At 57.2% G+C, this 279,654-nt stretch overlaps 3 protein-coding genes, 1 long non-coding RNA gene and 1 other non-coding gene across 11 annotated transcripts; 3 read left to right on the top strand and 2 right to left on the bottom strand.

Moving 5' to 3' along the window:
• Window positions 1-15,985: 15,985 nt before the first annotated feature.
• Window positions 15,986-52,165, bottom strand: DNAAF5 (dynein axonemal assembly factor 5). 2 transcript variants are annotated; one of them, XM_060032599.1, is made up of 13 exons: window positions 51,500-52,161; window positions 50,541-50,725; window positions 42,816-42,940; window positions 42,341-42,459; window positions 38,770-39,002; window positions 38,001-38,213; window positions 34,237-34,380; window positions 32,687-32,855; window positions 30,418-30,565; window positions 27,434-27,584; window positions 26,569-26,725; window positions 24,765-24,956; window positions 15,986-16,969 (listed from the first exon to the last, which is right to left on the bottom strand). In XM_060032599.1, exons 1-13 carry the CDS (start codon window positions 52,116-52,118, stop codon window positions 16,833-16,835), a joined length of 2,592 nt encoding a protein of 863 aa, XP_059888582.1. In that variant the 5' UTR covers window positions 52,119-52,161; the 3' UTR covers window positions 15,986-16,832. The 2 variants fall into 2 exon arrangements, with proteins under 2 accessions (XP_059888582.1, XP_059888583.1); XM_060032600.1 differs by lacking the exons at window positions 15,986-16,969; window positions 24,765-24,956 and adding an exon at window positions 28,785-28,875 and having other exon boundaries at window positions 26,590-26,725; window positions 51,500-52,165.
• Window positions 51,538-54,405, top strand: LOC132438402 (uncharacterized). Of its 3 annotated transcripts, XR_009522188.1 has the most exons (5): window positions 51,538-51,605; window positions 52,396-52,621; window positions 52,856-53,064; window positions 53,286-53,355; window positions 53,581-54,405. It is a non-coding gene; the product is annotated as an uncharacterized lncRNA (long non-coding RNA). The 3 variants fall into 3 exon arrangements; XR_009522186.1 differs by lacking the exon at window positions 53,286-53,355; XR_009522187.1 differs by lacking the exon at window positions 53,286-53,355 and having other exon boundaries at window positions 52,396-52,595.
• Window positions 54,406-64,163: 9,758 nt separating this feature from the next.
• PRKAR1B (protein kinase cAMP-dependent type I regulatory subunit beta) lies at window positions 64,164-150,378 on the top strand. Of its 3 annotated transcripts, XM_060032603.1 has the most exons (11): window positions 64,164-64,259; window positions 64,976-65,172; window positions 77,934-78,104; window positions 80,698-80,789; window positions 115,196-115,257; window positions 116,088-116,134; window positions 125,582-125,740; window positions 130,765-130,825; window positions 135,540-135,661; window positions 148,533-148,614; window positions 148,942-150,378. In XM_060032603.1, the coding sequence occupies exons 2-11, from the start codon at window positions 64,996-64,998 to the stop codon at window positions 149,112-149,114; spliced, it is 1,146 nt and encodes a 381-aa protein (XP_059888586.1). In that variant the 5' UTR covers window positions 64,164-64,259; window positions 64,976-64,995; the 3' UTR covers window positions 149,115-150,378. The 3 variants fall into 3 exon arrangements, with proteins under 3 accessions (XP_059888586.1, XP_059888584.1, XP_059888585.1); XM_060032601.1 differs by lacking the exons at window positions 148,533-148,614; window positions 148,942-150,378 and adding an exon at window positions 144,337-144,944; XM_060032602.1 differs by lacking the exons at window positions 64,164-64,259; window positions 148,533-148,614; window positions 148,942-150,378 and adding exons at window positions 64,296-64,896; window positions 144,337-144,946.
• Window positions 150,379-174,635: 24,257 nt separating this feature from the next.
• Window positions 174,636-193,840, top strand: PDGFA (platelet derived growth factor subunit A). Of its 2 annotated transcripts, XM_060033225.1 has the most exons (7): window positions 174,636-175,116; window positions 176,549-176,645; window positions 181,340-181,444; window positions 183,542-183,729; window positions 189,321-189,447; window positions 189,957-190,025; window positions 191,858-193,840. In XM_060033225.1, exons 1-6 carry the CDS (start codon window positions 175,054-175,056, stop codon window positions 190,010-190,012), a joined length of 636 nt encoding a protein of 211 aa, XP_059889208.1. In that variant the 5' UTR covers window positions 174,636-175,053; the 3' UTR covers window positions 190,013-190,025; window positions 191,858-193,840. The 2 variants fall into 2 exon arrangements, with proteins under 2 accessions (XP_059889208.1, XP_059889209.1); XM_060033226.1 differs by lacking the exon at window positions 189,957-190,025 and having other exon boundaries at window positions 174,641-175,116.
• Window positions 193,841-256,291: 62,451 nt separating this feature from the next.
• Window positions 256,292-256,441, bottom strand: LOC132439093 (small nucleolar RNA SNORA62/SNORA6 family). The gene has a single exon (XR_009522318.1). It is a non-coding gene; the product is annotated as a small nucleolar RNA SNORA62/SNORA6 family (small nucleolar RNA).
• Window positions 256,442-279,654: the final 23,213 nt, after the last annotated feature.

Consider the following 279,654-nt stretch of genomic DNA (forward strand, 5'->3'; position numbering starts at 1 on the left):
AGGCTTCTCCAACCACGGACCACACAGATAACAACAGGCCACTTTTGGGTGGGTTTTTGCAGTGGCTGAGCCCTGCCCTTTACTATCTCTTTAAGTTTCACAACCGACTTGCCAGGTAGATAAAGAAGCTATTATGATCCTACTTTACAAAAGAGGAAACGCGGCTCCAGCGGGTTAGGGGGCGGGTGAGGGCGGGAAGAGCCTACCACATTGCCCGCTCAGGAAAAGACTTCCAGGGCTGAAAAGGAAAATCCAGTTGCATGGGCCATTTTAATGAGAACATATTTATTACAGTAATGGCAATGGACTAATGCAGTGTTAGCTGGCTGTCCTTGTAGGGTTTAGGAAGAAAAAGGATGGCCTTTTTCTTCTCTTAGTTTATTAACTCACAGCACAGGGGCTGTGTCTTTAGCTGAGCTTGTAGGAAGTCTCATCCCTGGTATAAATTTTACAGATGGCGGTAGGTGTTTCATAAGCAGGGTAGGTGTTCAACAAGAGCACTGGCAGAGAGAGGAGAGAAGGTTGTGTTTTTTGAGTGTTGCCTGGGAGGGCGGGGGGTGGACTGAGGAGAATAAAGATCTGGATTAAGTCTAGTAGCTACAGTAGCTACTGGCCACATGTAACTGTTGATCACTGGAAACGTGGCTAGCCTGAACTGAGGTGAGCTGTGTGTGTATAAAACAGAATTTGGAAGACTAAGTATGAAAAAGAAGGTAAAATACCTCACTAATATTTTAAAATATTGCTTGTGTGTTAAGTTGTAATATTTTGGATATGTTGGTTAAATAAAACATTATCAAATTAATTTCATCCGTTTCTCTCTGCGTTTTTAATGCAGCGACTAGAAAATGTGAGATTTCATAGGTGGCACTCATGGTGTTTCCAGTGGACAGCAGTGTAGACATCCGCGGACACTTCTGGGTAAGGATTCCACACGGAAGGCAGGTCACAGAAGCGATCTTCTTCCTCCCGATAATTACGAAATGACCGAGACCAGCTTAAAAGAAGAAAAGATATTTCACCGGCAACAACGAACAGGGAAGGGTGCAAAGCCACATGCCATAAGGCCAAAGGAGGGGATGAGATACTGGCGGGGCTCCATGGGACCCCCCAGTACATGATGAAAGGAAGCGCACGAAATCCTGAGGGTCCCGCCAAGTTTGAGAGGAACAGCAGAGGATGTGCAGGCAGCATCGGGAAAGGCACGAAAAAGCCTTTGAGAGTAGAAGCCGGTGCTTCCCATCCTGGGCCCGTGGTGGTGCAAGGCAAGGCCAGCAGCCTCTCAAATCACTTCAGCCCCACCCGCTCCCTCCCCAGCTCAGAATCCGGAATCTGAATGCCTCTCAGCCTTGGTGGAGGTGAGCACCAAGGCTGGGCTCACCATTTAGGCCTCCAGGCTGAGGAGTGGGGAGCAGCCGGCGGGGGCGGGGGGACACGGGGAACGGGGAAATGTCCCTGGCAAAAAAAACAACAGAAACAGGCCCTTAGAACACTCACCAGCAAGAGGAAACAAGCAGGACAAGATGCCCTGATGGAGGAAGCAGTAGCTGACAGCCCCCCACCTCCAGCACACAGTGATGGGAGGAAACCCATGACTCTCCCTGCTCGTGTCTCCTCCACCTGCAGGGAAAGAGGCTGCAACCAGGGACAGACGCCCCTGGTGCCGACTCAGGTGAGGCCTGGAGGTCTTCTCTGGAGGGACTGTGCCCACCCTGACCACTTCCATCTCGTTTACGCTGGCTTTGGCCGGCTTCAGCTGGTTGGTATCGGTCTGTACCGGTGGGTGGGTATGAATGAGTTCACCTGGCACTGCAGCTGCTCCGGGCCCTTCAGCACAGCCACAGACACCTGGAGAGCAGCCAGCCCTGCTCCTCTGGAGGCCGAGGCCCGAGCAGGAAGAGACTTCCCCATAGGCACCGTCAGGGGCGTTGGGAGTCTTCCCTCCCCTCGCCGTGCTGGCCCTGGTGCCCATGCTTTCTGCCTTCCGTCTCCCTCTTGCTGTGGTCCTACTCCACGAGGTCTTCCCCGCCTGTGCCCACCCGTGCCCACCTGTGCCCCTTGACTTCGACCCCAGCATGCTCACCTGGACAGCTTCTTGGGCACTTACTCCCAGTCTTTCTTCTTATTGGGACTGCATTAATTTAACATATGTTTACTGCATGCCTACCGTGTGCCCCATACTTAGTAGGTGTTGGGATCCACCGATGAAAATCAAGTTTGCTGCCCACCTGACACGCCTGCTTCCAGCAGGAAGAGACTTGCGTAACAGATACGTGTGTTTGTGCGTGTGTCTTATGCCTACAGAGTGAGAATTCACTATTCAAGAAAGCAAAACGAAAAAAAAAAAAAAAAAAGCAAAACGGGTGGAAACACTGCTTTCTAGATGGAAAAACAAAAGAATTCTTCAGGTGACAGGTAGTTGGAGTGAGACAATCACAGTGCAGGAAGCTAACCTGGAGCCTGATGTCTTATGGAGTTAGATCACAGGAGGGAAGAGATAAACTCCAAGAACAAAGCTAGTTTTCCTTGAAAAAGAAAACAGCGCTCACAGTGTCATATGTGCAGAGACAGGGCATGAAATGTACTCAGGAAATGACAAGCTGTTAACTGAAAAATGTAGGTTCTATATGATTCCGTGTGTGTATAGACACACACACACACACACACACACACACACACACACACACAGAGCACAGAAAATTGCCAGTGATTCTATCCAAGTGGGGCTTCGTAAATTGTTTTCTTATTTGACTTTACCTGTATTTTGCACAAAATACTAAGAAATTTTTACAAATTTTAGAAGTTTAGAAATGTTAAACTATGGAAAAAGTACAGTAATATGCACACTGACTCCACTGTCCTAAGTTAACAACTACTAATATTTTGCCGTTTTCTCATTGAAATTTTATTTTTAAAGAAATAAAACTAGATTCCAGATGAATGACCACCTAAATGAAAAGGAACACTAGGGGGGCTTCCCTGGTGGCATCGTGGTTGAGAATCTGCCTGCCAATGCAAGGGACGTGAGTTCGAGCCCTGGTGCGGGAAGATCCCACGTGCCGCGGAGCAACTAAGTCCGGGCGCCACAACTACTGAAGCACGCACACCTAGAGTCCGGGCGCCACAACTACTGAAGCACGCACACCTAGAGCCCGTGCTCCGCAACAAGAGAAAGCCTTCGTGCAGCAACAAAGACCCAACGCAGCCAAAATTAAACAAATAAAAAAATTAAATTAAAAAAAGAAAAGGAACACTACGATGTCAAAAGAAGATAATGAAGGAGGCTCTGTTTCCCAGGGGTGGGGAAGGATTTCTTAAAACAAACCTCAAAAGCACAGACCTTATGATGAAACATTGATGGATCTGATTACATCAAAATGAAAGATGTCTGCTCAATAAAGATACCACGAACAAGCCAGCAGACAAATGACAGGTCAGAAGATATCTGCCATCTTTAAAAGACAAGGAGCTACTGTTTAGAATATACAAGAAGCTCCTGCAAATCAACAAGAAAAAGAGGAATGCAATAGGAAAATGGGCAAAGGATGGGAACAGGCAATCCACATAAAAAGAAACTTAAATGCAGGACAAGAATATAATAAAGAGTTGCTTCAGCCCATAAGTAATCAGAGAAATGCAAATTCAAGTAACTCCACTCCACTCTACCCCCATCAGATTGGCAACCATCAGAGTGGACGACACCGAGTATCGGCGGGCGTGTGGACGGCCCAAGCAAGTTCAGGGGGAGGGTCCCTGGAGCAGTCAGGGTCACAGAGACAGCAAGGAGGAGGGTGGGCACCAGGGGCTGGAGGAGGGGGATGGGGGTTAGTGTTTAATGGGGGCAGAGTCTCAGTTTGGGAAGATGAGAAAGTTCTGGAGACAGACAGTGGTGACGTTGCACAACAATGTGAACATTCTTAATACCCCTAAACTGGACATTGAAAAATGGTTAAGTTGGTAAATGTTATGTGAATTTTAGTACAATTTTGTGGCATCTGGAAAGCAGCCTCCCCGAGGTACCTCCTGTGGATGAAATCCTCCCACTGATTATAAAACCCACCTGCTTGGGGGCTTTAACCCGTTCCAAGGGGAAAGGGCAGCATGAAAATAGTGACCCAGGAACCGGATGGGCCAGAGTGAAGGCTGCTCCCAACATGGGGCACAGGTGTCCAGACTCGTGTAACTGGGAGTGAAGATGCTGGGAGGTTTCAGCTCCCCAGGCATCTCTCCTGTGCCCTCTGCAGCCCCCACCCCTTTCCACCGTCTGTCCTTAGCCCCTGGAAACCACTAGCCTGCCATCTTTTCCTAAAGTTTTGTCATTTCAGAAATGTTGTATAAGGACTTTCCTGCTGGTCCAGTGGTTAAGACTCCACACTCCAAATGCAGGGGGCCCGGGTTTGATCCCTGGTCAGGGGACCAGATCCTACATGCATGCCACAACTAAGAGTCCACATGCTGCAACTAAAGGTACCACACGCTGCAATAAATATCCGACATGCCGCAAGTAAGACCCGGCACAGCCAAATCAATCAATCAATAAATAAATATTTTGTAAACAGCGTTGTATAAATGGTATCATACGGTATGTCAACTTTTGAGGTTGGCTTTTTAAACTCGGCACGATTCCTGGAGATTCACTCAAGTCGGTATGTTTATTAGTATTTGGATCTGTGTGGTTTGTTGTGGTTTTTTTTTGGCTGCACCACGTGGCTTGTGGGATCTTAGTTCCCTGACCAGGGACTGACTCTGGGCCCTGGCAGTGAAAGCTTGGAGCCCTAACCACTGGACCACCAGAGAATTCCCATGGATCTGTTTTAATGCGAGACTTTTTAAAAGGAGGTTGCAAACACGATAGGACTAATCAATTGGACCATGACATGGATCTTTCTGTCGTGGTGAGTAGGACGCTGTCCCTCCTCCTGTCCCTCTCTGACGACACTTCTCTGAGGTTTGGGGACACCCTTCTTTCATGCAGCAGGAAATGGGACACAGAGAGATGTACACTTCACGCTGACTGGAGCCACAACACCTGGACTCCCAGCATCATCCATGTGATGACGACGTCCTGACAGCACCCGGGCTTAGACTTGTGGGGACCTGTTCCCGTTCTCAAAAGGTGCCCACCCTCCTGGTGGCCGCAGACATATGCTGGTGACCGGCTGTTTATGCATCAGGTCCTTTGCGTCTGTGAGTTTATCACACAGGCTTCCACGTCTCAAATGTCCATTCTTAAATGCCCCGAAGCGTATTGGAAGTCACCGTAAGGTAAACTTCTCCTTCTCGGGGATGTGGCTGTAAGGCAGAGGTAACTGAGATTTGAATTCAAAGTGGGATTCTTTTGAGTTCTGAAGCATTTCTATTGTCATACAGTGAGTGTTTTTGCCTGTGGTGAGTCACTGTCACAATCTACACAGACCATCACACAACCAGGTGCAGCCAGTTCACCCACTTGTGGCCTCTTCAAAGACCCTCCAACCGGCTGGAGAAAAGCATATGAACCTCTGTCTTCCTGTAGGCCCTGAGTCCGTTCTCATCCCTGATGTATTTCCAGACTAGAGGACGGCACTCCTTTCCCGCACTGTGAGAGATAGGCTTTGACGGCAACCAGCATGTGCACATCTTTCCTATGACCGCCAACAACGACAGGTATCTTGTAGGAAGTATCTAAGAGCTTCTGCTTCCATTTCTATGGTCAGAAGTCTCCTTACTTCTGCATATTCAGAGGAAAGTGAAAGTTGGCCCAAACTTGCCTTATGAAAAGCCCAACATTGCAGGTAAGCAGATCTCACCTTTATGGGCAGAGTTGTGTGTAAAGGCTGGAGGACATTTAGCGCCTAAGGTCTGTTCATTTCTTTGGTAAGAAGGTCACTGACTGAGTCTGCCAGAATTCACCTTTGCACCGGCACCAAACACGCAGACGGATGAGCACAGTTGAGTTTGTGGACAAGATAATGACAATCTTTGTTTTATGTATCCTGCAGTCTCATTAAACTCTTCACAGACATCAAGAAGACGATTTGAAACTCCTCTCTTCCGATCAAAGCAGCTAAGAGCTGGAAGAACAGTGTTTTGCTGCCGGGATCGCATGGGTCTCATTGGGGTGAGATCTGAAGGGTCAGCTCTACGCTGTCAGGGCAGGAGCCACATCTCTTAGCAAAACCTTAGTTCCAGTCTCAGAATGCGGAAATGTCACTTTACTCAGCTCCACAGGGCGTGAAGGGACAATGCGTCCCCAAGCTCCAGCAGCGGTTACTGACCACCTGTGGCTTTGGAGAGACAAAAAGTTGCGGCTGGTTTACAAGAACTTTCCTGTCACGTCAGGGACTCGAGGTCAGTCCCCACCTGTGCCTTCACCCCCTCCATCTGAAAGTCCGTATCCAGATCTGTGCAACCCCACAGCCCGAGGCTTTAGCCGCTATGCAAACTGCCACACTCATAACTGCAGTTTCGAAAACATAAGAAAGTATTTAAAAAAATTTTAAAAACCCATAGATCACTTTAATCCCATCACCCAGAGCTCACTTTTGTAAATATTTTTATGTCTGTTCTGTCACTTTCTGTGTACACATGCGTACATTTTTACAGAAGTGCACCCTGTATGTGCCACTTTGCAGCCTGCTTCTCCACCTAGGATGCCTGTGGACACTCTTCTCCGCCCACAGACAGAAGTCAAGCTCTCAGTGCAGGGAAGAACTGAGCACAGGCAGTTTCTCCTCTTCTCACCTAAGGCTTCCTTGAAAGGATTAGTGGAGAAGCACAGAAAGGAGGTGGGTGGGGATGGGAGACGTCAGTAGATGAGAGCATTCAGCAAATCTGGGCAAGGAGAAAAGCAGTTAGAAGAGTGGCGGAGGAAGCAGCATCCCAGAATAGGCACGGGGGTGGGGAAGGGGCTGGGGGTGGCCTGGGCAGAGGCGGGGGCTTGTCTGTCCTGGTCTCAGAGGCTCAGCTTCGGGGTGGGGCTGACACAGGGGATTAACCAGAGCTCTGGGTTGAACAACTGTTCCCTCCCAAACGCAGGCCACAGAGCAACTGGCAGCTGGCCTGGCTCCCTGGTCCAGAAGCCAGATTTCTCTTCTCCAAACAAATCAAGCAAACTGCTTGGTGCTTTTAGGGTGGGGCGGGGCTCCCCAAGGAATTCCTCCGTCGGTCCGGCACCTGGTAACCCTTACCCTTGGACAGGACACTCCCGTCAACCTTTCTATTTAGGAGAGAGGCCTGTCAAGGAAACTGAGGTAGCTGGAATAACCAAGTAAGATCTGACCACGCCGAGTGATGGGAAAGATTCAGAGCGAATGGAACTCTCATACATTTCTGGTGGGACCGTCAAATGTTACAACTACTCTGGAAAACAGATCAGCAGTTTATAATATAGCTAAGCCTACACTTTTTATGCCATCCAGCGATTCCACCCCTCAGCATTCGCCCAGGCAAAATGAAGACGTATGTCCACGCAGAGACTTGCATACGAACGTTTCTAGCAGCGTTATTCAAAACTGAACAGGAAGCACCCAAACGTCCCTCAACTGATGAGCAGATAAAAAATTGTGATACAATGGAATACGACTCAGCAATAAAAATGGAATGAATAACTGCTACATGCAAAAGTGTGGCTAAGTCTCAAAAACACTGTGTTGAGCATGACAATATAGAAATGACATTGTAATCTGTAATGTCAGAAGGCAGATCAGTGGCTGCCCAGGGCCTGGCTGCGGAGTGGGGTTTGACTGGGAAGGGGACCAAAAGAACTTTGGGGGGTGATGGAAACATTCTATATCTTGATTGTGATGGTAATTGCACAACTGTATATATTTGTCAAAACTCAGCAAAATATACACTTAAAATGGGACCATTTCATTGTATGTAAATTAAATCTGAATAAAATTCATTTAAAGAAAAAGAGACTTGGGACTTCCCTGGGTGGTGCAGTGGATCAGAATCTGCATGCCATGCAGGGGACACGGGGTAGATCCCTGGTCCGGGAAGATCCCATGTGCCACGGAGCAACTAAGCCCGTGCGCCACAACGAAGAGTAGCCCGCTCTCGCTGCAACTAGAGAAAGCCCGCGCGCAGCAACAAAGACCCAACGCAGCCAAAAACAACAACAACAAGACCCAGAGACTTAAAAAGTAAATGGTGAAAATCAAAAGGTCAATAGAATACTAAGAAAATAGATGAGAAATGATGGAGCTGAGGAGGGTGGTCCAGGATGTTCAACTTCATGTACACAGAAGTTCCAGAATTAGAGAATAGAGAAAACAGAGCAAACAGAGAAAAAGTTCTTAAAAACAAAGAAACAAACAAAAAATTGTAGAAAATGAAAGGGCCCCTCAAGCACAGATCAGGGTGAATGAAAAAGGAATCCCCATCTAGACTTGTTCTTGTGAAATTTCAGAGTGTTAGGGATAAAGAGACATCTTCAAAGCATCTGGAGATAAAATTCCAGTGACTTCTCCAGAGCTGTGCCTTCGAAATCCTGAGGAAAAGTTTGGAATCTAGAAACCAATGCCAAGTTATGAATGCAAATTAAAGGCCTTTTTCGATACGCAGAGACATCCCTTTCTGAGGATGTGCCTAGAATACACTTCAGCACACGAAGCCAGGAACCAAGAACAGGAAAAGCACGGGACCAGTGGGCCATGGGTGACGTCCGCAGTGACGGCCGGGCAGCGGGCCTGAGCAGCAAAGAGGCCAGGGGCTCTGAGACAGACAGCTGCAGGGAGAAGGGCAGGCTCTGGGGGCTTCTACGATCTAGAAGCAAAGCATGAAAAAGCATTTTCAATCTGTTCTAACTGTAAAGAGCAATCTTGACAATGTACAAGTAAAAGTCTGGGTGATGGGAGTTGGGAGGTGGGTGGAAGGCGGAGAGGCAGAGGAAAGGACAGGACTCCTGTCTTCCGTTGGGGGAAAGGATAGCGATACCGTCCAAAGCTGGCGGGACAAGATATAAAGGTTTAAGGATTGTATATTGTTTAACGCCACACAGGTACTCGAGGAAAACCTACAAGAATAATATAATAAATGGAGGTGGGAGGAGACGTGAAAGGGTAAGTGAGAATATGTTCCCTGCCCTCACCTGATGTGGCCCTGACGTCTGACTCTTGCCGTCTGTCCAATCTTGCCTCCTACCGCCTTCCTCTCGATCGTTCGTAAGCTCCCTGACTTGTCTCCTTGCTGTTTCTTCAACTTGCCAAGTTTGTCCCTGCTCAGGGCATTGGTACCTGCCAAGCCAGTAGAGGCAGGTTGGGCAGCCGAGATTCCACAGAAGCACATTCATCCCGGCATCTCACCGGCTCGCGCCTTTCTGAGCCACAAGGGTCAGCCCTGATGCTGAAGGTCCCTTGCTCACCCGGTCTGAGAGAGTGGTAAATTCACCCTTGTCCACTTGTATTCTGCAAAAATAGTAGACAGACTTCCCATGTACTCTGTCTCATTTCCCCCAGTGTTAACATTGTTATGTCTTATACCTTAAACACTTAAAAAATTATTTATAGGGCTGTCCTTCCTCCCCCACTTATTTATTCTTTCCTTTTCTTTTTTTTTCTTTTTGGCCGCACCGCGTGGCTTGTGGGATCTTAGTTCCCTGACCAGGGATTGAACCCAGGTCCCTGGCAGTGAGCACTAACCCTGGAGCGCCGGGGAATTCCCTATTTATTCTTTCTTTATATCACTATGGACTCGTGGATACTTACATTACTCTGTAACTCATAAGCAAATAGCATTGTTATTAATTTTGCCACGCATACAGTTCCAGCTTTGGCCACTAGGAGCTCCCTCAGGTCGGCTCCTGAGTCCCCATCCTTTTTGGAGCACTTCCTTACTTTCTGGCGATGCAGGACACTCCAGGCTCATCCTGGACTTTCCCTGCCCTAGCCCTGGAATCAGCCACTTAAGCCCATGTATACGTGTTGGTTGACTTGGAGCGCTCTCTGCCCCAGGTACGAAGAAAGGAAGAGGGTGTGGTGAGAAGGAAGGGCACCCCTGCCCTCTCCTCCCGCCCCCGGACCCAGAGACAGGTTCTCTCCGGCTCTCTATTCTTCCCTTCAGGAAGGGTGTTGCTAACGGCGGGTGGGGTGGGCTCTCGGTGGACTGCGCCCCGCTGCCCCCGTCAGTACTCCCCAACTGTGTTTGGGGTGTAGAGCTTGTGCTCAGAGCGTCGCCGGAAGAGGATGAGCTAACTGCCAACCGCGAAAGCTACGGCCTGTCAGCATCCCGAGCCCCCACTCACAGGCACCTGGTCCCCTTCCAAATCTCTGGGGGCCGGAGAACAGTGGGAGGGGAGCCCCAACTGGAGGGAGTCCAATCCCTACTGGCTCGAAGACTTTCTTACTAAGTCACAAGCTTAGTACATGAAAAATTCATTTTTTTTCCAGGTCGTTCTAATCAGTATTTATCTCTATTTGTGTTTCAACTCTGACGTTTAATCTTGCAAGTAAGAGAACGTGCTGCTCAAACTGGCTTAAGCTAAACAGGTTTCGGGGACTCAACTGAAAAGACGTGGTTGGACCGCAGGTGCAATTTGACGAGGGTTCTGGCTCCATTTCTCATCAAAATAACAACCGCCGCAGCGGCGCGCCCTGACTGGACCACCAGCCACTCAGGAGCGGCGACGCCTGTGGGCCGCTCCGGGAACCTGCCGCGTTCCCGCAGGGCTGCACTGGGAGGGGCGACTCGGCGAGGCCACGTGACCCAGACTCGGCCAATCGGGGCGGCCGCCGCCGCCGCCGCCGCCGCCGCCGCCGCCGCCGCCGCCGCCGCCGCCGCCGCCGCCGCCGCCGCCGCCGCCGCCGCCGCCGCCGCCGCCAGAACTAGGCTGCGGGCGCTTCTGCGCACGTCCGGCCCGAGGCCGCGCCGGCGCCCCGGATTGGCCGATGCCGGATTACACGGCCGCGCCCTCGCCGCAAGGTCGGCTGCAAGGACGGCTGGCTGGGCCCGTGAGTCGCGGCTCCGCGGCGATCTTGGGTGCGGCCGGGCCCGGCGGAGGCATGGAGGCCATTAGGACGCGGGGCGGGAGGAGCGGGGCCCCCTGCCGGCGACGGATGCAGGGCTCGTCAGCGGCCGCGGGGATGGTGGTACTTTCTCTTCAGGCGAGGGCGGCGCGCACCTGCCGGAGGCGCGCAAGGAGGCCGGCCGCGGAGCTGCGGGCGGGAGGGGTGGCTGCGCGCCTGTGGGGGGCGGGGCGGGGGCGGCGACGGCGGGACCGGGGCTGTCAGCTCCGTCAGCTGCAACCGAGCGAGCGTCACCAGCGCCGCGTGCCCCGCAGCAGGAGGCCAGGCCGCCGGCGCTTCTGGGCCTCGGGCCGGAGTCGGTGGGAGAAATCCCGTCGCTGAACTGTTAGAAGATACATTTTTTTTACATCTTTATTGGAGTAGAACTGCTTTACAGTGGTGTGTTAGTTTCTGCTGTATAACAAAGTGAACCAGTTATACATACACATCCATCCCCACATCTCCTCCCTCTTGCGTCTCCCTCCCTCCCACCCTCCCTGTCCCACCCCTCTAGGTGGTCACAAAGCACTGAGCTGATCTCCCTGTGCTCTGCGGCTGCTTCCCACTAGCTATCTGTTTTACATTTGGTAGTGTATATATGTCCATGCCACTCTCTCACTTCGTCCCAGCTTACCCTTCCCCCTCCCCATATCCTCAAGTCCATTCTCTACGTCTGCGTCTTTATTCCTGTCCTGCCCCTAGGTTCTTCAGAACCATGGTTTTTTCCTTAGATTCCATAGATATGTGTTAGCATACGGTATTTGTTTTTCTCTTTCTGACTTACTTCACTCTGTAGGACAGACTGTAGGTCCATCCACCTCTCTACAAATAACTCAATTTTGTTGCTTTTTATGGCTGAGTAATATTCCACTGTATATATGTGCCACATCTACTTTATCCATCCATCTGTCGATGGAAGAAGGTACGTTTTTACCTTGTAGGGACTTTGTACACCAAACCGAAATTCCTAATTTTAGTTTTGCCATTAAATGTCATTGAGGCTTTCAAGTTGTATGAGAAATGTTAACAGTAGCTTCTGAAACATTTATTTTGTTAATAATGGGAAGAGGTACAGGCTACAGCACTTCCATGAGAGGTGTTACTTGCCAAAGCTGCCATCCTGCCGTGAAAACCAAGGCCACTTCTCAGGGCAAGTGAAGGCTTTCCAGGAGGGTCATCTTCAGCAGGTGAAGAGCTGTGGCCAGGCGAGCAGCAAGACTGATGTGTATGCTTATGTGAAAAAAATACCTTCTGCCTGGACATGCAGCCCCAAATAATTGATCCTGAGGCCGAAAATCCCAACTCAATGCCTGTCCTTGGGACACTGGAAACGGGCCAGTGTTCGGCCCCAAACCCAGTCCCCCTACATTAGTTTAAAAGGCCATTGTTGGGACTTCCCTGGCGGTCCAGTGGCTAAGACTCTGTGCTCCCAATGCAGGGGGCCCAGGTTCGATCCCCTGTCAGGGAACTAGATCCCACATGCCGCAACTAAGGGTTCGCGTGCTGCAACCAGGACCTGGCGCAGCCAAATAAATAAATAAACATTTTTTAAAATTAAAGAAAGAAAAGGCCATTGTGGTCCCCACCTTTACATTTGCCATTGTCACCACTTCTCTTCACTCTCAACCTTAGCCAAAACTGTCAACTTACTTTTTGAAGAATGGAAATATAAAGGGACGTCCTCTAGTAAAGTCCTAGAGGATAGAAGTGGCATCCGTTAGGCCAGGAAGACAGCACCTAGGTTTCTAAATGGATTCTTCTGTCTGCAGTTACCATGTGTTGTCAGCGGACAACGGGCACTGCTTTGCCTCTTCAAATTACACTTTTCCAGAACATTCAGAAAACCCTGCACAAGCACCTAAGAACAACGGAGCAAGTGCTCTTGCCTTTGGGACAGGCTCCAGGCCTGTGTCCCAGCCAGCTCCCGAAGCCATCACTTGCTTATGGGAAGAGTCACAGGAAGGAGGCTTAGACCCCTGGGGGTTCAAGGTCAAAGGAGAGAGGCTGAGGGGTAATGGAGGCTGCTGCCTCCCTACTGAGATAGCAGCTGGTAGTGGAGAGGCAAGCCTTTGCTTGGGAAGGGGAAACCACGCTTCCCGCTCCTGCCTGGGGAAGGCAGCCTCTGACAGCAATTCCAAACTCAGCCAATGATTGTTTTTAGTTTTGGTATTTTCAATTATGAAAAAGTTCACACAAAATCCACACGTACACAGGTAGAGAAAAGAGCACAGCAGATCCCTAAACATCCTTCGTTAGTTCAGGGGTTAAAAAGAACCATGGAGGCTTCCCCAGTGGCGCAGTGGTTGCGACTCCGCCTGCCGATGCAGGGGACGCGGGTTCGTGCCCCGGTCCGGGAAGATCCCACATGCCGCGGAGCGACTGGGCCCGTGAGCCACGGCCGCTGAGCCTGCGCGTCCGGAGCCCGTGCTCCGCAACGGGAGAGGCCACAACAGTGAGAGGCCCGCGTACCGCAAAAAAAAAAAAGAACCATAGAATAGCTTTGCCTGTTCTAGAAGTCCAGTGAAAGATGCACTCCTTCACATCTGGCTTCAGCCTAGTGTCTGAGAGCCACCCATGTTGCAGTGTTTAGTTTCTTTGGTCGCAGTATAGTATTCTGTTGTACAGATATACTACAGTTCATCCATTCGTAATTGTTGATGGACATTTGGGCGATTTCCAGTTTGGGGCTGGAATAAAGCAGCTATGAACACTTGGGTACAAATCTTTGCATTTTCATTTCTCAACAAGACAACTTTTTGGTAAACCTTTTGCTTCATCCTGAACATCCTTCCCTGGAATAGGGCTCTGGTTACACAGAAGAAACAGGTGTGCTGACTTAGGAGCCAAGACCATCACCCAAGTCAGTCGGGTTTCCGATTTCTGAGTTAGTCTCAGCTGAGTTGTATTTTTGACCACGGAACACGTGCACAAGAAAGTACATTCAAAGGTACCAAGAGGCATAGACCCAACTTGCACTCCAGTCTCTCAGCCCTACAGGTCCCCTTCCCAGAGGCCACGACTCTTACCAGTTTCTTTTGTAGCCTTCTAGAAATGTCTTATACACATAAAAGCAGATAGGCAGCTCTCCTCTCCTTTTGCATATGCCGCATTCCATGCACAGTGTCGTGTTCCTTGTTTTTTACAATTTTAGAGGCCATTCCATACTGGCACATACAGGGCTGCCTTTGGCTACTAAAAGGTAGGTGTTTCATCTTCAACTAAGCAACTCACCCTAGAACAAGGGTCCCCAACCAGGGAACCAGAGAACAAGGGTTCCCTGTTAGGAACCGGGCGCACAGCAGGAGGTGAGTGGCGGGTGAGCTCTGCCTCCTGTCAGACCAGCAGCAGCATCAGATGCTCATAGGAGCGCGAACCCTACTGTGAACCGCGCGTGCGAGGGGTCCAGGCTGCGTGTTCCTGTGAGCACCTAATGCCTGATGATCTGAGGGGGAGCTGAGGCGGTGACGCTGGCGCTGGGGAGGGGCCACAAATACAGGTCATCATTAGCAGAGAGGTCTGACTGCACAGAGAACATCATAAATCAGTCGCTTGCAGACTCATCAAAACCCTATCAGTGAGTGGCAAGTGAAAACAAGCTCAGGGCTCCCGCTGATTCTGCATTATGGTGAGTTTTATAATTATTTCATTATATATTACAATGTAATGATAATAGAAATAAAGTGCACAATAAATGTAGTGTGCTTGAATCATCCCGAAACCATCCCCTCTCCCCCTTCCGTGGAAAAACTGTCTTCCACAAAACCGGTCCCTGGTGCCAAAAAGGTTGGGGACCACCGCCCTAAAAGGATGTACTTTCATTTAGGTCACGGAAAGGAGATTTTAAAAGGAAGTAAAACTTGTTTTTGAACCACAGCATGGGTAGAGGCAAATAGATAAATTATCTTTATGAAAATAACATTGTGAGCTTCTTAAATTCAGGAAATGAAAAATTCCTGAATACAGCAAAAATTTCTTCCTAGACACAGCACAAAAAGCACAATTCATAAAAGAACAAATCAATAAATCAAACTTCTTTTGGGAATTCCCTGGCGGTCCAGTGGTTAACACTTGGCGCTTTCATTGGCATGGGCCCGGGATCGATCCCCGGTCAGGGAACTAAGATCCCACAAGCCGTGCGGCGCGGCCAAAAAAAAATAACCTTTCATAGGCTGTTAAGATCGTGTCAGGTGTCCCGACTCACTGCAGTGCTGCCTCTGAATAGTTCCCCTAACGATGCACAGAAACGAAAGCGCACCGCTAATGCTTCCACGGCAGCCGCGTGGCAGCTGGGCTGGACAGCAGCGGGGGGGGGGCGCGCCCAACCCGCCTGCCTTGTGGGAGGTGAGGGGTTGAGCACGTGGTGTCCTCTCGGCCGTGACACTGAACGTCTGACCAAAGGCAGGGGTTCCCCCGGAGGGCCAGCCGCTGGGCCCCAGCCCATTGTCTCTGATTCAGTAGGTCTGGGCCAAGACCTGATAATATGCACCTCTAACTCCAGATAGTGCTGAGGAAGGACACGCAGAGGATACAGAGGCACAGGGCAATCAGGAAGCTGGGGGACAGAAATGGGGTTTGGAGAGGAACTGTGGCTTCAGAGACTCGCAAGGGTCACTGCGGTCAGGAGTTGCGTCACCATGGGGCCGGGGGTGCAGTGACCCAGGTCTGCGCTGCAGGTTCAGTTCTCAGCCCCTCTCCAGGTCCGACCCTCACCCGGAGGGCGAGCCCTTGGAAGCCTTGCTGACACCCTTGTCTTAACTTGTTTGGAGCTCCTGCCACCTGGTGGCCAGAGAGGGCACTACAATGAGCAGTGGGGACCCCTCAGTCCGAAGGCCCAGGATTCTGGAGGCTGCGATCACTGTGAGGTTAAATCTAAGGAAAGAATTTTCTTAGAGTCTGAATTTCAATTATCAAAACACACGAAGACAGGCATACAGAATAGTTATAATAAATATTTTAAGTTATATTTTCAAATACCAAAGCATAAGTGTTAGTATTTGATTTTTGGAAAAAACAAACAGCATTTTTTTCCCCTTAACATAAATATGTGGCTTATGGAAATAAAACTCACTTAAAATGAACTCTTTTAGGCACTTGGGGATAGAAAGTACAGGAAAATATAATACAACTTTACTGTACTGCTACTTACAAGAGAGCAACCAAAATTATATCTGATTAAACATCCTATTTTCAACTGTCAGAATTACTGACCTAAGAAAAAATACTGTGACCAAATATATCCACATAACATTTTAAGTTCCAGTGTATCTTAAATGGGAAAGATTTCACTGATAATAGTTCTTAAGATTTCCAATTCTTTTCAGTCTTTCACTGAGATATTAAGTTTCAGTAGACAGAACCCAAAGAAAGAACATTCCTTTTAATCACTTTGTCTTTTTTCTTTTTAAATACTCAAGAACTTTCTTGGTGGGCATTTAAGCAAGAAAGAACCAATAACCCAGGAACCTAGCAGTGCACGTAGACTAAAAAAAGGATGTGCTGATTTGGTGTGAGAAGCTGACATTTAATTTGAAGGTGGCTGTCGACTGCTGGCAGACCTCTCAGTGCATTGCATGAGTTTGCCATAAAATACAGAAGCCACTCAGTGAAAGTTATTTATTTCAAAAACTGCTGGGTGTGAAGAACTGTCCCAGGAGAGCACTGGGCATGGTGCTTAGAGAATACATTCTTCTTGCTGTTAAAGGCTTGCTTGTGAGGGTCCTCGGCTGTTGACAGAAAGGTGCCCTGTGACGAGATTTAAAGGCCACGAATCCCAGTCCAGGTGAGGACGTGGCTTGGGTGTTCGCTCCCCCCAGCTGTTGCGCTGAGGCTCTGCTCCCAGGACTCTGGTCACGGGGCGGGCGGCAGGGCCTGCAGGTGCTGTAGCAGCTGCTCGCAGTGGGTGGGTGAACGATGCTTATGGAGGACGGCCTCCATCTCTCTCACCAGGAGGTCAGGGAAGAGGACACTGCCTGCTTTGAGGGCCTCTGCAAAACAGGAAAACACCTTTATGATGCCAGGAGTAAATATTAAGCCAAGCTTAGCTTCATATTAAAGTTACAGCAGCCATAAACAGCAGACTGCAGAGCAAAGGAAGTGATGGGGGTTAGGAGGGCATTGCATAATGATTAAGGGGTCAGTACTCAAGAAGACATAACGATCCTTATCACGTATGAGCCCAGTAACAAAGTGTCAAACAACGTGAGGCAAAACTGATAGCTCCCAGGAGAAACAGATTAATCCACCATTGCGGCTGGAGACTCCCATGCCCCTCTCTCAGAAACGGACAGACCCAGCAGGCAGGAAATCGGTAAGTACACCCCAGAGGACCCCACGAGCACCATCAATCAGTCAAATATCTACAGACTATCTCATCCAACAGTAGCAGAGCACACGTTCTTCTCAAGCGCCCATGGAACAGTCACTAAAATAGGCCACATTCAGGGCCATAAAACACACCTTCACAAATATAAAAGGACAGAAATCATACAATCTCTGCTCTCAGACAACATGGAATTGAACTGGACATCAGTAACAAAGAGATAATTGGAAGATCCCCGAATACCTGGAGATTAAACACATTTGCAAATACCACAATGGTCCAAGAAGAAATCTCAAGAAAAATTAAAAAATATTTTGAACTAAATGAAAATGAAAACACAACTTATCAAAATTTGTGGGATGCAGTGAAAAGCAGTGCTTACAGGGAAACTTATACCATTGAATGCACACATTAAAAAAAAAGATCTAAAATCAATAATCTAAATCACCACCTTAGGAAACTAGAAAAAAGAGCAAATTAAATCCAAAATTAGCAGAAGAAAAGAGGAATCAGAGCATAAATGAGTGAAATCTGAAACAGAAAATCAATAGAGATCATCCACAAAACCAAACATTGGTTCTCTGACAACTCCTTGCCCACAACTCTGATAACCCAGGTGAAATGGACCAATTCTCTGAAAGGCATAATCTGCCAAAACTCACACGAGATAGACACTCGCAGTGGACCTACATCCGCTAACAGTGGACCTACATCCGCTAACAGTGGACCTACATCCGCTAAAGAAACTGAATCAATAATCAATAACCTTCCCAAACAGAAAGCACCAGCCCCAGTAGGTGAACCAGTTGAGTTCAGGAGCGAATTCTGCCAAACCTTTAAGGAAGAAATGAAACCAATTCTCTGCAATCTCTTCCAGAAGACAGAAGCACAGGGAACACGTGCTAACTCATCCTATGAGACCAGCATTACCCCGATACAAACTCAGAAAAAGATGCTACAGGAAAAGAAAACTACAGACCAATATTTCTCACAAACATAGATGCAAAAATCCTCAACAAAATATTAGCAAATCAAATCCAACAATGTATAAAAAGCATCACATACCAAGACCGAGTGAGATTTACCCCAGGTGTGCAAGGCTGCTTCAACACTTCAGAAATCAATTAACGTAATCCATCACATCAACAAGCTAAAAGAGGCACCACAGGATCACATCAATAGATGCAGAAAAGCATTTTGACAAAGTCTAACACCCACTCATGAGTAAAAACATTCTGTAAACTAGGAATAGAGGGTAACTTCCTCAATAATAAATATCTATGAAAAAATCTACAGTTAACATGACACTTAGGGTAAGAAACTTGAAACTTTCCCACTATAATCAGGAACAAAGCAAGGATGTCCCCTCTCACCACTCTTTTTCAACACCAAACTGGATGTCCTAGCTAATGCGATAAGATAAGAAAAGGAAATGAAAGATAATATACACATTGGCAAGGAAGAAATAAAACTGTCTTTGTTTACAGATGACATGACCGTTTATGTTGAAATTGGGAAGAACTGACAAACTCCTGGAACTAATAAGTGATTATAGCAAGGTTGCAGGATACAAGGTTAACATACAAAAGTCAATCACTTGGACTTCCCTGGTGGCGCAGTGGTTAAGAATCCACCTGCCAATGCAGGGCACACAGGTTCGAGCCCTGGTCCGGGAAGATCCCACATGCCACGGAGCAACTAAGCACATGTGCCACAACTACTGAGCCTGCACTCTAGAGCCCGCATGCCACAACTACTGAAGCCCGCACGCCTAGAGCCTGTGCTCCACAACAAGAGAAGCCACCGCAATGAGAAGCCCGTGCACACAGCAACGAAGAGTAGCCCCCACTCGCCACAACTAGAGAAAGCCCACGTGCAGCAACGAAGACCCAACACAGCCAAAAATAAATTTTAAAAAGTCAACCACTTTCCTATACACCAGATATGAATGAGTGCAATCTGAAATTAAAACAATACCATTTACAGTAGTACCTTCCAAAATGAAATACCTTGGTATAAATCTAACAAAATGTATAGAAGATCTATATGATAAAATTTACAAAACTCTGATGAATGGAATTAAAGAAGAACTAAATAAATGGAAAGATATTTCATGTTCATGGACTGGAAGACTCACTATTATCAAGATATCAGTTTTTCCCAACTTGATCTATATATAGATTCAATGCAATCCCAATTAAAATCCCAGCAAATTTTTGTGTGGATATTAACAAACTAACACAATATTGAAGGAGAAGAACAAAGTTGGAGCACTGACACTACCCAACTTCAAGACTTTCTATAAAGCCACAGTAATCAAGACAGTGTGGTACTGGCAAATAGATCAATGGAACAGAACAGAGAGACCAGAAATAGGCCCACATAAATATTGTCAACCGATCTTTGACAAAGAAATAAAGGCGATACAATGGAGCAAAGACAGTCTTTTCACAAATGGTGATAGAACAAATGGACATCCACATCCAAAGAACAAAAAACAACAAAAAAATCTAGACACAGACCTTACCTCTTTCATGACAATTAACTCAAAATTGATGATAGACATAAATATAAAACTCCTAGAATATAACATAGGAGAAAACCTAGGTGACCTTTGGGTATGGCAATAATTTTTTAGATAAACACCAAAAGTATAATCCATGAAAGAAATAATTGATAAGCTGGACTTCATTAAAATTAAAAACTTTTGCCACAGATTGAGAGAAAATATTTGCAGAAGATACATCTGATATATATGGAAACACAAAAGACCCCGAATAGCCAAATCAATCCTGAGAAATAAAAACGGAGCTGGAGGAATCAGCTGCCCTGACTTCAAACTATACTACAAAGCTACAGTAATCAAAACAGTATGGTACTGGCACAAAAACAGAAATATAGATCAATGGAACAGGACAGAAAGCCCAGAGATAAACCCACGCACCTATGGTCAACTAATCTATGACAAACGAGGCAAGAGTATACAATGGAGAAAAGACAGTCTCTTCAATAAGTGGTGCTGGGAAAACTGGACAGCTGCATGTAAAAAAATGAAATTAGAACACTTCCTAACACCATACACAAAAATAAACTTGAAATGGATAAAAGACCTAAATGTAAGGCCGGACACTATAAAACTCTTAGAGAAAACATAGGCAAAACACTCTTTGACATAAATCACAGCAAGATCTTTCTTGATCCACTTCTTAGAATAATGAAAATAAAAACAAAAATAGACAAATGAGACCTAATTAAACTTAAAGCTTCTGCACAGCAAAGGAAACCATAAACTAAACGAAAAGACAACCCACATAGTGGGAGAAAATATTTGCAAATGAAGCGACCGACAAGGGACTAATCTCCAAAATATACAAACAGCTCATGCAGCTCTATGTCAAAAGAGAAAACAACCCAATCCAAAAATGGGCAGAAGATCTCAACAGACATTTCTCCAAAGAAGACATACAGATGGCTAACAGGCACATGAAAAGATGCTCAACATTGCTAATTATTAGAGAAATGCATATCAAAACTACAGTGAGGTATCACTTCACACCAGTCAGAATGGCCATCATCAAAAAGTCTACAAACAATAAATGTTGGAGAGGGTGTGGAAAAATGGAACCCTCCTACACTGTTGGTGGGAATGTAAATTGGTACAACCATTATGGAGAACAGTATGGAGGTTCCTCAAAAAACTAAAAGTAGAACTACCATATGATCCAGCAACCCCACTCCTAGGCATATATCTGGAAAAAACTCCAATTTGAAAAGATACATGCACCCTAATATTCATAGCAGCACTATTTACAATAGTCAAGACATGGAAGCAGCCTAAATGTCCATCGACAGATGAGTGGATAAGGAAGATGTGAGAATATTACTCAGCCATAAAAAAAGAATGAAATAATGCCGTTTGAAGTGACATGGATGGACCCAGAGATCGTCATACTAAATGCAGCAAGTCAAAGAAAGACAAATATCATATGATATTGCTTATATGTGGAATCTAAGAATATTATACAAATGAACTTATTTACAAAACAGAAATAGAGTCAGAGATGTAGAAAACAAACTATGGTTACCAGCGGGGAAAAGAGGGGAGGGATAAATTGGGAGACTGGGATTGACACATACATACTACCATATATAAAATACATAACTAATAAGGAACTACTGTATAGCAAAGGGAACTCCACTCAATACTCTGTAATGACCTATATGGGAAAAGAATCTAAAAAAGAGTAGATATATGTATATGTATAACTGATTCACTTTGCTGTACAGCAGAAACTAACACAACATTGTAAATCAACTCTACTCCAATAAAAATTTAAAAAATTAAAAATTAAAGGGAAACAAAAAAATTAACAATAAAGTCTTAAGAAAGACATATCTGATAAAGGACTATTATCTATAATATACAAATCTTAAAACTCAACAATATGAAAACAAAACAACCCAATTAAAAAATGGGCCAGGGACTTCCCTGGTGGCACAGTGGTTAAGAATCTGCCTGCCAATGCAGGGGACACGGGTTCGATCCGTGATCTGGGAAGATCCCACGTGCCACGGAGCAACTAAGGCCGCATGCCTAGAGCCCTGTTCCACAACAAGAGAAGCCACCACAATGAGAAGCCTGCGCACCACAACGAAGAGTAGCCCCCAAACGCAGCCAAAAAAAAAAGGGGGGGCAAAGACCTTAACAGACACCTCATCAAAGAAGATATACAGATGTAAAATAAGCCTATGAAAAGATACTTCACATGATATGTCACCAGAGAAATGCAAATTAAAATGAGATATCACTACACACCTATCAGAATGGCCAGAATCAGAACACCACATGCTGGCAGAATGGGGAACGACACGGACTCTCATCATTGCTGGTGGGAATGCAAAATAGTGTGGCCACTTTGGAAGACAGTTCGGTGATTTCTTACAAAAATAAATATACTCTTACGATATGATCCAGCAATCACATTCCTTGGTATTTACCCAAAGGAGCTGAAAACTTACGTTGGCAAAAAACCTGCACACAGATGTTTAGAGAAGCTTTATTCATAATCGCCAAAATTTGGAAGCAACCAAGATGCCCCTCAGTAGGTGAATGTATAAATAAACAGGTTCATTCAGACAATGGAATATTAGTGCTAAAAAAAAAAAAAAAAAGAGCTCTCAAGCCATGAGAAAACATAGAGGAATCTCAAATGCTCATTACTAAGTGAAAGAAGCAATTCGAAAAGGCTACAGACTATATGATTTCAAGTACGTGACGTTCTGGAAAAGGCAAAACTATGGAGACAGTGAAAGATCAGTGGTCGCTAAAGTTGGGAGGGCGGACAGACGGACAGATGGACAGGTGGGGCACAGAGGAGTGTTAGGGCAGTGAAACTATTCTGTTTGAGACTGTGAATGCAACGATGGATACATGTCATTATTGGGAGGGCGGACAGACGGACAGACGGACAGGTGGGGCACAGAGGAGTGTTAGGGCAGTGAAACTATTCTGTAGGAAACTATGAATGCAACGATGGATACGTGTCATTACATGCTTGTCCAAACCACACAATGTACGGCGCCCAGAGTGACCCCTAATGTAAACCATGGACTTGGGGTGGCTGTGGCGTGTCTGTGAGGCTTACTGACTGGACCAGATGCAGCACCTGGGGGGGCTGCTGATCACGGGGGAGGCTGTGCATGGTGGGGCGCAGGTGTGAGGGAGTCTGTGTACCCGCTGCTCACCGTCTGTACGAACCGTGCGGTCTGTACGAACGGGGAGGGCGACGGCTGGCGGAACCCCAGTCGGGCACACGTGCCGACCCCTGGTGCAAAGCCAAGGCAGACAACCCGTCTGCTCTCAGCTGTTGCTGTTGTAAGCAGTTTCCATTGGTCTCGAATTCACAGTTTGTTTCCGTTCCCCGGAGAGCAGCGACGTGGTGCCCTACAACGGGGCACCTGAACCTGCGGGTGGCCTGGGCAGGGGCTCTCAAAGGGTGCCCCAGGGTTTTGGGGGCCCTGAGGCCCTTCAGAGGGTGTGAGTCAGAACTCCGTCCACAGTGACACGAAGGGCACGACCCCCGGCTCACGGGGCGCCCTCCGCACTGAGGGCTCAAGGCCAGGGCGGCACGAGCACTGGCTGGGCTCTGGGGAGTGAGTCAGTTATGTCCTCAGAGGAGCATAAAAATCATCTACTTCATGAAACCTCAACCCCTGAGCACCCAACTTTAGTAAACTCATTCCGATGAAGTCCGGATTTTCTAGGGACTGACAGCGTCTGCCCTCCACTGAGCGCCCAGCGCGGGTGGTCACAGATCACGCCGTGGCTGGATCTGCTCTCTGTCTGCTTCCTGGTCGTCCCTCCTCTGCGTCCTTCTCGTTCTCCTTTCTTGACTTCTTTTGGGTTATTTGGACAGTTTTTAGAACTCCACTCTAAACTGAAGTCTGTTTATGGCCATCTCAGCCATGTGGCTTCGCTCACACGTCGGTGGTGGTTCAGGGGATACGACACGTGTCCTTCCTTTTTAGCTTTCCAGCACCCTGGGATGGAACGGGAGGCACACGTGTGTGCAATGGGGCCGAGGGCTGGGCAGCTCCCAGACACCACTTTTTACTTGAAAGAATGACCAGTGACAACAGACCCTTGTTATTCAGACTTGGGGACCCAACAGGATGCTTTCTGGTAAGCGAATGAAGCGACAGTATTTGTGGCTGATGATAAAATTGAAGCTCTCAAGCAGTAATAAGAATTATAGAAACTTGTTTCTGCCACCAAAAGCCTGACAGCCTCCTGAAGCTGTTCTTCCCAAGACTTTTCTGAGCTTGACGCCAACAGTGACTTTTTGACACTGAGAACAGAGCGCGTCCAAGTTAATGAGCACGCGGGGCGGATAGATGGACTTGAGCGGAACGGGTGTGGTTCCACAGTGGCTCCAGGGTCTACACTCCAAGGAACCTTGAGGAGACTACCACCTGTCCAGTCAGGGTGCGGTAAGGGAGAGGACCGCTGTCAAGATACTCTTCTCTTCCAACTGCATCTGTGTGGGCCGTTTGTTTTTCACATACTTTAACCAAACGACACGCATCACAACCAACGCAACGCAGAGATGTGCGTCTGGTTGCCTTCTATCAGCTCGACGTTAGAGAGATTCACAAAAATGTAAAATAATGCCACTGTTCTTGTTACTTTGTTTTACAAAACGCATCTTTCAAAACCACGTTATTTATGTTAAAATGTAATGGTTGTTATTTTAAAGAAATTAATCAGTACCTTAACATTTTCTCAAGTTTTAACTTCTACCACGGTGAACACCAGGGGCTGTAACCCACAGGACACAAGCTCGTTGGGACCCGCAGTAACTCGGAGGACACGGGTTGCAAGACTGCAGGCCCAAGGGAGTCCGGGCGCCCGGCCAGCTGCTCCCGTGCGGCTGGCCCGAGTATGGGGATGAAGCTCTTACCAAGAACTGCGTCCTGGATGGCGCTCTCAGGGTCGTCGAGGTACACGAGCAGCTCCCTGTACAGGTGCTGAATGTTGCTCTGGTAATAGCACTTGCCGGCCTCGTTCCCGACACGCTCCAACCAGGTGACCAAGGAGGTGGTGGCCGCCAGCCTCACCTCATTGGAAACGTCATCCAGGCGTTTTAAGAGTTCTGCAAGGAGGGACCAGACAGGAGTGTGAGGAGAGGTTCCAGGGCAGGCGGCTCCCAGCTAAGCTCTCAGCACTTGTGGAGCACCGGCCCCTGGCCTGGGAAACCCACAGGCGGGTGCTAGGGAGGGGCTGGTGGTAGCGGGTGTTCCGGGACCCTCGGCCACTCTGGCCCAGGGGTGGACTCCGTGGACACGGAGTGAAGGTGTGCTTCACACCCGGCGTGGGCGTCTTCGCCCTCTGACCTGCAAGGCGGCTGGGGTCCCCCCGGCTCCGAGATGCTCAGACTCAGAGTCACACACAGGCCTCACACCCCATCCTCCCCAAGGAGCAGACGGCACAGGAAGGACGTCTGCTGACCCCGCTTTCTGCCCACCGTGGCTCTGGGGACAGAGCTGAGGGCCCGGTGACACGACGGCCACCAGCTACATCAGCTGTGTTTCTGCTGAGCCTCTGGGACCAGATGTCCCACCACTGAAAGTGGACTAACAGTCCTTCCTGATCCGCAGAAACGCTTCCTGTGAACGGGTGAGACTTCTATCAATGCGTGCTGTTCTCACAGATCTACACGACGCGCCCGCGCGCCTCTCACCGCTGCGGCCTCTCCCGTTGCGGAGCACAGGCTCCGGACGCGCAGGCTCGGCGGCCATGGCCAGCCGCTCCGCGGCATGTGGGATCTTCCCGGACCGGGGCACGAACCCGCGTCCCCTGCATCGGCAGGCGGACCCTCAACCACTGTGCCACCAGGGAAGCCCCAAGCGTTTATTCTTACACATGCAATAGGTTCCAAGATAACACTTCATTCTAGCTGTAGGCGGCAACAGATGTTACGGCAGGGAATCCAGATGTTCACACAGGAGGGGCTAAGGGTCGCCACTGCCTCAGGCGTGAGGAACCGCTTTTTGCCACGTTTGTTAATCCCGCCTGTGGGCAGGGCCCTTCCCATGGCCTCAGCTCTCAGCTCCTCCAGTTTCTTCGGCTCCTGTTTCTGCCGGCAAGCCTGGTCTTCCTCGTCTGCCTCCTGGGCTGCTTCAGGGGCTGCTTCTTGCCACCCTTGGGGCCAGACGTGGCCCCTGCCGCAGGAAGTGCTCAACTTGTTTGGAACGCCTGTTACCCTTGCAGATTTCCGCGATCCCAACCACACGTGGAAAAGATGGCACTGAGGGCCTGTACCTTCCACCTCCCCCCGCCACCCCCGGCGTGGGCACACCCACCAGCCCCTGAGCTTCTCGGCTGCAGGCCCACCTCCAGCGACGCTGCTCCGCTCGGGGCCGGGTTTCACTTCTGTGGCCGGGACTCATCGGTGCTCTCCGGCTCCCAGAGGCAGTGACACGGGGGACGCGAGGCAGGGCTGCAGCCCTCACACCGGAGGCCACGGGGTGGTACCCCGGCCGCCGTGGGCGTCTATGCTCCCACCCAGCCCGCAATTCCAGTCCACAAGACGTCTGTCCTGTTTCTTGTGCTACGTTACTTATTCAGTGACATTCAGTGACGTCATACCTGTCCCATCCACGTTTAGACTCACAGCACCGACCTGACCAGAAGTCAAAGCAGCATTTTCTATTTTTCCTACCAAACAAACAGAGGCGTATGATTGGAAAAGAAGAATGTCCTACCAGGATAAATCTTGATGAATTTGTCTGCATCTATCACACCATCAGAGGTCTTTAAAAACACGTTAATGATTCGGCATGAAATCAATCGAGTCATCTGAGAATCTTCTTCCAGGGTGGTTAGAATTTGAGGCATCAGCATTTCCTGCACTTCCTGTATCTGCAATAAAAAAACCACACAAGCTGTGGGTCACGGCTGGTGCCTCCCTGGTGACAGAGACTGCTACTCACACACTGTGTACTTTGCCCGTCACTGAAGAGACTTGGTTTTGATGCAAGTATGATTGAGTCTGGAAAGCTACTTTGAAATTTCTATGTAAGAAGCAGACCTGAATCTTGATTTTTAAAATCCAGATAATTTGAACATCGGTCAGTTGGTTTTTAAAAAATCTGTTATTCAGAAAGTCTTAGGCACCGATCCTACACAGCCCACTACTTACTAGCAGGACTGGGTATCGTGTCCAGTAAAGTTTGGGGGGCATTTCAACTTAAGTAACAGCTGTTCAGGTACCACAATGTTTTCCCTACTTCTACTGTTTCCTCAATTCCTCATCTATCTGGAAATATGAATACAAACAACGCTCTTGAGTCAGACTCATGTGATGAAATTCTTTTCTTGTAAACGGTAACAATCGCTTAAGGAAACCTACAGGTGACCCAAGGAAACAACGGGCTTTCCCCCCAGACCTCTGCTCGCCCTCTGGCCCCATAGTCCCGTCCCCTCGGTCTGTCTGGGATCATCTGCTGCCGCTATCAGGACAGGAGACCCAGGTGAGCGCTCTTCACCTGCGGCAGGTGTGCCAGGCAGGCCCCGGAAGCCCAGGGCACAGCCTGTTCCCCTCTTGGGTCCAGGATGCATGAGCCCTACCTGCTCATCTGACAGGACCCCGCTGCTGACAAGCGCCCAGAGGCAGGACACAGCCGCTGTACGGATGGCCGCAGCCGTCCTCCCCGCATGCCACTGCAGATTGGGGACGAAGATGTCCTTGATCAGGGTGTCCAGGTAGCCATGGAACTGTCTGGAGCGGAAGCAGGAGAGAGTGGGTGAGAGGGGCACCCAGACTCCCCGAAGGAAGCGCTTCCATTTGGGAAACGGACTGGGCGGAGGGAAAAGGCCAAACAGACAAAACGAGCGGAAATCGAACACTGGACGTTGAACGAGAGCCCCCGCGCCCCGGAGTAGTGGCCAGGGAGGGGACGTGGGGCTCTCTCCCACGGCTATCACGGGGCAGGGCTGCACTCGGGCTCCTGCCGCCTCTCCTGGGACTGGACCCTGGGGCTGGGGGTGTATTCCAGCCTCCCTCCCACTCTGTGGCCGAGGGGCTTCCCCAACACCCCTCCTGGATCTAAGAAAAGGGTGGCCGCGCTACCCCGAGCACCGATGGGGCGTCAAGTCACTCCCACAGGCGGCGACCTTACAGAGATGGGCCTCAAGGTCCCTGCAACCACGTGAGGTCCCTCTGACCACGCCCACTACCTTGGCAAGAGGGCACCCTGGGGCTGCACGTATGGTCCCATGTGTCAAGACACCGGGAGACACGGATGTTGCCGCCAACATAGTCGGGGACCTTCCTCTCGACACGCCATCAGGACAAACACAAAGCAAAACAAAATCCCAGCCCTGAGCTCCACTGGCTGGCCTGGCCACCCGGCAGCGGAGCCACACGTGAGGCCCCGTCCAAAAGCCCGGGGAAAAGCCTCAGCCCTCCGTATGACTCCTGTACCCCACGGGCCTCTGCTGATGGAGCAAGACGTATTCTGCTGAACAAAGGACTCATTGACTTGCTTCCCAGGGTCATTCCAGAGCACGCTTCACAGGGGGCTCCCGCCTCCAGCACCAGCTGCTTTGGGACCTGGACCAGCGTGAGGGCCTGTGAGCCCACGGTTGCGCCGTGCCCCCAGCAGGGGGCACTCCTGATCCACCTGCGCTTCCGACACTGGACCTGGTGCAGGGCGACTCACACACATTCAAGGTTTCCTACGTGCTTTAGTTTTTTAGCAAGGAGCTGCTGTTCCCTGCAAAGGGATTCACCAGGGGACTCTGGAAAGCTCAGCCCTGTGTCCTGGCTGAGGCGGCCCAGACGATGTGGCCACGAGGGCCTGAGGGCCGAGTGCTGACCGTGAGGAGGGACGGGCAGTGGGACTCCAGTGATATGCTGGGAGCAGAAAAGGCACTGGACTCCCCAAGAATGAGTACCCTGCTTCCAGAGGACGCATACCTGTTCAAACGCAGCTGGGCCCCGAGACCAGGAAGCCCAGCCCGGGCAGGCCCACGGGCTCCTCCAGAGCCACCAGCATCCGGGCCTTGCCCTGCGGGAGAAGCTCCGTAACATCCCGCACGAGGGGACGGCACTGGGTGGTGTCTGGGCGCCCAGAGAGGGGAGCAGGCCTCCTTCACTGGGGGATCGCACTCCAGCCAGGGTGCCCCTGCCCCCGCCGTCCTCTGGCTGGGAGCCCTGCACCACCGGGTGTGCCGGTGCCAGAGGCGCTTTTGGGGGTGGGGTGGGGTGAGGGGGGCCGCATTCCTTTGCTATCTCAGACTCTGCATTCTGTAACCCTGAGGCTCAAAACCAAGCAGGTGTTGCTTTCCAAAATCTTTCCTGCCTGTAAAAACAGTTAATCCTTGCACTAGACAATTGTAAACTGAACAGCTTTCTTCTCCTGATAGCGGTTTCTTTCCACAAGAAGCCTTCAAGGGCAGCTTCTTGAGGGAACTCGGTTCAAGAGCGGGGGCTTCGTTCCCGGGGGTTGGCTGTCCTCAGGGGGACGCAGCGGAGCAGGGCCCCAAGGGGTAGTGACTGATCCGCCGGCTCTCTCCTCACAGGGCAGCTGCCAGACCCAACTCAGTAACCTTTTTATAGTCTCTTCTAACCCTTTAAGTCTTTGCAGACAAGCAGGAAATAAAATTTCCTGCAATACAATGGGCTGGCTAGAGGCCCAAGAGCAGAGATCAGAGTAACATCCAGAGAAGTGAAGTCTGAATAATGACCCCTTATTTCCCTAGGAAAGTCCAGGACAGGCCGACGACAAAGATTTGCTCCCTCTCAGGGGATGGGTCCCCAAAGAGCAAACAGCATCTCACTGCCTGAAGCCCCACAGCCCATCTTGCCAGGACGCTGTGTCGCTTTGCAAAGGGAGAGGGCGGGGCCTGCTGATGGCTCTGCTCCGGGCCGCCTCACGTCCAGCCTGGGCCGCCCGCCTCCTTCCCTTCGGAGCCCCAAGCTGGAGGCCCGGGTGTTTATGCTGCCTCAAGTCCCTCCGGAGGAGAGGAGTTTCCTAAGTTCTAACCTTAACGGTCATTCAATCAATTCTCTGTGAGGCCTGAAAGGTACCAGAAGCCTTTTAAAGCTGAGAACAGCTAATGTATAAACCATTAGTAGTTAATGTTCCCTAAAACTTTTTCATTCAACGGAATTTTAAGGACCACAAGAATGCGACTGATTTAGTGTCTCTCTATGCGGTGCACTCGCTGCGGGGACTACGCCGTTTCCCTGGGGCGCTGGCTGTGTGGGGAGTCACACGACAGCAGGACCCAGAGCTCAGGGTCACCCCAGGTCCCACCTGAGACCTCAGTGCCGGGGCACGTGGGGACCACTCAGCCGCAGCACAGCGTGGGGGGCAGCATGGAGGGATTGCGTGGCGGGCAGCATGGGAGACCGCGTGGGGGGCAGCATGGCGGGGACTGCGTGGGGGGCAGCATGGGGGACTGCGTGGGGGGCAGAATGGGGGGACCGCATGGGGGCAGAATGGGGGGACCACGTGGGGGGCAGCATGGGGGACTGCGTGGGGGCAGCATGGGGGGACCGCGTGGGGGGCAGCATGGCAGACCACGTGTGGGTGGAGCCGACCTACCCCTGCGAGTCCACCGTCTCCCGGGCTCCCAGCAGCAGCCCCGACAGGGTGGAGAAGAGCTTCAGGCGCATGGGTGGGTCCCGGGCTGGCTGGAGGCAGCTCCTGAGGATGGGGACCAGCTGGGGCAAGGCTTCTCCGAGGGCAGGGCCTAGAGCACAGACAGGGGCCTCATTCCTATGTGGCAGGAGGATGGGAGGACGGAGCCCCGCAGCCACTCTGGCCGCGAGCGGAGGTGCATGCTGGGCACGGCCAGCTGACATACACCCTCAGCTCAGGGAAGGATGCTCTCAGCACAGGACGCCAGGTTCCGCCTCTCCCTTTGACCCTCCCCCCACCATGGCTCTAATTGTTCGGTATGTAAGCTTTCTTTTTTTCCCTACATCTTACCAAATTCTTAAAAAAATTTAAAGTCAAGCAAACTTTTTTTTTTAATTTATTTTTAAAATTTATTTATTTTTGGCTGTGCTGGGTCTTTGTTGTGGTGCACGTGTTTCTCATTGTCGTGGCTCCTCTTGTTGTGGAGCACGGGCTCTAGGCGCGTGGGCTTCAGTAGTTGTGGTACGTGGGCTCAGTAGTTGTGGCTCGCGAGCGCAGGCTCACTAGCTGTGGTGCACAGGCTTAGTTGCCCGCGGCACGTGGGATCTTCCTGGACCAGGGCTTGAACCTGTATCCCCTGCATCGGTAGGCAGATTCTTAACCACTGCGCCACCAGGGAAGTCCCCAAGCAATCTTTTAAAGGCCAACCAAAACCCAACATTCAGATCATGTAGGCTGCTTGATGTCTGACCCTGAGCCTGGCAGCCAGCATCCTTTCCCATGCCTGTTACTAGATGAACAAATTGTGCCACTGTCCCCAAGCCTGGAAGGATCCCAGATGCAGTGACGGTGCTCAGGACCTGGACCTGCACGTGATGGGGAGAACAGTCTCCGGGGTCTAGACGTGAGCCGCAGCTCAGAAGAATCGGGTCACCAGTTGCCCTCCCCGCCAGGCCCTGTGCTGACCCGGGACATCGTGTGTCAGAAGTGAAGCCGTCACCCTCAGGCCCTCTGGTTTACTCCCGGTCTGCTACTTCTGTACTCAGTCAGGACTTCAGTCTTTTCAGAGGCATCACCTCAAAGCCCAGGGTCAAAGCAAAACCAGCGTGACTGGAGGGTCCACCGTAGCCCGAAGCTCTGCCGCCGCCGCCAGGGGGCACTGTGGCCAGGAGCATGGCGTGCAAGACCGTGAGCTCGGAGTCCTGCTGCCCTGCCGGTCCTACCCTAACCCCCGGGACGGGAGGCCAAGCGGGCGCAGAGGGTAGGCAGCACCTGGGGGAAGAGCACGGGGACGCCACTGAAGAGCATGGGCCACGCAGGACGCCACGCAAAGTCGCGCTTTCAAGGTTTAACATAGGGACTTCCCTGGTTGCCCAGTGGTTAAGACTCTGCCTTCCCGGGCTTCCCTGGTGGCGCAGTGGTTGAGACTCCGCCCGCCAATGCAGGGCACGCGGGTTCGTGCCTCGGTCCAGGAAGATCCCACATGCCGCGGAGCGGCTGGGCCCGTGAGCCATGGCTGCTGAGCCTGCGCGTCCGGAGCCTGTGCTCCGCAACGGGAGAGGCCACAACAGTGAGAGGCCCGCGTACCGCAAAAATAACCCAAAAAACAGAAAACAATCTGCCTTCCCATGCAGAGGACGCAGGTTCGATCCCTGGTCCAGGAATGAACATGCTTCAGGGCAACTAAGGTCACGCGCCACAACTACTGAGCTCGCGCGCTCTGCAGCCCATATGCCGCAACTACTGAGCCCATGCATCACAACTAGAGAGAAGCCCATGTGCCACAACCAGAGAAGCCTGTGTGCTGCAATGAAGAGCCCACGTGCTGCAACGAAAGATTCCGCGTGCCGCAACTAAGACCCGACACAGCCAAATAAATAAATAAACAAAATTAAAAACGTACATTGGTCCTATGTCACACTCTTGAACTAATTCTTCCAAAAAAAAAAAAAAGGTTTAACATAAAAATGTGTGCCTGGGCAGACTTTAAAGACCCACGTTACAGCAAGTCTTCACTATAGAGTTCGCAGCATCTTTTAAATTAAGGTTTTGTTCCTCAAAACAGCTGTTCTCCGCAGGCTGAGAGTGACCGTGAGTGACTCTGAAGAACCAGGCCTTGGCGTGCCGCCTCCTGGGTGGTGCTGAGCAGCTGTGCCCGTCTGTGCCGGGGCTGCTGGGGCCACCACGGGACCAGCGCTCCGAACCCCACCCGGGGCGCCCGTCTGAGGCCCACCTGAGTGAGCAAGCACCACGTCAAACTGCAGGAACCCCGTGGAGCGGCCGGTCCAGTCCCGGTGCGAGGCAGCCAGCCGCTCCAGGAGGGCGCCCACGTGCGCTCGGAAGAGGTCCTGGCTGCCGTCCACGCTCTCCACCGCAGCCAGCTCGGCCAGCGCCTCCTGAACCTGGGGGAGCAAGTGACAGGCTGGGACAATCCGATCTTGGGACTCACAGACCCCACTGGAGACCTGTCCTCACCACCTGAGGGAGGGAGAGCCACTCGGGCACACGCCACGTGGCCCGGGGCTCCCGCGACGCCCCTCCTGTCTGTATGAGAAATAATGAAATGGACAAACAATGGACGGGCAGTTCAGGCACAGTCCCCCCACCCCCCATGAGGCACCACCCGGGGCAGGGCAGTCCCTGCATCTATGGAGAAGTGGGAGCAGGCGGTTTCAGGGCCGGCACTGAACAGACTTAAACCACGGGTGCCAAAGATGGGCCCACGTCCTCGCTCTCGGAGTGCTTCACCTGACCAGACCTCCGGGCACAGCGTGTCTGCTGCTCTGCGGGCACAGAGGAGATGGAGGACCGGACCCTCCTCCCCCAGGGCTTCAGGAACAGGACGCCCCCAGCACGCTGTGCAGCTGTCCCGGGGCCCCAGTCTGGCCTGCAGACTCACCCGTAATGACAGACTCGGCTTTTCTAGTATTTACAGCCCTACAGTGATGACCTTCCTGATCGGACACGTGCCCTCCGGAAAGGGGGTTTTTTAAGAGAGAAAGAAAACACAGTTTACGAAGGCCCCGGGGAAGGGGAGGGCAGGCGGGGAGGCTCCCGGACACAGTGTGGCTGGAGAGGGGGAGACAGAACCAGGGGGAGAAGCCGGGTTCTCAGCTTGGGGAGAAGTGGTCAGACAGCCGGGTCTCTGGATGGTCCTCGCAGCCGCAGGGAGCTGGATGTCAGAAGATTTTAAGTTAAATACAGAGCCCGGGGCGGGGGGCACCTCCCGGGAGGTCCAGTGGTTAAGACTCCGTGTTTCCAATGCAGGGGATGCAGGTTCAATCCCTGTTTGGTGAACTAAGATTCCACATGCCGTGCGGCACGGCCAAAACAATAAAGAAGCAAGGAAGTTCAATGGAGAAAAGAATTTGAAAAAAAAATACAGAGCCAGGGGAATGGAAACAATTGTGTAAAGCCGGGCTGCAACCAACTAGGACAATCATGATATTATTTTCTCTCCTGACCTCCGGTGCATGTGTGTATTCCTAACCTCACTCAGATGCACATTTAAGACGAGGGAGGCCTCGTTTCTTGCCCGTTTCTCCAAAATTAAGCAGCCGGCCTCACTCTGAGATCCTGACGCCAATGGGCAGTTGGAGGGAATTTAAAATCCCGTGTACCCCTGAGGCCGCCTAGAGAACGAATCACCCCGCATGTTCTAGACTCTTTCATCTTAGGTAGCCAGTTCGCTGGGCAAGCCCGAGGCTTGGAGTTTGACAGCAGAGACTGACAGATGGCAGCCTCCCGTCCAGGGGCTGAGGCAAAGCAGGAGGGCCCCCTCACCTTGGCACCAAGGCCTGCGGGTCCCCACAGCGCCAGGACAGTCACCAGCACCTCCATGAGCGGCACGCCGGCCCCTCGGCAGTCCTCCCGGCTCACGGACACCACGGCCTGCACGCACTGCAGCAGGCGCTCCCCGTACAGGCGCTGTGGAGAGAGCAGGGCACCGTCAGCGACCCCTGCACCCGCTCGGCGGCCCAGACGAGGCCCCACCGACCAGGGCCATGGAGCCACGGCGACCCTGCGAGTGGACTGGGCCAGGATTCTGGCACATCAGCCATAAAGAGGGCGTCCCTCTGCACAACAGGGAAACCGAATCCCTGTTGAATCCCTGAGAATCAAGGAATTCACGGCAACTCTGTTAAGTGCTTAATGGTATTTGAGTTACATTTTTAAAAAGTTTGCATGTGTTAGTGACACACACTGTAGTAGTGACAAGTGGAAGGACAGGGAATCTGGATTTGCTCTCAGTACCCCAGCTCTTCCCACCCCACCCCCAAAGTCAGACAGAAGCTGGACCAAGGGGGACGTGGCTGGAACCGGGCGGCAGGCACGAGGGGTGCACACTGCTCCCCTCCCCTTCTGTGCACTTCTGAGTGTTTCTATAATACTAAGTTAAGAAAAATAAAATTCTGTGATTCAAAGATGCTTCCAGACTGCCGGGGGTCAAGGTGACACCTCGGTTGGGTCGAGCCCTTCTCTCACCTCCCAGCCTCCAGCCTCATCCACTGTGAAATGGGGGCCAGGAGTGGGCACGGGGTGGGGGCCCCAGAGGAAGAACCGCCTAGAACACCCCTCCCACACGCCTGCTCTGCTATGTTTCATAAAGGACAGAGGGAACCAGGGCAAAATGCTTAAGGTTTTTTTTTTTTACTATTGGGGGTGTGAGCTCAAAAGTTTGGTGAACATTTGGCTAGACAATGGATTGGTTCTAAATTCTGAATCAGCTCTAAAATCCTACGACTCATTCACAAATGATATAAATCATAGAAGTTTAAACAAAAAATTCACTGTGGCATGTCCCCAGCCACTCAGGGGTCCTAACTCCCCCGAGAAGCCACAATTGGTGTTTTATTCAAACACTTACTTTTCCCGCAGCCCCATTTCTCTCAGACCTGGATTGACTGATTGATTGATTTTTTTGAGGGCATGGTTTTGGCTAATTTCTAAATGACCTACAATACATACTTAAGGAGCTACCATTCTTTCAATTAAAATAAACAGGGATTGGGACTTCCCTGGTGGTGCAGTGGTTAAGAATCCACCTGCCAGTGCAGGGTACACGGGTTCGAGCCCTGGTCCGGGAAGATCCCACATGCTAAGGAACAACTAACCCTGTGCGCCACAACTACTGAGCCTGCGCTCTAGAGCCCGTGAGCCACAACTACTGAGCCTGTGTGCCACAACTACTGAAGCCCACGCGCCACAACTACTGAAGCCCACGCACCTAGAACCCGTGCTCCGCAACAAGAGAAGCCACCACAATGAGAAGCCCGCATACCGCAACGAAGAGTAGCCCCTACTCGCTGCCTGTGCACAGCAATGAAGATGCGACGCAGATAACAATAAATAAATTTTTTAAATTACAAAAAAAAAAAGAACAGGGAGTTGCTCTCAGCATTGGCTGAGCCATCTCACGACACCTCCAGATGCTGGAACTAACCAAAGGTCTGTGTCCTTCACAAGCACTGCCCTCCTGCTGTGAACACGGCACCACCTCTGAGGAAACGGAGCCTAATGTTCACGGATTTCACGACATTTAACCAGAGGATTTTCAACACCTACCTACACACACACACACACACACACACACACACATACACAGAGAGAGAAAGAAAACAAGACACAGCGGGAACTGACACAGAGGGAGATGCCACAACTTCACCGGAGAAGGCGCCAGGCACTCCCATCCCAGACCCCACACCCGATTCCTGAGTAAACAGGAGGAAACGAGTTACTTCTGTTTTATCAACCGTTTCTGCATCTCAGTCCCGTCGATAAACAGCCAGATTTCAAAGCAGAGGCTCAGGTCCTGTCAGCTGAGCCCAGGCCCAGGCAGACGAGCAGAGCGTCTCTGGGGCCCTGTTGGCTCAAGCCGGGGCTTTACATTTAGTTTGGTCTGGAAGCATTTGAGGCCTGTCCTCACAGTCCCTGGAGAACGACTGTAGGAGACACTAGGACGACCCCTCCCTGTGCGGAGGCCGTGCATCCTGGCCACAGGCGTGCGAGGATGGGAGTGGGTCGCACGACTGGGGTTCACAACGGCTGGTCCCTTGGCCAAAGGCCGGAACGTGTCTAGAGACACGTGTGTGGATGGAACTGTCAGGAAGGGGCCCCTCTGTTTGCAGGACCGAGTAAATCTTTCCTGGAAGGACTGGAGGAAGAGGAACCAAGTGTGCGCTCTGAACTAGATGGATCGAGGGACCAAGGTTTCCTGTAACAACACTCAGGTGTGAAAAGACGTTTCCTTTGCTGTACAGCTTGCAACACGTGTACTGAAACACCTACACAAACTTTCAAGCTGCACCTTCTAGAACAGAAATGCTTCTGGAATGAAAATCCTTGTTGGAACCAGTTGAGTAAAAATGTGGAACTTTTTTCCACATTTTTAGATAATCATGGTTTATCTTAAAAATGGGTTTTGGGAAAAGTTGAAATATGGTTGAAAACACCAGGAGCAGGTGAAAAAGCCCACGAACGTCCCCCCTCCAAGACCTCTGTTCCATCCCCCCCATCTGTGTTTCAGAAGCTGCCTTATAGGCTTATTAAGATGGTTCCCACACGACTGTGAACGTATGTCAGAGTTAAGGCCAGATGCAGGCGTAGAAGTGCATCTCCCGGCAGCTGAGCGGTAGCTGGGCACCCCTGTGGTCCAGCTGTGTGGCCATGGCAGCCACTGTCAAGTGTCAGCTGTGCGGGGCCAGCTTCCCATGGCCCAGGGGGCCTGCAGTGCATGGGTCAGACGCCTGGCGAGGCAAACCCTCGTTGCTCTACAGAGAGATGGGAGGGTGACTGGCCAATGCCAAGACTCAGGGTTTGAGCCCATCACAGCCACATGAAAACAAGGTAGTTATTTTTCCTTCAACAGCAAACAATTGTAAATTATTCCAAATGACTAAGCCTAACTACCTACATTGTTTCAGCTTCAGATGTAATGGATTTACTGCTCAATTTAAGACAAAACAAATCTGTAACCACCAAGCAGAGCTCCCAATAACGGTTGCCAGATCAGGTGGCCTGTTGGAAGCCCTGTTAGAAGCCAAGTGACCGGGGTAAGAATAAGCTCACCATGGAGACACCGCGTGCGACATGGACCAAGAGATGGGGCGTGGACTCACAGGTTCTCTGGGGGTGGGTGGGGTGGGGGTGGGGGTCTCCAGCTGAGACCACCCACAGCAGCGCCACCCATAGAGCGAACTGCCCTCGACGATGGACGCGCTCTATCTGACACCGCCCAGTGCTGGCCACACGGGCTACTGGGCGCTCGACATGCGGCCAGCGTGACAGAGGAACTGCTTTTGCACTTTGTTTCATTTTACTTTAAACGGCCGCCATGGTGGGTGGAGAAGAACGGGCCAGGAGACATGTGGGTCCAAACAGGAGGACATCAGGGCTGCATCCCAGCTACCACGCCGGTCAGATGTCCCCGAGAGGCCTGTGGGACTGACAACTGCTATGTGTGGATGGTCCCACAGGGGACCGAGTCACCATGGAGATGGATGGACTCTACGATCCCCCCAGCCCCACCCTCTCCCGCGCATGCTTACATTTTCAGACCCCTGGCAGATGTGAGCGTGGGCCAGCTCCATGGCGATGACCTTCACGTGCGGCCGGAGGGCCTCCCTCGGGCAGCCTCGGATGACGGAGGCAAAGACCAGGAGGCCGGAGGGGGAGGGAGACTTCCTCAGCATCGACAAGATCAACTTCAGAAACACCTCCGGGCTGACGAAGGTCCCGATCAGCTCTGCAGATCTCGCGCACTGAGGGCAGATGGAGGAGGCCTGAGGCTGCCGCCCCTCTCGGCCCCTCGCTGCTCTGTGTCTGCCGTGCCCGCTTTCACCTGCCAGAAGCAGCCCTGCAGGCCCGTCTCTTCCTAACGTGCTCAAACACCCACGAAAGCTGGTGAGTCCCCTCATGAGCTCAGAAGTGCCCGGGAAGGAGTTCATGCCATTTGGCGTGGGCACGGCTGTCAGAGCGTCCTCTCTGAGGCCCGGCTGCCTGAGCTGGACTCATGGGGGCGGCTCTGCACGTCTGTCCGAGCAGTGACCACTGCAGTGGCCTGCGGGTGGAGGATGTGTTTACCTTCAGACACAGGGCCGCTCACCTGCACATGCTTAATTTAAAGAGAACCATTAAACGCCTTTTTTATGGGCACGCAGGCTGGATGCAGAAGGCTGGGGAGAGCCCGGGGGCCACGGAAACATCTACACCTTCACACAGGGGCGACTGCGTGACTGCTGATACGTGTCCAAGTTCACACACTGCAGAACTAGGAAGGGTGCATGCAGCCCCTGAGGACAGCGGAATGCCACTCACACTGTGGACCACGGCCTTCTCCTCGTCGGCACAGGCGTGGAGCAGGGTGCGCAGGACGGGCTCCAGGTGCTGCGTGATGTGGCCTTCCGCGTGCAGCAGCAGTACCGCCAGCAGCTGTGCCGACTTCACCCTGGTCGCCACCACCCAGTCGGTGATGTCGTGACAGATGGCGGGAAGGATCTTGGAGAGGTTTCTGAAGACCAGCTCCCGGCAGCCCAGCCCCGGGCGGCTCCCTGTGGGTCATAAAGATGGATGGGAACCCGTGAAATTTACAAACAAGATCTCAACGATTCATGTACGAAGTCCCTTACTACACATTCCACACTTACGGCACACCTACGGGTTTTATTTTGAGGTCTTAAAAAACTCAAACCAACTCTGAAGACAGAAATGACGCCACAAAGTGTCATAATTTACTTGAAGTCTTTACAGCGATCCTGAGGTGTGACTCACAGTAAACTGCATGCTCGAAGGGCACAACCCTGAAGTTCTGACAGATGGATACCACTGTGAACCATCACGGCCATCAAGGTAACGCGCACCTGCCACCCAGAAGGTCCCTGTGCTCCCGACAATGCCCTCCCCTGCCCCCGGGCAGCCCCGGTTGGCTTCCTGTCGCTATGGGGAGCCGCAATTTCCCGATTTTCTGTGAGTGCAGCTGCGCAGCACACGCTCCTCTCTGCCTGGCTTCCTCCGCTCCGAGGCCCAGCAAGTGGTGGGGGGGCGCCGGCCCCTGCTCACTGCTGAGCAGCGTTCCAGCACACGGACAGACCACAGTCTGTCTGTCTACCTGCCGATGGACGTCTGAGCGGTTCTGCCGTGGGCTGTCGCCGACGAGACTTCTCTCGGGTGGGCGCCCTGGAGCGCCACGGCTAAGCACATGGAAGGTGGGCACTATACTGATTAAGAAATGGCCGAGCGGTTTTCCAACGCTGCTGCACTGCTGTCTGCCCTCCCCAGCCGTGCACGAGGCCTGAAGCTCCTCCACATCTGCACCACACCTGGCACGGGCAGTCCTAGGTCAAGCCTCCAGGCAGGGAGGGGCATCTCCTGTGGCTTTGATGTGCATTCTCCTCACGAGCAATGCCCTGGAGCACTGACTCATGGGCTTGTTTGACATCTGTGTGTCCTCAGTGACGTGTCTTTTCAAACTTTTTTTGCCCCTAAAACACTGGATTGTGTTCTTGATATTGAGTTTGAGAGTTCCCTCTGTGCTCTGGACACAAAACCTTACGTAAACAATTTGCAAACGTCTCAGTCTGTGCCCTGTCGTTTCACTCTCTTAATGTCTTCCAAAGAGCAGAAGTTTTCATTTTGATGAAAAGCAATTTATCAGTCATTCTTTTGTGGAGTGTATTTAGGTCGTACCCTTAGATCCACATGGCATTTGGGGTTAATTTTCATTTATCAGGATGGTTGGATCCAAGCCCACTTTTTTTGCACATCCAGTGATTCCAGCACCATTGCTGAGACGTCTTTTCTCCCCTTGTCTTTGCAACTTGCCAAAATTCAGAGTCCACACGCCTGTGTCTGTTTCTGGACTCTGCTCTGTTCCACTGGTCTATCGGTCTGATTTTTTATTTTTTTAATTTATTTTTGGCTGTATTGGGTCTTCGTTGCTGCGCACAGGCTTTCTCTAGTTGTGGTGAGTGGGGGCTACTCTTCATTGCGGTGCACGGGCTTCTCATTGCAGTGGCTTCTCTTGTTGTGGAGCACGGGCTCTAGGCGCGTGGGATTCAGTAGTTGTGGCACACGGGTTCAGTAGCTGTGGCTCGCGGGCTCCAGAGCGCAGGCTCAGTAGTTGTGGCACACGGGCTTAGCTGCTCCGTGGCATGTGGGATCTTCCTGGACCAGGGATCGAACCCGTGCGCCCTGCATTGGCAGGCAGATTCTTAACCACTGCGCCACCACGGAAGTCCATGTCAGTCTGTTTTTATGTTCATAACCTCACCATCTTGATTACTGCGTTTTATGTCTTAAAACCAGACGTACTCATCTTTCAACCTGGGCCTTTGTCTTCAAAGTTTTGGCTGTGCTAGGTCCTTTACGTTTCCTTGTGAATTTCAGGATAAGTTTCTCAATTTCTATAAAAAAGCCTTCGAGGATTTTGATTACAAGATTTTGACCTTAAAGACTCAAAACAACTCTAGAGCTAGAAATGAGACCGTGACATGTCAAAGTTTAAAGCGTGTTTTAGTAAAAAGAACAGCTTGTACCATGAGGCCTCACTTTGAATTTTTGTTCCTGTTACTTTTCTCTTTTTATGGTATATGAGAGAATTAGTTCTAAATGTTTCAGATTCTGCTGGCGGTTTAAGTGAGCTTGTTACAATTTTGTAAAAAACAAAAAGGAAAACAATAAATGCCCTTTTCTTCCTGATGACATGTCCCTTGTGGAAAGTTTGTGGGATGAGGGGACAGGTTAGGACCGTCTGGGGAGTGGTCCACTGACAGGCGGGCACACGGCCTGAGAGGCATTTCCAGAGATGCGCGCCTCACTCTGAAGATGGCTCTGAAGCCTCCTTTCCTGTACTTGATACAGCAGACATGATAATTTAAAAGACGGTGCATTCTCAAACTTTACTAAATCAGAAAAAACCCTGCTGGCAACTAATTTTTGTACCTTTTCCAAAACATGCGTGATTTCCCCTCACAGCAGTTGTGCGGCATGGGAGGTGAAGCTGCATGAATAAACATGTGGACGAAAAAAAAAAAACCACGGGCCTCCCAGGTATGGGGGAGGAGCCGCCTTCTGGGTCTCACAGTGAACAGCAGCGGGTGCACACGAGGCATGAGCAGTTGTCTTCATGCTGCCCTTCGTGCAAGGCGTCCCCTCCAGGGTGGCCGTCCGAGCCTGACTTCACCTGACCAGGGCTGGAGGGGCCTGCGGGCCCAGGTCCCGGTCCCTCCCATGGTGCTGCCTGTCTGACCTGGTGCATGTATACTAGGCTTTGTCCCTGCCAGCGGCACTCCACCATCACTCCACTGTAAGAAGGCACCTGCAGACAGACTGCAGTGATACAGGCGTCCGATCAAGTTCAGTGGAAGGGACTTCGTTCCTAGACAGAAAGTGTTTCCAGAGCAGAAGAAACTAGACACGTGTGGGGTTGAGGGGCAAAGAGGGGGGCCGCAGCCCGGCGGGCAGGGGGCTTCCTTGGAAATGCAGCCCGGATCTGACTCAAGAGCTAAGGGAACACATGGCATGCCCGCGCACACACACGCACACGCGGGCGCTCACGGTCTGGCAGAGAACCACGACGAGGGGCAGGACGGGAGGTCCAGCAACGGGAGGCTCTGTTCTGAGGGTAGCATCACCCGGAACACGAGGACCGCATCTCACCGGCTACCTGTGTGTTTGCTTCTCCAGGTGAAGCTCACAGAACAGCTTTGTGAGATGACAAAGCACCACCCATTTCCAACGTTTCCCCATCAGGCTCACGCTCCTCGGCTGGCCGCGCCCTCACGTACCCAGGGAGGCCCGCCCAGGACCGCGAGGGAGGCCCTTCCCGCCGTCCGGCTCTACCTCCGGGACTCGCCCTGCTGCACCGCTGGCCTGGGCTGGCCGCGCTCACCTGGCGAGGGGTGGTGTGCGGGGGGTGGGCCAGCGAAGTCCAGCTTGTCCTTGAGGTCCTCCTCGTTCTCCATCTGCCAGCGCAGCCCGACCTGCTCCCAGAGGCCGGCTGCCTCGCACCTGCCGCACAACACAGACCCGGGTCAGGGGGCGCCCTCGGCGGAGCGGCCGGGTCTCTGCCCAAGGGAGCCCACCAGTGAGTCTGCCACGCCTCCATCACTAACCCAAGCAAAGTGCTAAAGATGCAAAACTGTACTGTCAAAGTCCCATGGCCTCCAAGCACGCAGGATGCGGGGACACGGTGGCTCCCGCAAGCCTCTGGACCAAAGGAAACCACCACCGCCGTAAACAACAGCTTAGGAAAGCCAGCGCCTGGTGAGGCGAGCAGGAGGGAGGCGCGCGGCACGGCGGCTCTGGGGCGGGACGTGTTGCCCTGGCACCTAGAACCTCGGCCTGTCCACCACGTTGCCACTTACGCGATCTCGGGGATCTCGTCGTCGAGGCTGCTCAGGAGAAGCGGGATGAGCCTGTGCAAGAACGAGTAGCGGTCCCGCAGGTGCAGCAGCCAGCCCCCGACCACGCGCGCCACCGCCTGGCGCACCTGCAGGCAGAGGAGGGTGAGCGGCCTGCACGCGCGTGGGGCCCGCGGCAGCCCAGGCCCCCGTGCGGGCACGCAGAGGCCCCCGAGCCCGCTCCGGTGCTCTGGCAGCTCTGCATCCCCATCTCGGGCCTGGAACGAGATGTTAGCACCCTAGGTCTCGCTGCTTCAACCCCTGTCCTCCGGGCTCAGGCCGGACCCTCCACTGGCCACGGCAGGTCCTGCAGCCCTGTGGCACGTTTGCGGCCTCCTGTGTGGGAACCTCCTGGCTGGGCTGGGCACTGGCCGCCTATGTCCAAGAAGGTGACGTGCGTGCCTCTACCCACCTCACCCACTGCAGGGAAGAGGTGAGCTTCATGTCGCATGTGACCCGGGGAGCAGCAACAGGCCTCTGTTTTTATCATGTTCTGATTGGACCCAAGGATTCCGATGCCCGTTCCAGTTTAGTCGGGCAGGATCCCACCCACGGGGGCTCGGGTTACATCGCACCCCGCGGGCTCCCAAAGTAGCCAGCACTGGACGAGGAGCAGCCGCGCTGCCCCGGCTTCGGGTTCTCCTCTACGTCACTGGAACTCACCTGGGAGGTAAGTTTCATTCTTTCATCCGCCCCTCCCCTCCCCTTCCATCTACCCCCCTCCCCGGGGCCCCCCCTGTCATTCCTGAGCGCCAGTGAGGGGCTGGGGGCCAACCAGACCTGCTCCCTCTCCCTTCCACCAGGGTTCTGGCCCAGGGCAGGTGCGCACAAGCACCCAGGGCCTGAGCTGATCGCCTGTGGGGCGCCAGCAGCGGGGCAGGTGGGGCTGTTCCCAGGCAGGCTCCTGGGCAAACACCTATACGGTCACATCCTTGGAGCCTCAACAGCAGGGTCAGTGCTTTATCCCAACTACACAAAGCACACAGAACTCCGTCTTCTAGATGAAACACCCACAATCAGAGACGAGCAATGTGCAGAGGGAGCGCCCGACGGTCAGGGCGAGCCTGGGGCAACCGAGGGCACGTGCCTGCTTATGGGCAGTGACTTAACCTGAGCTGGGTGCTCTCACCTGGATGGTGCACTCAGGGGACCGGGGCCTTTCTGGGCCTGGAGGAAGCTGTGACAGCCCTGCTGCACCGGGACACCACCCCTTCCCACCTCCTTGGACATATCCTGCAGACCTCAAGTGACCAGGCTCCCGAGGGAAAAGCGAGGCCATCCCTCTGGGTCCCCTGCTGAGAAAGTAGAGAGGGACGGGCCTCTCATCACTTCCTGGGTAAGTGATCAGAGCCTCTAATCTTCCTGTGTAATAGAACAGGCACCTGGAGCCATTCTGGCTGTCTGCACACACTCTAGCAAAACTGTCCTGACTCGTGCAAGTTCAATGTTTCATTGTATAAAGTAACTGTGACCAGCACAGAGAAAGGTGCTCAGCATCACTAATCACTAATCCTCAGGAAAATGCAAGTCAAAACCACAGGGAGATACCAGCTCACGGATGCAGAGGAACTGGATCCCTTGTACATTGCTGGTAGGAATGCAAAGCAGTGCAGCCACGTGGAACACAGTTTGGTGACTTCAACAAGCTGCACACGTGTTACTGTAGGACGGACACAGCAATTCCACTCCTGAGTGTTTACCCGAAAGAAGTGAAGCAGGACTCAAACGGATCCCTGCACACCATCATCCTCAGCATCCCTATGCACAACAGCTAAAAGGTGGCAACAACCCAAGAGTCCGAGGACGGATGAATGGAGGAACACAGTGTGGTCTGTCCACACGGTGGATGCTACTTAGCCTTAAAAGGAGCAAAGCACTGACACCTGCCACAGGTGGGTGGACCTCACCAACACAATGCTGAGTGAGAGAGGCCTGCCACAACAGACCCCATCCTGATTCCACTTACATGAAACAGCTAAATTGTCAGATCCAGAGAGACAGAAAGATTAGAGGTCATCAGGGGGTGGGGGGGACGGGGAGTAATTGCTTAATGGTCACAGTTTCTGTTCGCGATGATAAAAAAAGTTTTGGATGGTGGTGATGGTTGCACAGCACTGTGAATGTCCTTAATGTCACTGAACTGTGCACTTAAAAATGGCTAAAATGGCAAATTTTGTTATAAACATTTTACGAAAAAATTTAAAATTAATGATGTAATATATCAAAAACATTGAACGCTTTAAGTGAGGGAATTGTATGGTATATAAATTATGGCTTGATAAAGGTGTTTTAAAAAATGAAACAAATCAAAATAAAGAGTTAATTATAAGGGAGCCCCCATAAGACGATCAGCTGATTACTCTACAGAAATGCTGCAGGCCAGAAAGGAGTGGCAAGATATATTCAAAGTCCTGAAAGGGAAAAATCTGCAACCCAGGATACTCTATCCAGCAAGATTACCATTTAGAATAGAAGGAGAGAAAAAGAATTTCTCAGACAAGCAAAAACTAGAAGAACACAGCAATACTAAACCCATCCTAAAAGAAATATTGAAAAGTCTTCTCTAGATAGAAAAGAAGCGAGAAGCTATAGGAAAGAGAAAAATCACAATTGGAAAGTAAATCACTTAAATAAGCCAGTATACAGGTTAAAAAAAAATGTAAAAAATTTTTGTGACAGCAACAATAGCCACAATGAATGACGAAAGGATAACTATGAAGATATAAAAGAGGACATCAAAATCATAAAACGTGGGCGAGATGAAGATGTAAAAGAGGACATCAACATCATAAAACATGGGCAAAAAAAAAACAAAAAACAAAAACGTGGGCGTGAGGAGTAAGAAAATGTCGATTTTTTTCTTTTAGAATGTGTTTGAGCCCCTAATGACTATCAGTCTAAAGCAAGTAGATATAACTATGGGTTAACATACTTGAAAAACAGGGTAACCACAAATCGAAAACATACAACAGATTCACAAAACCCAAAAAGAAGAGAACACAAGCATAATATAAAAGGAAATCATCAAATCTCTGGCTAGGCTCACCAAGAAGAAAAGAGAGAGGTCCCAAATAAATAAAATAAGAAATGAAGAAGGAAAAATAACAACTGATACTGCAGAAATACAAAAGACCATAAGAGAATACTATGAACAATTATATGTCAACAAATTTGACAACCTAGAAGAAATGGACAAGTGTCTAGAAACATACAGCTCACCAAAATTGAAACAAGAAGAAATAGAAAACTTAAACAGACCAATTACTAGAAGTTAAGTAGAATCTGCAATAAAAAAGCTCCCTGGGCTTCCCTGGTGGTGCAGTGGCTGAGAATCTGCCTGCCAATGCAGGCGACATGGGTTCGAGCCCTGGTCTGGGAAGATCCCACATGCCGCGGAGCAACTGGGCCCATGAGCCACAATTACTGAGCTTGCGCGTCTGGAGCCTCTGCTCCGCAACAAGAGAGGCCGTGATAGTGAGAGGTCTGCACACCGCGATGAAGAGTGGCCCCCGCTTGCCACAACTAGAGAAAGCCCTCGCACAGAAATGAAGACCCAACACAGCCATAAATAAATAAATAAATAAAGTAATTAATTAAAAAAAAGAAAAAGCTCCTTGCAAGGAATTCCCTGGCGGTGCAGTGGTTAGGACTTGGCGCTTTCACTGCCAGGGCCCAGGTTCAATCCCTTCTTGGGGAACTAAGATCCCACAAGCTGCATGGTGTGGCAAAAAACAAACAAACAAAAACAAAAACAAAACAAAAACTCCCTGCAAACAAAAATCTAGGACTGGGTGGCTTCACTGAGGAATTCTACCAAGCATACAAAGAATGTACACCTATCCTCCTCAAACTCTTCCAAAAGACTGAAAAGGAGGTAACACTCCCAAAGACATTCTATGAAGCCACCATCACCCTGATACCAAAATCAGACAAAGACACCACCAAAAAAGAAAATTATAGGCCAATATCTTCCATGAATATAGATGCAAAAATTCTCAACCAAATATTACCAAACCCAATCCAAGAACACATAAAAAAGATCATACACCACGACCACGTTGGACTCATCCCAGGGTCACAAGGCTGGTTCAACATACGCAAATCCATCAATGTGAAACACCACATCAACAAAAGACAAAAACCACATGCTCATCTCAAGAGATGCAGAAAAAGCATTTGATAAAATTCAACATCCATTCATGCTAAAAACTCTTACCAAAGTCGGTATAGAAATAACATATCTCAACATAATAAAAGCTACTTGTGACAAACCCACAGCCAACACAATACTCAACGGTGAAAAGCTGAAAGTCTTCCTCCACTCTCACCACTTCTATTCAACATATATTGGAAGTCCTAGCCACAGCAATCAGATAAGAAAAAAGAATAAAAGGTATCCAAGTTGGAACAGAAGAGGTAAAATTCTCACTATATGCAGATGACATGATACTATATTTAGAAAACCATGAAGACTCCACACAAAAACTACTAGAACTGATGAACAAATTCAGCAAAGTAGCAGGATACAAGATTAACATACAGAAATTGGTTGCATTTCTTTACACTAACAATGAAACATCATAAGGAAATTAAAACAAAAAAAACTTTTAAAAATTGCAACCAAAAAATTAAAATACTTAGGCATAAATCTAACCAAGGAGGTAAAAGACTTACGTGCTGAAAGCTATAAAACATAAAGAAATCTATAGATTCAATGTGATGCCTATCAAATTACCCATGACATTTTTCATAGAGTGAGAACAAATAATCCTAAAATTTACATGGAATCATAAAAGATCCAGAATTGCCAAGGCAAACCTGAGGAAAAAGAAAAAAGCAGAAGGCATAACCCTCCCAGACTTCAGACAATACTATGAAGCTACAGTAATCAAAAGAGCATGGTAGGGGCTTCCTTGGTGCAGTGGTTAAGAATCCGCCTGCCGGGCTTCCCTGGTGGCGCAGTGGTTGAGGGTCCGCCTGCAGATGCAGGGAACACGGGTTTGTGCCCCGGTCCGGGAAGATCCCACATGCCGTGGAGCGGCTGGGCCCGTGAGCCATGGCCGCTGAGCCTGCGCGTCCGGAGGCTGTGCTCCGTAACGGGAGAGGCCACCGCAGTGAGAGGCCTGCGTACCGAAAAAAAAAAAAGAATCCGCCTGCCAATGCAGGGGACACGGGTTCAAGCCCTGGTCTGGGAAGATCCCACATGCCGCAGAGCAACTAAGCCCATGCGCCACAAGAAGCCACTGCAACGAGAAGTCCGTGCACTGCAACAAAGAGCAGCCCTCGCTCGCCACAACTAGAGAAAGCCCATGTGCAGCAACGAAGACCCAACACAGCCAAAAATAAATTTATTAAAAAAAAAAAAACAGCATGGTATTGGCACAAAAACAAACATATGGATCAACGGACTAGAGAGCCCAGAAATAAACCCACACAACTATGGACAATTAATCTCTGACAAAGGAGGCAAGAATACACAATGGGGAAAAGACGGTCTCTTCAGCAAGTGGTGTTGGGACAGTTGGACAGGCGCATGTAAATCAATGAAGTTAGAACACACTCTCTCACCATACACAAAAATAAACTCAAAATGGCTTAAAAACTTAAACATAAGACATGACACCATAAAACTCCTAGAAAAGAACATAAGCAAAACATTCTCTGACATAAATCATACAAAGGGTCAGTCTCCAAAGCAACAGAAATAATAGCAAAAATAAACAAATGGGACCTAATCAAACTCACAATCTTTTGTACAGCCATGGAAACCATAAACAAAACGAAAAGATGACCTATGGACTGGGAGAAAATATTTTCAAATGATGTGACCGAGGGATTAATTCCCAAAATATACAAACAGCTCATACAGCTCAACAACAAAAAACCAAACAACCCAATCGAAAAATGGGCAGAAGACCTAAATAGACATTTCTCTAAAGAAGACATACAGATGGTCAACAGGCACATGAAAAGATGCTCAACATTGGTAATTATTTGAGAAATGCAAATCAAAACTACAGTGAGGTATCACCTCACACAGGTCAGAATGGCCATCATTAAAAAGTCTACAAATAACCAATGCTGGAGAGTGTGGAGAAAAGGGAACGCTCCTACAGTGTTGGTGGGAATGTAAGTTGGTGCAGACACTATGGAGAACAGTATGGAGGGTCCTCAAAAAACTAAAGCTATAGCTAACATATGATCCAGCAATCCCACTCCTGGGCATATAACCAGAGAAAGCCATAATTCGAAAAGATTCATGCACCCCTATGTTCACAGCAGCACTATTCACTATAGCCAAGACATGGAAACAACCTAAATGTCCATCGACAGATGAATGGATAAAGAAGATGTGGTATATATATACAGTGGAATATTACTCAGCCGTAAAAAAATGAAATAATGCCACTTGCAGCAACACGGATGAACCTAGAGATTGTCATACTAAGTGAAGTAAGTCAGAGAAAGACAAATACCATGTGATATCACTTATATGTGGAATCTAAAATATGACACAAATGAACCTATCTATGAAACAGAAATAGACTCAGACATAGAGAACACACTTGTGGTTGCCAAGGGGGAGGAGGGTGGGAGAGGGATGGAGGGGGAGTTTGGGAGTAGCAGATGCAAACTAGTACATACAGGATGGGTAAACAACAAGGTCCTACTGTAGAGCGCGGGGAACTCTATTCAACATCCTGTCATAAACCATAATGGAAAAGCGTCTAAAAGACAACGTACATATATGTCTAACTGAATCACTTTGCTGCACAACAAATTAACACAACGTTGTAAATGAACTATACGCCAATAAAAAAAAAAGAAGAAAGAAACAAATCAAGAACGTGTGGTTGGAGGCAGGGTGGGTTGCTGCGAGCGGCCTGGGGCCAGACCCAGGCCTGGAGCGGGAGGCCAGCTCCAGCTGGGGGCCCTGCGTACCTTACAGCAGCCCCAAGCCTCGGACGTGGAGGACTTCCGTGGGAAGGAATGAGATGATCTTTAATGTATGGATGCACAGGACACGAGGAGGCTGGCACTCCTGCTGTCGGGGCCACAGGGGCCACGGGCCGACCACCCTGCAAGTCCCCCACCGGCAACCACCGCTCCTCCCACCCCAAGGGACCGGAGTCCTTCACCCCATCCTCCCTTTGGGAGAGAGCCTGCCCTCACAGCCTTCACTCTGCTCCCCACGGCCTCAAATCCATGACACGCCCTCTGAGCTGGCTTCTGCCAACAAAAGAGCCGGTTCTCTCACCTCCACCTGCCTGCCTGTCTTGTCTGTCTGTCTCTCCTCAGGCCCCAAAGCCAATGGAAGGAATTACCCCAACACACCAACCCTGGCTCCATCCTCCTCCCAGGCCTCGTTTGCCAACCTCTGCGGCTTTTTGATTAAATCACCTTGATGGAGGAGGATGTTACAGATGCTTCTGCAAACCGTGGAAATACTCAGTTTAGAGTTTCTTCCTAAAAGGAAGCAGTCCTTAACAAATATATTAAGACAACTCAGGTCTCCCCCAGCTTCTCAAAGACGTGAAATAGGAACACCTGTGACCGCGAATGATGGAAGGACACTTAACGTCACATATAGTGGCTTTAAAAAAAGACAAAAGTGAGGGAGTGACAAATAGCACACTGGCACACTTCTGGTGGAGAAAAGGGACTGCCTGGAGGAGAAACTCTGGTTACCTGGGGGACATCATCAAAGAGCCGCTGAGCAAAGTGAGGAAGGACGTCGTCCACTGACTTCCCGCTGCCAAACTGGATCACCGTGCCCGTGGCCTCGATGACGGCCACCCGCACCTTCCAGTGCTGGTGGGAGATGGACTGCATCAGGGGGCCGATCAAGGACTCCGACTGCATGTGGAAGTGGTCTGTGGGACGGGGAGACCATCAGTCACCAGGGGAGCCTGTGAGCGTCAACCCTGGCCTAGTTCCCTTGGGCTGGCCACACACAGCTTTGTACCCCAGCACCAGAAGAGGTGCAGAGTTGGGCGTGTGACCCAAACAACACCTCTCCGACCCAGAGACTTGGGAGGACCAAAGGGAAAAGGCCGGGGCTGGACCCATCTCAGCTGAACACAAGAGCTGGGAGGGGAGAACCTGAAGCTGCAGATGGCTGCGACAAGCACTCCAGAGTACGCTGAGTGGGGAGACACTGCGCGTCCCCACCTCTGGATGAGTCTGCAGCCAGACACCCAGCACGACCGCAGGAAGCTGGATCAGCACAGCCTCAGGCAAAGCCACCCCACTTCCTAAAGGCCTCACAGGAAATCACGACCAAGGGCTCTTCGTGACAGCCAAGCGAACCCTCTGGTTTAGCAGTTGTGCCGCTGCTTGAGACCCTTCTGTAAGGTCGCTATTTCTGTGATACTTGGGGCGAGTTCTTTCAGCGTTCGTGTCCTGAGATCGAGGCAGGCTTCGGTCCACTACTGCCCAGTGTGCGGGGAGCCAGAGGAGAGACCCCGTGCGCACAACTGGGGGGTGGGGGACAGAGGGGACGGCGTTGAGACGGGGAGATGCTTCACTCGGCAACCAGCGAGCATCCACTGCGGGCCGGCACTGCGCTCCGGGCTGCGGGTGCAACAGGGTGCGGACGAGGGCGGGCTTGGGGAGGGGGCGACGTGGGAGGAGACAAGGGCGGGCACCTGGCGTAGCGCGCGCCAGGTCTGCGGCGCACTCGCAGCTCTCTCGGCGCACGGCGGCGAAGGGGTCAAGCAGCGTGCAGCGCAGCACGCGCACCGCGTCGTCCAGGTGGGGCGCGAGCGCAGCGCCGCTCAGGCGTACGGCCAGGTGGAGCAGCTGCACTAGCGCCAGGCGCAGCTCCTCGCAGACCTCGGGCGGTGGGCGGCGCGCGGGCTCGGGGCCGGCCAGGCGCGCGGCGAGAGCGGGCAGCAGGCGCGGGAGGGCGTCACGGGGCCGGGCGGCTCGCCGCAGGCCCAAGTCCAGCAGGTGTACGGCCAGCGCGCGGCAGCCCTCGGCCGGGTCGGCCAGGCAGCGCAGCAGGCGCGGCAGCAGCAAGCGCGCCCACGGGCCCTGAAAGGCGGCGGCTGCGGCGGCGGGGTCGCCGTCGGGCGCCTCGGGCCGCGCCGCCTCCAGGGTGCGCTGCAGCGCCTCCAGCGCGCGCCGCCGGCCCAGCTTGCTGTCGGCCTCCAGACCGGGCAGCATGCGGCTCAGTACGCGGCTTAGCTCCGCCGCCTCGGCCGTCTCGGCGGCTTCCGCCGGGTCCGGGGACGCCGCGGCCTCGGTCGCCACCAGCGCCGCCATCTCCCCCGCGTTGCTAGTCACCGGGGGAGACCGGCGCTTTTACGACGGTCGCGGCGCGGATTACGGCGCGTTTTCCGGTCGGCTCCGAGAGTAACTTTATTGGCAGCTCGGAACACTGACAGGACACGGCCGGGGGGCGGGGCCGGGGCGGGGAGTCGGAGGGCTCAGGGGACGCGGGCCAGGCCGGGGGTCCTGGGCAGGTCTGGAGCCCGATATGATGGCCGCTGCGGACTTGTGTACAGTCAGGCGTGGTGGTCGTGCCCTTTCGTGTCCTCAGGTGGCTACTGTGACCCTCACCTCTCCTGCATGCCCGGGTCGGACCAGTTCCGTCGGATACGGTGACGTGGAGAGGGCACCTGGTCTCTCCGGCTCGGGTCTTCGTCTAGTGGGTGACACGTTAATCAGCGTGCAGTTACCGTGGTCCTGAGGGATGAAGGCCAAGGAACTTGGCGTAGACTGGAAGGCTTCCTGGAGGAGGTGACAGCCCCAGCGTAATATAGTGGGTAATTAAGAGTTAACTAGGTGAAGGGGGGGTGAAAGCGTTGCAGAGGGAGAGGACAGCATGGGCAAAGGCCTATGGTGGGAGTGGGACTGCTCAGTTGTGCCCCCCAAAGTTCACGTAGTGGAGTCCTGACCCCCCCAGGACCTCAAAACATGACCTTACTTAGCAATAGGGCCATTTAGACTCATCAAGTTAAGAAGGATGGGCCGTAATCCATATGACTGTGTCCTTATAGAAAGGGGAAACTGGAGACAGACAAGCACACAGGGAGAACGATCATGAACACGGATGGCCATCTGCAAGCTTAGGAGAGCGGCCTGGAGCAGACTCACTCCCTCAACGGCTCTGGGGGAAGCAGCCTCTGACACCGTGATCCTGGACTTCTGGATTCCAGAGCAGTGGGGAGATAAATTTGTGTTGTTAAAGCCGCCAGGTTTATTTATGGTACTTGTTTGGGCAGCCCCAGGAACAAATACGGGGAGGGGGCCTGACACTGTTCCGGGAAATGAAGAAAAGTGCCCTGTGGCTAGAGTCCAGGGGCCCAGGGGGAGCAGGGTCCTCTGGGTGGCTCCACTGGGTCCCAGTGGGGGATGCAAGGGAGGATTTAAGGTGGAAGAGTTTCGCGTAAGGTTTGTGTTTTTAGAAAACTGCTTTGGCTGTTGCAGAACAGGTTAGCAGGGAGCCAGGCAGTCGCCACATGAGGCCGTTGCGAAGGCCGTGCTCTGGCTGAGATGAGTGAGTAAACACTTAAATGGGGGTGGTGGACTTCCCGCCCCAGAAGGTGCTCCAGACTCACTTTCCCAGCTGCTCCCCACGAAGTACAACTAAGTACCTTGCAGCTAGTTCAGCAGACAATGGGGAAAGGCTCTGAGCTGGAAAGGAGACGGGCTGACTGGGGACTCCAGCACTGGAGGAACAGCCATGGGATGGGTCCCTGGAGTTTCTCTTTCTTGTTTACAGGTTCCTGGAATAGGCGCTAGAGGGGGCTGCAACCCAGACCTGCCGACAGGCCACTCACTGAGTACACGATCACTGCCTCAGCATCTGTTCTGTGTGGCCCGCTGCCTGCGGGGCCTTGAACTGACAGGAGCCCTCCCGCGAGTGCGTGACCTAGATGACAGCCCGCAGAGTCACCAGTAAACCGAAGTTCCTGATGTGACCCCCCCGCCCAACACCCTTGTGATAACCTCTCTCCCTGTGGGCCCCATAGATTAAACCCCTGTGAAGCTCACCAAAACCCTGCTCCCTCTGGTTTGAACTGACCTATCCAGCCTTAGCCCAGGAACCCCAAAGCACAGCCCTGTGGACCTAATACAGGTGTGCGCCCCGGGTCCCGACTCCTGGGCACTCTGCCTGTACCTCCTCCAGGACCTGTGAGTCGTAAGCTTCCCTGTTCCGCTGTTTCTTGAGGTCTTTGTTGAACCACCAGGCAGCCTGGCCACATGCCTTCTGACACTGCAGGCAGCACCCACAGGGATGGAGTGACAGCCGGGGCAGCACCGGGAGAATGGAGCAGACAGGAAGGGCATTGCAAGGGATGGGGAAATAAAACTATCATTGGAACCACAGGCCATAAAAGTAGGCTGGAATTTATACACTAAACCTAAATTGGATGACTTTCTGCTGAAATAGAAGATTAATTTTTTGTTTGATGTGGACCATTTTTTAAAGTTTTTATTGAATTTGTTACAATATTGCTTCTTCTTTTTTTTTTTTTTAATATATTTTGGTGTTTTGGCCGCGAGGCATGCGGGATCCTAGATCCCTGGCCAGGGATAGAACCTGCACCCCTTGCATTGGAAGGCGAAGTTTGAACCACTGGACTGCCAGGGAAGTCTCTGAAATAGAAGATTTAAATAAAATCAGGATTCTTCTAACACAATAACCAAAATGTCCAGTATACAGTAAAAAACCACTGGTCATACCAAGAACCAAGGAAAACCATTATTTGAACATGAAAAGAAGTGAACTGACGTGAACACCAAGATAAATCTTGGAATTATCTGAAAAGGATTTTAAAGCAGTCATAAAAATGCTTTTAAAAATATTTATGGGGCTTCCCGGGTGGCGCAGTGGTTGAGAGTCCGCCTGCAGATGCAGGGGACGCGGGTTCGTGCCCCGGTCTGGGAGGATCCCACATGCCGTGGAGCGGCTGGGCCCGTGAGCCGTGGCCGCTGAGCCTGCGCGTCCGGAGGCTGTGCTCCGCAACGGGAGAGGCCACAACAGTGAGAGGCCCGCGTACCGCAAAAACAACAACAACAACAAAAAAGTGCACAGAGCCTCAGATCTGCAGGACAATCGTTTTTATCACCAGAGTCTCAAAACAGGAGGAGGGAGAATGTGGGCTGAAAAAGTGTTTGAAGAAATAATGGCTGAAAACTTCCCAAATTTGGTGAAAGACATAAACCCATAGGTACGAGAAGCTAAGGACCCCCATGCAGGGTAAGCCTTCTGAGTCCACACCAAGAAACATCATTGAATCTGTGAGGACTAAAGACAGACAAAAATGTAAAAACAGCCAGAGAGAAATGATGTGTTCCCTAGAGAGGAACACCAGTGTGAATGACAGATTTCTCATCTGAAATCACAGCAGCCAGAAGGAAGTGGCATATTTTTTTATATATATTTTTTATATCTGATTGTTGAAGCAAAAACTATAATACTGGGACTTCCCTGGTGGCACAGTGGTTAAGAGTCTGCCTGCCAATGCAGGGGACAAGGGTTCGATCTCTGGTCTGGGAAGATCCCACATGCTGCAGAGCAACTAAGCCTGTGCACCATAACTACTGAGCCTGCACTCTAGAGCCCATGTGCCACAACTACTGAATCCCAGGCGCCTAGAGCCTGTGCTCCGCAACAAGAGAAGCCACCGCCATGAGAAGCCCGTGCACCACGACAAAGAGTAGACCCTGCTCTCCGCACCTAGGGAAAAGCCAGCACGCAGCAACAAAGACCCAATGCAGCCAAAAATAAATCAATTTATATATAAAAATTATAATACCGATGAGCTCTGTGCACGTGGGGGAAATATTTACAATAATTATATTTGAAAAGTGAGGGTAAAGAGAGGTTTCTACACTGCACTAGATGTGAAACATCGGTACCAGTAAACTGATAATTACATACGTACACAGGAGTGTGTAGAACAGCCACTAAGAAAAGTAAACAGTGATATACTCAATACGTTACAAAGTGGAATTCTAAAGGATATTCAAGTATCCCATAATATGGCACGAGGAAACAAACACAAATAATAAAATGGCAAACTTAGCCTCTATCGATAGTTCAAAATGTAAAGGGGCCAAACACACCAGTTAGAAGACAAAGATTTGCAGAGGGAATAAAAAACAACGACCCAACTATATGTCATTTACCGTATGCTAAAACTCACTTCAAACGTAATGATGTGGGTAGGTTGAAAGAAAAAGGAAAAAGACATCGTGTAAACATTCACTTATAAAAAGCACAATGACTAATATCAGCTAATTTCCCTTCAGAGCGAGGGAAATTTCTACAGAAAAGGAGGTGCATTGTATAAGAATAAAAGGATCCATCCACCAGGAGGACACATAGCAATCGCAAATGCTTATGACCCAAACAACAAACCTTCAAGATACACGAAGCAAACACTGGCAGAGCTGAAAGGAGAGAGACCAACCCCCAGTTCCAGGTGAGGACCTCAGCGCCCACTCCACAAGTGCTGGAACTACTAGACATTCCACAAGGACACAACACCATCAACCAAAGGGATCGGTGGACATTTACAGACCCTCCACCCAACAGAGCAGGATGCCCGGTATTCACAGGTGCCCAGGGACATGCCAGGATAGACTATCCATAAAACAGACCTCAGCAAATGTAAAAGAAGTGAAGTCACAGAGAGCATTTTCTCTGACAAAAAATGGAATCAAACTAAAAATCAGTAACAGACAATCTTCAAACATGGAAATTAACTCGGTTCTACTCAGAAATAAAGAGGAAGGAACTATCGATACATGCAAGAACTTGGATGCATCTCTAGGGGATTATGCTGAGTAAAAGAATACAATCACACCAGATACCAATAGTGTGATTCCGTGTGTATAACATGCATGAGATAATTACAGAGATGGGGGACACGTGAGTGGTCCCCAGCTGTTAGGGGTGGGGCTGGGTGTGACTACACGGGTGGCAGAAGGAGCTTGTATAATGATGGTGCTTGAGTGTCCTGACTGTGGTGGTGGCTACATGAGTACTTAGGGGGTATCTGGCCTCTTGTCCCGTCCCCATTCTTCCAGACTGAATAGAATAAGCAGGGGCAGTAGAACAGGGGGACCAAGGAGAGAAAAGTCTTTATCTGAGCAACATGAAACAGGAACAAGAAGCTACATAAAAGAAGCTGCGTAAAAGGTGGATGATAGAAGCAGATAATGCTAATTTCTGGTTAGTACACGTCCTAGAAAAAGGGATAATCAAAATGGGGCAGAGAAGGTATTCAAAGGGATAACCGAGACATTTGCCAGAGTTAAAAGTGAAAGACCTTCAGATTGAAGGAACTACACAGCACCAGTGAGGCACACGTATTGACATGTTGTGAAACTTAGGAATACCAAAGAAAAACAGGAGTTTGTGGGAGACTGCCAGAGAGAGAACAGGGTGCCTTCAAAGGGACAAGAGTGAAACTGATGTCAGATGTTTTTCTTTAGTTCCACAAATACTTTTGTAATTGCTTCCAGGGGCCCGTTTAGGGTAAAAAAAAAAAAAAAAAAAAAAAATGTTGATTTGTTTTTCCCCAACAGGAAAATATACGGACAAATCTGAACACAGTAAAGGAAAGGAAATGATAAAGGTTAGAACAGAAATTAATGAAACAGTAAAATGAACATACATACAACACAGATTATTAAAACCAAGAGTTTATTCTTTTTAAGGGCTAATAAAATCGATAACCCACCTGTCAGGACTGACAAGGAAAAAAGAAGTTCAAAAGCACGAATACCAACATGAGGGTAAAAGTTTATCATGAAAGGTTCTAAACATTAAAAAGATACTAAAGTAATAATACTTTATGCCAAAAAAATATATGAAATAGAGGAAATCCTAGGAAAACATAATTTACTAAAATCTTCACTAGAAGAAATAGAAACTCAGAATAGTCTACTACCTATTAAAGAAGTTGAATTTATCATTTCAAAGCTTCCCACAATAAAGGCTATAATCACAGATGGCAGCAAACACTTCAGAACACTTAATAAGGAAATAACTCCAACCGCCAAGTTGTCTTCTAAAGTGCCTGTACCATTTTGCATTCCCAGAAAGTAATGAATGAGAGTGACCATTGCGTCACATCCTTGCCAGCAATTGGTATTGTCAGTTTTTTTTGAATGATAGCTATTCTAATGGGTCTGTAGTGGCGTCTTGTTGTTTTATTTGCAATTCCTTATGGCGTATGATGTGAATCTTTTCATATCCTTGTTTTCCATTTTATATCTTATTTAGTGAGATGTACGTTCAGATCTTTTGTCCATTTTTAATTGTATTTATTGTTGAGTTTTAAGATTTATATATTTTGATATGTCTTATCAGATATATGTTTTACTATTTTCTCTCACTCGGTGGCTTTTCATTTTCTTAACAGTAATTGGCAGAGCAGAAGTTTTAAATTTTAATAAAATTCAACTTAGTTTTTTTTTAAAAAAGGAAATAACTCCAATCTGAAAATAGGAAGAGAGAACATCTCCCAACTCATTTTGTGGAGCTGGTGTCACAGCCTTGATCCCAAAAAGTGAGAGAGAAATTACAGAAAGGAGTATTAGAGATCAACTTTTTTCAACACAGATGCAAAAATCCTAAACAAAATCTTAACAAATTAAATCTGGAGATAGGCACTTTAGAAAGGATAATACATTGAGACCAGACTGAGTTTATTCCAGGAATGCAAGTTAATTTTTTAACATTAAAAATTAATGTGATTTACCACATTTTTAAAAGCATAAATAAATTTATTTATTTATTTTTGGCTGAGTTGGGTCTTTGTTGCTGCACACAGGCTTCTCTAGTTGCGGCGAGCGGGGGCTACTCTTCGTTGTGGTGCACGGGCTTCTTACTGCGGTGGCTTCTCTTGTCGTGGAGCATGGGCTCTAGGCACGCAGGCTTCAGTAGTTGTGGCTCGTGGGCTCTAGAGCGCAGGCTCAGTAGCTGTGGCTCGTGGGCTCAGTAGTTGTGGCTCGTGGGCTCTAGAGCACAGGCTCAGTAGCTGTGGCGCACGGGCTTAGTTGCTCTCTGGCGTGTGGGATCTTCCAAGACCAGGGCTTGAACCCGTGTCCCCTGCATTGGCAGGCAGATTCTTAACCACTGCGCCACCAGGGAAGTCCAACCACATTTTTAAAAAAGGAGAAAAATGGTGTGATCATCTCAGTAGTTGCAGATAAAGCACTTGATGAGATTTGACGCCCATTTGTCATTTAAAATCTTAGCAAGTTACAACTAGAAGGGAGGTTCTCTACGGCATGTCTGCCAAAATCCCACAGCCAAAAAACATGTTCAGTGTAGTTGTTTCCAAAGTAGCCCATTTTTCCCAGCTCTGCACACGTGGCCGGTCCTCTCCCAGTAAAGTGGAGCCCCAGCTGGCCTGTAACTCGCTGTGGCCGTCAGAGTGTGGCAGAGGAGGGCCCAGCTGCTTGTGCCTGCTGTGAAGGTCTGGCCACCACCTCACCTGTTAGGATGGTTCTTATAAAAAACAAGCAGAAACTGACAGACATTTGGGAGGAAGAATGTGGAGGAATTAGGGCACTTGAGGCCCGCCGGCGGGAATGTAAGTAGTGCAGCCGCCGTGGAGACAGTGTGGTGGTTCCTGAAAAAATTCAACAGGATTAGTGAGTGATCTGGCAAGTCCCCATCTGGATGTACGGGTGAAAGAAGGGGAGGCAAGGACTCTCGGGTTTGACACCCTCCTTCGCAGCAGCATATTCACAGCAGCTGAAAGGCGGGAGCACCCCACCCGCCCGCGATGGGCGGATGGATACACAATACACGAGGCATATATCTGACTCTCAGCCTTCAACAGGAACGCGGAGCTGACACCTGCTACCGTGCGGATGAACCTCGACCACGTTAAGCACAGTGAGAGAAGCCAGCACGAAAGGCCACGTGTTGTGTGATCCCATGTCCATGAGGCACCTGGCTCAGTGGCCTGGGCTGGGAATTCCAGTTGCTAGAGGCTGTTCCAAGGTCAGGTTTGGGGCAGGTGGATGGTGGGGTAAGAGGGAAAAAGCAAAACTTCTCTGTCCTTTCCCGGCCCGCCTCCCGCCTCAGCCTCACCAGAGGAAGGAAAAGGCTTTAACTTTAAAGTCAGGCTGGAGTTATGATCATTTCATAGCTCTGGACACTTACAATGACCGAGTTGATCCTGAGTTTATATCTTAACATGACAGTAGAACTTTGAAATTCTCTACGTTTGAGCCAAAATGTATAGGCAGGAGCAGAGAAGGAAACTCCTTCTCCGAATACATTTTAAAGACCCGGCCAAGGGCTTCCCTGGTGGCGCAGTGGTTGAGAGTCCGCCTGCCGATGCAGGGGACACGGGTTCGTGCCCCGGTCCGGGAAGATCCCACGTGCCGCGGAGCGGCTGGGCCCGTGAGCCATGGCCGCTGAGCCTGCGCGTCCGGAGCCTGTGCTCCGCAACGGGAGAGGCCGCAACAGTGAGAGGCCCGCGTACCTCAAAAAAAAAAAAAAAAAAAAAAAAAAGACCCGGCCAAAAAAAAGCAGGAAAAAGGAAAAAGCAGCTTCAGGTCTGTTCCAGGACCCCCTCATTCAGTGTCCTGGTTACAAACGTGGTGAAGTGTGTCGTTTCGCCAGCATAATAAACTGATGTAAGCAGATGCGCTGGGTTGGTCCATTCACTCGCTGTCTCCTCCGGCCGGTTCTCATGGGGCGCTCGGGGTCCCCGGCATCCGCAGCAGCTCCTCCTCCTAGCGGAGCCCGTGCTCGGCGCTCGGCGCTCGGGGCGCGGGGTGGGGGGGGGGACACAGTCAATCGAAGGACGTCCTGAGCAGGTGCGGGGAGGAACAGAGGGCAGGATGCCTGAGGACAACACGGATGGGGGAAGACACTCGTCAGGGACAGACGAAAGCATGATGGGGCCCTGGGGACGGGCAGCCCTCGCTGCCTGAGGTTGTCACCAGCTTTGTTTTCTGCAGACGTTGGGGGAGTCACCATAAACTCAGGACCTTACACCCCCTGATCACCTCAGGGTCTGTGGGTCAGGAGTCCAGGCAGGGCTCAGCTGTGTCCGCTGAAGGTGGCCCCGGGTCCACGCAGAGGGCTGGGTCCTCTGCTGGGAGTGCCTTGGGCGCGCCTGGGGCCCACCCGCCACACCCCCAAACCATCCCAGGGAGCAGTGTGTGGATTAGATGCGCTGACTGGTTCCTGCTGCCCCTCAGGAGCCTGCGGCCGCGCCCCAAGGCCGTGTCCCTCCCCTTCATCCCCGCTCTGGGCCCCCTGCTCTCCTGACCCCAGCTCCTCTCCCACATCCCCCCAGGTTGGCTCTCTGCTCCCGGGAGGAATTAGCTCGCTCCCCCATGAGGGACGTGGCTGGTCACGGGACTTGACCCTGGGCCTCTTGCTCTGCTCCCACCCGCTGGTCCCTTCAGTCCCTGTCAGCTGGGGTTGAGAGTCACACCCACCTGGACGGGTGGGGAGATTCGATGGCTCTTCCAGGTAAAGCCCCCGGCCCCGCCCCACGGCCCCACGCGGGTCAGGTGGCAGGGCCCACGTCAGCGCTGGGCGGGCGGGTGAGAACCCTCCTTTCCTCACCCCAGCGGATATCTGTCTCCTTGCCCTGCAGGAGGGGGGGATGGGGGGGACAGAAGTTCAGTAAATGGCCTCTGGCACACTTAGAATAGAGCTGCAGCTGCAGGGAGCCCTGGGCGGCACCCCAGGGCCCAACCTGGTCCTCAGGTGTGGGAGCCACAGGGAGGGCTCTCCGCAGAATCAATGTCCCCGTTGAGTCTTGCTGGGTGAACTGGACTTGGCAGAGTCAGGAGTTTGGGGCGGGGGAGAGGGGGGGTTGGAAAATAATGTGGCTTTGAAGTTGGACCTTTGCAAGACTTGGTGATTCGGGTTCCAGGGCTGAGGTGAGGACCTCGGGGCTGGGGCACGTGAAGCCCTTCTGCTGGCTGTGCTGGGGTGGGTCCTTCCCTGTGGGTGGAGGGGACACACAGACCAGCACGACTTGCTGGGACTTCTGAATGATGACATGATCACCATTGCATGTTTTCAGGACACCCAATAAACCGGGACTTGTCACCATCCAGCGGTGGCGACATCGACCTAGCTGTGTGTGGCATCACTGGTCCACACGGTTTCCTGTCCCTGCTCCGTGAGGGGGATGCCTGCCGTCCTCACGTCAGGCCACTGGCTGCCGGTGGTCTGGTCAGTTTCCCTGACGGACCCTGTGCTCGCCGTCCCCCATCACGGAGGGAGGGGCCGGAGGGATCGTGTCGTTCAGGGTGGAGCCACTTGGATCAGCTGCAAACAACCGCTGTGCCGTCAGTGCAGACATTTGCTGGTTAACACAGCCTGGCCCAGACTCAGAGCGAGGCCAGGCTTTCTCGAGGGCCCCTGGCTCCCCTCCTTGAAGCAGTGAGTGCCTGGGTGTGTTGGAAGCATTTCCCTTCCACTCAGGCGACGCAGGGGGCAGGGGCACAGGAGAGATGGGGGGAGCTTGTCTGCAGGCTGGGCCACGGGTGGGGGACCTGGCCGCGCACTACTCCTTGAGGAAGGTGGGGAGGGAGTTCTTAGGGAGAGCCTGCTTGTAGCCCCCGGCTGGCAGGGCCTCTGAGGTAGCTATCTGAGTGGCCTGGAAGGTCTGCAGGGGACAGGCTGGTGGGAGCTGCCACCGTGGTGGTGTGAGGGTGGGGCTCGTCCAGCCACAGCTGAGAGGGGTGGAGGAACCAAGTTTCTGGTGGGCTTGGTGCACTGAGCCGACCGCCAGGCCCTGAACTCGGAGAGCTCCTTGTCTTGCAAGACGTGGTCCAGGGGGCTCCCTGCCAGGAGGAGGCTATGTGTGTGGAGGGGGGGCTCGGGGTTAGAAGGCCATCCTCGGAGAGGGTCTCCCCCTCCCTCGGAACCGTGCAGGGGGAAGGTCCCTGCAGAGGTCCCTGGAGCACCCCAGGAGATTCTGAGAACAAAAGCCAGCCCTGGAGCATATGCCCCCCCCCCCCAAGTCCGTCAAGTGAAACCTGGCCCTAATTTTTTGTCATCCTCTTCACCAGGCCACCCTGAGGAGCCAGCAGTAACTGGGGGGCGGGGGGGAGGGGCAGCAAGCGGGGAGAGGAGGTCTGAGCAATCAGGCAGGTGGAGCGGAGAAACAGCCAACGGTTTAAATTAGTTGTGGAATAAAGTTTTGATTCAGTTGAGACTGGACTTCAGTTCCCAAAAATGACTCTTGCAATAAGTGTGATGGGACAGGTGTGACTGTACCTGAGGTGGGGATGGGCCAGGAGGCACGCCGAGGGCAGGGGATGAAGAGGTAGGAAGGAGTTTCTAGTCTGACCACCTGAGCACATCCTCTTCCTTTCGCTTCAAGCCGTCAGGAAGAAGCTGGGTCAGCGGCAGCCCTGCTGGGGTGCGTGCGGGGCAGCCGGCCACCCTGCAATGTGTCTTTGTGGACGGGGCAGTATGGGTGGGAGAGCAGAGGTCTTCCCCTTTAAAGGCCTGAGATCCCTACCCCATCTCCTGGTATTCAGACTGTTCCAGGTAAAGCGTTGGGGACCCCCAACTGCCCGAGATGATGTTTCCACCACCACCCTGGCAGAATGGGAGCAAAACATGACTTTAGGCAACAGGAAAATAAGGGTGATTCCCTTTCCTGCAGGCCTGGGCTGGTGGATTAGGGGCTGTGATGGCCTCTGACCTCCTGGAAGCCCATGGGTGGTGGGAAGAATTTAGGATGACCCTGTGATTTCCCCCTGGGGCATCTGGGTGAAGCTGGTGCCCTTAACCAAGAAAAGGAGTAGCCTAGACCTGCCTGGCCACCAATGCAGGCCCTGTGACATGCAGATGTGACACCCCAGGTGTGAAGGTGGGGGAGGCCATCACCCCAAGGCAGCAGGTGGCTGCCACCAGCCAGGGCGGACAATCCGGGCAATCGCAGGGGCTCCAGTGGAGGGGGTGGAGGGGTGAGGAGGGAGCCTGCGGGGCGGTAGTAGTGGTCCTGGTCCAGCTACGCAGCTTCACATGGATCTGTGGGTCTGTCTGTACAGCACGAGGCCTGTCAGCCTGAATGCCTTGGGGGCGGGGGAGGGGCGGGGGGAGGGAAGAGGAGGGGAAAGAGAGGGAGGAGGGGGAAAGAGGGAGGGCACGGGGTAGGCTGCCGGTGAGGGGAAATCTAGGGGGGAGGGAGAGGTGGGTCCTGGGGATGTGGGAGATAGACGGGGTGGGGGGCGGGAGTGAGATGGGGCGGGGAGGGGCAAGCGGGGAGTCGGGGAAGGCCTGGAGCGCGGTCGGCGGGAAGGGGGCGGCGGGGCTGGGGGTGGATCGGCGCGGCGCGGGGGCGGGCGGAGGGCGGCGCCGCTGCAGTGCGGGACCCGCTCGCCCGCCGTCCCCGCGCCCGCGCGTCCCCGCGCAGCCGCCTCCGGCCTCCGGCGCCGCGCATCCAGGTACGCGGGGCTGGGGAGGGGTCTGTTCCGGAAACCCCCGCCGGCCGGGATGCCCCAGGAAGTTTGGCCTTCGGGGAGCCCCCGCCCCCTTGGCCGGTCCGGGGCCGGAAGCCGTGGTCGGGGGGCTGGGGGGCTGGGGGGCCGGGGTCGCCGGGCTGCGTGCTCGGCGCTGGCGGGCTGGCCGGGTTCCTGGCCGTCACTGTGACCTGGCCGAGCTCGAGCCGAACGCGCGGCCCTGCCATTGTTCTCCGGGTTCATCTTCCCAGGAGGCCCGTCCGCGGAGCTTCGTTTGTTTTTGTTTCCCTTTCTTTTCCGGCGGAGCCTGTAAGAGCTCCCCCTGTCCCCCCGCCATCTCCCCGGGAGCTCGCGGAGGGCGCTCCAGGCACACACTGTCCTCCAAAGGGGGAGGGACGGACGCAAGTGAGACCCCATAACCGCCTGGGCTGCACACGCTGGGCCCCGCTTCTCCGTCGTCAGGTTTCTCAGCCGCGCCCGGAACCCGCCGGATCCCCCTCCATCCCCGCGAGCATCTGTTTAGAGTTGAGCTTTGCCCCCCAGGGTGAGAGGCCTTTGACAGCAGCAGAATAAAACGCCTGGCGTGTCACCAGGTCACGTCGGTCACCAGATAAACCTTACGGTGCGTGTAAGACGCGTGTTCACAGGCCGCGGGAGTCCTGCCCCTCCGAGGTCGGCAGGACTCGCGTTCTCCTCCGCAGGAAGCGGGCAGCGGGTCGCCATGGCCTCGCCAGCGGCTCAGCAGCTGGAGGAGGACGACGGCCTGAGGGGCTGCGAGCTCTATGTGCAGAAGCACGGCGCCCAGCAGGTGCTCAAGGACTGCATCGTGCAGCTCTGCATCTCCAAGCCCGAGCGCCCCATGAGGTTCCTCCGGGAGCACTTCGAGAAGCTGGAGAAGGTTAGTGGCTCCGGCACCCGGTCCTCCCCCCGCCCACCCCCTAGCCGGTGCAGGGGTGTGTGTGTGGCGCCGAAGCCCCGTCGGGCCTGCCTGCGTGCTCCGGAGGGGGCGGGGCGCCCGCGGGACGGCCTCCTGCGGCTCTTTGCGGGGAGGTGGGCAGGGAGGCCACGGTGGCTTCATTCCCGCCACAGAAATCCTCTCTTCTTCCAGTGGCTCAGGGTCTCAGGAGGCCTCCTGGAAGGTGGTGCGGACGTTTGGGAACTGCAGGCTGTGACTATAGCTTGTGGGGTCGCTGGCGGTTCTCAACTTCGGGAACTGGTTAGAGATGCCATTGGCACTGGGGTAAAAGGAAACAGCCCTGATAGAGAGTGTGGCGGGCCGTTGGAGGTCAGATTCCCTCGCTGGCCTGCCCCTCAGACATGTGGGGGGAGTACGTGCCACACCCGCCCCCTCTCTCCTGAGGAGGGAATCGCCCAGCTCACTCTTGCGTGGATGACAGCTCCCACCCCCTTCCTGGTTCATCCTGGGGGCTCGGGGTTAGGAAGCAGCAGGCTGGGGCAGGAGCCGCTTGTGGTCCCGTCCAGCTTTCCCTCCCCGCCTCACGCCTCCTGCCTTCCTCCCTGGCCACCCAGATCTCTCTCTGGGGTGACCTCAGGTTCCTCCTCGTGGTCTTTGTATCACGACCTACCTGTCCCTGGGGACTGAACGGGACCCCAGCTGGGGCCCAGGTCTGTTTTAAGCACCTCTGTGTCCCCGAGCTCAGCGGTGTTTTACTTCTGATGGGCACTCCTGTGGACAGGTAGCTGTAACGCAAAGGAATGGATTTATTTCTTCCCTTTAGAACAGTCTGTTAAAACACATTTTAAAGTAATACATGCCTTTTAAAGAAAAATTGAAAAGTTCAAAAGTGGAAAGAAGAAGTAGAAATCACCTGGAGTCCTTTCCACCTGTTCCCCCCCAACCGTGCATTGTGGTTTTGAAACATAGTTGGAATCATGTTACGGATGCAATTTTATATTTTATGTTGTTCATTTGTTATACATTCTTCATGGTCCTCAGTGTAAGTGATTGTGTAATGTGTTGAGAAGATCCAGAAAAGTTTTCTCAATGTTTTCCTCATGATTAGACAGTTGAGTTGTTTCCAGTGTTTTAATATTAAAAATAACACCACCCATTTTTAATTGGGTTGTTGGTTTTTTGGATATTGAGCTCCATGAGCTGTTTGTATGTTTTGGAGATTAATCCTTTGTCTATTGTTTCATTTGCAAATACTTTCTCCCATTCTGAGGGTTGTCTTTTATCTTGTTTACGGTTTCCTTTGCTGTGCAAAACATTTTAAGTTTACTTAGGTCCCATTTGTTTATTTATTTTTAAACTTTTCATTACTCTGGGGGGGGGGTCAGAAAAGATCTTGCTGTGGTTTTATGTCAAAGAGTGTTTTTCTCTAAGAGTTTTATAGTGTCTGGTTTTACATTTAGGTCTTTAATCCATTTTGAGTTTATTTTTGTGTATTGTGTTAGGGAGTGTTCTAATTTCATTCTTTTACATGTAGCTGTCCAGTTTTCCCAGCACCATTTATTGAAGAGGCTGTCTTTTCTCCATTGTATGTTCTTGCCTCCTTCATTGTAAATTAGGTGACCATATGTGAGTGGGTTTATCTTTGGGTTTTCTATCCTGTACCACTGATCTATATTTCTGTTTTTGTGCCAGTACCATACTGTCTTGATTACTGTAGCTTTGTAGTATAGTTTGAAGTCAGGGAGCCTGATTACTGCAGCTCCATTTTTCTTTCTCAAGATTGCTTTGGCTATTTGGGATCTTTTGTGTTTCCATACAATTTTTTGTCCTAATTCTGTGAAGAATGCCATTGGTAGTTTAACAGGGATTGCATTGAATCTGTAGATTGCTTTAGGTAGTATAGTGATTTTCACAATATTGATTCTTCCAATCCAAGAACGTGGTATATTTCTCCATCTGTTTAAATAGACATTTCACCAAAGAAGACATACAGATGGCCAAGAGACACATGAAAAGATGCTCAACATCACTAACTATTAGAGAAATGGAAATCAAAACTGCAATGAGGTATTACCTCACACTGGTCAGAATGGCCATCATCAAAAAATCTAGAAACAATAAATGCTGGAGAGGGTGTGGTGAAAAGGGAACCTTCCTGCACTGTTGGTGGGAATGTAAATTGATACAGCCACTATGGAGAACAGTATGGAGGTTCCTTAAAAAACTAAGAATAGAAGTACCATATGACCCAGCAATCCCACTACTGGGCATATACCCTGAGAAAACCATAATTCAAAAAGAGACATGTACCCCAATGTTCATTGCAGCTCTATTTACAATAGCCAGGACATGGAAGCAACCTAAATGCCCACTGACAGATGAATGGGTAAAGTAGATGTGGCACATATATGCAATGGAATATTACTCAGCCATAAAAAGAAACGAAATTGAGTTATTTGTAGTGAGGTGGATGGACCTAGAGTGTGTCATACAGAGTGAAGTAAGTTAGGAAGAGAAAAACCAATACTGTATGCTAACACGTATACATGGAATCTAAATAATATGGTACTGATGAACTTGGTGGCAGAGCAGGAATAAAGACGCAGACATAGAGAATGGGCTTGAGGACACAGGGTAGCGGGGAAGGGGAAGCTGGGGCAAAGTGATGGTACCACTGACATATGTACACTACCAAATGTAAAATAGCTAGTGAGAAGCAGCTGCATAGCACAGGGAGATCAGCTCGTGCTTTGTGACCACCTAGAGGGGTGGGATAGGGAGGGTGGGAGGGAGACGCAAGAGGGAGGGGATATGGGGATATATGTATGCATATGGCTGATTCACTTTGTTGTACCATAGAAACTAACACAGCTTTGTGAAGCAATTATACTCCAATAAAGATGTATTAAAAAAATAATGCCACAGGGACATATTTGTACATAGATTTTTTTTTTCCTGTATGTGGTAGTGTTTAGTACAGCTTTTCGGAGACGGAATTATTGAAATTCCAGGTGGAATTACCAGGTCGCAGAAGTCTTGTTGGGGTTGTCAAGGAGCTCTCCAAACGCAGCATTGATTCAAGCCCCACCAGACAGTGTGCTTGTAGCCAGCCACCCTAGTCAGCTTTGGCTGTTTTAATTTAAAAGCCTGTTTTTCAGGGACTCCCCTGGCGGTCCAGTGGTTAAGACTCCACCCTTCCAACACAGAGGGTGTGGGTTCGATCCCTGGTTGGGGAACTAAGATCTCACGTGCTGTGCAGCCAATAAATAAATAAATAAATGAACCTTAAAAAAATAAATAAAAACCTGTTTCTTAGTTGATAGGTGAACATGGCGACCTGGCTTTAATCTTTGGTTACTTTCGAGGTCGCCATGTATGGGAGGAGTCCAGTCGCTGGCCTGTGCACAGAGGACAGGGGACTGGAGCGGGGGCGGGGGGGGCGGGTGCTTGTTTCCTGCACGTTTGAAGAGGGGGGGTCAGGTGGGTGACAGTACATCCTCATTTAACTCTACTTGTTCACAGATGACCCCAGCCAGGTGACATGTCTCACAGGACGGGACTTCTCCGCCGGACCAAGGCAGGGAGCCCATTAAGAGGCCAGAGGCAGGGTCCAGGCCAGACCTGAACTGAGGCTGCAGAGTGAGGGTCTCAGCGGGGGACCTCTTGCTCCCAGGGGACATTTCAGTGGCCAAGATGCTTTGTTAGACTTGGCAGGGGTGAGGGTGCTCCTGTCCCCTGGGGGTGGAGTGAGAGGGTGAGGTGGGCCGTTTTCTTTGGGGGGCCTTTCTGGTCTTGCTGGTGGATTGGGGGTGGGGTGAGGAAAGAGGCATGGGCCGTGACTCCTCGGGTTTGGTCCGAGGCCTGAGTGAAGTCCTGAGCCAAGGAAGGGCCAGTGGGAAGAGACGGAGACAGGGTTGGACAGGAAAAAATGAAGAGTAAGGCTTTGGATGTGCTCAAGTTGTCAAAGAGGCTATGAGTTTGGAGCTTGGGGAAGAGGTTGGGGCGAGCACAGGGGTTTAGGAAGATTCATTGATCATTCTTGCCTGGAGAGGCAGTTTACTACCTGCCTTTGACAGCTGAGGACCAAGGTCTGGAAGAGGTAGGGTGACTTGGAAGGCCTAGGTTCCAGGCTTCGGGGCTGATTTGGGGGATCCTCTGAAATCGTGTGCAGGCTTTTATAGGCGGGTGCATTTTACTGGGGAGAACGTCCCCAGTGTTTGCAGTGGATGTTCAAATGGACCTGGGATCCCCAAGTGTAAAGTGCCTTAAGGTGTCCTGAGACCCCACGGGGGGTCTCACTTCCTGCTGCGTCTGCTGAGCACGGTGACCAGGGAGCTGCTTCAGCCTGGGAGCAGGAAAGCCTCTGGCTTTGGGGCCGCGGTGTGCTGGGTCCCGGGCCCCTCTCTCTGCAGGAGGCTGGCCAGGCCGGAAGCCTGGGGAGGAGCAGTTTTCTCCACTTGTGTGGAGAGCAGGAAGCGTGTGTGTGTGAGGCCTTGATAAGCACAGAGGCTGCAGCTGCCGGCACAGGTTGGTGGGGATGGCCCAGCTCTCGGGGTGCTGCCTGGGCCGGGGTGTGGCACCCAGTGCCCAGGCCTCCGTGAGTGAGCCGGTGAGGAGGTGGCCTTATTCCAGGGTGGAGGCTTGAGGGGGGAAGATAGTCCATACCCGCCGGCCAAACACAGCCTTGGAGCTTCTCCAGGATTCAGTCTTGTGGCGGATCGTGTGATGATAAAAGTCATCCATCCCTTTAACAGTGGATTTTAAATTGTGCAGGAAAGATTACTTTATACGAACGCGCCCGTGACCCTGCACCTACATACCCGCCCTACATTTTCCCGAGGACTTTTCTGGCCCCGCAGGACACGCTTACATACGGATGTGGATAATCGTATATATGTGCAGTTTTTGTTGGCTTTTTTCTTCTTAGTAGCATTTTTTATTGGGCTAAACATACACGACATGGAATTTGCCATTTTGGCCTTTTCTTCTTGTGCATTTCAGTGGCATGACGGTCACTCACATTGCCTTGCATCTTTAGTAGCATTTCTGTGGCCTCTTATGGCTGTAAAGTTTTCCATGACGTGGATGCGTCATCGTTTCTACTTTATTTCCATCGTTTTGTGTTTGATGGCTTTCAGGGTTTTTTGTTTTTTTCCGCTCCAGAAACCACCTTTATGCCAAGGAAATGATTTAAAAGAAAAAATGGGTAACTCTGCAGGTATTTCAGGAAGGGCTCTGGGGGCCGAGTGTCTGTTTGTGTTTACGGCTGTTGAATCTTGTCGCCCATCTGCTCCCCAAGGACCGGGTGAGCGTGTGGTCTTGCGACCCTGAGCCCCCACCCTTTCCCGAGTCCTCGCCGACGCCACTCTGCTCTCTGTTGTGGCCGTGGACGCGTCATCCAGCAGGCTCTCCTTCCTGGGGCAGCGGTGGCCTCCCTCTGGTCCGTTGGTCAGACAGCTGGTGACCCAGGCTCACTCTGTGCCTTTAATGAAACGAGCAAGTTACGCTGTGTCTCCCTTGGGGAGAACCCGGCCCGCGGCTTCCCTGGAAGTGAATTCTGTCAGGGCCCACATGGCCCTTCCTGTGGCTGTGGTCTACACTGGGCATCAGATACGTCCGGTGACTGTATGGAGGACCAACCTGTGTTTCCTGGTGACCAGCACTGCATGTGTCATTCTGGTGGCGGACAGAGGCGTCCATTGGCGGGACTACATTGAACTCCCGAGGGTCTTGGAGGGGCGGTCCGTCCCCCCGGCACGTTGACTGCCCCGGCCTTCCGGTGCTGGGGGGCCACCGGGAAGCCAGGGTGGAGGGGGTGAGTCCGCGTTCAGCCTGGGGGCCGACAGGAGGCCGTGCCCTGCGGGTGGCGAGGGTTACCGTGGGGCCGTTTTCGGGGAGCACGCTCTCTGGACGAAGGCTTGTCCTCGGGACGATGGGCTTGGCGGCTAACGCCGGGGGGCAGCTCGTGCCACCCCGGAGCCGTGGAAGGCTGGAGCCGCGGAGGCGGTCGCTGGAGCGCTGGGTGGGCCGGAGGCCGGGGCGGGCGGGAGGCCGTCTGGAGGTGGCAGGGCGCGGGGACCGGTGGTCCAGGCTGTAGTCTGGGCGTGTTCTGGTGGCTCCCGTTCAGCAGCGTAGAGAGGCCCCGGGGAGGGTGTGCGAGTGAGGGGACAAGAGGCGTGTGGGAAGTCTCTGTGCCTCCCTGTGATGTTTGCTGTGAACCTATAACTACCTAGGGAAACCAAGTCTTTGAAATTAAAAAGGAAAAGAAAGTGGGTGCCCCCATGCCGTTGGCCCCGATGGTTTCTTCCCTGGTCATCGCGATGTCTGCTTCACTGAGGGGCAGGCGTCCGGGAGGCCGAGTGGGTGGGGCACTGGGAAGGTGGAATGAGGAGGGTTTGCAGAGCAGCTGGGGTGCGGGGGCTGGGGTTCCCAGGGTTCTGAGTGCGGGTGGGAGGGTCCTGGGCGCTCTTAGACCGGGCAGCCGGTCCCAAGGTCTGCTGGAGGGTGGTGGAGGCAGCGAGCTTTGCGGGAGGCTGAGGCTGGGGGTGCAGGGGTGGCTGGAGACACTGGTGGCCGGGGTCCTCCCCAGGCCCAGACGGGCCTCAGAGCACCAACCAGCGCTTCGAGGGAATGACAGCCACCACTGATACGCTACTATTGACTGAAGTCCGCGGCGCCCCTGAGGGTTCGCTCTTGTTGTACGTTCTGTGGGTTTGGACAAACCTATGACATGTTTCCATCATCATAGCGTCACGCACAGTAGCCACTGCCCTAAAAATCCCCTTTGCTCCACCTGTTCGCCCCTCCCCCCCCGCCCCCCCAGCCCCCAGCAACCCCGATCCTTTCACTGTCTCCATAGTTTTCGCCTTTCTAGCTACAGCGTTTAGCCTTTTCAGACTGGCTTCTTTCAGTTAGTGATACATACTTAAGCTTCCTCCAAGTGTTCTCATGACTTAATAATAGCTCATTTATTTTTATTGCTGAATAATGTTCCATTGTCTGGATGGACCCCAGTTTATTTATCGATCATCTGCTGAACGACGTCTTGGTTGTTTCCAAGTTTTAGCAATTGTGAATAAGCTGCTATGCAGGTCCGTGTGTAGGTTTTTTTTTTTTTTCGGTGTAGGTTTTTATGTGATGTGTTTTAACTCATTTTGATAAATACCAGGAGTGCAATTGCTGGGTTGCATGAAGACAGACACGAGATTGTCTTCCAGAGTGGCTGCACCAGGAGTTCCCCGGTCGTCCAGAGGTCAGGACTCCACGCTGTCCCCGCCGAGGGCCCGGGTTCAATCCTTTGTCGGGGAACTCGGATCCCACGAGCCGTGTGGCACGGCAAAAAAAAACAAGATAAAATAAGACAAAAACAAACAAACAAACAAAACCAAAGCGGCGGTGCCATTGTGCATCCCCACCAGCCACGGATGAGGTTCCTGCCGCTCCACACCCTCGCCAGCTGTTGGTGTCGTCACCGTCTGGATTTTGGCTGTCCCGATAGGTGTGTAGTGGTGCCTCATTGCTGTTTTTTTTTTTTTTTTTTTTTTGCGGTACGCGGGCCTCTCACTGTTGCGGCCTCTTCCGTTGCGGAGCACAGGCTCCGGACGCGCAGGCTCAGCGGCCATGGCTCACGGGCCCAGCCGCTCCGCGGCATGTGGGATCTTCCCGGACCGGGGCACGAACCCGTGTCCCCTGCATTGGCAGGCGGACTCTCAACCACTGCGCCACTGGGGAAGCCCTAAGCAATCTCTTATTGTTGCTTGTTGGAGTAAAAATTTTTTTAAGCCCTGCAAGGGCCATTCTGGTACAGATATATTTTTGATGCCTCTCATTGTTTCCTTAGGATGTATTTTAAGAAATAGGATTATGAAGCTCAGAGCACCCACTGATAGTTATACCAGTTCTCCCAAAAGGTTTCATTCATTCATTCATTCATCTCACCAATATTTACTGAACACTTGCTCTGTGCCGGGCGCTGTTCCGGGTGCTGAGGACGTGGTGGTGAGCTCCCTGGGAAGCACACCGTTTCCCATCCGAGCTTGTGTGACAGCGGGGCCGTGACTGGGGAGGACACGGCATCTGCCTTGTGTTCATCCGGTCACATCGGAGATCCTGGAAAGGTGTGTGTAAATCAGAACTTTAGAATTTGAGAATGAAGTACCCAGTGCAACATGTTATTTCAAGGGATCCCAGGATGAGTTTAAGTCTTTTTCTCACTCAGAAACCGAATCCTTTGACTATAACCCAATAAAGTTACAAATTATTAATAAAAAGGTAGCCAGAAAAATCCAGAAAGAGCCAGAAGCCTCTGCATACATTTGGAAATCAATAGTGAGCTTTTGCTCAGTTTATCAGTTAAAGATGGTCACGATAAAAAATGAGGAAATATTTAGGCTGAGTGACAATAAGAGCATTGCGTGTCAGAACATGTGGAATGCAGCAAAATTGGTACTTAGGGAAAATTTATAGCTTCATTAGAAAATCAGATGATAAATTAACGAGCCGTGTGTCGTAGTTTCCTCGGGTGCCATACAGTTCTGGAAGCCGGAAGCCCCAGATCAACGCTTTGTCAGGGGTGGTCGCTTCTGGGGGCTCTGACGGGGGGCGGGGTCCGCCGCACCCCCCCCCGCCAGCTTCTGGGGGCTGCCCTTTACTGGCAGACGCATCACCAGACTGCCCCTGTGTTCGGCCCTGTGTGTCTGTGTCCAAACTTCCTCTTTTTATAAGGACACCCATCGTTGGATTAGGGCCACTCTAATCCAGGATGACCTTGTCTTAACTTGATTGTATCTGTGAAGAGTTATTTCCAAATAAAACCACTCTCTGAGGTTCTGGGTGGACATGAATTTTTGAGGGACCCTTTTCAACCTACTGCCCAGGTGCCACCTGAGAAGCCAGGAATAGAGGAAGAAAGCAAGACAGAAACGAGGAAAAATTATAAGGGTAAAAGCAGAAGTTAATGAAGCGGAAATCGAAGAAATAGCAGACAATAAAATCAGAGTCTGACTCTGAAGAGATGGATGAAACAAACATTGGAGAGGGCTGCCATGTCATGAAGAGACACACGAACTGTAATTTGCCACAGATTGGGGAGGAGAGGGGCAAGGGGTGAGCTCAGAACTGGCCACGTCCCCTGGTTCAGCTCTTCTCATCTGGGTGGACTCAGGAGGCATCTCCTCCAGGAAGCCCTCTTGGACTCCTCCTTGCTGAGGATGGTCTAAGAGCCTGCCACTGCTGGTGCAGCCCCTTGTACCTGGTCCTTCGGTGGTGCTCACCCGTTGTCTTGCTGTGACCACCATCTCTGTCCTGTTTGAGCTCTAACAGTAACCTCCTTCGTGAAAGAACTATGCCTTTTTCCCTGTTTCATTTTCTGTCTGAGGCCTGGTATACAGAAGGTGCTCAATAAATGATCGAAGCTCTGTGTTTCTCTTCTTGCCTTGCCGCTGGGTGGCTGGGTGCCCTGAACACGTCCCTTACCCTAGGTATCCCCTACGCGGGACGTCCCTCACCCTAGGAATCCCCTACGAGGGATGGGGCAGCCGGTGTCCTTGCCCAGCCAGAGAGGGAGGGGAGCAGAGGGGAGGGATTCCACTGTCCCAGGCTCCCAGGCGTGTGTGCTGTTGTGTGGGGGGGTCAGCTCAGTTCTGGAAAGTCTCCCCAGACCCCCCTCCGTGTTGTCTCTTCTCAGGCTGGAAGCCTGCATTTCACCCCTCGCGTAGTAGAACGTGGTCAGAAGGTGATGAAGCACGTCGTTCATGGCCCAGGAGCTCTGGGTCCCGAGGGCAGGACGGGGACTGTCCCTGGAGCTGCCTTACGCGTTTCGGGGCAGATTCTGGCCGCGGAGCTTTCTGGAAACACTGTTCCCACACTCTTGTTATGAAGATTCCTTTGGCCTGATCGCCTGTCCTGACCCCGTGCCCTCTACCATTCACAGCCAAGACAACTCAGCAGCATGAAAACAGGAGGCAGGAAAGGGGAGCTCTGAGAATTAGAGGTTTTCCCGGAATCTCCCGGGGTGGGAGAGGGATGCCATCCAGAAATAACGGTCTGGCGTGGTCGAGGCAGAGCCTGGGGGCGGTCATCCCACTGCGCCCTGGGGGGCCCTGGCTCCCGGCCCCCCCCCCCCCCCCCGTGTCCTCTCAAAATCCCCTGAAGTGGCTTCGTGTTTTGAACCACCTGTATCCTGCCTCATTTGACCCTTTGCTGCCAGAGACGGAAAATCATCTCCGTGCCAGGACAGGGCTGCTTACTGGTCCAAGAAAACAAGGCCTGGGCCGCGGCTTTCTTGAAGACAGATGGCTTCTGGTGGCTGCACAGGGAGCCTGGGGTCCTCACCGTGACTGTGGACCCTGGGTCAGCCACTGTCTGTAGGGTCTGTGGGCCATTCCCAAGGCTAGGTCGCTCCGTTATCTCGAAGTCAGTGTGTCCAGAGCCCAACTCAACGTCGGCCAGATCAAAACCAAATCAATACACAGAAAGTGGCAAAGGGTGTTGGGGGATGGCACTGCTGCTGGGAGCGGCTGGTGGAGAGCGCTGGGAGGTTCTTCACCGAGCTGAGCACGAGCCCCCGTGGGACCCAGCATTCCTGCCCCAGGGGTATCCCCAAGAATTGCACACGGCACCGAGACGCACACGTGCACCCTCACGTCCATGGCAGCGCGACTCACAGCAGCCAAAGGATGGAGCCAGCCCATGTCCACCAGCTCACTAATGGAGCATCGAGATGTGACACCGCGGAGTACGATTCAGCCACCAGAAGGAGAGACGTGCTGACACCTGCCACAACGTGGGTGCTCCCTGAAGACAATGTGCCGAGTGGGAGAAGTCTGACACGGGAGGGCACGTACCGTATGATCCTGTCCATGGCCATGTCCAGAATGGGCGGATCCACGGAGGCAGAAGGTAGGTTGGTGGGTGCTAGGCCTGGGTGGAGGGCATGGAGGGGCTGCCAGCGGGGTACCCGGGTGTTTTGGGGTGATGAAACGTTTGGATCTAGCTGTTAGAGAGGTTTGCGTAACATTGTGAATGTGCCGAATGCCACAGGCTTGCATGCTTTAAAACGGCTGATTGTTAATTTTACGTTGTGCGAATTTTACCTCAACTTAAGTCCCCTCGTTTGCTGAGACAAGCGCCTGTCGGCTCCCTCGCTTCTACGAGAAGCCTGGGGTCGTTTCCTCCCGACCTCACCTTCATCACTGCCCACGTCTCTGCCCCGTGTCACCGTCACCTCCGAGCCTGGGCACTCCCACATGGCCTGACCTTCCGGATGTCCTTTGGTGGCCCGGGGCCTCTGCTGGTTCCTCTCTCCTGCGCGCTGGCAGAGCCCCGGTGTCACTATAAACAGTTTATGCTGCAGTGCAGGGGCCTTTCCCACTCATGTCTCCCAAATCCCGCTTTAAGACCCCACTGACTCATTTTTGTGTATATTACTGTTCCTTTTTTTTTTTTTTCTGGCCACACGGCTTGTGGGATCTTAGTTCCCCCAACCAGGGGTTGAACCCGAGCCCTCGGCAGTGAGAGCTCGGAGTCCTAATCACTGGACCACCAGGGAATTCCCTTACTGTTCTTATTTTTAATAATTTCTAAGAGCAAAGGCCCAGAGTCTCTCACTTGAGATGCAACTGACATTTCTATTGATAGTGAAAATTCGTGGTTTACAAGAACAGTCAGTGACGTTTGTAATGATTTCCATAAAAGTGGGAGTCTTACTGACAGTCTTAACTTTGAGTAGAATTAACGTACAATGTAAATAACCCATTTCCGGCGTGTCACCCAGTAATTCACAAAGGGTGGGAAATAACCCAGTGACTCCTGGCTCCAGGGAGATGTTGGCGCTGGTCTCAGAAAGGATGAGATGACTGTTGTCACGGTAACAGAGGAGTGGCAAGGTGAGTACGTGGAAGGCAGTTCTGGAGCGATCGGTGGTTGCTGGTGTGTCCAGAGCTGACCCTCAGGGAAACCCCTCCTTCCTGCCCACGAGGCACCTGGGGCTGTTCCTCAGCCTTGGAAGCGTTGGGTGTTGGATGAAGACCCTGTGTATGTTGGCGTGAGTCGGAGCTGCTCTCCTGGCTTTGGCTGTTGTGTAGGGTCGTGTGTAGGTACAAGAGCTTATAGAGCTGGTTCCTCCTGTGACCATCCGGGGCCGTGTGCTGGGAAGCCCGGTCCCATCCAGGGACCGGCTGGTCGCCAGGTTGCTCTGGGGAACTGGAGCTGGAGGGTCGGCTGTGGGAGACCCCGTCACTCCATGTACCTTTGCACTTTTTGGGTTTTGCGCCCTCTGTATGTAAACAGTTTTTAAAAAGCAGTAATGAAAAGCGCGGGAAGAAGACGAGAGGTTTGCTTCCCTGTTCCGCGCCCACCTCCTGTTTCCTGCACGTTGGTGAGCAGAGCGGGGGCACTTCCTGCCCTCGGGTGAACCGGTGGGGCTGGGGGGCCTCAGAGGCTCGCCGGGGCCTTGGACCCTGTGGGCTGAGCTCTGGGGTCTGGTAGCAACTTTGACACGTTGCTCAAAGTGTGAAGGAACAGAAAGCCTTCTGGAGCCAGGGCTCTGTGGCCGGCAGGGCTGTGGGCTGGGAAGAGGTGGGCTTGGAGGTAGCCTTGAAGTCCAGGGAGGCGGGTCGGGCGGGCCCGGCTGGGACGCGCTGGGTCCCCGGCCTTCCTGGGACCCCGTGACCTCCCGGGACAGACTCTGGGGTTCTGCCGAGATGGCCTCTCTTCTCACCCGCTCTGCGTTGTCCCCCCTCCAGGAAGAAAACCGACAGATCCTGGCGCAGCAGAAGTCAGCCTCCCAGTCGGACTCGCACGATGAGGAAGTGTCCCCGTCGCCGCCCAACCCGATGGTGCAAGCCCGGCACCGGCGTGGGGGAGTGAGCGCCGAAGTGTACACAGAGGAGGATGCCGTGTCCTACGTGCGGAAGGTGGGCCTCGACCCCCGCCCCCCCTGCCCTGCATCCCAGCCCGCATCCCAGGCGTCGGGGCCTTGGCCTCCCTTCTTCTTCCAGAAGGTCGTCGTGGTCCCTGCTGGCCTGAGCCCGGTGCGCACCTGCCTGAGGCTCTCTTGGGACCACCCCACCCCCATGGTTCTGTGACCCCAGTAGGCTGGGGACAGGGCGGGATGGCCAGGTCGTGGGGTGTGGGAGGAGGAGCCCCGTGTCCAGGGCCTCGTGGGTCCTGTTCTCCTGGCTTCACCCTCGAGGCTGGACCCCAGCCTCAGAGCCGCCTGGGGGTAGCCCGCCCCCGCCCTGGACGTCACCCTCCCTCTCTCCGGCCCTCCTGCTGAGCAGGGCACCCCTTTGTCAGGGGCCTCCCCGATGTGAGAGCACTGGTGGCTGCGTGTGCCCCTGAGCCCTGCCTTGGACATGCCTGCCATTCCATCTTACGCATTTCTACAACCAGCTTTACTCTTTAAACAAATGCTTTTTATTTTTACTTTTTGACCTATTACGAACATTTATTTTAAAACATGGCAAAATGTGCGTAGTAGAATTGGCGTCTGTGTCCGCTCAAGCTGCCGTAACAAGACTGGCGGCTTAAACAACAGACATTCACCCTCTCACAGTCTCCAGGCTGGGAGCCCAAGATCCAGGTGCCGGCAGGGTGGGTTTCTGGTGAGAACCCTCTTCTCTTCCTGGCCCCCAGGCGGCCGCCTTCTCGCCTGTTCTCACGTGGCGGGGGGGTGGGGAGCGCAAGATCTTTAGGTCTCGACTTGCGAGGGCGCGGATCCTGTCTTGGGGGCCCACCTAACACCAGTCACCTCCCGAGGCCCCATCACTAAACACCTTACCATGGGGGCTAGGGCTTCGACACGTGAATTTGGGGACAGTTGGGCCACAGCACCTCTTTAACCATGTTTAGCATCCAGGTCACATTCTCACCATTGTGCCACGGTCACCGCCGTCATCTCCAGAACGTTTTCATCTTGCAAATCTGAACCTCTGTCCCCATGAAACAACCATGCCCAGTCCCTCCCTGGTACTGAGTCCTTTTATAATCAGGGAATAAAACCAGTAAGAGTGCAGCTTAAAAGCCCACCGTCCAGCCCGGAGGAGATCCCCAGACAAACCCAGACGAAGGGACGTTCTGCAAAATCACTGCCAGTCGTCCTCGGAGAAACTGTCACAGACCAGAGGGGCTGAAGGGCCACGGCGACTGCATGTGGCCTGGGTGGGATCTGGGTAAAACCAAGGAAACAGGACAGACATGTGGGTTTAGCTGCTAGGATGGCGCCCAGCTGGTTCCCTAAGTGTGACGTGTCACCACAGTAACCCAGGGTGTTACAGGAGGGGAGGGGTGCAGCGTGTAGGAAGAGACCTTCCTCTCGAGGCCTGCACGTCCGAGCTGTTACACAGTTGCTGGAGCTGGAGTGTCACCACAGTAACCCAGGGTGTTGCAGGAGGGGAGGGGGTGCAGCGTGTAGGAAGAGACCTTCCTCTCGAGGCCTGCACGTCCGAGCTGTTACACAGTTGCTGGAGCTGGAGTGGCTTTTCAGGGGCTCCATCCTGCCCCTCAGGGATCCCTTTGTAAAGGGTTCCATGGTTTTAGATGCGGCGTACCCACATGCGGGGTCCCGACATCACCACCCGCCCCCAGCCTGGAAGAGATTTCGGGGCAGCTGAGCACGAGGTGGGGGTCACGTGCCGGTGCAGACGGCCTCCCCTCGGTGTCTTTTGAGGGAGGAATCTTGGCGTTGGAAATACCTGTGCTGGTCGTCAGCTGGGCGTTGATTCACTGGACACACCTCGAGCTTTCCAGGCTGGTCTCAGCGGGCGTGGGGATGACTTTTTACCCACATTTTAGCCAACAAGGTCCAGGCCCTTACCCACCCCTTCCATAACCACCTGAAAGGGTGGAGCCAGCCTTGGGTCAAGGTATCTTTTTTTTTTCCAGTTTTCAAATATTTCAACAAGTATTTGTTACCTAAAAAAAGCTAGTGGAGTAAAGAAATAAAAACAAAAGACATAATAATCCAAGGGCCTGGAGGCCTTGTAGCATCTTTTTTTTTTTTTTTTTTTTTTGCGGTACGCAGGCCCCTCACTGTTGTGGCCTCTCCCGTTGCGGAGCACAGGCTCCGGACGCGCAGGCTCAGCGGCCATGGCTCACGGGCCCAGCCGCTCCGCGGCATGTGGGATCCTCCCGGACCGGGGCACGAACCCGCGTCCCCTGCATCGGCAGGCGGACTCCCAACCACTGCGCCACCAGGGTAGCCCCCTTGTAGCATCTTTTACAGGCTCTGAAGCCCACCGGCATCTGTCTACCAAGACCCCGAGTTCTGGACGATACGCCAATTCTCAGGTCACTCTGGGCCCCTTGTCTCTTCTTTATTTTTCAGATTTCCAAAAATTGTGACATGCAGCTAGCATTTCAAGATTTCTGTCTACCCTCACTGGTAATAACACCTTGAAGGCTGAGTGGCCCGATTTCTCGGGGTCAAGGAAGGGCCCAAGGGGCTAGCTGGGTCCAGGCCCTGGTCCAGGGTGCCCACAGGTCTGACTCTCCTGGGCTTCCCCGCAGGTCATCCCCAAGGACTACAAGACTATGACGGCACTGGCCAAAGCCATCTCCAAGAACGTGCTCTTTGCTCACCTGGACGACAACGAGAGAAGGTAGGTGCGGGAATGGGGCTGGTGGGATGTCCAACTCCAGGGGACACGGGTCAGTTTTGGAAGCACGGGCTCATGGGGCAGGGGTGGCCTCTAGAAATTTAGCGCTGTGTACACTTGGGCTGCCGCCTCAAATCTGGGTTGGGATCCAAAGTGCCCGCAGGCCAACCTTGTCACGGCAAGACTTCTCTTCTGCTTGCAGAGGGCCTGCCGTGCCCGAGCTGAACTCACTGCCTCGTGGGCTTACGGGTGAAATGCACGTCTGTCCGCGGAGCACGGGGTCCTGAGGGAGGGTGACTGAGCTGGGGTGGCGCTCAGCACGGGCTGGAAGGGCCTCAGGGGTGGATGTGGGGTGGGGGCGAGAGTTACTCCAGGGAGGGGCCTGGGGGCAGTGAAGGGGCTGGGGTGCTCTGCTTGGCAATGGCGAGCATGTAAATAATTGGGAAAACTGGAAAACGTTAAGCCACAAAGCAAAAATAATCACTGGGAATGTTTTGGGGGCAGTCCTTCAGGATTTAATCTATGCACACACCGTAACCCTGTATTGTCACAAAACGGAATGACGTTCTCCGTAGTTTGTCGCACTTGAGAGGTGGTGAGCGTCTCTCTTTGTCAGTAAAGGGTTTTGTGGTCTCTGGTCCCCGTTTCTGTAGGGTTGTGTGATGTGGCTGCTCTCCTGCGTGGCTGTTTGCATCTTTTATGATAAACAGCGTTTTGATGACATGCCCATACTCGTATGCTCGTCGGGAGTATTTGTCTGTTTCTTTAAGATAAACTCCTCGACGTGGATCAAAGGGTAAATGATGTTTGAAAAAAAATTTATTTTTCCGTTCTTGGCAAACGGTGATTCTTCATTAGAATAACCGAGCACATTTTGAGAACAGTCCACGTGAGATGTGCAGATGACATACAGATACGCGGAGTGAAGGGAGAAGAGGCCACTTTGCGTCCCCCTCCCCACAGTGACCACCAGCCGTGGCCCGGACTGGCCCCTCCAGGCCGTTCTCCGCGTGCATATCATGTGGAAACAGGTGGGACACACGCACCTTCCGTGGCGCGGGCCGGGGGCCTCCCGTGTGGCCACTGTGCGGTGGCCGTGGACGTGCAGCTGTCCACCGCTCCCCTTGCCAAAGTCCCTGTGGACGTTTCTAGTTTCCCATGGTGCGGGGTCTCAGTGAAGAGCGAGGAATGGTGCTTCTGCAGGATAGGGTGGCTGGCATGCCAGTGTGGGTTTTTAGGCTTTTGATTCGTTGTGTTGGCTGGTCCCAGGAGGGCCGCAGGGACGTCCAGAGGACCTGCAATTGGGGTGGTCCCTCCTCGCCCGCAGCGTACTTCCCAGGCGGGGTGGCTGTGATCCAGGCTGAGGTGGAGATGCCCTGTCTGCAGAAGCCCGTGGCACGGGGCAGGGGCGGGGCTGGCCGGTCCTCCGTCTTGGACCCATCCGTCCGTGCCCGCTCCCTGGGGGAGTCAGCCTCACCACGCCCTCTGCTCTCCAGCACTTGCCGGCTCCTGGTGGATCCACGGAAGGTGGACACGTGTGAGACACCTCGCGGTCGCCCTCCCCCATCTCCCTCTGCTGAGTTGGCTTCCCCTGCCCCGGACACACCGGGTACGATCGCCTTATTTCACGTTTGAGGAGAGAGGGTGTCGTTTCTCTGATTACTGGTGACACTTTGCTCAGTTCATGGCCTTGGAAGCTGCTGAGTGGTTCACTGGCCTGGACTCTTCTGCCCAGAACAAAAGGGTTTGGACTCAGAATCACAATGCTTTTCAGCAGGTCCCACCCTTTCATGGCCCCTTCCAGCTCCCGGGTAGCAGCAGGTTCAGAAAGTCTTAGCTTAGGGCCAGCCTGGCCGAGGCAGCTGAGCTGGACTCCCTCTCTGGGCCGTTCCGGGTGTGTGTGTCCAGGAAACGTATGCTGGAGTCCTGCGCCCTCGGCCCTAAGTTCCCAGAGCCACACGGCTCCCTCTGCCTCAGACTTCACTGCATCCGAGAGCCAGGTGGACAAGAAGTGGAGGAAGCAGATGGTTGGATGAAGATTCCTCTTTTCCAGGCTGGATTGGAAAGAAAGCTTTCACACGGGAAGCGCCTGCTTTAGATCTTCTGTTTTGCACAGAGGAAAACTCACTTTCCAGATCGAAGCCCGCACAGGCTCCCGTTTCTGGCTACGGCTTCTAAAGAGACGGGCTGACGGTTCAGGAAGCGGGTTCCAGAGGCCGTGGGCAGGGAGACGCTGTCCCCTGACCTTCCACGTGACATCTCCCGGTGCGGCATCCAGGGCCTTTGCTTCTCTCAGTGCGCTGGACGCTGGGCTTCGCAGCTTTGTCTCTGCTCAGTTGCGGTCTGGCGCGTGCCGCCCAGTTCTTTCCAAGTTTGCAGGGCGCCTGGTGAGCCTCGCTGTGGGTGCTGCCTGCTGCTCCCTCTGCTTCCCGGCATGAGTAGGGTACTAGAATATCCATGTGGGTGAATCCGTGCGGGAGAAGCCACGTGCTGCTCTATGATCCCTCCTGCTAAATGCAGGATTGGGACCAAAAAAACCCACGGTCTAGGGCTGGGTGCTTTCGCTCGTCAGTGTTTTCAGCTCGCGTGGAGCCGCATCCGTGGGGAGACAAGGCGAAGACTGTGTTCCAGCCCTTTGCTTTAAGGGAAGGTAATGCAACATGGCTGAGGGACAGAGCCCCTACCCCAGACTGCCGGGCCTCCTTCTGGGTGGGGCAGCGTTTCTAGTCGGCGTTTCTCGAAGGCTTTCTCTGGGTCTGTGCGGATACTTTGGAGCCTCAGTTTCCACTCCCTAAATAAAAAGAGTGTCTCTTGGCCAAACCACAGCACCTGGCAGAGCCTCAGTTTTCTCAGGTGTCAAATGAGGGTAATAAAACCTACTTTGAGGCTTGCAGTGAGGATAGAGTGAGATACTGTCCATGGGCGTATCATTACCATCATTATAATCACCTCCATCATCACCACCATCACCATCATCACCATCACCACCATCATCATCACCACCGTCATTACCATCACCATCATCACCATCACCACCATCATCACCACCATCACCATCATCACCATCACCACCATCATCATCACCACCGTCATTACCATCACCATCATCACCATCACCACCATCATCACCACCATCATCACCACCACCATCATCACCACCATCACCACCGTCATCATCACCACCGTCATTACCATCACCACCATCATCACCATCACCATCATCACCACCATCATCACCACCACCATCATCACCACCATCACCACCACCATCACCATCATCACCACCACCATCACCACCATCACCATCACCACCATCACCATCACCACCATCATCACCACCACCATCACCATCATCACCACCACCATCACCACCACCATCACCATCATCATCATCACCATCATCACCATCATCACCATCATCACCATCATCACCACCATCACCACCATCATCACCATCATCACCATCACCATCACCACCATCGTCATCATCATCACCACCATTGTCACCGTCATCACCATCATCATCACCGTCATCATCACCATCACCACCATCACCACCATCATCACCACCATCGTCACCATCATCACCATCACCATCACCACCATCTTCATCACCATCACCATCGTCACCATCATCACCATCATCACCATCACCATCGTCATCACCATCACCACCATCTTCATCACCATCACCATCGTCACCATCATCACCATCATCATCACCATCATCACCACCATCACCATCATCACCATCACCACCATCACCATCATCACATCACCACCATCACCACCATCATCACCACCATCACCATCACCACCATCATCACCTTCACCACCGTCACCATCATCACCATCATCATCATCAACCATCATCACCATCATCACCATCACCATCATCACCACCATCATCATCACCATCATCACCGTCGTCATCACCGTCATCACCATCGTCACCATCACCACCATCACCATCACCACCATCTTCATCACCATCACCATCGTCACCATCATCACCATCATCATCACCATCATCACCATCGTCACCATCATCACCATCACCATCGTCATCACCATCACCATCATCACCATTATCACCATCATCACCACCACCATCACCATCATCATCATCACCATCATCATCACCATCATCACCATCATCACCACCATCATCACCACCACCATCGTTATCACCATCATCATCATCATCATGACCATCATCACCATCGTCACCACCATCACCATCATTACCATCATTACCATCATCACCATCACTATCATCATCATCACCATCATCACCACCATCATCATCATCACCACCATCACCATCATCACCACCATCACCATCATTACCATCACCATCACCATCATCACCATCATCACCATTGTCACCACCATCATCATCACCATCACCATCATCATCTTTCTGGCCCTTTGACTTGTGGGTAGGGCTAAGTTAGTGGGCATCTCTCTGGATGCAGCTTTGCCCCTCTGAGGTTGGCTTGGCCATCCAGATGGAGCCCATAGCCAGACCCCTCCGCCCTTCAGTGCTTAGTCTGAGGAAGGGGCTGGTTTGGCCCTGACACCACTCCACAGTCATTCTCTGCTCCATCCTGGGCCTGAGGTAGGTAAATGGGCTACTCTGGGCCTCAGGACACAGCAGGAAGGACTCTGGGAGGCTGGCTTGTCGCCCTGTTTCAGTGAACAGTGAGGGGAGGGCCCTTGCCCCTTGCTCCAGGCCAAGCAGCACATGTCCGAGTTGGGGCTGGAGCGGGATGTCCTCGTGCCCTGGGCGGGCCCCTCCAGAGCCCTGCTGAAGAGTTGAGTAGTCCTGGGGAGGGTCCAGGTTGGGGGGCTGGCAGGTGCAGCCTCTTCACTTGGCTTCTGCTCTTGTGAGCAATGGCAGAGACTTTGTCCTTCCTGGGGACGCAGGGGCCCAAGCAGGCGCAGAAGGAGGCCACAGGATGTTCCAGAGCCCTGGCAGGTGCTGTGGATCCCAGCCTGTCCCCCGAGGGTGCACCAGGCCCGGGGGAGGGAGGTGGGGACCCTTGGGTTCCATCAGGTCCCTTCCCGGCTTGCCCGCCCACTCAGGGTGCCTGGAGACGGAGCGCCCATGGAAGCCAGAAGCGTGATGATTAGGAGGCCCTGCGTGTGTGCGTCAGGGGCAGGGTCCAGGCAGTCGCACTGCATTTCGGGCCCACGGCCGGGGCCTCGTTCCCGGAGCCGCCAGACGGGCGGGCGGGCGGACGGGCGGCAGTGAGGGAATCTCACCCTGGGGCGGCCTTGCTGGCAGCGGTTCGTGCTCCCTGCAGCTCTGATTAAGACAGGCCTCTGGCTGCACCCCTGGCCGCACAGCTGTCTGTCTCCGCCCACCCGCATGTCTCTGCAGTCTGTTATTCCACAAATTGGCTCGGGCCCCCGGGTGATGGGAAAAGCACACCCGTCTGCTGAATTCACAGTCAATTCAGGGAACAGACTCTGTTTCTCTGAGCCACTTCAGCCCCTCTTGCAGCCTGGCTCCAGCTTCGGGGTTTGCTGCCGACCTTTCAGGCAATACTAAAAACCAAGATTAGCATTTTGGAAAATGCAGGGCCTCATCCGAGGAGATGCTTAATGGGTTGGACTGGCAAAAAGTTTGATTTTCGTTTTGCACAAAGCCTGGCTCACTCTGGGCAGAGGAGACCTCCAGGTTCGCATGTCGTGGGCCGTGTGACCCTGCGGGGTTGGAGTCGTGTTTGGTGTGAGGCTGAGACCCGGGACCCTGGAGCCTGCGTCATGGCGAGCTCTGAGCCAGAGCCCGATCGCAGGCCTTGTCTGCATCTCGTTAGAACGGTGCTGGCCTCGTTGTGGCGGCTTTGGGCAGATGAAGCATGGAGGCACATGGAGCTCAAGCGAGCTGCCACGGCCACCCAGCTGGGCCCGGGGGAAGCTGGGATGTGAGCCTCGGTGGGGACGGGGCCGCCCTGGGCTGCCCTGCCTCCTGCCGTGATTGCATCACCCAGCTCCCTAATCTCCTGTTAACCTCGCCCACGATCTCGCTTATTTGGTACCATAATGTTTTAAAACTTGTAGAGTTCGGTGGTGAGAGGTCTCCAGGGCGCTGCAGACACGTCTTCTCACACCAGCCGGTTCACTGTTGATGTCACCTGACAATCACCCCGTAACGTGATTGGAGACGCCCGCAGGCAGTGGGGTAACTGAGGCCAGGGAGGCGCGAAGAGGGGCCATTTCTCTAGAAAGGTGGGGCCCTCGAGATGGCCTTGCTGGTGAGCTGGCCCCCACCCCTCACAGTGCTGACCCAGCCCCAGGATGGAGGACACCCGGGGCCCTGGCTTGGGTCCACGCTGGAGCCCTGGTCACTACAAGTAGGAAGTTGCCTGCCAGCCGGGTGTGGGGAATTCACCAGCTGGCCGGGGCCCAGCCAGCCTCTCCGCAGACGCAGGTGCCCCCGCATGTATCAGATGGGGAAACTGAGGCTCAGAGAAGGCAGGTAATGGGCCAAGGTCACACAGGTTCTGGGGGGCAGCGACTGGTTTTCCTGAGGCAAAGTCCCGCACCGCTCACGGCTCCGTTGGGTGAGAGCGCTAGTCACACAGACTTTGCTCTGTACTGCCAGAGCTTGGGTCCCTCCCAGCCCTACAGCAGCCCTGAGAGAGGGACGCGGCTGCCCCTCGTCCCGCAGAACGGGGGCCCTGGTTGAAGCGTCGTGCTGTCTCGTTGCTTCGGGACCCTGAACGCAGCCCCCCTCCCGTCGAGAGTCCTCCCGCGGGGGACCCACGTTTAAAAAGTGAGTCGTCCTTTTCTGGGACGTGGGTGGTCCCACCGGCATCTGGTGGATGCTGGGGGTCCACAGAGGAGGAAAGGGTCTCGTGTCCCTTGGGGTCGGGGTGCTTGCTTCGCAGAACCAGTGACCTTTGAACCAGGTCTTGAAGGACAGGCAGGAGAGGGGTGGGGCAGGCGTTCGAGCGGCGGGGGCAGCACAGGCAAAGGACAGCGGGGCGAGAGGAGGCACAGAAAACAAGCTGGGCTGTGGCTGGTGGAGCGAGAGAGTGAGGCCGGTGAGCTGAATCTGGGTTGGGCCACGAACTCAGTGGAGAGCTGCCGCTTCATTAAACAGAAGTCCAAGAAGAAGCCAGGAAGGTGCGTGGTGTCTTCCCTGTGTGGACAGTTCCTGGGGCGTCTTCCCGGATGTGGTCTCACAGCGGCCCCGCAGCCCGACCTGTTCCTCCTGGACCTCAGAGGGGCCGGCTTCACGTTCTGGAAGGGGTGGCAGGGAGGTGACCCTGCCTTCTGCTGGAGGGGTGTGTGTGTGTGTGTGTGTGTGTGTTCGTGGTATGTGTGTGTGGTGTGTGTATGTGGTATGGTGTGTGTGTGTGTGTATGTGGTGTGTATGTGGTGTGTGTGTGTGGTGTGGTATGTGTGTGTGTGGTGTGTGTGTGTGTGTGGTGTGTGTGTAGTGCATGTGTGTATGTGGTATGATGTGTGTGTGTGTGTGTATGTGGTATGGTGTGTGTGTGTGTGTGTGTGTGTGTTTCTTACTACCAAGGAGCTTTTTTTGTCTGGTGTCATGAAAAGCATTTCGGTGATTCTCAGGTTAAAAATGACCATTGTTTAGCATCTGGTGCCGGGTGGGGGCGGGTATGTCCTTGGCTGCAACAGCAGCGGGAATGGTGTGACGAGCCACGGCTTCGGGACGTCAGTCATGGCCAGTCTGGTTTCTCCCTCCCTCCCGCCCCTGCCCCCGCCCTGGACCACTGGAGAGAAAGTTCAGCCGTCAGCTGGTTCCACCTGTAAATGTTTCAGTGCGAGACGCTCCTTTTTGTCTTGGCTTCCTGCCGTCACGGCCACCTCACATCCCGTAGGCGCGTGGGGGCGGCTTTCTCGCTAGGTCGTGTGCGGGCTGCTGTCTGCGGCTCTGTTTCTGCAATGGGTCCTGCCTGGGGGCCCGCATTCCCATCTGCTGAGGTGGGTCCCCTTCTTGGCACTTGAGGACACGGGTGGGAACAGCCAGGACCCCCCCCCCCCCGCCCCCTGACGGTCAGTGTTTTCTCGTTTCGCTGAGGATCCAGCCCACCCCACGTTGCATCTTGTGAGATGACAGCTGGTTCACGCGTGTCCTTCAGGAAATGCAACAGTTGCTAAGAGTCGGGCAAACAAAGATGCGCTTTGATTCCGGGAACAGCTGTGGGGAGGACACACCGTCTCTGTCAGCTGCTCCATCCTAATTCTCAGGCCGTCGGAAACGGAGCTCTTTAACCCTTTGGCTCCCTGGGCTCTTCCCACCCTGTAACTTCCTAGGTTTCTTGCCCCTCGACTGTGGACACAAGTCCTGGGATGTGGCGAGGCTGAGCCTGGCCGTCGGGGCCAGTGCTGGGGAGCAGGTGGGGAGATGCATACTGCTCTTCCGTCAGAGGAGACACAGCTCTGGGGACGCTGCTCCTGGGGGCAGGTGGACGTGGCCTCCACGGCCCTCGTGTGCTCGGAGGGGACCCTCGTCTCTCAGAGGCACTTGGGCCAGTTCCTGCTGCAGATCCCGCCACTCCTGTCCGCGTGGCCTTTGGCCCTGTGAGCAGCCATTCGCCCCATCTCGTGGCACCCAGTGGACCTGTGAGGTAGGGTTGTCCTCACCCCCAGTGCGAGGAGGAGGGACCCTTGCTCAGGGGGGCTCTCGTATGCCCAGAGGTGTCTCTGGACTCTGCGTCATAGGTGGCCGTTGGAGACGTGCCCCGTGGCGGAGGCCGTGCTTAGCCGTGCATCTCACAGGTGTGGCGTCTCCTTCACGGCACATCCTGCTCCAGGGGCCAGAGGTGTGCTGTGAACAGAGGTACCCTCCCCACCGTGGAGCTCCTTTCTCGGGGGAGAGATGAAGAGCCGACAGGTAAACAGCTGGAGGACACGGTGCGTGAGGTGGAGCAGGTTCTAGGGAGGAGTGGGGGATGGGGTGGCCTGGGAGGCCTTGTTCGGAAGGAGGTTCGAGGAGAAACCCGAGGGAAAGAGGAAGTAGACCAGGCAGGCAATTGGGGAAAGAGCATTCATGCAGCAGGGGTGCAGGTGCAAAGGCCCTGTGGTCAGGGGCATGCCTGGAATGTTCAAGAATCAGCAAAGAGGTCAGTGAGGCTAGAGCAGAGCCAGGAAGGAGGCCAGGAGTAGGCAGTGCGGACACAGACACAATGAGGCTGAACACATGGGGCCTTCTGGTTCACTGTGAGGGCTTCAGCTTCTGCTCTGAGATGGGAGCCTCTGGAAGGCTTGAGCGTATACCTAGCCTGTCAGGCCTTCCACCTGAGTAGGGTCAGTCTAACCCTGTGTTCAGAGTAGAAGGTGTAGGGGACCAAGGAGAAGTAGAAAAACCAGTTGAGAGGTTGTTTTGCTAACCCAGGTGAGGTGATGGTGTCTTTAACCGGGGTGGTACCGTTGGAGGTGGTCAGTGTTAGTAAGTCCTGAATACGTAAAGGAAGGGGCTGCGTCTAGCCTGGGATGGCTCAGTCCTGACGTTTGCCTGCAGTGCTGGGTCCCTGTCTTGGTTATGGGATTCCTTTTAGGCAACAGCAGTGACGATGGTGATGACGGTGATGGTGGTGGTGATGGTGATGATGTTGATGGTGATGATGATGGTGGTGGTGACGATGGTGGTGGTGATGATGGTGATGGTGGTGACGGTGACGATGGCGATGGTGATGGTGACGATGGTGATGGTGATGATGAAGGTGGTGGTGGTGGGCACACCATGTTAGGTGTGTGTAGTTCATCTAACCTTTCAGCTGGCCTTCCTAGGAACCGCCTGTGATGGGTGTTGTGGACTCTCCGGCACTCCTGCCCCGCCCCAGCTGTGTCGCACCACATGGTTTGGGCAGGGATGGAGTCCACTGTGGGCCTTAGGAGTGGACCTTGTTTTAACCCAGTCTGACTGAGTCTGTTAAGTCACTGTGGCTGGACCCTGTAACCCAAGTCTAAGCAGGAGGCTGAGGGCAGTCCAGCCCTGCACCACTGACCAAAGAGCCTGGTTTCGACGTGACCCTGGGACCCTCCCCACTTTACAGGTGGGGTCAGGCGGGCGGCTCTGCCTCCTGGCTTGGCGGGGGGTGGGGGGACCAGGGCTGGAACCTCCATGTGGCGGGGAGCTGCCTCCCAAGAGGGCTCTCGTGGGTTCTCCCGTGGGAGCGTTTGTGGGGCACGTGAGGCTGCACGACGTGCACGACGTGTACCCTGTGGCCCCGGGAGCCAAGGGCAGTTTTCTTCCAAAAGCGTTTGGTGTCTCAGGTCCTTCCAAGGAGGACGAGGCTGGTGTTGATTCTGCATCTATTGCAGCTTCATCCGCGCCGCCCCACGGGCACCTGACATACCTGATTCCATCCGTCTCTCACGGTGACCCCTCAGGTGTGTCTTAATCTCTGTCCGTTTTATGGGTGAGGAGGTGGGAACTCGGGGGTGAAGCAACCCGCGTATGGTCCCCGCACAGCCCGTCCTCAGGGCTCTTCCCTGCTCCCCATTTGGGAAAGGTGACTCCCTCTGCGGGCCCCTTACTTGGCTGCGTGCACGTCCAGGCGGGGCACTGTGGGGAGGAGCCCAGGGAAGCTTCTGGAAAGCAGCAGGGCCTACATGGCTGATGGCCCCCGGGCTTCTGAGCTTCTGGCCCTGAGAGGTGGTGATGTTAGGGGCTGCTTTATTATTATTACTTTTTGGTACGCGGGCCTCTCACTGTTGGCGGCCTCTCCCATTGCGGAGCACAGGCTCCGGACGCGCAGGCTCAGCGGCCATGGGTCACGGGCCCAGCCGCTCTGCGGCATGTGGGATCTTCCCGGACCGGGGCACGAACCCGTGTCCCCTGCATCGGCAGGCGGACTCTCGACCACTGCGCCACCAGGGAAGCCCTAGGGGCTGCTTTGCTATTAGGAGGAGGCTAAGACCTCCGGAAGCTGGGGTTGGGAGCGTGGCTGGCACTAGACGACCTTGGACTTGTCCTGGCCTTGCTGTTTGCTGGCTGCATGACCTTGGCAAGTGATGTAACCTCTGAGAGCTTCAGGAAAGTTCCCTCTGCCCAGAAAGGCAGGAAAGCCACGGTCCCCAGGCAGGAGCCACTCCCTCTCACCTGTCTGTCCAGCGGGTGTCTGGCGCTATCCTAGGTCAGTGAGCAGGTGGGCAGGGGAGGGGGCGTGCAGGAGATGCACCTGAGCGGGGATGGGCGAGGTCTCTGCTGGGCAGAGCAACCAGGGAGCTCCTCTTGGAGGAGGGGGTGTTTCAACCTGAAACCTGGCAAGCATGAGGGGCAGGGGAAGCGAGTTTCTGGCAGAGGGACAGTCTGAGGACTGGAAAGCCCCTGGGGGTCAGAACTGGCCAGGCCGGGAGGGCCAGCAGCAGATCCTGCCGCTGCTGAGGGCCATGGTCCCGGGCTGGCCGTGGAGACCCTGGCGTGAGCTTCCAGGGGCTGCGCAGACAGGCTCCGAGTCCCAGGTCTTGGCCTCTGACTTCGAGCTCTGGACTGACCTGCCAGGGACGGTGTCTGCAGCCGAGGCCAGCCTTTCCCCGTCTTTCTCAAGATAAGCCTCCTCCCATTCAAAGGGGACCCCCAGCTCTCACCCTGGGTCTTCCCTGGGTAGACTGCCCCCGGGTGCCTCGGGCCACCAAACATTGGGACAACCGTATTGCTTTCAATAAGGCGCTACGAATCAGCATCATATAAGTACTCTAAATGATGCGTTTCCAAAACAGTTTTACTTTTTCAATTTAATATTTATTTATCAAAATTTAATGTATTTACTTTTAGTCAGCTCTGTGCCAATAATTTTTTTAAAAATTTATTTATTTTTGGCTGTGTTGGGTCTTCATTGCTGCACGCAGGCTTTCTCTAGCTGCGGCGAGCGGGGGCTACTCTTTGTTGCGGTGCGCGGGCTTCTCACTGCGGTGGCTTCTCCTGTTGAGGAGCACAGGCTCCAGGCGTGTGGGCTTCAGTAGTTGGGGTTCACGGGGCTTAGTTGCTGCGCGGCATGTGGGATCTTCCCGGACCAGGGCTCGAACCCGTGTCCCCTGCATTGGTAGGCAGATTCTTAACCACTGCGCCACCAGGGAAGTCCCTGCCAATAATTTAAAAAACTCAGTCTTGAAGGAAAATTTTAATACTTATAGTCTTCTAGTAGTCATAGGAAAAAATTGCAAAGATTCACACATCTCTTACAGAGCAACATGGCAGGGTGATTGATAAAATACTTTTAAGCATAAATGTTTTTACATTAGGATAAGTTCTGTGAGAAAACATTAGAAATATCTGTTCAAGGAGAGAAGGAACAAGGCAAAAATCCCAGCTAAGAGGGTTTTTACACCCCCTGTTTCTTGGTTAAAGAGCTGGTGGGTGTCCAGTCCCCGTGGTGAATCAGGGTTCTCCAGAGAAACAGAACCCAGAGGATAGAGACATGTCTGAGGATGTTTAACGTAGGGCTGGCTCTGGGGGTCGTGGAGGCCGCGAAGCCCCACCAGGTGCCGCCTGTGAGCCGGATGCCCAGGGCCCGGTGGGGCTGTGCAGCGAGTCCAGAGGCTCGAGAACTCGCAGGTGGATGCTCGAGGGTGGGGAGGGTGGGCGTCCAGCTCAGGTGGAGAGCGGATCTCCTGTCATCTGCGTTTCTGTTCTGTTGGGCCCACAAGGGATGGGGTTGTGCCGCCCACCATGGGGAGAGCCGTCTTCACGTGGTCTGAGCTCAAAGGCTGATCTCTTCCCAGACACCAGCCCAGACACACCTAGAAATCACGTCTCACCAGTTAAGTGGGCGTCCCTCGGCCCAGGCGAGATGACACCTAAAGTGAACCGCGACGCTATGGATTTTTATTTCATGGTCTATGTTTAAAAGAGTAATACAAGCGATTTCAGCAGTGAAAACGTCAGCACTTACAGTAGCCCAGAAATTCCTCCCTTTTGCAACTGTGTAAACGTTCAATGAAACGTTTTAGATGTTTAAGGACAGAGCGTGTGACCATATTAAACGACCCTGGTCAGTCGAGGACCAAGTTGGGGACTGGGGATCTAGTTCACATGCATTGGGGCTGCTGGGGTCCCTGATCACGGGGGCCACAGGTGGAGGACGGATGGAGGGCGGGCTGTGGGGCGGGGGGAGCAGTCGACAGACTGGTGACAGTGCCAGGTTGGGCCCTGGCTTTGGCTGGTGGACTGGATGGAGGGTGGAGCCTGCAAGCTCGGGGGTTGATGCGGCCTGGAGGGCGGAGGTGGCAGGTGGAGAGATGGGATCTGGCCACACAAGCCTGAGCAGCCTGGCCTGCTGGGTGTCCAGAGGGAGGTGTCAGGTGGCCGGGGGTGGCCCTTTGCCCCCAAGCTCGTTTTCTGCCCTCGTGCCGTGGCCCCTCACCTCTGGTCCTCGTTGGCCTTGTCTCTTGGGGAAGCCTGGCCTCCTGGCCCTGCCAGGCCTCTCTGCTCCTCTCAGTGTGGAGCCATGAGCTCAGCTAATGCACCTTTTGGATTCGAACCTCTTCCTTTTATGATCGGGCTGATGGCCACTTTAAGCATTTAAATCTTGGTGGGGTTTTTTTGCGGTACGTGGGCCTCTCACTGTTGTGGCCTCTCCCATTGTGGAGCACAGGCTCCGGACGCGCAGGCCTAGTGGCCATGGCTCATGGGCCCAGCCGCTCCGCGGCATGTGGGATCTTCCCGGACCAGGGCACGAACCCGTGTCCCCTGCATCGGCAGGCGGACTCTCAACCACTGCGCCACCAGGGAAGCCCTAAATCTCGGTTTTAGTTTAGTTTGTTTAACGTGGCTTCCTGTTAGTTACCTGTGCTGCAGTGTGGAGCTTGGCTCCCGTCCGAGCAGTTTCCTCGTCGTGTGATTTTGTGTGGCTTGTCACGAGTTCAGGGGTCTGGACCCAGAACAGGGCCATTTCCAAGTGATGCTTTCACGGAAGACAAGGCTTAATTGGGTGGAAATAACGATGATTCTGAGAGCAGCTCTGTGAGGAACAGCGTTTTTGCTCTTCTTTTCAGTGGTTTAATAGCTGCCGTTCATTAGCCGGGACCCTGGGAGGAAGAGGCTGCGTCCTCTGTGTCCCCGTCTTGCTACTCGGTGCTCAGAATTGCAGGACCAGGAAAGCTCACGAGTCTAAACTTCCCCACGTCTGTCCAGAAGCGCTGAAATTGTTCCTTAAAACTCCCTGAGGGCTTCGCTGGTGGCACAGTGGTTAAGATCTGCCTGCCAATTCAGGCGACAGGGGTTTGAGCCCTGGGCCGGGAAGATGCCACATGCCGCGGAGCAACTAAGCCCGTGCGCCCCAACTACTGAGCCTGCGCTCTAGAGCCCCTGAGCCACATCTACTGAGCCCACGTGCCACAACTACTGAAGCCTGCGTGCCTAGAGCCCGTGCTCCGCAATAAGAGAAGCCACCGCAACGAGAAGCCCACACACCACAACGAAGAGTAGCCCCTGCTCACCATAACTAGAGAAAACCCACGCACAGCAACGAAGACCCAACACAGCCAAAAATAAATAAATAAATGAATAAGTTAGTTAATTAAAAAGAAAAAAAATCCCCGAGAGGCTGGGCTTGTGGTGCTGAAGCTCCCTAGAGCCGGGCCTCGGGTCCTGGCCTCGTCCACCCAGTGAGAACTGGGACTTCACTGTCCTGCTTCTGTCCTCTCCCAGACGTGCGTCTGCACACAGATGACTTACCTGGCCTGGTTCCCACCCTTGGGGTGGGGGCGTCAGGAGCCTGGAGTGGGTGAGGCAGGCAGGATTTAGATGGGTCTTCCTTGACGGTTCAGGGCTGCTCCGGACACGGGAGCTGTCATCTCCGTCAGGTAGAGCATCTCTGCACCCTGGTCCCCCCTCCTGCCTCCCCCTGCTCGGCCCTGTGCACACCTGAGGCTCAGTGCGCTGGGTGGGGTGATGACAGCCCCGGGCCTGGCAGAGTCGCTCAGGGGCTCGCGGTTCTGTGAACACGCTTGTGCAAGTCTTCGTGTGGACCCACGTTTCCGTTTCTCTTGGGTGGGTTCCTAACGGTGGGATTGCTGGGTTGGAGGCTACCTTTACGTCTAACTTTTTAGGAAACCACCTGTTTTTCAAAGTGGCTGCGCATTTCCAGGCCCACCTGCAGTGATGAGGTTCCCATCTCTCTGATCCTGCTGAGGTTCCGGGCCGTCTGTCTTCCAAGTCTAGTCACTCTAATGGCTGTGGCGTCTCGTGGTGGGTTTGATTTGCGTTTCCTTGTTGGCTAAGTAGATTGGGTGTCTTCTCCTGTACTTTTCCTCTACAACTTCTTTGGCAAAATGTCTCTTCAAATCTTTTGCTCATTTTTTGAGTTCTTGGTCTTCTTACTGTTGAGTCATAAGAGCGCCTCCTATGTTCTGGATACAAGCCCTTAATGAGATACGTGGTTTACAGTTATTTTCTCCCAGTCTGTGTTTCGGTCTTTTCATCTTCTTCACGTCTTTTAAAGTTCAGTTTATCAATTTTTTTCTTTCAAGAATCATGCTTCTGTTGTTTTATCTAAGAACTCTTTGCCTAACCCACGTTAATGAAGCCTTTACCATGTTTTCTTCTAGAAGTTTTATCATTTTAGCTCTCCCATGAGGTCTGTGATCCACTCTGAGTCACTGTGTGTGCTGTGAGGCGGGGGTCTAAGGCCGTGGTGTTCTCAGTGGACGTCTGGGTGCCTGGCACCATTTGTGGAAGAGACTGTTATTTCCTCGTTGACATGTCTCGGCATCTCATCAATAATCAACTGAGGATAAACGTGAGAGTTTATTTCTGGGCGCTTGGTTCTGTCCCGCTGATCTGTGTGCCGTATCATCACACCAACACCACACAGTCTTGTTGGCTGTGGCTTTACAGTGAGTTTGGAAATTAGGTCGTGTAAACCCTGTCACTTGGTTCTTCTTTTTCAGAATCGTCTGGACCGTTTTAGGGCCTTTGCATTTCCATATGAATTTTAGATAACTTTCTATTTAAAAAGCTTGCACTGAATTTATAGATGGATTTGATACAGAACTGGCGTCTTGTCAGTACTGAGGCTTCTAAGTGATGGACAGGAATGTCTTTCCGTTTATCTAGATCTTTAGTTTCTCAGAAATCCTCTGTCGTTTTCAGTGGACAAGTTTTGCACTTTTTTTGGCAAATAAATCCTGCAGTGTTGCGTTCTTTTCGATGCTCTCGTGAAGGAGACAAGGTTCGCAGCAGGGTGGGCTGGCTGTGGAAGCTCTGGGGGGCTCTGGTGGGCAGGAGTGGAGGTGGGTGGGCAGCAGGGCGGGAGTGGCGGAGCCTGGTGAAGAGGGAGCCTCGTCCCTATACCAGGACACCCCCGAGGCAGAGGGTCCGAGCCCAGAGGGCTCTGGGCTTTGGGGCGGGGGCTTCGCTCATCCTGAGCCCCTGGGGGACAACCTGTCAGTCACAGCTAAGTGTGTTATCTCCACGTGGGGAGTAGGGTGAGATCTGCAGATGGGTTTTTGATTATGTGAGGCATGTTCTCCAACTTCTGCTGATGGCTCTGGGACTAGTTAGGGGGAAAGTTACTCTGCGGCCAAGCGTGCACAGCACTGTTTATCTGGGCGTGGGACTGAAATTTAAATGACAGTGTGCCAAATTGAGGAACTCAGGGTTTTCTAGGGATGCTCGTTCCGCGGCACTTATTATGTGCCTGCTGGGTGCCACACGCACTCGGGCTGGCGGATACAAGGTGTTTGCAGTGACCTTCTCCTCCAGGGAGGGCAGCGTGAGACACGTGGAACGTGGGTTGAAGACAAGCTGAGGACTCACATCTGTACGAGGACTGGTATCTAGAACATATTAAGATCTCTCATGATTCAACAATACAAAACCAAGTAGTCCGGTTAGAAACTGGGCAAAGACATGAAGAGACGCTCGACCAGAGAGGACACTCGGATGGAAAACAAACCCACGAGGAGATGTTCAGCTCCTCAGGCAGCGGGAAATGCAAATCTCTCTACACCCATCAGGATGGTTGAAATGCAAACCACTGGCGGGCATGAGGCGGAGACGGAGCTCTCGTCTGTTGCCGGCGGGAACGGCAGCTGTTACAGCCTGGAAGACATTTTAGTAGGTTCTTAGAAAACTAAACACGTAACTGCCATGTGATCCAGAAATTGCACTCTTGGGCGTTTATCCCAGAGCAGTGGAAAATTATGTTCACGTGAAAACCTGTATGTTAATTTTGCTCATAGCAGCTTTATCTGTAATAGTGCCAGACTGGAAACAACCCAGGTGTCCTCAGTGGGTGAGTGGATACCATGGAACAGCAGTCAGCCAAAAAAGGGAACACGTTACTGCCACACACGACAGCCTGGGTGAGTCTCTAGGGGAGTGTGCGAGTGAGGCCGATCCCCAAAGGCTACATCCTGCGTGACACCGTTTAAATAACATTCTCAGCCTGGCAGAGTTATAGAAACGGAGGACAGATGGGTGGCGAGCAGGGGTTAGGGACTGGGGTGGGGTCCTGGTGCATCTGGATGGCATCAGCGCTGGCACCCTGGGTGCTGTGCTGTGGTCTCCCAAGATGTTACCTCCGGGGAGATGGTGACCGCCACACGGGCTGCCCCCGTGTTATTTCTTACAGCTGGTGGCCATTGGCTGGGAGGTGTCGGCCACCTGGGGTCACTGTGCTCCAGCTGTCAGAGAGGGAGGGGCCGTTCTGGTGGGGCAGGAGGGGCCCTGGGATCAGGCCTCCTTGGCCGGGGCTGGCAGCAGACCCCAAGCCCCTGTTGGAGGAGCCCGGCATCGAGTGAGTGTAGTGCCGCGTGGTGGCAGGGACACAGTGGTCGTAGCCGTTGGTGCACGTGCCACGTGCCGGGCGTGGCACTGATGCTTCTGCGGCTCTGTCAGTCGCTCCACTTTGCAGATGACGGGCTGAGGCCCAGCGGTTGGCCTGCCAGGCCCCAGCTGGTCCGGGAGCTGCAATTTGGGCCCTCTTCCTGGCTGCCGAGCCCCTCAGCCTCATGCCTCACCTCGCTGCGCCCCAGAAGACCGAGGGTCCCGTCTATCTGCTTTTCCCTCTGTCCGCCTGTCCACAGGCCCCCCTGCGGCCTTCACAGGGTGGGGGGAGAGGGCGTTTCTCTGAAGCTGTTTGCAGGATAGGGTCCCAGGGGATCTTGGAGGCGGTTGACACGTCCCCAGCCTTCCGCGCTCCAGGCCTGCGTCCCAGTGTCCCAGGGAGCGGCTTGACCGTGTGCACCACTGGTCAGGTCCTCAGACTCTGTGGCCGGCCCCTCTCGGGTCCCCGTTCTCAGAGGGAAGCGAGGCCTGGGCGTCAGCATGCTTCTGACCCAGAGTCCAGGACACTCGGGGGCCTGCGGGGAAGCTGACCAGGTGGCGGGGCCTACAGCAAGCAGGACCCCAGCGTGGCGGCCTCTGCCCTGGGGAGTGGGCCCAGGTGGCCAGGTACCAGATTTTTCCAGAGGAGCTTGAAAGTCCAGATTTTTGTGAAATCTATTTTTTTGCCTTTTTTTTTTTTTTCTTGCGGCACGCGGGCCTCTCACTGCCATGGCCTCTCCCGTTGTGGAGCACAGCCTCCGGACGCGCAGGCCCAGCGGCCATGGCTCACGGGCCCAGCCGCTCTGCGGCCTGTGGGATCTTCCCGGACCGGGGCACGAACCCGTGTCCCCTGCATCGGCAGGCGGACTCTCAACCACTGCGCCACCAGGGAAGCCCCTATTTGTCTTTTGATTAAATTTTAAACTTTTATTTTGAAAATATTTCAGAGAAAAGTTTCAAGGAGGGTAGCCCCGCCCCCTGCGCTCGCTGGCTGGCGCTCTGGGACGCGCGCGCGTCTGCTTCATGTCCCCGGCGTCTGAACGTAGCGAGGACCCTGACGCTGATGCTCGCTCTTACTATCCTTGCCTCGTATGGGAGGACGTGACCCGTCCCTTAGACCCCTCAGCACATCTCAGGGCTGTCGGGACGGTTGTCACACTGGGATCTTGCAGGAACACGACATTCCTAGCTAACCCACAGCCCGGGTTCGAAGTCTGTCCCGATTTCTGGCGTGCCCAGAGCAGTGGCTAGAGAGTTTGGCTATGGGGTTCGCGCCTCATTAAGCTCGACTGTTTCAAAGGTGGGCGAGCGGCTTAAGCATTTGAGGACACGGGGAGACCCCGCCGGGTGGCCTCGTTTGTGCCCTCACCCTGGGCTGACCTCGGGCGGCAGGAGGTCGAGCTGGGCCCGCGACTTGGGCTCCTGCCTGACCCAGTAAGAAAGCCGCAGAGCCTTCTGGGTTGGGTCTGGAGTGCAGCTCCACCGGGGTCTCGCTGGGAACCTTGGCCAGATACACAGTTCCTCTGAGGATCCGCTTCCAGATTTTAGCCTGTCAAGAAGCCCAGTGAAAAGTGAGAAACTACACGCCAGATCTCCTAGGATGGTGCTGGGCCCGGAGAGGGGGACCCAGACTCTTGAGGGAGTGCCGTCCCCCCACCCCACCCCTGCCCCTCTTCCCTCCTTCCTTCATTCCTTCATCCGTCCACCCAGCGTCCTCTGTGCCGAGCCTATCCTGGGGGTGGGATGCAGAGGCTGCTTCTGGTTTGGAGGAGTTCAGGGTTATCGGGGTGGGAGGGAGCGTGGGGAGCTACCTTGCCCAGGGAGCAGGGCGTCTGGGCGGGGGGCTGTGTGGGGAGAGCCCAGTGCCCTTAGGTACTGCAGCCCCTGTGGTTGGGCGCAAGGACGTCGGGAGGGGGTCTTTGAAATAGAAGACGGACGCCAGAGGCTGGCCTGCCCTGCACACGCCCACGTTTACGGCCTTAGAGGGTGGCCAGGGCATGGGTGGAAACGGCCAGGCTTTGAATGGGGTGACTCTGGTGTGGCCACCCCCGGAGCGGAGGGAGGGAGAGAGCCAGGGGGCCTGGGAGGGGTGGTCCAGGGCTCAGCTTCCGCACTGGCTGGGGTGTCCTGTCCCTGCCCTGGGGTGCCTGCCTCGGGCTCCCCCGTCACCTGCAGCCAGCGGGAGGCCACGTGGACTTGTGAACAAAGCTCACTTAGGAGGACTGGCCCCACAGTGCCAGGGCCCAGCGCACCACGCGACGTCCATTGGATTAGGAAAGACCGTGAATTTGGGGCTCACAGCAGCTTAGGAGGTGCCTTGGAACGTGGACCAAGGAACCCAGAGCATCTGCAGACCCAGAGCCACGGCCAAAAGGGCCGATGCAGGGCAGGTGGGCGTGGGAGGGGGAGGGGAGGCGTGCCAGTCTGCAGGGCTGGGTAAACGGCACACCTCGACCACCCCCCTTACGGATCTTCATTAGTTGTGGTTTTCCCCAGCCCCCGACTTCAGTCCACTTTGTTGTTTCATCCACTGAGGCTATTATCCGAGTGGCGCCCAGGCTGCCCGTCTCTGGCTGGTGGAGCCTCTTCGTGGGGCTCCCGCGCCCTCTGACCCGAGCCTCACCTTTTCTGTCATTTTCCTTGCTTTCTGTCATTTTCCTTGCTTTCTGCTGTTTCAAGAGGCTGCCGGCTCATCTTGTATGTTTTCTGCCCCAGACCTGGAGTCAGTTTTTTCTCTAAAGACTCTAGGTTCCTTTTGGTGGGGAATTGTATTTAGAGACCATGTTCTGGGCACCGGGGGTGCTCACTGCTTCAGTCTGTCATCGTGGCTGGGCTTTTTCTGCACACAGAACTAGGACTTTTTTTTTAAGATAAAATATTTCATGAGTTCACATTGGTTCTTCCAGTTCCAATTCAGGGCTACAGGTTGGCTGGCTTGGCTTCCTTCCTTCCTTCCTTGTAATGTAACGTGATTAATTTGCTGTCTTTATGTCTTCTCTCCCATGCTGAAGACGCCAGCTCTAAATGGCACCAACAAAAGAATTCTTTGCCTTATTGCACCACACTTGCGAGCACACACATGCACACGTCCAACCTTAGAATAACAAGACTGTCACTAGTGCCACCAATATGATCAGCAAAAACTGTTTAAGATTTATTCCGGCTTGTTTTGCGCTGAAGCATCTGCGTTTTGGGAGGCGATGCTGTCCATTGGACACACATTTCAGTTCATTTGCTGCCTTTTACTTACGATTTGTAAGTATCATTTTTCAAATCCCAGCCTTGTTTTTCTAATTGTGTAAAATATTAACATGGTTCTAAAGCCGTGCCCACCAACAGGGTGTGTCCACAGGATCGTTGATTTACCCCGTGTCCCCGCCGGTCACTCAGCTTCCTTCCTAAGGCCTGTGGGGACCCTTTTACTCACAGGATTTGCCTGTGTGTTGAAGTAGCAGATTGGTAAGTAAGCTGGTGAGTCAGCGGATGTGCACGGAGATTCACACCCCCTCCCCTCTTTCTTAGACACACGCCTTTTCCACCTGGCCTGCATCCTGGACCGCACGCCTTGGCAGTTTATAGAGGGTTTTGACAGCACTGGGTCTTTGGGGCTATTCCAGAGCTGGAGCCGTAGGTGATAGGAGTAGGTAAATCCCCACACGTTGTCTCCTTGGTCACATCTCTGCCCGTTTCACGGAGGAGGAAGCTGCTCGCCAGGCCCGCTGGCCAGTGAGCATCAGTGTAGGACTGGAACAGGGTGTCGATCCCCTGGCAGCGCCAGGCCCACTGCCGTGCCTCGGGGTGGCGCATGGGGTTGAGTTTGGGGTCTGCCTGTGGCCGTGCTCGGCGGCTCCCAGGCCTGAAAGGGTGGCCATGGGCCCCTCTAGCTGCCTTGGTTCACAAGGCACCGCCAGGCGTGTCAAGCCACGGTGGCTGGGGCCGGAGAGTCAGCAGAAGAATACAGCCCCGGCGCTTTCATGGGAGAACCAGCCGGCGTGAAGCGGCCGTGCCCTTGGTCTTATTGCCTCAAAGGCGAAAAACAAATACAGCTGGCATATAATGAGATCCTTACCAGTGAAGAAAGGCCCCGGCGCGTCCTGAAGCCTGAAGCCTCCATGGACCGAGGCGGCTTCACCTCGTGTGCCCTGTGACCACCGGCCTACCCCGCCCTCGGAGCCCAGTGCCGCCACCCAATGGGGGCCCAGGGCTGCTGGCTGGGGGCGGACACGGATGGCTGCGTGGGACCTGAGCCCGGGGCACGGAATGGCCTCCCAAGGCGGGGCTGGGTGCGGGCGTGGGGCAGCTGTCGGGCTGGGCAACAGCGGGAGGCATTGTCCCCGAGCCAGTGTGTGCTCTCTGTGTGAGCTGTTGCTGTCCACGTGCGTATGGGGGTCTCAAGCAGCCCCTCAAAGGAAAGGAGGGGGGTGGGCTTTCCAGACGTGGTGCTCCGTGCACGTCAAAATGATGGTTTTGGGGCTTCCCTGGTGGCGCAGTGGTTAAGAATCCGCCTGCCAGTGCAGGGGACACCGGTTTGAGCCCCGGTCCAGGAAGATCCCACATGCTGCGGAGCAACTAAGCCCATGCGCCACAACTATTGAGCCTGCGAGCCACAACTACTGAAGCCCGTGCGCCTAGAGCCCGTGCTCCGCAGCAGGAGAAGCCACCGCAACGAGAAGCCCACGCACCGCAATGAAGAGTAGCCCCCGCTCACAGCAGCTAGAGAAAGGCCGTGTGCAGCGACGAAGACCCAACGCAGCCAAAGATAAATAAATAAATTTATTTAAAAAAATAAATAGAATGATGATTTTTAAAGAAGTCACAGGTGGTGGGGTCCGTGCTGGCCTGGTCGGGGTGGTACAAAGGCTGCTGCCACTTGCAGGCCACTCGGGGCTCCGTCCTGTCCTGGCACGTGGGCTCCCGTAGTGTCCTGCATGCTCTGTCCCACACATGGCGCTCACTTTGCACTTGTCCTTGAGACTGTCCACGTTGGTGACACAGCCTCCCTGACCTTTTGGTGGCTGTGCTGGGCCCAGGGGCATGTGCGGAGGGCACCCCAGCGACGGGCAGGCACGTTGGTTTGTGGCTGCCGCGGGTGGCGCTGTCACGGGCGTCCTCTGGGGTGTGGCCAGCTGCGTTTTCCTCCCTCTCAGCCCTCCAGACCCCCAGCCCCGCAGGCTGCTGGTACTTCTCAGCCGCCCACCTGTGATCGCCAGCATCCCCCTCACCTGACCGGACCCTGTTTGTGCCCTTCCCCCTCCCAGCCTAGGCCAGGTCTCCGGCCCTGGTGGGTGCATCCGCCGCCCCCTCTGCAGGCCTGCGTCCAGCCCTTTGAAGCAGCCTCTGATTGGTTTAGCAGTCGTGGGAAGAACACACATCCCCAGCCCCCCGAGCCCTGGGTGTGGGTGTTTCCAGAGATCTGGCAGACGCGCTGTGGCATCTCCCGCCCACGTACTCAGCGGGTCTGGCAGCCCTGATCGCACCGCTGCCTGGACCTTGTGATTGACCCTTGGGCCCACTGGGTTTAAAATAAGCTAGAAGCCTTTTATCCTGGAAAACGTTTCCTATCCCGGGAAGTGATGAGAAGGGAGGAGGGAGCCAGGCTGGGAAGGCCTCCAGGACCCCGTGTTTTCCACTCCTGACCTTGGGCGTGGCCTGCACGGGGTGGAGGCATTGGGGAAGGGGGCTCCCACGCTGTCAGCTTTCACATGGGGGTCACACCCGCCCTGTGACGATGGCGTCCTGTAGTGCACAGTGGCCTGGGGTTCCCAAGATGTGGCATCCGTGTAGGACTAGTGCTGGTCCCTTAGGGGTCGGCCCGAGCTGGGTCGGGGCATCACCTGCTGTGCAGACGAGCCTGGGGACCAAGGACCCTCATTGGAGGTGATGGACGAGCTGAGGACTTCCTGGAGGTTCGCGCAGGCCGTGCAGCGGGAGAGGTGGGCGGGGACGGGGAGCTCTGGGAGCCCCTGTGCTGGTCGGCGAGGACGCCCCGTTTTACAGCCAGTGAGTCTCGGTCCGCAGAGTGGACATGCTTGCTCCCCTCCAGCCAGCTGGGGGGCCACGCTGACCCAGACCTTGTGGGTCTCAGGACCCAGCTCCCTCCTGCGCTGTTCCCCTTACCCGAGCCTGGGAGCCGCCGCTGGCCTGGCTGCCCAGACACCTCCTGGGTGGCCCCGCTGGACGGCCCGCAGCTGCGTCTCTTCCGCCAGGAATGAAATCCTTGAAGAAGGATCCAGAACCCAAGTGTCGTGATTCCCGACGTGGCAGGGTAGGCTTTGTGGCCGGCGGTGTTGCATGCGGGGGCTTTTCCCCTCAGCTCCCGGGCCCTGTTTCTGAACCATCGATGCAGAGGTGGTGATGAGGTTTCCAGCCCCAAGCTCGGTTACAGCGTGGGATGCGGGGCCTACCTGGGAGCCTTTGCAGCCCATCCATCCGTCAGAACTGTTTGCTCTGACTGCCGGCCTGGGGCCCACAGAAGCCACCATGTCACTGCTGGTGGCTGTCCACCAAGAGGCATCGGCCCCTTCTGCAGGGTCTTTGCAAGGTGTCGAGGGAGGGCAGTGTCTCCCTCTGGCTCTGACCACAGCAGTTACCCTGTGACAGGGTGAGGTGGGGAGAGCGGGCTGGCCCAGCATTTATTTAGTTTGGAAATTTTGTTCATCAGTTTGGTAGTTTTCCTCGTACAGATCTTGTGCATATTTTGTTAGGTTTACACCTAAGTGTTTTATTTTGGGGGGTGCTAATGTAAATGGTATTGTATTTTTAATTTTAAATTCCACTTGTTCATTGCTAACATATTGGAGAGTGATTGACTTTTGCATGTTACCCTTGTACCCTGCAGCCTTGCTATAATCACTTATTAGTTCCAATGGGTTTTGCTTTTGTTGTTGATTCTTCAGGATTTTTTACATAGACAGTCATGTCATCTGCAAACAGACAGTTTTATTTCTTCCTTGTAGTCTGTATATATATATATTTTTGGCCACACCACACGGCTTTCAGGATATTAGTTCCCCAACCAGGGATCAAACCTGGGCCCCTGGCAGTGGAAGCGTGGCGTCCTAACCACTGGCCCACCAGGGAATTCCCTCCAGTCTGTATACCTTTCATTTCCTTTTCTTGTCTTATTGCAGTAGCTAGGGCTTTTCCAGTATGATGTTGAAAAAGAGTGGTGAGGGGGATATATTTGGCTTGAATCCCCATCTTAGGGGGAAAGCATCTAGTTTTTCACCACGAGGTATGACGTTAACTGTAGGGTTTCCAGAGCTCTTCTTTATCAACTCGAGGAAATTCTCCGTATTCTTATTTTTCTGATGAATGGGAATTCAGTTTTGTCAGATGCTTCTTATGCATCTGTTGATACGATCTTTCTTCTTCAGCCCTTCGATGTGATGCATTAATTTTTGAATGTTGAACCAGCCTTGCATACCTGGAATGAATTCCACTTATTTGTGGAATCTTTTAATACAGAGTTGGATTTGATTTGCCTATATTTTGTTGAGGATTTTGACATGCACGTTCATGAGATAGTGGTGTGTAATTTTCCTTTCTTGTAATATCTTGGTCTGGTTTTGGTGTTAGAGTAATTCTGGCCTCAGAGAATGAGTTAGAAAGTGTTCCCTCGGCTTCTAAACCCTTCTGGAAGAGCTTGTAGAGAATTGGTATGATTTCTCACTTCAGTGTTTGGTAGAGTTCGCTAGTGAACCCGTCTGGGCCTGTGCTTTCTGTTTGGTAGTTGAGTGTTTATTGATTCAGTCTCTTTAATAGGTTGTATCGTCTGCTTCTTCTTGTGTGTTTTGGCAGATTGCGTCTTTCAAAGAGCTGGTCCCTTTCATCTGCGTTCGCAGATCTGTGGGCACAGAGTTGTTCATGGTCTCCCTTTATTCGTCCCATGTCCATGGCATCTGCAGTGATGTCTTTTCTCTCATTTGGGGCGCTCATTATTTGTGTATTCTCTCTCTCCCTCTCAATCGCTCCTCCCCACCCCACCCCTCCCCTTTTTTTGTTACCATGGCGAGGGGTTTATAGGTTTTTAGTGATCTTTTCAAAGAAGCAGCTTTGGTTTCATTGATTTTTCTCTGTTAATTTCCTGTTTTATTTATTTACTTATTTAAATTTCCTGTTTTAAATTCTCTAATTTTTATTCTTTTCTTTTGCCTGCTTTAGGTTTACTTTGCTTTTCTTTTTCGAGTTTCCTTAGGCTATTGATTTTAGATCTTCCTCCTTTTCAAGTGTATGCTTTCAGTGCTGTAAGTTTTCCTCTAAGCATTGCTTTTGCTGCATCCCACAAATTTTGGTAAGTTGCGTTCTCATTTTCATTCAGTTAAACATTTTCAGTTTCTCGGGAGCCTTCTTCTTCCACCCATGTGTTATTTAGAAGCGTGTTGCTTAATCTCCAGATACTTTGGGATTTTGAGTTACGTTTCTGTTATTGATTTCTAGTTTAACTCCGTTGTGGTCTGAGGGCCGATGCTGTGTGAGTCACGTGTATTAATTTGTTCAGGTGTGACACTCAGCTGGCACACCTGGGACCACGGATGTGCTCCCTGTGGAACCCCAGGCGTTTGTGTGCTTTTCCCCAGGGCCAGGCATCGGGGTTGAGGAACCAGCCACAGAAGAGTTGGCTCCGGGCTGCCCGAGGCAGAGGCTCCTGGGATTTATAAACACTGTGCTTTCAATGCCCCAGCAGGGAGTGGGCCGCCCCACGTCCACTGCAGTGAACAGCTACGCTTGAGTCATTGCTGTTTAGAGAGAACTGTTTGGAAACTTGCAGTCAGTTTCACCCAAACACTGGAAAAGCCTAAACATAAGCCAGGCGCCCTGTCGGGGCGCTGGCTCCCAGCAGACGGAAGCCCCCCTGTTACCCGGGCTGTGACTTGCAGCAGAAAACAGGGTGTCCCCGTGGTGCTCAGGCACCAGAGCTTTGCCTGCGGGTCCAGGCTGGTTCCTGGAACGTGAATAACATTGACTGTGAGCCCAGGCCAGCAAAGGAAAGAAGTTCTCCCAGGGCAAAGGCAGCGGGCGTAGGGCCTTGAGAACAGTTTCCAATGTCAGGTGCACTTTTTCCCTTGGTGGCATCATTTTGAAGTCAGAAAACGCACTTGTACGCACTCGAACACGTTCTCTGCATTCAGTGGGGCCTTTTTATTAATGTTGTCCACATCGCTCGTTATTCCCTCCGGGTCCTTGTCACCACACGCGTGCATTCTGCTCAGACCCGCTGCTGGAGCGTCTGCACTGTGTTATGAGCTGGCCTCGCGACATCACCAGCCGGGGGTATAAACACGCATCCTGGCTCTGACATCCCCCACTCCCGTGCTTCTGAAAGTTTGACGTTTTTCAAAATAAAACGTTTAAAGAAATAAAGACACAGAAATACTGGAAATGCTAATGCAGTTTTTTCCTTATGACTGGAGGTGTTCCTGGGGTCATTGTCACAGCGCTTTTGCTTAAAATCACAAGAATTCTACCCCCATTCCCGTATTTACATAATGCAGAGGGGCAGATTGTTGGAGTCGGGAAGGGCGGGGGGAGTCGCAGGTTTTCTGTGCGGCTGGGCTGCAGGGATCCTCACTCCCCCCTTGGAAGGGGGGCAGGGGCTTGGGGCAGGCGCAGCTCTGATTGGCTGTGGGCGCCTCTCTCCCCGTCCTCTGTCCTCTGCTGCACTTGGGTGGCCTCACTCTGAGAACTGGTCCAACTTGTTTGCTTCTGCGGGTTTCTTTGCAGGGCTTGGGGCAGGGGGTGTTTACCTGTCAGGCCACCTGCAGCAGCAGTTCGGCTGTATATTAGAAATGTCAGCCAATAAAAGGGAATAAAAGAGCCGTGACTGGATCACGAGACTGGCTGAGCTCAGGGGCGCCGAGCGCTCCTTTGGCGCCATTCCCAGGGTTGGGAGACGGGGCTCGGAGCTGCTGTGTGCATAGGGTTTGGAGCCGGCAGAAATGATCATGGTGGCTCCTGATCGGGAGGGTTCCGGGAGCAGGGTCCTCTTGGTTCATCTCCCATCATGCTGTGAGCTGTGCCCATTCTACAGGTGGGTTCACTCCTGGGCGACTCAGCCCCTGGGCCCCTCCAGGCAACTTTTGGGGTGGCACCAGGTCTCTGGGTTGCCATCAAGGGAGCGTTTGTCACAGGGATGACCACACCCCTCGTGATGAAGGCCCACGTGTACATCTGTCCCCCCACTGGACAGTGAGCCGCTTAGGCAGGGGCTGTAAACGGAGGCTGGGGGTCAGGGGTCAGGTGATGCAGGGATTGTGGCAGACAGAGCATGTGCTCCCACCGGGGTGGGAAGGGGGCTGAGTTCTTGCTTCATGAGCGCAAAGGCCCCACGTTGCCAGATCTTCCTTTTTTTTCCCAAAGAAAAGCCAAAAATTTGGATATTTATTACTCTCTCAATTTTTAAATGTTGGGGCTAACTTTGAAAATGGGGCCAAAATTGGCCCGTGAAGAATCAGTAAAGCACTAAAGAAAATTCAGTGGTGACCGAAGACCTTCCCTTCCAAAGAGACCCAGGTCCCAAAGGTTTTAGGGGTGAATTCTGTCAGATGTCAACAAACTGTCCATCCTTTTACGAGTTGCTCCAGAAAATAAAACACAAGAGAAAGCTGCTCAGCATATCGTATGAATTTCATATGAATTTGGAGGGACACACAAATCAGCCCATAACAGACACACAGAGTGTGTGCTGTGTGAGTGTGATACCAGGATGGAGCCATTATGGGTGTTGTTGGGAAAACTGGCTAACCGTCTGGGGAAGAACAAACCAGATCCCCTTCCTCACGGACAAAAGGCCTAAATATGAATCCAAATACTATTTGGCAGAAGGTAATTGCTGTGGACTGAACCGTGTCCCCCAGATTTACTTACTGAAGCCCTAAGCCCCAGTGTGATGGCATTTGGAGGCAGGCCTTTGGGAGGTGATTGGGTTTAGGTGAGGTCAGGAGGTTGGGCCCCCAATGGTGGGATTAGTGCCCTCATAAGAAGACATCAGAGAGCCTCGCGTGCTCGCTCTTTGCCACATGAGGGCACAGCGAGAAGGCAGTCTGAGTAAAGCCGAGATGTGCTCCTGAAAAAAGGGAAGAAACAGGGTGGGATCTGTAGCACGATGCCGTTTGGGGGTAAATTTAAAGTACATGCATATAGCTCAAGATTCCATGTTGTGAGAGAAAGCATACAATGAAAAGGAAATCCCTCAAATCTCAGAACAAGCACCATTGCGAGGGGGACGGGGGAAGCGGGTAGAAGGGGGAGAAATTGTCAACAAGAGCAGATCACCAGTGTCATGAACTCAGGGGCACAAATCTGCATCTGAGGTTTACGATGCTAGTAGGTCCCGCTAAATGCTGGCGTGGCCAGATGCCGTCTGTGGTTCCGTCGGGAACATTGGGGTCTGCTGCTGAGCGGGTGGCCGCGCCGGAGGCTGATGGGGGATGAGGGAGAGGTCCAGGTCTGTCCCCCCGACATGTGCCCACTGTTAGAGAGGGGGGCGGAGGTGGGGTGTCCCAGGAGGAGGACGGGGAGAGTGGGAAGGGCTCTGCTTCCCTAGAACCCGGAGCACAGCGGGCCGCCTGGTCTCTCCCACCAGCCCCGTCGTCCAGAAGGAGGCTGGTGCTCTCTGGCCGGCTGAGCGCCGGGCTGGTCCCAGAACTGGGGTCTACGTCCGTGCGGCCCTGCCGAGTGACCGTGGACAGGCCTGCCCGTGCTATGTGCTGGAAGGGTCTGCGGCGGCCCTGTGAGCTGCAGAGTCGGTATCTGCGGCTCAGCGTGGAGGGTGGGCCGCCAGGGCTTCGCAGCACTTTGGCGAGTGAGTCCTTCCCGGGCGATCTTCTGGGTCGCTTGGGGGCACAGTGGCATTTTGTAAGACACGCCCCCACGGGCAAGCTTCCAGGGCCTTTACCCCAAGACCCTGGGACCCCTGGGGCACCTGCCTCCTGCAGGGGAGAGGGGTATGGCTGGTGAGTGCGGTGGGACATCGGCACAGCCTGGGCTGGTCTGAGCCACCGCAAGGCCAGTCTGCTGGGCTGTGGGCTTTGGGGCCACACGAGGCTGCCCATCCCACACCGTCCCCTGGTCCCCAGCCCCACGCAGTCTAATCTGGGAGGCCACCCGCCCTTAGAGCAGGTTTGAGGTCAGACCACGGAAGCCGGAAGGAGTTGGCTGGTATTTCACCCCAGGAATGGGTGTTCTCCGACCATCAGAGAACATTCTCCACCCTCATCCTGAAGAGATGGCCTGTGGGGAAGGCCCGGTTTCCATGGCAACGTGTTCACACCCCCGAGGCCTCAGGGCCAGGGTCTGGCTTCTGTTAGGGTGGGGACAGCAGGTGACACCCAGAACTGATCACACCCCGGAAGGTGTTGGGGGCCACGTGGCCCTCCCGGGGGGGTGGATGCCACCAGGAGCTGGGAACCAGGCACGCCTAGCGCCCACCCCCAGGGCTCGGATGCATCTCAGGGTCGAGGGAGACACACCGCCACCCCCCACCCCACCCCCCCCCCCCCCCCCCCCCCGGCTGGTGGCTTCCCTTCTTGCCTTAGAATTGTTTTCAGAGACACTTTGCTGCTTAGCTAAGGTCAGCGTGAAGTGAAGGCTTCGGTGGCCTTGGCTGCTGGCTTGACTGTAGCTTCGAAGGTCTTGTTTCCAAGGTCAAAATAAGTAACTTACCAGCAAGATGTGTTCTAAACATTTACTTGCAAGTCAAGAATTAGCTTTATTTTATTTTATTTTTTTAACATCTTTATTGGAGTATAATTGCTTTACAATGGTGTGTTAGTTTCTGCCGTATCACAGAGTGAATCAGCTATACGTATACATACATCCCCACATCTCCTCCCTCTTGTGTCTCCCTCCCACCCTCCCTGTCCCACCCCTCTAGGTGGTCACAGAGCACCGAGCTGATCTCCCTATGCTATGCGGCTGCTTCCCACTAGCTATCTATTTTACATTTGGTAGTGTACATATGTCAGTGCCACTCTCTCATTTTGTCCCAGCTCACCCTTCCCCCTCCCCGTGTCCTCAAGTCCATTCTCTACGTCTGCATCTTTATTCCTGTCCTGTCCTGTCCCTAGGTTCATTAGAACCTTTTTTTTTTTAGATTCCACATACGTGGGTTAGCATACGGTATCTGTATGGCAGACTAGGTCCATCCACCTCACTGCAAATAGCTCAATTTCGTTTCTTTTTATTAGCCGTATTTTAAAATGGCGCTTGGGCAGTGGGGTTTGGATTTAAAATAAACAAAACCCAAAATGTCTGTGTTGTTGGAATTAGCTGTGATGAACATTTAAACTACTTCTGGGCTGAAAATAGCAAGCCCAGAACGGAACAGCTCTGTCTGCATGATTTTTTCAGAAATATATCAAGTTGGGATTCATCAGTGGGTTTTTCTTTTTTTTACTGAGGTATTGTTTTTTTTTTTTTTTTTTTTTTTTTTTTATTAACATCTTTATTGGGGTATAATTACTTTACAATGGTGTGTTAGTTTCTGCTTTATAACAAAGTGAATCAGTTATACATATACATATGTTCCCATATCTCTTCCCTCTTGCGTCTCCCTCCCTCCCACCCTCCCTATCCCACCCCTCCAGGCTGTCACAGAGCACCGAGCCAATATCCCCGTGCCATGCGGCTGCTTCCCTCTAGCTATCTACCTTACTACGTTTGTTAGTGTGTATATGTCCATGACTCTCTCTCGCCCCGTCACAGCTCACCCTTCCCCCTCCCCATAACCTCAAGTCCGTTCTCTAGGAGGTCTGCGTCTTTATTCCTGCCTTACCCCTAGGTTCTTCATGACATTTTTTTTTTCTTAAATTCCATATATATGTGTTAGCATACTGTATTTGTCTTTTTCGTTCTGACTTACTTCACTGTGTATGACAGACTCTAGGTCTATCCACCTCATTACAAATAGCTCAATTTCGTTTCTTTTTATGGCTGAGTAATATTCCATTGTATATATGTGCCACATCTTCTTTATCCATTCATCCGATGATGGGCACTTAGGTTGTTTCCATCTCCGGGCTATTGTAAATAGAGCTGCGATGAACATTTTGGTACATGACTCTTTTTGAATTCCGGTTTTCTCAGGGTATATGCCCAGTAGTGGGATTGCTGGGTCATATGGTAGTTCTATTTGTAGTTTTTTAAGGAACCTCCATACTGTTCTCCATAGTGGCTGAACCAATTCACATTCCCACCAGCAGTGCAAGAGGGTTCCCTTTTCTCCACACCCTCTCCAGCATTTATTGTTTCTAGATTTATTGATGATGGCCATTCTGACTGGTGTGAGATGATACCTCATTGTAGTTTTGATTTGCATTTCTCTAATGATTAATGATGTTGAGCATTCTTTCATGTGTTTGTTGGCAGTCTGTATATCTTCTTTGGAGAAATGTCTATTTAGGTCTTCTGCCCATTTTTGGATTGGGTTGTTTGGTTTTTTGTTGTTACTGAGGTATTGTTGATGAACAAAATTACATGTTTCAGGTGTATGACACAGTGATTCATAATTTTTAATTGTTATATTCCATTTATAGTTACTACGAAACACTGGCTGTATTCCCTGTATAGTTCAATACAGCCCTGTAGCTTATTTATTTTATACACAGTAGTTTGTACGTCTTACTCCCCCACCCTGTCTTGCCCCACCCCCCCCCACTGGTGACCACTGGTTTGTTCTCTACATCTGTGAGTCGGCTGCTTTTTTGTTATAGTCACTCGTTTGTTGTATTTTTAAGATTTCATATATAAGTGAGATCATATAGTGTTTGTCTGTCTGACTTATTTCGCTTAGCATAATATCCTCCGACTACATCCATGTTGCTGCAAATCGCATTTTTCATTCTTTTTTATGGCTGAGTAATATTCCATCGTATATATGTGCCACCTCTTCTTTATCCATTCGTCTGTTGATGGGCACTTAGGTTGCTTCCGTGTCTTGGCTGTTGTAAACAGTGCTGCTGTGAACATTGGGGTGCACGTATCTTTTCGAATTAGTGTTTTCATTTTTTTCAGGTATATACTCAGGAGTCGAATTTCTGGATCATATGACAACTCTGTTTTTAGTTTTTTTCAGGAACTTCCATACTGTCCTCCACAGTGGCTGCACCAGTTTACATTCCCACCAACAGTGCAGGAGGATTCCCTTTTCTCCACATCCTTCCCAACATTTATTATTTGTGTTCTTTTTGCTGATGGCCATTCTGACAGGTGTGAGGTGTTATCTCATCGTGATTTTGATTTGCATTTCCCTTCGTCTGTGGTGTTTTGACCTCAAGGGTCAGACCTCACCTTGAATGTGAATTTGAAAACGTCAGTTCCACGTGGACGATCGGAGGCCACACCCTGGTGTGAAGGGGAAAGTTCTAGGCTTGGGAGTGGACCCCCGTCTTCGGGAGGCCAAGGCAGCAGAAGGGCTGCCTGTCTGAGGACCCCGGCCCTTGTAGCAAGACGAGGGAGGGTGCTGCTCAAACAGAGGCCTTGGGCCCAGGCCACGCATCTCAGGACAGACAGCGGCTCGTTTTCCCTCCTGATCAGGAGACCAAGGGATCGGGGCAGCAGGCGGGGCTCAGGTGGGGCTCAGGCGTGCCTGGAGGTGGAAGCGTGACTTAGCCATGCACGGAAGGACAGCGTCCACGTGGACCAGGCCTGAGAGCCGAGCTCTGACCTGACGTGCACCTGCACCCTCTCCCCGCTCCTCCCTGCAGCCTCCGGTCACCTGCCGGACCCCTGGGGTGCTGCCCTCCTCCTCCTCCAGAGGGAGAAAGAGATGTTTAAATAGAGGGGAAGGACCTGCCTTAAGACTTACTCCTGTCTTCTGGGCCCTGGGAGCGGGCGAGCACAGGGCTGTGTGGATCTCTGGTCCTGCCTTTGCCTCCCCGGGGCCCGGCACCTGGGGCTCCTCTGAGGCGCCTGCACTGACCGGTTTCCAAAAATCCCCCTTTTAAACAGGCAGGCGGGCAGCAGGCAGGCGTCCTGACTGCCAGGTGCATTTCCTGCCTGAGGGGCCCAGCTTCATTCTTCTCTTTTAGGGAAACGTGTGCCTGGGGGTGGGCCACATCCCTGAGCGTGGTCATTGCACTTTGGGTCCAGACCCTGACCTCTGACTCTGCATCCGGTTGCCATCCCGAGGATATAAAGCGTCCTGGACCAACATGCACACGTGCCCTGGGTGATGGGCGTCCCCTCCTGGCCCGCAGCCCACGCCTCCCAGCCTGCCTGTGGGTCTGTCTCACACGAAACTCGGGCGATGGAACGGCCGGGCTGCCTGGCGGGCACAGCCCGAGCCAGCCTCGTCGGCCTCTGTGCCCCTCGAGGGAGCAGTTACAGAGCCTGGTTTCTTCCCATTTCTGCATCTGGTGTCTCAGCACCCTCAGATGCAAAGTGTTCACCTGGGAAGAAGCAGAAAACAGGTCAGGACTGGTTGCCGTGTCCCCGTGGAAACAGTCACGATCTGTTTTACGTTTTGTAAGTGGAGTCTGTTGAGTGTGAGCCCATTTTTGTGAAACCCCGATACGTGCAGATCAGGAGGTCATGACCAAGGGACAGCGGGTCCCAGGGGTCGTCGTCTCCCCTGGGCAGGAGCCGTGGGAAGCCCCGTGAGGGGCAGGTCTCCTGGTGCCCCTGCAGCACCCCCATGCTGTGCTTTCTTTTCCAGCGACATATTCGATGCCATGTTCCCCGTCATGCACATCGCTGGGGAGACCGTCATACAGCAAGGTACGCCCCCTTCTGCTCCTCCCCGGGGCCAGAGCCCTCTGGGAAGAATGGGTTATTCACTTAAAAAGTGTATTTAGGGCTTCCCTGGTGGCGCAGTGGTTAAGAATCCGCCTGCCGACACAGCGGACACGGGTTTGAGCCCTGGTCCGGGAAGATCCCACATGCCGCGGAGCAACTAAGCCTGTGTGCCACGACTACTGAGCCTGCGCTCTAGAGCCCACGAGCCACAACTACTGAGCCTGCGCCCTAGAGCCCGTGCTCCGCAACAAGTGAGGCCATGACAATGAGAAGCCCGTGCACCAAAACGAAGAGTAGCCCCTGCTTGCCTCAACTAGAGCAAGCCCATACACAGCAACGAGGACCCAACACAGCCAAAACTAAAAACAAATAAATAAGTAAATTCATTTAAAAAAATGTACATTATACAAAACTCTCATTGTCTTGAGAAAAGCCACTAATGACACTTCAGAACAGTCCACTTAACAAGTTAACACGTGTTAATATGTTTCGATAACCTCCTTGTCATTAAAAACATGGTGGAGCTGTGCTGAGTCCTGGCAACATGCTGGGAGTGGATTTCAGATGGTGGTGTCAGGAGAGGACGTGCCTGTCGGCCTGACTGCAGTAACCGTTCCCGTACGTGTGTGAAATAGGCCATCGTGTTCTGCACCTCCCATACATACAGCTTTTATTTAAAGATTTTTTTAAAATTGATGAGACCTGGTACTGCCTAGCAGAGGTCTATGAAGCAATGCCGAAAGGTGGTTTATTACAAGAAAAACAAAACTTCGCATTCTTGCATCACGTGTCCTGTTTCCCTTTTCTTGTAGGGGACGAAGGGGATAACTTCTATGTAATCGACCAAGGGGAAGTGGACGTAAGTATCTTGAACTGTTTTTGGAAAATAACTCCTGTCTCTGCGCACAAGCTCAGGGCTAGAAGACGTCTTTCTGAGTGATGTGTTTCCGGTTTTTCAATCCAGAAGTGATAGAGTTCACTTAAAAGATACTGTAAGCATATCTGAGCACAGAGTGAAATAAGAAGGGCGGCTGCCGTCTGCTTCCTGCACAAGCCGACCGCGGTCCCGGGGCCCCGATTGACCAGCCCTGCCCCAGCCAGGAGCCCACGGCCCAGCAGGCTCACTCAGCCGTGCTGGGTGCTGACGCTTTATAAACGTCTACAGGCCCTGTGGCTCTGGCTTTACGATGGAACCAGGCTCCGTCCGTCCCAGGGATGTGATGCTCCCTGATTTCGTTCAGCTTCCTCCCCCTACTTCCTGCCTTCAGGAGTGAGGGACCCAGGCTCCGACCTGGAGGGAGGTGCACCTCTGTCAGTCGCCTGCCCCCACAGGCTGAGCCCACCCTGCTTGGATGGCGGTGTCCTTGCCTGGGGCCCCCGCGTGGGCTTCTCCAAATGCGGGGCTGGGCCTGTGCTGCCCTCCCCCCCACCCCTCCCCCTCCTCCCTCGGCCTCCATGAGTGTCATCCTCTCCGCTGGGCGTTAGCAGTGCATCTACCCCCAACGTTTCCTCTGTGGCCCTGATTCGGTCCAGCTTGTGCACCTGTTCCCAGGAGCGTCTGGTCAAGGCCGGCCCCCGCGGCAGACTGGCCCCCACGCCCCGGGCTCGGGACTGAGCCTGTTCTGGGGTTCTGGACTCCACAGTCCCGGCACTATCGGGGCACATCCAAGGAGCTCCCGAGCCAGCTCCGGGCCCAGGATGCCAGTGCTGGGGACGGGGCAGGGATGGGCCACTGACGGTCCACACGCCACCCCCACAATCCGAGCCCCCATGAGGTGGGGTTCCCGCTGCTGTCTGGCAGTGCCGCCCTGGTGCACTGACCCAGCCCAGTTCTCAGGGCTCGGCTTCTGGAACTGCCAGGCCATTGTGGAGGGGCTGGGGGGGCATTCGATCACTTGTTCCGCCAGCAGTACGTCTGCGTCCATGTGGTCGCGTGTTCTGGGAACCGGCGGGCGGCCCTCGGCTTCCGGAGCTGGTGGCACAGGAAGTGACTCACCACCAGGACCTCGGGGCGAGCGGCACACGGAGTCGGAGTTTCTGTCCGTCCTGAGCGGGGGGGCCTGGACCAGGCCTCTGGGGTCGAGGGCTGTTCTGTCTCACACCACAGGCGGAAACTGAGGCAGGAGCCGCGGGCCTGGGGCGGCCACGGCCGCAGAGCGGGTGGCAGATGGAGGGTGAGCGCGGGCTGCGGCTCCAACCCGGGCTCAGGCTGCCAGCAGAGCCACCTCCTGTGGGCTTCGCGTTGTGTTAAAACAACACCAGCCCAGGAAGCAGAGGAGACCGACGAGGCTGCCGCGTCCCGGTGTCTCCAGAGCTGCCCCCTTCAGAGGGGCTGAGGGGTCGGCTGGCTCCAGGCTCAGGTCCGGGTCCTTCCTCGGGCCCTGACCCCTGTGTGGGCTTCTTCTGCACCTCGGTCCCTCTGCTGTCACCACTCTCCATCCTGTCCCCCGTCCTCCGTCCCTTTCTTGTTTTCTTCCCTTTTTTAATAAATTTATTTATTTATTTATTTAGTTTTGGCTGCGTTGCGTCTTCATTGCTCTAGTTGTGGCGAGCAGGGGCTACTCTTCGTTGTGGTGCGCGGGTTTCTCATCGCGGTGGCTTCTCATTGCGGAGCACGGGCTTCAGTAGTTGTGGCACGTGGGCTCAGTAGTTGTGGCTCGCGGGCTCTAGAGCGCAGGCTCAGTAGTTGGGGCGCACGGGCTTAGTTGCTCCGCGGCATGTGGGACCTTCCCGGACCAGGGCTTGAACCCGTGTGCCCTGCGTTGGCAGGCGGATTCTCAACCATCTGCGCCACCAGGGAAGCCCCCCCTTTCTTGTTTTCTTGCTCGAATGTCGATTGAGCACTCGTGTGCTGGACACTTACGAAGCCCTGAGGATGCGCCTTTGGGGACGCGGCCCCTGCCCTTGGGGTTCGTAGTCGTCGGGGAGACACCCTGGAAGGACATTCCCAGTGTGCATCTTGCCTCTGAGCCTCTACCCATCCTTTCCCTCTGTTCTTATTCCTGCTCTGACTTGCAAACTTCTATGCATCCTTTGAGACCCCACCCAGGCAGAGCCACTGGGCTGACGACCGAGATCGGGGCTCTCGCTCGTGCACAGGGTCCCACAAAGGTTGGGTCCTGCTTTCCAGCCCCCAGAATGTCCTCCGTCTTCTGCTTTCCTTGGAGTCACACGACTCCTCTAGTTCAATCCCGAAGATGTTGCCGAAGTGCCGACTCATGTCACCAGAGCATGTGGCTAAGTGAGAGTTGAAACGACCCTGGGGTTGGCACGTCGGAGGCTGGGTTCTCCCCAGCGAGCAGATGCAGGGGCGGCTGACCTTGGGCCCAGAGCCCTGTCCTTGTCTTTCGAGGAGACTCGAGGGCCCACCGTCGGGGTCCCGTGAGATGCGCCTCCCTGGCTGGTGTGCTCCACGCAGATGCGAGGCCCAAGCCTTGAGGTTACCTGGCTGCTGCCTGGGCCTGGGCCCTCCTGCCCGGAGTGGCAGCATCTCTGTGTGACTCCACACGTGGGGTCGGGTGGAGGCCCTGTGGGTGCCCCCAGTACGTCTGCCCTGCCCTCTGTCCCCATTAATCCACCTGCCACCACCCTCCTCGGCAGACCCCGTGCACAGTGAAGATGCCCTCTCCCTTGCAAGGAGGAATGGCCCCAGGTGCTGGCGGCCACCTCCCCTCTGGAGGTGTGAGCACACAGGAGGGTGTGAGAGGTGGGCGCCCACTGGACCCACCACTGCCTGAGCGGAGATGCTGGAACCGGCCACAGGGCTGAGCGCTGGCGGGAACCCTACCTGATGGGTAGTGGGCCCAGGGGGGTGAGGCGGGGGCTGTCCCCCGAGACAGGCCCCTTGGCCCCAACCGCTCAGCCCTGGGTGTCCTTGTCCACTCGCCCCATCCGGACTCAGGACCCCTGTCCCAGCAAACTGTAGAGTGCCAGGTGCTCTCACCTGCTGGCCCGTACCTCCATCTGTGAGTGAGGGGAGGGGCTGGCTTGGCCCACTTGTCTGGGCAGGACCCCTCCCGGCCCCCAGGGGTGTCAGTCACCGAGCCAGGTCTCTCCAGGCGGGGGACATGGGGAGGCGACCGTGTGACAGGGAAGTGGGGTCACTTGCTGTAACTGGGGTTACAGGCAGGTCCAGCCCTCCCCGCAGCGGCTCAGGTACGAAGGCAGCTGTGAGATGCCTGAGCCCGGATGCCTGGGCACTGTGGGTGGATGCCACTTTCTGGCTGACTCTCCAATTCGGGACAGTCAGCCCGGATGGGACAAGGCGGTGACTTGGGGGCCGCCCCTCCGTCAGTCTCATCAGAGTTTCCAGCTGCTGGTGGGCGTGGGAGGGCCGGGCGGGGCGAGGGAGCCTGCAGAGGGAGCTCCTGTGATGTGGGCGTGAGCGCACGATAAACATGCAGGGCCTGGGCCTTGTGGGTGAGGCCACGTTTAAAGGAATCAGAAGATGCTCAATCAGGAGCCCGGGGAGAGAAAGTGGGCTGCTGGCTGCCAGCACGCATTCTGATAATGACTGTTAGCGCCGCTCTGGGCGCGAAGCTGCAGCTTCTCCCAGGCCTGGAGCCGTGTTCTGTTTGCTCCTTTCTGGGGAGCAGGGGAGTGACCCTGACCAGGGACTGGCCGCTTGTGAGGGTTCCGAGGGTGGCGTTTAAGGCTTGAGTGAGGCCCATCCTGTGAGGGGAGCGGGAGTGGAGACTGTGTCAGTCACATTGTTGCCCTGAAGCCCCCAGCACGTGGGCTCCCCTCGGAGGCCCCATCCTGGCCTTTAAACAGGCATGGTTTGGGGGTGGTCATCCAGAGCCCCCCTTCTGCCCTCCGACCAACGGCGCCCTGGCGGGGGGGCGACGGCCAGGTGACCGGATGCCAAAAACACCAGCTTGGTTTAAATTATGGTTTTCCAGAGAGACGCGGAGAGTGCTGGCTGCGGTGTGTGTGTCGCTGAGAGCTATAATCCGTTTTCCTAAGTATAAAAATATCTCCCAATTTGTTTTATTCGTGGAACGTAGCATTTCCACTGGAAGGACACTCCTCGGCTGACCTTACAGGCTCAGGAGCACGCTTCCTCCCCGATGCTTCCAGGCCTCTGGTGCTTCAGGGCCTCCTTGCGGGGGGGTCTACCCCACCCCAGGCCCCAGCACACCCCGCCCAGGGCTCCCCCTGTTTCACGAGACGTCTGTGAGGAGACGTCTCCAGAGGTGGGAGGGGCCTCCTGGGGACAGGGCACCGCAGGCTGTCCGGCTGCGCGGGTCACGGCCCGCCAGTCTGCTTGCCTCGTGGTCTGTGTTTTTTTTGACTTGGTAAAGTACACGTAACGCAGCAGTTGCCGTCTTAACCGTTTTCAGCGTCTGGTTCGGGGGCATTAAGCACATCACGCTGTTGTGCAGCGTCACCACCGACATCTCCAGAACTTCCTCATCTTCCCAAACCGAGACTCTGTCCCCATTGAACGCTAACCCCCAGCCCCGGGCCCCCACCCTCTCTTGCCGCCTCTGCGACCCTGACGCCTCCAGGGACCTCAGAAGTGGAACCGCAGAGGGTCTGTCCTCCTGGATCTGGCTCATCTCACTGACCGTCACGTGCTCAGGGTTCATCCGTGTTGCAGCGAGTGTCAGAGTTTCCTCCCTTTTTGAGGCTGAGCCACAGTCCGCTGCATGGATGGCCCACGTCTCGTTTATCCGTTTACCTGTCGTGCCTGCCTTTGTGGCTGCCACCCGGAGCCGTGCTGCTGTGGACGACGGGCTGTGCAGGGACCTGGGCGTCCTCTCAGGCGCTCTCTGCTGACCGGCCACTCCTGGGCGCTGGGTGGCCATGGCCCCGAGCCGGCTGTGAAGCCTTCCTGCAGCATCTCACCCACAGGGTGTGTCTGGGGGCCCAGCACCCCTCTTGGTTCCCTGCAGAGGTCCTGGCGGCCCTACTGTGGCCAGAGCCTGCTCTGGAATCACGGACAGGTGACCCAGAGCCCCCTGTGTGGTGGTGGTAATGTGATGACAGCTCGGGGAGGGGACCGGTCCTCATGCACACCCCACAGCGGGCCCTTGACGGGGCGCGTGGTCACCCCGGAAGTGGGATCCTGATGGGACCCTGCCGTGTGGGACCTCGGAGAGCGTGATGTCTGTGAGGGGAGGGCGGGAGGAGGCCCAGGTGCGGCGGGTTCCGAGGAGGGAACCTGGCTGGCGGCTGGCCACCCCTGAGGAGTGGCTGCTGACCCCGTGGGGCTGGTCCACGTGACCCGGGCACCACAGACGGGGAGCTGGGAGGGAGTCTCTGGGAGGAGTTGCCTCTCAAGCAAAACCAGACAGTCGACTTTCCCCAGGTGTTTTGGGCTGAAGAGGGTTGAGGCTCGGAACCGGGTTTACCTGAGAAGCGCCGCCGACAGACCTGGACTCACCTGCACAGACTCACCTGCTTGGACGCCCCATCTCTTTGTGGCCGGAGCCTGGGAGCTGGGCCATTAGCTTTTTCTCACCATCTGTGAAACCAAAAACAACAGCGCCTGGCACGCCCTACTCGCTTCCTTGCCCGGGCGGCTCCGGGTTGCGTGGGAAGTGGCTGCGGGGAGCAGGGGGGCTGAGGCCGCGGGACCCCCCCCACCCAGTGTAGTGGATAACTCAGTGAGTGATTCTGTCTCCGCTCACCCAACACTTATTTCAATTGAATTTCTGTTTTCTGTGGAGTCGAGTGTTGGACCGAAGTGTCCCGGGTTTGGGGGCAGGCGGGGAGGCGGCCCCCCTGGCGTTCCCAGCATGCTCGTCTGCTTTGGCGGGGCCGAGGTCCCCATCTCAAGTCCCCCTCGATGGGAACGCAGTGCTACCTGTGATGCTGCTTCTGGGGTCTCACTAAGCAGATTCTTGGGCTTTCGACCCAATCAGTCACCGTCTCCACCTCCGTCCAAAGTCGAATCAGAGCTGATCCATTGTGGGCAGGCGTCAGCATCACCTGCTGAGGTCCTGGCCTCTGGGCTGCACCCCTGGGGGTCTGATTCAGTCGGTCGTTGTTCGGGGGGTTGGGCGGGGAGGGGGGCGTGCACCTGGGTTTCCGCAGGTTCCCAGGTGGTGCTGTGCACCTGGTCCGCACACCACCTGTTGAGTAACGTGGTCGAAGGCTGTGTTTCTGGGACGGCCCTCGCTCCTCCCTGCTCCCCTCCCGCCGCCCTGAGCTGGGCTCCAGCTGCAGCAGGGGGAGCCCCCCAGATGTGAACCTGGCCTCAGCTGTGCTGGAACCTTCTGGTCCTGAGACGAACACCTCCCTGTGTGGCCTTGCTGTACCCAGTGCCCTCCGAGTTCAGTCCTGCCTCAGGGCCTTGGCTCATCCTGTTCCCCCGCCTCAGATCTCTTCCCCTGGTCTCTTCGGGGGGCCCCTCAGGCTGGGCTCGAAGTCGCCTCTTCAGAAGCCCTCTCTGCGCGGTCTGGACTATGGCTCTGCCTTCCCTTCTCTTCAGGGCCTGCGCTTGTTTCCATGGTATAACGCTAGTGTGGTGAGCACCGACCGGCCGGCCGGTAAGTCCCGGTGAACAGGAGTCCGCACGCTGCAAACCGCTGAACCCAGCAGGTAGAGCGTGCAGGACACCCAGGTTGCTGGGGGTGACCCGGGGGTGACAGCGAGTGAGCGAATGAACGAAGATCAGCGGGGCGGGAGCTCTGGGCTCAGCCGGAAAAGCCGAGGCAGCGGCGGGAGCACAGACGTAGCCCAGTAGGGCCTCCCACCACTTCTCTTTAAAAGAAGGAAAAACAAAAAGGAAACAAAGCACGAAGTAGCCCCTTTGCGTGCCAGCTGGGGTGGGGCCGGGCACTGTGCGGCCGTGGTGACAGAGGCCAGTGTCCGAGAAGGATGGCCCTTTGTGCTCCGAGGGGCGGCCCTGCCCGGCCTCGGCTCTGCACAATGCTCTTCTCTGACGCCTCTGAGGACGCTGTCGGGACCTCGGTGAGGAAGGGTCCTTATGGCCCCCCGGTGGCGCGCTCCGGCCCAGGTGTCCTCGGTCCTGTGTGCCCTGCAACAGCAGCTGCCCACGTGCTCTTTGGGGCCACACCCTGGGAAGTGGAGGTGCAGCCGCTGCTGGCGCCTCTCCTAAGCCACCTACCCTGTTCCCTGGGGGGCCCTGTGCTATTTGGCGGGCGATGGGGGCGGCCTGCCCCCCGGCAGCCGTCCGAGGCGGTGGTTCCTTCTCCCCCTGAGGTGGGAGCCGGGAGGCTGCACACCCTCCCCAGGCTCCGTATGTCCGGCGAGGCTCCCAACCCGAGATCCGTGGTCCTCTGAGCCCACGTCACTGTGGTGTCCCCGCACCGAGGGAGCAGGCGCGGGCGCCAGGGGAGGGCCGCTGGTGCAGCCTGGGGAGATGGCGTTCAGCAGATCGCGCGGGTACCCCCGTGACGCCACCAGTGCCACCCCCACCCCCTGCATCACCCACGAGAGTGAGGGTGTTTAGTCACACGCGAGAAGGTTCGAGGCCCCCTTTGGAATCAGAGCTGAAACTAGACGGCGTCCGTCACCCACAGCCTGGGGAGTGGCAGTGCGGCAGTGAGAACAGATGGACTGGACCCAGCGCTCAGACTCGCCTGGCACGGGAGGACGTGCTGTGGTTCCTTTCAGCCGCACCGCAGTCATCTGAAGGCACCTGAGCCCTCGAGGGGCCCCGGGAGTTCCTGGCACCTGGAAACGTCCCGTGCCCTGACCTGAGTGGTGGGGAGACTCACTGCGCTGCCCGCGTAGGGTCGTACAGGTTAAGGTTTGAGAGTTGTATCCACGCAGAGAGGATTTTACAAACATACAAGCCCTGTGAACGGAGGACCAGCCACAAGGGGAGCTGGGGCCAGCCCGGCCGAGCCTGGGTCACCGTGACTGCCCCTCCACAGACCCTGGTCCCCTTTGAGAAAACCGCAGGTGGCCTCTCTGGGGGTGCTCTCTGTGGGGGGGAGCATCTCGGGGCACAGCCGGGCGGACACACTCCCTGCCTCGTGGGAAGGATGGGCATCGCCCTGATTCCTCGAGGGCCTTGCTGAGTGGAAGCTGGCGTCTCTTCTCCCCGACACCCGGCAGGGGCGTCGTGCAGGCTCGCTGGGCGGGCAGGGGCTCGCGGGGACAGAGGCGCAGGCCCCGGGTCGCTCTGTAAACTGTCATCTCCATTCCCCTGACACCTTGTGGGCAGGCCGGCCACTGCTCCCCAGGCTTGCTCGCACCGGGCTCCGTTATCACCTGCGTGGTGCCCCGCAGGCTGGCAATTCTGTGCCTCAGTTACTATCAGGATAATGAGTCATTGATTCCATAAGAATTGCTCCCATGATTCATCGCAATGCATTCTTTCCCGACATGCATGCTTTCTGCCAATGGGAACCATTCTTTAAGCTCATTGACATCGAGGGAATGAACAGTGGTTGTGTTAGTTTATAGTAAGCGAATCTGCATAGTAAACAATCCAGGCCATTCTTGCAGGATGCGGACGTGCGGTCCCTGGATAGTGGGGACACTGTGCGGCGGGCGCCGCCCTCCCAGGCTGAAAGGGAATCTTGTCCGCCTTCTGGGCTCGGCCCGCGGCGCCAGCCTCCGCTCCCATTGACCGCAGGCCCGGGCACTTGGGTGCTGCCTGTGGGGAGCGGAGGCCCTGGGGAGGCCCGGGGAGCCTGGCTTCTTCCCGGCCGTGGGGCCTGCCGGTGGAGGTGGGCCCGGGGCCGGGCTGCTCCCCGGAGCCTCAGGCAGCAGGAACGGCAGGGAGGGCTGTCTGTGAACGAAGTGGAGGGGCCCGCACGGGTGGGGCGAGAGTGCCATGGCAGGGGTGACTCGCTGGTGTGCAGTCAGGGAGCCCGAGGCCCCGGTGCACGGCCCACCTCTAGTCTGCGAGGAGCTGAGTCGCAGGCCGACCTGGGAGGTGGTGGGACTCGCTCTCCTGCGGACCGGGAGCCGCAGCAGTGCGTGCAGCTGGGGCCTGGCCAGTCTCGTCTGCACTGACCGCTGAGGGCCTCCGCCTTTGTGCCCGTCCAGCCTCGGCTCTGGGCAGGGCTGGGCGTGAGGCAGGCGCCTTGGCCGATCCTGGACCTGGGCAGGGCAGTGCCGAGTTCTGCCCGCCTGCAAGGGATCTGGGGCTGCAGCAGCCTTGTGCCTTCCTGGGGGATGGAACGGAGGGCTCCCTGCGCAGGAAGCAGCAGTGTGACCCCAGGCCCCCGTGACGCTGTCCCTCTGTCCCCCAAAGGTGTATGTGGACGGAGGGTGGGTGGCCCCAGCCCCCGTGACGCTGTCCCTCTGTCACCCGGAGGTGTATGTGGACAGAGGGTGGGCGGCCCCAGCCCCCGTGACGCTGTCCCCCTGTTCCCCGAAGGTGTATGTGAGCGGAGAGTGGGTGACCAACATCAGTGAAGGCGGCAGCTTCGGGGAGCTGGCCCTCATCTACGGCACCCCCAGGGCGGCGACTGTGAAGGCCAAGACGGACCTCAAGCTCTGGGGCATCGACCGGGACAGCTACCGGCGCATCCTCATGGTGAGTGAGCGGTGCCTGCGTGGAGGCTTCGCCAGGGCTGGGAGGGCAGCCAGCCGAGTCTGATGCCCAGCAAGCATCTCGCGGGCACCCTGGTTGTGTCCAGGTGGGGCCATAAGTAGGGATGCGGTGGGTGGCGAGTGTCGGGAGGGCATTCAGGAAAGTTACCCAAAGGCAGGCAGACAGCTGGGGAAGCCCCTTTCGCTTTCCTCCCCCATCCTCCTTGCAACTGTCTGGAATGTGGTTGTGATGGCTGGAGTTCCAACTGCCATTCTTGACCATGAGGTGACGTTCCCCAAGGTGGTGGAGCGAATCACTGAGAGGAGCCTGGCCTCTGGAGGCACAGTGGGACCGCAGTACCGGGCAGGCTGCTGGCCTCTAGGATTCCTTACTTGGGGACTGTCATTTTAGGTTTCCTCACACGCAGCCAGCTCCTCTCTTAGTTGGCATGGTGTGGGTGTAGGTGCGCACACCTGTGGCGGCTCGCTGTGGGGCTCTCGGGAGCAACGGGGCAGGTGTTCACGGAAGGCTCCGGAGATGAGCCTGTGCGCTGAGAAGGCCCCTCCCAGGCAGAAGAGGCGGGATCTTCCCGTGCCCGCTGAGTGTCCGTCCTGCACACGCACTGCCGGGTTCTCGGTGCTGGGACCCGCCAGGGGACTGGGAGGCTGACACGCTGGAGGAGATGACGGAGCAAACATATACCTCCTGTTGACAGTTTCCACGGAGAATGATAGAGCAGAGAGGGGCAGAGGTGGGGGCGGGGGGATGATGTTTTAAAGAAAGCCCTGAGGCCCCCCTCCCTGAGACCCCTTTTGTGACGAGGTGGTGTCGAGCAGAGGCCCGGAGCAGGGAGCCCTCGGCTGTCCAGGGGGAGAGTGTTCGGGCAGTAGAAACAGCCAGTGCAAGGGCCCTGGGGTGCAGGCCTGGCTGGCCTGTTCGTGGACCAGTGGGGAGACAGTGAGGATGCTGGGATCCTGTGGTGGGTGGGGCGGGGGCCTGGACTCAGACTCTGAGTGCACCGGGAGCCCTGGCAGGATTGTGGGCAGAGAAGTGGCAGGAGCCGCCCTGGACCCGGTGATGCCCTGGCACTTGGGGGCCTTCTGGGTGAGAGTGGAGAGAGTCCCGGTTCGGGAGGGGTGGAGGGAGGTCCTGGCTGGCCACTCTGGTCTGGCCGCAGGTCTCCGGGCAGAGGCCCCTGGGAGCTGAGTGCCCCGTCCTCGCGGAAGTCACACTCCTTGGCTGTCTGTGCTCGCTGGTGGTGACCGCTGGGCCAGGTGCTTTTCTGCTGGTCAGGGGTGGTGCTGGAGGACCTGGGCGGGGGTGGGCTCATTCCTGAGGGCAGCCCCCAGGGGCTGGCGATGGTGTTTGCTCAAAGGCTGCCCCTGTGGGCCTGGGATCCGAGGAGTTCCGACGGCCTGGAGGGAGGTGACCCAGGTGAGCACATTGCTGGGAGACCCCGGGGCTGGACGTGCCGCTGCCAGGTGCCCTTTGGGCCTTGGTTGTCGCCCGAAGGCCAGCCTGGGCGGTGCAGTTTCTGGGGTGCGGGCTGTGGTTTGGGATGCTCTGGGGGAGGCCTGGGGAAGGTTTGGGATGTTTAGGACAGGCTCTGTGAGCTCAGTCCCAGCTGAGCCTGGAGAGCCGGTCCTGCCCCGGGGGCCCCTCCAAAGGGGAACGAGGGAGAAAGGGTTGCCGGCTGCCGTCCTGGCTCCGCCGCCGTAGCTCCTGGTCCTTCGTGATGCAGGGAGGGGCCCGTTCAGTCCCGGGGGCATCTGTCTCGTGCGGCTCGTCGTCTGCGCCCTCGGGGTCATCCGCTGGGGGAGGCGCTGCCCTGCCCTGCGAGGTGAGTCCTCGTGGAATGGGCTCCCGCTCTTTGGTCTTAAACCTGCCCATTCCTGTTTTCTCCGGGAGAGATCACTGTCTGTGGGGGGAGGCGCCCCAGGCACCCTCCCCGTCCCTGTCTCCTCTGGATGCACCTGGCCCGTTGCATAAGCCGTTGTTTCTCCGCCATGGTCCGCGCTGAGTCGGAGTCGTCCTTGGCTGTGGGACTTTTGTGGCTGGAACAGTACCTTCAGGGAAGTCCCCAACCACCGAGCAGCTGGCGCGTCCTCTGTTTTAATTCTGGATCCCCGGGCACTAAGAATAGCCGCGGCTGCGCTGGGAGCCTACAGAGCCCCTGCGTCTTGGGAAGAAAATGACAGTGTGGCCCACTCGGAAGGGAGTGTCCGTGGACGGCGTCCATCGCTGCATCAGCCCGTGGCTTGGGCGGACTCGGATGCGTCCATCGTGCGACGACTGGACCCTGAGCTGGACACGCGTGGGGGACGCGGGATGGAGGCTGGTAGTGTCTCCGGGGAGAGGGCCACCCACCTCTGAATCCCAGAACATCGGACCCGAGAGGCTCCGCTGCTCCACATGCTACAGACAGACAGACAGACGGATGGATGGATGGAGCTTGGCGAGGCCAGCCGCGTGCACCACCTCTGAGCAGGACGGGGGCTCGACCCCCTCCGGGCCCCCAGGCAGGGGCCAGCGACCCCGGACTTCATTCTTTCAAGCTTCAGTACCTTTCGTTCACCCTGAATCTTGCGTGAGACCCCAAGTGGGGATTGATGAGTGCAAAATCCTGTTGTGGAGTCTGGGCTGGGGTCTCCAGAGCCCCACTTGCCTGGGGGTCCCGAGACCCCCGGAACCAGGTCCTGAGCCGCAGCGCTGAGCTCCCACCCCACCTGCTTGGGCCCCTGGCTCCCATCCATGAAGTGGGGCAGCAGGAGCCTGGGACCCCCTTCTCGTGGGAGCTGGGGCGGGGTGTGTGTGTGTGCACGTGTGTGCTTCAGTTCATGGCTGCAGGGCCGGTCAGGATTGAACACGTAAGGGGAAAGGGCGTTTGGAGTGGTCGGTCCAGGTCGCAGGGTCATCTTACCCGACGTAGATTCCTCCTCCGCCTGGCGGGTTCGCACCCTCCCCCGAGCTGCGGCCCGGGGGCAGGCCCGCTGTGAACACTCTATACCCAGGGGTGTGTGCGCTACGGCCAGAGCCCTGCTGTCTGCTGGGACCCGGGTCCCCAGCCCGTCCTTGGGGCCGGCTCAGTCCACGCAGGTGGGGCCTGGGGGGCGGTGGGGGCCTGGATTTCGCAGACATTTTAGGTTCCAGTCTTAGGACAGAACGCTTCCCCGGGGACAGCGGGGTACAGTGGAAGGTGCAACAGAAGAAGCCTCACGTTGGGCATCGGGGTTCCGGGCTGGCCTCACGCCTGCGCCAGTGGGGCGGGGCTGGGGGCGGGGCCGTGTCTCCAGCTGCAAGCGGCCCGAAGTGAGGTTCCAGGCCCCGCTGCTGGCGGTGAGGTGGGAGGTCAGGAAGTGCTGTCTTCCCCTCCCTGCCCTGCCCACGCATCCCCATCCATCTGTCCCGGGTCAGGTGAGGGCGCGTCAGGTGAGGGCGCCGCTCTACTGCCCTGCGGGGGGAGGGGCACGTGAGGAGTGGCCAGTGCTGTGGTGGGACGTAGATGGTCTTTCTCTGCGGTCTCTGTTCCTCAAAGTCGGCCCGACGGGACCCCAGCACAGAGATGTGGAAACCGAGGCTGCAGGAACCAGGGAGATGGGCGGAGCTGAGCCGGACCAGGCCCCGTGCCCCCCGCCACCAGCGTGGGTCCTCTGCAAGCATCCATGGGGACGAGGGTTCCAGGCCCCGCTGGCTCCTTCCCTCAGTGTGGCCTTGGGCAGGCCCCATACCTGTGACGGGAGTTGTACGTAGGGCCAGCCTCACCAGGCACAAAGCCCACCTTGGGGCTGCCGGCAGATGCGCTGCAAAGCCCCCCAGGTGAGGGTCCTGGCAGCCCCCAAGGTGACGGGCCGGCGCCCCGGACACCTGCGTGATGCGTGAACCGACAGCGGGGGCTCCCGGCCCTGCCTCCCCGTCCGTCTCGTCCCAGGAGGAAAGCCTCCAGCGGGAGGCGCCTTGGTCAGCCTTGGAGGCGGATCTCCTTGCCCGAGGGTCCCGGGTGGCCACCTCCAGCTGTCATCCTGCGGCGGGAGATGGATGGGCCAGTTGTGCCGAGCTTTAATGTCTAGGGTTCCTGGGCAAACACGCCTGCATTCCAGCGGGTGGGCGTAGCTGCTGGGAGGTCAGCGGGAATATAAATTATCTTTCAAAAGAAACGCCTTTCTCGAGGCCGGCGGGGCCTGAGACGGCTCGGCTCGGGCTGGGGGCTGAGCTGAGCTGAGCTTGCTGCCACCGCAGGCGTCTAGACCCGCCGCAAGCGGACACACAGGGCCCCAAGACTCCTAGGTTCTGCCACTGACCGCCAGGACGCCGTGTCCCCTCCGTGGCCGCCAGCCGCGGTGCAGGAGCTCCGTCTACACCCTGTGGGTCCAGTTACCATGTGGTCTTGGGTCCCAGCCCCGTGGGGCTCTTTGCCGGATGGAGGGGCCCTGGGGTGTCTGCGCTTCTGTGAGGGAGGCAGGGAGAACCTCCAGGATTCCAGATTCGAGACTCGCAGCCTCTTTAACGCTGGTCTGGCCCTGAGCCACGCAGAGCCGACGGGGAGTCTGAGGCCGGGTCGGGGGGCGGTGCCGAGGTCCTCACACCATGTCCGCTGACCGATGTCTGCTCGCGTAACTTTCACAGAATCCTGTGGGACAGGAATTAAGATACCCCATCGTCCAGATGAGGAAACTGAGGCTCAGAGAGGGGGAGCTGGCTCGGGGCGTGCGGATACGGAGTGAGGGGTGGGATTTGAACCCGGGGCTTCTGAACCCGCTTGAGGTTCAGGCCTCCTGGCTCCCCCCATCCCGTGGGTCTGGATGAGGCCCAACCTCACATGTGCGATTAGGACGGAGACCCCGGCGGGGGAGGTGCGGGGAGGTCTGGGCCGTGAACGGGGGCCGTCACTCAGGCCCTTGCTTGTTCGAGGGGCTTCCGGGGTCTCCTTTTAGGAGTTCAGAGTCACTTGGGGAATTTGGGAATGTGGAAGGGGTTGGGGTGGGAAGCCCTTCTGAACACCTGCTTCTCTGTGTCTTCCCCTCTCACAGGGCAGCACGCTGAGGAAGCGCAGGATGTACGAGGAGTTTCTCAGCAAGGTCTCCATCCTGGGTGCGTGCCCCCGACCTGGCCGCCCGGGGCTGCGGCCCAGCCGTTTCCACATGCCCTGCAAGTTTGGGACACACATGCGCGCTCACACCTGTGCAGTGCGCCCACACACACACACACATGCACACACAGATGCATCGTGTATGCAAGCATGTACGTGCCCACGAACACACACACACACACACACACACACACACACACACACACACAGTGTCTGCCCTCCATCCACCCGTGCTTTGCATGTCTGTCTCTCTACCATCAACGCCATTCTCTCCACGTTGGTCCATTTGGAGCTGTGTTGAGCGTCTTTCCTGACCTGTTTGGGTTTTCCTCCATGGGGGTTCTCGTGTGCCCCCCGCTTTTCTTGTCCTGGGATCTGAGAGACACGTCGGCCACATGTCCATTGACCGTTGGGAGTGTCAACAGGTTCTCTCCTGCAGAAGATTTTCAGCGTTTTGAAGTTGCTTTGACATACACGACGACGACGTATCATTCTGGACCAGCCTTCCCAGTAGAACTTTTGGCAGCGATGCAGGTGTTCCGTATCCGTGTGGAACACTTGAGAATTTTAATTTTATGTCATTTTAATCAGTTGGAATATGAATCAGTGTGTGTCTAGCAGCTCCCCTTAAGGACAGGGAGTGGACCCGCTTGGGAGGGTGAGTGACGTCTAAGCGCTAAGGCCCTGGGAACCGCGGGAAATAACCGTCCAGCAGAAGTTCCTGCGGGAACATCACAGCCTTAAAAACCCCAGACTGGACTTCTGGGTGCAGGTGGTGCGTGAGGCTTAGCCTCCTTTTCTAAGAACCTTTGGAGTGAGAAGGAGAAGAAGCAGGTGCACTTTTGTGGGTGCAGAGGCGTCAAGGAGACAAGAATATACAATGGAGAAAAGACAGCCTCTTCAATAAGTGATGCTGGGAAAGCTGGACGGCTGCATGGAAAAGAATGGAGTTAGAACACTCCCTAACATCACACACAAAAACCCTCCAAATGGATTAACGACCTAAATGTAAGACCAGACAGTATAAAACTCCTAGAGGAAAACATAGGCAGGACACTCTTTGACGTAAATCACAGCAAGATCTTTGTGGCTCTGTCTCCTAGAGTAATGGAAATAAAAAACAAGAATAAACAAATGGGACCTAATTAAACTTAAAAGCTTCTGCACAGCAAAGGAGACCATAAACAAAACGGAAAGACGACCTACGGACTGGGAGAAAATATTTGGAAGTGATACTACTGACGAGGGATTAATTTCCAAAATAAACAAACTGCTTATACAGCTCAATATCAAAAAAACAACCCATTCAAAAAATGGACAGAAGACCTAAATAGACATTTCTCCAACGAAGATATACAGATGGCCAACAGGCACATGGAAAGACGCTCAACATTGCTAATTATTAGAGAAATGCAAATCAAAACTACAATGAGGTACCACCTTACACTGGTCAGGATGGCCATCATCAAAAAGTCTACAAATAACAAATGCTGGACAGGGTGTGGAGAAAAGGGAACCTTCCTACACTGTTGCTGGGAACGTAAGTTGGTGCAGCTACTAGGGAAAACGGTATGGAGGTTCCTCGAAAAACTAAAAATAGAGTTACCATATGATCCAGCAATCCCACTCCTGGGCACATATCCAGAAAAAACTATGATTCAAGAAGATACGTGCACCCCAGTGTTCACAGCAGCACTATTCACTATAGCCAAGACATGGAAACAACCTAAATGTCCATGGACAGATGAATGGATAAAGAAGATGTGGTACATATGTACAATGGAATACTACTCAGCCATAAAAAGGAATGAAATAACGCCATTTGCAGCAACATGGATGGACCTAGAGACTATCCTACTAAGCAAGTAAGTCAGAAAGAAAAATACCATATGGTATCACTTATGTGTGGAATCTAAGAAAAATGGTGCAAGTGAACTTACTTACGAAACAGAAAGAGACTCACAGACACAGAAAACAAACTTATGGTCACCAAAGGGGGGGGATAGATTAGGAGTTTGGGGTTAGCAGATACACACCATTGTATATAAAATAGATAAGCAGCAAGGTCCTACCGTAAAGCACAGGGAACTGTATTCAGTATCTCGTAATAACCTATAAGGGAAAAGAATCTGAAAAAGGATATATATATATATGTGTGTGTATATATATATATATATATATATATAACTGAATCAATTTGCTATACACCTGAAACTATCACAACTGGACTTCAATTAAAAACATGGTTAATAAAAAAAGAGACACGGACATGGATGGTCATTTCAGCAATTCCTACAATGACAGGAAAGTAGAAACAACCTAGAATCTGTCATCGCAGGAAGGTCCTCGCGCCCGGGTGTGTGTGTGGTACAGGTTTATACTCCAGTAAAGCGCATGGACTAGGTCTCCGCGTGTCAACACGTTTCAACGTGGATCTCAGACACAGAAGATGGTGCAGATGACGGTGCGTCTCTGCACAATTTTGGCAACGCTGGGTCATGTTTACGAAGCTATGTTACAGTAAAGGTGTAAGACCACCTATGGGGTGGAAACTCACCAAACCCTTTAAGATTTAAAAAAAATATATCCACCAAATCCTTAATAGTCACAGCCTCTGCGGAAGGAGAGAGAACTCGAATTGAGACAAAGGGACGCGGTTTTATCAGTAACATGATGTGTCTGTGGGAGCAGCTCTGAAGCAAACATGACCAAGTAGTCCTGTGACTTCATTCAGGACAGATGCTGGCTGTGTTGTTCATTCTACTTTTCTGATTATTTTTTTTCCAAATTACAAAAAGAAGGACACGACTGCTTGGAGTTGCTGACGTGGGGGTGGCGTGAGGGGGTGGGGGGAAGGTGGGGGGCAGCCGGGCCGCAGCGGGGTCAGGTCCCCCGGCAGAGGACACGGCGCAGGCCTGGGGGACGGACGTGGAGATGCACTTGCTGCAGGATGGCTGCCCACCCGGCGCGTCCCTCCCGGCCCCCCTGCTCCAGGGAGGTAGTAGAGGCAGCTCAGGGGGCCTGCCCTGACCCTGTTTCAAGGGGAAAAGCAGGCTTCAGGCCTCCAGGCAGGAAAAGGGGGTCTCCTGGGAGGGGAGCCGGGGTCAGGCTCAGGGCTGGGCGGCAGCGGCCGTGAGGCAGAGCCCGAGGGTCCGCATTCTCCCGAAGCGTCGGCCCCGAGGCCAGTCTGTTCCGGATGGGTGTGCCTGCCCCTTGGCCGCCGCTGACTGAGGGCTGCCTTCTGTGTCTCTTCTGCGGGGTGTCCGCCACTTTCCCTGGCAGCGTTGAGACCCCCCTCCAGAAGGGCAGCGCTGGGAGTGGCCCCACCCGGCCAGTCACCGATTTCCCAGCTGAGCTGACCGTCCACACCTGGGACCCAGGGATCTGAACGCAGTAAAAATGCCGCCAAAGCTTCCGCTTCAGAAATCAGGGCCAAGGAATCGCCCCGATCTCCGTCTCTTCCAGCAGTTCTGTCCTGGGATTTACGCTGCTGAGGGTGGAAGCGCTGACTCTCCGACCTCGGGACTGGGGTTCCAGGTCTCAAATCCAATAGGAAAACCCACCGCTCACACAGGAGGACGAGAACTTCCTAAGCCCAAGGCTGTGAAATCAAACGCCTCTCATCGCCCTGGAAGGAAACCAAGCCGCAGTCACACGTTTACCGGCACCAGCTTCCACCTCGGCACCAACCGTGACCCTCCAAAGTCACGGGCGTCTTCGCCGCCATGCCGGCCTCCTGAGGGTGCCCGGGGTCTGCGTCACGGGGCAGCTCCCGTCCGGTACGGAGGCTGCTGGACCAGCGTGCTGGCAGCCGCTCCAGAATCTGCTGCAGCCCCGGGCTTGGTCAAAAGCGTGTCCTTTTCAGCGTGTGGCCCTGGCAGGAGTTTTCAAGCAGAGAAATCCCCCTCCTACTCGAGATCTAAAATAAATGCTTTGCTTTGTATTTTTAGCGGCTGACCTACATAGTGCAGCTGATAAGTGTAGGCCAGAAAAGTTTCTTTGGCCAAAAGAGAAACAGTTAATCAGGCAACCATTAAGTTCTTACAAAAGGAGCACGCGGGTATTTTTTTCCTTCCTGAGGGCTAGGGGTGGATAGTGACGGGGAAGGGAAGGCGTGAGAAGGGGTGGAAAGATAGACAGAATTTGCAAGTATCAAAGTAGACTTGCCATTGGAATGAAGTATTTTGACCCCAAATAATGGAAGGCATCCTACACCTCTAGCCACGTAACTACAGTTGTATGCTCTTTGAATGGCACTGAACGGTCTCTTATGAACAGGAAATTGCTTCGACCTCTGAATTATTTAAACCCCTTGGTAGCCCTAGTGCTGAGCTGTGATTATACTGTTTGCAAAAATATAGGCAGCTCTGTTCTTCTGAAGATAACAAAGGCATTTCATCCTGAGTTAACTTGGACTCAACGTCCAGTGCCTGTCATCTACGTTAAACCTTTGATGTAGGTTAGAATCGCTCCCAGTTCTGAAGCCCTGTCCACCTGCTGAGCCGTGTACACCCTGGGCCCAACTCACTTGTGAAAATACCCGGGCCTCCTGCACAGAAATTTGCTTTCTGTTTTGTTCATCCTGCGATGGAGCAAAGCCTCATCACCCTGGGGCTGGCCATGTGGGTGTTTTCTTGGATTGTCTGGGGTGGGGAGCTGACCCCCCGACCCTCCCTGGCCCCCGTGACCCCCACGCCCCCGTGTCCCCTGCTGCAGAGTCCCTGGAGAAGTGGGAGCGTCTGACTGTGGCTGACGCACTGGAGCCCGTCCAGTTTGAGGACGGAGAGAAGATCGTGGTCCAGGGGGAGCCTGGGGACGACTTCTTCATCATCACAGAGGTGAGTCCGGCTTGGGCGTGGGGAGGGCTCTGCGTGGTCCCCAGCCGAGGAGGGCCGCCCGGGAGTGGGGGACGCCCAGTCTGCACGTGCCCCTCCCCTGGGGACCAGCATCCCTGATCCCCGTGCTCCGTTCCCCCACCACCTTCATCCTGCATGCGGACAGGCCTCCCACTGGGTATCCTCGCCCTTGAGAATCGCGGGGTCTCCTCTGAGGAAGTGGGTCGGGTGCCCGAGCCCACACGCGTGCAGACATTGCACGGACTGAGCACGCCAGGTGTGGAGGTGAACGTGGGGATCGGGACGCGGCCGGGGTGGGGGGCGCCCTGAGCCGGAACCCGGCGTGACGAGTGCATCCTCTTGGGGGAGGTGTGTGAGTTGAGGGCACGTGGGATCTCTCTGTGCTGCTTCTTACAACTGCGTGTGAATATCGGTGGTCTCCAGTTAAAAGTTTAATTTGGAAGATTGGCGCCAGATTTCTCCACCTGGACCCGCGTGAGTCACTGTTCCCTCCTCCATCCCCCACCACCGCGACAGCTGGCTCTGGGCCGTAATCCGAAGCCGCCACGCTCAGCCTGTCACTGATGGGGGTGAGCAGCTGCATGACCGCTGTGTCCCCCCCGCCTGGGGCTGCGCCTAGGCTACGGTCCCCGGGGCCGCCTCGCCATGGGACCCTCCCCATGACACAGACCCAAAACTATGTGAGTTTGGCTCACTTCCTACTTCCCTGGCCCTCCTGGCGGGAAGAATTTATGTCGCCTGCCCGGGAAAACACACGCTCCAGCTGCACGTTTTGCCGTCGGAGAAGAGGAGCCTTCAGCGCGGCAGAGGCTGGGGCGGCTCGAGTCTGAAAGCCCGCTCTGGTCGCGGCCGCAGCCGCAGAGGGGGTCACTGTGCCGTCCAGAGAGAGTGGTACCAGCCTTGGGGTTGGTGCACAGAAAGGAAGTGACAAAGACTCAGCCCCTGGTGGCATTTGGCCGACATCGCCGGACTTGGAGCCACTTTCTTGGTTTAAAACAACAGAAGTGACTTCCCAGGCTGCTGCTGTCGGCGAGGATGCTCCGGGTCCTGCTGGCTGGCGCCTGCCCGCCTCTGTGCCTCAGTCCACAAACAAAGTCCCGCCCTGTGACCCGCGAGTTCCGTGGGGACTTTATCCGGGCTCCCGCAGCAGCCCCTCCTGGGAGGGCGTGCCTGTGGTTCTTCCCGCCACCTGCCTGCTGATCACGCAGGAAAGATCTGGAAGGCTGTGGGGTCAGCAGGAGAACCACCTCGGGAGGGTCCTGGTGGCTGCAGCACAGAGCTTTACAGTGTGCGTTTGGGAACCGGGACCTTTGTTACCTACCGGTCCACGTCTCGGCACTGAGCCTGGGGCGGGAGGGCCCTTGGGGTTGCAGCTGAATGATGGACGTGGTTCCCACCTGAGACCCAGGGCTGGGGGTGCTTCTGCAGGAACCCTGCTGAGGGATCCACCCACAGGCAGCATTCCTGTGCTGGGGTGGGTGACTCGTTCAACAATGTTTCTTGAAAGAAAGGGGAAAAACCACAGACAGAACAAATTATGATTCCTGCCAGCCAGGTCTCCCCTCCGTAGACCTGAGAGGCCCAAACCCTGCGTTTCAGCTCCCGCCCCGGCCGTGACCTCAGAGAGGTCATCTCAAAGGCTCACGCCTGCTCTCCCCAGAAGCAAGCCCCCGGGGTGAAAGTTACGGCTTGACTCCGAACATTTCCGGGGCTCTACTCTCAGGACTTTGAGGGAACTGTGGTCCCTCGAGGTCTGTGCTTTTTATCTCAGATCCTCCTGCGAAGGTAGCCAGTGTCTGGCTCGTGGTTTCTGGAGGACGTTCCAGCAGAAAGTTGCTCACACTCTCCAAATGCAGCTGAGCCTGCCGTCGGACGCAAGGGGTGTTGGGGTTTGCACTGGCCTGCACCGTGTTTTTTTTTGTTTTTAAATTTGAATTAATTGTCACTATTTAAAAATCAGGGGACTTCCCTAGTGGCACAGTGGTTAAGAATATGCCTGCCCAGATGCAGACCTACTAGAGAATGGACTTGAGGACACGGGGAGGGGGCAGGGTGAGCTGGGACAAAGTGAGAGAGTGGCATGGACATCTATACACTACCAAATGTAAAACAGATAGCTAGTGGGAAGCAGCCGCACAGCACAGGGAGATCAGCTCGGTGCTTTGTGACCACCTAGAGGGGTGGGATAGGGAGGGTGGGAGGGAGGGCATATGAGGATATATGTATACGTATAGCTGATTCACTTTGTTATAGAGCAGAAACTAACACACCATTGTAAAGCAGTTATACTTCAATAAAGATGCTAAAAAAAAAAAAAAAAAGAATCCGCCTGCCGATGCAGGGGACACGGGTTTGAGCTCCAGTCCGGGAAGATCCCACATGCTGCGCAGCAACGAAGCCCGTGCGCCACAACTCCTGAGCCTGTGCTCTAGAGCCCGCAAGCCACAACTACTGAGCCCGTATGCCACAACTACTGAAACCCGCGCGCCTAAAGCCCGTGCTCCGCAACAAGAGAAGCCACTGCAATGAGAAGCCTGCGCACCGCAATGATGAGTAGCCCCCGCTCGCTGCAACTAGAGAAAGCCCGTGCCCAGCAACCAAGACCCAATGCAGCCAAAAAATAAATAAAATAAAATAAAATAAAATAAAAATCGGGTATTTTCCATGAAAACCTGGATCTCTTCTTCTTGAACGTCTGGATCTGGCCACTTTGGATCTGCATCCCTGCCTGGCTGCAGCCAGCTGGACCCAAGAGGCGGCTGCCCCGGGTGTGACACGCTCCCCACTTTGCCCCAGTCCTCACCCTGCCCCCTTGCATCCCCGGCGGGCTCTGCACACACGTGCAGGCCACTGAGTTTGCAGCCTCGGTTTTGAGGCCCAGGGAGTGAGCAGCTCTGGCCAACACAGACAGTCGTCCGTTATTCTCTGGGGCCAAGGCCACGGGTAGAAAAATTGTGAAGCCGTGTGAAAGACGGGTCAGCGGGGTTCCTCACAGAGCTTACAGGGACTGTGACAATGGCAGCTTTGAATGTGAGCCCCACGGCTGTGCAGTCTGACCTCACCTGTGGGGTCCTTCCCCAGGGACACGCCGATGCCAGGTAGTGGGTCCCAGACGCGGCCGTGTCTTGCCCCTGCATCCCTGCTCTGGACCCGCCCTTCTGCCCTGGGAGTGCTGGGCCCTCAGTGTGGGCGTGTGCACGTGTGCGCGTGTGTGTCCGAGCATCCTGCACTTCTCTAGAGCAGGGTGAGTGGTGTGCACGTTGCTTCCTGTGTTTCCTGCGTGGCCCTACCTCCTCGCCCTTTGGGCCGGGGGTGTCTGTCTGCGTCTTCTCTGCTGCTCTGGGGCTGGACGTCGCTCTAGCTCATCCGTCAAAGGCCCTCAGAGCCGAGTTCCGTGATTGTCTTCGGGGGCGAACCTGGCGCCACGACCGTGTGGTTTGTGTTACGGGCGGCGTGTTCCTTGTGGAATCACCAGGAGATGGTGACGGGTGGGGTGGGGACCCTCTCCAGGGGCTCCTGACGCCTCCTGCCACAAAAGCTGTCTGAGGAGGGCCTTGGGAGAGCGATTCGGGGACGGGGACACTGCTGGTTCTGTTGAGGGAGCTCGGCTTTGTGGCCGAGTGTCCCCCCAGCGCTGACTGAGGGGGTGGCAGTGGGGGCAGAGTCACAGTAACAGCGATAGTACGGCCCGGAGTGTAACCCAGCCCCCTTGGAAGGTACGGTTTTCACAACATCGTAAAATGTATTCAAAGTGGTTTCCTGGCAACTTGGATGTTTTTCCCTTTTCCTCTGTGGTCCACCAAATTGGGTAAGTCACGGTGGTGCCTCAGGGTTCACAGGCATCGCACGCTCAGAGCTGAAATGCAGCCGCAGAGACCTCTGCAGCCTCAAGCCACTGTTTCCCATGGGGCCAGAAGTGGTCACCGGCCGCATCTGAGAGGGGTGTGGTGTCCGCCCCACAGCCGTGTTCTCTCCCAAGACTACCAAGGGATGAGCCGACGTGGCCTTTAGAGGACGTGGCGGGAAGATCTGAGTAGATTCCCTCGAACAGGCTGCTTGCACGTGTATGTGTTTCAGCACCTCGTCCGCCCCATGTTCTCGTGACACCCACGAAGCCGACAGCTGGACAGGAAAGGACGTTTCCACTGCGGATGCGCCGGGAAGGGGCCCAGGCCCCAGGCCCCGCTGTGAGGGCTGATTTCACGGGTCGACTCGGCCAGGCCTCAGGACGCAGATATTTGGTCCAACGCGGGTCTCCAGGTGTTTCTGTGAAGGTGCTTCTCAAATACGGTTGACACCGATGTCAGTTGACCTTGGGTGGAGCCCCTGACCTCTGTGGTGAGCGTGGGCCTCCTCCAATCAGTTGAAGGCCTCCTTAAGAAGAAGAGGGCCGAGGTCCCCCAGGAAGAGGGATTCCCCGCAGCCGGCCTTGGCCTTTGGACCGAGTCCCGGCACCCACTCTTCCCTGCCGGCCTGCCTGCAGAGTTTGCACGTCAGCCCCACGGTCGTGTGAGCAGATTCCCTAACGTAAATCTTTGCCCAAGTGCACAGGCCGTCGGTCCTCTTTCTCCGGAGAGCCCTGACCAGTACCACTGCCTTCCGACCCTTCTGGAACGCTCAGGCCTCTGCTCAGGTGGGTGTAGGGGCCCGGCTGCTCCGAGGCCCCAGAGCTGCAGGGGGCGGGGCCCGGGGCTCCTGCCGCGCGTGCTGGCCCTGCGAGCGGAGCGGGGCTGCGGGACCCTGGCTCGCGGCTTCCCGTGGCTGGCAGGCCTGGTGCTGCCCTTCCTCTCTGTGGAAGGAGGCCACGCTGGCCTTGGCGCCGGGCCCCCGGCTCCCTGCGCGTGGACCGGCCGGGTCCCGCTCCCCCGCTGTGGACCTCAGGCCACGCCAAGGCCTCATCCAGGGGAGTGGGAGCGCGGGCTGCCCCGGGCCCCCGCCCTTGGCTGGACCTCAGTCCATCCCCCTGCTCTCCTGGGTGGATGCGGGTGAGCACAGCCTGGGGCCAGTGACAGGCTGCTCTGGGAGCTGTTTCCCCAGGTGTGGAGGCGCTGGCAGAGACCCGCACCTGCACAGACGTGAGAAACGGCTCCTGCAGACGCCTGATGAGTCCCTAACAGCACGTGCTGGCCTCTGGGAGCCAGGCGGGGCTGGCAGAGCTGGGCTTGCGTGACCCCAGGGTCTCCGTGCCAAGCCTCCTGGCAGGGGCTCCTTGTCTCGGAGCTCCGTGTGCTCACACCAGCTGTCTCTGAAGCTGTGGGCGCCGCCAGCCCCTCGGACACCTGACCCCCAAAGCTCGTGGAGCGGGTTCTCAGCCGACCAGGGCAGACCTGCGGTTGTCAACCTGGGGCCTCACAGACGTGAGAACAGAAGGCACCAGTGGGTCTTCCCAGGGGCCCAAGCACCCCGGCCCCTCAGGACCCGACCTGCAGCAGCCCGGGGGGCCGTACGTGGCCTGGCTGTTCTCGGGACCTCTTCTAGTTACCGAAGCCTGAAACGCCCTGTAGCCCGAGGAGCTCTCGGCCGCCAGCAGTGGGACCTGTGGGAGTTCCCGGCTGCCGTGGGGGACCACGGCCGCCGGCAGTGGGACCGTGGGAGTTCCTGTCTGGCAGGACAGACCCTGGTGGGCCTCCCCCAGGGAGAGAGGGCGTGTGGGGCTGGCAGGGAGGGGCCAGACGCGTCGAGAACGTGCCAAGTCCTGTGAGGCTTGCAGACTCAGGTTACTTCCTGGACCTCCTCTCCCTCCAGGAAGACCCTGGGAAGAGGACGTGGGTGGGGCCAGGCCTGGGTCTCAGGTCCCCTCTGCTGCAACCCTCCCCGTGGCCAGATTCCACACCTGGCAGAACCTCCGGGGCCTGGGGGCAGCTGGACAAGAGCGGGTTCCCTCCCCGCCGGCTCCCAGGCAGGCTGCACAGCTGGAGGCATTGCCATGGAAACGTGAGCTTGGATATATCATCTCCTCTCTTTGCAAATCACTTCTATGAACGTCCACAATGTTGAAGCGACTGCAAAGCAACCCCTTCGACGCTGCCATTGCCCCGGGGGCTTTCCTAGCTGATGCTGCGCCACTCACATCTCAAGGGTGTTCCGAGTTCGCCGTCGTCTCGGGAACTTTTACGGAGACCGCTGCAGGCCACAGTGCACAGATCCGAGGTCACAGCCATCTGTGACTCAGCCCGTCCGTGCCCCCACTGTGCACCAGGCCGAGGCTCAGTGTACTGGGGGAGGGGGGTGGGGGGGCGACGGCCGCCGCTGGGCAGTTTGCTGTGACTTTGCAGGGGAGGGAGAGCATGGGTCCCACATGGAGAAGGGAAGGCCAGGGAGGTGGAGCAGTGACCCCGGGTGGCGGTGGGTTTGGTATTGACGTATGAGTAGGAGTCCTCCAAATGGAGAAGGTCGGGGAAGGGCATCCAGAGGAACACTGGGCACGAGGCCAGGGGCGCCAGCTGTGGTGGGGGGCAGGGTGCTGGGGGCTGAGTGGGGGTGGGGGGCGGTGCCAACTTCGGGGCAGCAGGACCACACACACCCTCCGCTCCGGACAAGGAGTTTGGACGTCCACCCTGTGTCCCCTGCGGTCAGGGACGTCTTGTCCAGCTGCCCAAGCTTCCCTGTGAGCCAGACGCCCACAGCCATCCCGCCCTGAGGCTCCGGCTCCCGAGGGGCCTCCCACGGGCCTGGTGGGTTTGCTCCTGTCCTGGGACCCTCCCTCGCTCGAGAACCTGTCTGAGGGGCTCACCCTGGCCCTCCGCCCGATGGGCGGCAGCCCTCACGGCTCAGCCTCGGGGGCCCCGCCAGGAGGTGCTGAGTCTGGTCGGCACCTGCGCAGGGTGGGTGCGGTCTCCGTCTCCGTTAGTTGCTGTTGGGTTTCCGTGGTCGGTGCCAGACCCTCCCCGTCCAGGGAGTGAGAGCAGTGCCCCTGGCCACGGTCAACATCAAAGGACGGCAGTCTTGGTCCAGAAAGTAGCAGGAAGATAAACCTTCCTTCTGGACTGAACCAGAAGGAACGCTTTTCCAGAAGCCAGGCTGGGCTGGGAGCCACACTGCACCTGTGTCCACTGGTCCCGGCCGACTCGGACCTCTGTCCTCCATGCCAGCCGGGTCACCAGTAATGAGAGATATCCGGATCTCAGAGGAGTTCTTTTTATTTAGAGACTGTATTTTTTAAGGGCAGTTTTGGGTTCATAACAAAGTGGATGGGAAGGTGCCGAGATTTCCCACCAGCCCCTCCCCGCCCCACCACGGGCACAGCCTCCCCTACTACCAGCACCCCCGCCAGGTGGTGCATCTCTCACGATCGATGAACCTGCATGGACATGTCACAGCCACCCAGGGTCCACCGTGGTAGGGTTCACTCTGGGTGCTGTGCGTTCCGTGGGTTTGGACAAACGCCGTATCACACAGTAGTTTCCCTGCTGTAAAGGCCCCCTCTGCTCACCCGGTCACCCCCTCCACGCCCCGACGCTCAGTCTTTTCACTGTCTCCCGAGTTCTGCCTTTTCCGAATGCCATGTCGTTGGAAGCACACAGCCCGAAGCCTTTCCTCACTGCGCCTGTCACTCAGGGGTGCGCATGGAAGTTTCCTCCGGGGCTTTTCAGGGCCTGATGGCTCACTTCTTTTTAGTGCTGGTCTGGATGGACCAGTTTGTTTATCCGTCACCTGCTGGAGGACACCTTGGTGGCTTCCAGTTTTGACAGCTCTGAATAAAGCTGCTATAAGCACCCTCGTGCAGGCTTTCGTGTGGACGTGAGCTTCCGACCTGACCCTGTGGGTAAATACCAAGGAGCACAATTGCTGAATCTTAGAGGAGCTGGAGATGACCCCGGACCTGGTGTCTGCTTGGTGCTCGACAGCACCTCTCCTGATCCCACGGGGGGGCTCTCACACCCGGGATCGCCCAGGCCCTGTCTCGGGCGGCTCTGAGGTCCACCGAGAGGGTCAGAGGAGTCCAGGGGGCTCCCAGGTCCTGACGCATCTCCTTCCTCGTCACCTTGTCATCTGGGGGGGCCGGGGCTGGGGACCCATCCTCTTGGAGCCCCCCCTTTTGTAGGCCCCAGCCCGTGCACCTCAGTCACCCTTGCCCTGGTGAGGACGGCTCCCAGTGCCGGCCAGGCGGGCACTCCTGGGCTTTGCAATGACCTGACCACATCCCCTGTGGGCGGACGCACTGAGCCCACACGCGGTGCCCCCAGGTTGACACGCTGTCGTGTGCCTCGGGCCTCCTCGGCCGCGTGTCCCCAGGAGCGTCCCGTATGTGAAGGTTCCGGTGAGGCTGCCAAGGTCCGCCTCTAGGTGCCGAGACCTGGAGCTCAGAGCTTCTGAGTTCAGGGATGAGAGCCTTTCCTAAAATGAATTTTAAAAAATTATGCCCGTAAAATGTCACTTGCTGGGATAAGACCAGTGACACAGAGGCATCTTCAGAAAAGGGTGACACCACCTCCTCTGCCCCCGTGACTGTTTGTGTGGGTCCCTCCTACAGTCCTTCTCATTGACTTGGCTCCTTCCTGATTTTTTTGTTTTAATTAACGTAAGAAACAGTTTTAAAAGTTGGGGATGCACCCCCCCCAAAAAGTCTAAAAGCACCATCTTCCATCTTCCTCCCTCCCCTCGGCCCCCCTCAGGAGGCTGGAGGAACCCTGAGGGCCTGTGTTTCCCATCCTCAGCCGTTCCCAGCTCTGGTTTCCCTGGTATCCGCACACAGCATGAGGCGTTCCCAGACAGACAGATGTGGAACTCATTTGCTGGATTCCGAGGTCCTGCTTTACCCCGGACGGGATTCCTGGCACCAGGGGAGGAGAGATAAGCAGCGTGCAAAGACCGTTGCCATAAACACGCCTGATTTGTCCGTGGAAAGTCCAACAGATGCGCTGTCCTGGACGAATCCCCGTGCGGGGGTGTCGACTCCCTCACCCACCGCTGCCCACTGGCCGGGAGCTGGGTGGCCCGAGGGCGGCTTCTGGCCCCACCATGGCCATGCTGCTGCAGGCCTGCACGCGCTGGTTCCCTGAGTCTGCGGTGGCCGGCATCGTATCTCTTCTGCAGATGAGGAAACCGAGGCTCGGGCTGTGCCTTGCCTTCCCCTGACCACGGCCAGCACGTCGTGGAGCCAGGCTTGGACCGCGGGGAGCCGCCCAGGGCGCGGGGCTCAGGCCGCGTCGAGGGCGCCTTCCCATGCCTGCCTCCTGTGTTCTCCTTTCAGTTGTCCTTTAGCTTACGGGAGGTGATGCTGGGGCCTGCTTAGGGCTGTGATACTGTTTCTTTTAAGATAGATATTTATTCAAATAAAACAGTGTTTGCTCTCCCCGAACTTGGTGTCAGTGGGATCTGAGAGTGACTGCTCACTGCACGGCTGGCCTTCACACTGACACGCTCGTGTGTCCCCTCCCCTGCTGGGCCGGATGCGCACGAGCTCCAGTCTCTGCCCGGCGCGGCTGCGGGTCCCTGGTGGGGGCTCCTCTCTCACCAGGTGCCGTCCCTGCTGAGCCGCTGACCCTGACGTCCCCCAGCCCCACCCTGGGCCGCACCGTGGCGCGGGGCCAGCGGCCCACAGCCCTGACCTGTCTGCTCTGACCCCACCAGGGTGTGGGTCCTGGGGCGCCCGTGCCTGCCGTTCTCCACTGCGTAGGCTTCCCTGCCCTCGAGCGGAGTCCGGCTCACAGGCTGGAGGAGTGGGTGACGGCCCGAAGGCTGGAGGAGACGGAGGTGGGCCATGTCCCTGGGGAGGGCGAGGCCCGCACGGGCGGGACCGCGGCTCCCGGCTGTGCCAGCGCTCGACCGGTCAGGTGGGCTCTATGCCGGGCTGGAGGGGCTGCTTCAGGGAGCGGGAAGCCTGAGGCCCTGCTTCAGCGAGTGCGTTCTCCTCGACCTTGGCTGCTTTCTGTCTCATAAAGGTCACGCGTGCCCGTTGTCGAAACCAAAGAGTTGATGTGGGTTTCGACTCTGTAGAAAAATTTAAAAACTGAAAAGCGTTGAAAGGCAAACGGGCCTTTCGTAACCCCTTCTCCTCCAGACTCCAGCAGTGACGTTTTCCTTGTGCTCCTCCCTGGCTGATTCCTATGTGACCTGATTTATTTTTAGAGTTGGGTTAGAATCAATGAGAAATTTGGGGAATATGATCTAGAGTTCTGGCAAGTGTGTTTCTCCAGCCCCCAGAATTCCGGCTCTCAACTCCCTGAGGATGTCTATGCTGCCTTCACGCCCGTCTGGGAAACGAGCTCGGACAGGACGGCTGTTCCAGGGCTGCGGTGATTTCGCTGGGATGGGAAGGCCCGGGCGTGTGCTGGTCACGCCTGTGGCCCGTGTCGTGGGAACGCCGGGCCCTGCTGGTTGGAGGTCCCACCCCATCGAGTCCGTCCGCCCGTTTCCCTCGCTCCCCGCCCTTGGGCTTGGCGGCTCTGCCTTCCCAGGACAGGAACGTCCTGCCGTTGTGTCAGGGCTCGGGGGTGGCGGCCTGTCAGCCTCAGCTGCTGCAGCAAAGAGCCCCCGAACCACTGCGGTGAAGAATGAGGAAGTGTCTGTCTTGTGAAGTGGTGACCCCACGGTCGTCACAGGCACCCCTGGGGGGCGTGGCTCTGTCCCTCGTGGCCCTTCCTCTCGTGGCCCCACTGCCCCTTGCCAGACCTCCCCCCGTGGAGACTGGGCTGTCAGCAGCGGGAAGAGAGTGTGGTGCAGTGCACACCCTGTTGGGGACAACATGGTCCCGTGGCCACGTGCTCCTGCAGCCCTGGGACGTGTGAGGACCGAGCGGAGCGGCCGCCTGTTCCCTGTTGGTCCTGCTTATTCAGGGCTCCCCCTGAGGACCTTTCATCTTCATGCCGTCCAGCCTGGAGGGTCTGTTATTACATCAGTCTTAACGGGTGCGCGTACATCCTCTGTGTCAAGGTCCCGAGTGGGAAAGCTCCGTGCGTCCCAGTGGAAACAGATTTCATCTCGTCAACCTGCCGTCGATCGTAAGATGGGCCGGTCCACATGTGACCAGGAGAGAAATGCTTCCAGTGACCACGGGGGATGCGGTTGGTTCCAGAGGAGGCAGAGGGCAGGGAGGTGTCTGCATGGGGCGGGGGACAAGTAAGAAACAGAACAGTGGCCCACCCGAGCCCATCCCTGCTCTCCTGTGCCCACTGAGCCCTAATCCTCACCGCTGTCCCAAGCGGGCAGGGCAGAGCCTGAGGAGTGGCAGCCAGTCGCATCGCTTGCACGTGACCTGCTCTGGCCAGTGAGCTGTGAGGGGAGGTTGCCGGGAGCTTCCAGAAGGTTTCCCTGCTGATGGCAGGGGGAGGCGTTGGGTGACCCCTGGAACTGTGGCAGCCACGGTGCCAGCACAGGGACTCGACTGAGGCCACCAGAGCAGGAGGCACGGACAAGCCTGGGTCCAGACTCGTCTGTGGGCCGCTGAACTAGCCAGCCCTGAAAGCCCTGTCTCAGTCTTCTGGTTCTGCGGGAGAGCAGTTGCCCTTAGTAGCCTTTAGACACCTTGAGTTGGGTTTTCTGTTGTTTGGAGCTTGAAGCATCTCATCAGATGCTTTAAGCCTGGAGTTTCACTGAGTAATTCTATCAGCTGGAACTTCAGCTCCGTCCCTGGGGTCCTGAAGAGGAAAATGATCCAGTTGTAAAATGGAAAATTGTCTAAAATGGGAATGAAAGGCATGTAAGTTATATAAGTGAAAAGGCTGCATGTAAACGATAGTTAGCTTAATGCAACGTTGTCTCAAGAAAAGCACCGCGGTGCCGTCATCCCTGGACCTGACTGCCTCCACTCCAGGGGCAGTTGGGAGCAGGACCCCACTCCTCTCCGTGGAGGCAGCACGGGACCACGTGTCCCGCAGGCCCTGTCCCTCGGCCGGGGTCTGTGGGCACACGGCCCAGGGAGCACTCCTGGAGTGCCCGGGCCGGGTGGAGATGGCCTGCTGCTTCCAGGTCCGGCTCCCTCTGTCAGCCAGCTTCGTAAGCACCCCAGACGCGGCCGAGCGGCCCTGTGGCTGGAGTGGGGCCGGCGTGGGTCCGCCCAGGGCGTCCGGAGGTCCCAGTCACGGCAGGCCCTGGTGGGGTCTTTTGACCGAGTCTCTTGCGGCCCGGGCGGAGGGGGAACCAGTTAACCCGGGCGCAGCCAGGCTAGCGCTTGCGAGGCCGGGTCTGGGTGAGCCAGGGTGAGCCGAGCCCACCGCGAGACAGCCCAAGCTCCTCTGTGCGTCCAGGGCATCGGCAGCGGCCGGTGAGGCCAGTGGGGCTGGAGGGGTGATTCATAAGGCCTTGCTGCTACTCCTTGGGCGTGTGGGGAAGATGCCGGGTTCCGACGAGGCTCCGGCCCCAGGGTGCCCCCAGACGGCAGGCCAGGGGGCTCTGTGCGCGGAAGCCACCGGTGCCGGCTTGTTGCTGCCGGGCTGCGGCCCCCGAAGGCCGAGTCGCTGGTGTGGAACGCGGCCTCGCCAAGCTGCCTAGGCTGGCGTTAATCATTGAGCCCCAGTGTCGCGGACACCCCGCCTGGAGGCCAGGGGGCCGCATCGCTTAGCGGGGCGGCGTGACCACGAGGCCACGCGCCTCCCGTCCTTGAAACTTAAGCCAAGGTCAGCTCGGAGCAGCGCTGCCCTCGGAGGCACCTCCAGATTCTGCCCGTGCCCCGCCCGCGGGCAGACAGCTTGGGGCAGGAGCCAGGCCGGCGAGGATGGTGGTGCCCGGGAGGTGCCCTGGGCCAGAGCACGGCCGCAGCTCCCAGACCCCACGCCTCACTTTTAGGTGGGGGGCGTGGAGCCGGTGGGAGGGGGATGCGGGCGGTGCCCCTCGGGGGTGGCCTTGGGCACCCCCGCCTTTGCCCACCCGACCCCAGCCGGCCGACCCTCACGTGTCCCCTTGGCATTTGCAGGGCACAGCCTCCGTCCTCCAGCGCCGGTCCCCCGGTGAGGAGTATGTGGAGGTGGGGCGCCTCGGGCCCTCCGACTACTTCGGTGAGTTGTGGGGTCCGCTCCCTCCTGGGGTGGCAGCCGTCGCACAGGGCCCCAGGAGGGCCTGAGGTGAGGTCCGCAGGGGCCGTGGGAGGACCTGGCCGAGGCCTGGGCACCCTGGCGGCCTGTCCTGGGTGCCGGCGGTCCCGGGAGGGCAGGATGCGGGTCAGGACCAGGCCCGGCGCCATCTGAGTTCCAGGCGATGGTGTAAGTGTATCCCAGCGCTTTGTGGGCCGCGCTCGCACAGACGTTCACTCAGGTGCGGCCTCGCGTCCTGAGGTTTCGCTTTTCCCCTAAATCCACAGCCCTGACGCTCTCTCTCGCCCCCAGGGGAGATCGCGCTGCTGCTGAACCGGCCCCGGGCGGCCACCGTGGTGGCCCGGGGGCCCCTCAAGTGCGTGAAGCTGGACCGGCCCCGCTTCGAGCGCGTGCTGGGCCCCTGCTCCGAGATCCTCAAGAGGAACATCCAGCGCTACAACAGCTTCATCTCCCTCACCGTCTGAGCCGCGCTCCTGCTGCTGTGCGCGCGCACGTCCAGGCGAGGCTGGCAGCTGGCACCGCCCCTCCCTCGGGCTCACGCCTCCAGAGGTGGCGGCCCCCTCCCCGTCTCCCTTCCCCGTCCCCCACTGGCTCCTCTTAAGGGACCCGCCTTCCTCCCCACGTCTTCTGGGGTGAGGGGCCAGCTCTGGGAGGCTCTCCTCTCCTATCAGGCTGGGCAGCTCCCGGCGGCCGACCCCTGTGATACGAGGCCACCCGGTCTGTGGCCAGGGTGTGGGGCGATGACATCCCGGGGGTTCCCACAGGCACTCCTGGGCTTGGAGTGAGAAGCTGAGGCTGAAGAGAGAGAGGGTCCAGCCCCTCCCTCAAATGCCCGCCCCCACAGAGGGTCCTCCCAAGATGCCAGGGGTGGGGAGGCTCTGGCGGCTTAAACTAGCTCCAGCCTCAGAGGGGGGTGGCCCCCCGGAGCCCACGGCATGTTTAGGGGAGTGGGCGTGACCCTCCCCTCTCCTGGAAAGCTGGGCGCACTGACCAGTTTGCCTGACCGTCAGAGGCAGGGGTCATCCTCATTGGGCTGAGACGCCCAGGAGAGGAAGGGCACGCCATGTGAGCCTGGGGCTTTCCGAGGTGTGGTGAGCGCTGCTCTCGGGGCCGGGGGAGGCCCCACTGCCTTCCACGTCTTCGCAAAGCAGCTTCTTGGAGACTTGGGAGGAAGTGGAGGGATTTTCTAAAACACTTTCTGGATGAAGTTGTCAGGAACAGAGTCCCCTGTGAGTCATTCTCCAGCAGACAAGCCTCCCGTTAACCAGGAGTCTCGCCCTGGTGGGAAAGCCCGTTATCCGAGCCTCTCCCCTCCCCATGTAGGAAGAATGTGAGTCAGACCAGCCCTGGGCCCACACACCTAAGTCGTCAGTCAATCCATTCCCCCTCGGAAGTGTCGTCAGGCCAACTCTCACGTGAGCTGGAGGGGCCTGGGGCCTGTGCCCCACGGGACTCCTGGTGACCTGAAGGACGAACGGAAGAGTGCAGTTACCCCGATTTGCTGCTGCCCTGCAGCCCGGGGGGCTGCGTAGTCCGGGGCGGCCCTGCCGTTGCCTGTGGGTGTTTCTGTGGTGTGTGAGCCCCGCCCTCTCTATCGTGATGTTCTGAATGCTGCACGTGCTATTAAATGGCGTACGTCTTCCGGCTCCATGTTTTGGCCTGAAATCTTTCATAGACGATTTCATTCCTTTTGTTTTGTTTCTGTTGTGATGCAACAGCCGTAACATAAAGCTTACCCTCTTCACCGTGTTCCAGTTCAGGGGCATCAGGTGCATCCACGCTGCTGTGTGACCATCCCCACCATCATCTCCAGAACTTTCTCGTCTTCCCAAACTGAGGCTCTGCCCCCGCTACACACTAACCCCTTCCCTCCCCCAAGCCCTGGCCCCCACCCCCTACTTTCTGTCTCTGTGACCCTGACTCCCCCAGGCACCTCTCCCCAGGGACCTCACAGAAGTGGAACCACACTGTCCTTCTGCGTCCGGCTCATTTCACTGTTCTGTCCTCAAGTTTCATTAGCCTGTGTCAGTGTTTCCTTCCTCATTAAGGCTGAATCATATCCCGTGTGTGGATGGACCACATCTTCTTTCTCCGTTCACCCGTCGATGGCGATGGACCCTTGGGCTTTAAGCCCTCTCTCGTGGTCCTGATGTGACGAGCTGGCCACGGTTCCCGGGGGCCGGGGGGCGGCAGCAGGGCTGAGCTCTGTGTGGCAGGAAGCAGGCCCCGGGCCCACCCCAGGTGACCACGGTTTGATGGCCTCGGGAGTTTCCAAGCAGTGACTCGGGAAGGGCGTGAAGCTGGGGAGCGTGTGCCACCTGACCCTCGTGTCCGGACTCCGGGAGCAGCGGGGTTCTGGGCTGAGCCTCTCCCGGCCTCTCCTAAGAAGGCCGCCTCGAGGCCGCCATCCACCCCAGAGCCAAGCAGGGGCGCGTCAGCCGCCCTGTTGCCCAGAGAGCTTTCAGGCCAGTGTCCGGGCTCTGGCCTTTCCGTGGAGGCAGGGAAGGGCCCATGGGAGTTGGGGGGGCAGCCTACCACGCGGCTCCCCACAATGGCTGGACAGAGCAGGCTCCCTGGGAAAGCCGAACGGGGGTTCCGGAATAAAGACCGACCCGGAGAGGGGCTTGACCCACAGAAAGTCGCTGCCGCTGGGCCGGGCGGCAGCAGCTCCGGGGTCCACGACGGGTGCGAGCCCTGCGGGCACCTGCCCTGGGCCTTGTCTCGTGGGCTGTGAGGGGTGGTCCGTGGAGCTGGGGTGGGAGCTGCAGCTCCGCGGGCCTTGGGGGGGCTGTCGTAAGCAGTGCCTGTCCATCACTCTGGGGGCAGGTGGCCCACTGCGGGGGGGCAGAGATGGCCCTGCATGCCAAGAGCTGGGACAGGGCCCTGCTCCACACTCTCCCAGAAGCACTCCCGGCCCCCCCGGCGCCCCCTGGCTGGGCTGGCTGTCCTGCTCTGGGGTCCCGCTGTCCCCACGTGCTTCCCGAAAACAGAAAGCAGCCACGTTAGGACCCCCGCTCCTCCCGAGGGCTCGGGCCGAGTGGCCCAGGACGCAGGGCGGGGCTCGGGCCGCGTGGCCCAGGATGCAGGGCGGGCCGAGGCCACAGGAGAGTCAGGAGGCCAACGCACACGTCCTTCAGTTTTCTTGATAAAGCATCTGAATAATCAAAGCGAATCTGCACACTGCAAAGCACTGCACGGTATAAATATAAACGTGATACGACAGGAGCCACGTGTACAAAATGAAAGTAGAACAAGTGAGATTCATCTTTTCGTGTCACCAGTCCTAAGCTGCCCGTGCCGGGGCGGGGGGCAGTGTCATCACGAGGGCCCTAAGAGGAAGGAGGTGGGAGGGCCAGGGCCAGAGAGAGGGCGTGGGGAGGAGGGACAGGAGCTACCGGCTCGGAGCTGGAGGAAGAGACGGACCCTCCCGAACCCCAGCAGGAAGCAGCTCACGGGAGCCTTTGGACTTGTGGCCTGCAGGCTGGAAGGCTGAGTGGCAGGTCGGCCTGTGGCCTGCAGGCTGGAAGGCTGAGTGGCAGGTCGGCCTGTGGCCTGCAGGCTGGAAGGCTGAGTGGCAGGTCGGCCTGTGGCCTGCAGGCTGGAAGGCTGAGTGGCAGGTCGGCCTGTGGCCTGAGGCTGGAAGGCTGAGTAGCAGGTCGGCCTGTGGCCTCCAGGCTGGAAGGCTGAGTGGCAGGTCGGCCTGTGGCCTGAGGCTGGAAGGCTGAGTAGCAGGTCGGCCTGTGGCCTGCAGGCTGGAAGGCTGAGTAGCAGGTTGGCCTGCTCTGAGGCGCTGAGCTTGGGGCGTTTTACACGGCAGCCACAGGACATATGGCGGCCCCGCTGGGATTGGACCGGAGCTCTGCCAACCTTGAGTGTGTGCTCGACCCCACCCCCACCCCGTGCTGCTTGGAACTTGGGGTCCCTCCCAGAAGCCCAGGGTCTTCCTGGGCTGGGATGCGGTGGGGCGTGGCAGGCACCCCTCCTTGGAGGGCAGGTCTGGCCCCGGCTGCCTGCTCGGCTGGGGCACGGGGACCCAGGCTGGAGGCTGCGGGAAGCCTCTGCCTGCTGCCCACTGGGGGTGTGGCCAGAGCAGCATCTTCCCCAGCTGGGCACTGGGCCTGCTCCCTTTGGCGCCAGGCGGCACAGACCCAGTCTTGTGGGCTCGTGAAAGCGTGCTTGTGTCCGCCTGAGACTACAAGCCGGGCAATTGTTCCTGCCCCATCGCGGCCCCCAGGGCGGTGCCAGGGGCGCTGTGTGGAAGGGGACGGCGGGATGGGGTCCATGCAGACAGTCCCCGGGTGGCTCGCTCCCCTCGGCTGCCCTGGGGGGCCTGACGTGGACACCCCCGTCTGATCCCCAGGCAGCTTCTGGGAGGGTCAGGGCGTGGCCAGTCGAGGCCTGACAGTGAGCCCCAGAGGGCAGGCGTGGGTCTTACACACTCGACCTGTGGGCCCCAGGACCGGCACCAAGAAATATTTGAATAATAAAGAAAAGCGGAGAAACTCTGGGTTACTGGAGGGAAATCTGGGGAAATGCAGGCTCTGGCTTCCACAGGCCAAAAAATAAGCAACTGATGAAAGTCCCATACCTTCTACAAAAATGAATTCCAAATTGCTCACAGACTTACCCACAAAGATAAAATCATGAAACGTTTAGAAGAACACAGAGGAGGAAAATCCTTGGGCTCTGGGGCCGGGCCCATTGTTCTGAGACTTGACACCCAAAGCACAAGGCATGAAAGGAGAACTGGACGAATTGGAATTCCCGAAAATGAAAAACGTTGCCGGCGAAGGATCCCGTGAGGAAGATGAAAGGGGAAGAAATGATCGTCGATCTGCCCTTCCCCCAGAGGCCTCCCACCGGGATGTGTGACCAGCTCTGGGAACTCGGCAGTGACACTCACGTACTTGCACGGACAGCAGATACGCACAGGAAAGATGGTCGCTCGGCAGCACCGGGGACGCTCCACGCCCATAGGAAAGGCTGAGGTGAGAAACAGCGACCACAGCCGGTGCCGGCGAGGAAGCAGGGCGAGGGGGTCGCTCACATGTGGCTGGTGGGGACACAGACCCGTGCAGCCACTCTGGCAAACAGAGGCTTCCGTCAAAAACAAAACCCAAAACCCAACATACAGCTACCACAGGACGCAGCCGGCGCAGCTTGGACGCTTATCCCAGAGAATCGCAGACCTACTCACACAGAGACCTGCACAGGGAGCCTCACGAGGCCTCGTCCGCGGAAGTGGAAACACCCAGACGTCCCCCGTGAGGCCGTCTGAGGGTGAGGCCCTCACACCACGGATGTGACTCAGTGTGCAAAGGAGCCAGCTGTTGGTACAGGTCTCCGGGGAATTATGGCGGTGGTGATGGCCTGGGCAGGTCTCCGGGGAATTATGCCGAGAGGAAATGCCGACCCCAAAGGATTACCCGCTGTATGACGGCATGTACATGACAGCCTTGAAGTGACAAAGTCACAGGAACGGAGCTCAGGTTGAGGTGGGAGGGACACAAGGGTCCTCGCCTTGATGGGACGCCCTGCGTCTCCACTGGACCCACGTCCAGATCCTGGTCGAGGTTTGCACTGGAGTTCCGCAAGATGTCACCATTGGAGGAGACTGGGTACGGGGTACCCCGATCCCTCTGTGTGTTTCTATTAGAAGGGAAAGAGCCTGCGTGTCTGAGGGAGCTGGAGCATGGGGAAGGCGGGCAGGTGGGATGGGGGGAGGGGTCTGCATTCCACTAGAAGGGCAGGGAGGAGCCGCTGGAGAGCTTGGGACTCTGGGGCGAGTCTGATTTACGCTGTGGAAGGTCCTGGGTAGTGAGTGGCCAGGGTGATCCTGCAGCTTCCCTAAGCTGGTGGCGTTCCCAGGACAGGACAGGCGGGGGCAGAGGGGACACCCAGGCATCAGCAAGCCCTTAACACCTGAACGGCCCCTTCCCTTCCCTACCCCAGCCCCTGTCCCTGCACAGAGCTCTGCCACTTGCTGTGTGGCCTTGGGCAAGTCCCTCGACATCTCTGGGCCCCACCCATCCCTCTCTAAAGTAGCCTAGGAATGCAGCCCACAGTATATCTGGAAGAACGTAGTGGTCCCCAAGTCCCTCCCTGAGCTGAGTGGACTCTGGTGGGGCTCAGGCAGGGCCGGGGCTGGAGCGGGTGACTTGGGGGTCTTGCGGGCCACAGGGGCTCAGACCAGATGGGTCCCTGGGGTCTGCCTTTTCCCATCCGAGTGTGGCTTGTCCCACATCCTGCCAGGAAGACTGTCCTGATGCCACCAACCGCGCTGACCTCTCTCTCCCCTCTGGACCTCTCTCGCCTCCTGGGTTGTGACCAATTTAGGAAGTCAGTGACTCACTGCTCTGCTCCAGCCCCATCTCCCGTTGGGTTGAACATCTCCCCTCTTCCAGGGGTCATCTAGTCTGGCTCCAACTTGAACTCCACGAGCAGGAAGGCTTTCTTCGTCTCTTGATCTGGGCCTGGAGACCCAACACCCATGGTGTGCTTGGGGGCCACCAAGGCCCTCGGAACCTTTTTGCGGGTATTGCTTAACAAAGGTAGACCTAACATGTTTACAGCGGATTTTGAATCCCACATGTGGGACTTTTATTCAGCCACGTAGAAGGTCGTTGGGTTTGTCTCTGCTGCTCCCAGCAGGGGCCCACTCTAGCTTGATATCGGGTCTGCCTCTAGGACAGAGCCCTGCGGCGTTCCACTGGAGAGCTCCCTTCCAGTTTAGACTGTGAGCCCCTGACAAACCTCACTGGTCAAACATTCCTTTTTCTGGCGGTTGGAAAGATAAATCAGGCTGGTGCATTTCAGAAACGCACTGGACCACCAGCCGGACAGTCCCTGACCCCTGTGCCGTGACGCACCAGGGCCAGCGTACGGCGTGCTGGGCCTATTTCGTATGAGCTCTGTGGTATCAGGGAAGTTCCCTCACTTCCCTGGGCCTCAGCCATCTCGTCTATAAAGTAGTAATACTCGTTTCCCGGGATCAGCTGTGCCCGAGAGATGGGATCGTATGTGTAAAGCACTTACCATGGGGTCTGGTGCCGAGAAAACACGCACAGATTTGGAGCTGCTGTTACGTAGACTATCTAACCATGTCACACACATTCACGGTGATAACCAGGCCCCTGGCTTCACCCGGACGCGTGGTCCTCACGCCCGGCATTGGTATCCTCTGGCTCCGGCTGGCTTCCCCTCTCAGGCCGCCTGTGGCCTGGCAGGCTCCCCCGCCCCCGCCCTGGCCGCCCTTCAAGGCAGCTGCAGTGCCCCCTCCCCGATATGCTAGCCGGTGATGTGTCCCCCCGATCTTTCCTCCTGCTCCTGGGGCCGGGCTTCGAGGATGAGGGGACCCCAGTTTTGTGGAGGTGACAAACATGTCCCCAGCACACGCTGCTTGCCCTTGGCCCTGTTTGCAATCGCTGTGCCATGTCACCCTGAAGCCTGGAGCATGAGACCCACTCAGGCCCCTGCAGGTGGAGATTTGGGGCCGGGCCGGTGAGTCGGGCTCCTCCCAGCTCCCTGGGGCCAGGACCCCGGCTGCGAAGACCCCAGCGATGGGGGCGACTCGGTGGCTGACACTCTCCATTCCCCGGACGCACGCTGGGCCCTCGAGCGGAACCCGAGGCATTCGCAGGTGGCTGGGCTTCCGTGCAGCGTGGTGGCCTCGGCGGTCAGACGCCCACACAGCCCTGAAGCCTCCGGGAGCAGCTCCTCCAGCAGGAGCCGGCCACCGCCTCCTGGGACATGGTGTCCTGAGTTACGCAGCGTCACCTCCACCGGCCCCCTGGACTCAGGGAGGGGACACGGATCCCACCTCTGGATGGGAGAAGCGTCAGAGGATTTGCAGTCTTTTTGGAACCCTCTGCTGTCTCCTGCCTTCCGCAGCTCGGTCCTGACCTGAACGGGCTTTGGTCAGGGTCGGCCGAGCACTTGGTGCCGTACCTTGTGTCTCTACGTCCTGGGGATGGAGACCCCTCCTACCGTTCCAGGGTCCCGCTGTGGGGGCAGGCCAGCTCCTCCAGGAGGTGTGTCTCCCGCCGTGGTCCTGGTCCACGGTGTCCCCAGCCCCACGCACACATCAGGCACACAAACGTCTGTTGAATGAACGTGTGATTACCTCTAAACCCAAACAAAAGTCCTTGCAAGGATCGGAATGAACTGAATTGCTCACTCGGGAGTTCCAGGAACCTTAGATGGGCGCGAATACTGACAGCCAGAGGCGGAGCCGGGGGCCAGAGCCCAGGTTGGAGCACGCCCCCACCCGCCGCGCCCCCCAGACCCCCTCGCAGCCCTCCAAGCTGCCCGAGTCCGAAGAAAACTCGTAGTTTTGCTCTTGGTAGGATTATCGTTGTTTCCAAACACACTTCAGCTGACTTTTCATGCCTCAGAAGGAAAAGCCCCGAGCGAGTGGGCATACGTGGGAACTCCTAGGAACTCCTGCTTCGTTTTTTCTGTAGACTAAATAAACCATGACAGGAAAACGTCACTAATTTAGATAATCCCAGCGTAAATGCTCCAAGTTAGCCAGTGTCCGTGGAGTTCCCACACCAGGCGTTCTTCCTGGAGGGGTGAGGGTGGCTGGATGCTGCCCAAGGCCGTGGCCGCACCCTGGCGCTTTGGCCGGAGGGCTGGTTGGGAGGGGGGCAGTGGCCAGAGCCTGGCCAGCCCCCTCTGAGCTCGAGAGGTCATGCCCTCTGGCCCCTGGGGCCGGCTGCCGCTGCCTCACTTGTCTCCAGCTCCGTGGCCACCCGCAAGGTCCAGGCCCTGTGCTCATCTTGCCGCCGGCCTCCTGCTGGCTCCCGCTCCCCCTCTACCGCCACAGAGCCCAGCCCCAGATGCGCCCCACCCTGACCCACCCGTCCCGTTGCATCCGCCCTCGTCCTGGACCCCCAGTTCCTCCTCAGAGCCCGATTTTTCTGCTGTGCTCCCACCCCTCGCTGCCCCCACCTGCCCGGGGCCTGGCACGCAGCGGCCCGGCAAGAGGATGCTGTGGCGTGAAAAGAACCAAAGGGGGAGTCTCGGGCCTTCGAGGCGGGTGTGAGTCCAGGACCACCGGCGTGAGTAGGGGGCAGGTTTCGAGCTTCTGTGGCCCTGATGCCCCAGCCGCCTGGGGGGCAGGAGGGAGCTTCAGGGCTTCAGACTCCAGGACAGAGCTCTGGGAGGCCCAGAACCTTCCGGAATGGAATGCCCCGCCCGTGGGCGTTGACACCTCCCTGTGCGGGACCCTCAGTTAGCGTGTCCGACCCCACACGGTCGTGCTCAGGACATAGGGTGTGAACTCTGGGAGCCCCGAAGCATCCTCGGTGCCGGGAGGGGGATGGGGTCAGCAGCCCTGGTCCTGGCCAAGGGTGGCCTGGACCACACACTGTCCCCGCGACCTGGGGGGCAGGTGCGAGGGCGGGGGACCCTGTGTCTGGGCCCCCTCCTTTCAGCATGGAGCAGGAGGGTGTGGTCACCACCCACGGGGAGCGAGTGCTCTAGCACTGGGGCCCCAGGCCCTTCTGGGACCCTTGGGTGTGTGTGTCTGTTTCTGCGTCCTGGCAGGGGCGCCTTCGGACCCGGGCTGAGGGGCCCAGTGGACCCAGCAGAACCCGCCTCACAGGAGGCCACCAGGAGGGGAGGCTGGTGCCTTCACTGCTCGCTTCACTCACTGATTCACTCAGCCCTCAGTGAGCGCCCCCAGGGCCTGGCCAGGGCTCAGAGGGTTTCTGGGGTGGGCCTCTCCCCGTTCCCACTGTCCTGCTCTCGCCCCACTGGCGCTGGGGGCCCAGTGACAACCCAGAAGTGCCCTTGATTTCAGGGGGATTCGGCCTTGAGCAGGCAACACCTCGACACAGAACGGCCACCCGAGCAGAGCAGCTGGGCTGTGCGGAGGACGGGGCCGTGCCTGGCCCCGCTGAGCCCCTCAGGCCCGCTGCCCTGGGCCTGCCCAGCAGCCCCGCGGGGCCGTTCCCAGGCGGGGAAACGAGCTCAGAGAAGCGAAGTACGGATGGCCGCCCAGCGGCGAGAGTCGACCTGCTGGGGACCGGCTAGGGGGCCAGGTAAGGCCTGGAGGGGTCAGGCTGGGCTGGAGGGCCGGGCTCACGGCCCCTCCATCTCCGCTGTCGCTGGTCACCAACCCTCCTGTTCTGGTCTGGCCCCCACCCAGGAGAGCCGGCCGGGCCCCTCCTCAGGCGTCCCCTCACCACCATGCGGGGTACATGCCCAGCCGCGCACGGAGGCCGGGCGGGGCGGTGCAGCGCGGCATGCGGTGACCTCCTGGGCCCCTGGGCCCTCCTCCCTGCCGTCCAGGTGCTGCGCTGGGAGGCCTGGGCGAACCAGGCCTATCCTTGTCTGGGCCTCCAGGGCACAACAGGGGCCACGGACCCGTCCACTCCCACGTCCAGCCTGAGAATCTGGGAGTGCGTGGGGCCGAGGGGGGCCTGGCACATTCCACTGAAAAGACACACAGGTCATTCCCACAACTCTGCAAATGCTCGCTGTTGGGGCCGGGGTCCCAGCGGCCAATGGGCAGACAGGCCCTGCCCAGAGTTCTGATGGGCATGTTCTCTGGCTGGGCTCTGGCCACCCCAGGACAGCTCCTCAGAAGCAGAAACACAGAACCCACTCTGGGAGCAGCAGGGGAGGGGCGTGGGGAAGGAGGGGTTCCTGGGGAAGCAGGTGGAAGGGCACGGCTGCATGCAGGGCTGCACGGGAGGAAGGAGGCTGGCGCATGTGGACTCTGTCCTGCTCCCAGCACCTGGGGGCCACACCCCGTCCAGCCCCATGTTGGGGCCACGGCCAGGGGAGGGAGACCATGGAAGCAGCCGGAGCTGGAGGCCGGAGGGGCCGCCCAGGTGAGGGGTGAGAATGTGGCCCCAGGGAATCCCCACCACAGGCAGAGGCGCCCCTCCTCCAGGGAGGCCACCAGGAAAGCCCTTGCTCAGTCGCTTCCTGAAGCTGGAACACCTGCCAAGGGAGAGGACAGGAGGTGCAGGGGAGGTGGGGTCCTCTGCTGGGTTGACGCTGACCCCGTCACGGTCGGACCTGAGCGAGACTGCCCTGTGCTGGGCCCTGGCTAAGAGGGGATGCTGGGAGGTGCCGCTTCCCTTCAGGCCCGGAGCGAGGTCCATGGGGAAGCCCCTCCCCTGGCTGAGAAGGTGCCCCCTCCCTCCCTGCCCAGACTCCTGGGTGGCGGGGAGTCTGCAGATTCCCAGACCCAGTCTCTGGGGCCAGGTGGAGGTGATAGGGGGCGGTGGTGTTGGGGGGGAGGGAAAGGGGGGACCGGAGAAGGCAGCGAGGGGGGACGGGGAGCGGAGGGGGAGGCAGGGTGAGGAGAGGAAGCCAGAGGAGGGGTGGGAGGCGGCAGAGGGGGAGGGGAGGCAGAGGAATTGAAAGTACATTCCAGACGGGTGACACACAGCTCTGCAGTGCAGGGCAGGGAGGGGGGCTGGCGGAGCTGCCCTTCACAGGAAGGTCCCTGCGATCCCGCTCCCCTGAGAGAGAGATAAGATGGGTGGGGCCAGGCTGGAGGAAAATTCCTGGCCTGGGGAGCCCTGCTACTGGCTGCCATCCTTCAAGGCTCTGCTCGAGTGCCACCTCCTCCTTGAAGCCTTCTTGGATTCATCCCTGGCTCCCAGGATCAAGAGGGGCCACTGGGGAGCCTGGCTGCTTCTCCTCCTGACACACCTGGGCTGGCCGGGAGCTGCAGGCCGTGCCCAGGCTGGTCCTCACACCGGCTGAGCGCCTAAGGGAGGGCCTGCCTGGGAGGGCCTGCCTGGGGTGTCCACTCTCGCCCACTGGCCTCCGTGGTTTCCTCGGGGCTGGGCGTTGCTGTCTGGAGCTTGACGAGCACTGGCTATTTTAGGGCCTCCCGTGACCCAGCTCATTTCTGCCACACCCTTTGGTGTCGGTGCTGACACCCTGTCTCCTCCTGCAGGTGGGTTAGCCCTCTACCCACGGGCCGGGCGGCAGGTAGGACAGGCGTGTGGGCTGCTCCTGCCTCAAACCCAGAGGTGGCAACGGGCGACCAGGGGATCAGAGCTGAGTGGCGGGGGTCTTGGGGGGGAAGCTTCTGAAGAGCCATCCTGGCTGCCTCGGCCAGGCCCCTGGCCACTCCTTCCCTTGGGTCTGGAAGAGGCAGGGCGCCCACTTCTCAGGCCGTGTGGTTTGTAGGCCCCTGAACTGCTTCTGAGAGGCCAAGGGGGTGCCCGGTGCTGGAGCCCCCCACGTGCCGGTGCCAGTGGGCACCTCTGCGTCAACGGGGGCCCTGGTGATCCCCCATTCCAGGTGGAGTAGGGCTGGTCGGAGTCACCAGTGGATGGTGTAGAAACGACGGTGGGGATTTCCCAGGACAGGCCGTCGGGGCGCCGCTCGCTCTGGAGGAAGAAGAACTGAGGCCTCCGGCCCACAGCCACGGAGGAGCCCCCACTTCCCGTCAGGCCGATAGACAGAACCACCAGCCGAGCCGCTCTGAGACCCAGACCTACGGGAGGGCGAGCTCTCCTCCCTGGGCCGTGCTTTCACTCTCTCGGTCTTGGGGTCACTTGCTCCGTGGGAATAGGGAGCTACAGCAGATGTTATCCTCCCGGGAAACTGAGGCCCGGGGGTGACCTGGCTTACACACTGAACACGCTCAGAAGAATCGGGGCCCGGATTCGGGCTGGGTCCCTCGGTGCTGAGCTGCCCTCACACAGGACCCTGCAGCCGTGCTGGAGTTCTGGGGTCCTTGTCAGACACTCGGTGACATCTGGAGGCCTCTCCTTGGCCACGTCGGGCCCAGCGGCCTGGTCTCGTGTCCGAAGGCCATGCGGCTCCCCGAGGTGTGTGGAAGAGCTGTGCGGGATCAGGAGGCCAGGCTGCCTTTGGAAAGCGGGTGGTCCTGAGTCCAGGGATCTCTCGGGAGACAGAGCGGGGCTGGGCCGGGACAGACCCCCAGGTCTGCGGATGGAAAGCGTTTCTGGGCTCCAAAGGCTGCCTCTCTCCATGGCGTGCACCTGCCTCTGCCCACATCAGCTTTGCCAGAGGGAACCTGGCGGGGAGGACAGACTTATTTATAAGCTGTTATCTGTGGCAGAGCTGTGTCCTCATCACCAGGGGCTGGGCTCACCCCGGAGCCCGACCAGCACTTAATTCTACATGAGGGTGGGCACTGTTTAAGCATCTCCTGGTGGGCTTCTCCATCCTGGAGCGTATTAGGGTAACTTTGGAGCAGAAGTGACCTGGGCGGATTCACGTCTGAAAGGATCACTAATTAGCTGTGCAGACTGGGGGCGCTGGAGGAGGTGGGAGGTTGCACAGGATAAAGGGCAGGGGTGGGGCTGGGACCAGCTCAGTGGCATGGACTGGGGACTGGTCAGGTTTCAGAGACATTTTGAGGGCTGAGTCGACGAGGTTTCCAACCAGCTCAGACGATCCGTGCGAGAGAGAGCTCCCGGTCGGCTCTGAGACGCCTGGTCCCAGCAGCGGGGGGCATGGTATCCCCGGGAACCCAGAGGTGGGTCTGGGGGTTTGTCTTCGTTGGGTCAAGGTTGACTCATCTGTGGGGCTCCCAAGAGGAGGAGGTGCTGGACTGAAGGGCCCTGGGGTTCAGGAGGGGGCTCTGGGCTGGAGATCCCACTGTGGAAGGGTCAGCGTGGAGGCAGCGTGGCAGCCCGTGAGGCTGGGGGGTGCTGCCCAAGCCGGGGGCGACAGGAAAGGCCCTGGACCCGCCAGTGTGCAGAGGTCGAGACTGGGCCTCTAGGGAGGACACTGCCCCCAGGACTGGCCTGGGGAAGGGGGCTCCCGTCCAGGGTAAGTGGGTGCTGGTGTCCCGGGCGCAGAGGGATCCTGCGGGGCTGCCGCTGTCCCCAAACCCAACAGGTGTGGCCCTGCTGCCCGTGGCTGCCCCGCCCAGGGCTCCTGTTGCAGGGCTGTCGGAGCAGTGCTGCTCACTGAGCATCTGCTCTATACCAAGCATGGCGTCTCTGCAAACGGCACCCTGTGCAGCCCTTTCCGTCGCCGGCGGTGGGACACCGGCTGCGTTCGGCCACACGCCCAGCTCTGTGCTCAACACGTCTCCGGCATCACCCTTAACATCTCGAATCTACTTCTGCTGTATTGCCCACTCTGCCTTTGAGGCCAACAAGGCTCAGAGGGGGGAAGCACTTGCCACACGTCGCACAGCCGACAGGGGTGGAGCTGTCCTCGAACCCAGGACTCGCTCCCCTGGGCCTGGGCTCTGTCCTGCCTAGGATGTAACTGCCCCCGAGGCCCCACGGCGGGGGGCGCATGGAGGTGTCGAGAGGCTACAGGGCCTCCTCCACACCCCAGGGGTGCCCTCAGGTCACAGCAGGACGAGGATCAGACCATGTGGCGTACTTTGCTCTCTCTTGTTGAGAAAAACAGCTACAGACAAAGAGGCCTCCTCCAGCCGCCACAGGCCAGACCCCAGCCACCTCCCCTCAGAAGGGCAGCCACGTGTCCAAAGGCGGAAGGAGGTGGTCCGCATCACTCCGAGCAGAGGTGTGAGCCCCAAATGCCAGCACCCCTCCCAGGGTGCTCCAGGGGGCCGGGGCAGGGCAACGCCTCCCAGGGAGGCTGGGGGCAGGCGGGGGGTGTGTGGTCTCATCTACCTGGGGGCTAAGGGCGACCCAAGGAGTCCTGGGTACTTGGTCCAGCCTCGCCAGTGGGAGCATGTGTCCACACCCCTGGCTACAGTCAGCGTCCCAGACGGGGCCAGTGAGATGAAGCCCTGAGAATTGTGGGGCTGGGAGGGTTCAGTGGGTGCTGCCTTCCACTGCGGAGAAAGTGGGAGATGAGCCTCTTGATCCAGCCACACCTGAAGCTGCTCGCTCCTGGCCCAGCAGTCACCTTCTATCTCCTTGGGCATTTTGCGTTGGGTTCTTGTCATAAGAGGTCTGATCTACAGAATTGGAAGCGGGGGGCTGGGCTGTGACTTCTCTTCCTGTCTGGAAACTCACATTCCGGGAAATGACAGGGAGTGGGGGGGGGCCTCCTGTTGGGCCCCTGACCCAGGACTTCCCTGACAAGGACAAAGGGGGTCTCCTCGCCCACCTCCTCCCTTCTGAGTCGCCGGGCCAGGGTCTGATCGCCCTGTTTTTGCACGAGGCCGTTTACGGGTCTCGTCTGTGATCCGGAGCCCTACGTGTGCAGGGGAAGCTGTGTGCGGCTGGGTCCCGGTGTGGCAGCTGAGAGGGGTGGTATCTTCACGTCCCACACACCACGCACGTGTCCCCTGAGCGGAGGGGTCACAGTCGTGACATCGACTGGCCATGTCTGTCCTGTTCAGGCTGACGGAGGAGCGTCTTCTCGCAGCCACAAATAGTGCACAAGACTTGGGGGGGGCCTCCTCCGTTCTCGCTGTCTCCTTCCTTGCTACCCTATTTCCCCCTCCCCCTCTCCCTCCTTCTCTCCTGCTGCCCTCCCTGTGCCCTCTCTCCCCGTCCCCTCCTCCCCTCCCCCCACGTCTTGGCCTCCCCTCTCCTCCCCAGGCCTCCTGGCCTCAGGGAAGCCGCCTTCCACTCCCCCAGTTGCTTCCCCTGGGGCGTGCCCAGTGGGCCAGGCCTGCGGTGGAAGCCTCTTTTATAGGAAAGTCCTTTGCCCCAGACCTCACTTGGCCCCGGAGGGCAGGGGTGGGGATATCCCGGCTGCCCCAGCCGGAGGACACCTGCCCCCAGGAGGACTCGTTGAGCCACCCCCGCCCAGACCATCCCCGTCCCTCCCCCAGAGGCCAGCCCACCAGGCCAAGGGCGCTGCCGCAAGGCAGCCCTTCCCTCCCGCGCCAGGCCGGTGGGAATGTGGCCAGGCTGACGGCACGGCCACAGGAGAAGAGGCCACGATGCTCTCGGGGGTCTTTACATCACTTCTGCATTTTCTTTCCACAACAGCTCTGGAACCGAAGTATCATCGTCCTGTTTTCCCCGATGGGGAAACTGAGGCTTGGAGCTGTGATATGATTTGCCCCGTCACAGGGTCAGCAAGAGGCTGAAGCCAGGCTCAGCTGGCCCTTGGATGGCTGTCCAGGGCTGGCAGTTTGGATGAGGGGAGGGCTTCCTGGAGGAGGAGGACCACCTGGCAATGCTGTCAGTTCAGAGGGAACTTGAGGCCCAGGTAGGGTGGGGACTTGCCAGCCCCCAGCCCAGAGCCATGGCTTCTGATTCCCACATGTCTCTTTTCAAATAGAAGCCACTGAGTTTCTTAGACAGAATATTAGTCATCGCAGGCCTGGACGCTGGATTAAAAAGATGCCAGACAAGCAGCCCCGCCCCCCACCAACCTCATGGACCATGCTGCATCTCTGCTAACGCTTAGAAAATCAGGGCTCCAGGAATCCCACTACTGGGCATATACCCTGAGAAAACCATAATTCCAAAAGAGTCATGTACCACAATGTTCATTGCAGCTCTATTTACAATAGCCAGGACATGGAAGCAACCTAAGTGTCCATCAACAGATGAATGGATAAAGAAGATGTGGCACATATATACAATGGAATATTACTCACCCATAAAAAGAAACGAAATTGAGTTATTTTTAGTGAGGTGGATGGACCTAGAGACTGTCGTACAGAGTGAAGTAAGTCAGAAAGAGAAAAACAAATACCGTATGCTAACACATATATATGGAATCTAAGCAAACAAAAAAAGTCCTGAAGGACCTAGGGGTAAGACAGGAATAAAGATGCAGACGTAGAGAATGGACTTGAGGACACGGGGAGGGGGAAGGGGAAGCTGGGACGAAGCCAGAGAGTGGCATGGACATCCATACACTACCAAATGTAAAATAGCTAGCTAGCGGGAAGCAGCCGCAGAGCACAGGGAGATCAGCTCGGTGCTCTGTGACCACCTAGAGGGGTGGGATAGGGAGGGTGGGAGGGAGGGAGACGCAAGAGGGAGGGGATATATGTATACATATGGCTGATTCACTTTGTTATACAGCAGAAACACACCACTGTAAAGCAGTTATACTCCAATAAAGATGTTAAAAAGAAGAAAGAAAGAAAGAAAATCAGGGCGCTCAAAACCCGGCAGGAGAAAACAGGGGTGAGAGTACAGGACACATCACCAGAGCTTCCGCGTGGCAGGAAACCATCCTCACAGCCGCCACCTGAAGGAAGGATGCCATTTCTAACCAGAGGGGAAGGGTTAAGAAAACACAGTCTGTTCACACCTGGGGTTTTAGGTTGTTTCCAACTCTTGCTTTTTCAAGCTGCACTGCCCTGAACCCTTTAGTCTGTGGCCGTTCTGTATGTGGGTCATTTTCTTAGGCTAGGTGCCCAGACGTGGGATTATGGGGTCAGGGACCATGGCCACTTTCACGGCTCCTGATCCAAGTGGCCGCCAGCTCTGACCGCGGCCAGCAGCCGCTGGGAAAGCAGCTCCCACAGCCCCTCCCCTCCCGCTCGGTGTCCCCCCGCCATGGGAAACAGCGGACCCTGGGCTGCGTTTTCATTGTTGGCCGGCAGTAGAGTGTCTCCATGAATTTGTCCCCATGTGTTGCTTTTGTGCATCTTCCCTGGTCTTCTGACGAGAGAACATGAGCAAAGACCCCGGCAGATGATGTGATTTAAAGATTTCCTGATACACTTGTTCTGTGCAGATGAAAATACACAGGGACAGTGGAAACATGATTATAACACGCAACTGAAGGATTCCCTTTGTTCAGGTTTTTAAATTTTTTACCTGTTTTCAACTTCTGTGCTGTCAAATCTGACAGTCATTTTTGAACTTTAAAAATGTGACACATAGGGCTTCCCTGGTGGCGCAGTGGTTAAGAGTCCGCCTGCAGATGCAGGGGACACGCGTTCGTGCCCCGGTCTGGGAAGATCCCACATGCCGCGGAGCGGCTGGGCCCGTGAGCCATGGCCGCTGAGCCTGCGCGTCCAGAGCCTGTGCTCCGCAACGGGAGAGGCCACAACAGTGAGAGGCCCGCGTACCGCAAAAAAAAAAAAAAAAGTGACCCATAGCAAATGTGATTTGTTCTATGTCTTCTAGAGCTCTGAAAGTTCCCTGCCTTCTAGAAGTCTGATCAACTATGGGAAAACTAGAAAATACGAATTAGCAGTTTTTCATAACTTTCATTTTGAAAAATTTCAATCTTATAGAAAAGTGGTAACAATAGTACAATGAGTGGCTGGTGCCCTTCACCTGCGTTAAGCACCCACTTGCTCTCCCCACCTGGGCTCTGCCATCCATCCACCTGCCATCTATCTGCCATCTACCACCCGTCTCCCCACTAGGTATCTATGTATCTTCCATGTATGTATGTATACACATATGCATCCATCCATCCACCCATCCATCCATCCAACCACCCATCCATCCATCCATCCACCCATCCATCCATCCATCCATCCATCTATCATCTGTCACTTCCACTCCCCACTCCCTGAACCATGTGAAAACAAGCTGCAACATCCTGGCGCTTCACCCCAGGTACCACAGGTCTCCCAAGGACAAGGAAGTCCTCCTGCATTACTGTGACACCATCACCACACCTAGCAGTTTGACTTGGATACGATAACGTAATATTTCTCTGGTGGATCCAGTTATGTCCTGAGAGCTGCTTGCTGGTCTGGACGGAGGAGCCAGTCCAGGACCGGCAGCCGAGCTGACCGTCCTGCCTTTTCAACCCCCGTCGGCCCCAACAACTCATTCCCCGTGTTCTCTTCCTGACAGTGATATTTCTGAAGCATCAGGAGCAGGTGTCTGCTGGACCCTCTCTGAACCTGGGTGCGTCTCCCCCTCCTCAAGGCAACGGTGTTGGTGAGAACGCTGCAGGGGAGGGCGTGGACCTCCACCAAGACACACGTGGTTGAGTTTGTTCCAAAGCGTTTGTTTAACAACTTATTTTCTCAATCCATTGAAATGTATTTAGTGGCGAGGGGAAGTGAGGGTTTAGTCAGGCGGTTTCTCTAAACTGCCCCAGTGGCATTTAATAAATAACCCTTTCGATTCCTCTAGAGCAGCCTTTTCTGGGCCCTTTGGTCTGAGAGCCACGCTGCTCCGATCGCCCCAGCTCTGTAGTATTGCGCCTTCCTTCTCACACTCACAGCCCCTGGTCTTCTTCACTCTGGAAGTTTCTCTGCTCACCCCTCAGCCCCGCCTCTACGGGCCACTTTGATTCCTTGCTCCCTGTGAGCCGAGGTCACCTGTGTGCGGATCCACCAGCCCTCGTCTGACCTGTGCCTTCTGCTCCAGGGAGGTGCTGGCTTCCCCGACGTAGGAAGCCTTTGCCATCCGGTGAGCCCGTCTCTCTGGAGGACACCATCTCACCACCTTTCCTCCAGGAGGCCTGGAAAGCCAGTGAGGCGTGTCCCCCGACTTGCCGTGAGCCCCAGGCTCCGACCTCTGCCTGCGGGGCTGGCGGAGGGGCCGGGGTGGGCGAGCCCTGTCAAATCTGAAGGCCAAGGGGGAATGTAGGCCCCTCCCACCCCATCCACAGTCAGGACAGAGGGACAGGGCCTGCAGGCGGCCCCCAGGGAAGGAGATGTGGGTTAGCTATGGGTTCAAGCCAGGTGATCAGCCAGACGTGAACCCTTGGAATTGGCCATGAGTCCTAAAGACCCTGGGAGTTGGTGGTGGTGGGGGGAGCGGTTAGCTGCTTTGGCCTGGCAGGCTGGCCAGTAGAGTTTCTGTTTATGTCTCTACATGTTGTGTCCCCGCCCACAGCCTTCCAGTGGCCTCTGTCCCCCTAGAACAAATCCACATCCCTAACTTGGTCTTAAGGCCTGTGTGACCTGCTCACGGCCCACCTGTCTGTCCCAGCCCATGCCCTCCTACCACCCCCTCTTGTTGGTCCTCGACAAACCAAGCCGGTTCCTGCCTCAGGGCCTTTGCACGGGATGCTGTGACCTCTGCTTAGAATGCTCCATCCCGATCTTCTCATCACTGGCTCCTTTTCTTTCTTTCTTTTTTTTTTAAATGAAATAGCTCTTTTTATTTATTTATTTTTAATTAAATAAAGCCCATTGTGGTGTGTGGGCTTCTCATTGCAGTGGCTTCTCTTGTTGCAGAGCATGGGCTCTAGGTGCGTGGGCTTCAGTAGTTGCGGTGTGTGGCCTCAGTAGTTGTGGCATGCAAGCTCTAGGGTGCATGGGCTTCAGTAGTTGTGGCGCGCGGGCTTAGCTGCTCCGGGGCATGTGGGATCTTCCCGGACCAGGGCCTGAACCCACGTCCCCTGCATTGGCAGGCGGATTCTTAACCACTGCACCACCAGGGAAGCCCCGCACTGGCTCCTTTTCAAACAGGCCTTCCTGACAACCCCAGATTCCTGACCTGGAAGAGTGTACACTTACTTGTCACTTGTTTATTGCTCCCTGAAGAGACTGTGTGTTCCATGAGGGCATCGTGTTAGCGCTGCATCCCTGTGCCGCGCCCAGTGCCTGGCACAGAATATCTGTTGCGTGAACGAGTGAATATTTCCTCAAGTGGCCCTGTGAGTTGGCTGCTACCCAGAGGAGGCAGCTGAGGCTCCGAGGTGCTGAAGAGTTTGCTCAAGGTCATACGGCAGATGAGGCAACGGGGGTGGGCAGAGCTGCCCCCCAGCTCTGCTGCTCTCCAGGTCCTTCAGGATTTTCAGGGCAGGACATGCGCCCCCCGCCCCCGCCGCCCCCTACACCCACACTCACCTGCTTAGCTCCACCAAGTAGATATGAGCTCCGGGTGTCTAGACCAGCCTTGTCCAGTAGAAACGTCATTAAAGCCACATACAGAATTTAAAATTTTCTAGTAAACACATTAAACAAAGGAAAAACAAACGGGTGAAATTAATTGCAATCATACAGTTTACTGAACTCAATATGTCAGAATCTTATCATTTTAACAGGTGATTAATGTCAAAATTACTGACGAGAGATTTTACTCTTCACCTTCATACCAAGTCCTGGGCGCTGTGTGTGTTTTACACTAACAACAGCACGTCACAGCTCAGACCGGCCATGTTTCAAATGCCCGATGGCCTTGCGTGGCTAGTGGCTCCTGTCCTGGACAGTCCAGATCTGGCGTCGGTTCCTGAAGCCCCCCCAGTGCTCCTTCCCTTAGGTCTTTATTCACAAAATAGCCACGAAACGACTGCGGGCTCATGTGCTATTTGAGACTCCATTGCTGTCTGTGTATTGAAAAAGGAAAATAAAAATGTCTAATAGAGAGTTAAAATCAGCATTGAGAGTGCCCTCCTGGGCTGCTGGCTGCCTCATCTCCCTTTCTGGGGAGGCTGGACTGGAAAGGCCTGATCCCGAGCCTGGGCCTGGGGCGGCCTGAGATGACGACTTAATTAACACCCGCCCGGCACTTTTGATCTTCAAGGAGCGGTGCCCATTCAGCTGCGGCTGCTCCTGGATTAATTGCCCTGAACCAAGAAATCCTTGCCCAGAGATAAAGGGAAATATGCTGTTTCGTCATTACAAATTGCTCTGAAATCTGCTCTGGCACCCGGCAGAGGCCTGGGTCTGAACGCCCCGCTGGCCCCCACCTGCACCACCCAGACGAAAGCAGCTGGGCGGCTGTGCCCTTGCCTCGGGGCACCGGGCCCTGCGCGTGTGCGCAAGGCTGCTGCCTTCGTGGGCAGGAGGCTCAATGGCGGGGGGCAGCCGGGCATGGTAAGGTTATCGGCCCCCACTTTCCAGATGAGAGAACAGACTCAAGGCAGTGCGGGGACAAACCACCCCAAGGCCAAGGTCAAGGGGCAGAGGGCAGCTAGAGCACCTTGGGACTGGGGATCAGGTGGACGTGGGCTCCAGTCCTGATGCCTTCACTGTCAGGTGGCCACATCATCCGGCATGCCTGTCTGAGGAGTGCAGGACAAGCCGGCCCGAGGGTCCCCTCTGGAGCACAGGAAGAGCCCGTCCAGAGCTGCCACGGCCCAGGAGCGACCGTCTCAGACAGCGTTCTGCGGCTGTGGGCAAATGCCTGACTTCCTGGTATCTGTCAAATGGGAGGTGGGGCAGCTCTCCACTCCCAGGGGTCACTCAGGGACCGAGGTGCCCAGTAGATATTAGTCATGACTCCCACTGTGAAAAAAATGATGAGAGCAATAATGGAGCGCCGACTGGTGCCCGGCCCCAGGCAGGCACTGCACAGGGCAGAGCGGGAGTGGGGTGAGGGGGGCTTGTAGGGTGAAATGCTGGCTGCGTACCACCAAGTGCTGGGCTGGCTGACAGGTCCTTACTGACGCCCCCCGCCCACCACCTCTGAGGAACGGCCAAGGCCCTTCCCTCTCCTCCCAGGGTGCGGGGGCCATGGGCGGTGCCGGAGGGAACCCAGCGAGGGGCTGACGGCCAGACAGTTACCCCAGCTGCGCCGGGAGCCCCCCTTTGCGCCTATTCGGAGCACCTGACTCACCTTAATTATAGGTCCGCGGCACGTCGGGGCGCGCCGGGGACGCCCGAGATAGTCCGGAAGCACCGGCTCCGGGGGCGACCGGACATCCCGGGCAGCCAGGTGCGCCTTCAACGCCCACCGGCACCTCCCCACCCCGACCCGCGGAGCTCCCCGCAGCGCCCCCTTCTTCCGCCAGGGGTCCTCTGGCTGGCCTGGGGGCGCCCGCAGCCTGCCCGGGTCACGTGTCCCGGGTGTGGGGTCCGAATTTTGTGTGTGTGTGTGGGGGGGGGCGGGGTCGGGGAGGGGGGCGCACGCGGGGGGGGGGGCGCACGCGGGGCGGGGAACTGGCCGGGGGTCTGAGCCGGCCTCCCGCCCTGGGCGGGGATGCCCCGCGGAGCCTGCAGCGCCGCGCCCACGCGCTCAGCACAGCCGCCCACGCCTCCTCCGACTCCAATGTATATTTAGCCTCTTTATCAAATGTTTGCAGTGAACCGTGCGAACCGCCTAATAGCGGCTGGAAGTGAAACTCGATTCCCGGACAGAAAGGAGCATGTGACCGCGCCTGAGCTGCAAGGATCGCCGACAGGGGCAGGTGCTGGAGCCCCACGCGCCCGGCCTCCGGAGTGAGGTCCCCTCTCCCGCCGAGCATCCGAAACCGCCTTCCCACTTAGCCCCCTTCTCCAGAGATGAGGACGCCAGAGTCTGAAACGGGGAGGGGTGTCGGGGAGAGGTGCCAGGGCTGGGGAGTCCACGCGTGCGTGGGTTCTCATCCAAGTTGGTGACCTCTTGGTCAAGACAGTCCAAGGTCTAGGAAACAGCTTCTAGGGATCTATTTCTGCCAGTTTCTTCCGAGGATCCGGGGGGAGGGTGGGGCGGGCTGGGTCGGGGGTCCCTGTCCCACCCCAGGGCAGGCCTTGGTGCGCCAACGCGCGTCGTGCCCCGAGTCTCCCCCCAAAACGGCTGTCGCGCGGCTGCACAAGTTTGTGCCACCCTCGCGCAGCCGCTGTTGTCGTGGTCGCTATGACGACGCGCCGCGGTTTTATTTTTAATAGCGGCCAGCGATTAGAAGGATGCCTGCGCCGCCCCCCCGCAGATCTCCAGTCCCGGTGGTGGATGCACCCAGGCCTGCCCCTCTCCCCGCCTAGCTTTGGTTGGAGCTCCCGTAGAAGGCGCCCCCCACCCCCGTTTCCGCGTTCCCAGATCTCCTCCCCTCCGCCCCAAACTCGAACTGAGAGCCCCTGAATTGCCAGGCCGGGATGGGGCACAGAGGGAATCACCCTTCGAGGTTTGCTCAAAGGTGGCGGGACACCCAGGAACCAGCGAGCCTCTGTACAGAGGTTAGAGCCGGAAGGGCCCCTGCCCCCACCCCCCCTGCAATACAAGGTGACCTTTCCTCTTTCATTCCCACACCCACTATCAAACCGAGTCCTTTCACCCCAAAGAAGTGTCCTCGGGTCCCCTCTGCCTGCGAGGAATCCGAGGCTCAACCAGACGTGCTGCAGTCAGCAATCAGGATGAGTGAGCCACGGAGGGCTCTGCTCGGGGTGCAGCCTGAGTCCTGGCAGTGTGCTTTTGGCGGCCGTCCAGAAACCGTCCAGTGGTCTCCCTCCGAAGCAATGGAGGTCCACCTGGGTGGACAAGGGCTGGCTCTAACGCGCTTTTAAACGGTTCCAAGGTTTCCCTAGTTCTGCCTCGGTCATCCTTCATCCTGACCCCTGAAAGCGCGCTTGACGGGGGAGGTCGCAGGTGGGGCTACGGTAGACGAGGCAGGTGCGTTGGGGGGCTGCAGGTGTGTGGAGGCCAGTGGAAGAGCGCTGGTAGCCCCGGCCCACTGGGAATCGCAGGAGGGGCCCACCCCTCCCCCCAGGAATTTGGGGGAAGGCGAGCGCCCCCCAAGCGCCCACTGGACTCCGCCTTTGAAATGCCAGAGCCGGCCGAGCCGAGGATGAAAGACCGCCTGCGGGGCTGAGCCTTTACTGCCTTTGGCGGGAGGGCGGCCGCGGCGGGCAAGGGCCTAATCCACAGGATGGGGGCGTGGGGGTGGAGGACTAGGGCAGGCGGAATTCTCCTTTGGCCGCCCACCGCTCCGCAGTCTCCTCGCCTCTAACGGCCTCGCCGTCTAAGTTCGGGGTCGCTTGGCACGTCACCCCTCTAGCCGATACCGGGGATCGTCCGCCCCCTCGAGGGACCCGCCGCCGGGGTGCGATCCCGCCAGGTCTAGGCAGGCGGAATCTACCCAGCCCGGCGCATCGCCCTTTGGTGGCGCGGGAGCCGTCCGGCCCAGTTCAGGCCTCGGCCTCCCTCGCGTCTCTCCCCCGCATCGCTCTGTGCGGCGCCGCGGCCGGAGGTGGCGCTCTGTGCACCCAGCGGATCCCGGCGCGGGAGGCTCAGACTCCCGGGTGCCTCATGAGCGGCTCTTTTCTTTTCCTTGCCTTCCAACCCCTCGAGTTCCCGGCTCACGCCGCCGCCCGGCTTTCCACGAGGCAGCAGGGACTTGGAGGATGAGGGGTCCCAGGGTGGGGACGAGGCACGCTGCAGCCCCCTCCTCCGACCTGGGCGCTCTCCCCTCGTGGACTGTGGGTGGAGGCTCCACAGTCAGACGCCCCAGTCATCGGATTCTGGGCGGGGGCGCGTGGCAGCCGCCAGGTGAGTGCCCCAGACGCACCCCTAAACCCGCCCCACCTCTCACCAGAGACTCACTCCCCCTCCTTTTATGGAGAGGGGGAGGCAGGAGCCCATGATCCAAACCGTGGAAAGAAGCCGGAGCGCCGGGGCGGGGGGCGGGAGGCGGGGGCCGGCTCGCTTTTGCCCTTTTTGGCGTAGCAGTTCTGGGCGCTGCCCTCTGCCGCCGCTGGGGCCCGAGAGAGGCGAGCCGGCGACGGCGGCACTTCTGCGGCGGCCTCCTCCCCTCCCCGTCCGGTGCTGCAGGATTGCAGCTGGCACTGGAGGGTGGGCAAGCTCGAGGGAGGGGGTGCGCGGGGAGCCCCGGCGGCTGTGCTCGGGGCCGGGAGCGGGGCCTTGATGGATTTTACTGCCTGCGTGAGCGCGTGTGTGCTCACTGCGGCGGCGGCGGCGGCCGGGCCCTGCCCGGCCCGTGCGGCCCCCGCACGCTTCCGAGGTGCGGGTCGCGGGCCCGGAATCCGGGGGAGGCGAGGGGGAGGGGGCGGGGGTGGGGCGCGGCGGCGGCGGCGGCGCTATAACCCCCTCCCCGCCGCCGGCCGGCTCCACACGCGCGCCCTGCGGAGCCCGCACAACTCCGGCGAGCCGGGCCTGCCCGCGCCCCTCCTCCTCTCCTGCCGCCGGCGGCGGCGGCGGCGGCGGCTCGGCCCTGCGCCCGCCCTCAGGCCCGCGCGGCGAGGCCCCGGGCGGGCGGCGGCTGCCAGGCGGAGCGGCCGCGGGCTCTGCCCGGCTCGGGCCGGCGGAGGGCGGAGCGCGGCGCCGGAGCCGAGGGCGCGCCGCTGAGGGGCGCACGCAGGCCGCCGGGCCGCGCCGTGCTGGGCCGTGCCGTGCCCGGCCGGGCGGCGGCGGCTACAGGAGGCCGGAGGCGAGCGCGGGGCCGGCGGCGGGCGCGCAGGGCCGCCCGCAGCCCGCAGGGAGAGCGCGAGCCCGCGCCGGGCCTGGCCGGGTGTCCAGACAGGTGATGGGTGGTGCGGCGGCAGCGGCTCCAGCCTCGCTCCGGGGTCCCTTTCGGGGCTGACGCCCGCAAATATGCAGAATTACCGGCCTGGTCGCTCCTAGAGCCAGCGCCGGGGAGCGAGCGCGGCGGCGGCCAGCACCGAGAACGCACCAAGGAAGAGGCCCAGCCCCCGCCCTCCGCCCCTTCCGTCCCCACCCCCTACCCGGCGGCCCAGGAGGCTCCCGGCGCGGCGGGCGCGGCGAGCGCGCACTCCCTGCTCCTCCTCCTCGGTGGCGCTGCCTGCCTCTCCGCACTCGCTGCTCGCGCCTGGCGCGCTCCGTCGGCTCCCTGCTCTCCGCGCCACCCTCCTCCGGGCCGCGCTCCCTGAGGGATGGTACTGAATCTCGCCGCCACAGGAGCCCGGCTGGAGCGCCCGCCCCGCGGCCTCGCCACCCCGCCGAGCCGCCAGCGCCTCGGGACGCGATGAGGACCTGGGCTTGTTTGCTGCTTCTCGGCTGCGGATACCTCGCCAGTGCCCTGGCCGAGGTGGGTGCCACCCCCGCGCCCCGTCCTCTCTCCGACTCCCCCTGCGCACGCCCCCTGCGGCCGCTCGCGGGCCGAGGAGCCCGGGCTCTGGGGCTCTGCAGAGCGCATTTTGATTTCTGCTAGCGTGGTCGATTTTTAAATTTTCCCAACTGGGTTCTATTTTCTGCCATGCCTAAGTGTGTCTGGTGAGTTTCCAGCGTGTTGCGTCGCTCTGCCGTGGAGGGACGGAGTGGCGGCTGGGTGGACGAGTGGGGAGAAACTTCGGGGGGCGCGGGCTCCTTTCCGAGGAGGGAAATCCGGGGCGCGGCGGACAATGCAGCATCGGGGTGCGGGGAGCGCGGAAGGGGGTGTGTGTGTGAGCCAGCGGAGTCAGGGAAGGTAGAAGAGCCGCCGACAAACAGGTAGGGGCGGTTGCGGCGGGAGCCCCCGGCAGGCAGGGTGGGCAGCGCGGAGCCGCAGACCCAGGTTCCCGGTCCCCATGCCCGGAGGGGCGGCTGGGCCAGCGCAGTCCCGCCCGCCCGGGGCCTGCTTACAGGTGGCTGAGCGAGGCGAGCCGGGGCCGGGCCAGGCGCCCTCGCCCTCCCACCGCCCGCGTCCCCACCCTCAGCCCCCAATCTCGAATTCCGAATCCCCGGGAGCTCTGCTGTGATGAATGACTTTCTGCGCCCCGTCGTGGGAACTTAGTGCTTGAGACCCCCCAGCTACCCGCGACTCCCTTTAAAAAGCAGGAAGCAGCGGGGTTGGCGGGGGGTGGGGTGGGGGGGTGGGGAGGCCGAGTGGTGGGGGTGGTCTGGGCTGGGACCCGGAGCTGTGAGAGGTAGATATTAACCCTTAAGTTCCCTGGCAGCCCCTCCCAGCCGCGGCTGGATTTGGGGCGTCTTAGTCGGCGCTAGGGCCGCGGCTGGGCCGGAGCCCGGGGTGGGGCGAGTGTGTGTGTGTGTGTGCGTGCGCGTGTGTGCTGACGAGAGACCCTCTCCCCCGCAGGTTCGGCCCGGGATTCTGGGTGTGAAATTTAAGCCCCAGGGTGGATTAAAGTGTTAGGGCTGCCGTGACTTTCGTCGCCCATCCGTGACGCATTTCAACTTGATCTTCCTAGATGTTGATTTCACTGTTAGATCAGCAACTCCCTGGGCCCCTCTCTGCCCCAGACCTCTTGTAACCGACACCCCGGGGCGGAGGGGCCGAGTGGTTTTTTTTTTTTTTTTTAATTTAATGGTGGGGAGCGCTTTCTTTTTGCAAGGGCAGACATGGCTGGGGACGGAGAAATGGGGGTCTCACCCAGCCCCACCCCGGCCTCAGGCTCCAGGGCCCGGGCTGGGGGTCGGGCGGCCTGCGTGCGAGGCGCCCGCGCGCGCTGGGGCGGGGCAACCTCGGTCCGGGGACCAGGCGCTCTGGGCGGCCCGGGGCGCTGACCGTGTTGCTCTGCTTGCAGGAAGCCGAGATCCCCCGCGAGGTCATTGAGAGGCTGGCGCACAGTCAGATACACAGCATCCGGGACCTCCAGCGACTCCTGGAGATAGACTCCGTAGGTAAATCGCGCCCCTTCCCTCGGCGCGCTGGGAGGGCGCGGGCGGCGGGCAGGCGGGCAGGCGGTATGTGCGCCCCGCGCCGCCTCCCGCGTCCGGGCCGGGCCAGGCGCCGAGCAGGAGCGCACCGAAAGGTCAGAATCCAATCCCGGGCCATAAAAGCCCAGGCGGATGAGTCAGGAGTTTCTCTTCCAATCACCACTTTCTCTCCTGGCGGCGGCCGAGGGCTGCTCGCTCGCCCAGGGATTGTTTTTGCACTTAAGGAAAATGCCCAGTGTGTCACAGAAAGTTCAGCCGCATAGAGGGCGCCGGCGCCCCGGCCAGGTGTGCGGCCCAGGCCCCGGGCGCCGGTCGGGTAGGCGTGCACCGGTGCCCCCCGGCTGGGCCCCTTTGTCATCCCCGCGAACTTGCCCCGCTCCTGACGTGGGGCTGGGCCTTTGTGGTTGTAGGAGGCCCTTGTCTTTCTGTTTTCATGAGCCAATAAAAAGGCGCGCCTTGGACACATCTGCTGTTTGGGGACTATTTTGGGGCTCCCCCACAGGCTCTGGAGCTGAGCCACTTTAGAAAACAGTTTCTTCGACAAGAGGACCCTGAAGCTCCTTTGGGTGGCAGTGGCAGGGTACTGGCCCCAGGTGGGCAAAGGTGGTGAGGGGCCCAGGTTGGCTGGGCCGGGAGCCCGATGATGTTGGGTGGTTGCGCTTGGGTGTGGACCAGAGGGAGGCCCTTCCTAGAGGACAAGGATTCTGGCCCACGTTTTTGTGGCAGGAGCTCCAGTGTGAGTTAACTGGGGAGATGCTCAAATCGGAGAGCTTACTGTTGACGGGATTAAAAGAGTTCCCCAATGAACTTGTCAGATGGAGCCGCTGAAGCCAGTAGGAGTCGGTTGGAAGAATCTTACGTGAAATGAAGATTTTTCTCTCACTGCAAACTACTCTGAAAAAGGGGGGCGGCGGGGGAATTAAGTAAAATCACATGGTCTAGTCGTTTGGAAATTTGTACCTAATTATGGTGGTGGAGAGGCCTGAACTATTTTCATTTCATGCCAAAACCATTTTCCAGCGAGGGCGATGGTTTCTGTAGTTTCTTGACCCAGGAAATCCTTTGGGTGATCCTTATCAGGAAGGGGGTAGAATTTCACTTGGAGATCAGAGTTGGGCCGGGGGGGGGGATTTTGATCTGGCCCCTTGATGTGTAACCCTGGGGGGAAGGATTTGGCTTTGGTGAGCCGAGGAAAACACTTGCCTGCGTTCTGCTGCTCCCTGATGGACTGGGGAAAGTGGGGAGACTGGCTCCCAGAGAGGTTTTTTTCTGGCTGGCAGAAGAGAGGCCTGGGAAAGGCTGGGCCTCCTTGCAGGACCAGCTTTGGGTTGCCATTGGGAAATGGGCCATTCACTTTCTGCTGGGGCCATTCTTATTCTGGTCTCCGCAGCCCCGCCTCTCCCCCACCCCCCACCCAAGAATGCTTTTAGCATTGCAGCTCTGGGGTCACGCTGATAGCGTTCTTGACCTGGGGGCTTCTGGGTCCACCGCCTCCTTGGAGGGTCCAAACAGAAAACGTAAGGGTGCACCAGCCGGTTCTCCGGGCTGGCTTCAAATTGCCCCCTTATAAAAGCCCCCGGGAGCCCGGCTCCCTCCTGCCCCAGGGGGTGGAGAGAGTGGATCACCTCCCCCCCACCCCCCACCCCCCACCCCCGGCCCGTCAGAAGATCTGGGGTCTGAGAGTGGGACTCCTAGTGCCTGGGAAACGTCGGGGGTGAGAACATTGGAGGGGCCTCAGGGTCTCCCTTGCTCAGCAGCCATGCCCCTCTGGGACCCTTTGTGATACACACCCCAAAGTGGGTCTCCTCCATCCTGGTCAGCCCCCCTTTCACAGATATGGAAGCTCTGACCTGAGCTGTTTGCTTCTGTAGCTTGTTTTGCGGGGTTGGCGGGGGGCGGGGTGTCTCTTCCCCGACTTCTCTTTCCGTTCAACGTGAAGAGTAGAAACGGAGCTGGCTGCTAGGAAAGAAAGGTTGCAAACAGCTGTGGGGTCATTTCTTGGAGGATTAAGCTGCCCTCCAGGCCCAGCACTCCCCACCAGGTCCGGTCAGAGGCCCGTCTGGGGTCAGTGAGGAGGGGGCTGGGTGCGGAGGAGACCCGTTGTTCTGGGTGTCCTTACTTTTCTTTGAAACTCTGAAGGGGGCTCTTCCAGGCTGATGCCCAGGAAGCAGGAAAGAGGCTCTTTTAACAGAGTGGCTCCTCCCAAGTGGGCTGGGCTGTGTGATTGGCAGGTGGGGCGTGGCCTCCTCCCTGTAGCCGGACCTTGTTCCCATTTTACAGGTGAGGAGCTGCGCTGGAGGCCCCGAGGCGGTGGATTCCTGTGCCAGCGCCTGCGAGTTGCAAGCGTGCACGAGGACCGGGCAGTTGGTTTTTCACGTGTGGCCTTTGGGTGGAGAGACCAGCATGTGGTCTTCTAATGGCCAGTAGCGTGAAGTTTGTGGCCTGTGTGTCGGGTGTGCTGAGAGCAGGCCATTCAGCGGAGCTGTGGCGGGAGCTGGGAGCTTTGTTCTCTGAGCAGCCTGGCCCAGCGCCCGTGGTCATTGAGTAACCGATACATAAATATCCCGTCTCGGCCATTAGCGCTCCTCCAGGACTGACGGCTGGAGGACGGCTCCCCATCCTTTGGACGTGTGTGCGTAACAGGCAAAAGGGAAAGCCGTTGATTAACTGTTCTGAGAGCAGTTTTAGGGCATGATTCACGCGTCAGCTTCTCTTGGGAGTCCCCACTAGTTGCATCTCGACCTGCGTAAATCAGAGGGCTGCCTCCGCGTCAGCGGGGTCAGCGGGTCCGAGCTGGGCTTCCAGACCACCCATCTCGATGGGGCAGTGGCTGAGCTTGTCTGACCGGGAGCTCTTTCTACTCCTGACTGAGATCGAGTCCCTGGTTCAGGTTTCAGGACAGTCGATGGACTGGGAGGAGGCTGTGTCTTCTCTGCTCATTTTGGGGGGCGAGAGGCCTGGGCGGAAGGCGGTCTGGGTCTGGCCACGGGCCCCTGGGGTCTCCTGCCGGCCGCTGGCCTTGCTTGTCCTTCCGCGTCTCAGGCCTCAGTTTCCTCCGCGGTGAAGAAGTGGCACACCTACTGCACACGGAGCGCCTTGACATCCCAGCAGGCGGCTGTCGCCTGGCTAGAGTGAGGCGCGGGGGTGCAGCCCGGGTTGCTGCCGTTCCATTTTCTCTTAGAAGCTCAGGATGGACCAGCTGCTTCTGGGTTTGGCGATGGCAAGATGGCCACCACCAGGACATGACTCATAATGTCACTTTTTCATGAAAAAATGTTTCTTGTAACAGTTGGTTGATGGGAAATTCTTACTGCGTGAGTAGTTCTGTTCTGATCTTATTTTGGGTCTCAAAAAAAATGAGCGGCGGTGGAACATTGAGTCATTTTGAGGGAAGAGCTGGGTTCTCCTGGACGCCGGCATTCAAGGCAGGCATGTCTTCTGCATTCCCATCGCGTTTGCCCCGTTTGTGCTCCGTTTCCGATGAGTGCAGGTTCCAGACTTGTGGGTGTGTGGACAGTCACCAAGGCCTAGGTGGGCCGGGCACCGAGGAGTGGGCCTCTGGTCTGAGCTGGTGGCCAGGATACCACTGGAGCTTCTTGGGGTGGGGGGGTGGCAAGAGGGGGAATCTTTATGCAGCTGCTGACTATTGGGGTGCACCTTCTCGGGACCTGTTGCCCCTGGGTATCTATGGGGGAGGCAGTGACAGAAAGGAGAAGTGGGACGATCCCCCAGTGGGTCTGGAGGCCAGGGTGGGGAGGTCAAGTGGGACCCACTTCATCCAGGTGCAGGCGCTGTCCTTGGGCTGGGTCAGGCCAGATGGCAGGTGGCAGGACTGTGTCTCTTGCACCCCCTTTCTGGGGGCCTTGGGGACAGAGAGGGTGGTGGTGTGCGTACCGAGGGGACTGTAGCCAGTCCGGGGGACTAGGCCCAGCTGTGACCTTGGCTCTGAGGCCGCTGCTCTGCAGGCCTTAGATACTTGGATGGCAAAGCACTTTCCTTCCTGAAAGCTGTGTCCCCCCGACAGGCACCCAGACTCCTGACTCCCCACTCCCGGTTCTCGTGTCCTCCTCCTCCTCGCAGTGGGCTAAGTTCAGGGACCAGTGGGGTCTGGCTGAGGCCCAGTCTGGCCTTGCTTCTGACGCCCCTCGACGGCCAGGATGCTCATCGAGGGTTGGTTTAAGTGAGGGCAGTGGGGGAGGAGACACGTGCAGTGCACAAGTCGCGGCAGCAGCCCCTGCTGGTCCTCGGTCCAGCCCGCTGTCCAGCCCGCTGTCCAAGGTCCCCTGTCCAGCTGGCAGCAGCAGGCCTGTGGGCTCTGGTCTCCTGGGCAGGGAGGGCTGGCCTCGGGTGCCTCCTTACCTGGTTCAGCCCTCACCTGCGCTTCCTTGAGGAGGAGCCGCGGGGCAGGCCGGCTGCAGCCCCTTCCCCACTGGCCTGCGGCTTTGGCTTCGTGGTGACGTGTGTCGGGGACCTCGTGTCAGCTGCGTGGGGCTGGGTGGGACGTTGCTGGCGGTTGGGAGTCTCATCCTGTGCACATCTTGAAGCCCCCTTGTGGGTGTGGAGGGACCCCGTCTGGTCTGGGGAGGGACGTGCTGCTGGACAGACCCTGGGTGCGCAGGTGTGGGCGGCCGGTCGCTAGCTCCTGTTTCTACCTGCAGGGGCCGAGGAGCCTCTGGAGACCAGCCTGAGAGCCCACGGGGGCCATGGCGCCAAGCATGCGCTGGAGAAGCGGCCTGTGCCCATTCGGAGGAAAAGAAGCATCGGTGAGCCCCAGGACTGCTGGGCCGGTGGGGGGCTGCGGGAGGGGCTCTGGGGCCTGCCCTCTCCCCCATTCCCCCAACCGTGGCCTCGGGGGATCCGTCCCTTCTCTTCTCTGTAAGACAAAGGCACAGCCTGCTCAGGGTCCCGTGCGCGTCCCTCCTCCCTGCTCATTGCTGCAGGCCTGGCCTGGGCCGAGAGTTTCCAGGAGGGGGGAGCCGTCATAAATTCCTGAAGTGCCCGGTCTTGTTGGGGCCTGCGCTGCAGACAGCCTCGCTGGAAGACGGGTCGTGTTTAATTTCCAGCTCGTAACGTGCAGCACACTGTGCTCCCAGCTGCGCCGCAGAGCAGTGGGTACAGCCGTGCTGGGCCTGGTGGGCCCTTCCCAGGGCCCCAAGCCCACTCAGACCTGGCCCCCCGGCCCCCATGCAGGGTTTGTTCCCTCTCGCAGAGCAACCCCGGGTCCGCCTGGTCCCTTTAGGAGTGATTAGCTGGTGGGGGTCTCCTGGGGCCTCAGGCTCAGCCTTGAGGGAAGATCTTGCCCCAGGGGCGCAGCTGGAGGGTGTGTGACCACCCACTCCCTTGCCACCTGTGGGTCCCGACTGCTGCCCATCCCCCGTGTGACCTTGGGCACGTGACTCCCTCTGTCCGAGCTTTATTTCCTCCAAGAATATGGATTTCATAGCTTTTACTTCTGGGCGTGGTGTGTGGGTAAATGATCCCTGGCTGAGGCCAGCGGGCCGGCCCCGGGTGGCGTTTGCCGTTGTGAACGTGTGTTCCCATCTCCACGGCCAGGTGCACTGCTAGGGCTGTTGTGAACGTGTGTTCCCTTCTCCACGGCCAGGTGCTCTGCTAGGGCTGTTGTGAACGTGTGTTCCCATCTCCACGGCCAGGTGCTCTGGTAGGGCTGTTGTGAACGTGTGTTCCCAGCTCCACGGCCAGGTGCTCTGGTAGGGCTGTTGTGAACGTGTGTTCCCTTCTCCGAGGCCAGGTGCTCTGGTAGGGCTGTTGTGAACGTGTGTTCCCATCTCCACGGCCAGGTGCTCTGGTAGGGCTGTTGTGAACGTGTGTTCCCTTCTCCGAGGCCAGGTGCTCTGGTAGGGCTGTTGTGAACGTGTGTTCCCTTCTCCGAGGCCAGGTGCTCTGGTAGGGCTGTTGTGAACGTGTGTTCCCATCTCCACGGCCAGGTGCTCTGCTAGGGCTGTTGTGAACGTGTATTCCCAGCTCCACGGCCAGGTGCTCTGGTAGGGCTGTTGTGAACGTGTGTTCCCATCTCCGAGGCCAGGTGCTCCGGTAGGGCTGTTGTGAACGTGTGTTCCCAGCTCCACGGCCAGGTGCTCTGGTAGGGCTGTTGTGAACGTGTATTCCCAGCTCCACGGCCAGGTGCTCTGGTAGGGCTGTTGTGAACGTGTGTTCCCTTCTCCGAGGCCAGATGCTCTACTAGGGCTGCAGGACCCTCGATGGATGTCTGTTCTGCTGCAGATGAAAGGGGTGCCTGTGAGCAGAGCTAGGGCTGGACTGAAGGTCCCTGTCCCTGGCTCCACCTTTGGCCCTGCCTGGCTGGACTCCCCAGGCCCCTGTAGCCGGTGGGCGCTGTGAGTGGAGCCCCTTCCCCCACTGGGTCGGCCAGACCCCCAGCACCCAGCCCTCTTCGTTTGGTGGCTTGTCCCTAGAGGCCACTGAGGATGCACATGCAGGAGGAGGGGGCCCTCAGGAGGTGGGGGCATCTGAGACACCGCCCCCCCGCCCCCCTGCCCCCTGGCACTGGGGTGAAGGCGGCTGTCCCTGCTCCGTGCTGGCTGCAGGGGTTGTGTGAGCCCCCGGGGTGTTGGGGGATTTTCAGCCCTCCGCCCCCAGGGTGGGCTCCCCACAGCCCCCTTCCCCAGGGTCTCCCCTCCTGGCTCTCAAGCCCCTGCTCATCTCTGGGCCAGTCAGGTGCACCCGTTGGGGGCTGGAGTCTTTCTGCCTCTGCTGGACCGGGGGCTGTGTGACAGGCCCTGTTGGAGGAAGCTGTGGGCCATGGGGATGCTCCTGCCTGGGCCCCTGGGAGCTGCCGCAGCCCTGGGGCTTCCAGAACATTCACCGGGCTCTTGCCTCTGCAGAGGAAGCCATCCCCGCAGTCTGCAAGACCAGGACGGTCATTTATGAGATACCTCGGAGCCAGGTGGACCCCACGTCTGCCAACTTTCTGATCTGGCCCCCGTGCGTGGAGGTGAAGCGCTGTACCGGCTGCTGCAACACCAGCAGTGTCAAGTGCCAACCGTCCCGCGTCCACCACCGGAGTGTCAAGGTGAGCTCGGCGTGCCCCCGCCCCAGGGGTAGCCCCGCCCAGCCAGGCGGCCGGCATGCTGCTGAGCCGGAGGACGCTCCCGTTTCTCTGACAGGCACGCCGAGGCCGGGGGTGGAGCCGGGGCTTGGGTCATGGTCGGTCACGCGAAGCAAGTTTGGATCTCGTGACGCAGTTGTTTGCCTCACTAACGGGTCTCGCGAGGTGTCCAGCGACTTAGCTGGGAGCTGCCTGACGTCTCCTCCAGGCCCTGGAGAGGCCTCACGAGCACTTCAGTGGGGGCTATGGTGCACGGCAAGGGGCTGGTGGGCCCCTCAGGGCCTCACCCTGCTGGAGACAGGAAGGGAGCGCTGGGGTGGGACCTGGTGGGGGGGGGAGGCTGGGGGTCGGGTGGGCTCAGGCGAGGGGCCAGGTGCTCTGCCTGCCATGCTGGACCTCCGTCCCTGTCTGAAATCCGGGAGGGTGCCCCCGTTCCACTGGACGTGTGTGTCAGTGGAGTGCTAGCCAGAGGGGTCCTTCTGGGGGTGCTGAGGTGCTGGGGGTCAGGCCGCACCCCTGTGGCGGGGGGTGTACTCTTACTTGGAGACCCACAGGCCCCATGGCTTGGGTTGGATGTCCTCGCCGCCCTCCTGGGGCCCCTGGGAGCCAGCACATGGCCAGTGCTTGCCATGGAGCCCTCTCCCAGGCAGGGGGCTGGCTGTGATGACCTCTGAGGGCAGCACCGGAGGCACGCACAGAGGTCAGGCTCACGTGACACGTCCAGGAGCTCCTCCGCTGAGTCCTGGGGAAGACTCTGCTTCCTCGGGTCACTGGGCAGCCAGACTGGGGCCTGGCTTTTGGCCCGGTGGCTGGAAGCCTTTCCCGGCCTTGGCCTGCTCCCCTCCGGCTGCACTTGCCTCTCGTGTGGAATGGGTCTGAGGCGCTGGGACTCAGGCTCTGGGACTGTGGAACTCCCATGGGGGCAGCTGGCCTTGCTATTTGGAGGCAAGGGTCCCTGCTTCTGGGTGTCAGTCTTTCTCTTTTCCAAAGGGCAGGTTGGAGGGAGGCTTCTAGACTGTCTCCTGGCTTCTCCGAAGTGTGGCTGAGGCTGGAGAATTCTGGGGGGGTTCCTGTCTAGAGGAGGGGCTGCTCCCACCCCCCCACCCCCCCACCCCCCCCCACCCCCCCACCCCCCCACCCCCCCCCACCCCCCCCACCCCCCCCCCCCCCCCGCCTGCCGGAAGCTGGGTCTGGGTGGGTCATGATCCCACGTGACCCTGGGGGCGTGGACTTGGCACCTTCCACGAGGAGCAGCCCCGCCCCCTCTCAGCTGGGCCTCCAGTGGCAGGGGGTCCATCTTTCCCGGAAGGAGGCCTTCGCTTGTGGGGTGCAGTAGAATTCATTTCTCCACTAGGAGTGATTTCAGATCCCCTGTGAGTCAGTGAGTCCAGGCCCGTCAAGCCGGCCGCCGGCCCCGCGTGAGCTGCGGGGTGAAGGACCCTGTAGCCGGCGCGTGAGAAGCACTTTAGACTTGGAACTGGGACTTCACTTGACCTTGGGGACTTGGTCCTCTGCGTGCTTTGGGTGTTGAGTAAGCAAATTCCGCGCCTGCTGCCCCACGGCCTCAGGCAGACGCTCCCCTTGGGGCTGAGTTGCCCCTGGAGTGCTTGCCTGGGGCGCCGGCTTCCGCCTCAGGGCTCCAGACTGGGCGGTAGGGCCCCCAGCCCAGCACTGCATCCCCACTGCCCCCGCTGATTCCTCTTCCTCAGTTAAAGGAGGAAACTGAGGTCTAACCGCCCTGCCTGTGGGGTCTCTGCCGCCAGCCCGGCCAGCCCGCCTCTGCTTCCTTGGGTCTGGGGGTCCTCGCTTGCGGCGTGTTGGAGGCGTCTTATGAGCCCCAAGAAGCTGGGTAACTGAGGTCTTTCTCTCTGGGGCATGGGGGTGGGGTGCCCAAGATTAGGCTGTCCTGCAGGTGGGCTTTGGGGCCTGTCCTTAGGGCATGAGACAGGGGCTTGGAGGCACAGGGGAGCGGGAAGGGAGTGGGGCTCTCTGCGCGGGGGCTCCAGCCTCTGGGGATCCCCCAGTGCTCCCACCCCGGCTTCCCGCAGTGTGAGGACCAGGGCGTGTCTGGTCCTGGGATGGGCGTTAACCCCGCCTCTCTGCCCTGGTCCACCCCGAGGGCGGGTAGGTGCGCAGAGCTCCTCGGGGATCCTAGCGGCACAGTGGGTGAGGATGGGTGGTCCACCTCCGCTTGGGCACAGGCCCGGGGCTCCCCCATGGGCCTCCGTCTGCCCAGAGGGCTCAGTCCTGCAGCCAGGGGCCAGGCAGCCTGGCTCCACGTCGGAGGCCCTGCCCCCTCAGACCCGGTCCCCTTCCTCCGTCTCCTTCTTCAGGGAAGGCATCCCCTCCCTGCCCACCCATCCGAAGGTTGGCAGGAAAACATCCAGCCCCAGACACTGGGGGTTCTGGCAGAGAGGAGACAGAGGCCAGTGGGAACAGGAGGCCCCTTGTGGGGGCTGGCCTGGCCCCCCAGCCTGTCCAGGAGCCCTTCCTGTTCCGTTCGGGGTTGAGGCCGAGCAGGGAGGGGGCCCCTGGGAACCCCAGGCTGGGTGCGGTGTGATGGCTCCTGGGGGTCGGTAGGGATGACGCCCTCCGGGTCGTGCACGGTCAGAGGCGCCCCTTATCGGAGGGAGATAACGGTGAGGTCGGGAGTGGTTGCCCTCCTGAGGCCCAGGTGGCCGAACGGCGCAAGGTGTCCTCAGCTGGAGGCAGCCCCCAGGCCCTGGGTCAGGACACGCCCCCCAGCTCCCCACCGTGACCGCCGTGAGGCGTTTTGTGCCCACAGCTCGCTGGCGGCCTTGGCCCTCCAGGGCCTGCCCTCGGGGTGGCATCTGGAGCGGGCCCCGGCACGCCTGCAGACCCTCCAGCGTTGCCAGGTGGGCAGGGGTCCCGGGGGCCGACTTCCCTGCCCTCTGCTCAGCGTGGTCAGCGCTTGGTGTCTTCCCCGCAGTGCAGACCCCGGGCCGGGCTGGCAGTGGCTCGGGGTGAAGGAGCATCTCTGAGCAGCCATGTCCCCACCTGCGGGCCTCCAGCCTCTCACACGGTGGAGGTGTGGGGCTGCATTTGCTTTCAGGGCAGCCCGTGGGCCAGGCCTCCAGAAGCCTGGACCCAGCTCTGTGGTCATGCCCAGGGTGGGCGTCCGCAGCTCTGCTTTGCTAGACCTCAGGCTTCTGGGAAGTGGGTCTGGCGTGTCCACCTGGGATGTCCAGTAATGGGTCTCTGCACCCAGTATTGGACTGGGGGGTCGCTTGGGGTGGGAGGTCCCAGCTGGGGCCCCATTAGCCATTGCTGTTTGGGGAGCTAGTTTGGGGCTTTGGGGGGAAAGCAGTGGCAGTGGCAGTGAGTCTCAGGTAAAGGGCCCCTGAGTCCCTCCCCTCTGGTGGGTAGGGATGCCCTACCCTTGCCCGGGGGGAGCCCTAGCGGTCAGGGAGGCCAGCGCCTTGGAAGGTGGGCATGCTTCTAGGCCCTGGAGCTGGGTCGCTTTCTCTGTGCCATTGTGGCCCCTAAGCCGGGCCTGGAGGAGGACCACCGCCTGTGAGCCAGGGCAGGTCGAGGTCTGTTGGCCGTGACCCCAGGAGTCGGCCGTGGAGCCCCAGAGCCCTCACCCAGTAGACTCAGGGTGTCCCCCCGGCTAAGCGGTGAGCCCAGGGCCTCTGCCGGTTCCAAGTCCAGGCCTCCTTCTGGGGAAACAAGCCCTGTTCATGCTGCCCCAGTTTCCCCGTCTGTAAAGCGAGCCGCTGCTGTGCCCTCTCAGGGTAGGCCTGGCACGTGGGGTTCAGCAGATACTGGTGTTTATTCTGGGTGGCACTCTGATAATCTGGGGGGTCCCCTGCAGGGCGTGGCTCTCCCTGGCCCTCCTGGGTGCGTCCTGCCTCATAGCAGCCCAGCTCGGGGGGCCAGTGAGCGGCAGGAACTCAAGGCCCTGCTTGGAAGGGTGACGGCATTGTTGGATGGCGTCTCCTGTGGGTCTGCTCCGGGAACGTGCGGGTGGGGTGTTCGTGACACAGCAGCTCCGTGGTGGGGAATCTGAATGTCAGGTTTTTCAGGTGCAGCCCAGGCTCCCAAGACAAACAGCGGGAAGGAGGGGGGGATGTGGGGCCCCAGTAGGCTCCAGTATGGGTCTGGGGCCCGAGGCAGTGGGATGGGGTCCCAAGGGTGTCAGCGTCTTGATCTGTGGCCTTGGCTATTGTGCAGGACGCTTTTGAGAATTTAATGCTCACAGTGTGTTCTTGGGGGAGAAAATGTAGCCATTTCCTGGCCAGACAGAGGTGCCTGACCGGCCTGGAACCCTTGCACGCCCAGAAGCAGGTGCCACCGAAAATTCCTGTTTGTTTTTCTTTGATAAGAAAAATAAGACTTTTCTCTAAAGACTTGAGCAGCTGGTGTCATGTGCCCTTCACCAAGGGGCCCACGGGGGACAGCGCCGCTGGACCGTGCACGGGTCCCATGGCCAGTCTGTCTGGTGGGTGGCAAGCCCGCCCCCGTGCCTGGGGCCCTGGGTCCTCGTACCTTCCCCGCAGAGGAAACCGGGGAGGTGCCCAGAAGGTGTAGCCACGTGGCCATGCCGGGCCTGGACGGGGGTCCCCCATCTTCTGGCCTCCAGGCCCTTTGTGAAGGACTGTCCCTGGGCTGGGGGCTTCTGCTCGTGGCCCGGGGCCCCGTTCACGTTGGCCAGCTCTGGACCACGAGCCAGGCTCCCCCGGGGCCTCCACGTGCCCAGGGTGAATGCTGGGTGGGCTCTGCTCCCTTCCTGCCTGTCTCCCCGGGAGAACAGCGAGGGGTGGAGTGGGTGTCCCTGAGGGCCATCCCGGGAACTGGGACCCGGGCAAGGCTGCAGGGCTGGGCCCGGCCCCACGTCAGGTGGCCGAGGGGTTCTCGTCTGGAGTCTATGGCAGGCCAGAATGTGCGTCCAGACCGACAGCCTCCCTGTGAGCCCCGAGGGCTGCGCGCTCCTCCGCGGGCCCCGGGGGGGACAGGAGGGAGGGCGACACCCGAGCCGCAGACCACGAGCAGTAGCCCTGCTCCTCAGCTGCTGATAGGCAAGTACACATTGTCCCAGAGGTCCCTAAAACGTGGCCGCAAACACCTTCCTTCACCCAGAGCTCCCACCTTGAGTGCGTCCCTTCGGGCCTTCTCCTGGCGTGTGTGAGCCCTTTAGGTTTATTTTAAGTTAAAATAGGACCAGGGACTTCCCTGGTGGTCCAGTAGCCAAGACTCTAGGCTCCCAATGCAGGGGGCCTGGGTTCGATCCCTGGTCAGGGAACTAGATCCCACGTGCCGCAACTAAGAGTTCACATGCTGCAACTAAAAGATCCTGCGTGCTGTAGCTAAGACGCGGGAGCAGCCAAATAAATAAATAAATATTAAACAAAAGGTGGGACCAAACCGCAAATGCCGCACCACAGCTCGCTGTTTCCTCCCCGAAAACCCTGCTTTTCCCACTGGGAGGAGCCCAGAGGTCAGCAGTCGGGCTGCTCGCACCCCGGGTGGGGCCTGGCGCCTCCCCACCCCCAGGGCTGCGTGCGCTTGTCCATAGCAGGCCGCTGTCTCGGCAGGTGGCCAAGGTGGAGTACGTCAGGAAGAAGCCAAAGTTAAAAGAGGTGCAGGTGCGGCTGGAGGAGCACCTGGAATGCACGTGCGCGAGCGCCAGCCCGAGCCCCGGCCACCGGGAAGAGGAGGCGGGTAAGGGGCGCCGTCCTGCTGCTGCAGCGGAGGGTCCGGAGCCTGGCTTCTGTGGCCGCGTCCGGCGGGCTCGGTGGGTGGGTGGGTGGGTGGGGGAGGTGGGATCGGGGGCTGTAGCCAAGGCCCGTTTACTAAGCTGCCCTTGTGGCCTGGGACCTGCTGGGGAGGGAGGGAGGTCTGGCCACTGTGCGGGTCCAGTCACCCGCCCAGCTGGTGGGGGGAGTGGGTGAGATGCGGCCGAGGAAGGGCCCTGTCCCCGGCGGGTGGTGGGCGCTGGCCGCGGCGTTGCCAGTCAGGGTCCTGGCCTCCCCCGGGGCAGACTTTGCCCAGAGCAGCCCGGCGTCGTGACCGCCGTGTTGGGCCAGCTTGAGGGGACCAGGAAGTGTCTCCGTGCCAGCGCCATCGAGTTGTTTTACAGAAAGACAAACACCCCAGGTATTTACGGCTTCAGTTTCCACCCCACAGCCCTCCCTTAGGCCCTCTCACCCTCCCTGCCCTTCTGTCAACAGGAAGGCGTAGGGAGTCAGGTAAAAAACGGAAAAGAAAAAGGTTAAAACCCACCTAACGCGGTCCACCAGGTAGGAGCCGGACGCCGGCATGCCATGCCGCAGTCCTGGGGTGGGAGGCGCAGCGACTGATCACTCGGCGAATCACCCCGAAGGCGAGGACGCGCCCTGATTGGCCTTGATCCGTCCGCGAGCTTCTGCTGTCTGGCTGGGCTGCGGGTCTCCGCATTCCCATCCCCAACCCCTCCCCTCCCGCTGCTCGGGACACCTGGCCCATGGCTCCCTCCTGCTCCGGGGCCCCTGCTCTGGCTTTGGTCCTTGTTGATTGGGGAGGCAAAGGCATCACACAAGCGGAGTGATCTGGGTTCCCTGAGCAGCAGTGGGGTAGCTCTGACGTTTACTCGCTGGGATCACCTCGGACAGGTTACCCACCTCCTTTGACAGATGAAAAAACTGAGGCTTAGAGGGATTATAGATGAAGATTGTTGAAGGCTGAGTAGATCCTGTCTGAAAATGCTTTGTAAACGTACAGGGCTGTTGGCTACTGTGTTGGCAGTTGTGTTTGGCTGCTAATAACATGCCAGAAACAAGGGTTGAGATAAGGTAGGGAGACCAGAGCATGTATGGCAGTCTCAGGGACCCACTTCTTTCCAGGACTAGTGGTGTCCATCCTCAGAGTTGCCTCATGGCCCGAGATGGCTGCCAAAGCTCCAGAAATCACGTTACACTCCAGGCCTGGAAGAAAGATTATGGTGGGGACTGGGGACAATCGTGAAAGGACCCAGTGACTTTTGCTTTGATCTCATTGGCCACCCCTCTGCTGTAAGGGGGCCTGGGAAAGGTGGTCTTTCAGAGGGGCTTCCCAGGAGAAAGTGGCTGTGGGCAACCACGGAGGAGGCAGTTTTAAGCCTTCCTGGTCCTTCGTGTTGGCCTGTCTGGCTCTGCAGAGCCTGGTCCTTGCTTCTGGGCATGTGGGAGCCCATGGCATCCAAAACAAATAGTTGTGAGAGGAATTCTTGGAGACAGGTGCCCGGGAGCCCAGGCTCCAGCTGAGTGATGTGTGACTGCAGAACGCTGCCAGGTCAGGAGTTTCTGAGGCCCGTAGGTCACGTCCGTTCAGGAGGATCCTCTGGGGAGGAAAGGTCCACGTGGACAGATCTTGAAGCAGCCCCAAAACGACTGCTCAGCCTTGGCTTTTGGGTCCCCAGGGTGTGGTGCAGGGGCTGGTTTTATACCTGCCTGTGCTGCCAAGTTTATGACCACTGGGCTTAGCCTCCATGGGCTAGCTGATGATTGATACCCCAAAGGGAGGGGCAGGCGTCCCTGCCTCCCTGCTAGCGTTCAGGCTGTGGGCATGTGGTGGTACAAGTGTTGGGATGAGCAACAGACAGGCGACGTAGGGTAGGGAAGAGCTGCTCTTAGCTCAGCTCAGTGTAGCTCTGCCTGGTCACAGAGACCCCTCTGTCTTGCTGGTGGCATCCATCCTCAGGGTTGCCTCATGGCCCAAGATGGCTGCAGGATCTCCAGAAATCACATCAAGCTGTAGGCTGGAAGAAAGAAGAAGGTGAGGAGACAGGCATAAGAACCTTTCTGGGCCTCAGTTTTCCCTATCTGTACAATGGGAGAATGGGGTTTGCTATGAAGCTGTGTACTGTGAGATCCCAAGAGCCTAGTCCCAATTCTGGTCAGGATGTTACAGAAAGGGTAATGAGGCATATTTGATTTGAAAATTTTAATAAAAGCTCTGAATCCTACGACTTGCCATGAGGCGTGTGTGTGTGTGTGCGTGTGTGCGCGCGTGTGCGCACACCCCTGATTGGCTTAAATGTTTCACACAATCGACGTCACTCAGCGGTGTGTGTGCTCGCGGCCTCTCAGCGTCTGTCTCTCCCCTCTGCCTGCAGATGTGAGGTGAGGATCAGCCAGCAGCCCTTTTCCGGGACACGGATGTACATGGCGTGTTACATTCCTGAACCTACTATGTACGGTGCTTATTGCCAGCGTGGTCTTTGTTCTCCTCCGTGAAAACTGTCTCCATGCACACTCTGGAGAACAAAGAGACAGTATACGTTGTTTATGTGACATCAAAGCAAGTATTGTAGCACTCGGTGAAACAATAAGAAGCTTCCTTGTCAAAAAAAAGAGAGCAAACAAAACCACGAAACATGACAAACGAAACTCACTCACAAAAATATCTAAACATTTGCCGGAATGGAGGGGCGCCCCGAGGGATGGAAGTGACAGACGTCTCGGCAGACTGGATCTCTTTCCAGGGTGGTCACAGGTGCTTTGGCCAAGGACACAGAGCCTGCTTTCTGAAGGCTGCGATCGGATGCCGCCGGGCTCTGCAGGGGCACGCAGGAGCCAGGAATGTCTCGGAAACCACATCTCCTTGCTGTAGTGTTTAAGTCTATACAGAAACCTTCCTGAGAGCCTTAAGTGGATTTTTTTTTTACACCATAAAGTGATTATTAAGCTTTCCTTTCTACTCTTTGCCTAGCTTTTTTTTTTTTTTTTTTAATTATCTCTTGGATGACATTTACACCGATAACACCAGGCTGCAGTAACAGTCAGGACGGTGGGACGGTACCTTTCCTAGCAGGATGCAAACAAATGAGATGTATTAAAATAAACATGGTATACCCACCTATGCATCATTTCCTAAATGTTTCTGCCTTCACGTGTTTCTTCCTTGCCCCATTTTACTCACTTTTTAATTTAAGCCATTTCGAGAGAACTGCGTGAACCAATCACATGCCGTCCCCAGGCCTCTTGCCCTGAGTCCCTCCCACCTGCTGCGGCCAGGCCTGGGGATGTGGCTTTCCGGAGTGGCTGCCCAGGGTTGCTCCCTGCTGCTGCCGCTGGTGTTTGGACAGAACCTAAACTCTTTATTTTTCGTAAGATGTTACGCTTTACGTGTATTCAACAGAAATTATGTGTGTGTGTTGTTTTTTTGATTTTGTTTTTTTGTAAAGGTGAAGTTTGTATTTTTGTCTAATATTACCAGTTTTATATACCTGAGAGCCTGCCATGTTTTTTTTTGAACCAAAAGGAAAAAAAAAACCCACCAACAAAATGCATACATGTGAAAAGCATTTGTGGCCACGTTTTTCTAGTTGCGTAGCCGAGTCCATGCCCTGTCTGTCACGTGGCCCATGGCCCATGGCCCGGGTGCTGGAGCTCCCGGGTGATGATTGGGAGATGACAGTGTCCTGGGCTGGCCGGTGATCCCAGGCCTGCCCGTGGGATTCCAGAAGCTACGGGAAGCGGCCAAAGGAGCTGTCCTGCTGGCGCACGTGGCCTCACGGAGGCGGAGCCGTGCATCCCCTCAGACGCCGAGTGGACGAGGAAGACCTGACCCCACAGAGCGCGTTGACCGCGGTGTCTGCGCGTGTACCAGTGGACACGGTCAGCCTTACGTCGCCCGCGGCCTACTGCTCCTGTCCTCATTGCCTCAGGGCTCCTGAGACCGTCAGAATCCCTTTGTTGCCGTGGGATCATCTCTGGTGATAGTGTCCCCGGGGTTCAGCTGTTCATGGAGATTCTGTAAAGGAGCGTCTTCAGCGCATCTGCAGGGTGTGGTCTCGGCTGCAGCGTGACGCCTTTCAGCGAGAGCGCGTGGGGGTGGGGGTGGGCGCAGGTGGCGTGGCCCCGGCCCCCCACAGGGGAGCGCCCCCTGTGCAGGTGCTGTGAGGGGTGCCCGCTGCCTCCAGCCCCGTGGCTGGCGCCCTGGGGCTGCGCCGTGCTCGACGCTGTGCTGCGGATACGTGTCTGATGCTAGATGTATAAACGTGATCTGTGTATTTACGTCCCGTGAGATGCTGAGAACACTGCTCAGTTTTTCTTTCTTTGTGCAAAGCCATCTGATGAATGGTCTGTCCATTAAAGCGATGGCGCAGAAAGGCCTGGTGTGCTTTTGGGGAGGAGGAATGTCCCAGAAGGGGAGGAGGGCCTTGGCGGTGGTGCTGGAGGATGTCGGTGGGGGGGGCTGTCACTGTGTCACACAGAACGGAGGGTCTCGGGCCAGCTCCCCATTCCCAGATGATGGCAGAAGGCCCTGCGGCCTCAGCTCTGGTGGCTGCCTGGCGCCCGTCCAGTCCGAGGACTCCTGAGGGCCCCAGGCGAGCCTACCTGCGCCCTGTCAACCACCGAGAGGTTCAGGTGGCCCCCTCGGCTGGTTCGGCTCCCTTGTCCCATGTGTGTGTGGGTGGAATTCCACTGGAAGCACTAGATAGTGGGGAGGAGAGGTTCCCCTAAGGAATCGGGGCGCCATTCAAAGATGTGGCTATACAATGGGGTGCTGGGTGGAGCCTTAACCTGGGCCCCCAAAGCAGAGCCCAAGAAGGGCTGGGGGGCAGAAAGCTTATTAGAGGGGGAATCCAGGAGTGAAATTGTGCAGCGGGGAGTTGGACTTCATCTGGGGGGCGTGTCAGAGCTGTCTGCCCAGGCTGTGCACGCGATGCCTGGCCTCCTGCAAGGTCCCTCCTGTGGCCTTGCCAGAGGTGGGCAGGAGGTCGGGGGATGCCCGTGGGGCTGAGTTGGAGAGCTGGGAGGATGCTGTGGACACAGGGCTGTCTGTGGCAGCCCAACAAAACCACGAGTGCAGGGCTGTGCCCGCAACTCGGGGACGTGTCCCAGAGCCTCCGCGGCCACCTGTCACCCGCACTTTGTAGCGCGCCCACCTCTGTGCCACCCCAGCCCCCTGCCCTCCGAAGAAGCGGCACCCCATCCTTCCCCCCCCGTCCTCTCTGAGAGTGAAGTATGAAGCCTGGGGGGCCTTGGGCCCTGCCTGGCTGGGAAGTACCCCCGGCCTCTCCTCTGTGCCCTCTGCAGGCCTCAGGACCCCCCACCCAGGCCTCGCCAGCTCTGTTCATTCCATGGGGTACAAATTGCTCCTGAGTCTTGGGGCGCCCAGGTGAAGGAGGAGCCAGTGTTTCTGGGGCTCGGTGGACAGCCGTCATCCCGTGGGGCCCCTGGCCTGGGAAGCAGAGTGAATGCCCTGAGCGCCCCCAGGCTGGGGAGGGCTATTTATCAAGAGGTCTGTCTTCAGACCCTTCCCGGGCACTCGTGGGGGGCAGCTGGAGGTGGGGTGTGGGAACAGGCTCTGCTGGGCTCTTCCCTGCCTGGGACCACCTGGCAGTGTGACCCTCGGTGTCTCACCAGGTGATCTTGGGCGACCTTGCCATGTGACCTTGGCAGGTCACTTCCCCACTCTTGGCTGGACGGCCGTGCTGGTCTCTGCGGTGAAGGGAAGGGCTTGGCCCAGAGCAGAACCTCCAGAAGGAGCCGTGGAGCCCTCTACACGGAGGAGGGGCAAGGGAGGAGCTGGTCCTCAGGCCAGGGGAGCAGCCCACTGGGCCCCCTCCTGGTCCTTCCCTAACGGGAGGGGCTGAGAGCCTCCTTCCTCACCCACCTGCTGCGAGGCCGTGAGACAGAGCTTCACCTGAGCAGAGCCTGCAGAGCAGATGACGGGCTAGGAGGCTTCCCTACCGCCCTGCAGGGCTGAGCCCCCTCCAGGCCTCAGGCCACCTGCTCTGCTCACGGCTCCTTCCTGGGTCTTTCTCCTCACCAGCCTGGGACCCTGGGAGGCAGGGCTGGGGTCTGAGTCTTTTCTGGGCCCCTGAGCGCCCCTGAGCGCCCCTAAAGTGGGCAGCAGGCTGTTTGCTCAGAGCCCATCCCTATGTCCCTGGGGCCCTGGACCTCAGGTCAGTCACGGCTACACTGAGGGAGGAGCCCTGGGTCACCCCTGGGGTGGAGGCCAGGTCCCAGCCCGGCCTTGGGGGTGTCAGCAGCGGGCAGGAGCTGGCCGTCACCCCGCGGCCCCCACAGCCCCATGGCCGGCTGGAATCCACCCCCAGCCCCTTCGGGGCCGGGGATGCAAAGCCTGTGGCTTCTGCAGAATAAAGCAGCGACTGTTCCGGCCGGGCCCTTCAGCTGCCAGAAATGTGGAGCGTTCACTGGCCTCCGGCCTGCCGAGCGGGGGCGGCCGCCTGGGAGGACTGCGCACCAGACGCCGGCCCTGTGCGCGCCGGCTGAGGCCCCTGCCCGGCGCACTCTGGTGGTGAAGCACCCCCAGCCCCCCCCTCTGGCCCTGCGGCCCTCGCAGGCACCTGTCTCTGCCAGGCCGGCCACCTTGGGGCTCCACCAGGTGCTGCCCTGCCTGGAAGTCCCCTGTGGCTCTGGTGTGTAGGGCGTAAGGACAGATGGAAACTCTTCTCTAGGCGGGGGACACACTGCAGGGCCCAGGCTTGGAGGGGGAGCCGCTGCCAGATAGCTCTCCCAAGGGGCCTGGCCCCCATCACCCTCACCTGGGGACCCTGGGCCCTCATCCTGACCATCTGGGGACGAGGAACCCAGAGTGTGCAGCGGGCAGGCCCCCGCCGAGCCCCCGCCTGGCGATCAGTCCTCCTCCGCACTTCCAGGCTCCGGGTGGCCATGCCCTCTGCAGGCTGTGGAGGCCCAGCGGGGCGCCCGGCAGAGAGGCTGGCTCAGAGCCCCCTCACGGCTCTTCCTGCTGCGCCTCTGAGATTGCTGGGCTCACGGGCCGTGCGCGGGCCTGGTGGGTGTCATCCTGTGGCAGCTCGGGGTGCCTGGCGCCCTCCTTGGGTGTCTTGAGTGGGGGGCCTCTCTCGGGGCTGGCTAGGCACGGGTGCTGGGACCCTGGCCCTTTCTTTCTGTCTCGCTGCCCCCAGGTCCTTCCCAGTCCGTGTTCCGTCCTGCAGGCCCTCAGGAAGGGTGGGTGGGTATCCCCGTCACAGCCCCCGGACCCCGCCAGGCCCCAGGTGTCCTTGGATGCTCATGGAGAGGTTGTGGGCCTTCCCTACAGCTGCATTTCTGGAGAGAAAGAGGCAGCTGCAGGCTTGCCAGGACCTGTGTTCCCAGAGGGGCGCTGCCCCCTGGAGCGGGAGGCCTGCCGCCTCGTCAAGACAGAGGCTCAGCTCAGCACCACAGCCCGCCTGCGAACTCTCCCTGACCCCAGAGCCACCGTCCCTTCCTCTGCCAGTCCGTGGCCCTCCGCCCTGTCCCCCCCCTCCACAGCACAGCTGGCATCAGGAGGCCGGGTCACCCACCCAGACTGCCTCCGGGGTGGGTGGACGGGCGGAAAAACCAAACCCCGAATTTTAGATGCCAAGGGCAGTGGCTGTGGCTGCTGGGTCTCTAGAGGTTCCTTCGTTCGTTTGTTCATTCGCTCATTCATTCATTTCTGTCCCAGCAGAGTGTACACCGGGGCAGCGCCCTGAGGTGTCAGAGAGGGAGGTCAGTGACCTCACACAGGGCCCCTCTCTGTTTGGCGCTGCTGTCAGCGGAGTTGTTTTCTTAACTTAATTTTGGATTGTTCATTGCTGGTGAGTATTGATCAATATGCAGTTGTTTTTTTTTTTTTTGCGGTACGCGGGCCTCTCGCTGTTTCGACCTCTCCCGTTGCGGAGCACAGGCTCAGCGGCCATGGCTCACGGGCCCAGCCGCTCCGCGGCATGTGGGATCCTCCCGGACCGGGGCACGAACCCGCGTGCCCTGCATCGGCAGGCGGACTCTCGACCACTGCGCCACCAGGGAAGCCCCTGCAGTTGGTTTTTATGTGTCGATCCTGCAGCCCCGCTGCTTTGTTTCTAGCCCTAATGTTTGTGTGGGTCTTGCCATTTTCTATGTACAAGATCGTGTCACCTTCAAACAGGAGTAGCTGACTGCTTTCTTCTTAATCTGGATGTTTTATTTCTTTTTCTTGCTGGATTGCCCTGGTGAGAAGCTCCGGTACAGTGGGGAGAAGTGGGGGGAGCAGACATTGTTATCTTGCTCCTGATCTTAGGGGGAAGGTTTTAAGTTTTTCTCCATTAAATGTGGTGCAAGCCGTGGGTTCCGTCCAGGGTGAGGAAGTTCCCTTCTGTTTCTAGTTTGCTGAGTGTTTATCGTGAAAGGGTGTTGGATTTTTTCTGGGTGATGCTTTTTCCACATCAGTTGAGATGATCATATGTTTTTCTTTATCCTATTAATATAGTGCATATATATATGTAAAACGCTGACTGATTTTGGTATGTTGAACCAGACTTGCATTCCTGGGATAAATCCACCTGGTCATGGGGTGTAATCATTATTTTTATACGTTGTTGGATTTGGTTTGCTAATATTTTGTTGAAGATTTTTGCGTCTCTACATAAAGATAGTGGCCTGTGTTTTCTTGTAATGTCTTTGGTTTTAGTATCAACACATAAAAATAATGACTCTATGAGAGTGGGTTCCTTCCTCTTATATTTTTTGGAAGAGTTTGTGAAGCACTGGTGTTAATTCTTTTTAAAAATATTTGGTAGAATTCACTAGTGAATCCATCTGGGCCTGGCCTTCTCTTGTAGAAAGATTGTGATCATGAATCCAACCTCTTTCCTTGTTATAGACCTCCATTTTTCTTGTCATTTCTTTTTGAGTCAGTTTTGGTAATTTTTCCATTTCATCTAGGTTATCTAATTCTTAGCACACAATTGTCTAGAGCGTTCCCTCATCGTTCTTTTTATTTCTGTAAGGTGAGTAGTAATGTTCCCTTTTTTCATTTCTGATTTTAGTAATTTAAGTCTTCTTTTCTTGGTCAGTGTAGCTGAAGTTTCATCAGTTTTGTTGATCTTTTCACAGACACAGTTTTTGCCTCCGTTAATAACCTCAGTTTTAGTCCCTCTAGTCTTGATGGTTTCATTCCTCTGCTTGTTCGGGTTGACTTTGCTGTGGTCCCAGCTTCTTATGGAAGATGAAGTTATTGATTTGAGGTCTCTCTCTTTTTCTGTAACATAGGGGTCTGCAGTTGTAAATTTCCCTTTAAGCACTGCATTAGCTGCATCTCCAAAGTTTTGGTGTGTGTGTGTTTTCATTTCCATTCACCTCAAAGTATTTTCTAGTTTCCCTTGAATACTCCTTGTATGTACTTCTATCTATGTTTTCTCTCTGCTCATGAGAAGAGCACCTCCCCAGGTTACTAAATAGTCTTCAAAACCATGACTTCTGGGCTTCCCTGGTGGCGCAGTGGTTGGGAGTCCGCCTGCCGATGCAGGGGACGCGGGTTCGTGCCCCGGTCCGGGAAGATCCCACGTGCCGCGGAGCGGCTGGGCCCGTGAGCCATGGCCGCTGAGCCTGCGTGTCCGGAGCCTGTGCTCCTCAACGGGAGAGGCCACCGCAGTGGGAGGCCCGCGTACCGCAAAACAACAACAACAACAACAACAAAACCCCATGATTTCTGCTGGCTTCCCAGGAGTCCACCTGGCTGGCTGAGGCCGCCGTCTCACGGGCCCTTCTGTGGCCTGCTCCCTGCAGGCTCTGGCTCCTGGGTGCAAAATCTTCCTAGAAGTGGAAGCACACATTTAAAGGTCCGTCACATCTGGCAATCCCCCCAGCAGCGTGTGGGCAGTCCAGCACCCTTCTCACGGAGGCCATGGGGGCCGCACAAGCACATAGAGACAGACCCTCCTGCAGAGAAAGGAGGCGCCAGGCTGTGCGTCCAGCGGTGGTGAGACGTTCCATGACCCGTCATTGCCCCAGGACGGCCCCCATTCGGCCTCAGCGGGGAAGCACCCCAGCCGGCCTAGACGGTGTTGTGCATCCCAGCAGCTCTGCCTTCTAGGTTGAAACTTTTGCCTTTGTCGAGGGGCTTGAATAAATAGTGTCACAGTTCATCACGAGGCAGAGAGCCCCAGGCTGAGAGCAGGTCTGGGGAGGCTGTACCGGGGCCAGGCACAGGCCTGGCCGCTTGACCCTGAGTAAGGCGTTCCCTCTCTGGGCCTGAGCCCCAGCCGGGGAGGGCCCCCTGGGGGATTGTCCTGTGCTGATGGGGCTGTGTTTGCAGAGTATTTGTAGGTTAAGGAGGGCTTTCTCAGGGCGTCCCCCTGGGCATCTTAAGGGTCTCCCAGGCCAGGTTTTCTCAGTGAAGTAGAGCCTCCTAGATGGGGAAATGGGGACAGGGACCACATGCTGGGGAGCAAACTGCAAAGATATCACCTGCCAGAGCAGGCCCTCCCCTCCCCCCTCCTTCCTCCCTCCCCCTCTTCTCTCCCCCCTCCTCCCCCCTTCATTTTTTTGGGGCCCGTCAGTGCCTGGGGCTGCACTGGGATTGCAGCTACCTTGGGAAGGCCCTGGGGGCAGAGGGCTCTGTTTACCTAGTGCTGGTGGCCGGCCGTTGGGCAAACAGCCCTCGGCTCCAGGCCTGCCTGTCGGCCTGGGTGGTGTCCAGGGGCCCCTCGGCCTGCATACTTTGCTCCCCCCTGACCGACCTGCGGTGACCCTGAACAAAGGAAATCCCTAAAGCTAACTTCCACGGGCTGCATGTGGGGACTGGTCAGGGGCTCCTCGGAAGTCACACCCTCTCCCGCTCCGGCTCCTTAGAGAGGGTGTGAGGAATGTGCTGAGACCCCAGGGTGAGCCAGCTGGGTCCAGGGCCAGAGAGGGAAAGTGACCTGTCTGAGGAAGCACAGCACAGGTTCCCCCTGTGGCTGCAGGACCCCTGGGAACCAACCATCTCCAGGGCCCCAGGCCTCCCCTGAGAACACCTGGTGGCTGGGGGCCCCAGCACTGCCAGGGGGAGGAGGGGACAGTGGGGGGACAGACCCGCTTTCCGAGGTGGCTGGGCTCCTGTCCAAATTCACAGCAGCCTGAGAAACACCCTCCGGAAAAAAGCAGCCCAATCGGCATCTCGCGTGTTTGAAAAATTCTGGCATTTTCCCCCTCAAAATCTGTCCTAGTTATGCTTGAGATCTCCTGACCCCAGAATACTTTTATTTATGACAGAAAATTCATCTCCATGGCAACGCCTTAGGAAGCTGCAGGCTCGAGATTATACTTCCCAAGCAATGAAGACAGTAAATGGATTTCTCACAAAACAGCAAACAGCGACTCCATCCCGCGCCAGCCGCTGGGCAGCCTGGGGGGCACTGGGGGAGGGTCTGGGGGGACCTGAGGGGTGAGGGAGGAAGCCTTGCACAGAGCAGCCAGCTCACCCTCCATCCTGAGCAAACACAGCCCAGGGCCGCCTGAGGCCTAATGGCAGGCCTCCCCGACCCCAGGCGCCAGGCCCTCCCAGCCACCTGCGAGGTGACAGACGTGCCTCGTCTTCCTCGCCTGACCAGTGGGCACGGGATGGGAAGGCCGCCCTCAGACGCTCGCTCTGCAGCCCTTCTATGCACCTGTGCTTTCTATGCACCTGTGCTCTCAGGCCAGCCCGAATTCCACAGCGAGGGGGAAAGCGCGGGTCTGTGCCAGCGGGGAGACGGTTCTTCTTGTCAGGCGTGGGCTGGGTGTCCCTTGAGGGAACCTCAGTGAGACATCAGAGTGGAGCTGCCTGTCTGGTTCCGCAGGTCTCTCACCCAGCGATTAATCCTTCCGTCCTCATCTACCCATTTATTCTTCCAAACACCACCCACCTACACACACCCATCCACCCACCCACCCAACGGATAGTCCTTGAGCTCCTACCAGGGCCTGTCGCCATGCTGGGCACCAGGGCTCTTTGCCTTCGTGGAACTGACCATTGGGGCAGAGTCAGGCCTGGCGTTACTCTCTCTCTCTCACACACACACACACACACACACACACACACACACACACACACACACACAATTATAGGCCGCAGTGGGGGCTTGGAGGAGAAGGCAGCGCTGGCTGTGCGGTTGGGTCCTGAAGCCGTGTGGGGTGCTTTGTATCTTAACGCTCACAGCCACCCCCGGGACTGGGGCCACAACAACCTCTATTTTGCAGAAGGGTTCTGTATGGAACTGGCCTCAGATCCCATAAGTGGAGGCATCAGAATCTGAGCCTGAGCCAGGTGGTGTTTGAACACTCAGGGTCTCCTTTCTCCCCGGAACTTGAGGAGGGCTGCTAAGGGCACCCAGGGTGGAGAGCAGGGGCCGTGGGTGAGGCAGGGGGAGGAGGGTCCCAGGCAGAAGGGCCTGCTGTGGGCAGCCCTGTCTCAGTCTGGGGACTGAGTCGGGGGGGGCTACCCACTGTCCCTTGGCCCCTCCTCTGTCCCGCATCCCCCAGAGCACATGTTACCAAGCTCTGCTAATATGGAGAGATTAGGGGAGGTGAGCCTTTGGTTTCCAAACATTAGAACAAAAGTTAGGCAAAGCCATTCTTCAGAGACGCTGCTGTGGTGAGGCCAGACGCTCCTGGGCCTTCCTGCTTCTCCTGGAGGCTGGGCCTCTGCCGGGCGCTGCCTCCCTCCTGGTCCAGGGTGTGAGAGGCTTGGCCAGGACGTGGCCCAGCTCCACGCAGGCTCTCGGGACGCTGTGGCCGGGGTGGGTCTCTGGGAAACCACCCGTGTCTGAGGACAGAAGGAAGGTGGCTGCGGAGAGGAGACACTTTCTTCGCAGGCTCCTCCCAGCGTCAGCCAGCCTGACGTTCCTGCCCCTGGGCTCCGTCCTGGGCCCGGCCGTCTGTCCTCAGCTGGGCCTGCGGCCTCTTTCCTGCTAAAGGCAGTGACCTCGGGGTAGGGGCTGAGTGCCTGGCACCCCCTGCCCCCCGCCTCCCTCTGCAGTGCTTGGGACTGGCCTGCAGCCAGGGGTCAGAGCAGAGAACGGTCCGGCCTGGTGTGTGGGTGGGTCCAGGGCTCCGAGGGGACGGGCGCCTGCCACTCACAGCCTGGGGCTTCGCAGGATGCAGGCCGACGTGGGAGGAAGGGGCGACCTGGAGGGTCAGGAACCCCACCGGCCCCAGTCTTGCCAGGGCCACCACTGCCTCACCCCACCTCTGGGCCAGCGTTCCTGGTGGTCCCGGCTCCCAGGTCAGTCCTCGGTCGGCCGCCCGAAGTCCTCGGTCATATATTGTTTTCTACCCACTACCATTCATTAGTGGAAGACCAGCCTCAAAATGCTGCAGTGCGCCTAGGACACGTGGCAGGCGGGGTAGAAAATGAATGCGAAGATCCCTTCCCATTCCGCTGTGAAGTCATTAAAGGAGGCTCTCCTAAAGGCAACGGCTTCAATGCAGCAAGGCTTGCTAGCCTTCCGGAAGAGGCTATTCCAAAGGCACATAGCAAAGCAAGAGAATTCGAGAAGATGACTTGGGTCCTCGGCTCCCGCCTCCCCCCCAGCAGTCTGGTGCCTCTCCAGGCTCCTCGGGTCACCTGGCTGACAGTGCTCCCAAATCGCTGCTTCCCAGGTCTAGAGGGAGGGAACGGCTGCCGGATCATCTGCCCCGCTCCCCTCCGTGTCCAGGGCTGGGCGTGTTGGAAGCCTAGAGCCCACGGGCCGGGGCCTCCCTGCTTTGAACCAAGCCAGGAGCCGCAGCAGGCCTCCCACTGAGCCCAGCCCTGGACAGCCCTTTCACGTGGGCATCCGAAGGTGCTCCACAAACAGCAGAAACGGAAGACCCAGGAGCCGTGGGGGGCAGAGGCTTCTGGGGGACCCCTCCCTAGCGGGGCTCACAAGGTCCCTGGGCTGGGCCCCAGGGCTGCCCCCAGCTCACTCGTATCAAGGCCTCTACTTTCTAGGAGGGGAAGGGGCGTCCAGCCAGCCTTGCTGCCCTGCTGGCTGGGGGGCCCGTCCTGCTCCCAGCACTTGCCTCGGCCCCCAGGTGCCCTGCCCTCTCCCCTGGCGGCTGACGGGCCGCAGGGCTGGCTTTCTGGAGACAAAGAAACCCTGGCATCCTCGGAAAATGGTACCTGGTGTCGGCTTCTCTGCTGGGGCTGCTTGGGTGGGGGCACCCCACACACAGAAAGGGCACAGGCCCGCTCCCAGAGCCTCCAGACCCTCCAGCTCACAGGGTTGGAGGCGGCGCTGGTGGGGGGGGGGTCAGCTCTGGTCATGCCCTGCACTGCGAGCGGAGCGTCGGGCACACAGCCGTGCGGTTATCACCCTTATCAAGCAGTGAGGAATTGCGGGGCTTCCCTGGTGGCGCAGTGGTTAAGAATATCCCTGCCGATGCAGGGGACACGGGTTCCAGCCCTGGTCCAGGAAGATCCCACATGCCGCGGAGCAGCTAAGCCCGGGCGCCACAACTACGGAGCCTGCGCTCTAGAGCCCGTGCTCCGCAACAAGAGAAGCCACCACAATGAGAAGCCCGCGCACCGCAATGAAGAGTAGCCCCCGCTCGCCTCAACTAGAGGAAGCCTGCGCGCAGCAACGAAGACCCAACGCAGCCAGAAAAATAAATTAATTCATTAATTAATTTAAAAAAAGAAGTGAGGAATCGGGCTTGGGGACCTCCAGGTCAGGACCAGGTGGAGGCCCGGGACAGAGCTCCTGGCCATGGTGAGAGAGAAAGCTGCCCACCCAGACTGGGCCAGGCCGCTTCGCACGCCCCTGTGTGGTCGCCCGGCCCCTGGTCAGTGCGCTCCTCTGGAAAGGCTTTCAGAGCCCGGTCCAGACACATGGGAGCTGTCCAGACACCCCCGGTCGCCTCACCAAGGAGGACGTATGGGTGGCAAATAAGCCCAGAGAAAGGTGTTCGACCCCATTAGCCATCAGAAGAGCTAAATAAGAGATACCGACAGGACCAAATGCTCCCCCCGCCAACGTTGTAAAAACTCTTGGACACCCTGGTCCTTCCCACAGCCCCAAGGGTGATGTCCACCTGGGAGGACCTGTGTGACTCAGAAGGCCAGCAAAGGCTTCCCGCCTTGGGGAGGGGATCCAGACGCTGAGCCAGATGAATTGAAGGAAACCCACCAGGCAGGTCTGGGTCAGAGTCACAGAACGCTGGTGCCGAGCAGACTCATTTACAGACAAGAGAAGTGGGAAGTGGGGGGGGGTGGTGAGGCCAGAGCAGGTCAACACCTCGGGACCTGGATCCTCCGCCTGGATGTGTCCCCTTGTCCCCATCTCTCTCTGCCCAGGACAGGACACCCTTGGGGCATAACTTCCCATGTCCTCTGTGTCCGCTGCCAGGCTGTCCACGTGGCTGCCCTTGCCTGATGTCCTGACCACGGTGGGAGTCTGTGGTCTCTGCCTGTAAAGTCTCATTTCTCAAACTCACAGGCCCTCAGGTGAAACAGCCCCATCTTAGGAGGAAAACCCAATTTATTTTTGCACAGGTTTGGGAGAACGGATTCCAAAGATATGAATAATTCATCTCTCATAGCTTGCTCTGCTCCTCCGACATTTCGAGGTCAGGAGAAACAGCTGAATTAATTAATTTTGTGTTTTAGTAAAAACAACAACAGTGCTTCAGTCTTTTCCCCCCAACATGCAAAATGCTTTACCAAAGGGGAGGGTTTGCTCGGCACCGGGGGGACAGTGCTCAGGCCAGCTGGGGGAAGGCAGGCACCCCCGCCGAGACCAGCTCCTCGGAGGGCAGCAGTGACCCCTGTGAGCTGGCCAGAGCAGACAAGACTCCACGGACACAGTCACTCGTGTCCTTTTTCTTACAAACCCCAGCGAGTTGGTGTCATTCTCCGGGAAGAGCCAGGGTGAGGCTTAAAATGCTTCCTGCTGCCATCGGAGGCCTTGGGGTCTGAGCCCTGAACGCTCCTGCTTCTGTGGGGAACAACCACTGTGCGTGGTGGTCTGTCGCCGAGTGGTATGGGGTCACGGGTGTGTTAGGAGGACCTGAGACCCAGCGTCGGTGGTGGGCTGGGCCGTGGCAGCTTGAGAAGGAAGACTGCTGCTGTGTGGGCTTGCCCTTCCACCCCCATTTGCCCTCCTGTCCCTGTCTGCCACTGAGTGGAGGGACATCTGAGGGACTGAGGGAGGCAATGCCCTGGTCACTTGGAGCCTGGGTCCCTGAATGAGCACGCAGGCTGCTGCCCACCGACCAGAACATCCCAGTAGGGCTTAGGAGAGTGAGAAGCAGGCTCTTCCCGTGTCAGGCCCTGGAGAAAACCCACCTTGTCCCAGATTTTCCCTGCACACCCTGGGGTTGCCCTGGAAGGACGGAACCCACAGTTTGGGGTCCAGAGCCTGTGCTCTACTGAAAAGAGAGTTTCTTTAGAAAAATGAGTTAATTTTTTTCTTATTACAGAAGGAATAAATGTTCACTTTACATAAAGAAAAAAGACAAACTTCCTGTAATAATTTTGCCAATGGGACTTTAGAGAATACTGCTGAGGTTTCCTGGGAACATCTTCTTGGCTCTTAAAAAACGGGCACAAGGGGCTTCCCTGGTGGCGCAGTTGTTGGGAGTCTGCCTGCCGATGCAGGAGACACGGGTTCGTGCCCCGGGCCGGGAAGATCCCACATGCCGCGGAGCCGCTGGGCCCGTGAGCCATGGCCGCTGAGCCTGCGCGTCCGGAGCCTGTGCTCTGCAATGGGAGAGGCCACAACAGTGAGAGGCCCACGTACCGCAAAAACAAAACAAAAAAAAGGGCACAAGGCAGGTGTGTCTTTAGAGGTTGGTGGATAAGGATGTGATGTCTGGAGCTATGGCAGTCATCTTGCAACCATGAGAGCCAATTCTGAGGAGTAGGGCCAAGTGAGGATGGCAGAGCAGAGAAGAGGAGGGACCTCAAGTCCTGTGATGCCACATAAGCTTTATGCACCAACTCAAACTTCCTGTCACGTGACATAATATATTTTAAAGCCACTTCAAGTTGCTTCTTTGGTACTTGCAGCCAGAACATCCTAACTGGTTTAGGACATGTGTGTACTTGTGTATTAAGATTTCCCTTCTTAACATTAAAAGTGGGTCAAAGGATTGCTCCTTGGGCAGAGGAGAGGCTGGGAAAAGGCAGTTTTAGGAGAGGAAGTGACAGAATGAGGGGCCAGAGGAGCTGTGGCCAGACCTGAGCCCCCAGGCCAGCCAGTGCCCTTGGAGTGGTAACCCCTCCTCGTCACCAAGGGACAGTGCAGGGGGTGGGCCGCCCAGCCGCTCTCCAGCTGCATGGCGCCCAGCTCCTGGAGTTCCTCCCACGCTTTCTCCATGAGCTGTGCAAGCCCTGGGTGAGCACAAGGCCCTGGGGTCAGCCCTCCGGCTGCCGGACTCTTTCCCACAGAACCCCGAGAAGGGACTGAGTAAGCAGAGCTATTTTTATGTCTTCAGTCATCAGAGTTGCTATCTTAGTTTATAAGACAGTTTACGCTCCTTAGAAACTCGAGCTGCCCAGGAGCCCCTGGGGAGCTGCCAGGACAGAGTTTGCCCCTGGCCCTCTGCCTCCTTCCCCCTGGCCTGGCCGGGCCATGCGAGGAGGGCCACCACCTGCTCCCGGCAGCCGCCTTCCGGGAGCTTCCTGGGCAGCTGGCACCTCCTCCATCAGCTCCCTTCCAAACCTAGCCCCTGGTGACTCTGGGACGGAGGGGGCGGCAGAAGCACCCACCTTGCTGGGCAAAAGCCTCTGTGGAAGGGGTCCCCCAGGGACGCTGGACGAGGCCCCGACTGCCCTCCTCTGACACACACCCCTTGCCCAGGGCCGTACTGGAGACCCTGCCCATCAACTTACCTGGCCCCCTGGCCAACCTGGAAGGGAGCCTCCCCTCCCCCATCATAGAGACAGGGCTCTGACCAGGTCACCCAGCAGAGCCAGGCCTTTGAACCCAGGTAACCTCCCTGGATCTGCACCTTTTCTGCTTGGGGTGGATGGTGTGACCTAGGACATTCAGAGATCTGGAATCAGCCCATGTGTCCCCTCTGTCACTCATTCATTCATGAGCAAGTACTCGTTGAGCCCCACCACGGGCCAGGCTCTGGGTGTGCAGGGGTGACAGGTCAGGTGCTGACCTCGGCGCTTATGACCTGGAGGTGGAGACAGATGGCTACTCTGTAGAACTGCACAGATGGTGGCCCGAAGCAGAGGGAGCTGCAGTCTGGCGGGCTGAGGGGCACGCTGGGTTGAGGAATGTCCCCCCAGAATTCACGTCCACTTGGGACCAGTGGCTGTGGCCTTATTCGGAAATAAGGACCTTGCGGATGTCATTAGCTAAGTCAAGGCCATACTGGCGTGGGGTGGCCTGGAATCGATGGCTGGTGTCCTCACAAGAAGAGGGAAACGCGGACACAGGCCTGGGGCAAGGGACCCTGTGATGATGGTGGTGGAGGTCGGGGCTGCGCTACACGACAAGGGGCGTCACGGGTGCCGGCACCGCCAGAAGCTGGAGAGAGGCCTGGACCAGACCTCCCCAGAGCCTCCAGGAGGAAACAGCCGACGCAGCGTCCGGACCCTCAGCTCTGGGCCCACGGGGTCCTGCCTTCTCACCGCGAGCCTAGCTCTGCCCACGAGAACTTGCCACCACGACGGACGTGCTCACCCATGTGACAGGGCCCAACATGTGTGTCCGTGGCCACCTGAAACGTGGCCTGTGTGACCAAGGGACTAAGTGTCTAAAGTGTCACTTTGATTTGTTTCCATGTAAGTGGCAACGTGTGACTGGTGCGGCCATGTTGCAAGCAGCCCTGTGAGGCCGCCCAGCCCCAGGGAGAGTCCTGCCCAGTGGGACAGGCCCACGGAGGGCCTGCCTGTGCCCTGAGCTTGGCCAAGGGGCTCCGTGGGTTGGGGGCGTCTGGGGGACTGTTTTGTGGCACTTGTACCGTATGGGGCTCATATTCCTGTCTTCTCTCTGCCAGTCAGAGCTGTCCCAGCCCGGCCTTCCCGACTTCGTCTGGCTCCAGGGCCAGGGAGCACCCAGAGCAGGGCGTCCTCGAGAGCTCTGCCCAAGTGCCCTGGCTTTCCAGTTTTTCTTTCTTGAATTTACAAGACTCTAGGGGTTTGCCGAAACCACTGTCTTTGCTTTGCGAGCTGCCCCAGAGCCAAGTGAGCATTCGCTTCCCAGGGTTAACAGAATTGCTTTAAATATAGACTCTAGCAGCAGTCCTGACTGGGCAATAAAATGTTTTATTGGTGGTAGTCATTCTTCGGCAGGGCGGTCCGTCAGCTCAGACTTCCAGCAAGGGTTATGTAATTGCGAGTCCGGGGTCCTGGGAGCAGGAGTGCCGTGGTGCGGGCTCCGAGAGACCCAGGGTGCGTCGCACACGTCGCGCGATTACCTTACAGGTGACACCTTTGGGTTCGTCAGGAAGAACGAAGAGCCTCTAGATACATGAGGATTACGTAGGGCTTTGAAAACATGATCTCGGAATGATTTTTAGTTGGTCTTTCGGTGGACACACATCATCTGGGGACGGGTCTTGGCTGTGGGGCCGAGAGCAGAGGGGCAAGGGCTCTGCAGTCAGAGTCTGAAGACCCACGTTGGAGTGTAGGGTCGCCACTTGCCTGGGGACTCAGATACTAGAACATTCACCTGTATCTTAGTAATAAAGCAGACGGGCTCAGGGGGGCTATTAATGGTGATGATGGAGGTGATGGAGGTGATGATGGGGTTTTGGTGGTGGTGGAGGAGCTGGTGATGGAGCGATGGTGCTGATGAAGGTGGTGGTACAGGCAGTGATGATGGATGTGATGGCGGTAGGGTTGCTGACGGCTGGTGATGTTGGAGGGGATGAGGTAACGGAGGCGGTGGTGGCAGCAGTGGCGGTGGTCCTGGTGGACGGGCAGTGGTGACGGAGATGGAGGCGGTGGTGAGGAGGACACAGGCTAAGGTCGTGGTGTTGCCCCAGACTTTCCTTGTTTTCAGTGTCAGTGAGGTCCCGGGGACCTGCCTGGTCTGCTGGGCCTCCTACATTTTTTCTCTCGCATCACAAGGCTGGAAAGCCTAGGGTCAGATCTTGGTGTGTCTCCATGTTTAGAGCCACCATTAGGCCCCCACTCCCACTGGGCCTGCAGAGACGGCCGCCCAGCCCCCCAGGACGGAGAGAAGACACATCCACTCCCAGACGTGCGTCTGTCTCCTGTCTTACAGCAGCGGCCCCTGAACTTTTTGGCACCAGGGACTGGTCTCGTGGAAGACAATTTTTCCACGGATGGGGGTGGGGAGGGGGGAAATGGTTCAGGCAGTAAGGAGAGCGACGGGGAGCGGCGGGGAGCCGCAGACGAAGCTTCGCTCACTTGCCCGCCGCTCACCTCCTGCTGAGCGGCCCGGTTCCTAACAGGCCGCGGGCTGCTACTGGTCCGTGGCCCGGGGGCCAGGGACCCCTGTTTTACGGGATTCAAGCTCAGTTGAAGGGGCCAGGGTGCGCGAGGGACATCCCTCAAGCGTTTACCTGTCTTTCACAGCGGTTGATTGAGGTGTGATCGACACAGGGCAAATCCGTGAATTGTGTGTACAGCTCTGACTTACACAAGCACCCCTGGGTGACTGCCTCCCAGATCTGCCCCACGGCGTCTCCCAACACCCAGAACATTTTCGCAGCCCCTAGGACCAATCCCCGCCTGCGGGGAGCCCTGCTCTGACTCCCGTCCCTGTAGATCAGCTTTCCTCTCCTGGACGTCACGGAGGCAGAACCCTCCAGGGCCCTCCTGGTTTGAGATGTCGTCACCACGTGCTCGTGACCCCCGCCCACCCCTGTGCCGGGTCATGTGCGGCTCCACTGTGCCCAAGTCTGTTTGTGCATCGCCTTGACGCACATTTGGGGTTGACCCGGTTTGGGACCGTCGTGCTCAGCCGACGCGAGCAGGCTTGCCTGCCTTTGTTCACAGGCCTTGTCCCTCTGGCCTCCTCCGCGTCTGTGGCTCTGAGGGCCGCTCTGGGTCAGATCGTGTGAGGACCACGGTCCCCCGGCGGGGGTCTCCCGGTCCGATTTCTCGCACACACTTTCCACGGCCTCCAAAAGCCCGCAGATATCTGCTCTCAGGAAATGGCCAGGAGTCCAGCATTCTGGAAGCAGAGCGGGCGGCCTAGAGATGGGCGTGGAGACACGTGTTCACAGCCAGCAGCGCACAGCTGTTTCCTCTTGTGGCTTCCCAGCCTCCGATGATTTGTTTTATTAGAGGCGAGTTGTGTTTGCTACCGACCCACAGCCCCGGCGGCCCTGGGGAGGCCGGCGCCCAGCACTGACCCTGGCCCCCCAGCCTTCCCCCTGGCCTGTTCCTGCTGTGCACGCACTGGGGAGGGGGGCGCCGGGCCTGGGGCCCAGCATGGTCGGTGGGCTCAGGGCTCTGGAGAGAGCAGGCCTGCCTGGCCTCGCCGCTTGGAGGCCCGCCGGCAGGTGTGCACTGGCCAGTCCTTGGTGGAGCTCCATCTGCTGGCCTCCCCCCCGCACAGCTGGGCTTCGAGGTGGACCAGCCCCAGGCCAGTGACCCCCATCAGCTCCGCAGGAGTAGCAGAGCAGGCAGGGCCCAGACAGCCGCCCACAGGGGAGTTCTGCTCTGAGCACCCCTGCGGGGCCTCGGCAAATCCCGTAACGACCCCAGGCTGCCGCGCCCTCACCTGTCACAGGGCCGGCCGCTGCTGCCCTCGGGGTGCATGTAAAGGGCCTGGGGCGTGACCAGCCTGCCGCCTTGTATGCATTCCATGCGCACTTGTGTCCTTTCCGCCTCGAGTTAAACCAGCTGCTGGTCACAGCCGCCGGTCGAGGGGCGGGGGAGGCCCATCACAGGGACGGAGGCAAACGGCCAGTCCCGCCTGCCAAGGTCTGGGCAGCCACGGGGGACGCCCCTCCCCGAGGGCCTGACCTTGGATGGTCGCGCCGTGGGGCTTGGTGGCTGGTGTGGGTTTCTGAAGAGGATGTTTCCTGGTCCCCCTGCACCGGCCCACGAGCAACCCCACGCTGAGGTTTCCCAGGGCAGATGGGCTGCAAGGTGGGCTGTCTCGGCTGGGAGGGGCTCCAACAAATTAGCATGGTTTGCTCTGCCCTTGGGGCCGAATTTGGCCAGTATTTAACTCAGAAGTGGGCTTTTAAAAGTTTGCCTGAAGCATCCGCCTTAATGGCCACATCTCGCGGGAGTGGACGGCGCTCAGCGAGCTGGATTTGGTTTGGGTTTGGCCTCTGCCTGGGGGGTGGGGGGGATGCCCTCTCCTGGAGCTGGGGTCCTGGGGGAGCGGGCGCCACCTGCCCGCCCGCTGGCGCTGCACCCACAAGGGCCTCTATCCCTGGTCGCCCCGCCCCCTCCCCCGCCCCGGCCCCGGCTGCTCTGCACCTGCTTTATGGGAAACCGTGGAAGGAGATTTTCTCAGGATTCTGGGTTAGGGGGTTTGGGGTGGGGCTGGGGAGGAGCCTCCCATGACATATTAAAACCTCCAAATGGAAAGACTTATTGAAAAATATTGCAGGATCCTCCGCCGTTACATCACGAACTTAGCACGTGTTGCAGGGCCGTCCAGTCTCCAGGCCGTCCTGGCTGCGCCTGTGACTTTTATTAACGGCAGGCTGGCCGGCCCCTGGGCCCCAGCATGGAAAATCTTCCCGCTTGTCTGGGTTTGCAGCTTGTGCTGGAGGGAGCCCAGCCCTGCGGCCAGATGCACACGCCCTTGCTGTGCACTGGGCCCCACGTTGTCCCCAGTGTTCTCCCAGGTCCCTGCAGCGGGGCTGCCCCGGGGGCGGGGTCTGTCCCCAAGGGCCGGGTCCACCCCCAGGGGCCGGGGCTGCAGGGTGCTCTCTGCCCTTCCTGAAGCCCCCGTGGGCCTGGCTCGGGCCTGGCTCGGGCGCTGCTGGGCCAGAACCGCTGGGTGACCTGGGCTCTCCCGTCCGCTCTGGGCATCTTGTCGAATCTTCCTCACACCATGGGGACAAGCTCGGGCAAGGTCAAAGCACTGGACGAGGTCGCTCTTTGGTGGTCAGGGGTTTCAAATCCCATAGACATCCCGGGAAGAGCAGTAGCTTCTCTGTGTTAAAGATGCAGCCGTGCCTTTTCTGGGCGCGTCATTCAAACTCCAGCGTGAGGCCAACCCCAGGAGATGCGTGGGTCCCCCTGTGCTGGCCCAGATGGGATGGTTCCCGGACAGGGGCCTGGCTGGGCTTTCCCCAGGGTCCTGGGAGAACACACTTTGGAAACTGCAGTTGGCTGGTAGAGTTCCAGCCCAGGACTTGGGCCTTAATCGGGGAAGGAGGCCCCTGCTGGGGTTTCTCATGGGCACCGAGCTCTCCAGCCTCTGGGCAGCTCCCAGGCCTTGTCGTGCTGAGAGTGGGAAGTGGGGGTCTTTCACCCCCACCCCAGGGGTACAGCTGGGTGCCTGCTTCTGGGGACAAAGAGATATGAACCTATTAGGGAAGGTTCCTTCTGGGCAGGCCCAGCCCGGGGGCTGGGGGCTGGGGGCTGGGAGCTGGCAGGAGGGGGTCTCCAGGTGGGGTGGGCACCACGTGCAGCTACCACCGTCGACGGAGTGGCCATGAGCCCCAGAGCTGTGGAGCCTCTTCCCCAGGCGCCTGGCTTCCCGTCCAGTGCCAGCCTGGATCCCAGCCAGTTTAGGCCGAAGAGACATCCGGCAAGGATCGCTTATTGAGGGAGGCCCCCAGACTCCTGAACAAGCCCTAGACACCCTAGGGTGCTGTGGGCTACAGACTGGGGCTCTTACAGTCACCTCGGAGGGGTACATTCCGGCCTCTTCACCAGAACCTGCTTTCCTGCGCCTGCTTCCCCGGGGAAGCATGGGGGGCTGGGAAGCCCCTGCCTCGTGTCAGGGACCCTGCTCTCATAGGGCGACATTCTGCAAACTTGGGGAGGGTGTCTATGAACAAACAACCTTCTGTGCGCTCTGCTGACTTTCTGGAACAAGCCCTGCCAGCCTCTCCCGGGAGCCGCTCGGGTCTGTCTGCCGAGGTGCGGGGTGCTGGGTATCAAGCACTGGACCCTGGGCCATCTGCACCCTGGGGCCCCTTCTGCTGAGCCCCCTCCTTGAGCAGAGAGGCTGTGCTTTCAAGGTTCCCAGGTAGAAGCTCATCCTTGGCAGGTAGCGGTGCCCACACCCTGCCTCTGGCTCTGCCTCCTGCCTTACAGGGTCTCCAGCGCCAGCCCTCTTTGGGCATGCAGTAGGCGCCGCGTGTGTGCCACTGAGCTTCGGCACGTGGCTGGGGGTTGCACAGCCAGGATTGGACCCCAGTCTCCCCACCACTCTGGGTCGGCTGCCCTCCAAGCTTCCAGGGGCCTATTGGCAGGATGCTTGATTGAGGGCAAGGCTGGTTCCAAAGTTGGAGCTGGCAGGACAAGGACCGTCCTGTCCCCTGCCAGGGTCAGCGCAGGGCCAGGCAGCGGCAGAGGCCGGAGGTGGCCCAAGAAGGAAATGGCTGAAATTTGCAGCCAGGGCAGGAAATGGACTAATTGTGGAGGAGGAGTTGGAATGCCAGCTGGAATGCCGCCCCCTTGGTGCCGCACCACCCCCCCCCCCCCCCCCCGCCCCTCCCGCCGGAGATCTGGGCCCAGAGGCAGGAAGTGACTGGTGTCTTGGCCAGAGGAGCTTTTGCCCCCTGGGGTGGGTGCCCTCCCCGTGCCCCCTCCGGTTCCTAGCCAGAAGCCATCTAGGAGGAGGGTTGGGAATAGACGGAGGGGCCTCAGGGTGGTGGAGGGGTCGCAGGATGTCGGAGGGGCCGCAGGGTGGCGGAGGGGCCGGGAGCTGAACCAGGTCCTGCCTCTGCCGCTCGCCGGGGCTCCCTCTCAGCTCCCTCCACCTGGGGCGTCGGCCCCACCAACCTCTTTGGCCCCAGTGCACTTGGCACTTAGCATGCTCTGGCACGAGTCACACTTTCGCACACACTCTTCTCCACCTGGAAGGCTTCTCCCCAGTGGAGAGCTTCTATCCAGTCTTCAGGACCCAGCTTTGGCGGCAGCTCCGAGATCAAGCTGTGCCGACAGCCCCCAGCCCGCAGATGCCGCGCCCCCCCGCTCTCCTACGGCCTCACAGTCCAGCCCCCTGTACCGGGGGCGGCCCCGCGCACTTCTCTGTCTCCCACACGGGACGGTGGCTCCACCACGCCGCAGCACTAGGTGGAGCACACAGTTGGCACCCAGTGTTTGCTGGGCTTGGAAACGTAGCCCTTGTGGTTTCAGTTGCCTGAGAGACGGCCTTGGGATCAGGAGCGAGTTTTCCCTTTCTTGGGCTGCGGGGGCTGCGTGGACTCAGCCTTCAACCAACGTGGCCGCTGTTCTCGCCATCAATCACCGTCCTCTCTGCAGCCCGGAGTGGTCAGACACGGCCTCCGAAGTCAGCAGGCCTGGGTCTGCTCTACCACCCACGGGCTCTACCTCAGCTCCCGGAGCCTCAGTTTTCTCCTCCGTCAAGTGGGCAGAATGGCATACCCACCCGGGAGGGACGTGGGGGTCCCAGTGATGGAAGGCTATGCCCAGCACCGGACGGGCGCTTACACCCCCCAGAAGGAGGACAGGAGAGAAGGGCCCAGTGACTGTGATCCAGGCTGGGAGGGCCCCCCTCCCCAATTCCTTTGCCTAGCATTCCCGCCCTGAGACAGGCACCCCGCAAAGGAGGACACAGCAGCCTCCTCCCGCCAGACCCTCATCTCCTGGGGGAGCTGCTGCCCCTCCTGAGGGTGTTGTGGGCATAGGGGCTGCTTGTGGCTGGGGGCTTGGCTTGCCCTTGGAGGCTGGTGAGGCCAGTGGTTATGAGGCAGCTGCGGAAGCAGCTCGGGTCTCGTGGGTCAGGCGTGTGGGAAGCAAGGGTGGGGTGCGGGTAGGTCCCCTCCTCTCTCCCCCAGGCCCCGACGTTCCTGGGCTGGACTCGCCCTGGCCCCTCCGGGGTCGTCAGCTTGGACCCCTCGTCCCCGGGACGCCCCCCGTCTCTCACGCTAGGGCTCTTCTCTTCATGCCCACTCCGGCCCTGCGCTGCGTACCAGGTCCCCACCCCTTCCTCCCAAGCAGCCCAGGGGCTCTCAGTTGGCTTCAAAGAAGAATTTCTCATGGGGGTGGGGGGTGACCGAGAGAAGCAACCTTCTTAGGAGGCTTTTATCGTTGGGGGCTGTGGGCTTCTGGGGGCTTTGCTGGGAGTCCAGGCCAGGGCTGAGTCTTCCTGGCCCATCTCCAGGATCTTTGCCCAAAGGGGCAGGTCCGAGTGGCCCAGGGAGGGAGCTACACATCTCAGCTGCCCCCGACCTCCCCCGTCCCCTCTCTCATCCACCTTCCAGGGCAATGTGGTGGCACCTGGAGGGAGAGGCCTGGGTCCCAGAGGGACAGGAGTGCTGGCTGCGGCCACCATGGACAAGGGGGCTGCACTTCGTGCTCCCCAGATTCTGAAAATCCCTCCCATTCAGAGCCCCCGCCTCAGAGCAAGGAGGTGGGGGGCGTCTTTGGAAAGAGCTGCGACTTGTGATGTTAAGTGTAACCCCACTGACCCCTGAACACAAGCCCCGTGTGTACACGTGTGTTTCTTCCGGGCCCTCCAGAGCCGTTGCAGGGCAGGCAGAGCTCCATGAAGACCCCCACTTGAGGGGCAGGTGGGGAGCTGAGGCTCGCAGACCTGCAGGACGCCAAGTGGCCACGCAGCATCAGGTGGCCACCCTCTGGGGACGGCCCTGGCCAGGCCCCTGTCCCTGGTGCCTGGCCGGGAGGCCTTGCTCGGAGTTTGGACCTGTCTCACCGCTTCCCGAAATTTGCCACTGGAGATCGGATACGAGCTAAGGAAACATTTATTTTAAATGTAAGCTGATCGTGGTGGAAGCCCTGGCCGGGCCCGCTGACTGCAGCCTGTGGATCGTGGGGCCGACGATATAAATAGGGCACAGTTGCTGTCGCTCTTAACCCGGCGGGGGGTGGGGGGGGTGCTGCCGAGGGCTGTGTGCAGGGAGACTGGTGGGGCCAGGCCTGCGGCCCGGATGGCCTGCTGCAGGGTCCGACCCCACGCTGGTGAGTGCCTCTCCCACCTCATCTCGCCAGTGGGAGGGAGCCTCCTGCAGCCCCTCGGGCAGGCAGAGGCCCCTGGACCCCCCATGTGCCCCCGAGGGCTGGCACTGTCCTGTTCCCCCCCTCACCCCGGTCCTTGACCCCGGCCTCTGCGCCACACGTGAGCCTGAGCCTGAGAACGTCCCGCCGTCTTGTGCATCTCCGGTGGGACCCCGCCGCATGGCCTCACCTTCCTGGAAGCGGGGTGTCAGCATGCCCCACCCACTGCCAGCTCCCACCCCCGGATGCCTGACATCCTGTGCAGGATTCTGAGCGACTCCGCACCGCCCCCCTGCACTACCCCGTCGTCGGAAACAAAGGCGGAGAATGCTGAGGGGCCCCTGGGACGTGTGACAGCGTCTGGCCGGGCTCCAGGAGTCACCCACAGGCATGCCGGGGAGCTGGCGGGCGGCCAGGGGTGTCCCGCCAGCAGCCCTGTGGGTGTGTGGGGGGAAGCCCATGGAACAGGCCCCTTCCTGGGAGCCCGGCCCAGACCCTGGAGCAGGAAGCCAGCCCTGTCCGTCCATCCGTACGTCCACTGTGCCGGCCTGGGGGTGGAGACCGGGGCCAGGAACGCCAGAAGGAGGGTTGGCACTTCCTCATGCAAATTCCCCTAGAGACAGGGAAACTGAGGCTCAGAGAGGGGCTGCCCTCGCCTCTGACCCTTGGAGCCCAGCACAGCGCGTCCAAGAGGGAGCGGCTGACCTCAGGAAGGGCGCGTTCGGGACACTTCATGCCAGCTTTGCTCTGAGTTAGCATGCATAGTATTCCTACTTTATTGGTATGGAAACCAGCGTCAGAGGTAGTTGATCGTGGGCAGTGGTGGGCCAGGGCTCAGGACCCGCTCAGGGCAGGAGGAGGCATGTCCAGAGCTCAAGGCAGGGCCAACACCGCCCGGAGGCTCCACCTCTGAATTCCCATTTCAGCGGGTGCTGAGGGCCCCAGAGCTGAATCTGAGACCGACAGAGCCTCTGGCCAGGGGCCCCAGGTGGAGGGCACGGCCCATGGCCTCCTCCTGCAGCCCCAGCTGGCGGGATGCCAGGTGCCCCGATGCCCCGGCAGCCCCTCCGGTGCGGCTCTGAGGCTCGGCCCAGGGCAGCGGCTTCTCCTGGACCCTGCGGCCTGGAAGCTGCGAGGAGAGGCTGGCCGTGGCTTGGGTGGAAGGAAGCGCAGTGGCTCCTGGTCTGAGTCCCCGAGGTCCAAGGCGTCCTTCTGCACCACTGAGCGTCTGTGTGGCCCAGCGATTAGCTCAGATCTGGGGGTCTGGGGATGAGTTGCAGCTAGGCTCCCCGACCTGCCTCAGAATCCCGCTCGCCAGTTGGTGGCGGGGCCACTGGGAACCCAAGATCTGCCACCAGGGGCTCAGGAGATGGGGCGGAGGGCGACGTCAGGGCCACTGTCCGAGGGTGCCGGGGTTTGGGGGTGGATATTGGGAGGGGGCACGTCGACCCCCCACCTTTCTTCTTCACCCAAGAGCCTGAGGACGGCTCGCCTCTGGGGCTGAAGGTGCAGGGCAAGCATCGTCTTACTCTAGTTGTGTCTGTCAGGCCTCCCAGAAACACCTGCCGTGATGGTGGAAACCAAGACACCATGCGGAGACCCCACGTGGGCCTGGGTCCTGGCCTCCACAACCAACTCACAAGAGAAACAACACTGACACTGAAATAAAAGTGTAACTTAAATAAGCGGGGCCTGACGTGGGGATTCAGAGTCCTGATCCTGGCATTTCCTCACCAGTCACGTGACCTGGGAACAATGCTGACCTCTCTGTTTTCGGTCTCTATCTGGAGAATGGGTGACTGTAGACCCCACCTCCAGGGTCTGACGTGAGCATTGACGGGTTAGGAGATGTAGCAGTATACAGTAAGCACTCAATAAATACACGTTATCTTTGGGCACGACACACACATATATGTTTGCTGGAATTAAAGCAGGTCCTTCCTTGGCCCTCGACGTTTTCCACGTGCCTGTGGCCTTTCTCTGCGGCTTTGGTTGGACACCGACGAAGGGACGTGGGACACAGGCTAGGTGGCGGCTGTGGTCCCCGTGCAGCCCAGAGGACAGGGACGTCCCCGCCCCTGCCGGTCCTCCAGCAGGACACGGTGCCCACTGACAGCACACGGCCCTTCACCGAGGGCGCGAAGCTGTCCACTGCTTGTCCGCCCTGTGCATCTTCATGGACGTGGTGGGACCAGCCTCCTGGCACCTCCTCTGAGGGACAGGCCACCCCTGGGCCCTCGGGCATTTCCTCCAGCCGCTGTATACCCACCGGGTGCTTGTTCCAGAGCCCTGAGCGTCACGGCGAGGAGCTACATTGTGATCCCCCAGGCTGGCAGGGACCACCTCCCCTAAGACCCCGGGGCCCAAACGCAGCCTCCCCACAGGCAGTGGGCAGGGCCCTGCCCTGCCGGGCCTGCTCCCCTCTCTCTGGAATGTTCCACAGCCACAGCAAAAGTCCACTTGGAAAGGAAATGGGCAGCAGCTTCAGGCCCACAGAGAAAGGATGGTGCCCAGGGCACCGTCCAGGCATTTCTGAGGCCCCTCCCTGTTCCCTGAGTCCACAGGGACCTGGCAGCACCTGGGCCTCCCTCCTGAGGGTCAGAGAGGAGCCGGGTCTTTGCTTCCTTTGCGTGGTCCCTCTGCGGTCAGCGAGGGGCTCCAGCCAGGTCCGTGGGAGGAACAGGGAGAGGATGGGGTGGCAGGCAGAGGCCAGCAGCTATGGCTGTGACCCCAGGAGGTGACCCAGGCCTCACAGCCCTTCGGGCGGAGTTTCAGAATCAGCCCCGTTTCACAGGCTGCAGACTGCAGACTGCAGCCACGCGCCCATGGCCAGAGCTGGGTCTTCCTGCCCCTCCCCACCAGGCCCTGTGACCTTGGTCAAGTCCTTGAGGTCTGCACTCGGTTCGTCTCCCATGGGGCAGCAGCCCTGCCCTCCCCCTGGGGGTCTTGCGTTCAGCTTGGGCCTCACCCAGTGGCGCCATGGTGCTGACTGGCGAGTGTCCTGGGGCTGACCCCAGACGGCCGGGATTTGCCCCCTCATGTTCCAGAGGCCACAGGGCCGCATCAGTGTCAGTGGGGCTGGCAGGGCCAGCAGGCCCGGTGGTGCTGGCGGGGCAGGAGCCCCCTAAGGCCCCAGGGAGAGTCACTTCCTGTCCCTTCCTGCCTCGTTGGTTCCTCCTTTCTTCACCCCCTGAGCAGATGTTTCTCCCGTGACTCCTGGGGACCAGGCATTGGAGGAGCCATGACCCTGCTGGTCTTCTGGAAGCTTCTTCAAGTCCCTTCGAGCTTCAAAGGCCTGGGAGCTGGGTGACCTCTGTCCTCAGCCGGGCGTGGTTTCCGGGCATTCCTGGGGTGGCAGGCAGCTCTTTGGGGCTATTTTGGGATCGCCACAAACTTCACTCTTCTCCTGTGAACGGGGACTTTTCATCGGACTTGGCTAAGATGGGGATGACGTCACTCCCAAATTACAGGGGCTCTGCTGGGTGGGGCGGGGTGAGGGCAAAGGGTGTGACCCCCTAGCACCCTGCCAGGTGACCCAAGGCCTGTCACCTGTGGGTAGGCTTGGAGCTCCCCTCCCAAGAGGCCACACGGCCACGTGGTGCACAGTGTGCGTCTGGAAAAATCCCCACGCTGGGTAAAACATCTGTTTGTTTCTTTAGGACGGGGTAGCTGGATGTGAACCTTCCAGGGAAGTGACTAAACGCCTTTGTCTTTCCCAGGGAGGCTGGCCTCTGCTGCAGCCCAGAAGGGAGGGGGTTAAGCGGTCCTCCTTTCCCACCCACCCATGGTTAGCAGGTCCCATCCCAGCCCCAGAGCCCGAGTAACCCAAGCTCTCATTCGGCCTCTGACAAGCTTCGAGGAGCCCCTGCCCGGCAGCCCCTGAGACCCCGGCCACCTCCCCCAGGGGCAGAACAAAGCACCAGCTCCAGGGGCCCCATTCACCCAGTAGGAGCGGCAGAGCGCAGCTGGGAGTTGAAGAGAGGTGGAGTGTCCCCAGCTTCCTTCCCATGTCGGCGGGGGGGGGGGTGGGTGGGGGTGGGGTGGGCGTGGACAGAGACGGGCAAGAGGAAAAGAAGCAGAGACCCTCTCAGGACCCTCCTGAACGGGGCAGGGGGTACCCCCAGCACTGGGAGGTCCCCAGGCTCAGAGCACCCCACAAGGCCAGGTGCACACACTCACTCACTCATTCACTTATTCATGCATTCACTCATTCATTTGCTCACTCGTTCATTCCGCAAGCATCTGGAGTGGCTGCTCTGGGGTGGGCACTGGGGGAAACCTCTCTCCCCACCTCGCTTTGAAATTCTATTCAGTCCCTTTGGGGTCATGGCACAGAAAATTCCTATTAACATGCAGCTCGCCTGCAGCCCGGGGCTAGGCTGGCAGCTGGCACTCGGCGAGCGCTGGCGGCGAGTTGGGGTGGGGGAGAGAGGCAGTCGTGGTTCCTGTTGACACTTGGCGGGAAGTCATGTGGCCTGGGCTCCGGCTCCCTGGTGGGCCTTGCGGGAGGGCACCCGGCAGGTGCACCCTAACCCTGCCAGGGGGTCAGAGGATTCTTTGGCTGCAGATACCGAAACCCAGCTGTCTGACACAAAACAAGGAAGAGCGCGATGAAGGCAAGAGGAGTAGAGACGGGGCGGGTCTGCGCGGTCGGCAGCTTGACGTCTCATCCCAGACCCAGGCTGTCCCTCTGCCCAGCCGTCCTCACAGGGGTAGACCTTGTCCTCAGGACAATCCTCTGTGGTCACGCAAAGGGGCAGGGGCAGTTGGGGTCCAACCCTACATTTAAATTCAGCAGAAGAGTCTGGGAGCAGGGGCCCTACTCCCCAAGCTTGGGAGACAAGTCTGCTCCTCAGGTTGATTGCGCCTGGACCACAGACGATTGACTGGTCTGGATCAACAAAATACTGTCATTTTGGGTCTTTCCTGGTGGCACAGTGGTTGAGAGTCCGCCTGCCGATGCAGGGGACGCGGGTTCGTGCCCTGGTCCGGGAAGATCCCACATGCCGCGGAGCGGCTGGGCCCGTGAGCCATGGCCGCTGAGCCTGCGCGTCCGGAGCCTGTGCTCTGCAACGGGAGAGGCCCCAACAGTGAGAGGCCCGCGTACCGCAAAAAAACAAACAAAAACTACGGTCATTTCAACACGTAATCGATAAGCAGTTTATCAGTGAGCTCTTTCCCTCTGATACAGAGTCTGTGGAACCTGGTGCGTATTTTGCATTGACAGCACGTCTTGACCCGCACACTGCATTCTCACTGGAAATACTTTATCTGTACTTATTTCCATAAAATGTACAGTTGAAAAGTAGATTCACTTAGCTGGGTTGCCTGAACCATACTTGAAAGCTTTCTAATTGATTCGAATACCCCCCAAATTCATTTTTCTCTAATATTCACACTTCCAATGACAAATCTACTTCAGTTTTAAATTTTCCCGCCTGCTATCTTTTGAGCATATTTTCATATGATTACCTTTTCTGTTATCTATTCATTTCTTTAGCCCATTTTTCTACAGTGTTTGCCTTTTTCTTTATTTGTAAAAGCTGTTTAAATATCAGAGCTAGTAACCTTTGGCCTATGATATAGTTTGAAGATGTTTTCTCAGTTTGTCTTTTATCTAGTTAATTTCTAATTTTTCTGCAAAACAAAAGTTTTTTAAACAAAGAAATTATGGAAAAGCCCATCCATGTTTTCTTTCAGGGCTTTATGGGTTGTTTGTTTATTTACTTCAAAGACTTTAAATTTTGAAACAGTGATGGACTCACAGGAAGTGGCAAAGACAGCAGAGTGTCCCATCGACCATTTCCTCTGATGGATGAACTTTATCTGACTGGTCAAAACGAGAACATTGGCTCTGGATCAGAGTGGCAGCAGATCTGTGGAATTTCGTCATGTGTGCAGATTTGTGGAAACACCGGCACATCAAGACCCAGAACTGAGCTGCCACCATGAAGATTTCCCTCATAATGGTTTCGTTTTGTTTTATTTTACATTTATATCTCTGACCCATTTTTAGTTTACTTCTGGTATAAAGGACAAGGGAAGAATCTAATTTAATCTTTTTCTTATGAATATCCTACTACCCCGATACCACGTTTTTCTTTCTTTTTGTAGACAGCTTTATTGACGTAAAACCGACATTACTCAATCTACATGTATTTGGAACGTATAATTTGATCAATCCTGACATAAGTATACACCATCACTGAGGGATGCCCATCACTAAAATCAAGATAATGAACCTGCCCATCACACCAAAGTTTCCTCGTGCCCTTGGTAACCCTCCCCCGGCGCCTCCCTGGTACCCACCCCACTGCGCTCCCTGTCACTTCAGGTTGTCCGGCATTTTTATGGTTTTATGTAAATGAAGTCACAACGCACGTAACCTTCGTTTGTTTGGCTTCCTTAGCTCAGCCCATCAGCAGAGGCCAAACTTTTTTATTGTTGTTGGCTGCCAGGCTGTTCACCTCCACCCACCCATCCACCCATCCACCCATCCATGTGTCCATCCATCCATCCACCCGTCCATGTGTCCATCCATCCATCCATCTATCCACACATCTATGTGACCATCCACACATCCATGTGTCCATCAACTCCTTCATCCACCTACCCATCCATCCAATAGCTACCATAACTTCTCAGGGCCAGGCAGGGCCCTAGGTGAGGCCATGAAGCCATGACAGGACGCAGCACTGCCCTCATAGAGCTGACATTCCAGGGCTTTAAGTCATGGGGAAAATAGAAGTCAGAAATGCCATGGGCTCTGCAAACTCCTTTGCTCCCGGGGCTCCCTCTGGAATGTGACTGAGTGGCTGTGGGAGGTCCCTACAGGAGGGCATCCCCAGGGATCACGGAAAGGAACCAATGGCTGTCACCGGCTCCCTTCTTGGTCTCATGCTCACTAGGAGTCTTCTAGGGGCACGAGGGCAGTAAAGGGTCCCCACGCCCACAAGCCTCCCTTCTGGGGGCTCTGTACAGCTGGGGGCTGGGGGCCGGGGGCTGGTGAGGGTCTCAGAGTTTCTGACAGTAGCTTCTGAGCACCGGCACTCACCGAGAGGCCTCTGGAGGCACCAAGCCAGGAGCCACGTTTATTGAGCACCTGCTGTGTGCGCCTCACCCAGTGATGAGCTCATCCAAACTCCTGAAAGAGAGACTCCATTCTGCAGCCAGAAACAGGTGCTGAGGGGCGGGAAAGGGCACAGCTGTGGGTCTGAACCCAAGTGGTCTGTCCCCCTCTGTGCGTTTCTCAATAAGGACCTGCCCTAGGGGCTGGTGGTGGCCGAGTGCCTGGCCGAGACGGCCGGAGTCTCTCCAACTCTGATCTCATTCAGAAGCTGGCTCAGGACGCCGGACGGCTGGGCGGCCATCCTAGCGTGACCTCTCATCTCCCGGCCGCCTGGCCCCGGCCCGAGGCAAGTCTCGGCTTCTTTCTGGCCTCCACTGGGATTACTTAGTGGATAAAGGATAACTGAGTCTGTGGCTCAAGTGTCAGGCCAGGAATGGCTAACGTGGGCGGCCAGGGGCCTCCCGCCCGCTGGCTGGATCTGAAGAGCCCGTCCGCCACACTGTGGCGGGCAGCTGGGCTGGGGGCCGTGAGGCTGGGAGGGAGCGGTCTGGACCTGGGCTCAGAAAGTCCCAGGTGCAAATCAGAACCTCCCTCACAGCGCGTCAGTGAACTTGGGCAAAGCAGGGGCCTGTTCTGTGCCTCACGCCCTCTGGAGGACGGGCGGATTCGGCCTCACTGCAGACGCTGAGTGGATGAGGGGGTGGGGCGGGCACGGGGGCCTGAGCGCCAACCTGCTCCTCCCCTGATGCGGACGGAGCAGCCCCACACCCTGGGGGTGGCGCCCAGCCACACATTCTGCTGCTCAGGTGCTGTCAGCAACGCAGACCAGCAGCTCCCGAGGGCGAGCCAGGCCCCTGCCCCCGCCCCCGCCCCGGCCATGTGCTGCACGCTGGACGTCTGGCTCTTTTCACGGACTAGTTCCATCACAGCATGTGACTCTGCTATGGACTGAATGTCCCCCTGAGAGCCACAGGTTGAAGCCCGAACCCCCAACGTGACTGCATTCGGAGAGGCAGCCTCTAGGGAGTAATTAGGTTACATGAGGTCATGGTGTGGGCCCTGACCCGGTAGGCCTGGTGCCCCTATAGGAAGGGGCAGAGGCACCAGAGCTCTGTCCTTCCGTGTGGGTGCACAGGAGGAGGCGGCTGTTGGCGAGGGAGAGCTCTCGCCGGAAAGCAGCCAGGGGGCACCTCCGTCTTGGATGTCGTCGGGCCTCCAGGACTGTGAGAAAGTGCAGTTCTGCTCTTTGCGCTGCCCTGTCTGGGGTGTTGTGTTCTGACAGCCCTAGCAGACTGGTACCCTCTCCAAATGCCACGGTGACCCGGCCCGCCTCTCACTTTACTGCCTGGGAATAGGACATGGAAAGGGGAGCAAGGAGAGTCCTGAACCAGCATCCTGGGCCTGCCTGGACCCCTGGCTTCTGTGTGACCTCAAACAAGTCCTGTTTTCTTTCCGGGCTTCAGTTCCCCCGCACAAGATGAGGACATGGTACTGAGTGACCTCTGCAGGCTCCTCCACACCTGGCGTGCGGCCCTGAAGACAGGCAGGCTCGGAGCGGCCCCTACCCTGATGGCTGAGTGCATGCTGGGCCCTAGGAGGGCGGCAGAGGTCCCTGGACTCCCCGGCGGGGCCATGCAATGCCCGCCAGCCTGGGGCAGCGCCTACCCCATGGCCCCTGGTCAGTCCGGCCTTTGTGGGAACTCAGGAGATGGGCTGCCAGCCGGACCCTTTTGCAGGAGCCCATGGCCAGCTCTGCCCAGAGGCTGTGCCTCAGACGCCCGTCCCTTCAGGGCTCCCGTCCAGCTGGAGCTGTGCAGAGAGAAGAGTCCCCTTTCTCGGGCCGTATGCCCCCCGGCAGGAGGCTGGGCTCCCCTTGCCAGCGCAGGCCCGCCTGGCTCCTCTGTCCTCACCGTGTGCGCGGCGGAAGCGGCACGTCCTTTAGAGCAGAGCCCGTCTTGGAGTCCGACACTGATGGATGGGCCGGGGCCTGGGCTACTGCCGGGAGGGAGGGAGTCCACTCCTCAGGCCACGGGAGAAGCTGGGCACGGCCCCTGGGCCTGGGGAGGGGAGTTCTAGGGGCAGCGTCCGGGCAGGCGGGCTCTCTGCTGAATCCCGCATTTCTGCGGTTATTTCTGAAAGTGGCCGTGTGCCTCTGACTTCACTGCAGGTCCTCCTGAAGGAAAAGCCTCTCTGGGCACCACAGGGCGTGCTGGTGGCCCAGGCTGCCCCCCTGAGTCTCCAGCCCGAGAGGGGAGCTGGCTCTCTGGGAAACGGGCCTGGCTGGTTCAGTACAGCCTTTCTGCCCATCTTGCAGTTGAAATCAAAACTCCCAAGTAAGAAGAGGTCACCCCTGCGCTTGGGCACTTGTGACCTGCCCTGCAGGGCACCTGCTTCCTGAATGTGCTGCTCCCCAAGGGGGCTCACTCATTCATTCACTTGTTCGTTCACTCATTCTTTCCTTCAGCACTAGGTGGCTTTCTTTTTCAGTCTTCATGTCCTGACCTTAAAATGGGGTGGTTTTTCTAGGTCAGAGCTGTGCAGTAGCCACAGAATGAGAGCCATGTGTGTATCGATAATTCCAAATTTGCTAGTGTCTGCATTAAAAGACATAAAAGCAAACAGGTGAAACTTAACTTTGATCGTGTATTTAACCCAACAATGCAAAGCGCTGTCATCTCGGCGTGTAACCTGCGCCAAACGTGTTCAAGAGGAATCCTGCTTTGCCGGCGCCGAGACTCTGAAATCCTCTGTGTGTTTTCCTGTTTCGCTCCCCAAACTGGGACCCAGCACTGCTCTTGCCACCCCCACCCCCCCATGAGAATCCTCGCATCCTGGTCTCTCTGCTCTGGGTCTCAGGGTGTGAGAGGAGGGCCTGGCCAGAGGGCAGAGACTGCCAGGCTGGGGCCCCTGGGGCCGGCAGGGTGTGGACGCTCCCCCGGGAAGCCCCTGGGCCAGGCAGCTGCTCCGAGGCCTGGAGGCTGGGGTTGGGGGGGTCTGGCCCCTCGTCCTGTCCCATCCACTGGGGCCACGGGGGCTGGGAGGGGCAGCTTCCTTTCTGCTCTCAGGTGTGGTCTGGGATAAAGCAGGCCCTGGAGGCACAAGAGGGAGGCTAGCACTGGATTCCTGCAGAGACAGCCCCCCCCCCGGCTGGTGGGCTCTGGGCTGACGAGTGAGGTGGGTTAAGTTGCCCACCTCAGGGAGGTTAAGGGGGGTTCGGACCCAGACGCCTCCAGCACAGCCACCTACTGGCTGCTGGGGCAGCACTCGCTATACAGCTGTGCGCTGCCCCAGAGGCCGTGGCCCTTCCTGGGCCCCGGGGGCAGCTGAGCTGGGAGCAGGTGGGAGGTGGGAGGTCTCCCTGTCTGGGCCCGGCGGCCCCGGCGCTGGGGTCTGAGTGTGCGCGCAGTGCAGAGCAGGGAGCGTGTGGGTGCACCCATGACGGCCACCCCTGTCCTCCAGGGGCGGCCCCTCATCCCCCCGCCGGCCCCTTTCAGCAGATCCGCAGAGTGCTGTACAAACTCTGCCCCGTTAGCCTCCCGCGGTCTCGAGGTAACTGGGTCCACTCTGCAGGAGGGGAAGCCGGGCCACCTCACTGTTCAAGGTTTACAGCTGGGCCACCCATCAAGCCATCCCGTCCCAATGCCCCCTGGGATCCCAGACACAGGACATGCTCACAGGAGCAGAACCCGCCCGGTAGGGGGCGAGAAGCGAGGGGCTGGTCTAGGGCAGTGAGCGCCTCTGAGTAGCTGCCTCTGAGCCCGGTGCAGGGCGTGCTGCTCCTCCAAGCGCCATCTGTAGCCACGCTCGCTGAATTCTCTCGGGGAGTCACACAGGTCCTGAACGGAGGCTCAATCCCCCTTTCACAGGTGAGAAAGCAGAGCTTCGGAGAGGTTCAGCTCTCCGTGTAAAGGCAGCACAGCTGCAAAGCGCAGAGCTGCCAGGATGGAGCCCGTCCGACCCCGAGGCCATGCCTTCCTTCCGTTCGTGCACGCCGAGGCCATGCCTTCCTTCCGTTCGCGCACGCCGTCACCCTGAAGGCGCGTCCCACTCAGGAACAGCCACGTGAAGTTTGGGTGCATAGCTGGGACCCCCGGGAAGGGGCCTAAGCAACGGAGCGAAAACCACGTGCAGGGAGGGGGTGAGCCTCGCGGCCGTGCTCCATCTGGAAGCCAACGCCAGCTGGGCCTTGGGGAGAGTCTGCAGAGGCCGGCGGCGAGCGCTGTGCCTTGGACCCAGGAGATCAGGGAGGAGCGAGCGGGCGTCCTGGGACGAGCCCGCGCGTGCCTGCCCGCCTGCGTCTCCGAGAACCCGGGCAGCCTCCTTGTTCACTGTCCCCACACGTCTGTCCGTCCGGCCTCTTTGTGAATCACTTTCATTAACGCAGCCTCTCCTTCGATCTCGGTGGCTCATCAGCTGCCACTTAAGGTGAAAACCTGTCTTCTGTTTGACAGGGAGGGAGGTGAAAATGACTATGTGAACAGAAAAGTGCAGGTTACACAATCACGTGTCACAGGAGATCAGGAGCTGAGCCTCATATCAGCTCCCCAGGCAGCAGGGCCTCTGTGGGCCTCCCGGCCCTGCAGCCGCCGCACCGGGGTCCCCCCTCCCCGCTTCCCGCTTTGGGGCGGCCCAGCCGGGCCTCTGTCTGGAGCTTGTTTTCCTGACTCGGCTGGTGACATGCTCCCCCCTCCCCTGAGCACGTCTCGGCCCCGGGCTTTCTTCCGGAAGGTGCATCCAGGCCCCAGTCCTGGCCGTGGAGACCCAGGACCTACCGCGTGGCCCGAGGCTGCCCCCTCTCTCTCCAGGGGCAGCAGGGGGTGTCCGGCCCAGGCACGGGTCGGATGATAATCACAGCCCAGCAGTGACAGGTGACTTTTATCGAGTCAGACCCCTGGCCCAACGGGACTCACTGCTTTGAATTCTCACAGTCTCCACAGGAGAGCAGCTGACCCGGTGGCATCTCTGGCCAGTGGCAGGGGAGGCCTGACAGTTTTCTTGGGTCCCAAAGCTGGGCCCGTTCACCTCTCCACCAGGTGCCTCCCAGCAAAACCTGACATCCGATTTTCCATTCAGAAAGCTGACCTCTCATCCACAGAATGAGAGAGTGTGTTTGGGAGAAGAGGGGGTCGGGGCAGAGATCCACTTAAATGAAGAGACAGTGGGAACTGGGGCTTCTGGGGTGTGGGGCCCTCCCGCACCAGCAACAGGACCCTGGGCGGGGGCTCCCTGAGGGACTCGGGTTCCTGCACCGGGGAGGGCCCCGGCTGCCAAGGTGCAGCCATGTGCCCGGGGCTGAGCTGTGGGGTCACGGAGGCGCTAAGTGCAGGCGGGACGGCTGTCCCGTTCTATAGTTGGAGTGGACAGAGCCTGTCTGCATGACTCCATCCATCTGTCCGTCCGTCCGTCCGTCCATCTGTCGGTTGTCCCTCTCCTTCGCCACACTCCTGGCCTGGTGCAGAGGCTCCGGGAAGATCTGTGGGGTGAACATGCTGCACCTCTGTCCCCTTCCCCTGGGTGGGGAGAGGGCAGGCCTGGGTGGTCCCAGCGTCTGGGGGCCTCCACAGGCCCTGCCGTGCAGAGCCCGGCTGCCCGCCCTGTCTGGCCTGTGCTGGCCTGTGCTGCCCGCAGCGGCTATTGTTGGGAAAGTATGTGGCCCGACAACCTGAGCCCTGTGGGAGTGCCCCCCTCCCCCGCCCCCGCGCGGTCATCCACCGGGCAACTCCCAGGAAGGGGGCTGCTGCCTCTGGCCTGGTGAGGGGCTGGTTCTGCGAGCCAGGCCCCGCCTGCGCCTTGGCCGCGGGCAAGATCTGTCCCTGGCAGGTGCCGCTCACCCCCACGGAGGCCGCCAAGCCATCCCTGGGATGTGTCCCAGGCCCCTCCCACAGCCAGCCTTCCCCCACCCCGGGGCCAAGCAGTCAGGGAGGGGTGTGGGGGTCAGGCGGCGCCGTCCTGACTTTTCTTAGCGGGTTTTATGCAGTCATCTAGAATGACAGGGGCTGCCGGGTGTTTGCTCCCACGACCATGAGAACTCCAGGCTGCATCTCGGGACAGGCCAACCTGACCCACCGCCCTCCGAGCCCGGGCCCTGCAGAGAGTGGGCAAGGAAGGGGCCCTGCTGGGCTGGCCTGGGCGAGGCGGATACACACTTTCCCACACACCCTCCACTTCCTTATGAGGCTCAGAGAGGTGAAATGACTTGCCTGAGGTCACACAGCAGCGTGGGGGTTGGAGCTCAGGTCCGCTCAGCCGGAGGCGGCTCGTCTGACTTTGCAGCCTCGAGGGCCTAAGCTGACACCCACCCCGCACACACTGCCTGACAAGGGCCATGCTGTCCGGCGCCGGCCCCACTGCCCCCCAGGCCCTTGGACTGCGACTCTCCAGGCCTTGTGGCCCTAGCCCCTGGCTTCCTGGCCACCAGCAGCCCGCTTGCCGTGCCCGCTGGCCCTTGGTTCTAAAGTGGGCGCTCCCCCAGCTCCCCAGTGTGTGCTCCCCCGGCTGCCCCGTCCTCAGTCCCCTCCCTGGCTCTCGAGCCCACTGACTGCTGGCCGCCAGCCCCGAGGTCCCCGGGTCCCAGGCCCCCACCGCCACGGCTGGCTCCAGCTGCCCTTCCCCGTCTCCACCCACAGCGGCTCAGGGAGCCTGTGTCCCTGTCCAATTCTGCAGCTCTCTGCCGTCTCCGGCCCAAGCCTTTCTTCCCGAGGACCACGGGACTGGGCCAGGCTGCCCAGTCTGAGGGTGCGGGCGCCAGCCTCCCTCGGAGGCCACAAGGTACTCAGACGTGGGGCCAGAGACGTGTGTGGGAGCCGTCGGGAGAGGGCCAGTGCTGTCCAGCCCGCTGGTCCCTTTGTTTGAGACCTCCCCACCCCCCGACTCTGTGGCTCTCTCAGCTCACCCGTCGGAGGCAAGAAGCTTCCATGTGGCCACACGGCCTCTCCCACCCGAGGCCCTGGCCAGCCCAGCACCCTCCCTCTGGCCAGGAGTCTGCTGACCTCTTTGTCAGAGGTGAGGGGACTCAGGAAGCAGAGGATGGGGCACCCGGAGGGCCAGAGCGTGAGGATGAGCCCAGCCCTTTCCTAGATGTCGAGATGTTGGCGGTTTCTACAAAGCTCTCCCCACCTGACTCCCCATGAGTGCAGCCAGCCTGGAGAGGCTGTTCCTGTGTCGGGGCAGCCGGACCCAGTGGTCATGGGAATGGTCCGAGTCCAGTGCCCGGGCCAAGTCACGGAGCCCAGCTCTTCCCTCGGGCCTCAGGAACATGCCTGACACCCATGTCTGACACCCATGGGCTGCTCTGGCCCATGTCCTGGGTCCAAGACCCTGGCATTCCCTGCCCAAATGGCCGAGTGACTTTCCTCCTCGCCGGTCCCCTCCTGAGCGGCCAGGCTGCTGGGACTAAGGGGTGGCCAAGGGTGGCTCTTTGTCGGGGCGCAGCTGGGTGTGGTCACTGGGAGTGTGGTGTCCAGCCCGGGTTCACACGTCCACACATGATGAGGGACCAAGCAGGAGGGGGTGTCTTGGGAAGGGAAAGCTTCAGGCCACGTTGCGTCAGGGACTCCAGAACTGGAATATGACATCCAGGCCACGTAGGGATTTGTCCGGTGGGAGGATGGACCAGTGTTATTCACTGCGCAGTCGTTCATCCTGGTGTGTAACTTCCAGTGTTTGGACGTAGAGCACGGGGGCGTCTCGGCACTCTTTGTCCAAAGGGGTTCCAGTGGAAGTCACACCTGCGTCACCCCCCAGGAGCCCCAGCCTGGGGGTCTGCCTGGAGTCCAGGCTGGGGAAGTGGCGCACGGGGGGCAACGTTGAGGGTTTAGACTTCACCCCCAAGGGCCATGGGAGCCTCTCCCCGATCCGGAAGGACACCGAGACTCAGAGAATTCAGGCACCTCGGCAGAGACCACACAGCACATCTGCACGGAAGGGAGTGGAGGGCAGGGTCCCTCCTGTCCTTCCCGGCACAGCCTCACTTCTGCGCGAGGGCAGCTCTGGAGCCCAGTCTTCTGACCGTTAGTGGTGTCCTCGAAGTGCGCCCTATGATTTATTAATACTGGGCTGGAATACTTCAAAGTCCCGTGGCTGCTGTGTCAGGATCGGGCCCTGATGGAAGACTGATGCTCAGAGAACAATTTGCCTCCCATCAAAAATGCATAACGGTGCTGGGAATGGCCGCGAGACCTGCATCACGTCCAACACGCGCCCCCGCCACCGTCAGGGATGAGCGCGCAGCCTGGCGCCCACGTGGCCCACGGAGACGCAGGCCCTGGCTGGCTTGTAGGGTCTGGGAGGGTGCAGCCTCCGAGCCCCTGGTCAGGGCAGGACACTGGGCTCCAGTCCTGCTCTGGCCCCACAGAGGCAGGAGGGCAGCTGGCACAGTGCTCAGGGCTCCCCACTGGGAGCCTTTAAAAAGGCTTTAGGCAAAATGGATGAAGGGATTTTCTAGGGCAAGGGTGTGCTATCCACTGAGGCAGCCACTGGCCGCATCTGAGCTCTTGGAATGTGGTCAGTGCGACTGACTTTTAAACTTTAATTTAATTAAAAAAAGGTTTTTTGGCTGCTTTGGGTCTTCGTTGCTGTGTGCAGGCTTTCTTTAGTTGCGGCGAGCTGGGGCTACACTTAATTGCGGTGTGCGGTCTTCTCATTGCAGTGGCGTCTCTTGTTGCGGAGCATGGGCTCTAGGTGCGTGGGCTTCAGTAGTTGTGATGCACGGGCTCAGTAGTCGTGGCGCATGGGCTTCGTTGCTCCGCGGCATGTGGGATCTTCCCCGACGAGGGCTCGAACCTGTGTCCCCTGCATTGGCAAGCGGATTCTTAACCACTGTGCCACCAGGGCAGCCCCTCATTTAATTTTAAGTAACTTAAATTTAAACATTGACAGTGCAAGTCCAGGGTGAGGACAAAGTTCCTGGTGGGGTCTGGACTACACAGGTGTGGGCATTTGTCAGAACTTACGTACTGGTACGTGTAGGACTTGTGAATTCCACTGTGAGTAAATTTGACCTAAAACAGATGGATCTGGAACTCTAGTTGGAGATGTGTATGTGGCAGTGTTTGGATTGAAGTCTAATAATATCTGCAACCTAAACGCGTCCAGGAAAAAATGATGGACCAATGGACAGGTAGCAGGTAGATAGGTGGACAGGTTTGTGGTGAGAAAAATGCAGCCTGTGTTAACTGAAATCTGGACAGTGAATAAAGGGCTTCACAAGAAAATGCTGAAAAGCCCCGAGTGTGATCGAGGTCCAGGGTCTCCTGTGACTCCTGCGATACCGTCCCAGCACAGAGTAAGTGTCCAGCCTGTGCACGTGAGCTTGATGTGGGACAGGACAGTCTGGGCAGGATGTGCTTCGGTCGGGGTGGGTGGGATCAGGCCACTGGGCACCAGGGGAGCCGTTGGAGGTTCTGGCATTACCTGGGGGGTGGGGCACATTCCAGACACTTTGTCATTTCCAGGCCCAGAATGGGGCGGCCTTCCTCTTCCTGTGGCCTCTGCCCCCTGTGGAAGGCTGCACTCCTGGGTCTGTGATGCTTGTAAGTCCGGTCAGTTGAGGCATGGCCGCTGAAGGTCCAGTCACTCACCAAAGGGCTCAGGGGTGCCTGAGTGGCCTTGGCTCTGCTGTCGCTCGCCCTGCTTTGCAGCAAATGCCATTTGCAAGGCAGGTCGCCGCCCTCTACAGTTTGTCTCCTCCTTAGCAGACCCAGCGAGGACCTTTCCTCGGCAACCCAGGTGTGGAGGAAGGTGGCCAAACTCCAGACTGTTAGAAGCCGGCTGCAACTGGTGGGACCATCCAGTTTCTTCCTGTGTTTTCCAGGGCCAAGGGGGCAGGATGACCCTGCCTCCAGGGGCCACCCTCCAGCCAGTCCGCTCCCCCGAGCATGTAGGACAAACCCCAGACAGGAACCGGCCCCCTGGGATCAAGTTCCCCGAGAGTCCTTGGAGGGCGTGTCCAGTCCAGTCCTGACTGCCAGACTCCCTTGAGCCTCCTGGGGCCTCCTGTCTCCACTGCCGCCCGCGTCCGGGGGCTGCAGCACAGGGGGCCCCCTCAGGTGCCGTCCTCGTCCCACCTGGCAGGCGGGTGGCTGCGGGGATGGGACCCCCTCTCCTCTGCCCATTCTCTGCTGGCAGGTGGGAACATAGGCAGGTGGCCACTGAGACTTGGAGCCTCGAGACTCCCGCAGGCTGCTCTGCTCACCCCCGGGAGACAGCCACCCACCCCTTGCGCAGCCAGGGCCACAGTGCTGGGTTCGGGAGGCCTGTCCGTCCCGCAGGCCTGTGCACTTGCCTGGAAGCCCCGCTGGCCCTCAGGGGAGAAAGCTCGGCCCGGGGGGGGCAGGTGTCCGGGACACATGTCCCTCAGGCGTCCCCCCACCAGAGCTCAGGCCCACAGCCAGCCTGGTCTGACATCACCGCACCCCTCTTTGACTGTCCCCGGGTGGCTGCAGGCGCCGCCCCACCTGAACCTGGAAGAGGCACGAGGGCCACGGGGGACCCAGAAGCCCTGTGCCTGTTTGGGGAGGCCACAGACACCCGCTTCTAAGTCCAGGGACCCCACGGGAGCTACACGAGGAGCTGGGTTTTCGACAAAGCTGAGCCAGTGAGCTCCCCACCCAACCCCGTCCCACCCACCCGGCCCTGCTGCTGACCAGCGGACACTTGCTCTGGTGTCCCTGTGGCACCCGAGCTTATCCCTGGGGGTGCTCCCTGGGGAGGGGTGCTCCTGGGGGAGGGGTGCTCCCTGGGGGAGGAGGTGATCCCTGGGGAGGGGTACTTCCTGGGGTAGGGGTGCTCCCCGGGGAGAGGTGCTTCCTGGGGGAAGGGTGCTCCCTGGGGGAGGGGTGCTCCCCGGGGAGGGGTGCTTCCTGGGGGAAGGGTGCTCCCTGGGGGAGGGGTGCTCCCCGGGAGGGGTGCTCCTGGGGGAAGGGTGCTCTCCGGGGAGGGGTGCTCCCTGGGGGAGGAGGTGTTCCCTGGGGGAAGGGTGCTCCCTGGGGAGGGGTGCTCCACGGGGAGTGCCTCTCTGGGCTGTTGCTGAAGGATGGTTCCTGTCCTCCCCTCACCTGACTGACCAGAAGGCAATGCTGGGGCCTCTTCCCCAGCTCCCACGTTGACCCCAGGCTGGGACCCTGTCTTTCTGAAAGGGCGGCCTGCTGCCTGGTGACCTGCCCTGAGACCTGTGCACAGTGCTTGCGGTGTGTGCAGGACGGGCTGGGGAGCAGCTGGCCCTGCCCCTGTGGACAGCAGCTTGGCCGGGGCTGGGAACATCTGGACATGAAGGCTAGTGGCCCAGCCACCTAGGCTGGACCCCATGGCCCCATGCCCTGGACCAGGACCCCACCCGCCAGTCCCTGGTGGTGAGGACCAAGCAAGGGAGCGCTGCAGCTCCCAGTTCACAAATGAGGAAACTGAGGCCCACAGGGCACTGGCACCGCGCTCTGCCAACAGCTCTGCAGCCAGGCCTCCGACCACACGCCCCGCGGGGCTTCCCCTGGAGACGGTCGGGAAGCCCATCCACGAGAAAGCCCAGGGACTCAGAAGGGCATGAAGTTCAGCCCCTCCGGCCACTTTCCAGGGGCCCACCTGGGTCTGTGGTGGGGTCGGAGCCCAGGGAAGTAAGTGTGCGCACACGCTCACCCGCGCTCACACACACACTTTTTTCCATAAACTGGTGTGTGGTGTCGTGTATGTCTGCAACCTGCTCACTCCCCTGCCCTCTGCCCGTGTTCTGCTGTCCACACTGCGCCCCCGCCAGCCCTCTGCCCACCAGCGCCTGGGCCGCCACCCGAGGGGCTGCACGAGCTCCCACTCCACAGGAACCGAGGCTGGGGCGTTCAGGGAGCCCTCAGCGCTCGGCCCGTCCGCAGGTTGGATTTGAACATCCGGGTGGAGAGTGAGGTTGGCCGTCTCTTCACATGCGCTGTGCCCGTTTCCTTTCTGGGCTCGGCCTCTTCTTGCCCTTCGAGGGAAGCATGACTTACGCCGTAGACAAAATGTTCTCCTGGGCCCCGCCCCTCACCTGCCCTCCCAGTGCAGGGACACTGGTGGGGCTGGGCGGTGCTGAATGAGCCCTCGTTGCCCAAGAGCTGGGCACACGTTGAAAGGGGTCTGTGGACTGAGCCAGGCCTGGAAGAAAGCAGGCGACCGCCTCCCCAGGGAGGGTCGAGCCAGGGGACGCTGAGTCATGGGCAGCGGAGCGAGGGGGCAGGGGTCGGCTGCTGCCCCAGAGCCCAGCTCTCCCGGCAGCCCCCCGGGGCGGGTAGCTGCTCAGCGTGGCCTCAGTTTCTCCATCCTCTGGGCAGATTCCCATCCACCGCACGGGGGTCCAGGCAGGCTCACGTGTGCACCTGCGGGACTTTATGGCCTCCGTGAGGTTCTCAGGACCTGTCCTCACCAGAGCTCTCCTGACACCCGGGCAGCCTCCCCTGGGGACATTTCTGGGCTCCCATCTGGGTGCCGGGCTGGGTACCTGCCGTGGAGGGGTGCGAGCTCTCCCCACCCGCAGTCGGGTCCCTGGCTGGAGGGGCTGCTCTCCACCTGCCCCCTTCCCTCTTCTGGACGCTGCCCGCTCTCAGTCTCCTGCCAGGGTGGACAGGCTCTGCGGACCGAGTGCTGAGCGCTCAGAGCAGAACTGCATTCTGTTGAATGTGCTGACAAGGCTCTCAGGTTCCCCGGTGCTGTGTCAGGTGCCCCGAGGGAGGGGCAGCTCTGGCCGTCCTCACCAACCCTCCGTCTCCTCCTAGCCCAGCCAAGAGCCCACCGGGAGCAGAGAGGAGGCCATGGGGGCCTCTGTGTCTCCCCCATGTGCCCCTGCCCTGGTGCTCTGCCCGGATGTCTGCTTCCTGTGGCCAGCTGCCCACTGGCCGGGTGCTGAGGGTCCCGCCACTGTCCTGGAGGCGGCCAGGGGCTGAGATCCCCTCAGGCCTGTGCCCCGCGGGCCTCCCTGCGTGCAGCTGAGCACACAGGGTTCCTCGCCCAGGGCCCTGACCCGTCGAGGTGGGGTGGGCTGGAGGATGACCTCAAGGGGGGTTTGCTGAGCAGAGTTTACATCAGGCTTGTTGGCAGTTGGTGCTATACAGGAATAACTGTGAATGTTCCCCTGCCCCCAAGTCCCTCTGTGGTCGTGGACTCTCCGAGCCTCAGTTTCCCCAGGGAGCTTCCCTCGAGCCCATGTGCCTGGGTCCCAGATCTCCGACACCTGCTCCTCCGCAGATGGGCACCTTCGGGGCCCCAGGAGCCATGCTCCAAGGTGGCTGGGGGTGGGGTGTCGCAATCAGAAGGGAGCCGTCCCCTGGGGGTCAGTGTCACGCAGGAGTCCTGGGCCCATAGCCTGAGTCACACCTGCCGGCCTGCCCCTGTGGCAGCTCCCGCAGGCGCGTTCCCGCCCAGCACCTCACCTGCGTGACCTCTCAGACGGGCCACGGCGGCCCTTCCCAGAGTGACAGCCGTGAGCCATAAGTGACTACTCCAACCTGAATCAATTAAATCGAGTGCCGTGAACACTTGGTCCCCAGGGGCACCAGCCATGCTTCCAGGGCTCAGCGGCCGTGCGTGGCTGGCGGCCTGGGGATAGGACCGTGCAGACACAGAACCCGTCCGTCAGCTCTGGGCGGCACTGCCCTCTGGGGAGGCGGCACTGCCCTCTGGGGAGGCGGTGCTGTCTCGCTCTGCGGCTGGGGAGCGGGGCTCAGAGGCTTCCCTGCAGCCTGCCAGCTCTGCTCCTCTGCCCATTGGGCGGCCCTGCCTCCTCTGTGTCCCCAGGGCCCCTTCCTCGGCCGGGACAGGTGCTGTGAGGAGGGGCAGCTCTGGGCTGAGAGGTGGCCCGGGTCCTGCAGGCATCACCGTTAGAAACTCAGCTGTGGGAGCGAAGAGCACCCTGCTCTGCCCAGGAGGGGCTGGAAAGCTGACCCCCCAGGCCCTGCCGACCCCCCCTGGCTCGGAGGGTGGGGCCTCAGGCGGGGCCCCCGTTGTCCCATCAGAACTCAGCCCGAGCACCCCAGGGCCCGGGAGCCAGGGCTCCAGCTCAAAAAGGAGAGCAGGCCAAATGGATTCTCTCTTTCCTTTAGGAATTTGGAAAAGGAAATATGGAAGGAATGTGCCGTCAGCAGAAGGAATGAGAGCAGAACAATTGTGAAATATGAGGCTCCAGGGAGAGGTTGAGGACAGACAGGACGAGCAAGGCGGAGCTGAGGCTGGGAGGAGGCCGAGGCACAGTTCTCAAAGTGGGCGCCGGGGACCCTGCGGGCGCCCCGGGGTTCTCCTAGGCATCATGGCGCTGAGACGCTGTTGCCTCCCCTCTCCTGTCCCCTCAGGAGTGTGGGCTCTCCAGGGCCACTTGCCGAGTGATGGCAGGACAGCAGTGTAGGGAGGATGGTGCCGTTTCCCGTCTAGCCAGGCGGCAGAGGCCCCACCCCTAGCTGTGTGTTTTTTCTTTTTGGGGAAATCAGTGCTGGTTCAGAAGTTATGTTACCAGGTAAATGGGCTTATTATTGTTATTTACAAATAAGTGAACGTGAAAGCAGTTCTCAATTTAAATTTCCATCGCAGAAAAGAACGAAACAAGAGCTGTTAGGGGTTCTCAAAAGTTTTTAAGAGTTAAAGGGGTTCTGAGGCCACAAAGTTGGAGAACTGTTGGTGAAAAGCAAAGCAAAGACCCACCAGGAGGGAGGGCTGCCCCTCCCCCAGCCACGGTCCCACCAGCCACATGTGTCCTCGTGTGGCTGGAGTTTGTGTCTTTTCCTGTGGACCCCCCATCTTGCCCCCTCCTTTGCAGGTGGTGCTGGCTGGTCCACGGGGGAAGTAGCAGGTGGACACACCAGGTCCTGGGGAAGGAGTTGGGGAGGGCAGTCCTGCCTGTTGGGCTAGGAGGACATTTCCCAGTTGGAGGGAAAGGAGGAGAGAAAGTTCCAGCCAAACAAGCTCCAGTGGGCAGTGGAGCTGACTGCAGGCCCAGCTGGCTGACCCAGGGGAAGACAGTGAAATGCGTGCGGACCTCACCCTACACTACCCCCACCCGACACTTTCCGGGCCACCTGCAAGTTTTGTTTTCAGGGTTTCTCTGTCTTGGGGTTACAGTGATGGCAGGGAGCCCTTTGAGGCAGAGACTTGGGGACAAACACCAGGGAAATGTTAGTTTTTGAGGTGCGGGAGCCCAGCCTGCCCTCAGAAATAGCTGCTGAGATGGTGGTCCCCCACCACTGGCCCCCGGCAGGACACAGACACATCTGCGGCGAGGGATGGACAGTGGCCCCCAGGGCCGGGAGGACATCTCTTTGGGCCCACCAGGCCGGGTCACGGGGCCAGCGGGTACTTGGGCATTTGCCAAGGCTGGTGTTGCCGGACTCATCGAAGAGGACTCCCTGGCCCTCCGGAGGGAGGCTCCTGGGATGCTCTACGGGGTTGTCCCTCCGGTCTCTGGCCTCTGACGGAGCGGTCAGACGGGAAGGGCCAGGAGCTGCCCTGGATGGCGGGGAGAAAGAGCAGTGGGAGGGCTGTGCCCGCTCTGGCTGGGGACGTGCTTTGGTCGCAGGACCCGGACGCCCAGGCTTGTCAGGGAGCAGCGGTGGCAGGGACTCCCCAGCCACCCGCAGAAAGGAAACGAGCAGCTGGAGGGAGCCCCTGGGCCCCGGGCTGCAGAGCTGCTGCTGTGGAGTTCAGCTTCCTGGCCCCTCCCGGGCCACGTGCCTGGCGGGCAGCCCTACCGCTCATTCTTGGTCTCCCCCCGGGCCTGGATGCTAGCTGCAGAGGGGCAGGGTTCCAGGCGGAAAAGCCAAGGGCTCCCTGGACAAACCAGAGTCGCCCCGGGCCAACTGGGACAGGATTCCAGCAAAACCTCCTGCGTCTCCTGTGTCGCTGCTGCCCACGGCCTCCTGGGCTGGGCTGGGCTGGGCGGAGGAGCCAGCGAGGACCTCCCCTGCCAAGACAAGAGTGGCCGGGGGCAGAGAGGACGCCAAGGTCACGTGAAGACTGGGGAGGGGGCTGCCTGCTACTTCCTCATCTCTGAGGTCCCCCATCTCCCACGTCAGATAAAACCCAAGTGCCCAACGCGCAGTCAAATAATGATGGACCACAGTAGACCCATTACGTGTTAACATAAACGACATTTTTAAGAAAAAATAGCTATATTCTTAAAAAGAGTCGGGAGATAAATAGCATTATTTTACATTGTTGCAGATCTCCTTAATGTTTGGGCGTAAAAGAAAGCTGCTAGTTTCTGCTACCTGCTCTTGTGTTCAATTCTATGCCCCTGTAGCCTCTGGAAAATTGCACTGGGGATTCAGAGCAGAGAGTCCAAACTGAAACAGCGCTCCGTGTCACTCTGTGCGTGGGACCCTTTGACCCCACGGACCTGTGAAAGGGTGTCACTTGCTCCTGGGGTCCCCAGTTCTCATCTGGAGAACTGCTGCTCTAAGATATTTAATTTACACAAAAGAAGCAGGAAAGAGGAAGTAAAAACCAGAAGAGCAAAAAAAAACATGAAACAAATAGAAAACAGGCAGAAAAGTGTACACTGGGTCCGACGACGTGGACATTCACCGCGACACAAGCAGCTCGAGCTCCCTGCCCCGCCAGCGCCTGGCTGCGTGCCTGCTGGGGCCGCGTCTCCCCAGGGCACTCACCTCCTCTATTCTGTGCCCGTGTGCACGCCCCGTGCCGGCCTCAGGGGCTCTGCTTTTGACAACTTGTCTTCCATGGGCAGTTACGTGCTGGGCTCAGAGGCCCTCTTCCTTCAAGGGCTCATTGGCATTGATTGGCGCCTTCCGCACGCCAGGGTCTGTGCTAGGAGCTCTCAGACTCACCGCGTCCTTTCTTCGTCTCTCCTGCGCCTCAGAGTGCACAGGTGTGCCTGTGCCGGGCCCGGCTTGGGCGATTCAACGAGCTTTCGACGAGCCCCTCAGCAGTAGGCGTGGATCACAGGGTCCAGCAGGACAGTCTATGCCTGTGCCGGGCCCGGCTTGGGCGATTCAACGAGCTTTCGACGAGCCCCTCAGCAGTAGGCGTGGATCACAGGGTCCAGCAGGACAGTCTACGGGCTTGACTTACTGACGGAAGAACTGAGGCCCGGGCGTGGGGGTGAGAAGGCCCCCGAGGGGAAGCTGAACAGGCTCACTGATCCCGGACCTTCACTGGCCATGGACGCACGTGCAAGCCCTTGGGACACTGTTTTCAGAGGTGCCTTGCCAGCCAGAGCCCTGGGATGTAGAAACCGCGTCACGGGGTGGGTGTGATTCTCCAGGTGGGGCTCGAAGGCCTGGCTGAGCCCCAGCGTGCCCGCTTCCTGGTCCACGAGCCTGTGCTTCCTGTCCGTACAGGGTTTGTGCCCCCGTCAGATGGCTCTGGGAGGCTCCTGGGGGCAGGAGGGGGCCCAGGGCCTATGGCTGCCGCACCCCAAGCTCCATGCGGTGCTCTCCCCGCGTCTAAATCCCCCCTTTTTATAAGCACTCCAGTCACACTGGATTAGGACCCACCCCAGTGACCCCAGCTTAACCTGATGACCTCTGTAAAGGCCCTGTCTCCAGGCAAGGTCACCTTCTGAGGAACTGGGGGTTAGGACTCCCGAGAGATCTCTTTTGGGGGATACAGTTCAACTCCAGCAGCTGTCTGGTGACCTCATGTGACCCCCAACCACACTTCCTGGGGATCTTTACTCCCCCCTCCAATGGTTCACTGAGTCCCCCTTCCACAGGGCCCACCTCCCTGACTCAGCCCTGACTCAGCCCCGGGGGATACAGCAGGCTGCTGCCACTGCTGTGTGATGGAGGACAAGTGGGGTGACGTCTCTGTGCCTTGGTTTTCTCATCTGTGAAGTGGGGCCAGGCCCCACTGAACAGTGCCGGCCAAGCCCCCAGGCAACGTGGGCCCCCATCAGGAGGAAGAAAGTGCGACATTCCAGAATTCCTGCTAATTCCCCCGGTCCCTGCCCTGCCGCCTTCTCCGCGGCGCCTGGGTGGTCCCAACTGCACAGGCTGGAGCTTTCGCCCGCATGGTTAGAAGTATTGAAATGGCTCCAGATCACCTTTGTCACAGAAAGTGTTTGATCAGCCATTTTCTCACCAGGGCCATTGCGGGGGGGGGGGGGGGGCGGCGGGCAGGAGGCTTGTGTCTCAGCACTTATGCGGCCAGGTTTCCTGAGTCAACAGAGCCTGGCCACCGAGCATGGCTCGGACCAGGTACCCGCGATTCTGCGGGCATCTGGCAGCTTCCCATCTGGTCCTCGAACTGTAATGCGACCACGACCAGCAGCCCCAATTCACAGGTGGGGAAGCTGAGGTCCAGAGAGTCTGAGCAACTTGCCCACAGTCACCCCAGACATACTGCTCATCTGACCCCATCCTGACCGTGCCCTGTGCGCTGAGGACCACTGAGACCCTCTGGGCTCCAATCACACAGAGAATCAGGCCAGGAGCCCCTCCTGATCCCGGGGCTTGGGGGGAGTGACCCTACCCAGGAGGATGAATGTGGCCCCACTCCCCTCAGGCACCCCCCCATCTTTCTAGTTCCCCCTGCACCTGACCAGCTCACAGTCGGTGCTCAATAATTGCTGGCTGTTGTGAAGCGAAGGGAGCAGAGAGCCTCTGGAGACACGGCTCGCACACCCAGGAGGAGAAGGAGGGGTGCGGCCGATCAGTCTGGGGCTCGCGGGCAGCCTCTTGGTGGCTGGGTTTGGCTCCAGAACAGCCTCCGCTGAGCCGAGGCTGCAGCCGCCCCTGGGCAGGCGCCCACCCCCATGTCTCGGGAAGGGAGCCTGGCCAGGTGGCTGCGGGGTCCCGGACTCACACCCAGGTTCAGTAGGTCAGGGTGGCTTCCTGAGGGGCTCCGCTGCAGGCAGCCAGTAGGAACCCCTTGAGAACCAGACACAAGGGGGCTGCCTGGTGAGAGCTCAGGACCCGCCCTCCCGCCTTCCCCATCTGCCCCCAGGTCCCCACCAGCATCAGGCTCTGAGCCCCTGGCCCTGCTCCTCCCCGCGCCCTTCACTGGCTTCTCCCGAAGACCCCCTACACCCTGATTCCTGCTGCAGCTGCCCCTCAGAGCCCGCCGCCCGCTCTCCCAGGCGACGCCTGTAGTGACGTCTCGGGTGGAAAGTGGTGGGGAAGGGGCCTCGAAGCCTGGGAGGCCCCTGGTGTCTCAGGCCCCGTCTCTCCAGGGCGGCCAGGCTCAGGGGTCCAGGGCACTGGGAAGATGGGATGTCGCCTGGCCCCCCTCTGGGAGCCCCAGTCTGAACGGACAGGTCCAGCAGGCAGCCTGAGGCCTCACCCCCGCCCCGGCCTGTGCTCCCCAAGTCTGGGCCTCTACCAGTTCCCGGGCACTGAGGAGGGCTGGGGGCTTGGGCGGGGGCCTGTCAGGAGCTGGACAACATGTGCCTGTGGCCCCTTCCCCCCTGGGATGAGCCTGGGCTGGGGGGCTCCCACAGTGGGGGGCACTCCAGTCACTCACTGTCCCCTGGGGCCCGGCTCTTCCTGCCCTGTGGGATTTGGACAGAGCCCAGAGCCCATCAAAGAGGCCGTTCCTTAGCCCAGTGGGCAGGTACGGGTGGCACCAGGCACTCAGCCATTTGTCCTGAAAACAGGCCCCAGGTGTTCCCGAGATCCTGCGGCTACGAGCAGAGCCTCTGCTCCTTCCCACCGGGATTTCACTCGTGTGTTTGTGTGTGTGTGCGCGCGCGCGCGTGTGTGTGTGTGCGCGGAGCAGAGCCTCTGCTCCTTCCCACCGGGATTTCACTTGTGTGTGTGTGCGTGTGTGTGTGTGTGCGTGTGTGTGTGGCCACTGGGGTGAGGGGAGGGACCTGGGGGTGGGCACATGGGGACCCGGGGGTGGGCAGGACAAAGGAGGCCCCCTCAGTGGTTTCTGTCTGTCTGCTCGGGGCTGTAACAGCACATCAGAGGGGGCAGCTTAAACCACAGACATTTGTGTCTCGCTCTGGAGACGGGTCGTCCAGACCAAGGCGCCGGCAGTGTCTGGTGAGGACCCGCTGGTCTCTGCACACCTTCAACAGCCCTATGAGGTCCACCCTGTGGGCTCTGTTTCACAAGTGAGGAAACAAACGGAGGCCCTGAGAAGTAGGTCACATGCCGGTGTGTATTAAGTTAGAAGCGGTCGGAGCAGGGACGCTGGCCCAGGCTGGCGACTGCTGGGCAAACGGATGGCACAGCAGCCATCTGGTGCCCATGCTCTCCTGAGCTGCAGGTCTTTGGAACCTAGAGCGTCTTTCAGACACAACCCCGCCCAACCACAAGGCCTGGGGTCTCCGCTGTGGGCGTGGCCTCCCTGTGAGTAGCAGCCGCAGCTCTGTTGTTGTTCAGTCACAGAAACCGGGATGTAAGGAAACCGTTGTGGAATTAGTTCCATATTCTCTGTAGACGAGATCTTTCAAAACAAGAACTCTGGGCGGCTGCAGCCTGGCGAGGGTCTGGATAATGTTTAAGTGCTTCCCTGCGATGCTTCGTGGACCCAGGAAAGGCCGGGTCAGTGAATGATCACTGCCCGAGGGGGTGGGGAGGACAGAGGACGGCAGGAAAAATACCTTAAAAAACCCTGGGTCGGGCTTCCCTGGTGGCGCAGTGGTTGGGAGTCCGCCTGCCGATGCAGGGGACACGGGTTCGTGCCCCGGTCCGGGAAGATCCCACATGCCGCAGAGTGGCTGGGCCCGTGAGCCACGGCCGCTGAGCCTGCGTGTCCGGAGCCTGTGCTCCGCAACGGGAGAGGCCACAACGGTGAGAGGCCCGCATACAGCAAAAAAAACAAAACCAAACCTGGGTCTTCTCAGTATTTCCCCAAATCCCAGCTAAATTCTGGGGAGTGGCGAGAGCTGTCTGTAGCACTCAGAGCCGTCAAGGGGCATTTGTGTGAAGTTCTAGGCCGTGACCAGCTGGTGTCTTCTTACTGAGCTCCGTTAGGTGGTGGTGCGGGAGCCTTCAGAAAACCTACATGGCCCCGCGGCCAGGCCTATCTACAGAGCCGTGTCCCGGCGTGGCATGGTGTGCTGTGGCGTGGCTGGCGTGGCGTGGCGAACGTGCAGAGCCTGCCGGACACGCGCTGAGCCTGCCACGGGCAGCAGGGCGCAGGCTGTCCTGGCTGAGCCCCCACCTCGCTGAGCTCCGTTCTGTCCAGACCTCTGAGGGGCTCTCTGCACCCACTTCACAGCAGGATCTGACCGTTTTAACTGACCGCCCCCCGCCAGGGACCCCCTCCTCCAGGAAGGGGAGACGTGGTCTTCAAGCCCCGTGTAGTGCTGCTGTCTGGGGCTCACGATCTCGGAGATGCAGCCCCAGGGGCCGGCAACAGGGATGCCACGGACCTGCGCGTGGCCCACGGCCTTGGGAAAGCTGGTGGGGACCAGGCGCAAGGACACTGACGGCTGCCTGGAAACAGTCCCGTGGTGTGTGGCCAGTGAGGGGAGTCGGCCCAGGCACAAGGCTGGGTCCCAGCAGCCCCTCAGCACGCAGACACCCCTGGTGCTGGGCTTTGCTCTGGGGGCTGCGTGAGCCGTCGCCACGACTGTCGGCCCTAGAAGGCTCCCCAACCCTGGCTCTGTGCCAACGCTCAGCCAGCAGGGCCCACAGCAGGGCCACAGCCCAGCCTGTGTGCTGGGTCTGCTCAGGCTGCTGGTTCAGCTTCACCGGGGGACCGCGGCCTACAACCTGGGCGGGGCCTTGGCCAGGAGGACACACAGTTAACTGAGTATCTGCAGTCCCCACCCCCACGTGGTGGAGGTTCTGGGAAGGGAGGCTGAGGCTGCCCTGGGCGGGGGGCCGCCTTTCCCGCGGGCAGAGGCAGGGCAAAGTCCACTCCCGTAGTCAGCTCAGATGGCCTTCTGCTGCCCAGGCTGCGTGGGCAAGCACAGGTGCCCCTGCTGGTCACACACACACACACACACACACACACACGGGGCATGCGGACACACACATACAGGACACATAGGCACATACACACATGGGCACACACACCCAGCTCAGCGTTATAACATGACCTGTCCCACCCGGCTGGTCTGGGCTTCTGTAAGCCGGGCACCGGGCTGTGGGTGTCCACCCTGACCTGCCAACCTCCTGGGGGCCGTCACGATGAATTCTGGGTGCGCACCAATCATCACGGCTGGAAATTCTGAATCTGGAAGAGAAGAGCAAGCTCCAGGAGGCGCTGGTGGGGGCGGGGGCGGAGCTGGGCATCCACCCTTGGTCTCCCTTTCAGCCCCCACCCCCCGGGACGCCACCTCTCACCCTCCAGACAAGTACCTTGGAAATCCCAAACCAGAGTCACTCAAGTATTAAACCAGGCCCTCGAGATGAGAAAGAGGGGGCCCCTCCTGTTTTATCTGATGCCAAAGAGGAGACCCCGACAGCGTGTGGGTTACACGCCAGCTCCAGGGAAGGAACAGGCTCCTTGCGCTGGGCCGGGGAGGTGGGAGGGGTCCAGGGACACCGCCCCCAGCCGGAGGGCCCAGCAGGCCCCTCCCTGCACCCGCTGCCCCATGAGGTGGGCAGGGCAGTGTCAGGGCAGCAGGAGGGGCCGGGGGGGCGCTGCTCGGCTGCTGGATGGGGCTAATCCCAGATAATTGCCATGGGGCGGGGGGCGGGGGGGGCTCTTGGGGACGGAGCCGTTTCCTTTTCTTTGCACTTAGCTCTGTCGGATGACCCTGAAAGCACCTTGGTGAGGTCTTCAAAGGTCCCGAGAGAGCATTCGGACCCTGGGAAAGCTGGGCCTGAGCGGTCAGGAAACCCGATCAGGCCCCTAATTGCCTGGTGGGGATTAGCGGGGCCCCGGCAGCCCCTCCTCCAGGTGAGCACTCCTACCACCCTGCCAGGACCACCCTCCCAAGAGCGGGGTCTCCTTTGAGCCTGGATTAGTCCAGACAAACAGATTAGTCTCTGGGGGCCTTGAGAGGCCTGAGGCCCCCCCACAACCCAGGGCCCGGGTGGACAGATTGCAGGCGGGGCAAGGAGGGAGCTGCATGTCGTTTAGATGGGGGGCGGCTGCCCACCCTCAGCCCCACGTGGGCCCTGAACAGAGCCTGAGGGCTTCCTCTGGTCCTGGCTCACCTGCGGATCGCCCCCCAGCCCCACCAGGCGCAGCTGATCCGCTCAGCCTGGCCCTCATCCAGCCCCTCCTCCTGGCTTCCCTCTCGCCCCCTCCTTCCTGCTTCTCTGACTGGGGCGATAGCTTCCCAGCTTGAAGCCGCCCCTCAACCCCCCGTGACCACTGACCTTCCACCCTCACCCTGTTCTGCTTTCCAAAGACGAAAGGCCTCCATCTCCTGCGATGCTAATGGCCTGTTTGTTAATGTTTGTGCTACAAAGCATCTCCGTCTCTCAGCTGTGTATCTATTCTATCTATCAGCTGTCTCTCATCTATTTATCTATCTAACTATCATCTGTCTATCTATATCTATCTTCTAGCCTTATTTTGTGACAGCTGGGGCCCTTTGCAGGGGATTCAGTTTTCAGGATGTGGGAGAAAGAGAAACTCTCTCTTTTAAAAAAAAATTTTAATTGTGGTTACAAAACACGATTAAAATTTACCACCTGAACCACTTTTAAGTGTACAGTTCAAGGGCATTAAGTCCATTCACACTGTTGTGCAACCATCACCACCGCCCTTCTCCAGAACTTTCCACCTTCCCAAACTGACACTCTGTCCCCATTCGACATTGACCCCCGCTTCCCCTCCCCCAGCCCCGGGCCCCCACCCCCTACTTCCTGTCTCTGTGACCCTGACTCCCCCAGGGTCCTCAGAGAAGTGGGATCACACAGCGTCTGTCCTTCTGCGTCTGGCTTATTTCACTGAACGTCATGTCCTCAAGGTTCACCCGTGGCGTAGCAGGCGTCAGAATTTGCTTTCTAAGGCTGAGCGATATTCCATCGCGTGGATGGAGCACACTGTTCGCCCATCGTCCACTGGTGGACGCCCGCGCGGCTTCTCACTTTTGCTCATTGTCAATAATGCTGCTGTGAACATGGGTGTGCAAATACCACTTTGAGATCCTGTTTCCAGTTCTCTTGGATACACACCCAGTTGTGTGATTACTGGATCATGGGGTGATTCTATTTTTAATTTTTGAGGAAACTTATACCATTTTCCAAAGCGGCTGCACTATTTTACATCCCCACCCACAGTGCACAAGGGCTCCAATTTCTCCACATTCTTGCCAACACTGGTTATTTTCCTTTTTTTTCATCATAGCCATCCTAATCTCATTGTTTTCATCTGAATTTCTGTAATGATTAGTGATGTTGACCATCTTTTCACATACTCATTGGCCATTTGTATATCATCTCTTTGCAGAAATGTCTATCCAAATCCTTTGCCTATTTTTTTTATCAGGTTGTTTGATTTTTGCTGTTGTTGAGTTGTAGGTTTTCTCTATATATTCTGGTTGTCACCCCCTTATCAGATATGTGACTGCAAATGTTTTCTCCCATTCCGTGCAGTTCTCACCATGTTGATAGTTTCCTTTGCTGTGCAGAAAAGTTTGATGTAGTCCTATCGGTTGACTTTTGTTTTTCTCACCTGTGCTTTTTGGTGTGAGAAACCCTCTGTGCCTGACTTCTGCGGAGCGTGGCTCAGGATCCTGGCTGGTCTCCCCCTTCCGCCATGAGGGAGCTTGTTAGTACCCAGACGCTTAATTAGCTGGCACATTAGATGTTTCCAAAATACCATTCCTTCTTGTTTATTTTTTTTCCTTTTCTGGTCTCTGGAATACCTTGATACTCAGAGCAGGCCTTTGCTGCCTGCTCTCTCTGAAGACCCTCTGGGGAGAACATTTTGGCCCTACCAGGGGGCTTTGGGTGCCAGCTCTTCCTGGGGGAGAGGGGTCAGGCCCAGGGCCAGCCATATGAAAGCCCAGCTGTTGGGGGCGGGCAGGTTGGGTGAGCACCAGGGTGGTCTGGAGGTGGGAGGGAGAGTGGGGCAGAGCAGCTTGAAGCCCAAGGGGTTTGGGGGGCCTGGCTGTGGGCCCAGCTGCCCCAGCACCCCACCACCCAGGAGCTGCAAGCCTGACTCTTTCAAAATGCCAGCTGGTCATGCAGCCTCATCCCCCCTCCTGCTGGGACCCAGAAACTCAGACAGCTGGCCTTGGCCCCACCTCGGGCCCTGGCACTCCCCAGACCCCAAGCAAGGAGGTGCTGGGACTTCAAAGAGGTCTGGGGACAGGCACAGACAGGGAGACGGATGCTCTGGGTGGGGCAGGCAGAGCCCTAGGGGGTGTGGCCCTCTCTGCGGTGCCTGTGCGTGGTTCAGGCTAAATGCCAAAGGGTGAAAAGCGGAGGGGAGGCGGGAGCCGACTCGGGCATCCCACAGATGCACCTTGTCCCCCTGGCAGCTGGTGCCTACCCCGCACACCACTGGGGGCCCCAGGTCGGTGGCTGGCTGGATCAGAGGCCCTGGGTTGGTGACCACGATAGTGGGGAGGTCATGGACGTAAGTGGTTCCCATCCTCGAGGCGAGACCTGCTTTTTAATTTTCATGAATTCTTCACCAGGTATCATCTGTGCATGAGCAGAAGAGCACGCACATCCTGAGTGCACGGCTCCATCTTTTTAAACAAAATAAGCTCATCTGAGGAGCCAGCACCAGGCCAAGAAACCTGGCTACAGCACCCAGAAGCCCCTCCTGATGATTTCATTCAGAAATGTGTGCATTAATCTGTAAGACTTCCCACACCACCACACAGGGGGAGAGAAGCAGAGCAGAAATGTCGGGGAGACCGTGGTGATTAGAGTTCTTGGGACATAGAATTGCATGGAGAGAAAACTCCAGAAGTTTTCAGAGTCCTCCCTGAGTACTCAGGAGATTGGTGCAAGTGAGAAAACTACCCAAGGCAAGGAAAAGAATAACTTGGTCAAGAATGGAGCCTGTTTTTACCAGCCAGGCTGGAACATCTAAGAATTCATAGCACTGGGGAGAGTACTAGAGGTCTAGCCTCAAGAGGGGAAAATAGTACCAACAAGGTAAATAGTACCAACAAGGTAAATAGTACCAACAAGGTAAATTTTAAAATGTCTGGCATCCAGCAAAAAACTAGCAGTCATGCAAAGAAGAAGGAAAATGTGACTCATAATGAGGAGGAAAAAAATCAGTGAATGGAAAGTGACACAGAACTAATATGGGTGTTAGAATTAGCAGACAGACATTAAAATAGTTATTCGCACTTTATTCCATCTGCACAAAAAGTTAATAGAGACATAGAAGATAAAGACCTAAACTGAACTTTTCGTAATGAAAAACTACAACATTTGAGATGAGAAATTATATGGAGAAAGTTTTTAAAAGGCAGATTAGACATCATAGAAGAAAAGATTAGTGCATTTGAAGACACACCAATAGGACCTATCAAAAATTAAATACATAGAGGAAAAAGTTAAATGAACAAAACAACTGGGCTTTGGGGCAACGTACATGTGACCCAACATGTGTGTCACTGGAATCCCTAAAGGAGAGGAGAGAGCAGAAAGAGGACAGAAAAAATATTTGAAGAAATAATGGCTGAAAAATCTCCAAGCTTGATGAAAAGTATAAATCCATAGACCCAAGATGCTCAGTGAGTCATAAGCACAAGAAACACGAGGAAAGCCACACGAAAGCATGCTACAAATTGCTCCGAACTAGTGCTAAATGGGAAACCTTAAGAGCAGCTAGAGGAAGAAGTTTTATTGCGCACGGAGAAACAAACGTGACAGCAGATTCTCATTTGAACCAGCGAAGCTGGAGGACAGGGGAAGCAGCTTTAAATTATTGATATAAAATACCTGAAAGCCTTGAATTCTATACACAGTGGAAAAAATCTTTTTTTTTTTTCTTTTAAAAGGCAAAATAGGGCTTCCCTCGTGGCACAGTGGTTAAGAATCCACCTGCCAATGCAGGGTACGTGGGTTCAATCCCTGGTCTGGGAAGATCCCACATGTCGCGGAGCAGCTAAGCCCGTGTACCACAACTACTGAGCGTGCACTCTAGAGCCCGTGAGCAACAACTACTGAGCCCACGAGCCACAACAACTGAGCCCGCGTGCCTAGAGCCCTTGCTCCGCAACAAGAGGAGCCACTGCAATGAGAAGCCCGCACACCGCAACGAAGAGCAGCCCCTGCTCTCAGCAACTAGAGAAAGCCCGCACGCAGCAACAAAGACCCAACACAGCAAAAAAAAAAAAAAAAAAAAAAAAAGCCAAAATAAAGACGATTCAGACATACAAAAGCTGAAAGAATCGATCTCAGTAGACTTGTACTTTAAGAAATGCAAAGACTTTCAGGCAGAAGGAAACTGGTATCAGATATAAATATGGATCTACACAAAAGAAAAGGATCAGAAATGGTAAACACAGGGGTAAATCTATACGATTGACTGTTATTCAAATCTCCTTAAAAGTGACTGAGTTTGGGGTGGGGCAGTGTGAAGAGTTTAGCAAAACCTTTTTCCCAGACAAACATTATTAAACTGGTCGAGATTAGCAAAGACAATCATTCAAAGTTTCTGGAGATGGACCAAAGGGCCGACAGACAATTGGGAGACGTTTACTCAGGAAAATCTACAGAACTTGGCAAGGAGAGTGCGGCTGTGAGAGCTGAGCTGTGGGGCGCCCGGCCTTGTGCTGCAGGAGGGCTACGCCAGGGGCCTGGCAGCTAACTGGGAGCACAGGCCTCTAGCTCTGCGAGACGGAGGGGTCACTCTGTGTGGGCTCAGCAGATCCCACCCCCAGCAAGGTCCACAGAAGAGCCCTACCAAGCAGGTGGTGGCGCCTGGCCTCCCACTCCAGCTGTTGCTCTGCAGGGAAGATCCAGGCAGAGAGGCCAGTGGAGAGCGCAGTACTTTCCCTCCCATGAACTCTGTTCCGCAGGAGGACTGTCCCGCTGGGCTCAGCTGTCGAGTGTCAGCTCCCAGCGTTCTGGTGTGGAAGGATTGTTCCGGGTGCATTAAGGCACCGGTGAGCACTGGCACCTCCCATCCTGCTGGGCTCTGAGTGGCCAACGATCTGGGCTGGGTGCAGGAGGCACCTGTCACTACCCCTGCCCTCCCCGTAGCTCCGACTCCGTGGTGAGGGTCTGGGTGGGGCAGCTGGTGAAGAGCGAGTTCCTCCACCCCCACCTCCTGCTCCGAAGCACAGAACTTCTGCCCAGGGGAGGGTCAGAGCGAGGCTCAGAGACTGCCAACAACTTTCCCTTGCCAAAGGGCCTGACCTTATTTGGATTGGGCTACAGAGCAATTTGGGCTCCAGGGCATCACGAAAACAATAGAGCAATCAGCTAGCCACAGATTGGTGTGATACTAACAGAGGCAGGCAAGCCAGAAATTTAATGGGGAGATTATGGAAAAATACAGTCAGAGACAGCCTGGCTAAAACTTGAGTCATCTGTGGTGGTCTGTTAGGCTGTGTGGAAGCTGAAACTGCACCCTGTGGAGTGACAGAGAGGGGACTGCCTTGGGGGGGCCCAGATATTGTACTTAGCAGACAAAGACGTTAAAGAAACGACCACACGTATGTTCAAAGAAGTAAAGGAGGGCTTCCCTGGTGGCGCAGTGGTTGAGAGTCTGCCTGCCGATGCAGGGGACACGGGTTCGTGCCCCGGTCCGGGAAGATCCCACGTGCCGCGGAGCGGCTGGGCCCGTGATCCATGGCTGCTGAGCCTGCGCGTCCGGAGCCAACGGGAGAGGCCACAACAGTGAGAGGCCCGCGTACCAAAAAAAAAAAAAAAAAAAAAGAAGTAAAGGAAACCATGCTGAAAGACTTAAAGGAAGGCATGATGATAATGACTTACAAAATAGAGACTATAAGAAAAGACAGAAATTATAAAAAGAATCAAATCTTGAGTTGGAAGTATAATAACCAAAGTGAGTGATTCACTAGAGAGGCTCAACAGTAGATCTGAGCTGGAGGAAGAAAGACTCAATGAACTTGAAGATAGACCAGTACAGATCATGTAACCTGAATAGAAGACAGAAAAAACAATGAAGAAAATGAACAGAGCCAGGGAGAAATGTGGGACACCATTCAGCAAACAACATATGCATAACGGGAGTACTAGAAGGAGAGAAGAAAAATATTTGAAGAGATAATGGCTGAAAACTTCCCAAATTTGATGAATAACAATAAGGACCCAAGAAGGATAAATACAAAGACATCCACAGCCAGACATATCGTAGTCAAAATGTTGAATTCCTGAAAGCAGCGAGAGAAAAGCAATTCATTATGTACAAGACAACCCCGATAAAATCAGAAAGAATGGAAATCAGAAGGCAGTGGGATGATACATTCAAAGTGCCGAGAGGAAAACACCGTTAACCAAGAACCCTATATCCAGCCAAACGATTTTTGTAAAATGGAGGTAAAATAAAGATATTCCCAGGTAAACAAACAGACAACAAAACAACAAGCAAATTTACGGTAGCGAAGCTGTCTTACAAGAAACGCTCACGTTTGTTTTTCAGGCTGAGGGACAGCCACATCTGACAGTAATCCAAGTCCACCCAGAGCACAGAGAGCGCCAGCAAACGCAGTCATAAAACACAGTGTGATTCCATGTAGATTCTCCTTCCTGCCCTTAAGTGATCTACAAACGCAATTGCACAAAGCAACATGTATAACATTTTACTGTAGGACCTATAGCTTACAGAAATGCCATGTATTTGACGGTGACAACACAAAGGAGGAGGGTGAAATGAACCTATATGATGCTGGAGGGCGACTGGAATCCTCAGGATGGAATGCAGGGGAGGGACGTGGTAAATAAAGGCAGACAGTTAAATGATTATTACGAGCATTGCTGGGTAGAGGTGCCCCAGTAATGAATAACAAGGGGGGGCAGGGGAGGAAATTTCTGTATCTTACTGGAAACGAGTTGTGTGAATCTGAAGCAGATTCTGAAAAATCAAGTTGTATATTGTTAGCCCTCAAGTAACCGCTAAAAAAGCTTTAAAAATGTAGATAGAGACATAGTTAAAAATAATCAAAGGAATTGAAATGATGATACACTAGAAACTGTCCACTAAATACAGATGGAGAACCAGAGGCACAAAATAGTAGTGAGACCCATGGAAAACACAATGTGAAGTGTCAGGGGTGAAGCCAATGGTACCCATAATAGCATTCAGTGTGGATGGATTAAGCAATCCAGTCACATTCAGAGACTGTCAGACTGGACTTAAGGAATAAGTTGTCTACAGGAGACGCACTTCAGATTCAAGGACACAAACGAGTTGAAGGCGAAAGGATAGACAAAGGTGTGCAGAGCAAACAGCTGCCTCGGGGAAGCTGGGGCTCCTGTGAACATCACACAACATAGACAAGCACAGCCTGAAAGTTCCTATCTGGCCTTTACAGGAAAAGCTGGCCGACCCCTGCCTCACATGCCTACATTACGACAGAAGAAAGGACTTAAGACAGTGACCTCAGCTTCCATATTAAAAACTAGAAAAGGGGACTTCCCTGGCGGTCCAGTGGTTGAGACTTCGCCTTCCAATGCAGGGGGTGCGGGTTTGACCCCTGGTTGGGGAGCTAAGATCCCACATGCCTTGTGGCCAAAAACAGAACAAGCAGCAGAGAAAATAAAGGACAGCACAGAATGGCTCTTTGAGGAGATTAATAACACTGACGAGAGCATCGAGATAGACTGATCAGAAAAAAAAAGATACAGATTAACAACATTAGGAACAAGAGAGATGACGTCACCACAGAGTCTACAGATGTTCGGGATAACAGGGAGTCACGTGAACAGCTTTTCTTTTCTCTGGCCACATGGCTTGCTGGCTCTTCCCCAACCAGGGACTGAACCTGGACCACGGCAGTGAAAGCCTGGAGCCCTAACCACCAGGCTGCCAGGGAAGGCCTAATGTGGACAGCTTTATCCCAATGAACTCAACAACTTAGTTGAAAAGGACAAGTTCTTTGAAGGACACAAACTACCAAGTCTCACTCAGGAAGAAACAGGAACCTAAATAGCTCTGTATGTATTAAAGACCTTGAACCATGAGTTAAAAACCTCCGTAAATTCATGTGAAATTGGAAAGGACCTACAACAGCTCAAACAACTTCAGAGAGGAAGAACAAAGCTGGAGGTCCGACGTCTCATGATTTCAAGGCTTATTATAAACCGATAGTGATCAGGACAGTGGGGTTTGGTGCCAAGGTGGACACACAGGTGAATGGAACAGAGCAGAGTCCAGAAAGAGACCCACACACATGGACAATTGATCATCAACGTGGTTGCAGAGGCAGCACCACTGGGAAGGGACAGTGTTTTTAAACAAGGGATCTGGAGCAACTGGATCAGTCTCTATTTATATCTATATCCATCTATCTCTCTATCTACCTACCTATCTATCTTCCATCTATCAATCATCTATCATTTATCTATCTATAGAACTTTGATCTATACATTACAGCACATACAAAAATTAACTCAAAATAGAATGTAGACCTAAATGCAAAGCTAAAAACTTCTAGAAGAACACATAGAAGAGGAAGTTTTGTGGCTTTGAGTTAGGCAAAGATTTTTTAGCTATGACCCCAAAGTCACAATCCATAAAAAGAAAAAGTTCATACATTGACTTTATCAAAAGTAAAAACCTTCTGCTCTTCAAAAGATACTGGTAAGGGCTTCCCTGGTGGCGCAGTGGTTGAGAGTCCGCCTGCCGATGCAGGGGACGCGGGTTCGTGCCCCGGTCCGGGAAGATCCCACGTGCCGCGGAGCGGCTGGGCCCGTGAGCCATGGCCGCTGAGCCTGCGCGTCCGGAGCCTGTGCTCCGCAACGGGAGAGGCCACCGCAGTGAGAGGCCCGCGTGCTGCAAAAAAACAAAAACAAAAACAAAAGACACTGTTAAGAGAATGAAAAGACAAGTCATAGACTCTGGAGCAAAATCTTTGACCTCTTGTACCTGATAAAGGACTTGTATTCAGGATATGTAAATTCTCTCAAAACTCAATAATAAAAATACAAACAACCCCAATAAAAAGAAAAGAAGATATATAAAAATAAGATCCACAGATGACAAAGAAGTACATAAAACGATGCTCCACGTCATTGGCTCTTGGGAAATAAAAGTGAAGTCTGTGTGAGATTTACTGCACGTTTATTAGGACGGTTAAGATTAAAAAGACTGACCACAGATGAGGAGAAACTGGGTCTCGCATACATCGTGGGTGGGAATACTTTATTTTTTCATTTTAATTTTTTTTTAGAAACTTTATTTTCCGTCAACCTATTTCCATTTTAGGAGTTTGTGGAAGAACAGCTTAAGACCGCTCGGTGGCGGTTCCTACCCACTCAGTGGCCTGAGCAGCGGGGAACCGCTGAACGGGCACAGAGGGCACCTGCACACCTTCGGACCAGTCCGCCACCTCAGGCTGAGCAGCAGGGAACTGAGGAGCTGGAACAGTCCATTCACCCTGAAATTCCTCCTTGGTCACAGCCTTCTCAGCTGCCGCCTGCTCTTCCTTTTCAATCTCTTCAGGATTTCTGTAGTTGTAGAGGTCAGGCATGACCTCCTATGGGTGTTCACGGGAGATGGTGCCATGCACGCGCAGAACTTCCCGGGCAAGCATCCACCACATCAGACCCACTGAGTGAGCTCCCTTTCTAGGATCTTACATCAGGATACATCAAGTTGGTCTGAAAACAGAATGGCCAAGTAATGCCTGAGAGGTCCAAGAGGAAGAAATAACGGAGAAAAGCAGAAGAAAACACAAGCCATTTTTAAAATGTTTTCCTCTCTCCTTAAAGCTTTCATACATTAAAATCATACATTTGTAGCAAGTATTATTATCAGACTCCACTCATTGGGCGAGAGACCCTTGTGGTGTTAGTGAAAAACTTGCCCCTCACATAGCACACTACCTACACTTGTGAGTTCATCGGCCAGTTGCCTCAACTCCAAGCTCTAACAATATGCTGAGGAATACTTTAAAAAAGCACTGTGTAGGGACTTCCCTGGTGGTGCAGTGGTTAAGAATCCGCCTGCCAGTGCAGGGGACACGGGTTTGAGCCCGGGTCCGGGAAGATCCCACATGCCGCGGAGCAACTAAGCCTGTGCGCCACAGGTACTGAGCCTGCGCTCTACAGCCTGCGAGCCACAACTACTGAGCCCGAGTGCCACAACTACTGAAGCCCGCGCCCTTAGAGCCCGTGCTCCGCAACAAGAGGAGCCACCCAATGAGAAGCCCGTGCACTGCAACGAAGAGTAGCCCCCGCTCGCCACAACTAGAGAAAAGCCCGTGCACAGCAACAAAGACCCAAGGCAGCCAGAAATAAAACTAAATAAAGAAATAATTTAAAAACCAACCAAACAAACAAAAAAACACTTTGTAAAGCGGTCTGGCTGTTTTAGAAACTTGAACATATACCTGCCACGTGGGCCAGCTGTTCCATGCCTAGGGACTCACCAAGAGAAGTGACCATCGGCTCCTGCAAAGACTTGTACCCAGGTGCTCAGAGCGTCTTGGCTGTGGCGGTCCAGAATTGGACGGAGCCTGAATGTCCATCAATGGGCGAACAGATCAACATGTTACAGTGTGTTCACTGATGGAATAGTACTCAGCAACAAAAAAGAATGGGAAGGCACTGCACGATGAATCTCAGGATAATTAGAGGAAAAGCTTTCACATCACAGGATTCTGCTTGTACAAACTCTAGGAAACACAGACTAACGTAGCACGGGGTGATGGGCATGTCCATTAGTTTATTGTGGGGATGGTTTCACAGGTATGTTTATGTACAAATAATATACATACACAACATGTCACTTATCAGTTTTACACTTTAAATACATGTAGTTTATTGTATGCAAATGATAAGTCAATAAAGTTGTTTTTTAAAAAGCAAATTAATACTTCAAACTCATTGCTTCCTAATTACTTTACATTTTGCTGTCACATATGCCACGGGTATGCCATGGGCAGGTGGTAAATATTTAGGCTTTTGGGCTGTATGATGGGCATGGCTGTGTTCCTGTCAAACTTTATTTGATAAAATACGTGTAAGTCTGTGGCCTCAGGCCGAGGTTTGCAAACCCCTGTCCTGAGCTGGAGGACACGTAACCCCAGCATCCTGGGTGGGGTGGGAACCACTGGTGTCTCCTCCCAGCCCTGATCTCGGGGTCGCTCAGAGCTGGACCTCAGCCCTGCTGGGGCCAGGAGCGTTCATACCTTGGAGACCAGACATCACAGGTCTCGGCATCTCCGCGTGCGCAGATTGTGGGTGTCGATCAGCAGGCAGTCGGGGAAGAGGTTCTGTGATGGGTGGATGGGCCTGGCCAACCAGAGTGGCCACAGGGCCAAGTACTGGTGGGGAACACGAGACCAGGGCCTAGCTGGGCTATGGGGGATCTTCTCCCCAAGGCCCCCAGCCACACCAGGCCTTGGGGCACCCGTGGCTTTGGCCTTACTTTCTCTTTCCCTCGGGTGTGTGTCCTGAGCCACCACATGGCATCCTGGGCTCGTGCCCTGCCCCTGCCCACAGAGGCCGCCTTAGAGGCCGGGGATTTGGGAGCGGGGCCTGGGTTTGAGTCCTTCCCCTCCTCTTGCCAGTGCGGCCCCGAGCAGCGGCCACCTGGACGGTGAGTTCTGTGACCCGGAATGACTCAGGCAGACGGAGGGGCTTGGTCGGCCCAGCAGCCCCTGTGGAGGTTAACACTGAGGTCAGGATGTTGTATTTGGGGCTCCAGCCTTCCGGGCTCATTAGGGGCATCTGCTTACGAATGCCCACGTGGGCTAACCCCTCTCCTGCCCCCGCCCCTGGAATGAAGGTGGGGCGTTGGGGGCTCCCAGACACCATGCCAAGGGGTCCAGGCTGCAGAAGTGTTGGGAAGGGAAGGCGCCCCGAGGCAAACAGGTGGGGAGGCGAGGGCCGGCCCCTCCCTGTTGTCACCCAGCTCTCCCTCTGGGGGCTTGAGGCCCCTCCAGGTGCACGGCCACCTCCCGCCTGGCACTGGAGAGCGCTCGGCTTTGCAGGAAGAAGTGGCCCTGAGAGGTGAGTCAGAGCCCTGGCAGGGCTGCTAGCTCCGTGGGGAGGCCTGGGCTCTGCCAGGTGCAGCCCTGAGGTGGCACCAGGCCCCAGGGCCACAGGCCGAGAGGGCGCTGGGTGCAGGGCGGGCTGCACGGCCCCCAGGTGTCTTGCCCTCTATCCGGGCCCCCGGTGGGGATGTGTCCTCAAACACACACACATTCCACCGCAGTGAACACACACCTGGGCTTCCTGTGAGGAGAATCTGTCCTTACTTGCGGTGGCAGCTGGAAGCCGGCCGTGGTCTCTGGTCGAGCGCCGAGCCACCCCTTGGCCTGCCCCTCGCAGGAGAGCCATGTGTGGAGCCGGGCACGACGCCACCCTAGGGACAGGCCACCCCTCGATGGACCGGACCTGGCCGTCAGGAGCCCCACATGCTCCCTTCGGAGTGGGGGGGCATGGGGAGCCCCGCTCTGGCCCGCTGTTCCCCAGTGCCCCCAACTCTGCGTGCCCCTGCTGGTCCCGCTCTCAGCAGGACCGTCACCTTGGCAGGCTCTCCCCATTGCTGGACGCTCATCTGCACCAGCCCCTGGCCTCCCTGCTGCACCAGCCCCTGGCATCCCTGCTGCACCAGCCCCTGGCCTCCTGGCTGCACCAGCCCCTGGCCTCCCTGCTGCACCAGCCCCTGGCATCCCTGCTGCACCAGCCCCTGGCCTCCTGGCTGCACCAGCCCCTGGCCTCCCTGCTGCACCAGCCCCTGGCCTCCCTGCTGCACCAGTCCCTGGCCTCCCTGCTGCGCCAGCCCCTGACCTCCCTGCTGTACCAGCCCCTGGCCTCCCTGCTGCACCAGCCCCTGGCATCCCTGCTGCACCAGCCCCTGGCCTCCCTGCTGCACCAGCCCCTGACCTCCCTGCTGCACCAGCCCCTGGCCTCCTTGCTGCACCAGCCCCTGGCCTCCTGGCTGCACCAGCCCCTGGCCTCCTTGCTGCACCAGCCCCTGGCCTCCTTGCTGCGCCAGCCCCTGATCTCCTTGCTGCACCAGCCCCTGGTCTTCCTGCTGCGCCAGCCCCTGGCCTCCTGGCTGCACCAGCCCCTGGCCTCCTTGCTGCGCCAGCCCCTGATCTCCTTGCTGCACCAGCCCCTGGTCTTCCTGCTGCGCCAGCCCCTGGCCTCCTGGCTGCACCAGCCCCTGGCCTCCTTGCTGCACCAGCCCCTGGCCTCCCTGCTGCGCCAGCCCCTGGCCTCCCTGCTGCACCAGCCCCTGATCTCCCTGCTGCACCAGCCCCTGGCCTCCTTGCTGCACCAGCCCCTGGCCTCCTGGCTGCACCAGCCCCTGGCCTCCTGGCTGCACCAGCCCCTGGTCTTCTTGCTGCACCAGCCCCTGGCCTCCTTGCTGCACCAGCCCCTGATCTCCTTTTACTGCACGACTGGCAGCGCTTCCTCACTGTCCACAAATAAAATGCACCCTCAGAGCTGACATCCGGGCCCTGCTGGTCCCAAGCTGACTGCCCGGCACTGCCCTTGGACCTCCTGGACTCCAGGCCCTGAGTTGCTGACAGGTTCCTGCTTACCGGCGTACTTTGTTGCCTCCACGTGGTCCCCTCCTCAAGGAAGCCCTCCAGAGACCCTCCGTGGAAGTTGACCTGGCTCTCACACTGAGGCCCCTCAAGGCCCCCTGCCCTTACTGCCTCGCAAGACAGATGTCTCCCGCTGAGTCCCAATTCAGCACTGGCCCCAGCCCACTGTAGGGGCTGCGGAGTGTGGGTGCAGCCGTGTGACTCAGCACCCGCCACAGCCCCCGGGAGCAGTGGCGGCCGGGCCTCCACAGCCCTTCCTCTCTGCCAGCTGGGACAGGCGCTCCGACCTTGGCCTTGCCACAGGATTCTATCTTTAACTCCTGGACAGCCAATTCCTCTCTATTTTGAGAGAAAAAAAATTCCACTCTGAAGTCTGGTTCAAAAAGTCCTTGCCCAGTTAGGCCAGTTCCCTAGAGAAATCGCTGGCCTTTGCCATGGTCCTGAAGCGGGGGGGGGGGGGGGGGGGGGGGGGGGGATGGGGGGAGGGGGGATGGGGGGAGGGGAGGGAGAATGAGGGAGGGGGATGGGGGACAATGCGGGATGAGGGAGGGGGCGGGGGGAGGGGGAAGGCAGGAGGGGGACCTCTGCCAGAACTGGAGCAGCTGTGAGGGCCGGCTGCTGGGCCAACAACAGGAGGTGAGGACCCCTACCTGGGCTGGTCATCCGCCTGCCCCCTGCTCCAGCCACACAAAACTTCCATGATCGCACCTTGGTTTTGACTGTTTTCGCTACACGCGGGCGTGCTTGCGTCTGGCTCCTGTCGCTCACTGTAAAGTTTATGACCTTCAGCCACGTGCCACTGTCACTTCTCTGTGGCTCTGCCGCACAAAACGGCCATGATGCACTCACCCCTCCTGGACGTTTCTGGTGTGATGGGTACATGTCTGGACACGTATGTGGTACACACCTGCGCACGTGTCTGTGGGAACCAATCTCCCTTCTGGAGACCCTGCCAGCGTCCCTGCCCCCGACGGTGCGGGAGAGAACCCGCTGCTCCACGTCTCCGTCAACGTTCGTCACTGTCTGTTTTCATTCTAGCCGTTCTGGTGGGTGCAAAACTGTCTCATTGTGGTTTCTGAGAGATTTTTAAAAATTAAGAGACAATTGTTTTTAGAACAGCTTTAAGTTTACAGAAAATTGAGCAGAAAGTACAGAGGGTCCCCATATTTACCCCCACCACACACATGCCATCAGTCCCCTTGTCACAGCTGATGAGCCAATACGGCAGCATTATCGTTCACTAGAGTTCGTGGTTTACAATAGGTTCACTCTTGGGGTCTTATATTCTTAGCGTTTTGACAAATGCAGTTATGGCTTTGTGCAGAGTAATTTCACTGCCCTGAGGAAATCCCTGTGCTCACCCATCTGCCCCTCCCTCCTCCTGAGCCCTCGGCAGCCTGCGGCCCCTCTACCATCGCTGTGGGCTTTCTTTCTCCAAGAGTCCTTTCAGGAGCGCAGATCAGACCACATCACTCCCTGCTGCCCCCAACCCACTCACCTGTGTGCCCGGCAATGTTTCCTGGCTGCCTGCTATTCATCACCAAGGTTACATGACGGCCAAGAAGATATGGTTCCTGCTCTCAGGAAACTCAGGAGCCAGGGGGAGAAGCAGCCACAAAACCCGCAAACAGACGGGTGAACAGCGCGGCCCCAGACTTGGTGCCAAGGACACGAGGGGAAACTGGGGGCTCCTGCAGGGACAGGAGCCTTCTGGGCAGAGAGCGCTGCACCTGCAAAGGCGCCGAGGTGAACAGGACCTCGGCAGGTCCAAGGAGACGGCAAAGGCTGGCACAGTGGCCCGTGTAGGGATTCGAGAGGTGGGGCTCCAGATGGGGCTGATCTGAAGGCTTGGGGTGGAGTGAGGGTCTTCCCTGCCTGAAGCCAGGCATGTGCTTTCCTTCGGGGACCTTCTCCCTCCGCCCTCGCACGTCTGTCCTCCATGACGGCAGGGCCCTCACAGTGCACTGTGGCCAGGATGGCCCCTCCTGTGCAAGTGTTCAAGGGGTATCTGCCGGAGCACGAAGGAGGGACAGACCCAGGTGTGGGCGGTGACCATGGGCAGGGTCTCGTGGGACCTGCCGGCAGAGAACCGCCAAGACTCCCCAACTCGGAAGCCAGCACTCGAGTGAAGCGAACGCAGGCCTCAGCCCCAAGCCCGAGGGACAGACGTGTCACCCCGGCACCACTGCTGTGCGACAAACACCCCAAACCGGCGGCTCTGGCTCCCTTCTGCAGCACAAAATCCTCGCCAGGTTCCAGCCCTGCGGCATGGCTCTTAGACGAGAGTCTAGAGACGAGGGCCACGTGGGGCAGAGGTCCCCATCCGAGCCCTGGGGCCCTTCCGTTCCCTCCCAACCGTGTGACCCAACAGCTGGGTGCGGAGTGCGGCGGACAGGTTGTCACCTCCTGGGTGACACGCGTTCAAAGCGCCCATCCTGCCGCCAAAGGCCTTGAGAGAGGGAGGCCCTGGTGACGACAGTCTGTCTGTTTCTGACGCGTCTGCTCCTGGCCAAGGGGGGGGCTGTGGGCGGGGCGCACCTTGGAGGGAGGCTGGGGTCTCCTTGCGAGGCTGAGGGAGAGGATGGTCTCTGGAAAGCCTGGGCTGCAGCGATGCCCTCCGCCTCCAGGCCTGAGGCTTTCTGAGCACCTGCTCCGGGCTCTGAGCCAGGATACACGGCCCTGTGCTTTCTGGGTCCTCGTGCTCTAGGCTCGGGATGGGCCCCATTCAGGGCTGCAGGGCCTGACGGCCGGCCTCCCACAGAACTCACGTGTGTCCCCCCGCCCCTCCTCCCAGGCCTCCGCTCTCCTCGGCTCTGGGCTCCGCGTCACGCAGACCCGCGGGCCTCCCTCCTGAGTTCTCCCCTCCCCACCTTGGGCGTTTGGCTCTGTAAGAGGGTGGGAGTGGGGAGGTGGGAGGGGATAAGCCCCAAGGCTCCTCTTTCGCCCTGAACTGACCCATACCCACAACGTACTCAGAGCTGAGGCTGAGGGACATTTTCTCCCCACCCCGAAGCCCAGCAGTCCTGAGGCCTCAGGCCCCAGACGCCCACGGGAAAGGAAGTCAGTGGCTAAAAAGGCCATTTCAGGCCAGTGTGGGCTGGGCTGGAACTAGGAGGCCTTCGTTACCGTCGGTATGAGATTCCCAGCACACCCGGAAGAAGTACTGTAAATGCGCTTGGCCCAGCACCCGCTAGTGGGGTGTACTGCCTCGCGTCTTGCTCATCGTGAAGAAATGGGGCAGCACACGAGGTCATCTCACTGTGCTCCCCCTGCTCAGAAGCAGGCAACCAGGCCGGAGGAAGGCCACGGCCCTCTGATGCGGCTTCCCCATCCTCGGCCTTCCCACAAACAGCCAGACGCCCTGCCCACCAGGAGCGCAGCCCGTCTGCCCCTCTGCTCCCCAGCTGGGGCCTCCCCCAGGACCTCAGGCCTGCTGGCCTTCGTCCCCATCACACGGCCTGTGTGCTCCTGGGAGGAGCTCCAGGTCAGGCTTGGCCACTGGGCTCCAGCATCAGGAGCGGGAACCAAGTTAAGCTAAGAGAGGTGGGAGGAACGGCCCCAGTGTTTTCTCTCCTGGGACATGGATATGTTAAATGCTCCGGACGACACCTGAGCATAGTACATGCTCAAAAATGATGAATGCTTGTTTGTTTGTTTACTATTTATAAATAACTAATATTTCCGGCTGTGCAGGATCATCTCCAACCTTGAGAACAATCCTGTCTCCTATCAAGCTGAAGAGATTCACCCTCTGCGCCCGGTTAGCTGGGGGTTTCTTATGGATGTTGTTATGTTATGTTATGTTTTCTGATGTTTCTTATGGTGCTGCATTTTGCCAAAGGCATTTTCTGCGTCCATTGATATGCTGTTTCTTCTTTAGCTTGTTGACGTGGTAAATTACATTTTCTGGGTTTTTTTTGTTTTTTTTTGCGGTACGCGGGCCTCTCACTGCCGTGGCCTCTCCCGTTGCAGAGCACAGGCTCCGGACGTGCAGGCTCAGCGGCCATGGTGCACGGGCTCAGCCGCTCCGCGGCACGTGGGATCCTCCCGGACCGGGGCACGAACCCGCGTCCCCTGTATCAGCAGGCGGACTCTCAACCACTGCGCCACCAGGGAAGCCCCATCTTCTGGTTTTTTTAACATTGACCAGACTTGCAAACTTGGGATAGATCCCGCTTGGTCTTGGTGTCTAATTCTTTTTATACATTGTTGGATTCAACTTGCTTTTATTTTATGGAGGATTTTTGCACCTAAGTTCATGAGAGACATTGGTCTGTAGTGGTTTTTGGTGTTTGTGTTTATATTGTCTTTGTCTGGTTTTGGTACTAGGATCATGCCATCTTCATGGAATAGGCTGGGAAGTATTCCCTCCTCTTCTATGTTCTGGAAGAAATTGTGTAAAATTGGTGTCACTCCTTCTTTAAATTTTTGGTAGAATTCTCTAGTGAAACCACTGGATCTGGGAGATTTCTTTTGGGGGTAAATTCTAAATTATCAATTCAATTTCTTCCGTGATTATAGGACCATTCAAATGATCTGTTTCATCTTGGTTGCGTTTTGACGGTTTGTGTTTTTTAAATAATTTTTTTCCTTTTTTTCTCAGCTGCAGAACTTACTAGCATGGAGTTACTCATGGTGTCCCTTTACTGTCCTTTTAATGGCGCTGAATCCGGAGACAGAGCCGTTTGTCCCTGACATGGGTGGCTCCAGGTCTGGAACTCCAGTCAGGCCAAGCCTGACCCAGAAAAGAGCCAACACAAGGACACCCTGTCCAGGGGCTGCCTGCGGACCCATGACCAATACAACCAGGCCTCCACTGATGGCTGCACAATGGGAACAGCTCTCTGTCATGGGCTTGGACTCCGAAACTTGAAGAATTGCCAGTCCGTGGAGCTGATGTAAGGTAAGGGCCTCATGTAAGCCCGAGACACAAGGGAGCAGAAGACACGGGGAAACAGAGGCTGGGACCAAAGGAGAGACCAGAAGTGGAGAGAGAGGCAGGGGTTCTCAGGGAGACCTGGAGAGTCCTAAGACCAGGGCGGCCGTCTAAGTGCTCCCAGAGGCCAACCTCCAGCTCCTCTTTCACTGTTTTCACATGTCAACGGGAGAGGGTCCCGGACAGCCAGTGAATGCCAAGAGATCTTCACAAAGCTCCACGTGGGAGCTTCCACGGGGAGCTGACCAGAGCCTGGCACGAGGGGGACACAAAAAGGAACAAGGGTCAGGGGCCGGGGGGTAGGGCCAGACCCTCGGGGCCACTCACAGAGCATCCTCGGCCAGGCTGGAGGACACTGTCCTGACTCTGCCCACCCTCCCCACTGTGGACCCTCTCCTGCAGCCGGGTCTGTCTGACCACAGCCTCATTTCTCTAGGGCATCTGTGCTGGCCCTGGTATTGAGGGGGTAAGGGCTGTCTTTGCTGGGGCTGCCTCTGGTTTCACTGAGTACTAGTGCTATCATCATCTGCAACAGAAGATGCTGTGCTCAACCCCAGAGCTCCCTCTGCGAAGTCTGGTTCTGTTATGTAGCACGTCATCCAGTGCCATGCGCACAGATGGACGCAGAGCGGCCACGCGGGAAACACTGCGGGACTAACGATACTCTCCATCTGCACCTGCCGCTACATTTTCTGAAGTTCTGCTACACCAACAAGTCATCCACCCGTCCAACCGCCCGCCCATCCAACCATCTATCCATCCATGCATCCACCCATTACCCATCCACCCACCCACCCGTCACCCATTCTCCCACCCATCTATCTATCCATCAATCTACGCGTCCATCCAGCTATCCATCCACACGGCCCTCAGGGAGCACCTGTGCCCAGCATCTCTGATAAGGTGAGCCTGTAACAGGCTATTGGCCCACGGCTCAGACAAGGATGCTGGGGCTCAGATGCAGGAAGGGACTGATCTCCAGCTCCATGAGCCTCCCACTCTTGCTGGGAGGGTTGGTGCCTCATGTCCTCTCATTGTCTGGATGTTCCCTCGGGCCCAAGTCTCATGTCCCAGGCCCTCCCAGCTGCAGACATTTCCCTCCATCCCCACAGGCCGAGCACCAGGCTGGTCACAGGCAGATGTGAGGATGAAACCTAAGTCCCAGCTCCTGGACCCCTTCTCCCGGGGGGGGCCCCACTCGACCTGCAGCGGAGACGGTGGAGACTGTCAAGGAGCCAGGACATCGAGGGGGACGCTGAGAGGGGAGGCTGGTTGAGCTGTGGCGTGTCCCAGCCCGCGTGGTGCACGCCTGGCCGGGCAGCCGCCCTCCCACCGCAACAAGCTGCCGCCTGCCTGCAGCTTCCTTCCTTCCTCCTGGATTCCGCCTGAGCCGGCCGGGCGGGGGTGGGGGGGCACTCCCCAGCTCCCTCCCACCCACGCCCTCTCCTCCGCTGTCTCCAGCCGGAGAAGAAGGAAAACCTCTTCCTGTGAAGCCGCCAGCCAGCAGCCAGGGCGGCCTCCGGCCGGGCTCCCGCCAGCAGCCCCTCAGCCCCCCACCCCGGGGCTTTCCAGAGCCACAGCGCCCCCGCCCGGCCCTGCTGTCCCTGCTGTCCTCGCATGTCTGCACGCGGTCACTCCCTGAGGCTGGGCTCCCTCGGTTCCCACGCCCGCGGCCCTCCCTCCTCTCTGCCTGGCGAGCTCCTCTTCATCCTCTGGGACCCTTTGAAATGCCACTGCCCCGGGAGGACAGCTGGACTCGAGTCAGCAGGCAGGCTCTTGAGAAGGGGGGCTGTCGGAGGTGAACCCCGGAAGGGAGGGCGACAGGAGTCAGAATGCTGACTGGGCAGCTGCCCCCGACTCCCTGAGGGGTCCCCGGGCCCCTCCAGGCCGGGCCTCCCCAGAGTCTCAGGCCAGGAAGCCGCTTCTCACGCATCCATCTGCGTTCCTCCCACAGCCCCAGGAAGGATGTTCGTGGCACGGGCCAAGAGGCACCCGTGAACTTAGAGCGAACTTTCAGCTCTGGACTCGAGACAGCCCTTGTCTTCACAGGGTGCCGTTTTCCAGCTGTAAATACTCCTCAGGACTTGCCCGCCTGGTGCTTTCCTGAGCCTCTCTGCCTCCCCGTGTCCTGCTCCTCTGTCTGTAAGATGGACCGTCCTGCTGTCCCCTGCTGGTCATAGACTGGGCAGCCGAGGTTCCTGCGGGCTTTGGGAGGTCCCGTCCCTCGAGAGCTGGCGACACTCCCGCAGGTCCGGGGATTCTGACCCCCTGAGCTCTGACCTTACTGCCCAAAGTGTTGGAACCACCACCTTGAAGGGAAACAGACCTTGGGTCTGGAAGCCGAGGGTCAGAGTGAGGTCTGAGGGCCACCTGGGCTCACCCTGCTGGTCGGTGGCAGCAGGACGCACCAGACCAGCTGCTGGGCTGGGGGCCTGTCTGGCTGGGCTCATTCCCAGCAGTGAGAGCTGGGCCATTCTGGTGTCTCCAGGGCCGTTGGGAATCTTTTGTGGGCCAGCAGCCTGGTTGGTGTCAGTGCAGACGCAGGCGGGCCCCTTTGTGGGATTTCTGCATCGTGGGCCTCCTTGCAAATTCCATACATCCGAACTTTCTCCTCCAGCTGGAGGGACCCAGGACCAGGCTGCTGTGGCCATGTGACAGCCCTGCAGAGGGTGGCTGGGCAAGTCAGGTGGCAGGGTCCACACACCTTTCCCACCTACCGTGTACTCACTCACCAGTGTGCATCCCAGCTGGAGTGAGGCAGACACCAACCGTCTCCGTAAACTTAGCAGCTCTGGTCAGCATGATAAATCCAGAGACCCAGACAGTAGCGTCACTGCACTTGGAAGAGGTGTGCCCACCTTCCTGTCCAGCCCACCCCCTGCGCCTTCTCCCATGGTCTCACATCCAGGTGCCCTCGGCTGCAACGCTGAAAGACCCTCACCTCCCCCTTCACGGGGCACCTGCTGGTGTCGTGCTGGTGGCCATCTGCCCTTTGGCCAACCTTCACATGGTGGGATTGAGGCTGAAGGAGTTGCCTGAACCCTAAATCCGGGTGATGTTTCCATGTTTTTCTCTTCCACCAGATCCTGAGGCCCCCGAGGGCGGGAACTGTGACCCATTTCCACCTGTGGGTCCCAGCACCTGGCCCGGGCACCCCTGGAGGGTGGGGGAAGGATGGAGGGGGCCATGGGGCTCTGCACAAAGCGTCCTCAGACACCCCATCGGGACTGCGGGGGGACAGGTGAAAATTCAGCAGAAAGGGTAGTGGAGCCAGACTCGGAACAGGGACCTCGCTTTTCTCAGAGGAGAAGGGCTTATGGGGCAGCCCCTGGGCTGCCCCAGCCCTTAGGCAGCGTCCACTCTGCCCTGGGGCCCCGGAACCAGGCCCTTAAAGGAAAAAGAAGGAGCCTGTGGCCCTCAGACCCCAAATGGGGGCGCTCTTGGGCCGTTCCCCTCGTTCTTGGAAGAGGAATGTGCCGTTCATTCATTCGTCCACTCACCGATTCGTTCACGCCCCTGCTCCTGCATCCAGCATCTTTTCAGATACGAGGCCTGACCCTTAAAACTTCAAAAAATATCAGTTGGAACTATTTTTCTGGAATTTTGTTTTTTGGTAAAGCACATTCACATTTCCTAGACTTGCGAACATGACCAGAACGTTGTGCTTTAAGAGCTGGTGGTAAAATGCACCCCAGCCATTAAGACTCAGAGAGCTCGGCACAGAGCGGGCGCCCCAGATGACAGCGCCCCACTGCCGAGCTTCCGCAAGTCCTGATGTGCCCGTCTTCTCCCGGTTTCCCCGGGCTGCCAGCAGCAGGTGGACCCCGGGGTTCTCCAGCCCCACCTCCGGGCTTGGTCGTCTTCAGCGTCAGAGAGCCATCTGGGGAAGCTGCGTCGTGGGGACCGAGGCCCTGGGGGTCCGGGGCCAGGATGGGGGCTGGAGCGTCCATGGTGCCAAATGCAGATCAAAGTTGAGGGGATGCAGGCAGGCCCGGCGGAGTCTCTGGTCCCCACAGTAGCGCCTGGCTGGCTGGTAGCAAAGCACAAAGGCCTCCGGCGAGGCATGTGCTCTCTTGGAGGAAGGAGGCCAGGCCTCAGATGAAGGGACAACGTTCTCGGGCCCCTGTCCTGCCACAAAACCGCTTGTCACACATGAAACAGCAGATTAGGAATTTCCTTTTCTATTTTTACTGCAAAACTCGCACTGGCCAAGGGCGTTTGCTTGGAAAGGCTCTTTCCCGCTGCAGTCGCCTGGCCGCACATGAAAGGGGGTCGGGCTGGGTCCCCGTGTGGCACATTCACTGCTTCACGGGCTTCTGGGATGCTGATAAGGGAGCAAAAACTGCATTAGCGTCTGTTTTTATTACTCTGGTTAACCATTAAAAAGCTGGTGGGTGTGGGGGCCAGGGGGATTCGCTGGGTTGAGAAAGTGGTTCTCTGGGGTCCCTGTCTGAGCCCAAGCTGGGCAGCTGCCTGAGGAGGGAGCCGGGCCGGCTGGAGGCGGGGCTGCTCAGGATTCTCCCCCCGCCCCGAGGAGGGAGAGCCCGGGTCCCCCACCCAGGAGCCCCCGAGGCCGGCCCTCAGCCCAGAGAGGGGGGCTGGATGGGGCCCACCTGTCCCCAGACCTCCAGCTTCCTTCACGTATTGGGTTTGCTCCCCTCAACGGGGGCAGCGCCTGTCTGGCGATCCACGTGGCCAGATGCCCTTCTGGAAACAACCTCTGGGCTCACGGGAGCAGCCCCGGGGAAGAGGGACAGTTCATTGACCTGGGAGAATGACGAGGGGTGGAGAGGCCGTTTCCTGGGGGTGCAGGCTGGCTTTGAAAGTGGAGGCCCCACGTGCGCCCACGAGGGTGGCAGTGGCTAGCGGAGCAATGGGCCCCCTGCGGGAGCCGTGGACCCCAAGGCTGTGCTGGGAGGGTCCCAGCTGCAGTGGCGGGTGGAGGTACGTTTGTTCTGCGGGGACCCTCTTGAGTCAGGTCCTTGACCAGAAAATCTTAGTGAGAGGCCTGCTCCTGAAGGCAAGAAGTCTCGCTACAGTTGGAAATAGAAGCTGCTTCTCCCGCCCCCATCCCCTTTCTCTCTTGGATTTGCAGCCCTGGCTACCGTGAGGCTTTTCATAAGCAGAACATTGTGCAGTGGATGCCTCTGGACAAACAAGGAGAAAAAGAAGAACTTCTGCCTTCTCGGTGGAGAAACTTTCTGTCCGAGGGTGGGAGCGCGTGGGATGCTCTGCTCTCCAGCCTCTGAGCTGGTCTCCAGACAAACGAATCTGCTGGGAGAGTGTTGTTCGTTCAGCTGCAAGTCAGGGCTGCTGGGGGGCTGGGGGAGCTGAGTTAGTGTGTCCACGACACATGTGTGTGCACGCACACGTGGATGGAGGACACCTGCACACACCTGCAAACGAGCACACAAGTGCTTGTGCACACGTACACGCCTGCTCACGGGCACGCACGTGCGTGCACAAGTATACACACGCAGGCACCCAGGCTCTCAGGACAACTGCCCCCAGATCCACATGCCGGAGCAATTTCGGAAGCGCCCAGACTCCTGGGAGCTGACTTGCCCCTGAGATGCCCCCCAGGGAACCACAGCGGAGGGAGCAGTCTCGGGAGGGCACGTGGCAGTGCAAGGCCAGAGAGGCAGTGACAGAGCGACAGTGAACCCAAGGCTCAGGGCTCCCTGCTCAGCCCCTTCCCTCCCAGGACAGGCACAGATTCCGGGTTCTTCCCTCCCGGCATAGGTGGTGTGGACGCACAGACCCCAGGGGAATCTGAGGAGTGGGGAGTGTGCGGGGAGGCTGGTCTATTGCCCTCGGGGCATCTCCTGGGAGAGCTGGGCACCTGCCAGGGTGGCGATGGTCAGGCTGCTTCCCTAATTTCAAATCTAGGCCCAGTGTTTGCTCCTGGTCACCCAGCCACTTGGTTCCTCAGGGATCTTTTCTGGGAAGCGGAATGATGGCAACTCCGCCCAGGGGGTCGACGGGGCTGCAAGGGGCCTGCAGCGCATCCTGGGCCCAGTGTCACCTGTGCTAGCTCGTGGAGCAGGGCCACAGGGCTTGTTCCTGCAGAGCCACCTGAGGGTGGCTGTGCTCATCGCCTGGGCAGCGAGGGTGGGCCGTCCCCTCAACGTCCTGATGGCCTCTGGGCTTCTGTGGCTTGACCAGCGTCTTCCAGGAAGGAAGAGAGTTGGGGGGGCGGCCACCCAATATCTCCCCAGGTCTGCGTTCCTCCTGTAATCAGACCCGCAGTTTGGACCCCAGACCAGGAAGCTGTCTGTGCATGTTGAGGGCAGCCCCCCTCAGGGGGTGGGGCTTCAGGGAATGGCACTGGGAGAGGAGGGTGGTGTTCCCCTCCCCCTGCCTGGAGCGCGGGAAAGCGGGGCCGGCTGCCGCTGACCAGCCCCTACACCTGGTTGAGAAAGGCCCTTAGGACCCGAAGCTCCTCGGGACTTGGCCTGTCTTATAAGCCACATACAAACCCAGCAACCATAGAGGAAAAGATTCACAGGTCTGATCACCTAAAAATTTAAAACTTGTGTATGGAAGTTAAAATGTGGATGGTGGGATGGGAGCGTGTATACTCAACAGAGTTAATACTCCAGTTATAGGAAGAGCATCTACGTGTCAAAGATAAAAAGAAAAGAAGTGACAGAAGAAGGGGCACAGGACAGGCACCTGTGAGTCATGGGAGAGGAAAGGGTGCACCTCACAGGCGATCGGGGAAACTCACATCTGCCCCTTTTTGGGGGGGGTTGGCTACCAGACTGACCAACTGAGGACACTGCGGCTCTTTCGGGCTGGCACGGCTGCCCGGAGCGCCGTCTCGCGCCAGCATGGGGGTGGTGAACCGGGTCCGCCCTCCTGGAGGGCAGTACCTGCCAACGTTGAGAGCATGCACGCTGGGAATTCCGCTTCTGGGCCTCTGTCTTACTAAGATGCTCACACACGGGCCCCGGGACCTGCTCGTGGACAATCCCTGCACAATTACTGGGAAGAGCAGAAACACCGAAGCAGGTTACAAGCCCGTCACAGTGGTGGCTGAGTTGGTCTCAGCGTGGGTAGAAAGGAGCACCCGTGGCCGGCAAGAAGAGAGCAGCGCTGTGTACGTTGTGACAGAGAACATCGTCCTTGATACAGCGTGCTCACAACTGGACCCGCTTGTGAAACCGTGTGGCCGTGTGTGTGTCTGAATGAAGTTGTCTGGGAGGATCACACCAGACGTGGCTGGCGCTGTCCTGGCTGGCTGTGTGGCTGCCAGTGGAGTCCCAGCTGCAATGACTTCCCTCCAAAACTGCGGAGACACCGTTAGTTCCGAGGACTCACAGCTTCCACACCATTGTGCAGAATTCGGAACCGTTGAGTGACGCCTCCTTCCTGTGGCTCCAGCTCGTCCCTTTGCCCCCAGGGCTCTGTGGCCGGTTCTCTGCCTTGTCTCTGTCTCTAAACATGCCCTCGGTTCTGGACATTTTCTTGAACTGTTTCGTTAGTGATTTCCTTCCGTCCATTTTCTCTAGTCTCTTTTTCTAAACTCCTCTTTGGACATTGGGCCCCCTGACCTGGTCGTCCATGGTTCTAAGACTCTTTTCTCCAATTTTGTACCACTTTGTCCTTCGGCTCTACTTTCTGGGAGATTTCTTCAACCGTATCACCCAGATCTTCTGTTTTACTATCAGGCTTTTATTTCCATTTTTATCTTCATTTCCTATTCTGGGTGCCCCTTCTCAACAGTGCCTGGGGCCATCTCATGGTCGCCGGGCCTGTCCTCACACCGAGGTCATCTGAGAAGTTTCCTCACCTGGTCTCCTCACCTGGGCTCTGTCCTGAACCAGCATCTCTGGGTCTGCTTTGGTCCCTGTTTTTCCTGCTGCAGCCTGGGGACCGTGGCGTGAGGGGATCCAGCTGGGCCATTTCGCCAGGAATCTCCAGGGCCACGTGCTCCCGGGTGGTGCTGTTTTCTGGGAAGATGCTCCCAGGCTCCTGCTGGAGATGAAGACCCCGCCTGTCCTGGGCTGCTCTCACACCCACCTTCTGGATTCCCGTTTGTCCTGTGGTTTCCAGGTCTCAGCTAGTCTGGCATCGCAGAGACCAGGTCATCTGAACAAATCTCCTAATCCTGCTGGGGTCAGGGAAGGGAGTCATGGGGGCTCAGATCAGGGACTCACACGGGCTCACCCCGTCTTCCCCCTCAGAGCTCGAGGCACCTGGGGCCACCACCCCCCGGACCTATGTGGGTTCTGCATGCAGACCAGGCTGCGTCACAGCCCTCGCGCCACTGCCCTCTCTCCCCACTGCCCCTGGGCTTCTGCCTCTGCAGGTGGCATCTCCTGACCAGGTCTGTGGGATGCTAGGAGGGGTGGAGGCTGTGCACGTGTCCCACCCCTGCTCTTTCCCCAGAACCAGCATAGCTTTTCAAAATGTTTTCTTTAAAACAAAGAGTCTATTTATTACTCTATTAAAGGGAGGTGGGCTTCTGTCCAGGTGGGCCTGGGTGGAATCCAGGCCCAGCCACTTTATAACCTGCGTGACCTTGGCCACCTCCTCGCCTCTCAGAACCCTGTCTCCTTATCTGTTTAATGGGAGCGAAATTCCCACCTGGCAGGGCTGTTGTGGGGTGCAGAGCAGATAACATGCCATAAAGTGCCCGCTGAAGGCTTGGCACGCAGCTGCTGCGGCCATGAGAGCAGCCTTTGTGCCCTTGTTTGTGTAGGTGTCTTATCTCCCCGGCCCAGGGCCAGGGCCAGCTCATCTCGACATGGCCTGCGGCCCTGCGGATGCTCGCAGACTGGCCTCCGGATCTGGGGCTGCGTCCACACGGGCTGCAGGGCGGGTCCCTAGGAATGCCATCAATCTCCCCGGCCCTAGGGACGATCTCCCGTCTTCAACAGGCCACCTGCAGCCCAGAGAGGCTGCCCCGTGGGCCGGGCTGTCAGCACCAGGAGGGGCGGCCCGTCCCCGCAAGACCGGGCTTGTGCTGGGAGCTGCATCCGGAATTCGGTGGAGCGGCCTTGCCTCCTCTTGTCGAGGAACGTCCCCCTCCTCCTGGCCCCTCTCCCACCGCGACCCTGGCTCTGCTCTCTGGGAGGACACATCCCGGCCACAGACCCAAGTATCTGGAGGGACCGGTGTCACCCACAAACGTCGGGGAGGCTTTCAGGGTCCTCGGATGGGGTCATCCCCGGGGGGCGAATCTAGGCTCGCAGTTCGCAGGCGGGGGGCCTTTGGATCCTGAAACCGCGTCCCCACCGGATGAAACGACCAAGTCACTGAGCAGCTGTGTGAAAATGAGGACCAGCTGGCCCAGGGCCAAAGCGGTGCTGGAGAATCTGGACCCCAAGTCACAGGCTTGCACGGATACCCCAGACCCCAGGTCGAGTGGCTGGGGACACGCTGCCAGTCATGATGACCTCAGGGTCATCAGTGCCCGAGGCCGTGGCGGGAGTCTGTGCTGAGGGCAGAGGGGTTCTCCTGCCCTTTCCGCCCTCCTGTGATGTCCAGGACGCCAGCCGCTGGAGGTGCAGCCCATCCCTGCGGCCAGCTGGTGGACCAGACAAAGCTCTGTTGGGCACATGGAGAAGGGGCCAAGTAGGGAGTCCACAGATGGCCCCGGGGCCTGGAAAAGGCAGCTCCGGGCCCGCCTCTGGGCCCAGAGGCTCCCACTTAGCAGGCGCAGGTGCCTGGGTCCCCGCTGTAGCCGTGACCAAGGAGGTCTTGCCTGAGAGTCTCTGGTCTGACCGTGGGCCGAGGGACGCGCGTTCCCTAGCCCTTCCCTGACGTCCAGCCCAACTCAGATCTGTGGCACTTAGTCCTGCCTCGGGCGGCCCTTCCCTCTCTGGGTGTCAATTTCCCTGCTTGTCCAATGAGATGATGTCCAAAGTGCCTCCTTCCCAGGCCCACGGGAAGCCCAGGAACCAGCCAAGGGGACCCTTCCGGTCCACTCGCTCGCCAGGGAACGAGGCAACGCACACGGTTGAATTTCTAGATGACGTTCATGCTTCCAGACCCCCCAGAGCTGCCTGGAGCGTCTCCCCAGAAGCCCCGCCTCTGAGTGACCGCGATTCGACTTCCAGGCTGGCGCTCGGGGGGAGGAACCCTGGCCCCGGGGGTCGGGGGTGGGGAACCGAGGGCAGTGACTTAACGCCTGCCCCAGTCCCGGCCCTGCGGGTGTCGTCTCCACGACTCGGCTTTGCTCCTTCTCGAGCCCACGTGGGTGAGGTCACAGCATCTGCGCCTGTCACCCAGTTCCGGGCCTGCGACACCCACTCGCGTCACGTGAACCTGCCGTGTGCTCTGCTTTGCTGGTGGGCACGATTCCAGCGTGGGGACAGACCGCAGCCCCGTGGATGGACAAGGGGGCAGTTCCCAGCTCCGGGCTCTCGGAGTAAAGCAGGTGGGACTCACTTGTCCGGGTAGATGTGTGTGCTCAGGTCGTGGTCACACTGGGGATGTGATCGTTTAGCTTTAGGAGAAATTGCTGAGTTGTCATCCAGAGTGATGGTATCAACTTGCACCCTTACCAGCAATGTATGAGAATCTTTATATATTACTTTTATATGAAGTAATAGCCATATAAATATAAAATATTTATAAAATATAAAAAAATATAAATATACTTTTATATATTTTTAATTGTTAAAATTAAAAATTCTTATTAAGAAATGCCAGCTTCAAATGCCTTCACTGGTGATTTTCAGCAAATATATTCAAGAAGCGAATGATCCACTCAACTCTTCCAGGCCCAGCAAGGTAGGAGGTGCCCTTGAAAACAAAACTCGTGAAGAGCAGTCCAAGAAAGGAAAATTATAGGCCCTAAAAAATCAACGAATCTTTACAATGTAGAAAAGGGATAATACGTTATGACCAAGTTGCGTTTATCCCAGAAATAAAATAGTGGTTTAATTTCTACAAAATCAATTAATATAGTCATCCATCTCAACAGATTTAAGGGGAGGATCACATCAACAGATGAAAAATGTTTGATAAAATCCAATATCCATTCATGAAAAAATGCTTCCATTAAGAAGAGAGGAAACTTCCTTAACCTTAATTGTATGCATAAGAAACCCTATAGCTTTCACTCTGAGACTGGGAAAAAGGAGGAATTTCCCTGCCACCGGTTTCACTCAGCATCATTCTGGAGGCCCGGCCAAAGATCGACAAGCAGAGTAGAAAACTTTCACTGTTCACAGAGGACATGATAATGTGTGGAGAAAGGGCTGAAAAACAAGGAGATAAATTGTCAAAATTAATAGGAGACCCAGGAAGTTTGCTACATTCAAAATCAACATGTAAAACTTAGCTGTTTCTCTATAGGCCAGTGACAAACTGAGATTTAGAAAATTTATCATTTACAAAGGCATAAGAGTATGAAATGCATAAGAAAAACAAAAGATGTGTAAGATTCTTGTAGAAGAAATTGATCGAGAAAAATTGAGAGACGTACAAGACCCAAGTAATTAGAGCAACGAAATGCTGTAGTCTTGAACTTGAGAGTCAGTTCTCCCCAAAAGGAATCCGTGGATTTGTGTAATCCCAGCCTAAATTTCTTTTTTTATTTTTGGTGGATCATTGCAAATTGATTCAAAAATTTATGTTGAGGTGCAGAGAGCTGAGAATAGCTAAGCCGCTCTGAAGGACAAGGGGCAGACTGGCTCTGATATCGAGGCAATTATAGCTTTAATCTTCAAGACCTGGTGCACTGATGAGGGAACAGACCAGACCAGTGGAACAGACCAGCGAGCTCAGGAACAAGCCATGCACGTGGTATTGACACCCAACGGAGGAGGTCCACTTCCGGCTCTGGTTTTGCATTCGCGGAGCTGGGAAATCGCCACCCCGTCCTCACAACAAGGAAGAAGCTGAACAGACAGAAAATCAACAACTCTTCTCGGATCTATGGTAGGGGGGGTCACTGCGCAAACCCTGCCCCCAAGTTTGCAGAGACCAATGGGCATTGAACACAGAGATAAACAGCGAGTTAAGTGGGAGATAAGGATCTACTTCACACTAAAAAAATGACCCAGGTAGACAAATCCTTAAATGTAACACAAAACTAGAGCGTTTTAGAGAATATAGAGGGACATCTTTGTAACTTCGGGCTGTGGATGGACTTCTTATACAATTTACAAGATAATAGCCATAAAGGCAAAGACTGATCAATTCCAATACATCAAAATTAAGAAATTCTGGTTCATTGAAAGGCCCCATAAAAGGAGTGAAGAGACAAACCACAGAGTGGGAGGAGATTTGCGTACATTCAACCAAAAAAGGAGGGCCGGGAATATGGAAAACCAAACTCTAACAGGAGTCAGTAGGACAAAGCGCCTGACTTAACACCGGGTAAGTGGCTCAGCAAAGAGGAACCCAGATACTATCAGACCTCATTAGTAATCAGGAAAAGCGAGTTAAGATCACAATACAAGATCATTACTCACCCGGCAGCTTGGCAGAAGTTTAAAAAAGACCAGACAAGCGGCTGGTGAGGGCGCGGGAACCCTCACGCCCCGCTGGGTTGGCGGTCACTTGGCACCAGCATTTTGGAAAAGCCCGGTGAGCACACCCCAGATGGGCGCCTCCTCCCTGTCATCGGCCCTGGAGAAATTCCCGTGTGGAGGACTTGGGGATTTTGTGGGAATGTCCATGGCAGTATTATTTATGGAGCAAAAAACCTGGAAACAACCCAAATGTAACACTCAGAGCAGCGTGAACAGCGTGTGGGGTGTTTGTTCAGTGGAGCCCACCGCTGCCCCAGACTCTGGCAGGAAGGACTCCGTTCAGGGAGAAGCGGGTCCCAGGACATGGAGGCAAGATTTTGCTGACTAGAAATTAAGAGACGGGCAAAGCTACCTAATTCATGATAAAACTGCATAGAAGGGCTTCCCTGGTGGCGCAGTGGTTGAGAGTCCGCCTGCTGATGCAGGGGACACGGGTTCGTGCCCTGGTCCGGGAAGATCCCACATGCCGCGGAGCGGCTGGGCCCGTGAGCCATGGCTGCTGAGCCTGCGCGTCCGGAGCCTGTGCTCAGCAACGCGAGAGGCCACAGCAGTGAGAGGCCCGCGTACCGCAAAAATAAATAAATAAATAAATAAACTACATAGAAAAGCAAGCCAGTGACCGTCACGAAATCCAGGGCAGGATGTGAAAGGGGAGAGAGGCTTGTCCTGTGTCTTCACCCGGGGTGGGGGGGGGGGGGCAAATGTGGGTTTCCCACCAATATGCTTGTGCGAACAACACGCTTGGGGTCTGACTCATTCATTCAGTCTGCCGTGGGCACGATTCATTTCATGACTTTTGGAAAACTAAACTTTTTTTTTTTTTTTTTGCGGTATGCGGGCCTCTCACTGTTGTGGCCTCTCCCGTTGTGGAGCACAGGCTCCGGATGCGCAGGCTCAGTGGCCATGGCTCACGGGCCCAGCCGCTCCGCGGCATGCGGGATCCTCCCGGACCAGGGCACGAACCCGTGTCCCCTGCATCAGCAGGTGGACTCTCAACCACTGCGCCACCAGGGAAGCCCAGAAAACTAAACTTTGACGGAAAGGAACTGATTCTGCTTCAGGCTGGGCTCAGAGTGCCACCCCCTCTCCCCCAAGCCCACCCGGGCCCCGCACACCTGCTTCCTCCCACCAGGAGGTCAGGTGTCCAGCATCTTCCCTCCTCCCTGAGGTTTTCCTGGTGATCTCAGCTGCCACCCAGCCCAGATCCCATTAGCAAGTGGTTAGGGTCCAAGTAAACAGGCAGGCAGAGGGGCCCGGGAGCCCGCTGGGCCCTGCAGGGTAGGCAGACCCTCCAGGAAGTGGCCTGGCCCGCGTGCCTTCCCAGGGGGAGAAGGTGATGGCGATGGGATCATGAAGGTCACGGTGCTGATGAAGGTGATGGTGGTGATGGTGGTGGTGGCCTGAGGCATCTCCTTGGACCCTCCTACAAGTCACCGAGGTGGGCACTGTGTGGCCTCCACTGTCCAGAGGAGGTGATGTGGAACTTGCCCAAGGCCATCCTGCTTGAATGATGGGACAGGGACCTGGCTCCAGGCCTCCGTCTCCAACACCCAGGCTGTCCCTTCTTCAGGGCTCTGGTGAGCCTGGGGGACAGTGCAGGATTCGGCCATGGAGATGCACACCCTTGGAGGCTGAACGTGGCCTTGCCCTCCCTCTTGGCGTCCACTCCCTGGCAACTCACATCGGAAAGAATGTTCGGGAGCTTGTCAGCATCTGGTGCGTGTCCCGAGGGCTTTCCCTGTGGGCACTGTGCCCGCCCCCCCCCCCCCCCGGGTGAGTCTCCAATCATGAGCAGCTGGACCGTCACCAGATGCCCCGGATCCCTCCCTGTCCCTGTTTGCCCTTGTGCAGTTTGGAATCACCCGGATTCCTCGGAAACTAGGGCCTGTGGCCAGAGGCAGCACAGAGAACAGAGCAGGGGGCCGAGGGCAGAGGCAGAGAGTGACCCTACCTGAGCACCTCCTTTGCCGGGCCGGGAGCTGGGAGCACCGGCCTGGAGGCCGTCTCTGTTGGGTGGGGTGACAGAGCCCTGGTCCTGGGACCCACTTCTCCTTCCTCTTTCCACCTTTCAGAGTCTCCTGTGTGGCCTGGAATGGATGCCCCCCCAACCTGGGCCCTGCTGTCCTGGGGCCTCCCTCTAAGTGCCCCAGGCCCTAGTTGCGCT

Source organism: Delphinus delphis, chromosome 15, assembly GCF_949987515.2.
Source record: "Delphinus delphis chromosome 15, mDelDel1.2, whole genome shotgun sequence".
NCBI classification, from domain to species: Eukaryota; Metazoa; Chordata; class Mammalia; order Artiodactyla; family Delphinidae; genus Delphinus; species Delphinus delphis.

Excerpts from the sequence above, each read along its gene's own strand:
- DNAAF5 (XM_060032599.1), bottom strand. The coding sequence starts at position 52,118 with ATGGCGGCGCTGGTGGCGACCGAGGCCGCGGCGTCCCCGGACCCGGCG. Across the intron at positions 42,460-42,815 it reads GACGAGATCCCCGAGATCGC|GTGCGAGGCAGCCGGCCTCT; the intron begins GTAAGTGGCAAC and ends GTTGTGCGGCAG. Across the intron at positions 27,585-30,417 it reads GAGACGGTGGACTCGCAGGG|ACAGTTCCATGGCTACCTGG; the intron begins GTAGGTCGGCTC and ends CTTCCGCTCCAG.
- PRKAR1B (XM_060032601.1), top strand. The coding sequence starts at position 64,996 with ATGGCCTCGCCAGCGGCTCAGCAGCTGGAGGAGGACGACGGCCTGAGG. Across the intron at positions 65,173-77,933 it reads ACTTCGAGAAGCTGGAGAAG|GAAGAAAACCGACAGATCCT; the intron begins GTTAGTGGCTCC and ends TCCCCCCTCCAG. Across the intron at positions 80,790-115,195 it reads CTGGACGACAACGAGAGAAG|CGACATATTCGATGCCATGT; the intron begins GTAGGTGCGGGA and ends TTTCTTTTCCAG.
- PDGFA (XM_060033225.1), top strand. The coding sequence starts at position 175,054 with ATGAGGACCTGGGCTTGTTTGCTGCTTCTCGGCTGCGGATACCTCGCC. Across the intron at positions 175,117-176,548 it reads TCGCCAGTGCCCTGGCCGAG|GAAGCCGAGATCCCCCGCGA; the intron begins GTGGGTGCCACC and ends CTCTGCTTGCAG. Across the intron at positions 181,445-183,541 it reads TCGGAGGAAAAGAAGCATCG|AGGAAGCCATCCCCGCAGTC; the intron begins GTGAGCCCCAGG and ends TTGCCTCTGCAG.